General features: G+C 38.0%; 2 protein-coding genes and 1 pseudogene across 3 annotated transcripts in view; 1 reads left to right on the forward strand and 2 right to left on the reverse strand.

Moving 5' to 3' along the window:
• The first annotated feature begins 12,231 nt into the window (after positions 1–12,231).
• On the forward strand, positions 12,232–12,639 carry LOC122905553 (annotated as a pseudogene).
• Positions 12,640–34,760: 22,121 nt separating this feature from the next.
• On the reverse strand, positions 34,761–157,164 carry SLC26A7 (solute carrier family 26 member 7). The gene is made up of 19 exons (XM_044247106.1): positions 157,049–157,164; positions 156,598–156,905; positions 127,966–128,076; positions 125,710–125,882; positions 106,991–107,155; positions 94,649–94,801; positions 90,715–90,797; positions 88,398–88,545; positions 86,262–86,375; positions 73,158–73,235; positions 72,052–72,147; positions 67,539–67,645; positions 66,392–66,458; positions 55,624–55,761; positions 51,146–51,194; positions 40,668–40,768; positions 36,162–36,216; positions 35,976–36,079; positions 34,761–35,063 (listed from the first exon to the last, which is right to left on the reverse strand). The coding sequence occupies exons 2-19, from the start codon at positions 156,788–156,790 to the stop codon at positions 35,028–35,030; spliced, it is 1,971 nt and encodes a 656-aa protein (XP_044103041.1). The 5' UTR covers positions 156,791–156,905; positions 157,049–157,164; the 3' UTR covers positions 34,761–35,027.
• Positions 157,165–184,429: 27,265 nt separating this feature from the next.
• LRRC69 (leucine rich repeat containing 69) overlaps positions 184,430–288,358 on the reverse strand; it is a 106,324-nt gene continuing 2,395 nt past the window's right edge. Inside the window, exons 2-8 of one of the 2 annotated variants that reach the window (XM_044245333.1) lie at positions 253,464–253,590; positions 249,897–249,969; positions 243,144–243,339; positions 239,345–239,416; positions 208,775–208,876; positions 200,215–200,394; positions 184,430–184,540 (exon numbers count right to left, since the gene is read on the reverse strand). In XM_044245333.1, the coding sequence (XP_044101268.1) occupies positions 184,430–184,540; positions 200,215–200,394; positions 208,775–208,876; positions 239,345–239,416; positions 243,144–243,339; positions 249,897–249,969; positions 253,464–253,590 (861 nt within the window). The remainder of the gene's footprint in view (positions 184,541–200,214; positions 200,395–208,774; positions 208,877–239,344; positions 239,417–243,143; positions 243,340–249,896; positions 249,970–253,463; positions 253,591–288,358) is intronic. The other variant, XM_044245334.1, reaches the window with a different exon arrangement.

Below are 288,358 nucleotides of genomic sequence, written 5' to 3' on the forward strand. Positions count from 1 at the left end.
CTTCTCCTTGTAAGTCCAGAACTCGGTACTCAGGGAAACCAAGAAGAGCTGAAGCTGTAGGCAACACTCTGAAGTTGATATCCCATAAGACCCCATGTGGTAGTTTGCAAGGGCTACCATAACAGAATACCATAGACTTGGTGACTTAAACAACAGAAATTCATTTTCTCACAGTTCTGGAGGCTGAAAGTCCAAGATAAAGTTGTCAGCAGGGCTGGTTTCTGATGAGACCTCTCTTCCTTGTTTGCAGATGGTTGCTTTCTCACTGCCTTTCCTCCAAGCAGGCACACTCCTGGTGTCTTTTTTCCTTCTTTTATGAATGCAGTTCTATTGGATTAATTATTTCTTAATTGCTCCTTAAAGGACCTATCTCCAAACACAGTCATATTGGGGGTTAGGGCTTTAAAATATAAATTTAGGAGGACACAATTCAGTAGATAACAGATCCCTATGTACTCTCACATGGCATCATCATCATAGACAAACTGCTGACCAAATTCTATCTAACAATTATTATGCTAGCGAGCATACAAAATTATTTGCTATTTGATAATAAAGTAACCATGATTATATTGCCAACTGCATAGAAATTTTCAAGATAGTAAATTAGCTGAAAATGCAGTGTCTAGTTATTCTCTGGGGGAAAATTCAAGTTCAATTATTCAATAAAAAAGCTCAGAGCATTGCACCTTTGCATAGTACCACATCCATCAGACCAGATAACTGCATCTTCATCCATCATTTGATACAGTCAAAATAAAATTGTTATAACAGAACATCAATGTAGACGGCTTTGAAACTAAATACTTCATTTCAATAAACGTCTTGGCTGCTCCTATGATTCCATCTTACAACACATTCACGTTATCTGTGGCCCACAATCCACTCCTATCAAATTCTCTGTTAATTAAAGTTTAAGAACATTTGATTAGATAGACAAAACAGAAGCTTCTACAAACCCAGAGGCTGTATACTAAAAGCATATTTTCTGTCTTGGCCAGTTTTTTAGTGTCCAGCTTTCAAAAAGTGGTAGGTTGCTATCTTGCTGGTCATGAATCCACACTACATACTCTGCCCCATCTTAACTCACATTAACCTGAGGTCCAAAAACACTAATTTACTCTTGTCACTTATGACCTATCCAGTTTTTTGTTTGTTTGTTTGTTTGTTTTTAAGATTTTATTTATTTATTTGACAAACAGATCACAAGCAGGCAGAGAGGCAGGCAGAGAGAGAGGAAGGGAAGCAGGCTCCCGGCCGAGCAGAGAGCCTGATGCGGGGCTCGATCCCAGGACCCTGAGATTATGACCCAAGTCAAAGGCAGAAGCTTAACCCACTGAGCCACCTAGGCGCCCCCCCATCCAGTTTTTCAGTGTATCCCAAATGTTTAAAGATCCTAAAGCTATTCTCCATCACATTCATCATTATATTATTTTTAAAATCAGAATTTGCCAGTTGAGGGTAAACAATTATTTATATTAATAAAGCAATTTTTTAAAATTTACTTACAGGAAGAAATAAAATATAGGAAATACTCCATTTCACAACTGACTTCTCACTACTGCAGCAAACGTAAACTATTTCTTTCTGGATAGTTTGGTGTTTGTTTTTTTAGGGAAAACTTTCAAATGCTTTTTCTGTTGTTATCTTATTTAAAATCAGTTTATTTTGTAAACAAAACTAACATTACCACTAATAAGGCATCATTATGTTATTAAATTTTAGAGTATTGATAACAGATGCTTGTTGATCACTCACTTTGTTCCTAAGAAATTAACTGAGATTTCTGGAAAGCCCTATTATCATGGAGGAATACCCCATAATACATGCACATTACAATACATTACAATTACAAACTAAAGGCACTTGATAGTTAATAATTATAATAAGGTAATAATTACTATATTCATCTTTCTGTTCTGCAACTAAGATTCAAGTAAAACATTTTAACATAAAAATAGATACAGTTTCTGCCTTCAATAAGAAATCATTCAACATTCAACATATAGTTATTGAGCAGACACTATGAACAAGTCTTAGCAATGACCTCTGAGAATAAATAGGTACGTAAACCAACAGCTTTGGAAAAGTCTAACAAAAAAAAAAAAAACCCACAAGATTCATTTTTCTAATTACAGATCCTTTGGAACCCCCTCTGCCCTCATAGAACTTAAAGCCAATTTGCATGACTCACAGCATAATATTTTGAGTGAGTGAGATTTACCTTCAGTATTCCAACACCATCACTAGTATAAAATTACTACCAGTTCCTATTTCTTTATCATGTGGTTCTATCATTGCTGGAAAATATTAAAGACATGAAGAGATCTGGTCTCGGTTTCTTCTTGAGGGCTCTTAAATTTGACTCACTCTTCATCAACTCCTCCAGCACTTCCTGAAAGAGAAAAATAGAAGTGGTTGGCCAAAGGCAAGAATATCAAATGAAGAAGAAGTTGTGCTCACTCAACTCTTTTTAGCTCACTGACATTTCACATACATTAAAAAAATAAATAAAGAAAGAAGAGAAAAGAAAAGGATAAGCGAGAAAGAGAAAAACCACCTCTTCTGAGCTACAGTAGCCCAGTAAAAAATATAAGAACAGTCAGCTCTGTTATAGGTCTCTTTTGAGAATTTGTAGTTGGAGAAAAGAAAGATCAAAAAGGAAAACGTCCTCCTTCAATATTATGTTTTGTAAAGAATTTCCCAAAGACTTTCAGCTTTCCTATAGAAAAGAATCAGGGTTCATTGATTCAAGTGGTCATTTCTGCCTTTGGGATTAAAATCCGAGGAACCTAGATCTTTGTTTTAGCTATAGACCTTAAAAGGTGGTGGTTGACTACAGATGAGAGAAGATATTGGTTTGATTCAGGGCTTTTCTGCAGTTCAATGGAAAAAGTTCTCTATTATAATTCCATTGAATTCAGCATTGTATTATATTACCGGGCCAAAAATATCTTCAGACATGCTTTAAAATGTAAGAATGTTGTTATTAGAGTTAAAATATACAGTTTACAAGTATTTAATCTCAATCTAGTTGACTAAAATTATACACATTTATCAATTTGGATATTAATTAATCTCAAGTACAATAAAATAGCATTAAATCACCAAAATTATTTTTTTTGATCTATTGCAGTGAACAGTACAACAGAATTTGAAAATAAAATACAGAGGCTGTCTGATGCAATTTCACTTAGACTAACTCGAGTTTTATTTTGAATATCAGGAAACTGACCGAAATTGGGATGCTACAGAGCTTTCTTCAAACAATTTCACATAGGTACGCTTATATATCATGGTTAATATTTTAAAAAATGAAGAAGAAGCTTAACTCTAAGGCATTTATACATACCAAATTTGAAGCTGATAGTCACAAGGGTATTTATTCTGAAAATTTTGCCTCAGGACTTGGCTAAGTCTCCACTGGATTGCGGCATGTTAATATCAATCTTGCTTCACAGTGCCCAGAAATCCAAGTCCTAAAGGAGATCTCCTTTCAGTTTTACTCTCATTCCCTTTGTTAAATTATATTTTTGAAAAATACTATAAACTGACTTATTTATACCCTTTATAAAATAGAAACAATAACATTTGGTCCTTTCCTTGTTTGGATAGAGCATAAATACATGAAATGGTAAAATAGAGAGTTTCAGCAAATACTATCCCAAAATCAGTAAGAATTTTCTCTGAGCACAAAAGTGATCTTCAAAGCAGCATAGATCACAAAATCATCCACCATTGAACAAATATGAATTGAACACTTTCTCTATTTCAGACATTGTGATTGATGACATACAAAATGAAGCATTGGTGGTATAGTGGTGAGCATGGCTGCCTTCCAAAATGAATAAAGCAGGATCCCTTCCCTAAAAATGTCACCATCTAATAAGGGAAGTACATAAATAAATATAGGAAAGTAAATTCTATAGGATATTTAGTTCCTCACAGCTTAATGGTAAGCTTAATCTGAAGGTACCAAGAGAAAAATTGATAAGAAGTGATGTTCAGAGTCTTGAAGGATAATCCTCCAGCTCATCCACAAAATAGGAGAAGGAATGTTGTGTTCAAAGACACAGAGACATGGGGGTTATGAATGTAGGGTGGTATGACTAAACATGAAGTGTATGTGTGGGGATTGTATAAATCAGTGCTCCTTTTTTGCAAGAGATAGAAATATAGCTCAAATGAACTTAAACATAAAAAAGGAAACCTGTTGATTTAAAAACAAAGATAGCCTTTGGAACAATGGGATCCATGAACAGAACTTCTATTAGGACTCTGTTTCTCCATCTTTCTTTCTTTGGGTCTCAAAACTCGGCTTTGTTTTGCATTTTTTTAGTCTTTTTCTCTATACATGGAGTTTTCCAAAGGGTAGAGAATGCAACCACAGGGAGTTAAGGACTCACATTCTACCCATTCCACCAACAGAAAAGAAAGCCAGCTCCAGAATAAGAATTTCCATAAAAGGACTAACAAAATAGTCCTAGTTTGAGTCTTATAAAAGGGAGCAAATATGAGAGCTGCAACAGGATAATAGAAAACATAATTACAAAGGTAAGCCATGATCAGATCTTAGAGAATCTTTTATGTTGCACAAATTTGGGTTCCATCCTATAGGTTAAAAGGAACAAGTGAAGGATTTTAAACAGGGGAGTAACAGGATCAGATTTCCATACTTAGAACATGGAAGTTAATTGGGTAAGGAGAGAGAGGGTTGGGTTGATGGGAGATGGTTGCAATGATTTATGTGTGAGATGATAATGGTTTGAACTGAGAAATAGCAGTGGTAAGGTAGAATAAATAGAACACATAAAAATTAGTATTTACTAATTATAGCTATCTAAGAGGGAAAGCTATATAGAATGGCTAAAAGATTTTTTCTCTGGATCCTAGGTAAATAATGGTACCCATAATCAGAACGAGAACTATACATAGAGGAGAGATATGAATTCATTTTGAACAAGTTGAGGGTCAGGGGAAATATCAAGTTGATGTCTATGGGGCATCTTGGATGTCTAAGTGTATAGCTCAGAAGACAAGTCAGCTAAGTTGGGGAATATTCACTTAGAAGCCATGGGAAGGGATGAGGTAGCATCTTCATCCCTCATTCCCCAGAATGTAAGTTGAGAAAAGAAGAGAACAAGCTACATACCTTTTTATCTTAAAAGATGAGTGTAATGAGCCCAGTTGACTAGACTGAAATTTATTTTCCAAAATTCCTTTCTCTTGTATATTTTCATTGTGGTGGACTGGAGATTCTTCTGCTGGAGCTGGGTGGGAGAAAGGAGATGGTAGTTATTTCATTTTTGTGGCCAAATGTGTGATCTATCATGAACATATTCTATGTGTTCTTGAGAAGAATGTTCTGCTCTTGTTAGGTGGAATGCATTGTGTATGTCAATTAGGACCAATTTGTCTATAGTGTTTTTCAAGTCCTCTGTTTCCTTATTGATCTGTCTGACAGAGCTACCCATTATTAAAAGTAGAGTATTGAAGTCTCCTACTGTTATTTGTTTCTGTCTATATATCCCCTCTTCAATTCTGTCAATATTTGCTTCATTCATTTGAGTGCTCTGTTGCAAGGTGCAAATATATTTATATGTGTTATGTCTTCCTTGTGAGTTGATTATATATAATTATATAAGGTCCTTCTTTATCTCTTGTAACAACCTTTGATTGATTTTGTCTAATATAAGTATATCTACCCCTACTCTGTTTCAGTTACTATTTACATGAAATATCTTTTTCTGTTCTTTCACTCTTGGCCTGTGAATGTCAGTATATCTAAAGTGGGTCTCTTAGACTGCATGTGGTGGCAAATTTTTTTCATCCATTCACCTATTCTGTGTCTTTTGTCTGCAGAGTTTAAACCATTTATATCTGAAGTAGTTGGTGTCAGGAAAGGACCTTATATTGCTATTCTGTTCGTTGGCTTCTGTATCTCCTATAGTTATTTTGTCCTTTTCCTCTCTCTTGTTCCTTCCCTTTGTGTTTTATTGGGTTTTTTTGTAATGACATATTTTGATTCCTTTTTCATTTTCTTTTGCATGACTTCTATAGGTGTTTCCTTGGTGGCTACCATGCAGATTATGCAAAATGTCTTCTAGTTATAACAATCTATTTTAAAATGATAACAACTTAACTTTAAACTAATAACTTAAACCTCTACTCCTTTACATCCCCCTTCACCATTGTATATTATCGATGTTACAAATTTTAGCCATTTAATGTTTTGTATCCATTAACATAGTTTTATAGTTACATATTTGTGTATCTATCTTTTAAATTCTAAATCTAAATTGAAAATGATTATGCAGTACCATTCCAGTGTCATAGGATTCTGTATTTGTCTATATATTTACCTTTACTAGAGAGCTTTATATTTTTATGTACTCTCATGTTGCTGCCTAATATCCTTCCATTTCAACCTCAAGGAATTCCTTTAGCAATTCTTGTAAGGGATGCCTAGTGGGAAAATGAATCACTCAGCTGTTTGTTTTTTTTTTTAATCTGAGAAGTTCTTTAATTCTCCTTTATTTTTTGAAGGAGAGTTTTGCTCAATGGAGCATTCTTGGTTGGCTGGTTTGTTGTTATTGTTGGTTTTGGTTTTTTTTCTTTTATCACTTTGAATATAACATCCCACTCCCTTCTGGCTTGAAATGTTTCTGCTGAGAAGTGTTCTGAGAATCTTATGGGAGCTCCCTTTTATGTGAGGAATCACTTTTCTTTTGCAGCTCTTAAGATTCTTTCTTTGTTGTTTTTTTTTATTATAATATGTCTCATGCATTTGCCCTCCTGACTCAAATTACCTGTGAATACACTAAAAAATAGAATTCCTGGACTTACAGACCCAAGAGCCAGACCTCCATTCCTCATCAGTTTACTTTCCTGTGAGGCCCTTTTCAAACAGCAACCTGTGAGCTGCTTGAGTGTCTTCCGTCCTTTTAGCTGAATTCTTTACTTCTCAGTCAATGTTTGTTAAATAAGTGAATGAAGGAATGGCCAGAGAGCATCTTTAAATGACTGTTCTGTAGTCCAGTTCAACAACATGGATTAAATTTGTAGGATCTTGAGCTTCTTTGAAAGAAGAATTATTTGAAACCAAGGGAGTGTAATGAAACAGGGCGTAAATAATATTGTTCCAGAAACATTTTTCTAACATCTTGCTTTCTTTATGAAGACTTCTCACAAAATTTTTTCAAGCATTGACAATACTGTTGCTCTGCTACACTGTTCTCAGAGAAGGCACTGAACCAGAAGATGGTTTTAGTGCTTATATGGCATGATGGTACCCTCTCTAAGTTCTATGGACTCATCTACTGAAGCGTTTTGTGTACGGTCATGGACTTAACAGATTGGCCCCATCTAGGTATAGATGTCCTCCTAAGCTTTCTTTTTGAAGGAGGTTGATCGATTCCTAAAAAATAAAATGAAATAAAATAAAATATCCTAATCATTTTCATCATATGCAAATAATAGTTTGCCAAGTACTTGTTCAAAATATGTCTTCCAAAATACCCTAGCTCTACAATTCATTTCAGAGTAGTATCAGATTATATCTTTGAGAAGATAAAGTGATCCACCTAGTAATTTTCCTTAAGTATCATGACCATAGAGAAGAAAATCTATTATTTACGTTTTAAAAATAGCAACAGAAAACAGTGGTTTCTTGGTGATACAATCTACTTAATATCCTCGATCTTCAGTACAAAACCAGTATTGACCGGGATTATGTATAAATTTTCTATTTAGAAATAAGTCTAGTGCACATATTTCAAAAATCTCAATTTGTGTTAAATGAAATAAATATACATATCAGTCTATGTAAACTTCTCTGGTTTAGTTAGTGTATGCAAAGTAAGTTTATGCAGCTGAATTAAACACAACTCAAGCTAATTCTTTCTGCATCCCTATTAATCAAGTTAGGGTTTCTGTTCTATGAATGTAAACACAGAAAGGTCAACAATTTTTCAAGGGCACGTTCCAGGGCATGGGAATTAAGTGAAAAGTCATCTTTCATTCCCTTGCTGGACTAAAAACAGCCTCCAACCTCAAAACTGAATTTTAGATAATATGGAATGTGCTGTATTCACAGAACATATAAGTTTCTGAGCAACAATGAAGATAATTTATTAGAGGATTGTCAGCCAAGTCTGCAATGATTCTTTGATTAGTGAAAAGTGGTTTTGCATGTTATGCCCTGGGATATTTCTTTAAATTTTTTTTTCCTCCAAGAGGATTTTGTGGATTATACTAATGCTCCACATGCTGATATTTTAGTATAAGATTTGCTACATGAGGTGCCAAAGGTTATGAACAATAAACCAGATAGATTAAATTAATTTAGAAAGTTTGTGTTTTTCTCTAAGGAAGAAAATATTATTTTAGAAGCCTTCATAAAGGACGGCAATAGGGAAATTGTCTAAAGCAGAGCTATTTTTAACTCTTAAAGTTTTAGAATGTGACCATTTTGAAAAAACTATAGTTTTAGAATGTGACCATTCTAAAAAAAATATAAGATGGGGTGATTTTTGCATTTTAAACCTACTACATAAAACTTTATATACCACAAACCCATCTTGTTCTCTTAGATACATCAAACAATAGCTATTGATTCTTCATTGTGGGAAATACAAGGCTTCATCAGATCAGCCAAAAGAATTTCAAGTGAAAACACTCCTCAGCTCCAAATGTGTGCATTAGACAACCTATTTCTTTGAATCAAATAATTAAATATGGCAACTAAGAAATATTGTCTGCCTTTTGAGTCAGGTTGCAATTCCCCTCTAATTTCTACAAAATTATGGTTTTGTCCAATTTCCTTATAGTCTAGTTATTAAATAGATCCCTGAATGGATAACCTGCAGTTAAAGTTACTCAGGGCATTTGAAAACCAATGTAATAGGAGTGCATGGGTGGCTCAGTTCGTTAAGCATCCAACTGTAGGTTAAGGCTCAGGTCATGATCCCAGGGTCATGAGATAGAACCCCACATCGGGCTCCATGCTCAGCATGGAGTCTGCTTAAGATTCTCTCTGTCTCTCTCTCCCTTTGCCCCGCCCTTTGCTCACATGCACACTCTAAATAAATAAATAAAATCTTTAAAAAATAGTAATGCTTGAAAATGAATATATTCCTTTGTTCATTAATTTATTTATTCAACCATTGGACAAATGTGTGTTGGACCCTTCATCAAGCTAATCATCATACTAGATATTTGAGTTATGGCTGTGGATGTATAGAACAAATGAGGCATTATCCCTATTTTCTATAAGTCTATAAATTAGCAGGTTTACTAGTGAACTTATTTTTTTTCCAAAGACCTTTGGAATGCTCTTCTGTGGGAGATCTCAGTTCTAGCTGATCCAAGTGGTTCCCTCAGTTTTGCCAAACATGTGCTTCTCTGGAATTCTCAACACTGGTAAGCACAGTCCAATAAGGACAATTGCTGCTGTGCACTAAATATAAGCTGCCTTATCACTATTGATCTATTTCTCACCCCATTTCCCTTCCTGATCCAAAATAGTTCCCACAACAGAACCAAAGGACAGTACCCTTATCTAAACAAATCTGTGGAGCCCTGTGTCTTTATTGTGCTCAATTATCCCATGAAGCCAACTGTCTGTCCAGTGAAACTTAGATCCCTTTCCTTCCCCAGCTCCTAAAAGACACTTGCTAGCTGAGCCTCCACCAGCAGCAGTACCAGCAAGGAACTATTGTCATCTTGGGATAGAACTGCTACTGTTGAGATAGATATCACAACTTCTGTCTTAGAGGGACTTATAGCTTAATTCCAGACTTCAATGTCACTATGACTGCCCCTGTTTTAGGACTTTCTCACATATCTATGTCTAGAGCTTCCTGATACCCTGATTGGCACTCCCACTTGGGTCTCACAGCCCAACTGGTCACTGGAATATGGACACTTCATCCCAGGGTTCTGCTTTGGGACCCGATCTAATCTCAGACACTTTGACATCCAGATTGGCAATACGAAATAGATAGACCTATGTGCATTTGGCCAAAAGAGTTCCTTGCAGGCCTTGCGGTAAGGCATTGAGTAACTGGCTCACTTGTCACTTGTCACATGACCCATCAGCTTTTCTAGGCTGAAGGCAGTTCATCTGTTATCACCCTTTAACCTAAAGCAAGTGTAGAGAGCTCACTTATTCAATGCCTAGCAGGAGACAGGCTCTGTGCTAGGAACTCTGAGTTCATTAGTAGTAGTCTTCATTTAAAAATTCTTCAACAGGATACATACAGATAAGCGTTTTTCACCCAAGGACACAAAGTCAAACTTCAAACTGGCTTCAGCTTTCTGATTGTGGTTCTAATGCCTTGGTGGGGCCAATGTGCTATCATGAAACCAGCCTATTTGCTCAGACATGTTTAACTTTCCTGGTTCTTGCCAGTTCCTTTCCCTAAGACTAAAACCTGTTCTCTAGTACCCCCAAGACATTCTCAAAGATACTGCTTTCATCTGGAAAGACTTAATTGAGTCCTGATTCTGCAATTTACCTGGCTGAAAATATCACCATCAGCTGATGGTGAGTTCAAACTGCTGCTGAGTCCACCCCCGCAACAGATCTAAGTCTTTGGATGATGATAATGTGAGTGATATTGATGAAAGTGGCTGGTTTTGAAACTATCAGACTCTATGCTAGGATCTTTACATTTACTAGGTCATTTATTCCTCATAGAAGTTCTAAATTATATCACTGTTATCTCTGGTTTATGAATGAGGCCCAGAAATGTTAAGCCATTTGCCCAAGACCTATGACTAGAAACTGGATTCTAACTCAGTTTAGCTTTTGCCACAAGCCATGTTCTGACCCTTAGGAATTATTGTGATACAGACTCCATGTAGGATTTAGGGTGGCAAACATCCTTATTCTCCTGACACTCTACTGATTTTAACTGAGACCTACATCTCAGGAAACACCTCAATCTCAGAAAAGCCAGGCCTGTTGACAACCCTGGCCTGTGTTAGAAGACTTAACTCTGGCCCATTCTCTTTTCTCAGTGGTACAACAGGGCCAGGCCTGCGGTAAGCCCAATGCAGCAGTGGACATTTGAGGGTAGAAGTTATCCTACTGGGGGTAACTGAAGGAAGCTTAGAGATGTCTATGCCTCTGGCTTTGAGAGTTACCAAATTTTGAGTAGTAATCTTCAGATTGCTGTGGCAAGGAACTCAGGGAGCACTGAGAAGAAATGTCCCTTCACTCACATATTTGTTCCTTGTACTATTGGTTTATATCTTCAGTAGTGAACAGAAGGGACAACAGTCTTCAGCTGAGTCCAAGTTGTCGCTTGTGACAGTCTTCAGATCTGAACCAGTCCTTAGTGAAATGACCTAACTTAACCTTCTCTTACTCCTTTCTCTGTCCCATCTAAGGCATAGGTTCTGGAATATATTATCATGGAAGCCATCTACAACTTCAGAACCTATAAGCTCTTTGGATTACTCATGGCTAGATCCATGATCAGGTGGGCAACAGAGGACCATATACCATGAAGCTATTAAAGCTTAACCCTCAGAGCCCTGCACCTGGAAGGATCCTTTCCAAGTCCCCAAGAAAGACTTCAGCAATGTGTTGACATGATGGAAGTTTTGGGTTCAACATTTACAAAACTAGGACATATTAACTTCAGCTGATGAAGAGTGGTTTCTCTTTCCATCTATGCCTTCATCACACTTCACCTATAGCAGCTCACTTCCACATGGCTGTGACTATCTTTGGGGATCTGGCTACAGAGAAATTAAGCTTGGAATATTCCATATTAAATAAAATATGGAAGGATCTTTTGGGGGTTTCAAGAAAACAAATGGAAATTTCAGATAATTTGGCTTTATTTTATTTTCTGTTTTAAAATTTACTTATAAAATAAATTTTAAAACTCGGATAAAAATCAGTGGTGCAGAACAGAGAATCAAAAATATGTGCAAGGAAATTAAGAACAAGATCCTACAATGAAAACTGAGTTGCAGCACAACAAAAATTCACATAATATCAAAAGTAATTTTTTGTAAGAGAAGATAATTTCCAAATAAAAATAATAAGTAGGCACTTGGTTTGCTTGAGAATCCATCCAATTAATGAAAAGAAGTAAATCATAAGAAAACATTTTTTAAAAGTGTAAGTTACCTGCTGATATAACCAATATGAACACAGTGACAAAGATAATAAAGTACTCAGACATTCTGTAGATGGAAGTGGGTGATAGACTCATTGTGTCCCTACCTCACTCAGAAACTACTAAAGTTCCTGTGGAAGGGAAGTGGAATTTCTTAAGAACATAATGGGTGGAGAAGAGAAAACCTATCATGGCTATGAAGACTATGAGGCCATGTATGTCATATCAATACCTTCGGATGGTCGTGAATTTAGTGTAAAAAGACAACATGCACTAACATCCGGAACAATAAAAGCCATGTTGAATGGCCCATGTCAGTTTGCTGAGAATGAAGTTACTGAATTCAGTTTTAGAGACATCCCTTCACATGCACTATGGAAAGTTTGCATGTATTTTACCCATGAGGGTCACGAAACCAACAGCTCCATGGAGATTCCTGAATTCCCAACAGCACCTGAAATTTCCCAGGAACTACGTGATGGCTGCCAACTTCTGAGACTGTTAAATAAGGTCAATTATAATAAACTGTTATCTTTTTTCAGTATTTAATACCTACAATTCAGTTAGTAATTTTTTCATATATAGCATGCTGCCTGTGTACAGTTGAACTTTAAAGTTCATGGTAAAGCAGATTATCTTCTGTACTTCTGTGTAGCAACCAAGTTGAAATTTGTCTGTTACATCATCAATTTAAGTCCATTTTCATAAATTGAGAAATAAACAAATATTCCAATTTGTTTTAAAAAAGTATTAAAACACTGAGAATATGATACTACAATAAGAACACCAATCACATAATAGTTAATCCCAATCGTCAATTTGAAGATCACTTAAAAGTCATCATTGCACAAGAAAACTGGAAATGCGCTGAAATAGTACAGCTGACACATGAAAGAAATTTTGATTAGACATCTTCACAACTTTGACAACCATCCTAAATGTCCACATGACATTTCTAATATCAAATTGGGAATCGAAGTACTTTAAATACTATCAACACAAATATATGAACTTTAGTCAACCATGCTGAAGGAAATCATGAATTTTCCTTTCTCTTTAAAACATGTTACATGACTGGACTGCTGTTGTATGAAAAGACAAAGAGTTCACAACAAGAAAAACAAAAAACGAGGGTTTTTAAAAATATTATGGAAGTAAATCCAGAAGTGAATTAATTAAAAATAATACTATTTTTCTGACTTTGAGGGTATCTATGGTATTTGTCAGTTTTGTCATATTTTCAAAATGTGATTTAATTTTTTTCCTCATTCTAAGTATCTCTTTTCACACCAATTTTGTGATCTTTCTCTGATTTAAAGAGAACAGTTCCAATAGTGTAGGCTTCAGATCCGTTGGAGCCTAGACCTCCCTTCTCCCCGTTTGCAATGCCTGAGGGCAGAAGATTCAAGCAACCAGGCAGGCTGGGACTATTTCTGTATGTGGAGTCAGAATCCATCTTATGTAAGTGGAACTCCCACGTCTCTTTTTTTCAGGCACTAGCTTGAGAATTGCAAGTGCTCAAAACTTTCCAATTTTAAGACAGTGATTCTCCAAAGCCACAGTTTGGAAGTATCCTTATTTGTTCGCAGGAGTCCACCGCCACTGCTGTGCCCCGCAGTCCATTTGAGAATCTGTTTTTATTTCATAAAGTTTTGGCCTAAAATGCTACAGAGCCACAATAGATATTCAATCATGTATTAATTACTTGCATGCACTTAGAAAATTTGACAGCAAGTAACGTTTTTAAAATGTAATCAGATTGACTTAGTGGAATCAGCTGGTTTTGCTTTATTTATTATAACTATGTTATTGTAGCAGTTCCAGCCAGGGGCATTAGAAATGGAAAAAAAAAAAAAAGGTACAAAACCCTAAACATAAGATATCAAATATGCCCAACAGGACTACTCCTTCCCATCCACCTCAGGCCATCTGGTCCTTTGCTTGGCCTAGCTTCTACACATTTATCTATAGCGTCAGGGAGTCTGGCCAAACGAGGTACTATCATATGAAAAAATGAAACCAATTAAATATACCATGATTCAGTTTATTTAAAATAATTTCAACATTTTGGGGCTATCTAGTTATTTACCGGTATGAACAATCAAGTTTATCTGAAACATCTTATCTTATTTATTAGAAACAGCCCAGGTCTCATGATACTCAAACAAGACTCAAATTATGACTTAAAAATCCTGATTTTAGGGGCCCCTGGGTGGCTCAGTGGGTTAATCCGCTGCCTTCAGCTCAGGTCATGATCTCAGGGTCAGGGTCCTGGGATCGAGTCCCGCATCAGGCTCTCTGCTCAGCAGGGAGCCTGCTTCCCTCTCTCTCTCTCTCTCTGCCTGCCTCTCTGTCTACTGTGACCTCTCTCTGTCAAATAAATAAATAAAATCTTTTAAAAAAAAAAGAAAAGCCCATGTTTAAAAAAAAATCCTGATTTTTTTCTAAATGTATGACTTAAGATTTCAGAACAACAGTGCAATGAGTGAAAAGTGTAGAAGAGCCACATCTGGAGCTCGAAGGCTATACTTCTAAGAACAATGTTTTAGTATATACAATTTATATCAGGAAATAAAACTAATCCTAAAATACCTAGAGCAGTCATTGGTCTTCAGGTAGCTGAATTTAGATGCTGGATTTAGAGCCAAGCACACCTGGGTTCAAAAGCCATCCAGCAGAGGCAGGTTATTTCACGAGCTACGCCTAATTTCCCTGGTGTGCAAAAACAACATAATAATCCAGACCTTATAAGGCTGTTGAGACAATAAATGAGACAAATGTGCATAATAGATGCCAGTAAATGGGAGTTATTTTTAACTCCGCTCTAACAAGTTGATAATAATTTCTCATAATAAGGGCAGTATCTGTACTACTTATTTAAAATACGTTCCATTGTTTATTATACTTTGCCGATAAACAATTTTTAAATGATTAGAATTCAAACCATTTTTTGGAGGATCTTTCAAAATAGATTTGTCAGGGAAGAATCCCAACCTTATGGGAGAAGGGAGGGAATCAATCTGAGACGTTTCCTTAGATGCCAAATGTAGACAAGACAGTGTCTTACTCACAGCACAGCACACAACAGGAGCAGCAGCACTGAGATGCCAGACCCTGGGTCCCCAAGTCCCATGGGTGACACCATGGGACAAGACGGATGTCACACATGAAGTGGGTTGTACCATGGCTGAGGAACCCAGAGCCAAGGGACCAGCAATTCCTGAGCAAGCAGCAAACAACCTGTCCCCCGCAGGAGTGTTCACTTACTTGTGGAGCATAAGGACTAACACGGAGAACACTGGGAGATGGAGGGGAGAAGTGAGTTGAGGGAAATCAGAGGGGGAGACAAACCATGAGAGACTGCGGACTCTGAGAAACAAACTGAGGATTTTGGAGGGGAGGGGTTGGGGGTTGGGGGAGCCTGGTGGTGGGTATTAAGGAAGGCACGTATTGCATGGAGCACTGGGTGTGGTGCATAAACAATGAATTTTGGAACACTGAAAAGAAATAAAATAATTTTAGTATATGTGCTGCCGAAGCGAGCACGAAAAGAAATAAATAAAATAACAACAAAAAAAAGGGGACAGGATAGCATTTACACAAAGGCCAGGCTGCGGTCATCTGTGCCTGCTTCGTGGCCCTAGTGGCTAACTATGAGGACTGCTTGGTCTCGGGGGACCGATACAACTTGCAGTTTATATGATGAACTACTTCCCCTTACAAGGCTATTTTCAAGAAACCACAATATTCTTTTGAAATTAAACAGTAAGTGGACATGCTATTGTTTACATAATCTGATTCCAATTCCATGATCTTAACTGTCTTGAAACCCTTTCGCCTTTGTACAAATTAAAGTTGGTGAAATAATGAAAAACCTTCTTCCATCTCCACCTACCCAGAATTATCTGGCTGTTTAGCCTTTACAATGCAGTGTCTTGTCTCTTTTTTTTTTTAAAAGATTATTTATTTATTTATTTATTTGCCACAGAGAGAGAGAGAGATCACAAGTAGGCAGAGAGGCAGGCAGAGAGAGAGGGGGAAGCAGGCTGCCCGCCGAGCAGAGAGCCCGATGTGGGGCTGGATCCCAGGACCCTGGGATCATGACCTGAGCCGAAGGCAGAGGCTTTAACCCACTGAGCCACCCAGGCACCCAATGGTGTCTTATTTCAAACCAGTATGGAATCATATAAAATGCTATTTGTAATACAAACTAACCATTTCACTTTGGCTATTGTGTTACTCTGTAACATGGATGCGGGTTTTTTCCAGATCCCATTTCTGCCTCCATCCTCTACTCAGCCAGAAGGGCATCATACCAGGTGATACAAAAACACAAAAATCCGGTAACAGTCTACAAAACATCAACAGCCCCAAAACAAGCAGGTTGATTTTAGGTTTTCTCATTGTTCCTATCCATACCTTAATAAACTGTTGACAACCAGAAAACACATTTTTTCCCCTGCAAAGTTACTGTAAGACTCAGCACTACTTGTAACTTTTACCAAGCAAAAGATGGAAAGACGATGTAAGATTATGCTAAATATCATTTAACACCATAGATTTTCAAAAGATCAACCGCCTGATATGATGTTAAATATAGTTGAATGTGGTCCCACATCTCTGTGCCACTTTGCCAAGTTTCCGTCGGATGCAATTTGCAACAAGCAACATATTAAACCCCCATAAATAGTCATTATAATGTAAACACTGAACACTCCTTATTGTGCAGTGAAAGCAGCCTCTCCAAAATATAAAAAAACAGAAAACAAATCCTTGAATTTCATCTCAGGGCAGAAGGTGGATTTGAATTTGAAGACATGCCAAATGGTAATTTTGGGCACAAATATTTCAGACAAAGCTGATCTATTATGAGTAATAACAGCATATGTTAGTTTCTAAGTCAGTTTGCATATGTCACAGGAAGCACACCCAATTAGCATGTGAGGCCATTTACACTTCAGCAAAGTTATTAACAGTAAATCATAACAAAGTAGGTATGATCAAATTATACATTCTATTTCAAATATGCATAAGAATCTGACACAAAAAAACAGCAAAATAGAGAAAGGTAGAATCTTTAATGTATTAAATCAGCATACTAGCTTTTTTCATGTTATTAGTAGTAGCAATAATAATCATTATTATTATTCTTTTCTTTTCACATAGCTAGTTGCTATGGCTCTTGACAGTTTCCTTTTAGCTGGCTAAGCCTTGGAGGATTAAAGAAGACATTTGGCCTTTATGGTTTTCTGTGTCTGAATGTGTATGTCCTGAGGAGAAAAAGAGCTGTGCAAGAAGCTATTAAGCACCAATGAGCGAGCACGGATGTGGAATGCCTGAGTTATGTTCACTGAAACAGATGTCGCGTCCCACAATTCCCCGAGCTGCCTCGGGCTTTTGCTGGTGTCAACCCTGTGGTAAATGGGTTTTCATAATGAATTTACTGTGAATTCTCACACACACACAAACCATTAGAATCACATTAAAGGGCTGACTAAATGCCACCAAGACTCAAAGCAGGACTGTCTTTTGTTCATTTGGAAGAAACTCTGAAGAATCCAGAATCTCAAATCAATCATTTGTGATACTTTGGAGAGAGTAATAAGCCTCTCTGTGGCTGGAGAGGGACGAACACATGTTTTGGGAGGAGGAGGTTCTTGAGCCCCACGCGGAGCAGGACTCCCATTTTTTTCTTCCCAGATTGTCACAGGAATGGCTACTGCTCTCAGTCCCAAAGGAGAGGCACTTGATCAAACCAGCCTGAGTTTTGAATTATTTTCTTTGGTCCCTTCTCTTTTTTTAAAAAAAAAACAAAAAAACAAAACAAACAAAAAAAAAAAACACGAGTTTTAATATGCAAAACAAAAAACTTCGCAGTACATGATGCAAATATATTGAAATTTTCCAAAGGGGCTACCAACAATGTGTGGAATATCTAGAGGGTATGACAGCTGAACCGTGGTGCTCAGAAGGTATGGATAAAAAGCCCCAGGAAGAGTAAGAGATTTACTCTTCCATCAGAGATTGATGGAAACAAAGACACGTGAGAGCATAATCAAAAGGAGACACTTGAAGTGCATCTATCTTTCAGAAAATAACAACACTACGTGTACTGCTAAAGATAACAACCCAAGCAACAATGTACTCTATTGGTTGAGCACCTATTATGTCTCTAGGCATATACTTGAAGTTTTTAATACATTCTCTCATTTTCTCCTCATAAAAAAGTCAAGAATAAAAAAAGCATTTGAAGATGCTTCCTTCCTGCCAGACTTTGTTCTGGGTGCCCCCCCCATCACCCCAGTGGGTCTACTGTTGCTCTCTCCTCCTGCTGAGATTTAGTGCCTGAGTTTTCTTTTAGAATCCTCTCGGGTATGCTTCCCTCACCCCCTTGCTTTAAGTTTGGGTGTCATCCTCTCCTCCATAATGTCCCACTTTAAAATTGTCTCCTCCAAGAAGCCTTCCTGGAATGCCTTAGCAGGAGTAGGTTCCCAGCTGACTCACTTAATCCCTCCTTAACCTTCTTCCTTCCTGGCTGTGTTATATTCTACCTTGGCCGTGGTTGTGCCTTGTTTAACTCTTCAGGGCATTCTCTCAATTTACAAGTTTTTATTTGCCTGCTGACTAGCCTTATTTTTGTCTCTTCCTTCCTGGGGTAAAGCACCACAAAGTCAAGTTCCAGGTCCTTTTTATTCACTGATCTGTCTACACCTAGCACATAAGCAAGAATTTGGCATATGACACGTACTCAATAAACATTCATTAGATGAAAAAAAATGTGCTAAATGCCTTGAATTAATTCTTTCACTTAATGACTGATCCCCCTGGGAGCTTACTGAGGACAATGCACCTCTCATTTACAGACAGTGAAGCCCAAAGCCAGTTTTGTAGGACTTCAGGCCATGATTTTAACCATTATATGCCCATCTGACAGGTCTCACAGACTTGTAGCATCAGTGTGATATAGACCTTTAGAATTGGGGTGTGTGTGTGTCTGTGTGTATGTGTGTGTTTTAAGTCTCTTTCACCATCACAATCTTGGGCCAATACACAATCCTTTCCATGTAGCTTGAGTGCCACTGCTCCTAACATCCTTCGGCTACACTCACCTCTTCAGCAACTGGTCATCAAGCAGATCAAGCAAGGAAAAGATAAAACCTTTCCACAATAACCATAGCTCTAGCTGTACACAAGTCTAGGGAACAAAAACTAACACCTTGGGATGGGTTAGAGCCACAGGAGTGGTAAGGGGGACTTTATTTGGTGGGGTCTTGGTTGGAACCTAAAAGGAATCATTCTATTTTGCTGGGGCTTCTAACTAACTTTCAGCTACTATGATATATGGAGAAAGAAAGGAAAGAAGGAAAGCAGGAACACGGGGAAGGAAGGGAGAGAAAAAAGGGAAAAGAGAGAAAGAGAGAGACAAAGAAAGAAAGCAGGAAGAAAGTTAGTTAGTTAGTTTCTGCTATGGATTGCGTTGTCTCCCCTGAACTCCTATGTGGAAGGCCCTAAACTCCAATGTGGTGATATCTGAAAGAAGAGCCTTTAGAGGTAATTAGGTTTAGATGAGGTCATTAGGGTGTGGCCTCAAGATGGGATTAGTGCCACAAGAAGACACAGCAGAGAGCTTGCTTTCCCTGTCTCTCTCACCACCTTCATGCACTAAGGAAAGGCCATGTGGGGGCATAAAAAAGCACTCAAGGAGAGAGTTCTCAATAGCTCAAGGAGAGAGCTCTCACAAGATACAGACTCTGCCGGCACACTGATCTAGGACTTTAGTCTCCAGAACTCTAAGAAATAAATTCCTGTTGTTTAAGCCACACATCAGTGGTTTTTGTTATGGTACCACAAGTTGACTAAGACAGGTTCCTCTACCAAAGTAAAACCCATTAAGTGTGATTACCAGCTTTTGTTTCCCATTGCATCATTTCATTATGACTTTGAGTCAGGTCCTCATGGTACATTTTCCTTCTAGTCATTGACCTTTGGGATATTGGAGAAATGTAAAGAAACCCACAGTCTACTTGTACACTGGCTTCTAAATATTTGTTTGGTGACATAGCATTATCCATGTCAATGGACCCAAGCATATTTCTATGCTAGGAAATACCACATACAAAGTTTCCACAGAAAAGTTGATATAACACAATATTACAATGTTCCTTTTTCTTTTTCCTTATCCCACCTTTATTTCACCACTATGGGAGAAATAAGCAGAAGGAAAGATTCTAAATACATTCTTATCTCCCCTAATAGTCCCAAGATTTTTATCTCTGAGTTTGTACATTATGCTTTGAAAACTAATGGTTTCAAGCTTTGTAAATCCATAACTTTAAGAAATTGGCCTCAGGTATAAACCAATTACATAGAAAGAGGAAAAAGCACAAACTAAAGCAAAATCATGTACAAAGCCCAACTAATTTTGCCCTGGGAGTAAATAGAAACACACAGACATAAATACAGAGAAGAAAATGTGGATCTTTTTGAAATGTTTAAAAATGAATGTTCAGATTTTTGGTCATCTTAACCAATGTTTAAAAAGATAAACTCCAAATAAGATTTCTACCTATAGAGGGATTTACACATTAAATTATATAATACTCGTGAAGTATTTAAAACAATGCTGCCACAGCAAGTCATCAATAAGTGATCATTTATATTTCACTTTTAAACATTTTGTTTTATTTTTTTAAAGATTTTATTTATTTATTTGATAGAGAGAAATCACAAGTAGGCAGAGAGGCAGAGAGAGAGAGAGGAGGAAGCAGGCTCCCTGCCGAGCAGAGGGCCCGATGCGGGACTCGATCGCAGGACCCCGAGATCATGACCTGAGCCAAAGGCAGAGGCTTTAACCCACTGAGCCACCCAGGCGCCCACTTTTAAACTTTTTAGACACTGTCCTATAAAATGAACTACTTAGGTTTACCTTATAACCTAAGAATATATCCAACTCTCTGTATCGTCAATCAGTTTAGGCATTTTCAACGTCTATTTTGCCTCTTCTTGGAGATTGAGGTGAAGAAGAGAATAATCTCTGCACAAATTTTATTGCCCTTTAACAGTGGCTTAAGTTAGGATTATTATTATTATTATTATTAATTTTCCTTTGATGTGCCTTCCTTTGTCAAGGAAGGAAGTGGGATACAATGTGGATATTCTGGCCAAAGAATATTGCTAAGAAATTCATGAGATGGGACAGGGGCAACTAAATGTTTAGGTGACAGATTAGGGAGTGGGAGTTAGCAGGTGGAGAGGACGAAGGGGAAAAAGGGGAGCCAGAAGGTGGCTTATTAGTGGAAACTGGAAGAGCAGTGAGGAAACATGGCTACGGACTGGTAAAAAGGCAACTCCGTTTTTGGGAGGCAGAACAATTGAGACAATATTGCCCGTAGGAACTTGGAATATAGAAAATGAATTTGTGAGTCTGTCTAAGGAGGGGTGGCAGGCATTACTAAAAGTGCCCTTTGGTTTTTTGTTTTTGTCTTTGTTTTAGCTGCATCGAATAAGGTGAGGCAGGAGAGATGAACTAAGAGAAAATTTCTCAGTTGGAAAGCAAAACTTAAAGGAAATATGGAAGAGTTAGGAATTTCTTAGTTGAAATAGAACACTGATTCACATTTCCATCCCATAGAAGATTGTTAGTAAGAAATGCTCTGTGCATTAAAACCTATTTAAGTCTATGGTTATAAAACCCCTTGTTAAGATTTCAGAAAGACTTCAGCTGGTGGCTAGTAGACTTCTAATCAGTCAAAAGGATTTCTAAAATTTGAAAATGTGTTGTCCCACAGCACTTTTATATGCCCAAAGTTGATAGATTTCTGTCCCCAAAAGAACCATGGATGTCACCTTTGCGGCATGGCATCAACTCTAGTAAGATTGATGAAAATTTTAAGAAAATGGTACTTATACAAACTCCTTGGACCAAAAGGAACAAAAATGGCCAAGAAAATTTAAATAATAAAAAAAAACTTCTGGATCTTCTACCAAAAAAAAAAAAAAAAAAAAGAAAGAAAGCAGGCTGGGACAGCTACCTAGCTGCAAACACCAATGACTTCTGATCAAAAAGAGAAGGCATCTTAGAGAACAGAACCAAAAGGCCAGCGTGTGGAGCCAAGATCTGAGAAAAGGAGGTTGATTCATGAGTCACTCGCACGCTGCAGCACTGGACCCTGATCAAGGAAGCAGCCTTGCCCACACAGGAGGGAAAACTGCTGATGTGTACCCAATGGCTTTTCAGAATTACTGCAAAATCCTGACTACTAGATGTTTCCCATTCTTCACTTTCATTTATTTATTTGCTTTAGGATTTTATCTATTTATTTGAGAGAGAGAGAGACAGTGACCATGGTGGGGGGGGGTTGTTGGTTTGAGGGCCAGAGAGAGAGGGAGAAGCAGGTTCCCCACTGAACAAAGGAGTCCAATGCCAGGCTTGATTCCAGTACTCTGGGATCATGACCTGAGCTGAAAGCAGAGGACGCCCCTCCCATTCTTTACTTTTTACCTACTTTTTAAAAATTTTAGAGGTATTTTTGTATTTCTTGGGAAACAGCATTCCCATGTACTCTCATCCATTTTCCCAAACTGTTAACATTTTACAAAACCATAAAACATTTGTCTCAACTAAGGAACCACTGTTGGTACAGTACCATTAATTAAACTCTACAGTATACTCAAGTTCCACTACCTTTTCCCTTGTGTCCTAATTTCCCTACTCTCTTCAGGCTCTGTTTGAAGATACTCTGCAGGGTCCCACAATGCATTTCAATGACATGTCTCCTTAGCTTCCTCCACTGTGACAGTATCTTTTTTATTTTTTTAAAGATTTTATTTATTTGTTAGAGAGAGAGATCACAAGCAGGCAGAGAGGCAGGCAGAGAGAGAGGAGGAAGCAGGCTCCCTGCTGAGCAGAGAGCCCCATGCGGGGCTCCATCCCAGGACCCTGAGATCATGACCTGACCCTAAGGCAGAGACTTAACCAACTGAGCCACCCAAGTGTCCCATGGGACAGTATCTTAATCTTTCTTTGCATTGGATAATCTTGATGGTTTTGACGTTAGTTTTGAAGGTATTTTGAAGACAAATTATAGGACTTTGGCCCTCAACTTGGGTTTTATGGTTTTGGTTTTTTTTTTTTTTTCTTTTTTTCTTTTTTTATGGTTCAACTGCTCTAGTTCTAAACAGATTCTCTAATGTAAAATCAGCCATTTCTCCAAGGAGCACTTGTTCCCTCTCCTGGATGGTGGTATTTAAAACCAAAACCTGGGTGCTGAGTGTGCTCCATGCACCATGCTTTTGAGCACATGTGCACATGCTTTTGAGCACATATGTCTATCGAGGTTACTCTGGCCCTGTCTTACCATTTTATGTTGAGTGTGTAGCTGGAAGATCACTCGTGTTTCTAGCTTGCCCCTCTCAGCATCAAAAGCAGCTGCCCCTGAGGAGCTTCCCCTGTACTGAACTAGACACGGGGCATGAGTTCCTGGACTTCAAGCCTGGCGTAATAATTGGTGTGAGCCTTTGGAGTCCCTGGATGAGAGTGAGTGTATTTTTCATGTTGAAAGAATGTGAATAATTTGCATCAACAGAAGTGGACTCTGAAATTAGTTTAGTTATAGGAAATAAATTAAAAAGAAAATAAACACTAAAAGTAGCCATATTGTTTCATGGCTACAACATTATCTCATCCCTCTCTGCAAAGTGGTTTTGCTGCTCCTCCCACCCAGAGATGGTCTATTTCTCCTTTTGGTTGGAACTGGGCTAGATTTGTGGTGGAAGTGACATTTTTTAGTTCTTGAGCCAAAGCCTCAAGAGGGCTTGCAGCTGCTGCCTTCCTTCTCACAGAATCATGAGACCAGCAGGCTGATGAGGAAGCTGACGTGCAGACCATGTGGGCGGGGGAGCCTACTCCTCAGGTGTCCCAGGTGAGCCCAGCTGAGTGCAGCAACCTGGATGAGCTCAGGGGAGACCAGCTGAGTCCAGCCATTTGCACAGTCCATGAGAAATGATAACTCACTATGTTTTGGAGTAATTTGTTAAGAAGAAATGGATAATTAATACAATACAATTGACTGCTAAAAAGTTTATCTTTCTATGGATCCCGGATCTATTGCCCTATTAGTTCCACTCACCCAGGTCAGGATTTTCAGTAGGTAATGAAATATATTAATTGTAAGGTTGAGTTAATATCTTGATTTTCTCTTTTTATATGACCTTAGTCCCCCTTTATCAGTAGTTCTGCTTTCCCTAGTTTCAGTTACCACTGGTCGAAGTCAAATGCTGTCCAGAAGCAGATGTTCCTTCTTCAGAAAGTCAATAGTAGCCGAACACTATGTCCCAATGTCTGGCTCATTCACTTCTCTTCATCTTATCATGGAAGCATTTTACTATCTCGTGTCATCTCAAGAAGTGTGTGAGTAGAGGACAATGAGGTATTTTGAGAGAGTAACCATATTCCTTTAACTTTTATATAGTACATTGTTAAAATTATTCTATTTTATTATTCATGGTATTAATCTCTTACTTTGCCTACTTCTTAAACTTTATTATATTTTTTAAATTATTAAACTTTAGTATAAATGTATTAAATTTTATTATAAACTTATTAAACTTTATTATAGGTATTATGTACAGAAACAAACAAACAAAAAAGGTATAGGATGTGGTGTTATCTGTGGTTCTAACAGAACCACTGGGGGTGTTAGAACAGATCCCTGGTGGATTGGGGGGGTTGGCTACTGTATAGCATTTGTACAGAAGACCTACAGAATTAGCACTTTACTAGAAAAGAGAGATTTATCAGTAGACATGTTGAGAACTGTCACAAATTGGCAAGGTATCTGGAGAATTGAAGTTTCTGATTCCCCTTAGATGGTACCTTACCTACTGACTGAACTTGAAAGTAGAGATTAGTTCTCTAGGAGTTGAGGTTAGGAAACCACAATGTAATTATGATTAAAAACTGGCCAGTGTAAATTGCTCAACAGAGACAGCAACTTTCTCATGAGGAAAGTTCTATTTAAATCTCCAGATTTATCTCAAGCCACTGACCTTGTTCAGCCTGTCCTACACACATTGATCTTGAGTCTTCTAAAGATAGTTGCCAACCTCTTTCCTTCAGTTGGTTCCTAGGTTTTTAGTATCTTCATATAGTTTCAGTTTTGATAGATTGACCATTTTATTCATCCCTTCAACAAACACATATTAACCATAACATTTAATGGGCCAGGAATACAATAATAATTCCTACATAGCTGATGCCTTTGAATGTATATAAATGAACAATTCGGTAAAATATTGTCTGTGTAACATTAGAGGAAAGAACAGATGGGCATCTAATGTCAATTGGGTGAATTGTGATAAAGAAACTAAATCCATTTTTGATTTCTGACTACTGCCGACGGCTTTTAAGCCTCCTACCTCACTCTTTCCCTTCTGCCCCACATCTGGGCAAGCTGATAAGAAAGCCTGGTGCTTCCTCCTTTGTTGTGGGAAGTTCAGCCTTTTCCTCAGCCACACCCCTCTAACCACCATAAAAATCTCAGGCTAGTCTTCTTCCCTTGATCTCTGAAATCATTTTTGACCAGCTTGGGTGGCCCGCCCTGCTCTCTTCAGGAAGCTGATTATGCAGGTGATCAACCTTTTCAAACCCTCCTGGTGCCTGTGTGGCATCATCAGTCTTGAATCAAATTTTGGATAAGGGTAGCCATCTTGTCTCCAGAGAATGACAACAAAACAGGTGCTCATAAAGGGTAGGCTTCTAATTAGGATTTTCAGAAGGCGATGGTGGTTGAGTAGGAGGAGCAGAGAAAGGCAGTAAGAGGAGGATTGAAAAGGAGCCCCTGAGTTTGGAAATTTGGAATGAATGATCATTTTTTCCAGAATCCTTTAGAAGTGTGATGGGGAACACGATCAGATTGCAAAGGCCAGAGATGAGCGAGTCGAGGCAGCAAATGTTGATTACTGTTTCAACAAATTGGAGTGGAAATTATTCAACAGAGGCTGAAGATAAGTGGAGAGAAAAGGCAGAAAAGGAAGCAGGGCAAGATGAGGACTTCTTTTTTTTTTTTTTTTTTTAAGAGAATAAGACAACAAAGATTTCTTTATAGACCAAGGTTACAGTCAATCAAGTAAAAGAGATTGAAGACACCGGGAAGAGCGATTGATCGATAGAACAAGATGGAAAAGCAAGGGGAAAGTTTCAATTTAACAAAACAACAAAATAAACTAACAAAGCAGGGTGGGGAGGAGAAAAACTCTATGTGTCAGATTTAATCTTGATTAGAGAAAGAAAACTCACCCAGTGATGCTCAAGCAATACAAGTGTCTACGGGCTTGGATGTATATACCTTTGGGTGGCCTGGATCAGTAGGAAACTGATGGAGAAAAAGCAGAACAGCTTCCTAAAGGTGGAGGTATGGTTACCTCTGGAAGTACCTAAGGAATGGGATTTAGAAGGGGTTAAGGACGTAGTGAGGGTTGGAAATACTGGCAAATAGGGGTGGCATTATCTCTGAGGACACAGAAGGGAAAGCATTGACAGACAGCTCTAAGACCCACCTCAGGCTAGAGACTTGGAATTGTCAGATACCAATCTGCAAAAAATGGGATCATTTAACTATAGGGAACAAACTGAGGTTGCTGGCAGGGAGGTGGGCAGGGGATGGGGGAGTAAATTATGGAGGGCACTTGCTAGGATGAGCACTGGGTGTTACATGCAACCGATGAGTCACTAAATTCTACCTCTGAAACTAATAGTACATCATGTGTTAAATAACTGGAATTTCATTTTTAAAAAAAGATAAAAACAGAATTAAAAAAAATAAAATAAAATAAATGTGACCGTCTTCCATCTACCTCATTTGGATTCCAAACTATCTGGTGGTCTGTGTTTACCCCAGGGTTGGGATCCAGAATGTCAGGACCACACAGATTAAATACTCCTTCAGGTCTAATCCAACTGCAAGCCATTTTTCTAACAATTACTATGTCCTGTTTTATTTTACCCTTTCTCTCCCTCACTCTGACATCAACCTGGATGGTTGGCCTGGGGCAAGAGAGGCATCAGAAATTGTGCTGTGGCGTCCTCCTCACGGCTCCTTGGGGATATGGATTGCAGAACATTATTACGTAACATTTACTTTAGAACAATTTCTGACTTCCTTTTTTTTTTATTGTGAGATGGAGCCCAAATACATATCTTATTAATTTTTGATCTTCGGCATATGTGGGGCAATTAAATCTATTACCCACAGAAAGAGAATCGCTTAAAAAGTAGATAAGGAATATCCTACAGTAAGCGGATTCCAGAAAAACGAAACCCGAAGACATACATTCACACATCTGGCAGTGATTCATAATTGAATATTATTTTCTCTCTAGTTATGATGGTTTGCATCAGCCTCAATCCCCAAACTGAAAGTAGCTGAGTAATATTGCTGGCACCGTCTCTCTGTCCCTGTTCCGTATGCGCAGAATGAAAGGTTTAACTATAATTCACGCTGGTAGCATTATACAGGGAATTTCAATGAAGGTGTTGAAAGAAAATAATTACCCATGGAGCCTGAGGCTAGAAGGGAAATCTCTCTCACTCTCTTTTACAATATGTTTCTAATGGCTAATGTGAGAGCGGCAACCTGGAGGAAGGGACCATTTTCTTACGTGACTGCATCAGTACTTGTCAGAAACAGTATAAATTTGTGAAATGAGAAGGACACTAAAGTTTTCCAAGATGAAAGGAATTAAAGGCAAACTTCCAGTCTTAGGAAACTCACCCAGGAATATATGAATAGGGATAGTACGCCTCAGATACTTTCTGACTCTCACAAACTCATAATGACCCAAGGCTACGGTGAATTTGACGTGGTCCTCTGCCATGTGACACAACTATACACCCCATTCTGCTTCCTTAAGAATAGCACTACAGACCCGCCATATATCTAGACTACATAGTGACCAGGGCACAATCCCAAATAGAGCCTAATAGAGTACGTGGTTGTTTTCAAATACTAGACCAAAGATAGCTTTTGTGACTAGTATTCCAAACTGTAGGATGTGAAACTAAAGCAGATGATTGTTAAACATCCTTACTCCTGGGGCACCTGGATGGCTCAGTGGATTAAAGCCTCTGCCTTCAGCTCAGGTCATGATCCCAGGGTCCTGGGGTCAAACCCCGCATCGGGCTCTCTGCTCAGCAGCGAGCCTGCTTCCCACCTCTCTCTCTGCCTGCCTCTCTGCCTGCTCGTGATCTCTGTCAAATAAATAAATAAATAATCTTAAAAAAAAAAAAATCCTTACTCCCAAGTCCAGCTGAAAGAAATTCTGATTCACTAGATATTGGGTCGTAGGCTTGACTCTGCATAGTTAGCAAATACCCATGGTGATTCTGGTGCAGATATCATTGGGATTACATTTCAAGTAAGATTTAGGAGAAATATGGCACCGCTATTGGACTGGTTTTAATTGATTAAAACCTCTTCTCTGTTGAGTGAGACCCTTACTACTTCAATATTTTCATTGGCAGTATGAAGAGAGGCAACTGAAAAAAAAAAAAAAAAGGAAAGGTTTGCATGCGACAAGAATGGTATGTCAATCCTGTTTTTGGCAGTCACATTGCTATTATCAAATTTTAATTCCAGAGCCAAAGAAAAAGGCATAGGTCCAAGCCCCAGGAAAAGCTGCTATGTGGGAAGAATTCTTTGGCTTCAGGAACTCTGCTTCCACTGTGTCTGTGTCTTTGGGGTAAGGGACAAGGAGGGCCCTGATCACCCAAGAATGCCAGGGGCATCAGGCTCAGCGTGCCTCCCCCACATCACCGTCTGGCCCCCCCTTGCCACCCCAGCCTGCATCTTAACACCACACCAGCACTCCTAATCCCACTCTCAGCAGCACCCGAAGCTCCAAGGAGTCTCAAACCAGCCTTTCTCATCAAAATTATGACAAAGTCTTATAAACTGATTTGATGAAATAGTCCTTCCTAAGGTTCACACAATGCATGGCAATGGCTTACGTGTGTTTTTCCTTTCTTATAATATTTCCTTCAGTTGAAATAAATGACTCATGATGAGAACTTCAGACCCCTGATCTGAAGACTGGTAAAGCAAATCTCTGGACTCAAGAGACACCGAGGTACTGCTGAAATCATACCGCCATGGAGTCCGTCATATCAGGCAACTTCCTCCTCATACACGCACTACCTTCTGCAAACCTGCCTTGCCCTCCATCCTGCTTTCTCCTCCCAAGCCCAGGCACTGTGTCCCCTGCCCTCCCTGCCCTGCATGGTCTCAGGCTTTGTTAGCCCAAGTTAAGGCACCTTTTTAGAACAGTAATACCCTTGCTACAAATTTAAGAAAAGCGGGAAGCTTGGGAACCCTATTCGGATATAAATCAAAGTGTAAAGAAGTATAGGAACAGGAGACTTCAACGCAAGTTGACCTGGAAAACACATTATAGTCTAAAAGAGGCTCTCTGTCTTTCCTCACTTTTCTATCCTTACAACAGCAGAACTTACTTCAAAACCAAGAAGCGTTTTGGAAAAAGTAAAGCAAAGGAAAGGAAATAAAGATAGAACTCATTTTATTTTCACTTATTTTGTTATTGAAACATTTTTTTACTGTAGCAATTAATAAGTATATATTCTTACTGGGTTTGTTAATTAGCCAATTTCTAAATGTGACCATAAGAACCAGAGGTTCCAATTAAGAAAAAAGAATACTACGAACCTTCCTATACTTAATAGAGAGAGTGCTTGTTTATATTTTAGGACAAAAAGGAGATATATTTGAACAAAATGATCTTCCAGTTGCTAAATCAATAGAAAATGAGTAAGGATTAGTATATAATGCCCACTCTGAAGGAGAGCATTTCATAGCACTTAGCTAGTTCATAATAACCTAGCATCCTTTCCTTCTTAAAAAAAAAAAAAAAAAAGAATGAAAAAAAAAAAAAGAAAAACCTCAAAGCAAAGAAACAACAACAACAAAAAAGTGGAGCCTCTCACTGCAGTTAGCATCCAGAATGTTCTATGCCAGTCTCTGTGTCAATGGGCAGCATTAAGCATATCTCTGTTGGTATTTTCTTCAAAATAATATGATAGCTAAAAGAAAATTAACTAATTCAATTCTCTCTTCTTTGTTAATTGTTAATCATTAGGGACCATCACTAAAACATACAGCTCAATTTCTGAATAGTCGTTGGTATATTGCCAACCCACTTCTGACCACTTCAATTCAGAACCTTCTCTTAAGCAGCAGATATAGCTAGCAATGTCTATGCTAACCTGCTGTTTCTAGTATTAGAATGCTTTAACCGCATTGTTTGTAATTATCATGTTTTGGTGCAAAAACCTTACATTTTATTAAACATAAAATTCTAGTAAGCCTGTTTTTCAGACACAAAAAGAAAAAAAAATTTTAAAGATTTATTTATTTATTTGACAGAGAGAGACATCACAAGTAGTCAGAAAGTCAGGAAGGGAAGCAGGCTCCCTGCCGAGAAGAAAGCCTGATGTGGGGCTTGATCCCAGGACCCTGAGACCATGACCTGAGTCAAAGGCAGAGGCTTAACCCACTGAGCCACCCAGGCACCCCAAAAAGAAAAATTTTTCCTTTTTCTTTAAGAAATTTATAAAGAAATTTCTTTAAGAAATTTATAACTCCTTTCTATGGACTGAATCATTCCCCCCACCTCCAAATTTCCTATGTTGAAGCCCTAACCCCCAATGTGGGCTATGGGTATTGGGAGACAAGGCCTATAAGGAGGTAATAATGGTTAAATGAGGTCATGAAGGTGAAGTCCTCAGCTGATAGGATTCGTGTCCTTATAAAAAGATGTAGGGAGCAATCTCTCTCTCTCTCTTCACGATGCGAGGACACAGCAAGAAGGTGGTCATTTGCAAACCAGTAAAAGATCTCTCATGAAAAAACTGGCACCTTCATCTTTATCTTCTCTATAGAACTCGAAGAGAGACATGTCTCTAGTGGAAGTCCTGCAGTCTGTGCTGTTTTGTTACAGTAGCCTGAACAGACTAAGACCTCCTCCGAGCCACTGTTCCTGCCACCTTGTCTAGGAAACCCAGTTTCTGTCATACTTCCCATCCTCTTTTCTTGCATTATTCTTATTATTAGCACATATTATCATCTAACTTACAATAAGTATATTTTACATTTATCCATTGATGTCCAGTTTTCCCTTGTTAGAATGTAAGCTCCATGAGGAGAGGGATTTTTGTTGTTCTTTATTCATTGCTATATCTCTAAAACCTAGAAGCATGTGTTAGCTTCTGATCTTTGGAGTGTCAACTTTTAAAATGCTGAAGAATACGGACCCTGGTCTAGACACTCAGAAAAGATTAACAACAACACATAAATGAAGAACCCAAACAAATAGAAAATGAGCATGGACCCATTAATGACAATCAGAACGTAACAGATGCAAGCCTGTAGAAAGGCTTGTATAGATGTTGTCTCGCAGCAGAAAGTGCCCTTATTAGTGGTCCATAAATGAAGGGATAATACCTTACCACTGATATTTTGTAAGAACAAATTACCAAGTGTAATGGATGCTTCCAAGAATTTTCAACACACCCTGGTCAGTGTAAGAAAGCAGTATGTATTATTTGCTTTGCAGGAGAGTAAATACTTGAAAATAATGGATACAAATCTATTCAAGCATAATAGTTATTATATTTCAATTTATTTCCATGTAAATTGCTTGTTACATGCTGAGTTAGTACAAAGAATTACAAAAGAGATAATTGAATGCATTGAAAAATATAAAAAAAAATGTGACATATTAGACTACATGATTTTTAACTAAAAATCTTTGGATTGTGAAGGCATCACTTAACTCCCTATTTGAAATCTGGCAACAAACTCACTGCCAAAAAGCATATGCTATATCAAATTAGATCATCATCCCACAGAATACAGAACATGCATTTTTAAGGCATATGTATGTTCAACAACATACCAATATATTTTGGTAACCACTAAATGTCAAACGTTATCCATACAAGGTATTAACACATTAATGTTTTCATTAAAAAAGAAAGATCTCTTTCCTCATTACATTACGCATTTATAGAATAGAGAACTGTCAAATAAATTACCACAAAGTAGTTCAAGCTAGACCTTATAACACTTGAATCATATAATCGGGGGCAAATAACCTTTAAAATGAAAGACAAATGGTAAAATTTAAGGGCATTTAATTTGCATAAATGTAATGTTAACGGTCTTTTCCTGGTTTCATATTTTATGCTTAATTTATATATGTCACTCTATTAGGTCCTTAACACTCTTATAGGTCAGTTTTAATTTTTTTCTAATTTTATTTTACCATAATAAGTAATATGGAAGTAGTTTATCATATATAAAAATAAGGTGAACTCATAAAAATAATTTAGCATGACTAGAAACATTCTAGCATCAAGACCATATTATAGTTCCTTTGTTAATGCTTGCTTTGAAATAAATATCTGTATTTTAGATTCTTGTGTGTTGAAAACTTATATTCAACTTTGGATTCTCAGAACTGAATTCCAAGGAATTCTTCCAGATTAACAGCCATTATGATTTTGTATGCAGAAAAAGAACAAAGAGCTTTACATGGTGTGTGGTTTGGTCTTCCTTTACCTTGAAAATATTAACATTTGACACTCAAGTTCGCGATCTCAAAGTTTTATCCATTAAACTTCTCCATAAACACTGAAATGCATTCAAATACACCTGCTCAGACAATACTGTGTCACCTTTAACAATAAAATAGAACAAAGCATCCACTGATTAACTGTAGTGATTTCAAGGTCATCCATGGCCTATAATCTCTAACAAATTATAAAATGCCAGCAGCGCATGATTTTAGCTATAGGTCAAAGTTGGACAGCAAAATATCAGTTTATAAACAACAAAATATATTTTCTTTTCTTAAATTTCTTTGACTTATCTTTATGTGCCAACATCAATGGATTCTGGATGGTAAATTTTGCAATCATCCACAGCTGGGATAATTTAAATGGATAAAACAGAGTGAAATTCCTTTCTCTAAAGAAATTTTACCTCCAACTATTACTTTCACTTATTCTTGGAACAATAAGCGATGAGAATGAAAGTTGTCCTCACTCATTTCAATCCAAATCAGTGATGAGAGGATTGAGGCTTCCTATAGGACAAAGACATTTCTTTTTCTTTTTCTTTATGTCAACCAAAATTGAAATGGAAGGGGTAAGTTATGAGATTCAAAACATCTATTATTTCCCATCATTTTATTACATTGTCCGCCTATGACTTCATGTGAAAATTAAGGGCCATGTGAATGTTCACCACACATTTGCTAGAGACCTTTATATCACTTGGCAGGCATAGTCTCATACAGATGCCCATAAAAATACCCAAATGACCAGTCTTTAAGTTTTGTTTTCAACCTACATTTCAAATTCAAGTACTTTAAAAGTACTTGGTTTTTTGTTACACTGGTAATTTCTTTTTTTTTTTTAAAGATTTTATTTATTTATTTGTCAGAGAGAGAGGGAGAGAGAGCAAGCACAGGTAGGCAGAGAGGCAGGCAGAGGCAGAGGGAGAAGCAGGCTCCCCGCCAAGCAAGGAGCCCGATGTGGGACTCGATCCCAGGACGCTGGGATCATGACCTGAGCCGAAGGCAGCTGCTTAACCAACTGAGCCACCCAGGCGTCCCTACACTGGTAATTTCAAGAAGAGTTCTAATACCTTCAAACTGAAGCAGACCTACCTTTGAAAATGAGATTTCTTCATAAGTGTATCCAATTGCCTGATAAAAATATGAAACTGTGTAATTGTACATGATTGAAAATATATGTACAAGCATGAAAACAATAATTTATACAGGTCATCCTGGCCTATGGTGCTTTTCAGTTATCCTACTGATTTGGTATTTTTACAGATAATCGCATATCTAAGTTCTACTCTGGCAAAAGAAAAAGAAAAACATACAATGGAGACCTAAGTGGATAGAGAGATAAATGTATTATATTGGCTGTTTCTCTGAAATAGGAAAGTCCCAAACTACTACAATTAATTGTATACTAGAATAGCACAAAGCTATTTTCATTCTACTGGTAGTATTTATTCTCTCATCTAAAAATCACATTTGTGACAAAATATAAAATGTGCAACTTCCATATGCTCTGGCTCTAATGAAACCTAAGGTAAAAACAGAGGCTTTTGGGGTTCGAAATGCAGAATTTAGGACTAAGCATTTCCAATATTCAGAGTAACACAGACTACTATCAAGAACTTGGTTTTACTGGGACACTGGTTATCTTGAAAATAGTCTTGAAAACTTCCTTGCATGGAAAGACATGAAGAACAATGGTTTCTAGTATGTCATTTGTTTTTGTTGGAGTTAATTTCTGTGAATTTCGTATCATATTGTAAAGAAACATTTAATCTTATTGATGTTTACTGGCTTGTTTTTTGGAGAGGAACATGGCACATTTGCTAAGTTGTTTTTATGTATTAGTTACAGATGATCCTGGATTTTTACAAATGTCTTGCAAATGTTCTAAATCTCTTATGCAAAAAGTTTCTCAGTTTTGCAAGTTTACTTACAACGAAACAGAAATAAAACACAAAATACTGTGGCAAAGGAAATAAATTCATGTTTACCTTTTAGTATACTAAAACTAAATGCATACCAATTTTTATAAAATAACTCTACAATAACCTACTAAGTAAATATGCTTACTAGCAAAGATTAGGAAAAATTGCTCGACCAGTGGCTACGTGGTCATTAAGTCACATCCTTCTTACAGTTGAGGTCATCTGCAGGATCTCAACAACAGAAAAGGTTGTGCAAAACGCCAGAGTACGGCCTCTTCAGGGCAGTTGCTGAAGGCAAGAGCTGAACTGCAGCAAAAGGGTCTCAGACTTCACTGTGATCACTGAGTTTGCTCAAATTCTAAAATAGAAGAGGAAGACATAAGCACATGTTCGACTCTTAAATTGGTACCATAATCAACGAACAGTAGCAACAGATGCAAGCTGTCCAGCCAAGTTAAGCAGACAGACATTCTGTGAGGCATGAGAGTTTGGTGAGTATCTACCTCATAAGGTTGTAGCAAGTCTAATGAATTAATATAGGTAAAGCTCTTAGGATATTTCTGCAATATAAGGAATACTCAATAAATGTCAGGTATATCATAATAATAATAATTGTTCTGTCATTGTTATCATTTTGTAAATATGTACTATTCTGACTGAATGTGATAGGGATGACTCTGGGAAGTGCCAAATGCTGTTCTAGGGATGGGAAAAGCAAAAGGATTCAAAGTCAAAGAAAAATTGCAGGAAATCAAAGCCCTAGGAACTGCTTTTTAACTATAAAGCCCAGTATTTGGAGGATAAGTGTGATGCTTCACATCATGGGAATGCTGGGCTCTGCAAATAATATTCCCAAGGATGCCAATATGAATTTAGAGGTAAGAGTACTGGAGCAGAAAAAGGCTATATAAGACTAAATCTAAAGTTTTAGCATTTGACAGAGGTGGATTCAAATTCCCAGGATAGTAGATCCTGGAAGAAGAATTTATTTTTGTAAGCAAGCACTTTGCACTTAATGAGTGATCCCCAAATCCTCTAAGCCATGATATTGTTGGAGACCCAAATTATTAAACAATGTTCATAACTGATCCAAGTTGGGAATGGAAACATTCCTTTACTGCAGCAGAGGACTCTGAGAGGGGAAAAATTGTCATAAATTTTAAATACCAGAGAGGTAATAGGCTAATACAAAAAAAAAAAAAATGCAAAGCCCTGGATTCTACATTCTAATTTTTCTTATAACTCCTGCATGCCAACTTGCATGGCTCACCTTATTTGAGTAGATATTACTTAGTGCAGCAGATACTGAATCAAAATAAATTGATTTCTCTGAGTCTGGGTTTCCACAGTACTTCATTGCTTTTACCAAGGAAGCTACAAGAAAACACAAGTAATTTAAGGCCAGCTGGAGCGGCAGAAGGATCCTGTTCAATGTTAGTAAAGAATCCTCCCTTACCTGTGCAATGGGCTAACGAGACATCCACACTTCTGCTCTTACAGTCATTATAAACCTGGGGGAATGAAGATAGTATCCCATAATTAATACAGGAGAAGAGGCAGGGAAGATGGGTTTAAGAAGAAAGGAGAATTCCTGGTTAAAAACAAAAAAGCCAATGTGTCTGGTGTCACACCACCAGAGGGAGACATTGCTACACAGTCGGGCACACCCTGGCAAACCTCTAAGCCAACACCATTAAGGCGGCAGGATATTCACCTTTCCAGCAACTAAATCCAGCTACTTAATAAATGAAACTTCATGTCATAAAAACTAAAACACCACATTCCCTTCCCTGTAAGAATGCTAGAAAGTTGTTCTCAACCTTCTTTTCCTGGAAGTCAAGGACCCACTTAAAAAAAGTGATGAAAACTGCTGACCTCTTGCTTAGTTTAGTATTTTACAACAATTTGTGCATATTTGTGGACTCTCAGATCCCATCCGTGGATGGTAAGCTGAGAACTAACAGAATCAAAGCCGAGTTTGATTGTCCAACCTCCCATTTTTTAAAGGTCCATCAAGATGAGAGATGCTAACTAACGTGCTTGGTGTATTTTGGAGGCTTGCCTCATTCAGGTCCTAGAAAACACCATGGAGGAACAACTTATTGAATGCCCAGATTTTAAATTCACCCATACAGAAGTCAATCCATAAAACTCGATGAAAATAAAATGAGAAGTTTTAGCAACAATAGGATGGATTTGGTTGTGTAATAAAGATGTATCTTACATAGAAAATAGAGAAAGCATTTACAACACATTCTAAGAGTTTGCATGATACATTCAAAATTTTTCCCTTATATTTTTCCTGCAGTAAGTAGTTATATGGTAGAAGAATTGCAGAATAATAAGACATGTGTCACTCTGAGCATGAATAAATAAGCAAACAAACAAACAATACATGGACTGAAACTTGGACAGAATAAATAACACCTATTTTTATAAAGTTAAAAGGACTAATTCAAGGTGACCGGTCAGTGTTTGACTTTTTCCTCAAGCTCAGAAAGCTCAAACACATTGCTACAGGTGGTTTATTGATGTTGATAAGTATAATCTCCAGTTCACTGACCTTCCCAGTGTCCTAAGTAGAAGAATAAACAGAAGTCATTCCATTTCCTCCAACCTAGAACTCACAGGGGCATGTTCCTAGTACTACAGTGACTAAGGAAATCTACGAGGAACTTCAGGAAGCAGGAAGACAGGCATAGCTCAAGAAACCCTGGGGTTCTTTACTCTAGACCCTCTTTCAGTGGCTGAAACTAAAACAATAGTATTATTTGCATTTTAAGAAATGACTTTTGCAAAATGAAAACAAATAATAAAAGCTAAAATTACTGAGCACTTATTAACTTCTAAAAACTTTGCTGTGTGCTTTCTTTGCAATGTATCCCTGTAAAGCTTCACAACTTGATGAAGCGGGTATGTCTACTTTCACTTACAGAGAAGTAAATACGTCAGCCCAGATCATAAAACTCTATATGGCCAGGGTTTATCTATCTTTAAAGCCAATGTTCTTAATATACATCATAATTTACTGTAATCATAATGAAATAAACCAAACAGAAATAAAGAAATTAAAAAGGGCAAACTGACACAAAGCCGCTGGTGTCCTATATACAGACAGGAAACACTAGGCCAAGAGCAAATGTTATTTTTTGCTAATTTAAAAATAAAATGCATTGGCTGATTTATCTCATAATTCCATTGTGCAGTATTCCATGAAGATGAATGGAAAAAACAAAAATCAAAGGACCCTGGGTGGCTCAGTGGGTTAAGCCACTGCCTTCAGCTCAGGTCATAATCTCAGGGTCCTAGGATCGAGCCCTGCATCGGGCTCTTTGCTCAGCGGGGCCCTGTTTCCTTCTCTCTCTCTCTGCCTGCCTCTCTGCCTGCTTGTGATCTTTCTCTGTCAAATAAATAAATAAAATCTTTAAAAAACAAAAACAAAAACAAAAAAAACTCTTTCTCAACATGCCTAGTACCTGAGTTGTTTGGATTCCTCTGAATTTTCAACTTTAGATCTTAACCTTAGTGGGCATAGGTAACCGTTTCCTCCTGTTTATTAACTCTAATACTGATTTGTAATCTCTAGAGAGGGGTGCTGATAAACATTTGAGCATATTCAAAATAATTAAAATACAATTAAACCAAAACTGTACATCCTGGTCTTTCCCAGTAAAGGGACAATCCTAATCTAGTGTTTCCCAGAATATGATCTTAGACCACTTGCCTCAGAATCACCTGTGGTTGTTTAAATAAAGATTCCTGGACCAAAACTAGGACCCAGACAACCACGTGGCCGACAAGCAACCCAGGTGAGCCCTTCTGCACACCCACTGGAGAGCACTCTTCTAGACCCTGGTGACGCAGAGGAAACAGAAAGGCCAACAGCCAAGAACCATCTGCCTACAGTCCAGATTTGGATGCAAGAAAACATGACGTATTCAGGTTGAACTATGCCAAATTGTGCAGTTTTTATAGTGAAAGAAACAAGAAAATGAAAGCATATTATATGGGGGGGGAAGGGGTGACATACCAAAAACAGCCACTAGATTTAAGTCTAGAATATTTAAAACTCAACCACTTTTACATGATTTTCTTTCTAAATATCTGCTCATACTGAGACAAAATCCTCCCCTCATTTTTAAGAGGGGCATAACCAGCGACCCAGGGGGCCTAGTGCTATCCCTCATGCCTCACCGCTAGTGGGATAGTACTGGGCCCACACCTCGACTGTCCACACTACCTATATTCTCACCCTTTGTTCATAGGAAAGAGATACAGAAGTTGACCTTCGCACTGTGCTTCTTGTCTTTGTTTTTGGTGTGTGTGTTTTGTTTTTGTTTTTGTTTTTTTGACTTTGCACTTTCTTTAATCTGGAAGTTTGTGGACATTTCAATTTTATATTTATAAATGGATAGAGGCACAGTTACACAACACCACAGAAAACAACCAACACCCATAATGTGAAACTGTCCAAAAACTACTGATCTTAACTCTTTAAAGCTCTATTTCCAATTTCTACATCTTGCCCTGATGAGTAACTAACACGACTATCCCAAACTCCATAAAAGTAGACAACCAAACAAAAACATACGAACAACTGTTTTCAGACAGTGGGAACAGGGAGCACAGGACTGAGTACCCTGAGGGAAAGAAGACAGATGAGAGAAGCACCCTAGGAGCTCAGCTTTCTGCACAAAGCAGCTTCTGGGCCAGAGAATGAGGGATGCTTGAGTAAAATGCAAGAGCTTCCCTGAGCTGAGCAGACGGAAGTAGAGTTCAGGAAGGATTAGGTGGGCGGAATCAGTGGGAGAGAGTAATGGAAATGAGGGAGATAAGCAGGGAACGAGCTCCAGAAATGTTCATATGATTTTGATTAAGCTTTTGGCAGAATACAAAATTACCCATGACTAGGAGGCAGGGTAGAGAGCCCGTGGGGAGCAGATACCCAGAGACAGGTAAGCCGAGTTCCATGCAGCAAAAGCTGGTAGAGGACTGAGGACAGTTGAGGAACAGATGTTGCTCCATCCTCAAGACCCTCCCCCAACAAATTCAAGACACTGAGAGAGAGAACAATGGAGAAAGGAGTTGATTTCCCCTGTTGACATACTAATTAGTTTTAAAAAAAGGGGGGGGGTTGTCTAGGAGGATTCGTAGGTTAAGCATCTGCCTTCAGCTGAGGTCATGTTCTAGGGTCCTAGGATCGAGTCCTGCATGGGGCTCCTTGCTCAGCTGGAAGCCTGCTTCTCCCTCTGCCTGCCACTCCCCGTGCTTGTGGGTGCTCTCTCCCTGACGCATAATCAAATAAAATCTTTTTTTTAAAAAAGCAGAGGAAAAAAATTCCCAAAGTGTCTGAGTTTTCCTTTAATTGGAAAAATTAGGTGTTGTCCTTCCTGTGGAAATGTCCTGTGACCATGTTCATTTTAAGGAAATAATCAGTTTTATATTTTGCACACCAGGGCCATGGAGACACCATGAAGATCACCGGGTAGAGAAGTGAACACTATTATCTGACAGAAAGGAGAAAAGCTCCTGCACTGGGGACTGTTTGAGAGCTCAGATAAGGTGTCTGGTGAAACTACACCCATCCATGAGGGTGAGAGAAAAGATCCTGCCATGACCAGGGCCACTTTCTCATGGAGGGAACTTCTCTTTTCAGAAGCTTGTAAACTGACTGCCCAGCAGGCACTATGCCCACTACGTCTCAAGCCTATGTTCTGTTCTCTCTGATCACCCTATGTGATTACCCCCACCGCTGGCCCCCACATATACACACACCAGAAGCTTGATGGGATCTCCTGAAGACAACGCTATGGCAGTGCTAGGCGTCAAGTTCTATGTCCTTTGGGGAGAACGGGTGAGACGAACCCTGAAACAAGTGGAGTCAACAGCCTGGGGCTGCAAGAGTAGCCGTGTTACTACAGAAGAGGGAAAGAATCCATCCAAACACAAGCTATGTAAATACCTCCACAAGCATGGAGACTCCAGAATAGTCGAAAAAAGTCACTCCGCTGCAATCCAGGATTAAAAAGCACTTCTCACTTGGACCGGGCTGGGACGCTTCCTCTGCAGGAGAAACAGAGACTGGAGTGAGGGAGAATTCTCAGAGATGTCTGCTGCAGGCTGCGCTGAATGTGGATGTGTAACAGCCACCACGTGTTTAACAAGACTGATTCCAAACACTCTTCAGTTTTTATGTTTTTCACTTAATTACAGATTACTTCTGAACTCTTTAACATTTAATTACTCAAATGTGGCTTCAGGTACTTATTACGTAACTCAGAGAGGAAGATGGGATGGGTTAATTACCTCTCATTTCACAGACAGACATGCTGAAACTCAGCCATCATTTTAAACGGTTTGAAAGAACACTGGCAAGCCCTCTCCAAAGACAAACTGGAATCGAGGCCTCCAGGCATCCTGAATAGTACTCCTTCCACACTATCATACCATTTCATTCATGGGCATGCCCAGAGGTAAAGCCCTGCTTTGTGGTGGCCAAAGCTAATATAGTTTGGGGGTCACATCTTAAGGAAAAGATTCATTGTTGGGGCTTATCTCTTGGGCATGGAAGGGATTTGTAAGAGAGACTCTAAAAAACAAAGCATTCTTTGTTCACAGTAAATCGGCCTCTGAATGTACCTGAGGGAGAAAAATTTACTCAGGATATCATGGATCCTGACCTCTCATTTGCTGATATCTTCACCACCATGGTTTCCTCATGTGACATGGTTTCAGACAGGCCATGTCTCAAGTCCCTCTAAGGAGTGATATGGCTCTCAGAACAGACCATGTAAAGTAAGATAACTCTGCTGTTGGTAGGCAAAATCTATCAAATAAATTCCAGGTCATTAGTGATTATGGAATTCTCTGAAGAAATAAATTCTTAATTGGACTAGTTTTGCTATTTAAAATACCCATGATTTTCATCTATAGTGGCTACAAAACCATGGGAATATTATTGTTTCTCAGTTAGCATTGGAGGGAAGTATAAGGGAAATTATCTATTTTTTTAATACTGCTGCTTAAAGGTAAAAAGAGGTGGGTGGAAAATAGAGAACAAACACATTTACGTTTCGCAGTAACTGCTAGCAGAAAGAGAACTGCCACAAAGTGATTTTAATGTATTTGAAAAATGGTATTCAGGTATAGGATTTGTTTCCAAGTTTCACCTTTAGACCTATACTTATATTTATTACTTGAAATAATAAGTATTGAGCAGGTACTCCATTCAGGGAAACTTTCTGAATATAGTTGCTCAAATGTAGTTCAAACTACAAGGTTTCAACATGGTAGAGGGTAATACAAGTCAAATACTATCCCTTTCTTCTAGAAGCTCATCCTTGAGTGCCAAGGATAAGATTGGTATATAAATGACATGATAAATGAAGATGAATGGAGATTTACAAGAAGGATAAGTCTGTGGAGTGATCACTCAAGACTTTGGGCAAAGTAGACTTGTAGGATGTGTATGATTCCAAAAAGGAGAAATGATGCATTGTGAGTATTCCCTATGGACAGCTGTAACTGAACACTAATGATATTTTGAGATTTCAAATTCCTCTTCACTCAACCAGCATATATTGAGGACCTACTGTATGCTAGGCACTCCAGCGGGTCTTCTATTTTCCTATTTCTCCCGCAGAAAGGAGGGCTAAGGAGTAAGTGTAGGTTTAGGTTATGCTTCCATTGGCCCAAAACAGCAAATTAGGACTTTAAACAAAATTGGGAGTAACCATAACTGAGATCATCCACTGACCACTCAGTAGTAATCACTCTCATTCACTATTTGCCTCATTAAATATGGAACCTACCTCTACTAATGCAAAGACTCTTATTTATATTCTCAGATATAATGTGCCCTTCTCACTCTCAGAGATAAGAGAGGATCTCCTGTAAGATCACAGGAAAAAGAAAAATACATATCTGAAGCAAAGGTAAATGGTGACATGCTGACTGACCTTTATTCCTTCTATCAGTCCCATAAATACACACACACACATATTTATACACACATATATACACACATAAGTTGGTACGATAATAATTGCTGTATATATACTGTTATTTTATTTTGCTTAGAATTACAGAGGAAGAATCACTAGATCAATGTTAAAAGAGCTTCTAAGACATTTGGCTCATTATTTGATCCATGATATGTATTTCCTTGAGTATTTTTTAAGATTCATAAGCACACTTTTATCCAATTCAAACATTTTATTGAATTTTCAGAGTATAAAAATTTCCCTCTAATGATTAAATTACCAGATAAGCTTTCTTTCAAATGTTTGATAATTCATGATTTCCATATATAAAAGGTATACAATAGATTAGACATTTTCTCACAAAGTTAGACATAAAAAGTTTTAGTAAGACTAATGTTTGCAATGTACCATGGAATTCAATACTTAAATGGTTTCTATGCAGATACTTTCAAATATATCAGTCTTAGAAATAAAATTTATGTGATTTCTTTAAAGGCAGTACTGGGTTGGAGCCAGCTCATACCAGCTCTCCTGACATCTCTTCAGTATGTCAATTGTGTACATATCTTCTCAACTCCAAGATTAAGGACAGCATGTTGGTAGTTTGGAATCAGTCACGGTAGAAATATTTACACCATGGAAATGGGCAAATACTATACATCAGTTCTACTCCACCAACTTACCTCGTGCCCCCTGTTCCAAGAGTTTCTTGTTATTTACCAGCACTTCACTGTTTAAAGATGCTTATTAAATATAAGGAATGCAATCAGTAATTTTTAAAAATCCAGTGGCTTTAACTAAATACCTTTTTTAAAAGATTTTATTTATTTGACAGAGAGAGAGATCACGAGTAGGCAGAGAGGCAGGCAGAGAGAGAGGGGGGGAGCAGGCTCCCCACTGAGCAGAGGGCCTGATGTGGGGCTCAATCCCAGAACCCTGAGATCATGACCCGAGCCAAAGGCAGAAGAGTTTTAACCCACTGAGCCACCCAGGTGCCCCGCTAATACATTTCTTAAACCACTTCCATCTTTAGCAAGAAATCTTAAAATGACAATGATGACAAAATTTGATATCAGAATCTCTATAGTCCATTTTCCATCCATTTATGGCACCATTGTTAACAAATGACATATGTCTTTTATAAAACAGTTTATATTTCAAAATAAGCTACAATTTAAATTCTTAGTTCAAAAAATTCTATGGAAAAAATTATCATTAGTATTTAATCCCAAAAATTAAAAATTAAAAATGTGAATTTTTCTGAGAACTTTTTCATTATTATTTACTTACTAAAAAACACAACTGTCATTGGTACTATCTACAAGAGAAGCTTGGAAAAAAAGTAACTATCATCTAAAAAAAATACCAGAATTGTTTTATTTAGAAATGTCAAAAGAATGTCAAAGCATTGCTTTTTCTGAAAGAATCCACATAAATTATTATCTATAACTATTACACTATGGCATGAGTTCTGTCATACCCATTCCTCAGCCAGACAGAAATGGCTGATTAATCACAGTGCTTTTTCCACCAAGGTCAAAGACCTTAGAATTTGTATCAACTCCCTGCTTCAGGAAGCCACTAGTAATTCACAAGAAATGTACCTGTCAATCTGAACTCAATACTACCGTAAAAAAAAAAAACCCAATGTATTTAGATATTATTTAGAGGGATTGATCACTGGATCTAAATGACCAGAAAATGGTGGTAAAACATACAGAAAATTCTTTAAGAAACAACTTTTTCTTCTTCCCTAACCCATCACACTTACTTCACTTATAAATTGCACTTGTCATTATCTATATTTTCTCACGGTTATTTCATAATTTAAGTGGTGATAGGCTGTTAACTATAAAAATGTTTGGGTTTTATCACTAACAGTACAAAAATTTCCCTTCTATCATCTCAGTGGGCTTGTTTTGTCTTTCATCCAGTTTCCTCTTTCTTATTCCCCTCATCAAAATAGGGCATTTTTTCAGACCATTCAAAATGAAGGAAAATAAAGTAAAACAAAAGAATTGTGCCATACAGTTGTAGGTTATTATTTGAGTAAGCTATTTAAAGAGAAGCAATTCATGATGCCTTTTCCAAATAAAAAAGACATCCTTAGTGATAAAGTTACCAATTCACTCAGATGAAAATTTAAAGACAATGGCCACTTCTGAAATCTTTCCACAAATAAGTGAAGTTTTCTTTTACACACGACCCTCTCAGTTCTGCCATTGCACTAATTTTATGGCTATAACCTTGTGTTTTAAGCTTCTAAGTAAATCAACCAGTGCAATAAAAATCACATCATCATAGAAAAAAGGAAAGTGAATTCACAGCTAATATCCTGCCTTAAGCAAAATGAAGTAAGCTTGGAGCATGTGCAAAGGAGACAACTAATCTATACCCATGTGGAATGTGGTAAATGATGGGCTTTATCTACAAAAACCAACATTTCAGAAAGAAATTAACCATCAGGTGTGGGTGGGCAATTAACTCCAGACTGTGGAAGCTACCTCTTTCCTGTAGAATATTCATTAACTCCTTTAATTAAAAAGTATTCATAGCTGCATAATTTAGGAGTGCTTTTCATATACTTCAAAAGGTTCTTGACAGTCTGTGAGTCACTCATAATTTTTTAAGAGAAGGAATTTTCTGTTGATATCAATTAACTATTGAGAAGCAGGTTTACATCTCTAATTTCTCAAGAAAACAGGGAACTATGAAATATTTAGGACAAACCACAACATTCTCTTTGGAAAACATGTGCACATATTATCAAGCATCTCATTTGTTCATTCATTCATTCAAGCAGTCAGTCAATATGGGCGTATTCAGGGCTCTGAATGCTGTCCTAAGTAAGGCAAGTAGAATGGTGAACAAGAGAGATGATGTTCTCTGCCCTCAATAGGCTCACAACAAAGCCAGCAAACCAGTTGACTGAACTAGTAATCTGAAATATTCTGAAGGCTGGAAAAAAAATATGCACAAAGAGCTAAGGAGATATAGGAGTGACCTGGTATGGGGGATAGAATAATGACCCCAAAGATGTCCACATCTTAATTCCAAGACCTGTAAATAGGTTGTTATATGGAAAAAAGAATTCTGTGGATTTGATTAAGTTAAGCACCTTAAGATAGAGACATTATCTTAGATTATCCAGGAGGGGGTCCAATGTAATCACGGGGGTCCTTATGAGAGGAAGATGGGAGGGTGGGAATCAGAGAAGATGTGGAGGCAGAAGAAGAGGTCAAAGAGAAATCTGATGATGCCACCATACTGCTTGTTTGAAGAAGGAGGAAGGGACCAGGAGTCACAGAATGCACATGACTTCTAGAATTTGGGAAAAACGAGGAAATAAATGGATTTTCTTCTAGAGCCTCCAGGAAGAATAGAATCCTGCCAAAACTTTGATTTTTCTCCTGTGGGATTCATTTGAGCCTCTTCCCTCTAAAACCATAAGATAATATATGTGTGTTGTTTTAAGCCATTGTGTCTGTAGTGATTTTTACAGTAGCAAGAGGAAACCAATACACCTGGGTTGCTGGTTTGGGGAGTGAGGAGTGGTGGTGAGGGCAGGAACTTGTTTTCGACAAATTGTAGGATCCGTGATAGCAGAAATCATGCCTACTTTCATCAGCACCTACAGCTGAACCTACAGCACCGACCATGGTGCCCAGAACGTAGTAGATGGTCAGTGAATACAAACTCAAATTCAGTTTGCTGAGGAAACAGGACAGGAAACAATGGATGCAAGAATGAAGAGAACAGAACACGTGAGTGGAGATGTGAGGCATGAATAGAAGTTGAGTGTGTGAGAAGGGGGTGGAGGTACAGCTGGCCAACCAGAAGCCTAAGAGAGACGTGTGCAAGAGTGCCTCTTGGGAATGGCATAACGTGACTATAATGTATTGGGGACATACCTCCCCAAATGGAATGATAATGGACTATTTCTTCACATTTGAACAATTTTTGCTTTTATTCAGACAAATATGATGACTGCCATCTTATCATTTATATAGCTTGTTTCAATATATTTTGATTATTCAATCATGTGCTCAACTACAAATCTTCCCCTTCTGTGAAAATTATTGTGGGGGGTGTGGATTTTTTTTTTATTCTCTTCTCTGTTTCCCACTCCCTTGCTCAGCTATGTCTCCCTTTGATTTAGCTACTTCCAGATCTATTTGGTGTTCCCCCTAAACCCGCTGCATTGGATTACCTCCCAGCATCTTCAATTCACCACCCTCCGAAGTAAATTAATCTTCCCTTTTTCTTTCTCAGGTTCCACATCATCCTAGTGTGAGAGGTTCAAAGCTTCAGAATCAAATCATTGTTTGCCCTCTCCCCCCACCCCAATACCCAAACAGCGCCAGCTGTGTTCACAACATGCTGAAATCTCTTTCAAGTTCATCCTGTCCCTCCATTTTCATAGCCTTGTAACCAAAGCAGAGGTATTAACGGTGCTGGCCTCCCTGCAGGCTGCTTTCAGACCAAGCTCTCCTGTCCCAGCTTTGAGCATCTCTTTCTGTATGCCTGTCCGACTACAACAGGGACCCATGTTCTGCCTCTATTCCTATCTAACTGCACGATTCAGAGCAAGTGAATCAGCCCCTGCGGCCCCAACTTCTTCATCAGTAAAAGAAGAATATCCTATCACCTATTTGAAAATGGAAGTACAGTATTTACTTATTACCTATTTCAGAGTTATCAAGAATGTCTTCTGAAAACTTTCCAGTGCTATACAAATATCATCTATCATTATAATTTTCATTCATTGACTAAATAAGTGTTCACTGGACAATGAAAGATAATGCAGTGAGAATTCAAAATGCATTTCTTGCCTTAAAAATCTAGTTAGAAGGAAAATATGCAGAAAAAGAACAACCTATAAGAATATAAGACATTATATAACTGAGTGAAGCATGTGGTATCTCTGTTTTTTTTTTTTTTTAAAGATTTTTTATTTTATTGACTTGAGAGAGAGAGACAGTGAGAGAGCGAATGAGCGAGGAGAAGGTCAGAGAGCGAAGCAGACTCCCCATGGAGCTGGGAGCCTGATGTGGGACTCGATCCCGGTACTCCAGGATCACGCCCTGAGCCAGAGGCAGTCGTCCAACCAACTGCGCCACCCAGGCGTCCCGGTATCTCTGTTTTTCTATTACGATGATCTCCATCTCACAGCTGAAGATACTGAACTCCACGCACGCTGGCAGTATGCTCCCCTGTATGGGTCTGGTTGACTTCTTTTTTTGCCTAGTGGGACTGCCAAGTAGTGTGTCCTTCAATTTACTTTACTTCTCTATTAAATCTTGAAGACAGTATAAGGTTTCAATTAGCAGATGGAGGAGATGGTTCTATTCAGGAGAATCCAAACACAGGCTCAGAGCCAGGGATGACTGAATTAGATACAGGGACCATGAACTGATTTATCTGACATGAATGGAGGACTTGTGTAATGTGGAATAAAAGGGAAAGCAGTTCAAGAAGAGAAGGAAGAGCTTTAGGTGCCGTGCTGAGGAGGAGAGGGCACTTGATCCTCAAAAGGGAAACTTCATGACGAATCATAAGACAAATTTTTTTAAAGATTTTTTAAAAATTTATTCATTTGAGAGAGATACAGAGACAGAGAGAGCACAAGCAGGGGGAGAGGCAGAGGGAGAGGGAGAAGCAGACTCCCTGCTGACCTGGGAGCCCGACATGGGGCTGGATCCCAGGACCCCGGGATCATGATCTGAGTGGAAGGCAGATACTTCACAATCTAAGCCACCGAGGCACCCACTTAAGACAGATTTTAAAGTAGCGGTGATTTAAGATTAATCAGTCATTACATCAGAGAACAGAGTATGGGTAGGATGGCAACTGCATCTCACCTTGCATGTCAACACCAACCATCTGCAGTAGCTTCCTACAGCCCTGGGTTGAGAAGACCCTTGGGCTCACCCCCCACCTCTACCCCTACCCCCTCCACCCACCCACCTCACCCCCCAACCCCCGCTCATGGGAGAAAGTGCCTTGATCTACTAGTAATTCTATTAGTTCTGTCTGGGGTGAGCATAGGACACTGGATATTTTCTATCCATGTATTAAAGCCAAGGATATCTCATAGCAGGAAAAAACAAAACAAAACAAAACCAAAAAACCCACTCATTCACTTTACATGTGATTAAGGACAGAATCAGAGTCACAGAAGTGAAAGTGCAAAGTTAATAAAACCAAGAGTTATAGGTTTTAGTAATTAAATGGAAGAAAAAAATCAAGAACGTGTACAGTAGACGAATCATTAGCATTTAAGCACAGGAAGGGGAGAGTAGGTTGGTGTTTCTGAACAAGGAGAGATGATAGGACTGGGGGAGGGAGAGGAGGTAGATACTGGAAGAAACAAGGAGAGATGATAGGACTGGGGGAGGGAGAGGAGGTGGATACAGGAAGAAACATTCTTTCTATTAGTTCTAGTATCAACTAGTTCTGACTTCCACAGAAGGGACCCAGCAAAGGTAATGGCACCCATCAGCTACTGTTCTGTGAAAAGTGGGCCTGGGCTAGTGAGACAGAAGGGAGGACACCCTTAAAAAGTTTCCAGATAAGCAGGAGACTAAGACATTCAAGAAGTGATCATTGAGTCAGTATTATACCAGTATTATGCAAACATTCTCTGAGAGCATAAAGCAGAAGAAAATCAATTTGCCACAAAAAGTCAGAAAAAAACAGAGAAGATGGCATCTGAGCTACACCCATGTTGATATGGGTCAATGCTGTTGATTCATTCATGTATTTATATAACATTTATTTTATTCTATTCTATATGTTATATATTCATTCAGAATATATTTTATACAGTAATGTAAGTATTATAATATGTTATCCTCTTATATAAACATTCCATGTGTTCTTTATCTATTACACTATTAATTTATAAAGATTATTATAAAATCATACAAAATTATAAAGATATTTCAGTTGTCTCCAGATTTGGGGGAATCTAAATTTTTATTTTGTTTACCACTCTTAGGATTTTGATTCCCCTGGTAGAGATTTGGTGGTATGGTGTGTGAATTACAATGAATAATTTCATTCATTGTAGACACATGTCTCATCATTGTATATTAGCAAGACTGTCCTTTCCTCACTTGGTGCCAGTTTGTCCCAAATTGAACACTAGTATGTGGGGGATCTTTCTCCCCTTCTGAGGCCCCTACTTTTTCCTACTGATCTGTTTATTTATCTTGGAACCAGTATCATAGTGCATTGATCATGAGAGCATTATAATATATCTTGACAGTTAAGAAAACATTCTCTCCCCCTTGTTCACATATTTCAAGAGCGTCTTGGTCTATTCTTGGTCTTTGGAATTTTTATACAAAATTTAGAATAAGCTTGTCAACTGCCATTAAAATGTCTCATTGGAATTTTAATAAGGATTACATTTATATTTATAAATCAATTCAACATAAATAAAACTAACACCTTTTCAATATTGAGTATTCTAACCAATGGACATTGCAATTCCCTTCCATTTATTTCTAAATACCATTTACTTAAGTGTTGCAAGTATTTTTTTGTTGTTGCAAGTATTTTTAACACCTTGTAATAAAGTTTTACAATTCATCCTGTGTAGGTCTACCCATCTTTACTTAAATTTAATTCTAAAAAATGAGTAGGGGGTTTGTCTCCCTCCCTATCCCATCTTGTTTCATGGATTCTTCTCCTACCCACTTAAGCCCCCATGTTGCATCACCACTTCCTCATATCAGGGAGATCATATGATATTTGTCTTTCTCCGCTTGACTTATTTCGCTAAGCATGATACGCTCTAGTTCCATCCATGTTGTCGCAAATGGCAAGATTTCGTTTCTTTACAAACCATAAGTGACTCTTAATCTCACGAAACAAACTGTGGGTTGCTGGGGGGAGGGGGGTTGGGAGAAGGGGGGTAGGGTTATGGACATTGGGGAGGGTATGTGCTTTTGGGTAAATTGGAAGGGGAGATGAACCATGAGAGACTATGGACTCTGAAAAACAATCTGAGGGGTTTGAAGTGGCGGGGGGGTGGGAGGTTGGGGTACCAGGTGGTGGGTATTATAGAGGGCACAGCTTGCATGGAGCACTGGGTGTGGTGAACAAATAATGAATACTGTTTTTCTGAAAATAAATAAATTGGAAAAAAAATAAATAAAAATGAGTAGGGGGTAAGATGGAGGAGAAGGAAGGGAAGGAGAAGGAGGAGTGAGGGAAGGGAGAGAAGACAGAGAAGAAAGGAGGAAGAGAGTAGGAGAAATAGGAGGAGGACTGGGGAGAAGGGCAGAACAAGGAAAGGAGAACTAGATGGAGGGAGGGAGAGGACGTGGAGCAGAGAGGGAAGGAAGATGAGGACAGTAGAGGGAGGCAGAATGGCAGGAGAAGGAAAGAGGACAGTGGTTTATACTCAAGACAGGACACTTGGATTTTTTTTTTTTTTAAGCTAACTCACCATTGCAGTTGCCGTTGGATAGAGAATTGAGCAATGTGTTTTGTTCACACTGAAATGAAAATGAATATAAATAATGTTATAAAAATTTACTTCTGTCCCTGAGAACAGCACAGTTTTCTTTTCACCATAAATAATAAAAAACTGGGCTCTAAATATTATTTTTCACCAGTCCTTTTTTTTAGAGTGATAAATACAACACCTTGAAATAATGAAGTGACCATCGGCTGTAAGTATTTATTAGCTGAGGAATTAACATATATTACCAAGTCAGACTATCTTGTTTAGAATATTTTCTGCAAGATTGTTTGTTTTGACTTTTGATCAGGAATTAAAAATCTGCATCTCTTTTCATGTAATGTATCCAATCAGAAATTAACCTCATTAACACAACATTCTCTAGAGAGAACCACTGACCATATATTTCATATTACATGAAAGTGAACAGTTCACCTGCAGCTCCAAGAAAATGTCTGAGAAACAGTCCCAATTTATGGAAATGCTGAAAAATGAAAATAACTCTGCATCCTACTATTAAAGTTTTTTGAAAGTGACACTGATTGATGCCTCTAATGAAATCACATGCTATCTACTTCTCAAATGTTGATGATGATGATGATGATAGTAATTGAAATTTTTGACTACTTGCTATATACCAAGGACTCTATATTAATTATTTGATTCTCAGAAAAATCCTATGAAGTTACTAATCTCATTTTCTATAAGAGGGAGCTAAAGATTGGAAAGGTTAAATAACTTGACCAAAGTCACAAAGCTGGTAAGAACCTTGGCTAAAACCAAAGCTCATGCTTTTCCATTCAGAACCTCACACTCTCCAGCACTACGTTATACCACTTCTCCAAGACATCCCATCAGTTTCATCTTTTTTAAAGATTTTATTTATTTATTTGAGAGAGAGAGAGAGTGTGAGAGAGAGCATGAGCGAGGAGAAGGTCAGAGAGCGAAGCAGACTCCCCATGGAGCTGGGAGCCTGATGTGGGACTCGATCCCGGGACTCCAGGATCACGCCCTGAGCCGAAGGCAGTCGTCCAACCAACTGAGCCACCCAGGCGTCCCAGGATGAGTAGAGAACATCTATTTTCTCTTCCTGATACGCAATGCTACAGCTGACATACTTTAATTCTGGCTCTGACAGTTGTCAGCTGTATTTCTACCAGGTAATTTTACATTTCTAAGTCTCAATCTTCGTTTTTTTGTAGCATTCCAGTAATACTGCTTACATCATGGGGCTGGTGGTGATTGTTAGCCTCGTTAAAAGTACCAGTTCTTGAGAGACTTTCAGTGAATGTGAGTTTCTTTTCCTTCCTCTTATTTTTAATCTTGTCTGAAATCTGTGCAAAAAAATTTCCAATAATTTATGTAGATATTCCACCTTCAAGAAGGTGAAGCCCATCTCCACAATCTTCACGATTGGGCTGCTACACCCTGATCTTATCATGATCAATTCTAATAGAAGGATATTCTACAAAATGCCTGACCAGTACTACTTAAAACTGTCAAGGTCAACAAAAAAGAAAAGTCTGGGACACTGTCACAGTGAAGCAGCATCTAAGGAGACAAGACAACTAAATAAAATGTGATATCCAAGATGGAATCCTGGAACAGAAAAAGGACAGTCTGTAAAACTAAAGAAATCTGAGTAAAACATGAACTTTAGTTAATGATAATGCATCATTGATTATGACAAGTATGTCATACTAACCCAAGATATTAATAACACCAAAAACTATATGGTGCAGGGTGTATAGGGACTCTCTATAATACGTTCCAATTTTTTTTTGTATGTCTAAAACTGTTACAAAAAATAAAGTCTATTTAAAAAAAACCTGGTCTGAGTAAAAGAAAATTTTGGATAAACAGCAAATTGAAACTTCCTTTGCAAAGTGAGCTCACAAACTGGTGACTATTACATAAGTTTCTATATATAACCTATATAATAATGACTATGAATCCAATAAACACTAGGACCCTAAGATCCTCCTAAGCTTCTACATTCAGGAAGATATTTAATGATGACATATAGGAACTATATTGTCGTAGTATGACAAAACAGGAAATCCTTTATCAGTTTGTGTTTGAATACAATATGATTCTTCTTGCCCTAGGGTGTTTTAAATGCCCTCCCATCACCGCCATCTGTTGAAAATGAGGCTAGGAGAGAAGACCAAGACCTCAGCAGAGCACCCCAGTTTAACACAGAACTGTGGACCCCTGTATAGGGTGCAGCAAAAGGAGGCAAATCTGTAGTAGAAATTAACTGATGCTGTCTTGTTACATTAAAACTGAAACTGGAACAAGCACAGGCCTTAAAACAAGAAGTAGATACCCCAGACAGTGTATGATAAGAATAATATGAGGTGTCCCAAAGAACTTCTGTGCTACTCAAGACCATCCGTTTAATCATTCTGAATAAAGGTTTATCCCTGATTCCTCAGACAGAAGAGATTCCAGATTACCATGTGCATCCTTAGCATATCCTTTAAAACTCGCAGTCTGTTAATACAGAATATTTGCATTATTCTCACTACAGTGAAACATACTCTCAAGAAATCCTTTCTTACCACCATAGAGTTCTGAGTTAAAGAATCCCTTTGGATGTCATTATGTACCAATAACTTAGATTCCCTGAACTCTACTTGATTATTAGACTCAAATTTCTTAAGTCCCAAGTAGGTAAAATCATGTATGTGGAACCTCGTCCCAGAAAGCTGCATTAATGAGGTTTATTTCTGACTTCGTATGCTACGAGATAAACCGTATGCCAATTTTCAATTTCTGAAAACACATTGGAACAACCTTTGTCTTTCAGGAAAATATTCAAAGGAAAACACTATTAACTACCAATAAATAACTGGTTATAAAAATATTCATGTCTCTACTAGTCATGATAAAGCCTACAAAGAAGCATATCATTTCAAGAAGTAAATTTACATTTTGGTAAAGTAAGACTACATGTTTCTTATGGGTTAATTAGGTTATTTGGAACTGTGGACAAATTTTCCCACAACATTATTGTGTATGGTGGTTGTGAACTTACATCAGCCACAAGAACCTGCCTATCTCATAATAGAGCTAAACATTGCTATGAAGTAAGCATGGCTTTATAAAAGAAAGAGGCCTTGTATCCAACTTAGACAACTAGGAATGATGTCCATCTTAGGCACGAGTGCAAGTTCTTCTCAACCCAAAATCATAGGTAGGGTTCCTAGTAATCTGATGAAAGTGACATGCTAAAGAGTAGAGTGAGAGGAAAAGACAAAGCTGGAGATATGCAGGCTGAGCCAGTGTCATAGGCTTGCAACCTGTGTGGTCATACAGGGTCCCATTCTTAGAAGGGTCTCCTACTTGGTTTAATGCTCTGTGAATGCCATCTTGAAACTCAACTGTAATTGTTGAACAAGGGACCTCACATTTTCACTTTGCACCATGCCCAGCATATAATATATTTGATCCTGTGTTTACGACCTCTGTGGGTAGATCAGAATGAGGCCCAGAAGCAGAAAGCTGCAAGGATCAGAAATGTGTTACTAGACAGCTTCTGCAATGCTAGAAATGGGAGAGTCAATACTTGTGGGTACCGGAGAGATGGGACAATATACACTCAAGGACACAAGAGAAAGAGACTTGTGTAATCTGAAGTAGTCAAGGAAAAGCTCATGGAGAGGGTACTACTTGCGCTCAAACTAATAATATTAGTTAAGATTTTAGAGCATTGAGTAGGCCAGACTCTATTCTGAGTGCCTTGTATATATTAACTCATTTAATCATCCTGATTATAGATCAGGAAACTGTATCACAGAAGGTTTAATAACTTAGTTAATTTCCCACAGCTCATCAATGTTAAACCTAGACAGCTTCACTTGAAAGTCCATGCTTAAGGGCTTAAAGGATTCAAATAATCACAGATAGCTTATTTACATACAATCAACCTGATGCACATTTGATATCTCTCTTAATGAAGATAACTTGTGCAGATAAGGAATGCTAGTTTTTTATAATAATACAAAATTTAATTATATAATATTTAGTAATATAATATTATAATATTTAGTAATATAATATTTAGTAATATAATTACAAAATGATAGCAACAGTTAACACATCGCTGAAGTCATTTATCATATTCTATCTCTTAGATTTGGATCTGGCTCTTCTTTCTCTTGGTAAAAAGGTCCTTTAGGGTAAGTGATTTGCTTATTTATTCTTCTCAGGGCTGTAGTACCTAGTACACATGTCCACTAGATATATGCTGAGGGAAGGAATGAGTGGATGACTGAGAGTAATTACCTAAAAACTAACTACAAGAACCAAATGAAAAGTTTAACATGACAGAAGGCTTTGCTGAGGGAGAGGTCTCCAAGCACTCTTATAATGTGTTATATTTCATGATTCATGTCTTAGTATCATGATATATGGTTATTTGTAGTACATTATTGTAATCATGAACTAGCTGATCCTACCTTGCTGACATCATCCAGTAGCTGGTTGCTCACATTTTCTTTTTGGATTATGGTCATTATATCAGTATGAAACTTCTTTGCATTCAGGAAAACAAGAGGGTTGTTTATTGAGACAATTTTCACCTGCTGCAGGGTTTCCTTTTGGAGGAAAACAGGAATAAATTCAGAATTCTGAATGAAATAAGAGGATAACTCTATCCAAAGAATCTAAATCTTATAAATACAAATATCACTCAATGATGGAAGCAGTTTCTTAGCCAAGGTTGTCATTATTATAACTTATTTGGAGAGCTTAGTATATTATCATGCTTCTTAGGAAAAACATGTACTTCCTCTTGCTAAAAAGCATTAATAACTATGAGATGATCCCGCATCTTTTCAGAAAATGGCCCTTATTCCTATGGATTTGAGGAAAGCAGCACCCTAGGATATCCAAAGAGTACCAGGAAGCCCTGTTTTCCCAAAAGTACCTCTTCCGTACAATCTAGAAATCAAAATTTCATTCACCTGATCATCAGGTTTTTTTTTTTAATGAAAATCTGTCCTAAAGGGTCAACTCTCAGTCATTTACCTCATAAAGACATAGCTTTCTTTTGGCTGGAATTATAACCTTACAGGCAATTATAGTCCTAACTAGGAGAAAGAAACCAAGAGGAGGTATGGGGAATCTGGCTTCACTTGGAGCTGGCCTGGGTTACACCAGACTGCCAGGACACAAGTAGGAGATGCAGGAAGGGAGAAGAAAAAGCTTCCAAACAAAATGTGCCTGCTTTGGCCACTGCCCAGGTCTTCCTGGCACCAACTGGTTGTATGCACCTGAAATCCTGCTCTCCATGATCTTTGGGGCAGGGGTCTGACCTAGAAATCAAGAAGCTGGTTAAGTTCTATGAAATAACTCCTTACCAATTACATAAAGAGATACTCCTTCAGGCTTTAGTACTTGCATAGAAGAGGAAACCCAGGGAATACAGAAGCATACAGTCAGAGAAAGAAAGAAAATATTAGGTGTTACTCTTCAGCTTCCTCATCTTCTAAGTAGGTACATTTTTAAACTACATAGTCTTAAAACATATCTATGGCTACACAACTGATTAAACTCTAGAAAGTGAGATTTGCTACAAATAAACTATTCCAGAAAGCAAAAACCTTACGTTATCAGATTAACTTTCAATCAAGAGTAAATCTCTTACAGAGAAAGACAAATCAAGAAGCAGACTATTAATTATAGAGAAGAAACTGATAGCTATCAGAGGGGAGGAGGATAAGGGCTTGGGTGAAATAGGTGACTGGGATTAAGGAGGGCACTTGTGATGAGCACCAGATGATGTTGGAAGGGTGAATCACTATATTGTAGACCTGAAACTAATATAATATAATAATTATAATATATTATAATATAATATATATAATATATATATTATAATATAATATAATACAATAATATATAATATATATAATTATATTATAATATATAATATATATATTAATATATAATAATATAATATTATAATAATATAATATATTATATATAATATAATAATAATATATTATATAATAATATATATTTATAATAATAATTATAAAACTAATATAATATAATAATATATAATATATAATATAATATAATATATAATAATAATTATTATTAATATTAATAATAATAATATAATATATTATAATAATATAATATATAATAATGAAATAATTAATATTATTAATATTAATAATAATATATTATATATTATATAATATTATAAAGAGGGTACTACTATATATTATATACTACTAGGTACTACTATATATTATATATAATAATATATAATATATATAATATAATAATAATATAATATAATAATAATATAATAATTAAATATAATTAATATATAATAATATATATTAATATTGATATATTAATATATATTAATAATGATATATTAATAATAAAAATAATATATAAATATAATAATTATTATTATAATATTGTATAATAATATACAATGTAATAATATTGTATAATAATATACAATAACATTGTGCATTAACTCACTGGAATTTTAAAAAAAAAAACTTTTTTAAAAAGAGTAACTCTCGAGGGGGGACAAGATGGCGGGGTACTAGGAAGAGGCGTCTTTTCAGCTGGTACCCCAAAGTGAGCTGATTACCTACCAAAGAACTCTGATCACCCATGAAATCAGCCTGAGATCAGAATTATACACGTCTGGATCTCTACAGGGGCAGAAGACGCCAGTGAGCAGGTAAAGTGGAATGGAACAGCGGACTGATATCGGAAGATAAACAAAAGGGGGAGGGAGCCACCAGAGGCGACCGGTGCAAAAGTAATACCCCGATAAGAGCGAGAGTGCCCTGAGTCTGGGGACCAGCATTAACTCGGAGACTGGTTGAAAGCACTCCAAAAGAGCAAAGGATCGCGGGGTCAAATTGTGGGAATCGGGGCGGCTAGGGACAGGGGCTTAAGTCCCCGGTCCCAGACGGCCTCCCCGGCGCGGAGGCAGAGAGAGTGCGGCGGGGAAACCGGCTCCTGGTCCCTAAGCCGCCAGCGCGCCCCAGAGCGCGGGGGTTCCGGCTCCTGTGAGGGGATGGGAGCTGCGCCGGTCTGCAGAACGCGCGCTAGCCCTACCACAAAGCTTGAGATGCGCGCGCACGTCCCTCCAGCTCTCCTGGGTTTCTAAGGCCCGGGGGGCGCTTCTTGATCCGGGCCATTGTTTCAAAGTCTAAGCTGCGCGCGCGCGAAACTCTTCCCCAGACAGAGGCGCGCAAAAGCCCAGCCTGCGGCTTACGGACCAGCGCCCCGTTCTCAGTGCCCCAGACGCGCGCCCGACCCACAGCTGCCTCTGAAAAGAGGTGCGCGCAAGCCGGGCACTCCCAGCCCCCGCCGGCGGCAAAATCTCAGTGTGTGATCGCTGCTTGGAACCTCTCTGGCGGTCAGGAGCTCCCAGACAGCCGCCACTGCCTTGGCTTTGGGGAAGAGCAAAAGATCCTGCGCCCCCAGGGTCTTTAACTTGGAACCTGCACTGCCAGCGTCCAAGGGGGAATTTATTCAGCTTCTGCACCCAGACTGAGGCTTCTCTCTGAGACGGAGATCAGGAAGTGTTCCAGGGTGCACCTTGACTGCACCAGAGTTGATACATCCAGCTACATCTGTTCAGTCTTCTCCCACCAAAATGACTAGGAGGAGGAATGCCCAACAGAAGAAAAATACAGAGGATGGACCTTCTGCAATAGAGCTAACGGCTATCAACATAGACAATATGTCGGAAAGAGAATTCAGGCTAACAATTATCCAGGCAATAGCTAGGTTGGAGAAAGCCATGGATGACCAAACAGAATTGATTAGGGCCGAACTGAAAGCGACCAGACAGGATGTTCACAATGTTAGGGCGGAGCTTAAAGCTACCAGGGAGGAGGTCCACAATGCTCTCAATGAGTTCCAATCCAATCTAAACTCTCTCAAAGCTAGGGTAACTGAGACAGAAGATAGAATTAGTGATCTGGAAGGCAAACAGATAGAGAGAAAGGATCAGGAGGAAGCCTGGAACAAACAGCTTAGATCCCACGAAAGCAGAATTAGGGAAATAAGTGATGCCATGAAGCGTTCCAACGTCAGAATTATTGGAATTCCTGAAGGGGAGGAGAAAGAAAGAAGTCTAGAAGATGTCGTGGAACAAGTCCTTCATGAAAACTTTCCGAATCTCGCGAATGAAACCAGCGTTCATGTACTAGAGGCTGAACGGTCTCCACCCAAGATTATACACTCCAAAAAAACATCACGACACCTGATAGTCAAATTGAGAAATTATAATTGTAGGTATAATCTCTTGAAAGCCGCCAGGGCAAAGAGGCTCCTTACTTACAGAGGGAAGCCCATCAGAATAACGTCAGACCTGTCCACAGAGACCTGGCAAGCCAGAAGAGGCTGGCAAGATATATTCAGGGCACTAAATGAGAAGAACATGCAGCCAAGAATACTTTATCCAGCAAGACTGACATTCAAAATGGATGGAGAGATAAAGAGTTTCCAAGACCGGCAAGGCTTAAAAGACTATGCAACCACCAAGCCGATACTGCAGGAAATATTAAGGGGGGTGCTATAAAAGAGGAAAAATCCAAAGAATAGCATTGAACAGAAATATAGAGACAGTCTACAGAAAGAAAGACTTCAAAGGTAACTCGATGTCAATAAAAACGTATCTATCAATAATCACTCTCAATGTGAATGGCCTAAATGCACCCATAAAACGGCACAGGGTTGCAGATTGGATAAAACGACAGGACCCATCCATATGCTGTCTACAAGAGACCCATTTTGAACCTAAAGATACACGCAGACTGAAAGTGAAGGGGTGGAGAAGCATCTTTCATGCCAATGGGACTCAAAAGAAGGCTGGGGTAGCGATTCTCATATCAGATAAATTAGACTTCAAACTAAAGTCTGTACTCAGAGATACAGAAGGACACTACATAATCCTTAAAGGGACTATCCACCAAGATGATCTAACAATTGTAAATATCTATGCTCCCAATATGGGAGCAGCCAATTACTTAAGAAAACTGTTAATCAAGATAAAGAGTCATATTGATATGAATACACTAATCGTAGGTGATCTTAACACGCCTCTTTCAGAATTAGACAGATCATCGAAGCAGAAAATCAATAAAGAAACAAGAGCATTGAATGACACATTGGACCAGATGGACCTCATAGATATATACAGAACATTCCACCCTAAAACAGCAGAATACTCATTCTTCTCAAGTGCACACGGAACCTTCTCCAGAATAGACCACATACTGGGTCACAAATCAGGACTCAGCCGATACCAAAAGACTGAGATTATTCCCTGCATATTATCAGATCACAATGCTTTGAAACTGGAGCTCAATCACAAGGAAAAGTTCCGAAGGAACTCAAACACCTGGAAGCTAAAGACCACCTTGCTTAAGAATGCTTGGATCAACCAGGAGATCAAAGAAGAACTGAAACAATTCATGGAAACCAATGAGAATGAAGACACTTCGGTCCAAAACCTATGGGATACAGCAAAGGCGGTCCTAAGGGGAAAATATATAGCCATCCAAGCCTTGCTCAAAAAAATTGAAAAATCCAGAACACACCAGCTGTCTCTACACCTTAAAGAACTGGAGGATCAACAACAAATCAAACCAACTCCACACATAAGAAGGGAAATCATCAAGATTAGAGCTGAGATCAATGAGGGAGAAACCAGAGATACAGTAGAACGTATCAATGAAACTAGAAGCTGGTTTTTTGAAAGAATCAATAAGATCGATAAGCCACTGGCTACACTAATCCAAAAGAAAAGAGAGAAAGGCCAAATTCATAAAATTATGAATGAAAAGGGAGAGATCACAACTAACACCAAGGAAGTAGAAACAATCATCAGAAGTTATTACGAACAGTTATATGCCAATAAGCTTAGCAACCTAGATGAAATGGATGCATTCCTGGAAAAATATAAACTACCAAAATTGAACCAGGAAGAAATCGACAACCTGAATAGACCGATATCTAATAACGAGATTGAAGCAGTGATCAAAAATCTCCCAAAAAACAAGAGCCCAGGACCTGACGGATTCCCTGGGGAATTCTACCAAACCTTCCAAGAAGAAATAACACCTATTCTCCTGAAGCTGTTTCAAAAAATTGAAGCAGAAGGAAAACTTCCAGACTCTTTCTATGAAGCCAGCATTACCCTGATCCCCAAACCAGGCAAGGACCATACCAAAAAGGAGAATTTCAGACCAATATCACTGATGAATATGGATGCTAAGATTCTCAACAAGATCCTAGCCAACAGGATCCAACAACACATTAAAAAGATTATCCACCATGATCAGGTGGGATTCATCCCTGGGCTACAAGGATGGTTCAACATTCGTAAATCAATCAATGTGATACAACAAATTAATAGGAGAAGAGAGAAGAACCACATGGTCCTCTCAATTGATGCAGAAAAAGCATTTGACAAAATCCAACATCCGTTCCTGATTAAAACGCTTCAAAGTATAGGGATAGAGGGAACATTCCTGAACCTCATCAAATCTATCTATGAAAGACCCACAGCAAATATCATCCTCAATGGGAAAAAGCTTGCAGCCTTCCCGTTGAGATCAGGAACAAGACAAGGATGCCCACTTTCACCACTCTTATTCAACATAGTATTAGAAGTCCTAGCAACAGCAATCAGACAACAGAGAGAAATAAAAGGTATCCAAATTGGTAATGAAGAAGTCAAACTCTCTCTCTTCGCAGATGACATGATTCTTTATATGGAAAACCCAAAAGACTCCACCCCCAAACTACTAGAACTCATACAGCAATTCAGCAGCGTGGCAGGATACCAAGTCAATGTGCAGAAATCAGTGGCTTTCTTATACACTAACAATGAAAATACAGAAAGGGAAATTAGAGAATCGATTCCATTTACTATAGCACCAAGAACCATAAGATACCTGGGAATAAACCTAACTAAAGAGGTAAAGGATCTATACTTGAGGAACTATAGAACACTCATGAAAGAAATTGAAGAAGACACAAAAAGATGGAAGACCATTCCATGCTCTTGGATCGGAAGAATAAACATTGTTAAAATGTCTATACTGCCTAGAGCAATCTATACTTTTAATGCCATTCCGATCAAAATTCCACCGGCATTCTTCAAAGAGCTGGAGCAAATAATCCTAAAATTTGTATGGAATCAGAAGAGACCCTGAATCGCTAAGGAAATGTTGAAAAACAAAAATAAAGCTGGCGGCATCACCTTACCTGATTTCAAGCTTTATTATAAAGCTGTGATCACCAAGACAGCATGGTACTGGCATAAAAACAGACACATAGACCAGTGGAACAGAGTAGAGAGCCCAGATATGGACCCTCAACTCTATGGTCAATTAATCTTCGACAAAACAGGAAAAAATATACAGTGGAAAAAAGAGAGTCTCTTCAATAAATGGTGCTGGGAAAACTGGACAGCTATATGTAGAAGAATGAAACTCGACCATTCTCTTACACCGTACACAAAGATCAATTCAAAATGGATAAAAGACCTCAACGTGAGACAGGAATCTATCAGAATCTTAGAGGAGAACATAGGCAGTAATCTCTTCGATATCAGCCACAGCAACTTCTTTCAAGATACGTCTCCAAAGGCAAAGGAAACAAAAGTGAAAATAAACTTCTGGGACTTCATCAAAATCAAAAGCTTCTGCACAGCAAAGGAAACAGTCAAAAAAACAAAGAGGCAACCCACGGAATGGGAGAAGATATTTGCAAATGACAGTACAGACAAAAGGTTGATATCCAGGATCTATAATGAACTCCTCAAACTCAACCCACACGAAACAGACAAACACATCAAAAAATGGGCAGAAGATATGAACAGACACTTCTCCAATCAAGACATACAAATGGCTATCAGACACATGAAAAAATGCTCATCATCATTAGCCCTCAGGGAGATTCAAATTAAAACCACATTGAGATATCACCTTACACCAGTTAGAATGGCCAAAATTAACAAAACAGGAAACAACATGTGTTGGAGAGGATGTGGAGAAAGGGGAACCCTCTTACACTGTTGGTGGGAATGCAAGTTGGTGCAGCCTCTTTGGAGAACAGTGTGGAGATTCCTCAAGAAATTAAAAATAGAGCTTCCCTACGACCCTGCAATTGCACTCCTGGGTATTTACCCCAAAGATACAGATGTCGTGAAAAGAAGGGCCATCTGTACCCCAATGTTTATAGCAGCAATGGCCACAGTCGCCAAACTATGGAAAGAACCAAGATGCCCTTCAACGGATGAATGGATAAGGAAGATGTGGTCCATATACACTATGGAGTATTATGCCTCCATCAGAAAGGACGAATATCCAACTTTTGTAGCAACATGGACGGGACTGGAAGAGATTATGCTGAGTGAAATCAGTCAAGCAGAGAGAGTCAATTATCATATGGTTTCACTCATTTGTGGAGCATAACCAATAGCATGGAGGACAAGGGGCGTTAGAGAGTAGTAGGGAATTTGGGTAAATTGGAAGGGGAGGTGAACCATGAGAGACTCTGGACTCTGAAAAACAGTCTGAGGGGTTTGAAGTGGCGGGGGGGGGGGGGTGGGAGGTTGGGGTACCAGGTGGTGGGTATTATAGAGGGCACAGCTTGCATGGAGCACTGGGTGTGGTGAAAAAATAATGAATACTGTTTTTCTGAAAATAAATAAATTCGGAGGAAAAAAAAAATGAAAGTGAAAAAAAAAAAAAGAGTAACTCTCTTACAAATCAAAAATAAAACAATTCCTCGGCCTGTAATACTTAGTTATCACGAAGCCCCCGTATCAGTAATACCTGGGTGGCTCAGTTGGCTAAGTGTCTGCCTTTGGCTCAGGACATGATCCCAGGGGCCTAGGATCAAGACCAGCATTGGGCTCCCCATTCAACAGAGAGCCTGCTTTCCCCCTACCTCTGATGCTCCCCCTGCTTACATTCCCTCTCTTTCTCTCTGTCAAATAAATAAAATCTTTGGGGGTGGGGAAAAAAAACCCACATTGAAGATCAACCCACCAATCACACCACATGATTGGGCCAATATCTTGCTTTAAGTTAACTTTTTTTTTAAAAAAAAAAAAAAAGGTATTTGTTTAGGAATAAAGATTCAAATGAGTTTATAAAAAAAATTCTCATTGGGGTTGAGTTCACTCCAAAAGAGGTCTCCCCCAAGTCAAGGACATTTGTTTCAAATGAAGAGGTAGGAGAGCATGAACAGAGGAAGGGAGTGGTGGACCATTGCCATGCTTGAAGTTGGCTAAAAACTCCACCTAAACAGCTCATGTTCAAATCTCACTCTGAGAAAGTCGATTATCATATGGTTTCACTTACTTGTGCAACATAAGGAATAACATGGAGGACATTAGGAGAAGGAAAGGAAAAGTGAATTGGGGGAAATAGGAGGGGGAGATGAACCATGAAAGACTGTGGACTCTAAGAAACAAACTGAGGCTTTTGGGGGTGATGGGTAAGCCTGGTAGTGGGTATTAAGGAGGGCATGTATTACATGGAGCATTGGGTGTTGTACATAAACAATGAATCTTGGAACATTGCATCAAAAACTAATGATGTATTTTATGGTGACTAACATAACATAATTTTAAAAAAAATTTCGCTCTGAGCTTTCTTTCCCTCTTATTTTTAATACAAAATACTAAATAATTAGTGAAGATAATATTCCAAGAAAATTAACATTTCCATGTGACACAGTTGTTATTCAGGTATGTGACTATACTGGAACCAATGTTTAAAGGTGTGTGAATTTTGACATTTTTATCTTCCTAAAAATCCTCTCATTCACTTGCCCATATGTTTAACCTGGAAAGAAGGAACAGATTAGACAGAATTTATTCTTCTGCATAATCTTTAAGCTGAAAAATGGTCAAACTGGAATTCTATTTCCAAGCTACAAATGTCAAGGGTAATGTGCATAGTCGTATGTGTAGAGTGGATACACAGAGGCCTCTAGGGGCCCAAGAGCCAGTCTAGGACTTTGTGTGAGCACTAAATTCTCATGGAAAATTTAAAGAAAGAAAAGAAAGGCATCACTGGTGGAAAGCTTGAGCCGGGACACTCTTAGGGCTCTGGACTCTAATATCTCTCTATGAAGCAAACTTTTTCACACTTATTAAAAACGCAAGCCATAATGTATGTAAATACTGAATCGCTATGTTATATACCTGAATCTAATACAATAATACGTATATGCTAATTATTCGATTTACACACACACACACACACACACACATGCATGTTCATGTGTAAACATGTGCGCCATTTCCCTGCATGTCCTGGCGCTACTTCCTACTTCCTGTCTACTCAGAAATACCCTGACAATAGGTCCTTCTGGTGGAATGCCAGTTCTCTTTGCTCTGAAGGCAATCATGAGGTACCGAAACCAGTAAATAAGATAAATAGAAGGGGAAACAAAAAAAAAAACAACAACGGTTAGTCAAACATTTACAAAGCAGGTTCAAAGTGCAGACAATTTTTTTAAATTGGCAAAATATTTAAGTCAACATCTTTCCCCTCACCTTAAACTTGTTTTGGCCATCCTTCAGAATATATAAGTTATGTAAGAACAGAACTCAAACACAACTGGCCTGTTCAAACATGCACAGGCAAGAATATTTCCATAAGCTGTTTCCTTAAGAAAACATAAGATGGCCACTGCTCAAGAAACCAATTCTATTAGCATTCCATAACCATTGGACTTAATTACCCTCTGCTAATAATGCAATCTAATTGTGTTTAAAAAAATAAAGCAATACCATGATCCAACCTTGCTTTATTCTCTTCTTTATTCCCTATCTTCTTCCATAATTTAATTCAGAATAGACTATTTGTCTAGTTTGACTATTTTATGCAACTTAGCAAATGGAAGAGGTCTCCAAATGTCTGAACTAATCTGGACAAAGATCCCATTGTGAACTGTAGTTCTATGACTATCATCTCAGCGGAATGTTAACACAAAATTTTTGTTGTTGTTCTGTTGATTTTTTGCATGTCAACTGTCATGTGTATGGTGGTCACAGATACCATGGAAAGTTCATGCCAATTAAAAATAAAATTATCACGAATTTAAAATCACCATCTACTTAAAATCCATTATCTACTTATGATACCTTAAAACTATCTGAACTACAGAAATTTTTAATAATTACACAAAAGAAAAGAAAAAGAAACTTACACTATCCATTTCAGTCTTCACTTTCAATTCCATTTCTTTCATGTTTTTTATACTCAGAGTCTTTGCCCTAGAATTCAGTCAGATAAAAATAAAATGGCATTTCTGAATCACTACATTAGCAATGAAAATGTAAAAAGGATGTCATTTTAACAAATAGAACTTATCTCTAATCGTTAAAATCCTACATCCCATTTGTTCATAAAACATTGTTAATTCTATATTTCTCTGGGATCCTCAGGAATAGAGAGTAACACTGGAGACATCTAGGTAAAGATTAACCATTATAATTTACCTCATCTGGGTTCCCAGAACCCCATATGTCCAAGCCACAAGAGGTAGATTGACCAAAAGGGTAATAAGAAAGTGGACAGTGTTTGGGAAAATCTTGTTTTAGGGGAAAAAGAAGTAAAGAGGGAATCAGTGGCAAGATAGGACCAGATACTAATAAATTTACACAGATTTCTACAAAAATCTCTCTATAGAATCTATAGAGGTAAAACTTAAAATGTTTTTGAATTATATTATTTCACAAAGAATTTCAAGGGAAGGATGAGAAATGAGTAGAAGCATTATCAGGTGATGAACACTCGAAGTAGAAAAATAACTGGCCAAAATAGGGGAATGGTTTACAGATGTTCAGTAGAAATCTTCAATAAATTATCTAGAGCTCTTCAATAAATTATCTAACTTATCTTTAATAAATTATCTAGTTCTTCAATAAATGATTATGTATATTATATATATATTTATGTATATTATATATATATAAATTTGGCTTCTGAAAAATTTACTGAAGTTATTCAACTTTCTAAATGATTAAATTTTATATAGTCACTGCATAATATATCACCTTCACTTGATTAAAAAAAAAACAGCTCTGCAGCACAGTGTATGGGTATGGGTTAATTTATTTACTTTGACAGATTTTATATGTTTTACTTTATAGTGTGGACAAGATAAGTCTCTTCATTAAGACCAAAATTGTTATATATTGTATGTAGAGAAAGCTTTTCCTTTCATCTCTAATTCTCTGATACCAACTAAAACATAAGCATAGCACTCAATATTCCACAGAAATAAAAGTAACTGGCAATATCATTGACTTTGCTGCTGTGTCAAAATAGACAGCATTTAAGTAAGATCTTACCTTGGGAAGCGACCGATAACGATAGCTATGGTACAGACCACGCCGAACAGCAGCCCCACGTTGGCAGCAAAGCAGATTGTAAATACATATGTACTGACCCAGATGCCCTGAAAGAGAAGGAGGAAATAGGAGATACAAGTCCTTTGGTAATTTCTCATCTTTCTCATGATTGCTAAATTCCTCACAATCTTATTCTACAACATTCCTGTGACCAAATCTCTCAGCAAGAATATATTATTTAAAAAGGGGTAAACAGAAGCCCGGGACAGAGAGACGAATCCTGGTCCCATCAGACTCCCAGCAGCAAAAGTGGGGAAAAGACACATTCTTTCATGTCTAGAAACTGCCAGCCCCTACTAGTTCAATCCCCAACAACACTTCCTTTCAGATCTGTAAATATTTGGTGGATGTGTAGGGTTCAAAAACATAATTCCCCACTGTTTTCTCATTTAATGTAATATTACAAGCAATTGTTAGCAGATTTTTGGTCATTCCCCACAACGCCTGTGTTCTAAGTTTGTTATACAAAGAACTAATGTAGTTTATTACTACATAAGACCCTAAAAGACTAACAGTTAAAATGACTAAATCTAACACTACCAATGACACTTTTAGATCAGCCACTATAGAGATTGTTATAATTTTATTTGCAAGGGGCGACTTCTTATGACATTGTGAAAGCTGAACATTCTGAGCCAATTTAGGCCTTGGGAATATTTCAAAAGATGGCAAGAAAATTATTTTTCTCCAGTTGGGATTCCAACATTATTCAACATTATTACAGTTTTGTCCACCTACTGAAATGACAATCTATCACAAAATATTGTATAATAGTTGACATTTCTAAGTTTATTACTGGCCAAAAAAAAAAAAAAATCTTTAAAAGCAAAATAATTTGTGAAATCCAGGAGGTTATATTTCTTAAACACAATATCCTGCATTCATCAAATAGTAGACCAACAAAATGTTCAAGCTCTCTCTTTTCCCTAAATTATTTGCATCACTTTACCTATGCATACAATTCTAAAATTAATTTCTTTCTGTCCAGATGGCTATATTAGAACTTTAAAACATCTTCAACAACCTAATTCAATTTCATATGCAAATGAAAAAGTTAGAAACTTCTCTATAATCTGAAGATAGCACAGATTTTTGTGGGGCGGGGTGAGACAAGTTTGAAGCAAATGTTTCTAAATAGCATTTTTTACATACTTCTCCTTTGTATTATTTAACTAAATGGAGCTTGAGTGGTTCTTTGTGATGGGCTATTTAGAAAAGCCAAGCCCTTGAAAGTAAATGGAGAAATTTTTATCTATAAAATTCTTTTTGATATAGAAGAAACAAACATCTGAAGTAAAAAGAGAAAATATATTTTGAGTTTTCTCATGTTCAGATCCATCACCAAGAAATGTAATGCTAAGTTAGGACTTACTATGACATCATCCTCAGCCTGTCATCTCATAGGTTAGACACTGAGATGTTTTTCCTCTATTCAGGCAAAAAGACAATCATTTGAGTCTTTTATATGTATACAGTGTAATTTTCCCCCCGAATGAATTACATTATGCTTCATCACATACAAAATAAGGCTGTAAGTTTTTGATCATTACTTCAACTTGCCATGATTGCTTTGTTTCTTACTCATCCCTTAATGCTGACTGAACCCGCCTGGGTGTGGCAGAATAAGATTTTACCCGAAAGCTTTATAAGTCCAATTCCTCATGGCCAACTTCCATGATTCAATATAGCATAGGGAACTGAGGATCCTGGTTCCTGCCATTTAAAAAAAACCACAGAGCCCAGAGGCCATGATTCATCAGAGCAACCAAAAATTTTGGTACCATCTGGTTCTATTTTCAAAGCATATTTACTCTCCCACAATATCATCTATTGTAAGTTGGGTTCACAATGCTTAAGTTATTTCCTGGGGCTACATTTATAGCTTTGAAAAAAATACCAAATGTAAATTAACAACATAGCCAGTATACAGTTCCATTGGTTAACGTAAGTCCCATAACTATTCTGTAATAGCTATTAAAGATCCAAATGTTTGTTGTCACAGCTATAAGGGATTAGTTAACTCCCAGCCTCCTATTTTTTTCATTATGTATTCCCACTTGATCCCTCCTCTATTAGCACTCACAACCCCTAAACACAAGCTAACTCCAAAGCTGACCTCAAGTAGGGAATACATAAACACATAAACCTTATACATTTGAGCAGCTACTCAATCACTTCACCTCTTCTTGATCTGTTCTGGTGATTGATACACATTATTATATTTCTGTAGATGTGAATTCTATTCCCACTGTTCAGTTACTCAAACTCAGCTCTGAGCCCATGGTCTCCATTTTGGATTCCTATTTCCTCATTACCTCAGAGAGTGTTTTGATCTACAGCTCAAAGTGGAATCATTATTCAACTATAAACAATTTAAGTAATAAAAATTTCTGACTTTTCATGTGAGGACTGCTTACATGATTTTCTTAAACTTTCAACCTTCAAATTATTTTACATATATACACATCTTTGGTAACTTCACTTCCATGATATTTTAGGTATCTATTGAGTAATCTGGACATATTCTATCTACTGGGTAATATAATCTATATACAAAAAAGTCTGTGCAATACTCTCACTATAAATGCTATGCCCAGATTGTATCCCAATCATCAATGGCTTCTCACTGTTAAATTCCTTAGCAACTAAAAAAATATCTGTCCACTTCAACCTTGTATATAATCCTTAATTCTGAGATCAAAAGGACACATCACTCTCATAGAAACTTGATGCTGGGTGTTCAACCACAAGAAATATTCTGATAATATTACCAAACATCATGGTAAGAAAGAACTTCACTGAACATCCATTCAGTAAAACTAATTCACATAAAATACCCCCCCCCAAAAAATCATGTTAACTTGTGATTTCTCTGTCTTATCCTTCAATACCTGCAGATAGCACCAGGTCTAAAAAGTCCTATGGGAAAGGATTTTAGACTCATCACCTTTTGATGATGTCTCTCTGCCCTCAGAATGAAGTCTAGTCTTCTTTGCACAACATTAGCAGCCTTTCCAAGTCCAACTCATTCTTAAGTTTTGCAACCCCATCTGTCACTACTCCCACCCTCCCACTAGATGTTCTACCCATCATTTCCTGGAAAAAACCTTCCCTGACATCACTCCCCTTCCAATATGGTAATGTGCTCCCTCTTATGTAATTAATGCATTCCTTAGAAATACCTTTATCATAGGGTTATCAAATAGCTTGTTCAGTAAGTCTACATCCTCTAATTTCTCTATATCCATGTGCTACCTCACACATACCACCTTTAAAAAGTCATGATCCTCCATGAGTCTGGCTAATTTTAATCCTTTGGCCTGCCTATCAAATACTGTTCCTTCAAGTCTCAGTTCACATTTCAGCTGTCAGACTCTTTCATTTGGACCAGTCCAAATTAAATGCTCCAGCCTCCATTTTTTCCCCCAGAACTAAACTTGTACTTTTGCTTGAGGTCACATTGTATCATGCTTTGCATAATAAGTTGATGTTTCTATGTCTGCTTCTACACAAATATTCTGGAATATATATAAGTGAATATAAGTGTCTGGAGGAGACAAATAGTTCTTTATTTATCTCTGAATTCCCCATGGCACCCTGCCTTGTACTTTGGTAGAGTAATACTTAGCCTTGGGAGATATATTATGAAAATAGGCACCAGCACAAATAATCCCCCCAAAGTCTCTCTGAGCAAAGAATCTAAAGGAGGGGAAATGTATAGACAACTGCATTTCAATATGGTGAATGCCATGATAGAGCTAAATAAAGGGTACTTGTGAAATACTTCACCTATATTGGAAATTTAAAGTATTTTGGATGCTCCTGCATAGATACATTTCTCTAGAATATGTATGTTAAACATTTCTGTTAGTAAAAGCCACACTTGATCATTGATCAGTAATATTTAATCTCTTGCTGGCAACATCCTATTAACATAATGCTCCTCCCAATGTAACCCCTTTAAAACTAAGTTCGTGAGACTATATTTAGAATGAATATGGTCATTGTTAAGATGTTCAACCTATATTAATGCAACACATTTCTTAGCAATTATAGTTTTTCATATGTGTTCTATTAGTGTGTGCTTCCTTGATGAGCTTCATTTCCAGAATCAATTCAAAATGGAAACTGAGAATCCCTAATTCAAGTTAGTTAGCATTTCATTAAAAGTTCTCAAACAACACATCAATCAAAATTTGACAAAATTCCATTTCTGTTCTTATATGCCTCAAATAAATGAGTATTTTCTATTTTACAGTCTATATATTTACAAAAATAGTTTACTTTCTATATTTTAATGCCTTTATTAAGAACTTAGAAAATAAATGGTAGCTTATGAAGTGTACAAGTTTCAAATGGTCAAAACTATTTTCTGCAAATAAAAATATTACAGTTGATTTTGCAATGCATGTTAAAGCCAAAGAAGGAAATTTTAGGTCAAATTTCTACTTACCCAATCAATTTTATCCACATTCCAATATTTTTTTAAGTCTCGAAACTGTATTAGCATTCCCTTCAGTCCCACAACAATAATACTTGCAAGAACACACTACAAATAGGAAATAAGTTGATGAAGAAATAAGATAAAGATTTTAATCTGAATTTAAAAAGATTAAGGAATTTTTATGCCTTTGTTTTTAAAGTACTTACTAGAGAAAAGCAATCACCATTTAGAAGACTAAAGCAATATTCATTTTGTTTAGAACTAACCTATTATTGTACTTTAGGAATATAATATCAATTCTAGAAAATCACAGTATAAAACTTATGCCATTGTAAAACATAAGAAAGAAAGAAAAGAAAAGTAATGAATTATAAGGGTGCATGTTATAAAGCCAAATGTCCTCCTAACTTTAATTAGCCACTGCCATTTGAAGTTTGTTGCAAAAAAATTAAATATTTATATTATATATTTCTTTATAATTGCCTTCAGCACCAATGATCTGGTATCACATGTGGATATTTATAACTCTCTTGAAAAGTGAACTTGATTATTAGAAGATCTGTGTGGAAATGATTGATACTCACTATATTAACGAAGAATTAGAACAAGACAGGAATGAGATGATCTCTGGCTCTCTGAAGACCAGGATCTTACTTGGGTCACTTCGGTGCCCCAGAGTTATAAAAAGCACAGTGGTGTTCTGGGTCACTTTGTGTAAAGATATCAAGGGTGGCAAGATGTATTTTGTTCCTTACTCCCTTGCTCTACACACATTTTTCTAACAGTCTGAGTTCTGATAAAATTCTCCCAAAGTTTGTGCCTTATACACCAGAGATTGCCCAGTTCTGCCCTCCAAACGAGCACAGAATAAATCTAATTCCACAATGCCGTTTTTACACATAAGTCTAAGAAACAGAAAACAGCCACGGATTCTTCCCTTTCTTCTCCCACCAAATGTGGTCTCTGTCCAACCCCCTCCTCCATTCAATCATTACTTCTGTCACATGGTTTTCAGATGTAGGGCCATTGAGACTATTCTTCTAAGACATTTTAATATACAATGATTTCATTAAAAGTAAGGTTAAAAAGTAAATAATAAAAAAGTACTACCATACCATGGGCAGCCAGTAAAGCAAGGGTCCTACCGCGTAGATAACTATCAGGACAAGAATGCAAGATATTAAACAAGCCACCTGTAAAAAACACGACAGATGAAAAAGAAAGCTTTGAACTTTATTATTCCAAAGTCATAGGGGAAAATAAAATTCTTAGTTCATCTTGATTATAAGAGACCAAATGTTGGAACATGATTGCTAAATTGCATATACTCCCATTATCTATAGTTTGCAGCTGAGGGAACCCAAACATGACAGCTGACAAACTGTTGCAATCAAATTAAGTCAGTGATGAGAGAAAAGCAATTCCACACAAAGAAATAGGACACCATCAACTTTTATCACACATCATAGCAACGGCTTTTTTTGTTTAATAGTGAAAGTGACATTTCAATTAAAAGTCCGTTAGCCTGTTGTTGTTCAGCTTGACTCTCCCCATTTCCTAGCGAGTTGTTTGAATAATAACTGAATATGCAGTTTAGGGTTTTTCTCCGCTGATGATAAATTTCCACTGAAGCATATACTCTCTTTGGAGTTCTTTGTTAAGAAGGGTTCTAGTATGAAGCAGTTATACGGGATTATGGGAGCAATCTCTGCAGTCAAGTAGACTTAACTTTATTAATCCTGAAGAGTCATTAGTATCAGGTTCCAACCAACTCAGCCTGCTGACAAAAGGCAATTCAGAACCCCTGACTCCTAGCTATGCTCCACTTGATGAAGAACCTGATTCCACATAAACAAATGTGCATGACTTAGTAAAAACATTTAGCTAAATTGTCAGCCTAATGAGAGAAAAGAGGCTCACAGGACCACAAAGATGCCCAGAATATCATTAAGGAGATAGCAAGAGAATCAGGATCTAGTAGGACGGCTAAAATAAAAAATAAAATTATAAACCATCAATCAATATTAAGGATTGACATGGACTCAAAGCAACTAGAGCTGCCAGACATTGCTGGTGGGGATGTAGTATAGTACAACCACTTTGAAAGGAGTTTGACAGTTTCTTATATAGAATGCATACACCCACATGTGTCTCAGAACTACCTAAGAGAAATGAAAACACATGCCCATGCAAATACCTATATGTAAATATTTACATCAGCTTTATTCATAAACTGAGAACTATAACTTAAATGTCCATCCCTTGGTGAACAGATAAGCAAGTTGTGGTACATCCACACAACAGAATATTACTCAGTAATAAAATAAAAGAACAGATACTACAGATACTACTAATATATGCAACAGTATGGATGAAACTCAAAACCATTAAGCTGAGTGAAAGTAGGCACAGTTTCATTTCATATTTAGTGGAACTCTTCTCCAGCACTCCCCAGCATATAAAGAGGAAAAACCATTCTTCTGTGGGAAACAAATCATTACGGAACCAAAATCCCTCGTAAAACAAGTCATAGTACACCTAACCATTACAGTGATCTTTTAGGAATAACTGGTTATTTTACAGAAAAGTTTTTAAACAACAAAATATGTCTGACATTCCAGTAGGCTAGAGAAAGGCAGGTGTCAGAGAGCAGCGGATCATAGGATTTATGTAGATGGCTCAGTAAGTGAAGTATGTTTATGGAAAGAAAAGGGTACCGGATGCAAAGGTTTATTTATTTCATGAAAAAAGATAATGAATGGCTTGCACCCCTGTTGTGAGACTCTTCACTCAATACACTTACAGTGTACTTGAAAATAAAACTCTTAATCTTAGTTGTAGATATGAACTTTGGACAGCTACAGTGTTAACTCCTTTGGAAGGGTTTGAGGCACAAGGAGGCAAAGTGACTAGTCCAAGGTCTTAGAACCTGGGAGCCAGAAGGCATATGGATTATGAGCCAAACTGGGATCCATAAAACTAAACGTATTTTAAGGTTCTTAAATATCTTATAATTCACTGAAGCTGTTATAGAAATTACAACCAAAGTAAATAATTTTATTTTAAGACACTAAATTACAACTACCTTTAGGCTTTTCTCTAATATTTAACTGACCTTTTGTTTACCTGATGCTTTATAGGTACGTCAACAATTATGCACTCACTGAATTACAATTTCAATCATTGTTGAAATAAGTCAAGAGCTAAATGGATGTTATTTCCAAAGGTGAAAAATATTATTTATGGTACCTTTGATGGTAGGTCATTTAATGAAATAAATCATATAAACAAATTGCTTAACTCCTTCAATGCACTTGCCTCATCCCTGTTGATGCCCTAGCTCAAAATATAAGTGTATGTAATTGCACAAGAAATTTTTATCAGTTCTGCCCAGTGTATCTACTCCTCAGGCATAGAAATCAATAATATAACAGTCTCTGTCCTCAAAGCTCTCAAAATACTGACATTCATTGTGTCCCCAATCAAGACCCCCAGATGCTGAAGTATAGATTTGTAAAAAATCTTTGAGGTCACGCAGTCCAAGTCATCATTCGTAGATGGCCGACTCAGCAAGTACAAGAGGTTGAACAGAGATCAGATATTTGCGGTAGTATCACAGACTTCTCTAACTTAAGGTTTCTGGAATAACACAGTTGAGCTATATTTTCAGTATTACCCAATTTCTGAATATCTGTTACTCTGCATATGAAATGCTGCTTATTATATATCTCTGATCTACCAAGAGAAACATTTTAAAGGTAGGTTGCTACCAAAACCAAAGAGAATCTTGTTCCCTTTTTTTTTTTTAAGAGTTATTTATTTATTTGAGAAAGAGTGAGAGAGAAAGAGTGGTGGGGGATGAGGGGTGGTGCACAGGGAGAAAGAGAGAAAGAAAGAGAATCTCAAGCCGACTCTCTGCTAAGTGCAGACCATGATGCAGGGCTCCATCTCATGAACCTGAGATCAGGACCCAAGCCAAAACCAAGTTGGGCACTTAACCAACTGTACCACCCAGGCACACTCCACCCCCCACCCTGTTACTTTTTTTCAAAACTCAGAAAACAAATGCCACTGAAGTGCCTTCTCCTTAATAAGTTTCAGGTTGACCTCTGTTGTTAACCAGTAACGAAAAGTGTTCTCACCCCTAGTGATGCACAGAGCAAAAGGTCTAGGTATTTTACTCTTCTTCAACTCTTTCCATGTCATACTTACTAAATGGCTAGAGACAATTTTTTTTTTTTTGCTCTAAAATCTAACTACTCACATTGAGTTAATTCTGCATAAAAGATAATGAAATCTATATTTTCTTCTTGTTACATTTTTGTATGTATTGTAAATGTTTTAGGTTGCTTTCAAAGATGACTACAGGCATTCGTGTTACCCATACCTATATAGACGGCTGAAGGAAGGGTAATATGCTAGCCATTTCCTTCCTAAATAGTTGTTAAAGAATGCAAAGTCGGTCAAGAGCTCACTGTATGCACAACAAAGTGGTGGAATGGCAAAAGTGATGGGCAAGGGCAGCAGGAGAGAGAGGATACTGGGTAACTAAGGCTAGATTTTAAAAGCTTTAAAGAAGTTGGAAGCAATAAGCCAAATTTGAAAGAATAAAAGAATATAGCTTGGCAAATTGGAACCTAGAGGCAACATCAGTGTTGCAGAAAAACATGCCAGCTGTCGTTTCCGGCTGTGACCAAGCTTCGCCTACAGCAGATGCTGCCTCTCATCCTTCATGGTTCGGTTATGCCTCCTGAACTCCCTGCAGAGCACCAGTGTATCTTCTCTGCTGGAAGCAAGAGGAAACACAGGGGAGAGAGCCAGGGCATATTGGGCTCCCTCCCATGATGACCAGTCCTCAGAGGGAAGGCTGGAAGGAGGATCTGTAACACTGCTTTGTGCTGTATGTCTAGGCAGCACCAAGACCTTCTTACTCCTACATATCCATGCTCAGCATGTCACATCTTAAGGGAATCAGTGTTAAAAGGGTTTCTATGTGTGGAGGACAGAAATGTATTAGCCTTTTGGGTGCCTGGCTGGTCAGTTGGTTAAGCTTCTGGACTCTTGATTTTCGCTCGGGTCATGGCCTCAGGGTCCTGGGATCAAGCCCCACTAGTGGGATCCATGCTCAGCAGGGAGTCTGCTTGAGATTTTCTCTCCCTCTGTCCCTCTCAACCCCACTCTCTCTTGCTTGTTGGCTTGCTCTCTCTCTCTCAAATAAATAAATAAAATCTTAAAATAAAAAAAAAAGTAGGAAGGGCAAGATGGCAGAGAAGTAGGAGACCCTGTTTCAACCAGTCCCATGAAGTAAGCTAAATATCTACAAGAACACTCTGAACACCCATGAAATAAGCCTGAGATATAAGATTAAACACTTCTGGATCTCTGTGGGGACAGGAGATCATCCGTGGAAAGCTATACCTCCCTCAACCACCTCTCACCAAAATAACTAGGAGGAGAGCACCCAACAGAGGAAAAATTCAGAGACTGCAACCTCTGCCACAGAACTACTGGATATGGACATAAACAGTATGTTAGAAACGGAATTCAGGGTAAAAACTGTCCAGGCAATGGCTAGGTTGGAGAAGACCATTAGTGGCAGCATAGAATCTCTAAGGGAGGAAGTGAGAGCTGATCTGGCATAAGTAAAAAATGCTATCAATGAAATCCAATCAAATATAAATACTCTAACAGCTAGGGTAACTGAGGCAGAAGACCGAATTAGACAAGGAAGACTAGAAGACAAACTGACAGAAAAGCAGGATCAGGAGGAGGCTTGTAACAACTTAGAAGCCATGAAAACAGAATTAGGGAAATAAATGATGCCATGAAACATTACAGTGTCAGAATTATTGGGATCCCTGAGGGGGTGGAAAAAGAGAGAAGACTAGAAGATATAGTTGAACAAATACTGGAGGAAAATTTCCCTAATCTGGGGAATGGAATAAGCGTTTGTGACCTAGAGACAGAAAGGCACCCCCTCCCCAAGATCAATGAGTCTAGAAAGACATCCAGACACTTCATTATGAAATTCATGAATCATAATTTCAGACAAGATGTCTTAAGGGCAGGTAGGGGGAAGAGATTCCTTATGTACAGAGGAAGGACCATCAGAATAATGTCAGATCTGTCCACAGAAACCTGGCAAGCCAGAAGGGCTGGCAAGGCATATTCAGGGCACTAAATGAGAAGAACAGGCAGCCAAGAATACTTTATCTAGCAAGGCTGACATTCAGGATGGATGGAGCAATAAGGAATCTCCAAGACTAGCAAGGTATAAAAGATTATGTGACCACAAAGCCAGCACTACAAGAAACACTAAGGGGGGTTCTATAAAAGAAGAAAGAACCCAAGAGTGACATAGAACAGAAATGTACAGAGACAATGTATAAAAACAAGAACTTCACAGGCAACATGTGTCAATAAAAACTTATCTTTCAATAATCACTCTCAACATGAATGGCCTAGATGCTTCCATAAAAAGGCACAGGGTTGCAGACTGGATAAAATGACAGGACCTGTCCATATGCTGTCTAAAAGAGACATATTTTGAATCTAAAGATACATCCAGACTGAAAGTGAAGGGCTAGAGAATCATCTTTCAAGCAAATGGGCCTCAAAAGAAAGCTGGGGTAGGAATTCTTATCAGATAAATTAGATTTTAAGATGAAGACTGTAGTCAGACACAGAAGGACACTACATCATCCTTAAAGGGTCTATCCACCAGGAAGATCTAATAATTGTGAATATTATGCCCCCAACATGGGAACAGCCAACTACATAAGCCACTGTTAAACAAAATAGTCATATTGATATGAATACATTAATTGTAGGGGATCTGAACATGCCACTCTCAGCAACAGACAGATCATCTAAGCAGAAAATCAACAAAGAAACAAGATCTTTGAAAGACACATTGGACCAGATGGACCTAATAAATACATACAGAACATTCCACCCTAAAACAATAGAATACTCATTCTTCTCGAAAGCACATGGACCTTTCTCCAAAACAGACCACATACTGGGTCACAAATCGGGGCTCAACCGATACCAAAAGATTGAGATTATTCCCTGCATATTCTCAGACCACAATGCTTTGAAACTGGAACTCAACCACAAGAAAAAGTTTGGAAGGACTTCAAATACTTGGAAGCTAAAGACCATCCTGCTCAAGAATATTTGGATCAGCCAGGAAATCAAAGAACTTAAAAAATTCATGAAAACCAATGAGAATGAAGACACATCAGTCCAAAACCTATGGAATATGACAAAGGTGGTCCTAAGGGGGAAATACAGAGCCATGCAAGCCTCACTAAAAAAAAAAACAAAACTGAAAAATCCAGAATACACCAACTCTCTTTACACCTTAAATAACTGGAAAAATCAACAACAAATTAAGCCAACCTCACACACAAGAAGGGAAATAATTGATTAGAGCAGAGATCAATGAGTTAGAAACTAGAGATATAGTAGAACACATCAACGAAACTAGAAGATGGTTCTTTGAAAGAATCAATAAGATCAATAAACCACTGGCCAAACTAATTCAAAAGAAAAGAGAGGACCCAAGTTAATAAAATTATGAATGAAAGGGGGGAGATCACGATTAACACCAAGGAAATAGAAACAATCATCAGAAACTATTATCAACAGTTATATGCCAATAAGTAAAGCAACCTAGAAGAAATGGATACATTCCTGGAAACCTATAAACTTCTAAAACTGAAACAGGAAGAAATTGACAACATGAATAGACCAATATCTAGTAACAAGATTGAAGCAGTGATCAAAAACTCCCCAAAAATAAAAGTCCAGGACCTGAAGGATTCCCTGGGGAATTCTACCAAACTTTCAAAGAAGAAATAATACCTGTTCTCCTGAAGTTATTTCAAAAAATAGAAACAAAGGGGAAACTTCCAGACTCTTTCTATGAAGCAAGCATTACCTTGATTGCCTGATTGGGGTCAGGCAAAGACCCCATCAAAAAGGAGAATTCCAGACCAATATCCCTGATGAATATGGCTGCCAAGATTCTCAACAAGATCCTAGCTAATAGGATCCAACGATGCATTAAAAAGATTATCCACATAACCAGGTGGGATTTATCCCTGGGATGCGAGGGTGGTTCCACATTCGCAAATCAATCAATGTGGTAGAACAAATCAATAAGAGAAGAAAGAAGAACCACATGGTCCTCTCAATTGATGCAAAAAAAGCATTTGACAAAATACAGCATCTGTTTCTGATTAAAACTCTTCAAAATATAGGGATAGAGAGAAAAATCCTCAAACTCCTAAAATCTATCTATGAAAAACCCACAGTGAATATCATTCTCAGTGGAGAAAAACTGGCAGCCTTCCCATTGAGATGAGGAACACGACTAAGATGCCCACTCTCGCCACTGTTGTTCAACATAGTACTAGAAGTCCTAACAACAGCAATAAGACAACAAAAAGAAATAAAATGTATTCAAATTGGCTAAGAAGAAGTCAGACTCTCTCTTTTCGCAGATGATATGATACTTTATATAGAAAACCCAAAAGACTCCACCCCCAAACTATTGGAACTCATACAGCAATTCAGTAATGTGGCAGGATACAAAATCAATGCACAGAAATCAGTTGCTTTCTTATACACTTGCAAGGAAAATATAGAAAGGGAAATTAGAGAATCAGTTTCATTTATTATAACACCAAGAACCATAAGATACCTTGGAATAAACTTAACCAAAGAGGTAAAGGAACTATCCTCAAGGAACTACAGAACACTCATGAAAGAAATTGAAGAAGACAAAAAGATGGAAAAACATGCCATGCTCATGGATGGGAAGAATAAACATTGTTAAAAGAATAAACACTGTGAAGGTTCCTGGGTGGCTCAGTGGGTTAAAGCCTCTGCCTTTGGCTCAGGTCATGATCCCAGGGTCCTGGGATTGAGCCCCACATCAGGCTCTCTGCTCCACAGGGAGCCTACTTCCTCCTCTCTCTCTGCTTGCCTCTCTGCCTACTTGTGATCTCTGTCTGTCAAATAAATAAATAAAATCTTAAAAAAAAAAAGAATAAACATTGTAAGAAAATAAAAACATTGTTAAAAGAAACATTGTTAAAACAATGTTAAATATCTATACTGCCCAGAGCAATCCATACTTTTAATGCCATCCTGATCAAAATTCCACTGGCACTCTTCAAAGTGCTGGATGAAACAATACTAAAATTTGTATGGAACCAGAAAAGACCCCGAATCACTAAGGAAATGTTGAAAAAGAAAAACAAAGCTGGGGGCATCACGTTGCCTGATTTTAAGCTTTACTACAAAACTGTGATCACCAAGACAGCATGGTACTGGCACAAAAACAGACATATAGACCAAAAGAAAAGAATATGTCCAGATATGGACCCTCAACTCTATGGTCAAATAATCTTCAACAAAGTAGGAAAAAATATCCAGTGGGAAAAAGAGGGCTGACAAAGGGCTGATCTAAAGAACTCTTCAAACTCAACACTCAAAAAACAGATAATCATGTCAAAAAAGGGGCAGAAGAAATGAACAGACACTTCTCCAAAGAAGACATACATAAATGGCTTACAGACACATGAAAAAATGTTCATCATCACTATCTATCAGGGAAACTCAATTCAAAACCACGTTGAGATACCACCTTACACCAGTTAGAATGGCAAAATTAACAAAACAATAAACAACAAGTGTTGGAGAGGACGTGGAGAAAGGGAAACCCTCTTACACTGTTGGTGGGAATAAAAGTTGGTGCAGCCACTTTGGAAAGCAGTGTGAAGATTCCTCAAAAAATTAAAAATAGAGCTACACTATGACCTTGCAATTGCACTACTGAGTATTTACCCCAAAGATACATAGTGAAAAGAAGGGCCATATGTACCCCAGTGTTCATAGCAGCAATGGCCACAGTCGCCAAACTGTGGAAAGAACCAAGATGCTCTTCAATGGATGAATGGATGAAGAAGAAATGGTCCATATATACAATGGAGTATTATGCCTCCATCAGAAAGGATGAATACCCAACTTTCATATCAACATGGACAGAACTGGAGGAGATTATGCTGAGTGAAATAAGTCAAGCAGGGAAAGTCAATTATCACATGGTTTCACTTATTGTGGAACATAAGGAATAATATGGAGGACATTAGGAGAAGGAAAGGAAAAGTGAACTGGGGGAAATCAGAAGGGGAGATGAAGCATGAGAGGCTGTGGACTCTGCGAAACAAACTGAGGGTTTTAGATGGAGGGGGTAGGGGGATGGGTGAGCCTGGTGGTGGGTATTAAGAAGGGCATGTATTGCATGGAGCACTGGGTGTGGTGCATAAACAATGAATCTTGGAACACTGAAAGAAATACAATTAAGATGTTAAAAAAGAAGAAATGTGTTGGTCTCTGACTATGGCACTTGGTATTAAATGATTAGTATCTTTTCTTATTTGAATTCAAACATTTTAATTTAATTTTTGAAAGCACTGAAACAATTTACTACCAACTCTCTTGTATGTAAAATGTTCCTAAATGCACTAATACAACCACATGTAGGTCTTGGGCATTTGAGACGTGGATAGCCCATATTAAAATAGGCTGAAAATGTAAAATACACACCAGATTTTAAAGACTTAATACAAAAAGAAAATAATGTAAAATATATCATTGACAATTCTTAGATTCTTTGTTGAAATAATATTTTGACTACTGGATAAATCAAATGCATTATTAAATTAATTTTAACAAGTTCTTCTGCTTTTTAAAAATGTGACAACTAAAAAAATTTAAATTACCTATGTGGCTCCTATTATGTTTCTACTGAATAGCACTTTCTTAAAGTCTGTGATTCTAAGACTGATTTCAAGTGGGATTTTCCTAACTTCAAATATACTGTATTAAGTCTCAATAAAAGGGACATGGCTTCACCTGTCCCTTTTCATGTCAGCAAAACCCACCAGTTTTATCATAATCAGATGCTTTCATTTCATTCATTCTTATCACACATAGTTACTGAACACCTACTATGTGCTGAGCCCTAGACTAGACACTGAGGATGTGGTGGACCAAAGCAGAAGGGATCCTATTCTCTAATAGCCTCGTCAAGGGTAGAAGGCAGGCATCAATCATAAAATCACATTGATGAATGTTTAGTGTGCAGTAGAGAACAGCAGTGCCAAAAGGAACAGTGGGATCTGAGGGATGGGAGGAGTTATCTTAGAGGAGAAAGGGAAACAGCCACAGCAGAGGACACAGTCAGTTGTGGCCCACCCAAAGGAAGAAGGATCCTGGGCCTAAGACCTGGGAAAGAGGAAGAAAGGAGTCCAAGATGAGACTGTAGAAGGAAGCACTCAGAACCTGGTAGATACCATAAAGGTGTGAATTCCAAGACCCATGCAAATCCTTTTAAGTGCTTTAGGAGGAAATAACAAGAACATATTTACATTTGAAAATGATAACTTTCTACAGAAATACCAATAATATTTCCAAATAAGAAAAGAGTTTGTTGGTGAAATAATTAACAATGAAAAATGGTTCCCGCTGCTCCTTTAATTAGTTGTCATTAGCCTGAAAGTTAGAGTTCTTAGGCCTTCTAGACTAATTTACTGAGGATAACTCTAGTTCCTAAAAAGGGACAGAACCATTTAAGGGGTTGTTTTGTAAAGTCTTGTCACACAGAAAACAGGTTTCACGGATAGCCTTTTTAAAACAAAACTTTTCAGACAAGGCTTTCCCAAGTGCCTTCTTCAAGTCATGTCAGTTATCTGTTATACCCACGTGCTGAAGATCTAAAACAACTTCAGTGGGAAAGCATTCTCAATCTGGGTATGCCCATTAAATTAGATTCCCTCCCTGTGCAATTTAATGGGTATTGTTGAACAGATTAGTGACTATCCCAACAAGCGAAGCATGAAAATACTCTCCTGCTGAGCTTTGTTTCTCTGAACTTGTGTTTTGTTAGATTTCTTTCATTTCTTCTGAAGTCTAGAATAAAATGCCATGCAGAAGATAACTCTGAAAAGTCGTTAGAGAAGTTCTGCTGCTGTTATTATTCAAACATATGGCCCACAGAACAGAGAAAGGTGCCCCTCCATCCCCACCTTCTTAGTCGAGCAAATGCATGTCCAACTAAAAGGAAAAAAAGACATCCAAGATTTAAAAATAACTAAATCTTCTCAATATATTGTCCCCTCAGACATTCAATATTTAAAGTTACAAGGATTAATGAGACAGTTTTGTTATTACTAAAAGAGTAATTGGAAAAGTAGTAAATGCCTAAGGAAACTCCAAGTGTGATATACCCTGAGGTGGAAGACATCTCACAGATTCTATTCCAACCTCCTCTTGTCCGTGTGATGGATGAGGAGGCTAACCTGTTCAACATCCCTGGCAAGTTGGAGGGGCAACGTGGCATTGAAACTGCCTTACTGCATTGCAGTCAAACCAGGATTGTCAAACAAAAGGTTCTGGAAAGATTTTATTATAATAAAAATATTGAACAATAATAATAATGCAATCCAAGATCATCGTTAACATTGAAGGAGTATTTATTTAGTGTTCAGGCTTTGGGCAAACTAAGCACATATTAACTCATATAATCCCCATAACAAATACATTACCACCCAAGTCCAGTCAGGCTAGAAAGGTCAAGTTAGTTGTGTTAAGTCACTCAGTAACTAATGGTGGAGCCAGAACACAGCCCAGGCTCTGGAAACCATGCCCTCAGCCATTTATTTATTTAGTCTGAACACAAGGAGAAGAAATGGAATATATTTCTCCCTCCTGAGAAACCAGGCAGAAACTTCTATAAAATCCTAGAATTTTATAGATAGATGGGTCCTCAGAGTCGGGGATGATACTGAGTACACTACATATTAAACATTCTAATTTAACCCCCAAACACCTGAGAGTCCAGTTTGCAAGTGTTCATGCTGGAGCACATGATAAACCTAGGCTTGAAGTCACTAGTTGCGTAAAAGCCAATCAAACTGTCATGTAAAACAAGGTTGAATGAGGGCATCACCTCTCAGCTCATGAGTTGTGGCAATTATCTCTGAAATTATTATACATTCTGAATTTGTTGCTGCTTCCTTTCTGCTCCATGGTATATTCATCAGTAATTTTATTAGTTACTTTTGTGCTATGTTTTAATTTCCATTTACCCATCTTTCTCTTGCCACTTGCCCCCCAGGTCAAGAGCCATATCTTTTTCAAATTCATTCTTCTAAACCCCCCCCAAATGACTTAATATAAAGTAGACCCCTAATAAACGTTTGAGTCATCACATAAAATGTTTTCTAAATTCTCAATTGCTTTAATGATGTTTAGTTGTTAATATTCATTTCTTATAGTAACATCTGCATAAATTTTCATATGTGAAACAGTACTTATAAGTGCAAGGTTTGAGGTTGATCTATCTGGGTTCAAATCCCAGCTCTGCCATTCATGAGCTCTGTGACCCAGATAAGTTATTTTAACCCTCTTTCCTCAACTCTCTCATATGGAAACTGAGGATAATAATTATACCTCCTTCACAGAATTGCCCAAAGTTTAAAAGAGTCCATTTATATAAAAAGCATGACATATACATATGACATACACATTTATATAAAAAGTATGACATAGTATATGCTTTCACCAACACTCCCACCATCATCATCAATGAAGACAACATCTTCATTATCACCACTGTCTGCCTACCAGCATCCAGCATAATACCTGGTATAGACCAGTCTCTCAACAAATGTTGAATTAAGTTCCTAAAACATATGTAATTGTTTCTTTAACCTAAAATGTGCACACGTGACTTACCACTTAACTATATACTTATACATCTCTATAGACAGAAATTTCAGCATCAAGGACAGATTTTGCATATAATCGATTTCATTTTATTTAAAGGAAATGAACAAGAAGGAAACATTTTCAAATTGAATGGCTAGATTAGCAAAACACAAAACCAGCAGCACCACTAGAGGGAGCTTTATTCAAAGGTTGCCAACAATAATGCTGCCACTAGTAGGATTTCTGTAAACTCCCTGAGTCACTGGGCTTCTGGAAGGATCATTCATAAAAGACAGACTTTCTCAAAACTAGTTAGAAAAAAGTTGAAGGAGTGAAAATATTTTCAGGACTTTAGAGAGGAGCTCAATTTTCCCCCTTTCCAAAAACGAGAGTAACCAGCAGTTTTTGGGGTCCGTTCTGAATGATGAACTTACCTGCGTCTTCGCGCCTGTGCTGTACAGGCCGGCAGTCCTTCCCATGGCGGCAGCACTTGGTATGCAGAAGAAAAATGAAGGAATCACATTGCTGAGGCCATGGGCCAAAAACTCCTACAGGATTGATAGAAAGAGAATATATTACTTAATCACTATCAACTTTTGGAGACCACAGGGACATCTTGTCAAAGGATGAAGCTTGTTTGTATTCAATTTCAGTTCTCCCTATTTGTTGTGACCTATTATTTAAAATATATACATATATATACACACATATATTTATATGTAAATATACATATAAATATACATACAATATTATATATATCTTATATATATATATATAAGTTATATATATATATAACTTTTGTTGAGTGCTTACAATAAGCCAGAAACTGTTCTAAGCATTTAATTCTCATAACCACTTCTAGGGAAGTAGGCCATCTACCAATGGCCCCCATAATGCTAACTCCAGTGGTTATTTCCTACCTACCTTGCCTAAAAGTGGCCTTTGAGATAGTTTCTCACTTCTCCCTCCTTAAAGGTTCCTTCTAGGTCCTGCTAGGACCTCCCACCCTCCTGTTTTCCTCCCACCTCCCTGGCCACTACTTCTCCATTTCCTTTATGGTTCCTTCTCATCTAACCAATCACAAATTTGGACCACTTCTCTCCCGGATCTTAGCTACCCAAATACATATTGACAACTCTCAAATTTACATCTCTAGCCAGGGCCACTCCTCTGTAGTTCAGACTCATATGGCCAACCTGCTACCTAGCATCTCCATTTGGATTGTTGGCAGGTATCCCAAACTTCTCCAAATCAGGCTCTTGCTCTCCACCGTCCCCAACCGGGTCCTCCCACATTCTTCCCCACCTCAAGTTCCAATTACTTAAACCAAAAGCATTAGAGATGTTTTTGGCTTCTTCTCCCTTTTCCAAGATAGTATCCACATCCAATCCAGAATCTGTCTTCCTCTCATCTCCGGCACTGTTATATCCCAGTCCAAGTCATCAAATGTTACCTGGATGTTTTCCTGCTTCTGCTGTTGTCAGTAAACAAAACAAACATCCCTGCCCTCAGACAGCTACACTCTAGTGAGTGGATGCTGACAGTAAACAAGATTAATAATGAAAAACAAAGCAGAGTAGGGAGTGGAAAAATTTGGAGTTTAGGATTTTAGTTTACCAAGGAAGGCCTCCCTGAGAAGGGAAACTTTGAATAAAAGAGGCATGCAGATATCTGAAGGAACAGAGTTCCTGGCAAAGGGATCAGAAAGTACAAATGTCCTAAGCCAGAAACATGGCAGTAAGTGTGGCAAAAACAGAGTGTAAAAGGGATACAAGATCAGAGAGGACAGAGATGGTGGCAGGTGGTGTAGGGCTCTGTAAGGCATGGAAAAGAGGCATTGCATTTGCATACGTTGGGAAGCTACTGCGAGGGTTTGAGATAAGGAACGACATGGTCTGTGTTGTATACCATTGCATCCCTTGTTCCTAGACCAGTGTCCAGCACATGGCACAGCTCAATACACATCTGTTAAATGAATAAATGTGGGTTTTTTTCATAGATAACAAAACGGGGCACACAACCAATTAAGGACACATAGCATCAGAGTGAAATTTAGACACAGGTAATACAACATTCATAACCACTGTCCCACAGCTGCCTCTGCAGACCTATGCAGGCATGTAGGGAGGGCCACAAGGATTGAAATAAGAAACTAGCAGAAGTCGTTTCAGAAGTAAACCAGTAAAATTTTCATTCTTTGATAGTCTTAAACCCTTGCGCTCTTTAGTTTTTTACTAACACAAATAATATTAGTGTTATTTTTATTTTGAAATCCATGATTTTTTTAAAACTCAGCATGCAATGATAAATATTTGTAGATTCTATCCTAACACCAGAAAGGACATCAAGATGTCCTTCTCCCTAGGGGGAAAAAATTTTATAGTTTAAACCAACCCATGGAGGCCAGATTTTCAGCTTTCTATGAATGATTGAGAGATTTCTGTTTTGTTCTATCCATTCTTGCTATACACTCAGGAAAGTTATATTTCTCATAAGTTCAACATTGTCAGGGTCTGGTACTGGAGTACCATGACGCAACCACCATAGAGGGGGGCTGAGGCGTACTCCACCTGGTTGTCATCAACTGAATATTTGTATTTTTTAGCAGATCCTTGAGCCAGAGCCAGGGAGGCCACATAGCCGACAAGTGCCACTCCAAAAGCTTCAGTGATTACTGCAGAGAGGACATTCATGGGGGGAGCTCTAGGTGGAGGGATTCTGTGGAAAGAAAGATCATCAATTTTCATGTAATTTCTGAAGTCATCAATTTTCATGTAATTTCTGTAACAACTTACACTGAATTCAACTGTGGTAATGACTTTGAAGTTTACATGGAGAAAGTGAAACACCCATGTGAACAAGGAGCCTTGTGGTTGGAAGCCTTTTGTTTTCAATATTATTTAGCAGAAAAGCAAAATCACAAGGATCACCATGGAGATGGGCTCCATGCCTCCACCGGCATTTATGCCCAGGTTACACTACAGAAACTCTGACTCAACAAAAATGTCCTGTATCAGAACAAAAGCAGATCTGGAGTGTTCTTTCTTTCGAACCTTTCCAAATATGTGATTGGCAGGGATTGAAGACTATACTTTCTGCCCTGAGTACTACAGTGTTTTATGCGAACAATAGTTTACTGTGAGCTACAATTCTTAAACTAGTCCCTAAATTTGCCATAATCTTAATTATAATCTTAATTCATAATCTTAATTATGTTTTTAACTCAATCCTTTTACAGTACACTTACCTATGCATCACATATGTTAAGAAAAATGTGTGTAAAGTTTCCATGTACCCTCCGTTGCAAAATATAGTTCCCCAGTTTTTTTTTTCCCAGTTCCTCAGCTTTAAGGAAGTGTTTAAAATATTTCTTTCACCTAATACCCAGCCAATGTCTCCTTGTCTTTTGAAAACCATTTGAGCCAAGGGATCATTGTTTATTTATCCCTAATGATGCTTTGGAGGACTTACTTCTCCTCCAAAAACAAACGAAAAATCCCTCTGGGGAAAAAGGGAAGATAAATCATGTTGACTTAATATCTAGCAAGAAAGTGGAATGTTCAGCTCTCTCAATTAGCTGTTTCATTTAATCGTCCACACAACCCCACGTGAGTGCCACTCATGCACTCTATGGCAGAGAAAACATTTTAAGAAAGTTTAGGTAATGCACCTAAATCACAAAGCAAATGGTAATGTTGGGGTTCACTGTCTCTTTGCAATGCCACATTCCTTCCATAATTCCTTCAGAGAATGGGTGTGGAAAGGTCACTCAAAATAAAGGAGAATTAAAGCAGGTGGGGGAGAGGCATGATTTCTTTTATCCACTTCCTTAAGTTCACACCCAAGAGAAACTGATGTGTAACATTATAGGCCCTAAGATATTTTAATATGATATATGAGAGCTGCCATTTCAAACTATAAGAACTTCTGTTTCATAAAAATTGAGCTTCCCTATTTATTATTAATAATAAGCTGACCTAGAAACAATAAACTGACTTTTGAAGGTGGAAAAGTAGAGACCCCCTCCAGAAAACCCAAGTTGATTTAAATAACAACCATTAGCCTGCATCTAACATAAAGGTTAAAGACAGGATTTTTTTAAAAATTATCTTTTTAACCCTTGACAATTTTTTTACTGTTCCTCCATTTTAATGTAATGAGAAGCCAAAATTTGGGACTGGAAGATAAAAATACAGAGGAAACAAATGTAACTCTGCCCCACATTTATAAGTACCAGTGTTTATACAGCCCATTAAGAGAGAATAACCCTATGACATCCCACTCTTCCCCAAGATGTCTTTGTGTTCCTCCAGGCTATATTTGGCTCAATGTTTTTGCCCTTTTAGGGTGAGCACTTCTTGTTAACCTTCCTCTTAGGGTCCAGAGGAAGGCTCTGGGAAACCATACCCTCTTCTCTATTTCTACCCTCTTTTACCATTATACACCACCCAGGCCTGTGGGATTGCTATTTAAATTGATGTTTATGTGCTTTTACTACATTTTAAGTGAAATAAAAATAGTCATAAGAATACATGTGTGGAATAGGGAACAATAAATCCCGAAGCATGACCATAATTTAGAAATTCAATGCCCTCCTTTTTCCCCCCAAATATTATCTTTGTAAATAATTTCCAAATCTTTAACCTGAAGCAATGCTGTATAAAATAGTTGTCAACTTCCTTAGTAATAGGTAAACAGTTTAAAAGGTTACTCTTTCTCCATATGTGTATTGTTTGTTTCTGTCATTTTCAAATAGAAATTAATTAGAATTTGTCCTATGGAGGGCCTTTGAAAGAAATGAAATCCATAGCCATCTACCTCAAGACTTTTCCTCCATCATAAACAAACAAACAAAAAAGAAAGAAAGAAAGAAAAAGACTACATTACCCTTTTGGAATATGACCAACTACTTCTAATCCATATGTGATTTCCATATTGGTACAATAACAAGCAAATGATGCAGCAATAATCTGTGTGGTTCCATTTGAAAAAAGAAAAAGAAAATTATTACTGGCCTCCCAAACACCTTGAAGCTATTTCTGAAAGTAAACATTGCTTATCTGTCCCATGATTACCCAGAGTAATGTAGTAGTTGCATAGACTTTTAAAAACTAAGAAAATTTTTAAAAATAAAAAAAATGCCTTTGAAACTTAAAAGCACTTAATTTGCAGTCTCAAAAACCAAATGGCATCCCCACAATATGGCTTTTCTAACATCCTTTCCAACACGTTAATCCAAACATGACTGATTTTGAAGAGGCGCAGAATAGAATATGGGAGCGTATGTGTGTGTACAGATACCATAACCAACCTAAATACTTAGCTCCTGGAACATGAAGAAATACTTTATATCACAGCATAATTCCCTCCAGGACACCAACTTTCAAGAGTCTGAGATATTGCATAAACGACTACATAGGTCAGTAATCGATAACGATTTATAGTCTCCTTGAATAATTTTGAATTTTGAGTTTTTACTATTTCTTTTTTTTTTTAAGATTTTATTTATTTATTTATTTATTTGACAGATAGAGATCACAAGTAGGCAGAGAGGCAGGCAGAGAGAGAGGAGGGGGGAAGCAGGCTTCCTGCCGAGCAGAGAGCCCGATGCGGGGCTCGATCTCAGGACGCCGAGATCATGACCTGAGCCGAAGGCAGAGGTTTAACCCACTGAGCCACCCAGGCACCCCCGAGTTTTTACTATTTCTTGAAGTAAAATGTACTAGTTAATAACAAGCTGGACTCACTGATCTTAAAATTACCTCTGTTGGAGTCTCAGGTTCCCTATGCTCTATTATCTGACCTTCAAAAGGCAAGATCAGGTTCTCTGCCTGCATAGCTTTAAATCACCTTTAAAAGGATGCTCAGAACCCAGTTCAGTCTTTGTTATTCTAGCCATGCCACCCCCATGTTTTCCACCTATTTTCACATTCTCTTTTCACTTTTCTCATAAATTTAGTAGGACTGGGAATTTCACATGGTTATGGTATCAGTTTAGTATTAGCTTGGATCTACTTATGTACTATACATTTTTATTAAAAAGAGACATACCAATTATCTATTTAAAGTACAAATTTACCACACAGATGGCCAGAAATAAGGTATAACAAAATCACACTAGCAAATTAAGACATATTTAACAATTAATGCCCCAAAATTTTATTTTGTAGGAATTTTTCCTATCTGTGTATTTCTCTTCTCTATAATAATATTTAACTTAATTTACAGAGGATTTTAAAACCAAATAGACTTAAGAAGCAACACAGACTTGAGGATATTTTAAAAAGGCAACAAAACTGTATAGGTTATACTGTTGAACAATAAATATTGTGATATAATAGTGTTTCCTGATGAAGATAGTAGTTAAAAGTTCATCCTATTAGGTTAGAATCAGAAGCATTAATATATTTAAAAGTTCCTAAGATGATTAATAAATTTTAATTGTTAATAATTTCCATGAAATATTTATATCAGGTCATAAAATACTATAAGCTGTAAAAGAAAATATACCATAGCCACAAAGTACTGATTCCTTATTGAAAATGGAAGAATACATGATGGTCCATACGTATAGGCAATATTAAAATTAAGTAATTTAAGCCACTGAATTAGCTTTCAGACAATATCTTATTTCCTTACTCTTATCTCTTTGACAAAATTAAATTCCTCTATCAGATGAATCATTGGTTCCCTCTTCAATGTTATTTTAATATTATATGTGTGTATAAGGCCAGCACTGCCCTTAGACTTGGGGCAACAGAGGATCCTGGTCCAGTCAGGCCCAGTGAGTCAGGGCTTTCTAATCTGGTCCTTTCTAATCTGGCCCTCCCCATAAAATGAGAGCTTTGTAGGGGTGCCCAACTCACCTGTACTTGTCTTTCTGGACCTCACTTTGGATACTCAGGAATCTACAGTTTCCTGCTCCAGTGGCCCAAGGCTGCTCCCCTAGGTTCATCCTCCCAGTGTGGCCCCCGAAGAGGTCAAGGGACAGTTTGGGTGATGAAAGAGTGAGGATGTGTTTGGAGCTTGGAGCATGAAGAGCCACACATACACATACGAATCCCCTTGTGGGTCCCACAGAGCTGGAGTAGGAAGAGAAGGGGCAGGCCAAGGAGCTGGCTCACCGCATGCTGCCTCATTCTGACAGAACTCGAAGGATGGAGAATTCTCTATTCCGACCTTTCAAGGAAATCACTAAGGTGTTTTAGTCAAAATAAGAAAACAGAACTTGCTTTTTTTTTGGTTTTTGTTTTTCGGGGTATTTTTTAGAGAGAGAGAGCACATACAAGCAGGGTGGGAAAGAAGGGGGAGGGGAAGAGGGAGAAAGGGGATCTTAGGTAGGCTCCATGCCCAACATGGAGGCCTCCATGGGGCTCGATCCCAAAACTCTGGGATTGTGACTTGAGCTAAAATCAGGAGTCAGATGGTTCATCAGTTCAACCACCCAGGCACCACAGAACATGTTTTATTTAACACTTTGATCTATAACTTTTAAGTATTGGGGCCTGCATTAGTACTTTTACCATGGATCTTGAAAATATTAGGGACAAACTTGTGTAAGAATTACCTCTCCTTTTCTTTTTTATAAGGATAAAGTATATCTTACTACTTTTGCATTGAATAAGTAATTTTTTTATTACTAGCTCAAGGGGCATGTTATTTTCAATTTTTGGTTCATGCAACATACATAATAAAGCTTCCCAAGATATAATAAGATTTCTTAATACCTATAGGATTTTGGAATAAAATGGTATGTTTCACAGTTGTGAGAACTATTAATAATCACAGTACCCTCCACTTTTATGGCTTATTTGAAATACAAACACACACACATTAAATAGGTCACATATATTACATGGATCTCCATAAATTATCAGGAGTATAGAATCATACAAGTTCTAGCTATGGAGAGAGGCCATCCACTTGAGCTCTACAGAAGTAAGTCACGGTCCTCAGAGATAGTTTCCAATGTGCTAGGTTTATCCATTTATGTAAACCTACCATTTCAGCAATATAAATGACTATTTCAAGAGGTGAAATTATTTAGACACCACTTGTTCTGTACATGTGTAACCCAAAGACCATTAAAAAACTAAAGCCAATTCATGATTAAATTAGTAGACTGTGGTTGTGTTAACATTACATTTTCAACTTAATGCTTTGTTTAATTAAGAGTTCCCATTAGAGGCTCTTAAAATTTCAAAATGTGTTTTTTAATGCATAACCCATAAACCTTAAACCATAAACCTTAATGCAAAGTATAATTCATTGTTTGGCCAGCTATAGCAACAAAAAACATCTTAGAGAACCAGCCCCGGCCAGTGAAAATCATGAGTGTCCTTTCAATAAAGCAAAATTAGGTTGGTAAAAAAAAGTGTTAATAACTTTACCAATCATTGATGGACATTTGTCAACTAATAATACATCTATACATATCATATAGATGCCACATCAATAGGATATGATATCCCTTTTTATTGCTTTAGAGAGAATCATTCCAGAAATCTTTTGAGTCTCACCCTCAGAAATGTCTCCTTATTTAAAATCTTAAGTTATATGTTCTATTATTTCTATTAAAAAATTACAAGCATATGAGAAATGCTGTGTAAATTGAAAACATGTGTGCCTCCTTTTTAAAATTATTGACTCAAAATATTTCCTGTTCTTACATTAATGTATAGCCACGCAAAATTAGCCCTCCTTTAATGAGAGACAGGAATAGCTGTGGGTTACTGCGAATGATATAGGGAGCCTCTGCAGGTTACCCCAACAACAAGCAAGCACTGTAAGACAGAATGCTAAATGTTGATTTCATACTTACCAAAACTAAATCGACAGGAAGGACAACTTTAATTTTTCTTTTAAACTGTTCATTCAGCTCCTTAACCAGAATGAGAACCACGATACTCAGCAAGGATAACAGCAGTGCTTCCAGTCGGAAAGACTTGATGTTCTCAAAGACATATGCGTAGATCTGCAGTGATGAGGGAACATGCAAACAAAACTCGGGGTCATCCACAACAGACCAACACTGAAATCTGGCTCCAAATGAACTCATTGATGTTTTGCAAAAAATCATGTTAAGGGGTGGGGGGTGGGAAGGTAGGCATAAAGTGTGGTCAGCACTAACGCAGAGCAACCTATAATTCATTTGCATGTACAAAACCGCTTTGTCCCTGACTCTTCCAATAAACTCAGCGGTCGCTCCTTCCTACATAAGGACAGTGCTAGAGAGGATGATTCTTCTGGGGCCTTCATCAGTCAGAGATGCTAAAACTCATTGCCCACATGCAGATTCATCAGACTCTTCCTCAAACTGCAGGATAGAACAAGCACATGCACTTTAAATATCTATGGAAGCATCTGGAAAGTTAAGAGCTCTGCATAAGGAGGTATTTGCATTTATCTGTATCTTCCAAATTCTCTCTTGCAAAGATATATCACTTGTATAATTTTAAAGGTTTTTAAATAAGCCTTAAATGCTTATCTTCAACATGTCCCTTAACTCCTCCTTCTGTTGGATCATGCTGACTCTGATTTTTATAAGCTCATTTTTATTTGTCCACAACAGATTCTTCAAGTTATTTCAGGTGATAAAAACTAGCTTTTGCTCTAGGACACAGGCTATTCTTACAGCAGTCCAACTTGTTGGCATTCTTTGGCCTCTCTTTTCAGTATCTCAAGTATGAGCTGACCATAACTAAAAATACTGGATCAAAATATTACGTACACAATGGATCAAAAGAGCTCACATAGACCATGTTCTTCAGGATCTCCTAAAATTCTGCTCAGTAGGTTTCCTAATCAAAGGACTTAACCCATCTGGTCTAGAGATCTGGTCCAGAGATGGTATAAGGAGGTATATCAGGTTCAGGTTACCCGAACCTGAATTCTAGAGATTAAACATTATCATTCACACTGTAACTCTTGCGAACAAACAAATTAAATAAACTCAGTTAAACTGAAGCTTCACTGAGTGAAAGGGACCACAGTAGGTAATCCAGAGTCCCTTTTGCCCACAGTTGAAAAACAAAACAACAAAAACCAACAGAAACAAAACAAAAACAACCAAAAAACCCCACCACTTGTGTATCAGATACATTAAGGAATAATTAGGGATCAGAATAGCTTTATCTGTTATCTTTTGCCCATTATTCTATTTTATACCACACTATCTTTTTTTTTTAATTTTTTCAATTTATTTATTTTCAGAAAAACAGTATTCATTATTTTTTCACCACACCTAGTGCTCCATGCAATCTGTGCCCTCTATAATACCCACCACCTGGTACCCCAACCTCCCACCACCCCCCCGCCACTTCAAACCCCTCAGATTTTTTTTCAGAGTCCAGAGTCTCTCATGATTCACCTCCCCTTCCAATTTACCCCAACTCCCTTCTCCTCTCTAACACCCTTTGTCCTCCATGATATTTTGTTATCTTTTGCCCAGTATTCTATTTTATCCCACACTATCTTAAAAGAAAACTTGGTACTACAATATCATAGCTATCCGAGACACAGACAACATTTTTTTCTGTTTCTCCATGCTGTGGACAATAATTGTTTACTGAATTCCTACAGCAAGTGAAGGAGCAAGTTCTATTTCTCATAGTCACCCCTTACTCAAAGCAGAGGACTAAAATTCAAAAGGCCTCTCAGTGAAATATATTCTATAGGGGATAGGGTTAGAGGAATGTCAAGAAAATTTTGTCCAGATACATTGCTTTCTGATGATTTAAGGACAAAAATGAGGATATCATTCAGATGATTTGGCAAGAAAAAACACAAGCATCCAAATGTTTTAAAGAGTTTAGAGGATTACTCCTTCTGTTTTATAGTATTAAAAGTATGCCACAAAAGTGCCTGTCTAAGAAAGGGGGGAAGGGCTATGCTCCACTGCCAAGCCATACCAAATCTGCTGTAATGTGCATTTTGAGAACATGTGTTTGCAATAATAAAAATGACCACCCCAGAATGAAAGGAATGAGAAAAGCCCCCCCCCAGGGTTTTTATTGTCTGTCTGGGTTAAACAACAACTTGTAGGGCAAAGCACTTCTCCCAAGATGCTCTAGAAGAACGGTGGGGGTGGGCAAAGGCTTGTTACAACCAGTGCAAAGAACACAATAGAAAAGCAGGCTGAGGAGGAGTGTCATCCTAATGACTGTCACGTGGTCCCACAGGAAGAAGTCAGCTTGCGGGCCACGAGTGGCATATGGAGACAGAGACAGGAACAGGGAGAGGGATACAAGCAGATATGCAAACACATACAAACACACAATTACATATGCTCGTTTAATGCAGCTCTAGGCATCCTAAGCACCATTAAAATTTCTCATTGCTCATCAATCCAGTCATCAGGGAATGCTGTCACACACTAAGCTCCAGTGGATAAAAACTCCCACTGCTCGCTCTCTCTCCCTCTCTCTCTGACAAATAAATAAATGAAAAATCTTTAAAAAAAAAAAAAAAAAAACACAAAAACTCCCACTGAAGAGCACCTTTCCCTCAGAAGAGCAGAGGCAGTTTAATACGTGTATGGATAACTAAATACGCGGTATCACCAGAACAGACCACTTTAACAAAACAGGAGTTCAGTTTTGAAACTATAATGCTAATTCTTTAAATTGACCATTTACTACAACTTGACATTGAATGAAAACTATTGGTATGTCCAAACAAATCCGTTTTGAGATATTTCAAAGAATAAAAGTAGTCTACTCATGATACATATGTTGTTTCTTACTGTTTTCTTGACAGATGAGATTTTTCTGGAGTAGTTAATAGATGTTTGCACACCCACGTACAAATTTTTTAAAGATTTTATTTATTTATTTATTTATTTATTTGAGAGAGAGAACATGAGCAAAAGAGCACAAGCAGTGGGGAAAAATAGAGGGAGAGGAAGAAGCAGACTTTCCGCTGAGCAGGGAGTCCAGTGCAGGGCCCGATCTCAGGACCCCAAGGTCATGACCTGAGCTGAAGGCAATCACTTAATTGACTGACCAGGTGCCCCAACAAATTTATTTATAGAAAGTGTTCTTATCTGAGTTGGCCAATCTTGGTTTTTTTCTTTAACTGATGGATTTTCAACTTCTGGAATAGTGTCTGGCAGATGGACACTCAATAAATATTGCTGAATGAATAAATACTTTGGTCTAATGTAGTAAAAATAATAATAAATAGGAGACTTTAACTTGAATAAGCAGAATGATGAAGAGAGACAGGACCCAGAGTTTTCTTTTCTCATTATCAGTACTTGGGCTATATCACATTATGGGGCTTTGTAGCTATCATTTATTAATCACTCATGTTTATTAATTATATTTATTTTATTTATTATTATAGGCAGGTCTTGAGCTAAATATTAAAGCTACCATTGCAGTAAATTTCAAGTAATCGATTTTTATATCTTCTATCTGATCTAAATAATCAGATTTTTAATAACTCCATCTTTATAAGAATGAGGCAAAATCCAAAGCTGAAAAAACTCATATTTGGGATTTGGTTAAGGAAAAAAAAAAAAAACAGCCAAAGGAGGTTGTACCCATTCAATAGTTTCTCATTATGTAATTGACAAAGCTAAATTATGTCCATTTTGTTAAACTTCATAAGGCAAAGGGAAAGATCTTAAATGTTTAGAAATGTTAGTAAGTATAAACAAACTAATGGATTTTCTGTCCAATACTCAATTAACCAGAAATTTCTCTCAATCAAATATCCTTTCCACCAGCATTCTCCATGCTCTAGGTATTGCTATAATGAAATGTCCATGACAGAAAATAAATGTTTTTAATATTTTAAGTATATAATGTTATCATTGACAATTCTTCAGTAGCAGTGATGAGTATATTTCTGAACTATCTATAAAGGGACCACATGAAATATGCTAACATATATTTTATGCCAAAAAGAACACATAATCCCTTTAGTATAATTATTTATCATTCCTATGCTATTTTTGTATTAGGAATCTGTCATAAATCACTTTATGTTTCACTGGAAAAACAACAGAGTGATGGTACAATCAGCAAACCTTAATAAAGCTGTCAGCATTCTACTTTATAGTAGGTATAAAGTACTAATCTGTGATCCACAAGTCTTAATTCCCAATATATGACTTTGAGTCTGTCATCAACCACAAAACCAGGAATATCTCTAGGAAAAAAAAAACCTGTAACATTCATAAATGCTTCTACCATGTGTTCAGACTATGGTCTGAAACACTTGTGGCATCATCTGTGCATAGATATTTGTCTCAAATCCAACAAGTGCACTTACAAGAGACAGAAGAGGAGAAGACATGAACACAAAGCAGAAAGGGCTTTGGGGTAACCAAGGCACAGTTTTGTTGATGTAGTCTAAAGCCAAGGATGCCTGGAACCACCAGAAGCTGGAAGACAAGGAAGGATTCCCCTAGAACCTTCAGATAGATCATGGCCCTGCTGATACCTTGATTTTTGGACTTCTGGACTCCAGAAATGTGAGAATAAAGTTCTCTGTGTTTAGTCCCCAGGTTTCTGGTAATTTGTAAGAGTAGCCACAGGACACTAACATATACCAAGTCAAATGCTTCTCACTGTGTTCCCCTAAAGTTCATATGCTGAGGCCCTAACCCCCAGTACCTCATTAGATGACTATATTTGGAGAGAGGGCCTTTAAAGAGGTAATTAAATTAAAATGAGGCCATTAGAGTGGGCGCTAATCCAATCTGACTCCTGCGGTTATAAAAAGAGGAGATGCTGACCTACAGAGAGACACCAGGGAAGTGCGTGGCCAGGGGGAAGACCATGTAAAGAGGCAGGAGGGGGGCCATCCGCAAGCCAAGGAGAGCAATCCCAGAGGAAACTACCATGGTGGCACCCGGATGATATCCAGTCTCCAGAACTGTGAGAAGAGCCATTTCTGCTGTTGGATCCACCTAGCCTGCGGCCATTTGTTACAACAGCCTTACCAAAATGAACACAGAGGATATTATGCCTTCGGGATTTCATGTATACCTAGGAAATTCCCCCCTCTTCAAGCTGACTGAGATAGAAGTCTTTCTAAAATACAAAGTGAAACTTAACAGCAAGGTTTTAGTAACTGTCACTCCTTGAATCCCTACAGTGCATTCACCTTAACCCTTTCTTTCCACCTGAACAGAAGAATTTTTATATTTTCACCACCACATGCAGATGTGGAGAGGACGGCTTGTGGTAGAAAGAACAGGAGAGCCTATTTCAATATCATCATTCTCTAGAAGAGCAGAAGAAGGAACATTTCTAGGCACTAGGCTATCTTATGTGCAGTGACTCATTGAATTTCCCAATTAATACAAGGTGAGTATTCTCATTTCTCCTTTGCTTTATCCCATTACCCACCTTCAATTACAAGAGCTGGCCTCCTTCATTAACATTGTCTGGGATGATCTTGTTCACCAATCTGTCTCCTCCTGCCCTATTTCATGCCCACCTCAGTATTTCAATAAAACTCCATGGGAACAGGGATATTAATTCTCAACTGCATCTTCAGTGCCTAAAGGCAGTCAGCTAGTATTTGCAGAGGAAATCTAATTCTAGTGGTTCTTAAATCAAGGATGCATACATACTAATCTCTTCCCATCCATGTGTAGTTCCTAAAATCTCCCCCAAATTAATCTGTTGAAGATTTCTGGTTTTGAAGCCTCACACTTAGTCCAACTGAGGAGTTGGACTCCTAGTTGGACTAGGAGGTGGAGAGACAAGTCCACTCTCAGCCCTGGGTTTTGTTCTTAAAGGCAGCTTTCACATCCTTGGGGCCTTTAAACATGAGCTACGGTTGCTCAGACATGTCCTCTCCCTGCCTCAACTCACTTTCAAATTCATTATATTTGAACCCCATCTCTAAGCAGATATAGATTCTTCTTGGAGATCCCTAAAGCCATATCCAATCCCTCCAAAACTGATGTGAGTACTAGTTGTCTCTGTGTTTAAGAATTTGATGTCTCCTATAAACTCTGCCTACATATCATTGTATCATTAAACATTTTAGGGTCAGTATTGTTAAATCAAACTCCTCAAATCCCTCTACTTCTTAAAGTCACTCAAACAGAAAAACAAGAGAAATATATTACGCTGAAAGCTTAACCCCAGGCTGTGTTTTCATGAATACAAACAAAACCTCCAGAGATAGGGGGGAAAAAAAAAAAGAACACATTCCATTTATTTTTTTACATAATTATATACAAACTTCTGATCAACAAGTGCTTCTCACACTGGGAATAAATCCATTCACTATTGGGGTGCCTGGGTGGCTCAGTGGGTTAAGCCTCTGCCTCCTGCTCAGGTCATGATCTCAGAGTCCTGGGATTGAGCCCCACATTGGGCTCTCTGCTCAGCGGGGAGCCTGCTTCCCCCTTTCTCTCTGCCTGTTGCTCTGCCTAGTTGTGATCTCTCTCTCTCTGCATCAAATAAATAAAATCTTTTTAAAAAATCCATTCACTATTGCTTTAAGGGATAAATTAAGTATGCAACCAAAATGTGAACTAGGGGAAGAATGGTGTGCTCAACACTAAAAACAACAGGGCACACAAAACTTATAACACATACAACCAAGCTCGCCACAGCCTTGGTGGCATCCGGCCATCCCTTGTTTAGAAGACGAAGTTTAACTTGAATTACTTGAGCGTGGATTTTGTAGTGCTTTGATTTTCAGTGAGTTGTGGGGCATAGAGAGAGCTCAACCCAAGACGGTTGAGTTGCAAAATTTAACTGCCCTCTGATTTAGAATTTTAAAGTAATCTTTGTTATAAATTCCCACATAATTGTTCCGTATCCAAATTAAACCTGCCACATTCTCTATTCCCAACGTCACTGATTGAATCAAGCTGCAGATGAACATTCCTTTCCTCTCCCCTTCGATTTCTTCTGTCCATTTTTCAGGGTATATTGTACATCCCAGCAATTCACAATAGACATGTCATAGTTACTGAAGAGAAAACATAGGCTTTCCTAAACCACCAAAGCGTGTTCTTCATTCAGAATTCCCAGAGGGCCTAGGTCTTCAAAGTAGATTAATTCTCCACATATAAACCTCATTTGTACATATTTAATTGTGAGCTCATTCTCTATTAAAAAAAATGTTTTATTGGCTCTGATTTCCTTCTGACGTTTCTACCCCATTTTATTAACATTCTTGGTTCCTGCCTTGCAGCCTTCGGGGATGTCCAAACTAGAAAATGCTTGCTTGTACTTCAGGGATTGGGGTGGGAATGAAACTGTTTTTCAGTCCTGAAACTCCTCAGATTTAAGGAAGGAAATAAAAACTTCCAAGAAGGGTAATTGAATATGTTGCCAAGCTTGCCTTGTGCTCTTGGGTTTAATGTACAGAACTGTACATAATTATTTAGAACAGTACTCACATGAAGCCATGCCAATGAGACTAACTCAGCCAAATTTATCATATGTTGCTCCAGGCTGAGACACTGGCGCCATCTCAAAGAAACCCACATGTGCTAATAGGAACTAGGAATTTTTGTAATTTTTATTGTGCCCTTTGGGGAAACATCCTTTCTAACAAAAGATACATCATCATTTCTCAATTAAAAAAAAAAAAAACAATGAATTTTGGAACACTGAAAAAATAAGATTAAATTAAATTTAAAAAAATATTCTAGAGAAGAAGTAAACTTTTCCCTCTTATGTATGTGGGGAACCAACTATCAGTCAAATATTCGAATTGTAAGAAAGACAGGAATAAAATAGTGTCACTGGTTTGCCAAAGTCCCAAGACAGAATGTTATTGCTTCTGCTTAGTGTAACATGTATTCCAGCACTGTTATAATTTATTAAGTGAGTTTTTAACTATTGGGGTGGTGAGCTGAATAGATGGAAATATTTTTAAATAAAAATAAACTAAAAACATAGCATTTCTTGAATTCTGATGACTACCTCTTTTTATAAACAGCAGATACAGGGTTTTTTTTAAGTTTTATAAATTTTGAAGTCATCTTTCTAAGTTGCAAGAAGAGATATAACTTTGTTTTACTGTTTAGCTTTGGTTATCTGATTGAGTCCTCCGCAGTTCACAGGAAAACCATCTATTACTATTCTATTATTATTAATAGACAGAAGTATCTCTTACATAAGAAGCTCTTTCAAAAATCTTAAATTTATTACATCCAATGATACATTACTAGTACAAAGATAATGACTTCTGTTTAATGAATATGTTCTAGGCATTTCACTTAGGGAATGAATCCCAATACGTATAATTATCATCAGTTTATGGAACAGGCAACCAGAAGTCAAAGATATTTGGTGATTTTGTCAAGACCAGAGTTATGATCTGAATATGGGCTTCTAAAATTCTCCAGTTCTTTCTCCTGTTGCCTCTTTCTAAGGAAAAGAAAAGATGGATTATGGCCTACCTGAGTGTATGGGCCCTAAATAAAATCAGCAGAGCTAAAAGTCAACTCAGAGAAAAAAACTGATTTTTACCCAATAAGTAACTAAAAAAGAATGTGCAACACTTCAAAGACCATTAAGAAATGGCCATAAATTAAAATTTATTAGAGGTATATGTATTTAGAGATAAAACTTGCATAACAAAGGGGAAAGTAAAACATGAGGCATGAAGGAATTTGGGGAGTTAAATAAGAAAGATGAATTTTGCCTAATTCTACCCACTTTTCTTGGGAATCAAGGAGATCACAAGGGTGTACATGGGGATCTATCTGCATATAAAGATCCTAGAAATTCTGAGAGAGGCATTCGAAGGACCAGGAGCTGAAAGCTTTAGTAGGCTTTAACACTTATAGGAGAGCCCCTCCTCTGGTGAAGCTTCTTACCAGTTTTCAAATAGAAGAGAAGAAGTGGCCTCTCTGATCTTAGCTGGCATTGGTGGCATGTGATCTACATGGCAAATGTAGAAAGGGGAGAAGCATTAGGGCACATCTACTTCTTATGACCTATCAGACATCTGTTCTACAATCTGACAGGGCAGAACTTGTCTCCAGGTGTTTCTGACTCAAACTGCTCTTTAAAAAAATGTTTTGCTGAGGCAAGAACACCCACCAGTCCAGAGCAACCAAAGGGATGGAAATTTTAGATATTCAAACTAGAGAATCAGATTCTCTTAGTAGCACAGCCTCAAGCATCCCCCAGATAGAAGACACTTAAGAAACCATCCCCATGGCAGAAAGGAAAGACCCCAACTCCAGTGACCTCAGAACAGGATGAAGGCAGAAGGTGACGTTGATAGCAAAGATCACAACTATCAAAATTAATCAACAGACATTTTCATTGGCCAAACTTGAATTCTTTTAAGAAAAATCAGTGTTCCGGCTGAGAAAATTAGGCGTGACCACTGACTTTGGTATATGAGTCTCAAATACTCTAGATATTAATTTATGTTCCAAAGATAATCAGCTACATATTCTTTATCTCCCATCAGCCTGAGTAGCTTTCAAAAAGGATAGAAGAGTTATGAAACCTCAGAGGTAGGAAACATAGTCAAAAAGTGAACAATCCCCCAATGTGTTAATTCACCCTCCTCTGGGTTCTCTGGCCCTGATGATCAAGGCCTCCATTTTGTTTTCTGTTCTATACCTCAGAGCTGAGTTCAGCTTTGGTCTTGCACACCCCACCCAAACGAGCTAGGGGCAAGTTCACACTTACATTATCATCATCAGCTTCCTCAGCCTAACCACACCAAAGCTCACTTTGCAAATGTCCCAGTAGAACCTATGCACGACAACAAAATTTATTTTTTAATCTAAAGCTCAGATCACCACAATTTTTGACGTTAAAATAACCACATTCATTCTTGAAACCCTGGCAAAGACTCAAAGCACCATACCAACCCAGCAACTAAACAGTGTAGGACTCTGGGACACGGAAAAGCAATAGCAACTTTCTTCATTTTCCCTCAGCACACAGCTTAGCAATTCCCACCAACTGAATACGGTGACTGTAAAGCCAGCCATCTATAAATATTTTAAATTCTGATCCTGTTTCATTGTGAGAACTTAACTCCTTGCCTCCAAAAAGCCACATAGGATTTGACAGACAAGGCAAAGATTAAGTAGCTTACAGTTTTCCTCACAAGAAAATAAAATGGAAAAAATAAAACATACACAAAACACTTTAACATGGCATTTTATACACTTGACACGAGAGAAACAAGCTGAAAGACAGAATGTCATTCCCCTATCAGGCTCTCCTGCCTCTTTTAACAGAACTGGAGAAAGGAGGGATGATTATTTGTGTGTGAATATGACTGAAGAGGCTAATTTGTAATTCATTTACATTTCCTTACACTTCCCACGCACAGATGAGCACACCATTCAGGAAGGTCAAGACAGAATCCAGTGCTGATTTGGTTCTCTGGTGTAGACCTGGTGTCACCAGAAGTCCTAAGGGACCCGTCACCTGATGGCTTACAGCTACTTTGGTCTGCATTCCTTTGATCTGGGGCCTCCAGGCTCAGTTCCAGCGCTCTTGTTCTGGCTTTAAGCTCTCTTATAATGAATGAGTCATTGAGCAGGATATTACCTAAATAGCAAAAATTCAGAACCAGCTTCCAGCTCCATGTTGCCAACTGTTATCTTTATGGACTGCTTTACCAGTCACTCAGAGAAACGCACACTTAAGCAGATAGATAATACTACTTTTCAGGTACCAGAGTGACAAATTTTTAAAATAGTAATAATTAGAGCTGACAATGATAAGGTGAGTGTGCAATATTAATGAGCACAACTTTCAGACTGAAATTTGGCAAACATCTTACATCCTCCTGATCCGGTAATTCCACTATTAGGAATTTATCCCAATGAAATCATTAGTGATGCAGATAATAACATACAAATAACAAAGATCCTCGTGAAGCCGTGTATAATCATGAAACACCGCAAACTACCTTAACATCAGGGATTAGATGAAGAAATTATTGTACTTCTATGTTAAGCTACTATTCAGCCTTTAAGATCAAGAAAATTGAGGGTCAGAATTCTCTCACTATAAAACATTAATGTTATTAGTATGCAGCATTACATTGTGAGAGCTCAGGATGTGCTACCCCAAAATATGCCTGTTTGACATAAGGATTATCTTCAGGTTGTTACAAGACGCAAGGAAGCTCTGGAAACAGAATATAAGTGACCCTTTTGTAAGAGAAATTTACATTCACCAGCTCCACCTATAAGGTGTCTCCTTCTCTGTAGAAGGAAAGGGTGACTCTAAATCACAAAGCACTCCCATCAAGAAGAAGGAACAACTTAAATCTGCACAGCAAACCTTATCCTTGTTTACAGTACTTTCCCTGGTCACCTTCCCATAACTTGGCTGCGCACACTCTTTCCTCATTTGTTTTGGGTGAAGAAAGTATTTACACCCAAATTCTAGCCTTTCTCAAGTTACTCATCTCTGAGTTTCTCCCTTGCCTATATGATACACATGTTAATAAACTTGTTGGTTTTCTCTGGTTAATCTGTTTTTTTGTTAGAGGGTCCACAGCTCAGAACCTAGAAAAAAGGGAAATTTTTTTTTCCTTCTCTACTACATAAAATTAAGAAATTAAGTAAAATGAAGTTTGGTTGCCCTCCAGTTTATTGATGAAACATTCATTTTCTTATAAAGCTCCATAGGATATGACTTCCTGAGCAGTCAGAGATTTTAGGTCAGCTTCAAAAAGGGACAAAAACAATGAAGTATTATTAGGGTAATATTTTGAAATTGGCCATAGGTTCCTCCCTCAGGTTCAAGTGACTTTCAGTAGCTCATAGTCGGCCACCAGGGCTCCGGCCACCAATTTTGCCCAGGCCTGTGATTTCAGCCAAACTGGAGTTCACAATACTGAATGAAAGTGGTAGAGTGTCCTGTAGTCTAACTGGGCCCCAATCCCAGTAGATGACTTCCATGAGAAGTTGCAACAGAGCTGGTTCTTGAAAAAATTCCAGTTATTTTTTTCTAATCATGACCCCAAATTATATCATACTCAATTTTTATGAAGAATTGTTTCCAAAATTAGTAGATAGAACATATTAAGTTAGCTTCATATCCTAAATTACATTAAAAGTATCCCAAAACGATTGTATTTAAACCTACGTTCCATTCCTACCGAAAAATCTCAGTATTAGAATTCACCGAATTCTACTTTGTGAAACGCACTCCCAAAATACACGAACAAAGACATATGGAAAGCTCACGTAAAAGAATCCGAGTGGTCCAGATATATATGGCATTTTCATTCCCAGGAGATACTTGACTTGTGAAGTCACAACGTGGGTGGCAGCCCCGGTCGTCATTGCACTGATCACGGGCTCCGTAAGCAGGAAGGTGGCACTGCCCAGCTGCAGTGCAAACATGGCCACCTAAGAGGACAAAGGAGAGTGACATTTCCCAGACTTCCTAGAGGAATTAATGTCCAACACATTTTCATGTTCATTCCACACAGACCTGAAGAACTCACACGAAATGGGATTCTGAAATCTTAGATAGTCAGTATCTGGAGTTTTTCTTGAAAATATAACTAGGTTCCAAGACTTTCCAAATATTCTTAGGTATAGTGTAAGTGCTCCAATTAAAAGGAACACATCTTTCACCCCTGAAAATTCACTTCTGTTTTTCTCTTTTCCTCATCATTAAAAGGGGAAATATGCTCAGATCAGTTCATAGATGGGGCTCTATGGAGAAAAATTAAATTTGCTTTATCATTTAATTTAAGAAAATTTCAGAAGGACATGATGCACTGAAAGACCCCGCGTATAGACACCCTTCCCCCAGTTGTTAATTATTTAACCGCTCTTTTGCCTTCTTGTAACCGCTTGGCTTTTAGGGTGTGACACTGGTCTCCTGTTTGAACAAGATACCTTCTGCTAATAGCCGAGGCATAGGCAGGGGGCCACATAGTCACGTAGGCAGGATGCATCTCTGCTGAGTAATAAGGTCCAACTCCCCCTCCTCATTCCCCCTTCCCGCCTTTTTCTTCTCGCGTGCGGGTCCTCCAAAGCCAATCCGCAAACACCAAGTATGCCTTTTTCAAATGTTCAAATTGTCAGCCAATCAGCCCTGTCCCATCCAAAACTTGTTTGTACCTGTCTATAAAAATCCTGCACCACCCCGGCCTGGGGTGCTCAGCTAGCAGGAGCTGCTGACCACCCGCAGGCGCCTGCGCTACAATAAAGAACCTCTTGCTGTTTGCATCCTGTGGCAGTGTTGAATTCTTGGGTAAGGGGATCCGCGGGTCTTACAGCACTACTCCACACCCAAGAGGCTTAAAACCTCAAAAGCATTGAAGAAAAAAAGCCATTTCTTGAGTTTCTCCCTGGTTCTGAGAAATAGGAACACTTTCATGACTAGGAACTCTGTCAAGTGGCTCTAAATGGCCAATTCTAACAAGAAGATATGAGGACTTATTTGTATGGGGAAAAGAGCAAAAGACAGAGGTAGATTAAAGGGATATGAATTCAGAAACCCAGGAATCAGTAGAAAAGTCATTTTCCTTAAACCGTCCCTGTCTACTCATAGCATCGTGCTCCATGGCAAAACCATGTCATGACCAGGCATAATGATCAGGAGTGAGTAGAAGCTGTGCATTGAGTTCTGCTGGGCAAAAGATGACCGGAAGAATCAAAACTCTCCTCTCTCACTATTAACACAGCAGCAGTTAGTGTCCTTCCTTTGCCAGAGAGAGAAAGCTTTCAGAAGATGGCCCATCCTCTCTCACTGAATACAACTGTGTAAACTCCGTCAGGGAAACTGCAAAACACAAAATTCAGTCTTTTGAAAGTAACATTAAATTACATTCATGAATTTCCACACTGCAAAAGGGATACTGAGTGGGTCATATTGATAGAACCTTTCAGTGTGTTAATTATAATATTTAGGTCAGGTCTTAAAATTCCTGCTGGAAAATAAGATTAATTATTAAAAATCAGAGAAAAGAATAATAATGAGATCTCATTCTATGAAGAGCTCACAATGATGGGAAAGAGAAGTATAAGGTGCTATCTGATAACTCCAGAGCATAAGTTGCAAAATATGTCCTTGCTATCACCTTACAAGGCCCTTTGACCAAAAGCAATCATGCTCTGAATTTGCACCAGAGTTTCCTCAAATCTGAAAACCTAGGTCCTAATCATTCTCCTAGCCTGACATCCTAGCTGTGTGAATATAGAAAACCTACTGAAATTTTCTGAGCCTCCTCATCTATAAATTATTACAGTGATGTCCATGCTGTTTTGTAGAATCATTAGTAAATGAAGATGAAATAATATAAGAAAGGGCTTTGAAACCTGTAAAATGTGCAACATACATGATGCACCAGGAACATGGTAAGGTGCCATGCATGCTTCCCCAGTACAACACACAAGGCTCAGTTTTGAAAACGTACAAGGGGACACCCCACCTTTTCCAACGCTGGAAAATTTGAGAGAATTTATTAGTGCAGAAAGAAATGTATTCAGATTGTTTGCAGTTTAGCAGTCCCCTTTTATTCAATATGCAATAAAAAAAAATAATATGGATCGCCAACACAGAAATCAGGCAATCTCTTTCTGCCAACATAGGAGGCCAAAGCAGCAGCTTCTGCTACTAACATTTCTTTCTTTTTTTCTTTTTTTTTTCCAGAAACTATGTGTGAATTTGTTAAAGGAGAATTATCCTGAGGGAAATATGCAATCAATGGTATAGGTACAAATGGAATGCACTGATCTTCTTGGCAACTCTTGATTCATAGTCTGTTGATTTTCATCTTGAAAACACAATCAGTTAAGAAAAACATTGAACCAATTTTCCCCAACCATCTATCTACTCATAAGTAAATTCCAACTTAAGACATTAACTCTTACAGGCCCTAAGGATAAAATTCACATATTATTGGGGTAAGATGAATACCAGAGAGACGGATTTTCAATTCAGCTAAATGTAGCCTACAAGCAATCCAGATCTTTGAAATTTTGAAACCTGTTTGCATATATGGAATTTTATGCACACATGGAATGTTGGAAAGTTCTCATCTGGATGCCAAGAAATCTTATCTTCATTTATTGTGGAAGGAAACAGTTTTGGAAGCCCCTGTATAAACCACCATCATTTTACCTTCTGTTTATTATTTGTTTCAATTCTAGCACCTTTTTAGAAGAGTTAATGATTTTTCATGGCTGAGAAACAAAGGTCACTTCACCTGAAGTCATTCACCAGCCACTTCCTGCTAACTACCGACTGGCTGTTAGTAGCAGCTTCTTAGTCATTTCCGCAGCTTGAATGTTGCAAATGGAAGGGCTCAGGAAAGTTCAAGATAGACAGAGTTCAGCCTTTTCACATATTGAAAATACAAACACCTGCCTTACAATAGAAACCAGAAAAGATGGAGTACCCTCCTTTAAAACTTAGCCAAAAACTCAAAGTGTTTCTGTAATATTCTACTTCTACACATTTTTATGCTTAAAAAAAAAACTTCCCAGCAAGAGATAAATCCCTAAAACGGAGAATTCTTGACTCTGAAAGGTCAACAAGCCCCTTAATTGCTCATTTCTGACACAAACCACTGGGTATTTAAAGGATGATTGCAAACATGTGAGATTTAACTGAAGAAAAATTACTCTGGTGGGTGACAAGAGTGACATCCAAGTGTGTATGCAGTAAATATTTATTGAGCAGACAAATAAATGACTTGGTACAATGTAAAAATCAGATGGCAAAGGAACTGACAAACTTGAAATGCATGCTATGTTCCATCCGCTTGGGTAGGATATTTGTTTACTATGTACTCTTTTCTTTTTCCTCACTTGCAAAAAATGTGTGACACCCAAGACAATGGTGGCTATTTTAAGAAGGACAAAGAAGAAGATGAGGAAAAAGGAAAGAGAAGGATCAGAAAGAGGAGAAATTTTCCCACTACCCAAATTTGAACAGTTTTCACATCAAAATTAGGGCTCTAGCATATAGAGGCTGATGTACACAGCTTGAAGACAGCAAGTACCCATCCAACGCAGGTTTTGTAAGAAGCACCCACAGATGGGTGCAACTCCCAAGATTATCTTAGAACTTAAGTATGTGAAATGAGGATCATTCTAGGCTATTCGTTCGGAGGCCCAGTATTTAAATTTCATATCAATGTTAAGCATTTTTTTAAGCAAATGACTTAATAAACAGCCACCTCAGCTCCTTTTACTAAAAATATAGATAACAATAATTCTAAGCTGGCTAGCCAAGTCCCAAAATTTGGCCATGCAACATTTTATGAGAAAATAAATTTTATACCATCAATATATTTCAGCTGTTTGTAGTAAAGCTGATGATCCGGGCTAATGCTGAAAACCTCTGACACACATTATCAAGGTTCACTAGCGTGATACTATTGAGTAATGCTTCTATAAACAGCATGTGTTCTATATAAATCGAATGCATCTCAGATTTCAGGCCATTTTTTGCAGGTGGTTTTCACATAGTGAAAAAAAAAGAAAAGAGTACATAGTAAACAAATATCCTACCCAAGCGGATGGAATATAGCATGTATTTCAAGTTTGTCGGTTCCTTTGCCGTCTGATTTTTACATTGTACCAAGTCATTTATTTGTCTGCTCAATAAATATTTACTGCATACACACTAGGGGCTAGCTGCAGCATTGTTCCAGAATACAATGATAAAGATACAGTTCATGCTTTAAAAAACCATACAAAGAGAGGTGAAACGAAGATGTTGGGAGGGGGCAATATTAATCAAAAACATAAAGAACTGTAAGGTAGATGTGTGACTTAGGGAAGTAAAGTCTGAGGAGCTCCTTGGGTGGGAGCTAAAATGCTCAGAGCTGTGTTCTTTTCTGAACAGCATATGCAAGTCTGGGGAAGAGAGCTAAATTGCTCATAACAATAGGAAAACTACTGAGTGCTGCACAGGGATATGGCAAAAAAGCTTGTGTGGCCAGAAAACTTGAGAATAAAAAAATGTCAAATGGATACCTATGCACTGTGGATTTGAGAACATAAAACCCTCTTCCATACCGTTTGGTGCTAAAAGGGAAGGAGCTATCAAACCATGCACACTTCCGTTCTGAAATATAAACTCTGTGATAGGCAGAATTTTCCCCCAAATTCCTATTCCCAGTTATTCAATAAAACACTAATTTATGGGGTCACCTGGAGGGCTTGGTCGGTTAAGCACCTGCCTTTGGCTCAGGTCATGATCCCAAGGTCTTGGGATCGAGCCCCACATCGGTCTCCCCGCTCAGAAGGGAGCCTGCTTCTCCCCCTCCCTCTCCTGCTCTCCCTGCTTGTGCTCTTTCACTCTCTGTCAAATAAATAAATAAAATCTTAAACACACACACACACACACACACACACTTATTTATGAAGGAATTTTGAAGATGACATTAAGGTTATGGCCTTTAAAACAGGGAGAGTATCTTAGGGAAAAAAATAGAAATAGATACAGGTAGATACATATAGAAATATATACAGATATGTCTGCAAACATATATATATTTCCTCACTCTCTCAGCTGAGAGCTCTAGAAGGAACAACACCCAGTTGGAATGAGCATACCTAGCACCCAGATCTTGATCTCGGATGCTATTTCCCCAGTAACAAGAGCCAGGGCTCCTCAAAGAAATGGTTGACTCTAGGACGGGGGAAGGAAATATACATTTGAAGCCTGGCTTATCTTATAGTGTCCCAAACAAAGGAAGTGCTCCAAAAATAAACAAACAAATAAATGGGGAGGGGTATGTCAAAGAGGGACATAGGAGCCAACTGAAAGCTCTCCCAATGCCCAAAGCTAGAACAATTTGAGGAACATTATAAATAAAGTAACATTGGACTATAATCCAAAGGATGAAATAAATAACCTTAAGTCCATACTGATATAAATAATTGATTACATTTTTTAAATGGAGGAGCCGGGAAATCTCCTGTGTAAATTATTATTCCAATAATTTACATAGACACTCACCACTCCTTATCTCAACCTCTCACTTAAGGTAACTCCCACCTCTTAAGTGTGTGCTCTGCATGTTGACTTCTTTCCAAAAAATACCATATGGAAAGGGAGAAATAGAGAACTTTACATTGGAGCAACCTGACAAACACTAGTTCAGCCAAGTGATTAAGGTTAACACCAAGAATGATAAGTTATACTGATAGTCTAGATTTCTGATGTGATGTAACCAGAATGTCACTCTGTCTCCCTGGTCTTCTTCCTAAAAATCCATAAGCCCAGTCTAATCATGAGAAAAATATCAGACGGATCCCAATGGAGGGACATTCTACAGAACACTGACCACAAGTTCTTAACCTGTTAAGGTGATCAAAAACAAGAAAAGTCTCAGACATTTTCAGTTAAGAGAAGCCTAAAGAGAGACAGGACAATTAAACATAATGTAGTGTACTGGATAAGATCCTGGGAACAGAAAAATGGCATTAGGTAAAAATTAAGGAAAGCTGAATACTACATGGGGATTTCAGTCAACAGCAATGTATCAATCAGGCTCATTAATTGTGACTAATGTACCACAATAATGTAAGACGTTAATAATAGGGGAAACTGTAGGTGGATGGAGTAGGTGGCAGCTCTGCTCTTTTTGCAAATTTACTGAAATCTAAAATTATTCTAAAACAAAAAGTTAAAAAAGGGAAAGAAACCTCCTCCACGTCTTCCACAGAATCTTCAGGTAAGTTGACATTACTTCCCCATGTGTGTGACGCATTTGATGAGTTCCTGAGTTCTGCACATGTGGACAGGGGGTGGGGGGTGGGGGGTGAGGGCGAGGAGGGCACTTCAGAGGAACTTGACACAGCTGGGCATCAAAGGTATGACATGTGAGTAAATAAGCACACCAAGACAACTGTGCACACATATAAAAGAGAGGAATAGAGAACATGCCATAGATTTCAGAGGGAGTGGGAATTATGCTGGTTAGGGGTATACTCGTGCCTTGACACATAAGGAGGAATCCAAGCGGGAGAAGTTATTAGAAAGCATTCCAGAAGGAGGGGAGAATATGAAAATAAAGCAGGACAGCATGGGATATGTTCAGAAGACACAGAGCTGCTGGTTCCAAAGGAGCACAACTAGCCCGAAGGGAGTAATGGAAAATAAAGCAGGACATTTTGAGTCAGAATATGGAGCACCTTAAAAGTAGTGAAAACAGAGTTTTGCAGGAGTGAGTGACCTCACTCTTCTATACATTTATTAAACACCTAATTTTGCCAAGAAGTGTGTTGCACACTGGCTCGAAAAGAAGACCTGGGCTTTGCTAGAATTAATCTGATGATGAAATGTGGAACAACTCACCATTTAAAAGGTCAGTATAAGAGGAGTAACTAAAGGAAAAAGGACGGAAAACACCTAAACTGGACACAGCAGGAATGGAGAACAGAAACGAGCCATGTGTTGGATAATCCAGAGGCAAATTGATTTTAGGCTTAGGAAACACATTTTATTTTTCCATTTGATTTTTTATTGTCGAATATATCAGAAATTCACTGCTGTTAGGAATTATTTTTATTTGGAACTTCATGGTTGAAAGGGGCGCCATAATCTTTTCAGATCTCAGAGTTTACGGGGCAAAAAAAAAAAAAAAAAAAAAGCCTCTAATGCAAGAGGCGATGAGAATCAGAAGTGCTATGGGTGTACAGTGATCTGACTCTTCTCCCTTCCTTTCTGCCCCAGTTATAGAAAACAATGACATCATAGGATGGGATGACTGAGCACGATAGTATTAAAAGACACAGGAGCATGGGAGGAGGCTGTATTTTTATTGTTCCCTGGGTGCTGGCCAGGGAATAGCTGTGGGGAGAGGTGAGAGATTTCACTGACTAGGTCTTCACATTCCCACCGGATGGATCTGACAAAATTCATAACCAAATTAGAAAATTATAATACATTTTCTTATTCCTTTTTCATTAAGAACCGTTTACAGTTTAAACAGATATAAACACATTCTTTATCTTCTGGTCAGGGATAGAGAGAGAAAAATGGTAAATTAATAAAAGCTTTTAAAAATCTCAATTTAATTTTGGCTACTTAACATAAGTGATACCATTAACATTTAATTGACCTTTTTCTTATTCAAATTATTCAACTTACATTTATTAAATACTAGCTACTGGAATTATAGGGATAAACAGTCTCTGCTCTAGAGACTCACAGTCCAGAAAGGCAGGTGTAAATATGTGGAAAATATTTCCTGGTAGAAAGAAAAATCCTGTTGTGTAAGTCACGAGCAATGTCTCGCCAAAGGAAGTGGGGGGAATCACTTATAACCACATCAAGAGATATCAGGGAAGCCTTCTCTGAGAGGATTATATTTAAGTTGAGCCTTGAAGGACATGCAAGTGACATGGGAAAGGACCTTTAGCGCCTGGAGGATGGTAGACAGACAGCCATACAGCCAAGACCATTGCCGCAAAGCCTAGTGCATAGGCTGCTGCTACCACTGAGGAGGTGAATTGTGGGAAAGAACACACCCAACACCTGACCTTAGAAGCTACTGGATGGAGTTTCCTTGGTTCCTATCTCAGTATGAGGAGAAAGTCAGGTAGCTAGCATAGCAGTTAGGGGGATGTATACCAGAGTCCAACTCCTATTTGGCTAGTTACTAATTATGATTCTAAACAGAAGTCACTTTGCCTTTCCATATCTTCATTTGTATAATGGGAAGAATAAAATGATTTATTTCATAAAATGGTGATGGGGATTGCATGTATGAATACCTGCACTAAAACGAGAACAGAACTTGGCATATAGTAGGAAACTAACTATTATTGTTATTTTCAATGTGAAGAATTGTTATTGTTATAATTTTGAGGATGTTATAATTCTACTTTTAAGTGTATTACTTCTGAGCTTCGCCAGGTACAAATACAGCTGAAAAGATTTAGGTTAAACAGAATAATGACTACCTGATGATAATGGTTGTGAAATAGTGAAACATCCTTAAAAGAAATTTTAGATTACCTTCCCCCTGCACTTCAGAAGAATGAAGGCAATGATTTTTCAGGAAGCAGAATATAGGATGTGTTGAATAGGCAGGTTAAACTAGTCTATATCTTAAATCTTTCTATATTCATGATCTCATTATTTAATACACCTAAAAAATATTCAGTACTAAACCAAAAGTAAATGAAAATCTCCTATTTGGGTCTGCAGTTGGTTTCTATCATTCTTGAAGATGTAAGCCTGTGTGTTTCCAGAATGCAGCAGTTCAATAATATAAGGCTTTGCGCCATTGAACACCCCCACCTGTGTCACCCCATGCTTGTGCAACTGTCAGACAAAGGAGCTGTATGTCCCCATGTCCTCCAGGGCAGAAATCTTGTCCCATAGTCGCTTCAGAAAAGCAGAGCTCGGGAAAACTTCCAGAAGTAAATGTGCAGGGGACAATCCTAGACCCCTCTCAGTTCTTGGAAAAAGGAATGGGCAAGATGCCCAACATGAGAATAATAAAAGCTACAGGCAGAAGAGAACAATGGTTTTTAAAAGTGCCTTAACTTTTATGGAGTGTTTGTTTCCTCAACAGAAATGCTTACTGATACTGACATTTTAAAAGGTTCCACCTTGCCTTGAAATGAACGCCTCATTGCTGTGAGTGAGCAAGCAATTGCTCTGTTGGCTGCTACTGTTTTTTGGCTAGAAGTGTTTCTTTTTTATTTTTTTATTTTTGAAGAGTAACACTAATAGCACAAAATTGCATCAGTTACAACAGAAACACTTCCTCTGCAAAATGAGACACTTAATGTACCTTAGAAAGAGATGGTACAAGGGGAAACAAAAAGATTCCCAGACCAGAAAGTTCAGTTACAATCAGATACTGCATAAGTTCTAATCACAGAGGTCCTTGCTATGTTACAAAACCATTACCAAAAAACTACTAAATCAACAACAATGAAATTACACAGAGGGAAAGAAGCCAGACAAAAATAATACAGTGAATATGTTTTTATGAAACTCTAGAAAATGCAAACTAATCTACAGTGATTCCTGGTTGATGGGAGGTGGGGGTTCTAAAGCAGTGAGAAGGTCAAGTGTCAAGGAAAAATTTAGGGGAGTCGCAGATATTTTCACTCTCTTGATTGCGGTGCTGGCTTTGTACATATGTCAAAACATCAAATTACACACTCTAAATGTGTGGAATTTATGTGAAGCAATTACACCTCAATAAAGCAGTTTTTAAAGGGCCCATAATCTAATCAACAACATAGAAAGCATCATATTACATTATTGTGGTTGTTAAAGTGCAGTTCATACTAGCAATGTTAAAAAAAAAATGGTAAGAGAGAAGAGAAATGGTTAAAAAAATCGTAAGGAAGAAGAGAAACAGGAATCACTTCTTTGCCTGAATGACAATGAATAAGAGATATTTGGAAGCATTTATGCTTAAGATGTACACATAAACAGTTTACCTAAAAGGTAATCAAACTGCTAAAAGGCAAGTCTGTTTATTGTAGTGAAAACAGCCTACAGTAAGGAATGCATCATTCTCAGTGCAAGAAAGACCAAGTAGACAAAAAATGAATAAGAATATTGAAAACTTGGTAACTTAAATCAAAAAGGCAGAGCTTATAGCTATACACTAAGAGACTATACCTTCTTCTCCCCAAGTGCTCATGAAACATTCACAAAAATTGATCATATATTAGTTACACAGAAAACATCAGTAAATTAGAAAGTGTAAAGCTATTACAAACAGCTCTCTCTGACCACAATGTAATAACACCAGAAAATTATTGGCAAAAACCAAAAAGGTCCATTTGTTTAGAAATCTAAAACCTTTCCCTAAATAATTGCTGGGTAAAAGGGAAATATAAACTGAATGTACTGAATTTCTAAAAAAACATTGACAGTTAAAAGCTGTCAGAATGTACAGAAAACATTTCAAGCAAAGAGCATGAGAAAATTCACTAAATGCACTAAATGCATTTGTCAATAAAAATCTTAAAATTATAATAAATGATAGAATTCCCAACTAAAAAACTAGAAAAAGAATAAATAAACTAAAAAAATAGCAAAAGAAAGGAAACAAAATTAAAAGCAGAGGTAGCAACAGAAAAAAAAATTAGACATACTGTTTCAAAATCCCAGTTTTTTTAGAAATTTTTTTTAAGATTTTATTTATTTATTTGACAGAGAGAGAGAGATCACAAGTAGGAAGAGAGGCAGGCAGAGAGGCAGGCAGAGAGAGAGGGAGGGGGAAGCAGGCTCCCTGCTGAGCAGAGAGCCAAATGTAGGGCTCAATCCCAGGACCCTGAGGCCATGACCTGAGCTAAAGGCAGAGGCTTAACCCACTGAGCCACCCAGGCGCTCCCAAAATCCTAGTTTTGTTTTGTTTTGTTTTTAAATAAAGAATTGAAGTAGACAAACCACTAGCTAATTTAATCAAGAAAAAAACAGAGTGAAGTATAAATACAAAACTAGAAAATGTCAAAGCAGAAAACATTGAAACAAGAAACTGTTTAAAAATCATAAGAAATCAAAGACCTACCTACCAGTAAATTTGAAAAGCTAGATAAAAAGGACAATATTCTAGGGAAAAACACGGTATCAAATTTGACCATATTGGAGACCGAGTGCTACACATGACAACTTTATAGAAGAATACAGAACGTTATCAAGAAATTACCCCCAGGGATGCCTGGTGGCTCACTCAGTTAAGCATCTGCCTTTGGCTCAGGTCATGATCTTCAGAGTCATGGGACTGAGCCTCACGTCCAGCCTGCATCTGACTCTGCCCTCACTGGAGATCTGCTTCTCCTTCTCCCTATGCCCTTCCCCCACTCATGTTCTCTCTCTGTCTCTCTCAAATAAATAAATAAAATCTTTAAAAAAAATTGATAAACAGAATCCATGACCACATTAAGACTAAAACACACGATGACCAAGTGGGAGTCGTTTGAGTGATTTAAGGTTGGTTCAATGTTAGGAAATCCATTAATAGAGTATAATATATAATAGATTTCAGAGGGAGAAAAATCACATGATTATCCCTACAGATGCTGAAAAAACCTACAGCAATATTCAGCCCTTTTTCTAACTTCTATTAAATACACAAAAATTATAAAACAATAGTAATTTCTTAACATGGTAAATTTATATACTCTATTCTCAAGGTTAGCATCTTAAAGGAGATGCTAATGGCCTTTTGAGCAAGTTCAAGAAAAGGAAAAAAAAAAGAAAACCTTGTTGTTTCTACTATTATTTACCATTATAGCAGAGATACCATATAATGCAATTGAACAAAAGAAATCATGAGTTATATTAATTTGTAAAAAAGTAAAAGTACCTCTAGGAAATACTAAAAAATCAATAATTAATAAAACATTTAAATAGTAAAAAAACAAAAAAATAACAATTCGATAAGGTTTTAGGATATATAGTGAATAGACCTAAGCACTGCATATGTACATATACACAGTACTAGAATAATAGTATTTTTTTCTCGATTATGACTTGTTCAGTAACCCCTCTACCTACTAGACTATATCTTCTATGAAAAGTGACCTGAGCCTGTTCTCTCATTCCAGTTTTCCCTATGTCTAGCAGATAGCTGGCTAGTATAGAGTTCCAGAAAATTCTTCCATGACTGGCATTGATATTTAATCTTCTGGTAACTATCCCATTCTTTAGTATAGGTGCTGCCGAAGCCAGCACAACTATCCCATTCTTTATCACTAGCAGAATCCCAATTTGTTCACTTTTCTTTTTGTGAGGTATTCAAGGAAGGAGTTCCTTGAACTCCCAGAGTTCTACATCCCAGCGGTGAATTTTAATTAGTCTATGACAATTATGGTGATATTATCCCCACCCCACTTGCAATTCACTTAAGAATGGGCATGTGATACTTTCAAGCAGGACAAGTCCACCAGGGACTTTCTGGGGTGAGCTTTTATTCCTGACAAAGAGATGCACAAGGAGAGACTGCCATTTTTCTGAGTCTTGATGTGATTGTATGAGGACGTGGTGCCTGACGCGATGGCAGCATTTTGAAACCATGCAGTCATGGATTGAGGGGTCACCCAGGAAGAAAAGCAACCAGCCAAGGATGGCATAGCAGGAAGCTATTAAAAAATATAGGCTATAGACACAATTATAGTTACTGAATTAACCAACCAGGAACCCTGATACTACCAGAATTCTTGTCATATGAAACACTAAACTCCATCTTTTAAACCTCTTTTGTGTGTGAATGATATTTTCTGCAGCATCTTAACAGATACATTTGTTAAATAAAGAAATGAGTGGGGAAAAATAAATAGCTTTTATAGACAGAAGCAATAGCCAGCTGGGGGACATAATGGTAAAGAAAGTTCCATGTATAACAACAACAAAAATGATGAAATACTTAGGAATAAATGTGCAAAATGTGTAAGAGGAAACACTCCTGAAAGACTTGAAATTCTAACAAAAGTAGACTTGAACAAAACTATATGTTTTGGGATAAGATAACACCATGGCATAAAGAAGCCAATTAAACACAATCCCAATAAAATATCAGCAAGTTGGTTTGTTTTTTTTTTAATGGAGCTAGACAAGTTGATACTAGAGTTCAGAAGAAAGAACAAACATGCAGGAATTAGCCAAAAACACGCTAAAATATAAAACCTACAAAGGTGGACCATTGTTGGGACGCCTGGGTGGCGCAGTTGGTTAAACGACTGCCTCTGGCTCAGGGCGTGATCCTGGAGTCCCGGGATCGAGTCCCACATCAGGCTCCCAGCTCCATGGGGAGTCTGCTTCTCCCTCTGACCTTCTCCTCGCTCATGCTCTCTCTCACTGCCTCTCTCTCTCAAATAAATAAAATAAAATCTTAAAAAAAAAAAAAAAAAAAAAAAAAAAAAAAAAAAAACATTTAAAGGTGGACCATTGTAGATTAAACCATACTATAAGACTCCATAATTAACACAGAGTGCCATTTACAGACCAGCAGAATAGAATGGAATAGAATAGAATAGATCAGATCTAAGTAAATGTGGAAACAGTAAAGGTGGCATCATAAATCACAGAAGCAAAGGTGAACTTTATAATCAATGTCAATGGACCAACTGGGCAACCACTTAGAAAAAGAATACCATTATTATTTTTTTAAATTTTATTTACTTATTTGACAGAGAGAGAGAGATCACAAGTAGGCAGAGAGACAGGCGGAGAGAGAGAGAGGGAAGCAGGCTCCCTGCTGAGCAGAGAGCCCGATGCGGGGCTCGATTCCAGGACCCCGAGATCATGACCCGAGCCGAAGGCAGCGGCTTAACCCACTGAGCCACCCAGGTGCCCCAAGAATACCATTAGATTCTTATCTCCCACACACATAAGAATAAACTCCACACTGATCAGGAAAGTAAATATTTTTAAAAATGCATATAGAAAACAATTTTAAAAAATAAATTTTTAAAAATATGCTGAATGTCTCTATTCACTTAGTATAAAGGAAAGCTTTCTAATATTGGCAAAGTCCAGGGGCAATCAAAAAATGATTAATAAATCTACATAAATTTCTTCAATTGCATGGTCAAATAACTTGCATGTCTAATTAGAGTAAAACACTTGAAGCATATATCATAGATGAAAGGCTAATATCCATATTATATAAAGAGCTTTTAAAATTTGAGGAAAAAGGGACCAAAACCTTAACAGAAAAATTAGAAATATATATGAACAAAAAATATAATCCACAAAATGGATACAAAAGAGTCTTAAACATATGCAAAGATGTCATCATTTGCCATCACTTACAATTTAAGAAATGCAAACTATTCTTGAATATGATTTCTTACCTGATTGATTAAAACTTAAAAAAGTCTGCCAACACATTCTGTTGTGAAGCTGAGGGTGCTCCCATTTATTTCTGTGGGGAATGCAAACTGCTACAACTCTTTTGGAAGGGAATTTGAAAATATCAACAAAACTACCTATGCATTGACCTTTTGATCGAATAATCCCATTTTAGGAATTCACCCTGACCAGACACCCCCAACAATATGAAAATACATATGCACATACATAGTAGCATTGTTTACAAATGCAAAATGTTGGAATTAACGTAAATGCCCAAATATAAGAGATATGTTGAATAAACAATGACATATCCACACAACCCAGCACAATGCAGCAATAAAAAAGTATGAGGGGCATTTCTAGGAGCTGACATGGAATGATTTCTGGGATATTTTACTGTTAAGCAAAGAAAGTCAGACACAAAAGAATGCTAACTTTCATGTCAGAAAGCAGGGTAAATAAGAAAACACTCATTCTGCAAAAGTATCAACCAGAAATGAATGAGACAGCTTACCCACAGGAGGTGGGTGAGAACAGAGCAGAAAGGAGAGGGAGACAGGGGGTGGGCTGGGGAGAAAGACAGTTCTCTGATGTACCTTTTTTCAGTCTCCTCGTGTTATAATAATTAAGTCAACAAATGTCAGATTCAATTCCTTTAAAAATCACAAAATTATTACCTGGCATGATGTCTGCTGTTTCTTGATTTTCAGATTCTGAATAGTTTATTTTTTAATTCACTAAATTTCCTGCGAATTTACCATGTGTGGAATGCTAGGCTACGTACTATGAAAACTGGAAAACAGATAAAGCTACTGTAACCGCAAAAACCTTGTGTTCCACATAATGTCATATGTAGAAAACAAACCAAAATATTACAGATGTACAGAAAGCTGAAAGAAAGGCAAAAAAAGAAGCAATCTCAAAATCAGAAATCTTATGGTATAGAAACAGTTTGCTGTAAGTATACAACTTAATTCTAATCTCTTCGTTATTTTTTGCCATAGTTTCTTCTAAAAATTTAAGAGAAAGACATACTAAAATCATTAACACAATGTTAAAGAATGTAAGTCCAGTAATGAAGTAGAGAAACAGTTGCAAGGGAAAGGAAGTTAGATAAATAAAAGCAACAATTTAGGGGAAAAAGTTATTGATGAACTACCAGAAGAGAAGTCAAAAAAGGAAAAAGCACTAAGTCACAGAGACCTTATTATCTAATGAAAAAGGCAGATCAGTTCATCAATTGAATGCTTTGCCCAACACTGATGAACCTGAGGTCTGCCATGACCTCTTGTAACACAAAATGCAATGAATGTCTGTGTAAGTAAGCCTCCGCTAGTAAGGTTCTCCGTTACTTCCAGTGGAAAGCATTTCCAGCTAATCCACAATCTGTCAATCAGATTGGAGGTGACTGTTTCAAACACCCTAATTTATAATTTTATTAACTTAATAGTTCCACCAGGGGTGCCTGGGCGGCTCAGTGGGTTAAGCCTCTGCCTTCGGCTCAGGTCATGATCTCAGGGTCCTGAGACTGAGCCCCACATCAGGCTCTCTGCTCAGCAGGGAGCCTGCTTCCCCCACCCCTGCCTGTCTCTCTGTCTACTTGTGATCTCTCTCTGTGTCAAATAAATAAATAGTTCTGTCAGTTGGAATTAAAAATAAACAAAACAAGGTAAACAAACAAACACTGTGTTCATAGAAGCTGGAAACCCTGGGACTGCCTTCATATTCAGGAGGTTTCAGATCTGAAGGACGAAAGGAAAAATGACCGAAAAGCTAGGATTCTGGTTCACAATGGACAGATGAGTTTGGAGGGCAAATAGAGTCCAGCCATCTGCTCAAAAATTGGCTGAAACATAGGTCACATATCCAGGATCAGAGCGAAAAGACAAAAGAAAGCAGATGTTTGATGAACTTATAAGACAAAACATGCGACTCTCTGGATCAGATTTTACATGTAATAAAAGTCCATGAAAATCAAATTATTTTTATTCTCTTTAATAATATCCTGCTTTACTCTCATGATTCTCGGGAGTTTCATTCTGAGAAATGAGACATTTATTTTTTATGTTGTTAGAATCCTGGCTTTTACTTTTATATTTTATTATCATTTAAATTCTTCATCTAAATATGGCAGATGATAACAAAATACCTGATGATTGTTTTAAACTATGGAAAATGGCTAAAATGAGACAAAGCCGAAGGTTATTGGGTCTTACTGTTAGTTATATACCCTCTTGGATTTTTCAAAATACTAATATCCACCTAAAACTAGTTGTTCTATGCTTAAAAGAATAAGAAAAAGTCCAAACCTAGTAAAATTCATAAATTCAAAGAGAGATGTGAATAGTAGGTAGTGGGACCAGAAGAAGTGATGTTACTTTTGCTGTGTTAATAAAGAGATTTTTATTTTATTTTAAATGAGCAGAAATTAAGGAAAACCTAGACCAAATCTATGGCAACATAGCTTTTTTGAATCACCAATTCACATGGCTGATTATTTCTGAGGTGGACACAGATCACAGGTCCATCAGAGGGTCTCACAGTGGCCAGTCGAGGAAGAAGAGCCCACTACGTTTGCTTATGCAAGTCTCAGAGTACACGCACATCATCCACATTTGAAAAAACAAAACGAAGTTTACAGGGCACTCGGGCAACCAGTCTGAAAGCACACCATCACTGCACACGACACCCAACTGGCCTTCTAGTCCAGTAGTCTCCTAGGCAAAACTGCCCCTCACATGGTTTACTCTCTAAAGAACTGGGAAGAATTGAGTTAGTATTGTTCTTATATCCTAAATTCTCCCACCCTTTTTACCTCATTAGAAAGCAATACAATTTCTGTCTCCTTCCCTCTCGATCACATCTTTTCCTCTAACCTTCCAATTCCAGGCAATCATCAACTCTTTTTCTCCCTTCTTGGCCTTTACACTGTCTTTGACCTAGTAAATAACATTGCACTGTAGAACAGAGCCTCTACCAACGCAGAAGATAGTTGCCCGGGAAGTTGATGTATATACAACTCATTATAACAGAGAAGACTGGGGCGCCTGGGTGGCTCAGTGGGTTAAGCCGCTGCCTTTGGCTCAGGTCATGATCTCGGGGTCCTGGGATCGAGTCCCGCATCGGGCTCTCTGCTCAGCGGGGAGCCTGCTTCCTCCTCCTTCTCTCTCTACCTGCCTCTCTGCCTACTTGTGATCTCTCTCTGTCAAATAAATAAATAAAATCTTTAAAAAAAAAAAATAACAGAGAAGACTAAGCCAAAATGACCATCAGATAAATTCCATGTCTAATAGCACTATCCTACATTTATTTTATAGTCACTTCTGAATTGTCTGATTCTGATGACCGATTAGAAACAGCCAATTCCATCGTCCAATACTCTGAAGAAGCAGAAAGACTGGAGCAAGACCAGGCAACAGAACAGCTGCCTGATGCTGAAAGGGGCAGAGTCGGGTGCAGATCTGAGACAGAAGACCTCACGCTGGCCAGTCTTTGGCACAAAGGAAATACCAGTTGTTACTGCTGGAGGCAGTAACATCATAAACTCTGAAAATTGGGAAGGGCCTGAGAAATCTAGTCACGTCTCTTCCCATTGTAGGAACCTCTCCTACCCTATCCTACAGTGATGATCCAGTCACTGTATGAACGCAAGGACTGCCTCACTGCCGTAAAAGGAAGCCCATTCCATTTTGTAAAATGTTTTTTAGGAAGCGCATTCTTTTTTTCTTTCTTCCTTTTCTTTTCTTTCTTTCTTTTTTTTTTTTTTTTGACGGGCAGAAATCACAAGTAGGCAGAGAGGCAGACAGAGAGAGAAGGGGAAGCAGACTCCCTGCTGAGCAGACAGCCTGATGCGGGGCTCGATCCCAGGACCCTGAGATCATGACCTGCGCTGGAGGCAGAGGCCTAACCCACTGAGTCACCCAGGCGCCCTAGGAAGCTCATTCCTGAAGAATCAGAAACTGCTTCTCTGTAACTCTGATTTCTTGATGCTGATTCATTTATTCAACTGGCACTTAGCAGTGTTTCCATAAAGATAAAACACATCGATAAAATCTTCACCCCTCTCTAGAGACAGACACGAATAGGAATAAAAACAAAGCACCAACTGCCTTTCCTTCCAGTTTCCCTTTCTTCATTCCCAAGTCTCAGTCCCACGTACCTGAATCACACCTCCCAAGAAGGAAACAGCTGCGGCAACACCAATCCTTCGCAGCTCAAATTCCGACAAACCCAGCGTGCTTGTGTTACTCTGCGTGGTCAAGTTCTGGCTGCTCAGAGGGACAAGCCGTTCCACTGCGTTGGCTGATATTAAGGATGTCAAGGCGAAGGTGCCTAAGAGGGGGTGGGGGTGGGGGCAATCTTCTGTTAGTAATGGACTCAAGAATAATGGTTGGATTCCACCACTGAAGTTGAGCACATGGTGTAAAACCAAACAGATCTATCGGAAACACTCTTTTCAGCACCCCGACTCCTCCATCCTTCACACCACTCCACGGAAGAAGCAGAAACTTTCCTACAGATACACACAGTCCTTCAACATGTGACCACACCCAGCTCCGTGCTCTTCCCAGACCCTATGTACATTTTCCCACCACTCTGCAGACCTGCACAGAGTATCCTCAGGACAGGGATTAAGATCACAGTTTAGGCTTGCATGCAAATCCTCTATTTATCAATAATGTGACTTAAAGTGCATGACCCTGAGTCTCCATTACTTCACCCGTAAACTGTAAATGATAATACCTACCTTTCAGGGCTTGGGGGAAACATAAATGAGATGATAATTGTGAAAACCTCACTAGGCTCAGTGGTTAACTGTGAACTCTTCCCCTTCAGTATTAGCGCCATGCAACTCATTTCAGACTTCTGACTTCCAAAACTATAGGATAATAAATTTATCGTGTTTCAAGCCACTAAACTCCTGGTAACTTATTATATTGGAAATAGGAAACCAACGCAGTCAGTGACACAAACTGACCAGTGAAGAAATAGACACATACTTACAGGCTGAGATCTTAAGCACACAAAATAAATAGAAATGCCTCTATGAATATTTCTAGTTAAAAGTATTTTTATCAGCGGGGCGCCTGGGTGGCTCAGTGGGTTAAGCCGCTGCCTTCGGCTCAGGTCATGATCTCAGGGTCCTGGGATCGAGTCCCGCATCGGGCTCTCTGCTCAGCAGGGAGCCTGCTTCCCCCTCTCTCTCTCTCTGCCTGCCTCTCTGCCTACTTGTGATTTCTTTCTGTCAAATAAATAAATAAAATCTTTTAAAAAAAAAAGTATTTTTATCATTATTACCTTAATATTTAAGATTAAGGTATCATTTCTGTAATAATAATAACTTACTAACTCTTATGTAGCAAGTACTAAATTAGACACTATACATTAATTATCTCATCTAATTCTAATTATAGTCATATGAATGAATTTTTTTTATTTCACTATCCAGAAAGTAGCAAATAAGCCTTTGAAATGTTGTCCAAGGTCATGCAGACAGCAAACAACAAATAAGACATATACTCAGAACCATCTCACTCTACAACCAAGTTTTTATCCAGTTTGTTCTATTATCAGATTATTTGTGATAGTTCACATTTTATTTAGTAAGGCAGAGATTGCCAAGGTAAGAGATATACTAATTAAAGGGCATTATATATCTATTAGCCATTTGTATGTCTTCTTCGGAGAAGTGTCTATTCATGTCTTCCACCCATTCTCTGACACAGTGGCTAACTGAACATAATAAAAAAATTAAAAAAATAAAAATGAACAAAGGACATTATGGAATCTAGCTTGGACGAAACCTAAAAGATCATTGAGTCTAAGTATCAATTACATAAAAAATGTTTTTTAACATTGGAGTAAATAAATTCAATAGTTTTTTCTTTCCCTTAAAGAGCTTACCTTCTCTCATTTCACTGTAAATTCAGAATGTATGCCCTTCTCTTATGACCTTTTTGCAACTTAAAAATGCAAAGAATTTTTAAAATAATCTTGATTACATAATAATATAGCAATAAGTCACAGTACATATTGAGTGAGGCACAGAGAGTCAAATGTCATGTTCTAATATTTGCTGAGGTTTTCAGAAGTAAAGTTAGAATTGCTTTGGAAATGTAATCAGAAACTAACAAGCATTTTTAAAAATTATTTATTTATTTGTCTTAGGACGCGAGATTGTGTGTATGCACTCGCACAAGCATGGAGGGCAGGAAGTAAGGGTCTTAGGCAGTCTCCGTGCTCAGTGTGGAGCCCCAGTGTGGGGATTGATCTCATGACCTTGAATCACAGCCTGAGCTGAAACCAAGAGTTGCCAGCTTAACCAAATGTGCCACCCAGGCACCCCTCTAATGAGCACTTCTGAGTCCTTCCCATTAGTAGCATGAGGAGCATAAACAGAAAGAGAAATTATTACCTGTGGCAACATGACGTCCCATTCCAAATATGGCATAAATGATGGCAGGAAACAGAGACCCGTATAAACCAAACACAGGATGCACGGATGAAAGAATCGCAAAGGCCAACCCTGTCAAGCAGACCCAGGTAATTAGGACCTTCTGAAAATTCCAAGACACAGTCCACTACAAAGCAGAATGGATATTTATTTTAGTGACTAAAGGAACTACGACTTAATTGTTCCACTCGCTCAATGAGATTCTAGAGTTACCATCCTAAGTAAATAGAAATTCCCTCATTTAGTTCATATTTAAATTTCAGTTCTAAAAACCATTATTTTGGGACCACTACCTTTTCCCTGGATTACAGAGACGTCTATAAGAAAAGACTGGTCCAGAGAATCTTCCTGGTAAAAGTGATACCAACCTAAGGCAAAATATCTCCACACATACTTCGAGAAGCATTTCTACAGTTTTTTGGGATCATTTTCTCGGCACAGTAATATCTGTGGGGTAGGCAGGACTAGCAGCATTACTGCTGACAAGGGTCAGGAAAGCTGGGGCAAGCAGGACACACACTCAAGGTCGCCTGGCTGGCCGCTGGCCGGCGGATCTCAGACTGTGTCACAGGAGCAGGGTGACATGTGAACTGAGGCACTTCCCATCCTGGACCCCGACCTATTTCAGCCCTAGTTTCTTAGAGTGAAAAAAAAAACAATCAACTTTGTTTATTCAAAGAGTAGGTAAGGAGTAACCCATAACTGTTCATTTTTATTCCTCATTGATACCACTGCCTATATAGTTTGTATGTTATATACAAAGAGATACTTTTCTTAGATGTGTCTAAATGAGCACTAGTGGTTTACATGTGAGTACGAGCTCATTAAAGTTATCTTGCTAGTCATGGCTAGTTAAGCTAGGTTCTGACATATCCATCCAAGTCTATACAATTTATTGATAAGCATTTGATTGAACATAATACATTTTAGAAGGTACAAAGGGACTTGAGGAAGGAGGTAGCATTAGAATCTAGATTACCTGCATATGAGGTTAATTCATTATTCACCCTATGGTTCTAGGATAAATACTTATTTACTGTTTAACTTTTAGTGTTTTAAAATTAAGTTTAAAAAATTTTTTAAGAAATAAGCGGTAGTTAGACATCAAATATTTTTTTCAAGCACTACAAGACATTTCAGCTTTAATTAAAATATATAAAATGTTTACCAGTGACCATCCCTTCTTTATTTTTAAAAACCCATCTGGGGGCACCTGGCTCATTCATTAAATGTCTGCCTTCAGCTCTGGTCATAATCCCAGGGTCCTGGGATCCAGCCCTACATCGTGCTCCCTGCTTGGCGGGAGGCCTGCTTCTCCTTCTCCCACTCCCCGTTTGTGTTCCCTCTCTCTCTCTGTCTCCCTCTGTCAAATGAATAAATAAATAACCTTTAAAAAAATTTTTTAACTTAAAAAAGTCTGTATTGCTATTTACTTACAATGTATTCCTAAATGTCTGGTAAAAATAAATAAAAAGTGATTCTAGATGGTTCAGTGGCAGACTCTGCTCTAGAATTTCATACATGCAGGAAAAGAGGCAGCGTTCTGGATTTAGGAAGGACTATTTTAAGTGTTACCCCACCCTCCCCCCCCAAGAAAGCCCCTCCTGGCATTTATAGCTTATGCAACTTTGTACAAAAATTGTACATTGTATCAGTCACACAGAAAGCTAGAAAATAACTTTTCCCTTTCATTTTCAGAATGAGTTACCTGAAAAAACTACCTATCAAGAGACAGAATGCTGAATGTTTCCAGGTAAGAAAAAAATGTGGCCCACATTTCAGAAGATCAACCAGATCTACTAAATCAAGGATGGGGGCAAAGGAAAATTGCACACAGCATCTTTAACAAAAGATGAATGAATTATATGTGCATGAAATTTTGATAAATGTGATAAATATCAATAGGCCAAGAGTTGCCTTATTTGGCTACATTTGTATTCTATCTGCAACAGAAAATGTATAGACAGACCTAGAAGCTGTGAGATCCTCACCTCTCACCTAGTGAACAGCCAACTATTTATCTGTCAGCTTTATTAATTCCTTTCTCTCTCTCTCTCTTTCCCTCTCCCTCTCTCTCCCTGTCTTTCTTTAATCCCCTGCAATATCTATATATAGCAAAATCCATTCAAAAACAGAACTTCTTCAGACTTCATACTCTTATCAAATTGAAGTCAGGATAATCATGTAAAACATGTTTAATCCAAATCTTTAAGAGCTCTCTAAACCTAATAATGTAACTTTTAGTGTTTTAAAATTAAGTTTAAAAAAATTTTTAAGAAATAAGCGGTAGTTAGACATCAAATATTTTTTTCAAGCACTACAAGACATTTCAGCTTTAATTAAAATATATAAAATGTTTACCAGTGACCATCCCTTCTTTATTTTTAAAAACCCATCTGGGGGCACCTGGCTTATTCATTAAATGTCTGCCTTCAGCTCTGGTCATAATCCCAGGGTCCTGGGATATGAAATATAACTTCAGTAGATTCTACAAAAACAACCTCAAAAAACAGAAATACTGTTGTAGCCATTTCCTTCCTCTCATCTAACACCGAAACTGAGCTTTCCCTTTGAGCAACAGTGCCCTTCACCCTCCGCCAGAATCTGCTTCTTTGCTAAGACGGCAATGAGGAATGGGGGAACACAGATAAACAGTGCTTTAAAATACTCTTTCCACAAATCAGAACCATAAAACCCAAGTCGTCCTCCCCCACACACCTCCAAAATGCACAGTGGCCTGGGTAAAGTTTTCTTATTCTGTCTGATTCTTTTATTATTCTGGGTCACAAAATAAGCCACATACACATTTTCATACACGCGCATTCACCCAGCTAAAATATGGTAAACACTTCAAAAATGATGAAAATATTAACTAGCTTGAGTCACTTACAAATTAACAGAATTATCTACACTCTTCTCCAAGTTTATGAAACAGGGTATTTAATAAATTAAGAGCAGGATTACAACTCTCTAATTCTATTATTTGGGGAGGAAATACTGCAAATGCTAATAAATATTTGTATTACCTAATCTAACTTAGACTAGAAAAGAAGCAAGAGGACAAAAAGAAGGATCAAGAAATAAAAACAAAATAAATATCAGGCCAAAGGGTGCCAAAGGGGGATAGGAAAGAAACAGCAAAGGAAAGGAGATACAGAAGGAAAGGAAACAGATAGGAAAGAAACAGAAGAGAGGGGGGGAAGGGAGGGAGAGAGAAAGAGAGAGGGGAGAGAAAGAGAGATTGGAGGACAGAGCCCAAACCTTAAGGTCTTTAGAGGGGTGATTATTTTTAAAGATCAAAAATCATATATTGGTAAGGCAAGTCTGATGTAACCACAAAAGAATGGTCACTTTCTGAAGGACTGAAAGATGGTTTTTAAGAAAACATGTTTTGCACAGAAGCAGAATGTACTCTTTATTCCCACATCAACACCATCCCTAGCTTCAGGGTTTGTGAACACCACCAGACTTTGAGGGGCCCTGAGCACGATGTCACACATTTCCCACCATTCCCCTTGCCCCTAAACTCCAGGCCAGCTGCAAGGCAAATGGCTTCCCTAACAGTGCCTGACCCATGAGGGAGAGGCTGGTTGGTCACTCTTGAGTCTCCGCCTCTGCTCCTGATCTAATCTCTTGGTTGAAATGGCTAGAAAGTCACACTGTCACTACTGGTGAGAAAGAGAACTGTTTATCACAGAGAAGACAATGTTCGATACTTGAAGATACAGATTTTAATTTCTCTGTCAGCCATTTTATCCGGATTTACATGGTAGCAATTATTGAGAAAAATCCAAGAAGCCTGAAATTGCAGAAGATCTCATCTAAAAATTAAGTGATGTGTTGGAAGTTGGGGATCAGATGCTGGGATTAGACATAAAGCGCCACTCTGTTGGAGCCTCCATGTCCTGCTGGCTTAGGGTCTCACCTGTTTATGCTAAGGTCAGGCAGCTAGGACTCAGAAGCACGGGTTTTATTCCCCCGAAAACCGTGGTCAGTCTTTAAAAACTCTGTGAATTGAGTTTCTATATGAAGTAATAACTGAACTGTCTCATCAATCTCTCCAATTTCTAGTACACAAGAAAGAAGATATTTACAAAAATATCAAGAAGGCTGAACCCAGGCTGACCAGCTCATGGGAAGACCCCGGCCTTGGCGCCCAGCCTGCAGCTAACTGAAGCAGCTGCTAGATGGTTCCCCACTCTATGCAAATTAGAAAAAGGTGCCCCCTGCTGGATGATCAACACACCTTATTTGTGAGCTGTGACTGCCCCTTTAGATAAGCATAGACAGCTTTCCCTTATCTTCTGCAAAAACAGGAAGTTTTTAGTTTGGTCAATCTCAAAAATATTCATTTCTTAAAATCACATTAAAGCACTGTATTCAATTTAAGTTGCTAAGCAGAAAACAAACGTTCCTTTTCAGTTCTAGATGCTTGGGCCCACAGACGAATTGTTGCCTTTGGATAAGATAGAGGAACTCCAGGATTTGAGATAGACCCTAATAATCTATTCAACTGGGAGTGTGGGGGGAAGGTGGTGTTTCTCACCTACCCCCCTGCCCCCTGGTTTTATTTTAAAACTAAAGCCGAGATTCTAATCCTGGTTAAGTCATGCCACTTGATAAATTGTAGCATTATCCAAATGACACCCCCACAGTAAAGATACTTCATAGGAGTAAAAGCCAGTAACAAAAGCTTAATTATTTCTTATAAATGCCTAGGGGCTGGCAGTGGAAGTGGTGGCAGTGTGATGTCATGAATATTAAGGATCAAAAGTAATTTTGTGTGCATTTCAGAACTTATTCTAAGCCCAGAATTGCTAAAGATAGAAGGACTTAAAAATTCTCATTCCAAAGAGCGAGGACTAAGCACCAATAATCCCAGAAGGGTAAGAGAAAGTGTTTGGAATTTAGAGAAAGCACCAACAATAAAACTCAAAGAAAGGAAATGAAAGAGCCAATCCCGTGCTGCATTCCTTAATCACTGACTTAAGACTCTTATGACTAGCCTTTTTCATGAAAATGAAAGGGCCGCTTGTGTGGACAAAGGAAATGGAAGGCAAGGTGATCCTGCAGTACTTTTCCAGGTTAACAGTTAAAAAGGAAAAAACGCTACGTAATGAAAAAAGGTTTTGTGCGGTTCTGCTCTCCCTCACTGTCTTCTTCCCTCACTGTCTCTCTCCTCCTTTCTCTCTTCCCCACCTTCTCCTTTCCTCTTTCTCTACTTTTATAGCATTTTTAAAAGATTTTATTTATTTGGGAGAGAAAGGCAGACCAGGAGTCAGGTGGAGGGGCAGAGGGAGAGCGAGAAGCAGGCTCCCCACTGAGCAGGGAGCCCTATGCGGGGCTAGGTCATGATTTGAGCTGAAGGCAGATGCTTAACTGACTGAGCCCTCTCTCTTTCTCTGTTTTAACATAATCTGATATTTTCTGACTCAGAGAAGGTGGTAGAAATATCTAGAATGAAGACATTAGGACAGTAGGAACATAAGAACATTGAATCCTAGCAATCAGCCTAGCAACTACACATTCTAATGGAAATGAACTGAATAGTCATCAATATGGAGACCATTAGATGAATTACGGTATAACAGAACTATGGAATATAATGTAGCTATGAATTAGACCCATATCCATTAACCTGGAGACATGTCCATTATACATTGTTAGACATGACTGATGAAGTTCTCGAACCTAGATGAGGTTCGGTGGGGTGAGGTTCGGAGCCGACGGCTAAAGAAAGAATTCTTAAGACGTCTCTGGTGCAAAAAGGTGGTTTATTAGAGCACGGGGACAGGACCCGTGGGCAGGCGGAGATGCGGCTGCCCCGAGTTGTTGTTAGGGTAGGCGTGTTATATACCTTGCGGTTGGGGGGAGGTGGTGAAGGGATGGGAGATTTCGACAGAGCTCTCACGTGCTAAGGTGGGCCTACAAGGTGCCGGGGGGAGTCCTTGCCCTTATGGCTTGATCAATGTCATTTTTAGGTCAGGCATTAACATCAAGATAGTTGGGAAATTCTTAGTGGGGTATTATGACCCTGCTGTCATTCACATTCCCTTCTACCTCAGTCTCCTCCAGTTTATGGTGGGGAGGGGGACATTAGGGCTTCAGGACATGAGAGTTATCTGCCTCTGGAAATTTGTGCTATTGATAAGGTAACCTCCCTGTTTAGATCTCTAGAATACCTGTAGAGCAAGGGAGATTCCTGTTCTGCAGGACCGCGATCCCTGCAAGTTAACTATTTATCGTTTTATGGCAGTCAGGGGTGCCTGAGGAATGCTACACATATGGAGGGGAGCGGGTGAAGAGGGGGTGCAAGGCGCCAGCTTCTACTCTGTCCTCAGCCAGCCTCCTGCTCCCTCATCAATGACGAACAGGTTATAGGCATATATTTTTTATGTAATACTTTTAGGTTAAAATCCAAGAAAGAGGATTATACTTCTTTTTACACATCTTTGAAACTTTTTTCACATTTTACATTGTTTATAAAACTATACAACTTACACATTTTTGATGGAGACTTTTAAAAGCAACCTTAATATTATCCTTAATATTAGAGAAGTCATTACATTTTTTTCTAATGGAAGCAAGGTGATGAGATTTGTTTTTTAAGCAATCACTCTGGGGGTTATGTGGAAGACACACAAGACTGGTGGAAAGAATAACAGTTAGGGAGCTCCTGCCAATATCCAGGTAGTTGCAGTAGAGAAAGAAAGTACAGTTCCATCACATATAAAGGCACATTACACACAGTCAAAAAACAAATCAGTTCCCTGACCTGTGGCTTTAGCACAGAGCACTTTCTTCCTAGACCATGTCACAGGGCCAAAGCTGACTGACTGGATGTAAGTGGATGTAACAGGAGCCTGCTAACATCCTGGTTTCCGCCCGAAGAGACCAGGCAGGTCAGCTTAAGAAGGGTGAAGGCCTGGTTAACACCAAAGTTCCAAGAGTGAAAAAACTGCCAGATGCACAGGAAGCGAATTAAGAGAAAAGGGCATAAAGAAGCCAAGGCCGAAGTCTGTGGCAGTTCCATAGAAACAGTATGCATGACAAAGAACAGAAATGTCCTTTGAAATAAATAAAATCTTAAAAAATAAAATGAAAAGTTGTAGGAAACCTCCTACATTGCTGGTGGGAATGCAAACTGGTGCAGCCACTTTGGAAAACAGGATGGAGTTTCCTCAAAAAAGTTGAAAATAGAGCTACCCTACAATCCAGCAATAGCACTACTGGGTATTTATATTTACCCTAAAGAAACAAATGCAGTGATCCGAAGGGACATGTGTACCCAAATATTTATAGCAGCAATGTCCACAATAGCCAAACTATGCAAAAAGCCTAGATGTCCATTAACAGATGAATGGATAGAGAAGACGTGAGATATATATGTACACACACACACACACACACACACACACACACACTGGAATACTATGCAACCATCAAGAGAAATGAAATCTTGCCATTTGCAACCACGTGGATGGAACTAGAGGGTATTATGCTGAGCGAAATAAGTCAATCAGAGAAAGACAATTATCATATGACCTCCTTGATATAAGGAATTTGAGAGGCAGAGTGGGGGGTTGGGGGTTGGGGAAGGAAAAAAATGAAACAAGATGGATCGGGAGGGAGACAAACCATAAGAGACTCTTAATCTCCCAAAACAAACTGAGGGTTGCTGAGGGTAGGGGGGTATGGAGAGGGTGGTTGGGTATTGGGGAGGGTATGTGCTATGGTGAGTGCTGTGAAATGTGTAAGCTTGACTATTCACAGACCTGTACCACTGGGGTAAATAATACATTATATGTTAATAAAAATAATTAATAAAAAATAAGACAAAAAACAAAAACAAAAAAGACAAACAAACACAAAAAGAAATGTCCTTTCAATTGGATAACAGAAGAGCCACTGAAGACCTATTCCCCAGCACTGCTGGGGAATAGAGGGCATAGGAACCCGGGGCAGGGGAGTGAAGTTTAAGGAACGGTCCTGAGGGAGGAGAGGCAGGAAACATGAACCAACCCCCAAAAAGCCTTATTAGTGAAGAGAAGAGAAAAAGGCTTAGGGCCAAATGGAGACAGGGATGAAGGAAAGAAGAGTTTGTTTATTTTCTTATTAGTTTTAAGACAGGATACACATGTCCCTTGGGCAATCAGGGATTTTTGTTGTTGTTGTTTTTAGAGAGGGAGAGAGAAAGAGAGAGAAGAGAGGCAGAGGGAGGAGAGAGAGAGAATCCCAAGCAGCCTCCATGACCAGTGCAGAGCCCACTGCAGGGCTTGATCCCACAACCCTGAGACTTTGACCCAAGCCAGAATCAAAAATTGGATGCCTAACCAACTGAGCGATCCAGGCGCCCCTGGGCAGTCAGTTTTATGAGCCCAAAAAAGATAAATTTACAACATAAATTTAGTTACAAAGTTGAGTATTTATTTACACTGAGAAATCATGCTAAATTATAAATTCTAAAAAGCTGACAAACTCCACGACCAAATAGCCATAAAGAATAATATACTATTTGTATTAATTAACTGCCTGATACATCTCTATACTTCTTTTTCCCCCTTATAATTTTAGGCTAGGATGTTCTTTGAACACTTCTTCATCTGACGACTTTTAGCATCTGATAGTTGCTATCAAGAGGAGGAAGATAAATTTGGCTTTCCTCTTGCACATCAGACATTTCTAATATATCATTTCAAGTGTTCTCGGCCTCGCCCGTCTCCCAGAGCTCTGCGGGGGCTGTCTGACTTCATGTGGTGCAGTTTGACAGCTTCGCTTTTTCTCACCCTGGTGTTTCTCTGTTGACACCTGCTCTACAATTCTGTTAATGCCCAGACTCCCACATGTCAGCTCAGAGGAGAACCCAAAGGGTGTGTCTTCAACCTGTGACAGAAAAAACTAGTGCATGCAACTTTCCTCATTTCTCCCAACTGAAAAATGGTCTGGAGGTGCATACCTTCTTGGGGAGCACGGCCCCCATGCCAGAGCCATGTGACATCCTTGGAGAAAGCCAGCCCCCTTATAGGCATCTCTCGCCCCCACTGTCTCTCCCTAACAGTCCCTCCCCCGGCCCTCTGGGCTTGCATTCCTTAATTACAAAGTTGCACAGAAGCTCTCTGACTCAGGCTCCAGTTGGGGGGAGAATCAGACTAAAGTCACCGTTGTATTTAAGTTTGTATTTTATTACTTGATAGATTAGAAATTTTTATTTTAGTTGTGTAACTAGTTACTAAGATCACATGTAATTCAAACTGTCAAACTGAGAAAGCCTCTTCTGAGATTCTTGATAGCTGTAAGATTTCAGGGCATTTCAAGTTTTCTTGCGCAGAAAATTTAAATATGACTTGAGAACTGCTGACATTAATTACCTAGTTTCTTGATAACGCTCTTGTTATATTACTATCCGATTAGTGTTATTTGATCTCTGTCAGTGTCAGCCGTTTGTGGCAACCTTATCTTAGCCAGATCCCAAAAATATCTGCAGTCATGCCAATGCCACCAGAAGAGGCAGGGCCTAAGGGAAGCTGAGTTGGGAAGAGCCAGCATTCTTAATTAACTTCTGTTAAAATATCTCACCTGGGAAATTCTGCAAAAATACATGACCATGTGAAGACAACTGACCCTGGAAGGAGCACAAGCAAAGGGAGATGCAGTATTGAAGAGGACAGATGGTAAGCATGGAAATACACGTATGATGTGTTTTGTATGTGAATTACCAAGGGCAATGGGAGGACAATGAGCCTCCATGTGAGAGGCGTGTCTGGGGGGTAATGCCCTTGAATGAGAGAGTAAGCTTTAATTTTTTTAAAAGATTTTATTAATTTACTTGACAGAGAGAGATCACAAGCAGGCAGAGAGAGAGAGAGGAGGAAGCAGGCCCTCCACCAAGCAGAGAGTAGGATGCGGGGCTCAATCCCAGGATCCTGGGATCATGAACTGAGCCTAAGGCAGAGGCTTTAACCCACTGAGCCACCCAGGCGCCCCAAGAGAGCAAGCTTTTAAGAAAGACGAACAAGTTACGAGAATATCTTGTGAACATTTTGGAAGTGTGGATTTTTATTCCCTAAGGAAGAGGGGTTCCTAAGGATGCACTGGTAAAGGCTGGCCATGAAGCTATCATTGGGAATAACAAGCCAGAGAGGACACACACTGTGTACTAGAGGAAGGGAAAGAGAAGGAGAAGTGATAAAGGAAGGGTCTGATTTTTGTGACGATGAAGAATCATAGGAACCAGAGGCAAGTATGCAAGTATACACTCAAATACTCAACATATGCCATTTCTTTGCTTCTTCTTACTGTAATTATGGGGACTCTGAGACCCACTAATTAGGAAGAGAAAGAGACGGCAACAGTGGTCTCTGGTTTCCCTGTCTTGAACTGGGTCAGTATGAAGGACTTTCTCTGGAACACTTCCATCCTTTAATATTTTTAATACTAGAGTTATTACCTAACTATATTCAAAACTGTAATTTTCAGGGTGGGGGAAGAAAAGAAGTAATCCTTGAACTTTAGTGACATAATTATATAAGTAAACGTCAGACCAGGCCTGTGAGATTATATCACTTTTCAGGCTGTAATGGTTTAAGTCATTTCAAAAATGGATTATGTACAGCCCCCATGCTCAGAAAGGGTTAATTTACTCCTTAAAGATAGCCCAGCTACTTCTGGGAGGGCTTCATTAGCTCACCAGTTTCAAGTGGCTAAGTGTGTTAAGAACAAACAGTAAGGCCCCATGAAAATGGGGACCTGTTTGAGCAGAGGAAAAGCATACTTCGCTAATCCCTGGCTCCAGACAAAACCAAGGAGCCCTTGTCTGTGCAGACCAGCGCAGACAGCCACAGTCCGGGGTTGGCACTCCTGCCTCACATACTGCAGCCTCAGAGATGGGAGTGGCTTGGCCACACAAATTGTACCAGAGCAATAATGAACCTCCTGTCTGCCCAGTGCCATCCTCCAGCAATGCCCCCAGTTTACACACAACAAGCTACATGAGAATGATCATGAACCCACCGGATACAAACAGTCCTCAGAATGTTCTCTGACCCAGTCACGGATGTAAGTGCTGGCTCACAGCACTTTTGGCTCTCTTTGCCTCGAGAGCCAAAGAGAACAATACAATGAGCTTAAAATGCTAATTCGCTTATTTGGCACCTCTTCCCATTCCCTTTCGGATTTGTTTTCATTTCTGTTTCTGTTTTTTAACTGGGTAGACAGGGAAGGAAAGAGAAGTGGGAGAGAGACAGAGGACGTGCACATTCATACACTGAGTACCTGCAGATGTTCAAGGACATCTGTCTAGCAACTGGTATCAGTGACGGCTAGAAGGAAGACTTGAAGTACCATCCTGGCGAATTGGGAGGGCACCCTTGTTCTGTAAGATGCCTAGAATTTCTCTAGAAATTCCGAAACTCCAGAGTTTCGGAAGACTGTAGGCAACACTGATTATTTTCCATCTTCTTACCTTTCTTTTACCTCCAAGGAACAGGACTCAAACCTAGGCGTAGGACCTAGGCATAGGAGGGCATCTACCTTGAATGAAACACATACAAGGTGCCATGCACTTGAGGTACAGCAATTAACAACCCAGATAAAAATCCCTGCTTTTCTGGAGTTTACGTTCTCGTGGGAAATAGAAGTCAGCAATCATAGCATCAAAAGAACAGCATTTATTAAACACTTCTTTGGTACTAGATACTGCCCTGAGTACTTTATTGTCTCTCATTTAGTCTCCAAAGTAACTCTATGTACTAGGTGTTATTATTCCCCTTGTACATACAGGAACACTTAATCTTAGAGCAGCTAAAGAACTTGACCAAGTGATGTAGAATTCAAAATTGAGGCCTTTCCGATAGTTATCCTATAAGTACTTAAACCTTTTACTGTGTACCCAAATTCACCTTCAGTTTCATTAGAGATATAAAGGAACATGGGATATGAACTATAAGGTTCTTGCCTGAAACAATTACATGTGCAGTTTATAGAATGATCAGTATGGTCAAAGTTCAGAGATGACAGAGAAATATCAGAGCCCTAGTCCCAGAAAGTTTTTTTGAAAGGTAAGAATTGAAGTGGGGGTTGAGAATAGAAAGAATTTTTTTCCACAAGTTGCCCTCATTCCTGAAGAGTTGTGAAGCATTTTGTTTTGGTACATCTGAGTTTATCAATAAAAATATTTTCCAGGGACACGTGGGTGGCTCAGTGGGTTAAGCCTCTGCCTTTGGCTCATGATCCCAGGGTCCTGGGATCAAGCCCCGCATGGGGCTCTCTGCTCAGCGGGGAGCCTTCTTCCCTTCCTCTCTCTCTGCCTGCCTCTCTGCCTACTTGTGATCTCCGTCTGTCAAATAAACAAATAAAATCTTTAAAAATATATATATTTTCCAGGGGTTCTGTCAAATTTCACATGATTGGTTTATTCTTTAAGTCCTAGGAATTCTACGTTTCATAACTACATTTTACCATGTCAACCACACTCTTCCTAGTACTCTAGTATTCCTGGGGCACTATGATGCTCAGGGACCATGACTTCTCATTCCCCTTTGCTAGTTCTCAGCCACTGAAATGTCAGTGTTCCCCAAAGTCGTTTTGTTTCTGGTTTCTTTTTTTGTTCTATGAACTAATGATGAATGATCCCATCCAACCCTATGAATATAATCTTTCCTGAAGGGAATTTCTCCTAACTAGTCATTCCTAACTAGTCTCTTGCCTCTGCCAAACATGTAACAGAAGCTGCTGCCAGAATGATTATTCAGTGACACAAACCTTTGTCACACACTGGCATCCCTCAAGATCCATCAATGCTCTCCGTCACCTTGGAAAATAAGTCCAAACACTTTATCCATGTTACTGAAGCCTTCTGTGGTGTGGGCCCTTCTATCCTCTCCAGCTACAACTCCCACTGAATGAGATTACTGATGACTGTTTAAATGAACTGTTCTTTTATTCTTCTTATCTTTTCATATGTTTTTTTCTCCTGTCTGCAGTGCCCTTCATCTATGGACTACCTGGGAAACTATTGTTTAGCCTTCAAGACCCAAAGTATAGTTTCCTCTTGAAAATTTCCTTAACTACAAACCTCAACCCTACTCCAGCAAGACTTGATCATGCCATACAATGCAACTGTATATTCTTCAATTATATACTACCAAAATTATTGCAATTATCTAGCTTTTGTGTCTAGGACTCCAATGAGATTGTGAGATCTATTGTTAAAGCAGAGAATAAAAACTATTTCCATTTATAAGTAAACTATTAGGTGTCAAGCAAGGTACTGGGATCTTTATCATGAGACTCTGATAAAGACAGGAAGGGTCCTAGAAATGAAGTGATACATTTACCCAGATTTACCAGATACCCATTTACCCTGGATCTGAGAAGACAAACAAAGGATCAGAGACAAAGAAAGGTACTGGTTACAAGGCAGATGGAGACATAAGCAAGGTCAGGTAGTCAAGAAACTATAAACAGTTCAGGAAATGAGGTTAATAAGTGGTTCACTGTGGAGACCAGTACCAACCCAAAGGTTCTGAAGGCCAGTTTTCTAGGGGGTGCTAACCACATCGGGCAGAGTATGACTGCGAGTTTTGAGACTTCTCGTAGTTCCTGATGTTCTTTCCCCTTGACCATTCTACCTGAGTAAATCTGAACAGGAATTGCCCCCTGGCATCTTTCAGTGTTTTTTTTTCTGAGTACCGCATTTCCTTAACACCGATGTAGAAAACACTAGACCACGGAGCAGCAGAGTGCAAGAAATTTTGTCCCACGTTACATTAATTGCTGGCTCATGCTTCTGCCTTCTCTTCTTCAGCCAGGTGTATTTTCTCACTGCCTTCACTGGGCTCAAGTCCACCCACCAAAATTTGAAGCCTGATCATATACTGGGTAGAAAATTAGAAAAGACACTGAGATCTGTCCATGCTGCTGGCTTCCTAGATTGTAACGCAGACCCTTTTTACCCGGAACCTTGGACCAAGGTCCTAATCTGGCATTGCTCCTGGGTTTCATCTTAGCTTCGAACACTTTATTCCCCAGTTTTACCTTTTATCCTGCTCTCACGGGTGGACATCCAGGTGCTAAACTTTCCACTCACCAGGATGAATTTGCTTCTCCCAGCTCACCTTCCTGAACTTGACTTCAGTCCTACCTTCTCAAATGGCTTGATTCTATCCCGCTCTCTCCTGTTACAGCTCCAACCTCAGTTCAAACAATGGAGCAGTTCTCAGACCTCTTCTCCCTGCTGCCCTCTACCTCCCAAGAGAAGGGCTACTAATTGGAGAGGTGAAAGTTGAACGCTCCAATGAGGACACATTTCTCTCTCTTTTTTTTTTTTTAATTTTAATTCCAGTATATTTAACATACAGTGTTAGTTCCAGTTATACAATACAGTGATTCCACAATTCTATATACTACTCAACATTCATTGTGATGTATACTCTTAATCCGAAAAGACAAATTTCTTGATGGGCAAAAGTATGTCCACACATGTATGTTTTTCTCTCTTCTATGCTCCTAATATGATAAAAAGACCAGGGCCTGCCTCAAGGTAAGCAATGATACATTTTTCTCTCACTCTCTGGTCACAAGCACATCTAAACCTCAGTTCTAGGTTGATTTTTGACACAATTCAGCTTAGCTAGAGCTGCACTTTAAGCAGTAATGCAGCAGATAAAGTGGGACACTGGTTGCCTTCCCCTAAATGTTACCTGTATACATAGTTCCCTTGAGATCCTCTCCAGAGAAAGAATGATGAACAGGACTTGATTTCTTAAAATGCCATTTCATATAATAATACCATATGTCTATACAAATCAAGTCTTGCCAGCTGTTTAAGACTGCCACTTGGATCTCTATATTTGCTCAGTTTTTACCACCAATTCATTTCATGTTATGTTATATAGATGGGCTTGTACTACTTCTCATGTTCCTAAATAAAAACACATTCTTTGGCAGCTGCCTAGCTTAAACAACCTACTCACAGCAGAAAGTGGCTGAAACCAATACTCTACAAACTTTCATTAAGAAAATGTTCCCACCCTTATGTACCCACACCAGATTGAGATCTTTAAGGCTGAATAACAAGATCATATTCTTATATACTTTGTACAAATTTCTGAGGAAGGGAAAATAACAAGGCACTTGTGGGCTGGATTGTTGTCTTATACTTCTCTGTCTCTTTCCAAGAACATAGCAAAATACTGTGTATTCTTTCAAGTATGTTTTTTAATAGAAATGAATAAAGCACCCTAGGAAGACAGATTAGTATTCTTGAAAACAAAATAATTAGGTGGCAGTAGGTACTTCCAAGAACTACACATAAGAAATCAAACCCAAACTGTGTGGGTAATGATGAAAGTTTATTTCCCTCTGGTAACTGGTTTGTGGTGGTCTTAGAATTGTTATTAGCAAACCACAGTATAATCAACTGTCTGATTCACAGCATCAGTGGGCTCAGGGATAAGCAATATCACAAGTGGGTCTCCCAGAGTAAATTTACATATATTCAAGAACCACAACTACAGGCAAACAAAATCCCTATAGACACACATTCTCTAGGTTCACAGAAAAGACTGTTAATCAAAGATCATTGGTTCTATTCACTAGAAAAGTTAAGGCAAATCATATCATTCTTTCACACCATACATAGCTTGTTATACAGTTGAGAGCTCAATAAGAGTGAAAATAAAGAAATTACCATGACCAAGAAGCTTCAGGATGAACAGACTAAAAGCTGATAAAGCAGAAGGAGTTAGAGACTGAAAGTTTCCATGGGGAGAGTAGTCAACAAAAGCAGAGTGAACATAAGAAAATTTGGTCCTGTCTTCTCAATTATGATTTTTTTCAATGTCAACAAACATTTGAGTACCTACTAGGCAATAGGAGCTGAAAGGGTTTCCCAGGACTCAGGACTTTCATTGCTGAAACCAGGATGGTTGATCACTCTAGACTATAAATAGCCCCTGTCCTCAAGGAACTTGAACTAAAGGGGGGAAATCAATACAAATCGCAAACGAATGCAATAGTTAGTTTAGCGGATAAGTGAGAGTACTATGGGGGAACAAAATCTGTAATTCTCAACCCTAGCAACTCATTTTACTTCACTTTATTATCAGTTGAGGAAGCTAACTAAGGCCCAGGAAATTAAATGATTTTCCCTAAATGAAATTCCCCAAAATTCTAATTTAGTTGGTCTAGCAGTTGAGAATAGGTTTTAAATGCCAAAAGAGATTCTTCTTTTTTTTTAATTATATTATGTTAGTCACCATACAGTACATCATTAGTTTTTGGTATAGTGTTCCATGATTCATTGTTTGCATATAACTCCCAGTGCTCCATGCAATACATGCCCTCCTTAATACCCAACACAGGGCTACCGCATCTCCCTCATCCCCCCTACTCTGAAACCATCAGTTTGTTTCCTGGAGTCCATAGCTTCTCATGATTCATCTCCTCCTCTGATTCTCCCCCCTTTATTTTTCCCTTGCTTTTCCTCATGTCCACCATGCCATTCCTTATGTTCCACATATAAGTGAAACCATGTGATACTTGTCCTTCTCTGCTTGACTTATTTCACTTAGCATAATCCCCTCTAGTACCATCCATGTCGATGCAAATGGTAGGTATTCATCCTTTTTGGTGGCTGAGTAATATTCCATTGTATATAGGAACCACATCTTTATCCATTCATCTGTTGAAGGGCATCTTGGCTCCTTCCAGAATTTGGCTATTGTGGTCTTGTTGCTATGAACACTGGGGTACATGTGTCCTTTCTTTTCACTACACCTGTATCTTTGGGGGTAAATATCCAGTAGTGCAATTACTGGGTCATAGGATAGCTCTATTTTTAACTTTTTGAGGAAACTCCATACTGTTTTCCAAAGTGGCTGCACCAACTTGCATTCCCACTAACAGTGTAGGAGAGTTCCCCTTTCTCCACATCCTCTCCAAAATTTGTTGTTTCCTGCCTTGTTAAGTTTTGCCATTCTAACTGGTGTAAGTGGTATCTCAGTGTGGTTTTGATTTGAATTTCCCTGATGGCTAATGGTGTTGAACATTTTTTTCATGTTTTGTTAGCCATTCATATATCTTCTTTGGAGAAGTGTCTATTGATGTCTTCTGCCCATTTTTTGACTTGATTATTTGGTTTTGGAGTGCTGAGTTTGAGAAGTTCTTTATAGATCTTGGATACTGGCCCTTTATCTGTAATGTAATTTGCAAATATCTTCTGCCATTCCGTGGACTGCCTCTTGATTTTGTTAATTGTTTCCTTTGCTGTGAAGAAGTTTTTTACCTTGATGAAGTTCCAAAAGTTCATTTTTGCTTTTGTTTCCCCTACCTTTGGAGATGTGTCCTAAAAGAAGTTGCTGTGGCCGATGTCAAAGAGGTTACGGCCTATATTCTTCTCTAGGATTTTGATGGATTCCTGTCTCACACTGAGGTCTTTCAGCCATTTCAAGTTTATCTTTGCATATGGTGTAAGATAATGGTCAAATTTCATTCTTCCATATATAGTTGTCCAATTTTCCCAGAACAATTTATTGAAGAGACTATCTTTTTTCCCTTGAGAATTTTTTTCCTGCTTTGTCAAAGATTAGTTGACCATAGAGTTGAGGGTCCATATCTAGGCTCTTAATTCTGTTCCAGTGATCTATATATCTGCTTTGGTGCCAGCATCATGTTGTCTTGGTGATCACAGCTTTGTAATATAGCTTGAAATCGGGCAACATGATGCCCCCAAATTTTGTTTTTCTTTTTCAACATTTCCTTGGCAATTCAGGGTCTTTTCTGGTTCCATACAAATTTTAACATTGTTTGTTCCAGCTCTTCGAAAAATGCCATTGTTATTTTGATCGGGATGGCACTGAAAGTATAGATTGCTCTGGATAGCATAGACATTTTAACAATGTTTATTCTTCCAATTCATGAGCATGAAATGTTTTTCCATCTTCTTGGTCTTCTTCAACTTCTTTCATAAGTTTTCTGTAGTTTCTAGAGTAGAGATCCTTCTTTTAAAAGATTTTATTTATTTATTTATTTATTTGACAGAGAGAGGCAGCGAGAGAGGACCACAAGCAAGAGGAATGGGAGAAGAAGCAGCAGGCTTCCCGCTGAGCAGGGAGCCTGATGTGGGGCTCAATCCCAGGACTCTGGGATCGTGACCTGAGCAAAGGCAGACACTTAACTACTGAGCTACCCAGGCACCCCTAGAGTACAGATCCTTTACCTCTTTGGTTAGGTTTATCCCGATGTAGCTTATGGTTTTTGATGCTATTGTAAAGGGAATTGGGTATAATTCCTATAATGGGAATTATACTATATAATGTATAGTTACATTATAGGAAAGCAACTGATTTCTGTGCATTGGTTCCACATTACTGAATTGCTGTTTCAGTTCTAATATGCAGCCAAGGTTAAGAACCACTGAGCTACAGGGTCATGATCTCAGGGTCCTAGGATCGAGTCCCGCATTGGGCTCACTGCTCAGCAGCAGGCCTCCTTCTCCCCTCTCTCTCTGCCTGCTTCACTGCCTACTTGTGATCTCTGTCAAATAAATAAATAAAATCTTAAAAAACAAAACACTGAGCTAAACCCAGCCCTTATAGGTGCTAAGATACAATCAGGTGAAGATATAATCTATATAGAGTGAATCCAGGGGGAAAGGCTATCCATTTAAGAAGAAGCAGTATGTGCAAATGTCCTGAGGCAAAACAAGCATGATCCTTTAGAACACTAAGCAGTTCAGTGTAACCAGAACATAGGGTGAATAAGTAGTGATGTGGTTGGAAAAGTGAGATCCAGATATTGAGCGGCTTTCAAAATCATCTTCAGAAGTGCAGTGCTATCTAATGAGAGAAAATTTGGCTATTTATAGCCATAACTACCTTCTAAATAGTATATGCTTTTATATTAAATATGTTGTTCTTTGAATACTTATGAATTTGGACAATCATGGTGCCATGAGCTGAGCCTGAGAACATCCTGCCCTAGTTCTGATGAGACTGAATAAGAGGAATGAAGTGGTACTAATGGAAAAGAATAGCAAGTGTTGGGGAATATGATAAATTGGCAAGTCCACGCCCATAGAAAGGATACAAGCACCAATAAACTTCAGCCTACGGTGTTCATTTAGAGATATGAGTCACTTGTTTTTAAATGATTACATTTAAATAAAGGGGGAAAGCCTCTCAGTTTTAAAATGAAGTCTTCTGATATTCAAATGTCAGCTCTCAACACGATCCACGTCAATAAACACACACCTGAGGTTTCAGTTCCAGGGACACATGAGTGAAGTGATGAGAGGAAAGATGGTTGGGGAAGTGAGAGAGAGACCAATGAAACAAGGGTGTTCTATGGAGTCAAACCAAAAAAGGTCCAAAAGCCACTGGCAGAGGTGTAGCTGAAGGAATTTAAGACAAACATCCCCATCTAACTAAAAAAATTTTTGTTGAAGTTTGAAATAAAGAATACAGAACAATACTATAAACAAGAAGACATTCTAACTGACATGGAAGAAATGATGGTGGCTTTTAATTAAGATAAAAGCATGGGCTCAGGAGCCAGAAAGACAAATATTAGAACACCACCTCTATAAAACTAATTAATTAATTAATTAAATTTTAAAATTTAAATAGTAAATGCTCCAGATTTGAGCAAATATGCCTTTAAACTCCTTCTGAGAGAAAACTTACATTCTTTCTCTGTTTTTGGAGATGGAAATCTTATTATGTACTTAAAATATAAATATCCAAGAAGATAACTTCCAGCTAAAGTAACCCTGTACAACTGCCTAAGGCTGAAAAATAAAGTAAAACAAAAAAGAGGCTTTTTGGGAAAAAAAAAAAAACCCTCTGCTTTATAGAAACTGTACTACTTGGCACTACAAACAAACTAATCCATTTTCTTTCCTTAGTAAAATACAGATAATCATAGTATCAAACTCTTAGATTATTCTGAAGTTTAATTAATATAATACGCAATGCATGTTTAGGACCATTTGTGGCACATTTTAAGCACTCAGCAAATAAAACAGTACTTGTTAAGTACAATAGTGCAATATTAATATCGAGGTCTAATATCTAATTAATATCTATTAATACATTAATACCATTGGTCACAAGGGCAATGGACATCAGGTATATTTAAGAGATGCTAAGAGGAAAGAATTTAGAGAACCTCCTCAGCTGAATACAGTTGTTAAGGGGGAAGGGCTGTAAGGATCATTCCCAGACTTCTGGTAGAGACAACTGGTAGATGGGGGTGACTCTCCATATCATATAGAATAGAGGATAAGGACTGATTTTGAGAGGGGAAAGTCATGTGTCCAGCTGTAAATACATCCCTGGGAGATATTAAGGTGATGTTTAATAGGTAGCTAGATATTTACATCTAGGACAAAAAAAGAGAATATTGTGCTAGAAATCTATTTTTACAACTCACCAACAGAAAAGTGGGAACTGAAGCCACAGAAATGGATTAGCTCATAAGAAACAAAACGTATAGAGAAAAAGATGATTGAGAACAAAGACTAGAGGAATAGGGTATTGTGTTTTTTATTTATAGAAATGGTGTGAAGCTGAGACAGACCTATGCTGCTGAGCTCATGGCTACGGAGGGACGTAGAGTCATGCCTGGTGGGCAGACATCTCTAGTGGCAGAAAAGTTAGAAAAGCTCCTGGGAGGCTGCCTTCTCTTGGGCTTAGAATGGCAAAGGATAGATACGCACAGTGCTGCCCTGAGCAGGGGTGGTTAGGATTAGAGACGGCATTTACTGTCATTGAGGACAGCAGAGCTGAGAAGGAAGGGGAATAAACGGTGTGAAGATGAGTAAGCCTGGTTACAGACCTGCGGCACTCCACTTTTCACTTTTATTGCCTCCTAGCCTCTAGTAAAGTCTCATCCAAACATCTGAAAACATCTGATCCGCGTGCTCCCTCTGCCACATGGTACAAGTAATACAAGCTATTGTTCATTGATGCTCAGGGCCAGTGTTCAAACACATCTCCTCTCCCTCTTTCCTCTGAAAGGGGGGCAGTGAGACACTCTGAACACCTCCCAGGGGCAGAGCCCTCTTCCGCTCTCAACCGGAATCTCCCGGTTTTTATTTCATCAGCAAGGTGACATGTTGTCATGGGAAGGGGCACCTGAGGGCTGGATGGGAAGGGAGGCTAGGGCATTCTGTTGCCCAGAGTCAGTCCCAGTCCTACTCAGGTTATATCTGTTCTCTTCGAACAAAACTGAGGAATGGAAGGCAGTGAGGGCTGGGGGCGTATGTAGATTTGAACCCCTCTTAAGCTGCCCATTATCTAGTGTTCTGAGCCTCAAACTCCTCTTCTCATAAAAATAAAAAGTATACTGATATTTATCGTGCTGGGTTCTGTAGAATTAGAAAAAAATTGTGTGATACATTTAAATTTAACAACACTCAAATGTGTAGTTAAGGTGATTAGAAGTAACCCAGCTTAAACCTAATTAAGCAATTAAAAATATGTGTTTGTACATGCAAGTAAAAATTTGAAGGTATACTAGCTGTCATCGGGACTGTTTCTTTCTGCTATGCTCTTTGCCGGGCTGGCTTCACTTTCCGGCTGTGGAGATCCTGGGAAGCTACAGAGGCACAACAGCCTCCCTGCCAGCAGTCCCAGGACAAACAAAGGTGTCTCTTCTTGAAAGGTCCATACATATGCTGGGATCCAGACTGATAGAACCATTCCAGCCATCTGTGTTACCATTCTCATTTTAAAACAAAAAATGACTGACTTACTGCATAGTAAATCCACGCCCGTGTGTAGGTGGCAGATCTCTTCCTTGAACCAGTCGCCGGCCTGATGTATGGGATTGTACCAACTACCAAGGCTTTAGCCGTAAGCCTTCCCCTGGACTAATCACTGTGTCTGTATCCAGTTCTCAACACTGATGCACAATAGAGTCTGGGACAACTTAAAGAAGAAAAAAACATAATGCCTCGATGTCTGGGAACCCCTCCCAGGAAGTCTGATAATAGCTTGATAATGGGACCCAGGTATCCACATTCCTTGAAGCTGCAATTGAGAATCTGGTTGAGAGGGACCCAGCCTATAACTGGCCTTGACTCCAACATTAGAGTCAAAATTCCAACCTCATATACACATATACTAAACCACATATGCTCAAAATGGATATAGTCACTAGCAAAAGTAAGAATGGATCCTAGCTGGTAAAAATAGAAGTCTATCCATATATAGGCCACACAATTTATCCTCACACTCACTGCCGGTCTATTTCATTGGAAACCTTGCTAAAGTCTGACGCACTAAAAAGGAAGGTCATGATTCTTCCATGCGAACAATTCTAAATATTACCAAGAGCATTACTCTAAGTGCAGAAGTATGTAAATAGCTCTTTACTATACAGATCATCATCTCTTTTACATTTAAGAAAAATAAAAAGAAAACCAGAAGTATCGAATGAAGCCTGGAGTTATACTGTGAGGATGGGTCATAGGATAAAGGGAAATGGAAGAGAAAAGCCAGCAAAGAGTTACTAGCTTGTGGGCATATTTGTATAAGGATCAGGACAAGTATACTTTAGACTTACATAGCAATATTTTGCTGCCCTTGTTTCTGAGAAGAGAAAAGTTACTAGCAGGAAGTAATAGTCTAGGGGGTTAGGTTAGAGAGACGTAGCTAATGCCAGGATTCTGAATCCTCAAGGCTAAGACCATGCAGCAAAAAATTCCCAGACAAGCCTTTCATCTTCCCAAGGCGGTATGCTTCAGGAATTTCCACTTATTGTTCCACATGTCCCTAAGCTGCCCTCAGGAGTGCAACGAAGCTCAACTTCCACACATATGTTTCGGTGCCAGTAATGCCACACATTCTGCATAATTATAAGGAATATCCATCTTTTGTCTGTGGCCCAAAACACTGTGGTTTGAACATCAGGCAGCCCTATGGCAGCATAAAATTTTCATGGCTTGGGAACACGATTTCTAGGTGATCCCTTGGAATGCAAGGCAAAACATTCTCATATTCCTTCTCAGTGGATTAGCGTCTTAAGTGGCAAGTCATGCAAGTTAGGGCTCCGCCCTGTCTCAGTGCTTGAGTTTTCAGGTTGGAAACAAAGAACCTACCCCCCCCCCAAGTGCTTGCTTGGGCTAGAATGTGGTCCAAATACCCTAGAGACCACAGTCTTGTAGTGCTTAGCTCGCCCACCATGTCTGGGACATGTTTTAAATCAATGACTTTCTCTACAATGTTTGCTCATCTTCAGAACACATTCTGTAGTGAGGTCCCACAAACGATCCGTTAAAGGAGATTGTGGTAGATACAAACTCTAATGACTTGTACCTAATGGTAATGATAAGAGCCTCCAGATTCGTTAAATAGTTTTAAAAGACAAATTGTTTCTAGAAATAATTGAAACGTGCCGAAAGAGGGTCTAAGGTTTCTCTTACTTTGCAACGAGGACACCCATACTTTCATTGATTTCCTTTGAGGAGGTGCGAGCTCCCCTTTTAGCAGTCTGGCAGAGCCTGTGGATGCCTTCCCAGAAAACTCTTTTAAAAAATAATTAACAGAGAATACAAAGGATTATAAAGAAATAAAGTCTACTGGAATACATTAATCCAGGTACGTAGACCTAAGGGTTCTGTGGTTCTAAGTTAAGAACCTAATCTTACGTAATCTCTCTGTAAAGGTTTTGTTTAGGGATGAGTTCAGACATTCATGGGCCTGGGCAGGTAACAGGAGCACTAGCAGGAAGGGTGTCTTGGCACAAGTGAGTAATGAAGAGTGTGGCAAAATGCAAAGTGTGTGCCCTGTCTAAAAGGGGTCCCCTCTCTGAAGTCCAAAAGATTTTTGCCAAATGGAAATGTGGACCCTGTATGGCCATGTTTTCCCCCTTTTTATTTTTTTTTTTGTTTTCCCCATTTTTAAAAAAATTTTTTTAGAGAATTTTTTTTAAAAATTTATTTATTTGACAAGGAGAGAGATCACAGGCAGAGAGGCAGACAGAGAGAAGGGGAAGGAGGCTCCCCGCTGAGCAGAGAGCTCGATGCCGGGCTTGATCTCAGGACCCTGAAATCATGACCTGAGCCAAAAGCAGAGGCTGTAATGCACTGAGCTGCCCAGGCACCCCCATGAGTTCCCCCTTTTCAAGAGAAGCCAGGCATCTGGATTTATATATGAACTCTTCATATTTGTTGATGTTGGCTGGAGAAAATATTAGCACTTTTGGGGACAAAGGAAATCTATTTTTTACCATATTTGTCTGGAGGGCTGCACATCTGTAACCTCAGCAATGTAAGAGGAATTGGAAGAAATTAATTACTCATATTTGTAATGTACTTTTTACTAGTAGTATTTCTGTTGCATATATTCTGCAAATCTAAGAACATTAATGTCCTCCCTCGAGCAGTAACATGCTACTATGGGACAATCTGAGGCAGCAGGAGCTAAATTGTTTTGTATACTTCCAACAGATATTTATTGAAAACCTACTTTATGTAACAGGAAATATACAAGTTGGTAATAACAGGAAGATTAAAACATTATCTTTGTTTCCAGAGCCTACAGACCAGTGTGGAAAGGGCTGTATTGAAGTATTATAATACAATCTGTTAAGGCCTATCATAGAGATACCTAAAAAGTACAGAGGGAGTAGGAGGAAAGAAAACATGCATCTTCCCAGGAGACTGAGAGGGATTCTCAGAGGAGAGAGTAAACCTTAGTATCAAGGGCCCAGATTATTAATGATCTAATAAATTATTCAGAAGAACTGGACTTTTATTCTAGAAGAAAGAGAGGATTGAAGGTTTTTGAACAGAGAAGTGCTGTGTTCAGATTTTTATAAATCATTCAGATTTATACTGCAATACAGAATATGGCCTACAGGAGGAGACAAGGGAGAAGGAAGGCCCACAGAATGATGACTGCAATGGTTCAGACAGTGAACTAGGCCTCAGCAGGAGGCATGAGGAAGACTACCCCATTGGAAAGATAATCGGGGACTGGAAATAACAGAACCTAGGGGCTGACTGTGTGCTAGTGGCTAAGTGGCAAAAGACAGGAAAGATTTGGAAATGGCTCTTGGGCCCTGCTGGGAGACACAGTCTAGTCTAAGATGAGAGCCTACTCCCTGGAGCCTGACTACTTGAGTGCAAATCCTAACTCTTTTGCTGTGTGACTTTAAGCAAGTGACTTATTCTCTCTGAACCTCAGCCTTGTATATATTGTCAAATATTCTTACAACACTGTTTACATGCGTGCCTAAAAATTACTGCTATTATTATTGATTATTATAATTCTGGTTAGGATGGTGGTGTTATTCAGTTTGTTTTCAAAGACTAAATGTTGCATTTGAAGCGCTTTTAGAAGGGCATGTGTTGTGTTGTATGCAACTAATGAATCCTTGAACACTACTTCAAAAACTAATGATGTACTACTATATGTTGGCTAACTGGAAAAGAAGAAGAAGACAACTCCAGGTTTGCACAACTGAATATGAAGATCTCAGGTTTATATGAAAGTTTCTTTTTTTTTTTTAAAGATTTTATTTATTTATTTGACAGAGAGAGATCACAAGCAGGCAGAGAGGCAGGCAGAGAGAGAGAGGAGGAAGCAGGCTCCCTGCTGAGCAGAGAGCCCGACGTGGGACTCGATCCCAGGACCCCGAGATCATAACCCGAGCCGAAGGCAGCGGCTCAACCCACTGAGCCTCTTTTGAAGGATGATGGTAGTTAAAACCTCTTGCGCTGATTAAATAGCCTCCAGCATTCTTGGAGAAGAAGGCCAGAGGTTGAGTCTCTGGGACACAGTCGCTTAATGGGTGGATAGGATAGGGTCAAAGTCTGCAGAGACTCACAGGAAGAGAGGGACAGAGGGGTAGGAGCAGAAAACTGAAAGAGCAATGTCTCAAAACCAAGACAAGAAAGTTTTAAAGAAAGAGTATAGTCAATACAGAAAATGCTTTACATGAGTTAAATATGATGATAACTGACAATCATCTATATGTAACAATTGGGAAATCTTTAATAAAGTGATTTAAAATACATAATTTAAAATATCTGACCTATAGAATATATTCACAGGTTAGTTTCCATTATTCCTCTCAATTTTAAATGCATTTATAGAGAGGGAAGAATGAAAAACTACTGGATTGAACCATATAACTTTCCATATTTGTAGTAAAAAGTGTTAAATTCAAAACTTTCATATAATTCAACTATGCTGAGTAACTGAAAAGCTGCTTCAAAGCTCAGTAGAGTGAAAACATGTAGTTGTTTCTATTGTGTTATGATGCAAGAGCAAAAATTACCCCTTTCTTCTGATTTTCCCAAAGAAATAGGGCTGATAATGATTGCTTATATTCACATAAATAGAAGCTAATGATATCTAAACGCCGTTCTTACTCTATATTCTATGGTAGTTATTTCCCTCATCACTCACCTTCAAGTCTAAAAACCTCAGGGATAAAACTTAAATGCAAAAGTAATTTGAAGGGAAGGATATTCATACCTATCCCAAGAAATAGCTTCTATTACTAATAACATTGGTATAATGAAAAAGTCTAGTTATCTTGGCAATGTACTGCATAAAGTATAAGATGTTGAAAGTGTTGGCTTTGGAATCAAGTCCTAACTCTACCGCTTATCAGGTGTGAGGTCCAAAGAAAATTACTTGCTTTTCTAAGCCTCCATTTTCTCATGTGGAAAATAGAGAAGAGACTGCTGTCTCTTGGGATTTTATTAGGAAAGGGGAAGATAATGAATAGGGGGGTTTAGCACAGGGCCCCTGACAACAATGGTAATTTATTTATATTTCACTTTTTATCTCTCCATAGTGCATAAGCCTGAGAAAGTTTGAATTGTCTTTAAAAGAGTAGATACTTTTAGGAGGATTAGTCTTTTCATATATCAAGAAAAACCCTAAAGATCTTTCTAGCAGTGTAGCCTTGACCAGTCACTGGTAGCTTTCCAAGAGAACCAGCAGCCAGATCCATAACTTCAATGTACAGAGCTGAATAAGCTTTGTGCTTCTTCTCAGTCAGGGGCTGGCCAGTGTGTTTCTTTGCAACCAATGAAAGATATGACTCATAAAACAAAATGCCCCAAAAATCTATATCCAAATGAAAGCCGTACAATTAATTGCCAAGGACTTATACATAAATACTACTGCTAAGGGTGTATCATAGGCATCTACCACATCCCCAAATTTCTCTATTACCTTGATATTTTACAGAAATGAAACTACAAATTGTTTTAAAAATACATTTCTCTTTCACTCTATATTAAATTAAAGCAAAATAAATGTATAACATATACTGACACTATCTGGTGAAAAAGTCCTTGGAAATCAATCACCTAAGATTCAAAACACATAGTAGTGTCTCATTTTGAATTTAAAATTGAATAAAAACAAGGCTGAAAATGTCCTAACCTACTATTTACTTTGCATTTTTATTAAAGATTACCATGCTTCACTCTTGGCAAAATGGTCATTAAAAATGTAATATAAGACTATTCAGGGAAATAGAATCCTATAAAGTATGATAGTATTATGGATCTTAAAGTAAAGCCACCAGTGCAGATGTTCCTAATCATACTAAAAATACAAATACACAAACCAGTTTGTTCCAGCTACAGAATAATTCAGTTAAAAGAGTGCTTATAATTTAACAGTATGAATAATAGTTGAAGCCAGGGATACAGTAAAACTACAAGGAAATATAAATCTACAGAGTCTATGCCAAGGAAAGTGTTCCAAATCCTCAAGGTTGAGAAATTGGTTTCTTTCCTTGCTACAGGTAGGAAATTATTACTTGAATTAGAAAAAAAAATCATAATAACACTAATAATAATAAAACAAATGTACTTTAAGACAAACAACTTGTGCACACACACAGGCTCACACACACATGTACATACCACTTAACTTACAGCTTTCACCAAGAGAAACACATATCTAAATCCAGAATATCACTTAGAATTTGCTTTGGGAAAGTTAAACTCAGACTTCTCAACCATTTAAATTTCTTATTGAGAAATAAATACAGGACGTAATGTAATACAGAATTAAATCAGCATGCACAGTAAAACATAAGCTCTAAGGACATACAGGATTCTCTTTGCAAATAATGATCTTGGCAAAGAGCCTCCTTTATGTACAGAAAGCTCTGTTCCTTGCTTACAGCAACTCGAAAGGCTACAACAGGTCATTGTGTGGTGCTAATTAGGTTTACAAACTTTACGTACAAGCCAGGAGATATTTTATAGCCTGATTCCGTGAAAGTAAGAAACTATTATCAGTAAGGTCAAACTATAAAATCTCACTTTCCTACAATTACTGATCTTTTCCTCTTACATAGTATGAATTTTAACATTGCAAATACATATTAATGCTATTCAAAAATTGGTTGTGCTTAAGAGCTTTCAAAAATAGAAAGAAAAAAAAAGACCACTAGGAAAGCCTTCGTGTACAGGTATTCCATGTGCTTATTTCCCCCAGAGTTAACGAACTATCCATTTCACTAGCAAATTATAGCTCTTGGGTCATAATACTCTTCCAAGAAAGCGAAGTGACATCTATTCTGCATAAAACAGGAAAATCAAATGCAGTACATTACCTTGTGTCACCTGTTGAACTGCCAACATTATCCCAGACATGGTGTCTGGAAGCAAGTTTTCTTTCAGATTGTACTGTGGTGCCCATTCCAGAATAGGCAGACGCCTTCGACACCACTGTTTAAAGTCTTCACAATGGGGGGTTTGCATCTTGCTCCACAGCATGCCTTTCTTTTTCCTCTTTGTCCCTGTCATTTTTCAGATTCCCTCTTGTAGAAGTAAACTTCTTTAGACAAGAAAAAAAAATTTGTTGCAGAACACCTCCTTTCAATGCCAGGCTCCAATTCGTCTGTGGTTTTCAATGTCAAAGCTATCCAGAAAACAAATCAATAAACGAGAGAGAGAGAGAGAGAGAGGGAGAGATTAACAGAAACACTTAAATATATGCAGCCAGGCTGTATGCCTTATTGTGGTGAAGCTAATTATTCCAGATAAAAGGTATAGATTTAAAACCTTGAATCGTTATCTGAACAAGATGGGGAAATGGTTCCTGTTAGTGTATGGTTTTTCTGAGCTTGGAAAAGTAATGGGTTCAGTGCTAAGCTGGTCTAGAGCTCTTTTGCCAGTAATTCCCCTTATATTCTCTGTAGTCTTGTGTTTTTGGCTCCAATCCCAATGGCTAATGAGGTAGTTCTGGGCGTGTGTTGGAAGTGGGCTGGGTTATGCTAATGAAACCAGGAAGCTAGTCCAGTCTCTGCCCTACAAGCTGTGCAAAAACATAAAACTGCCGGAGGGGTCTATCGTGCGAAATACATTCAAACAATCTAGGCTTACTTTTTGAGAAAGTATGTATTTTCAATATATCAGACGACTGCCAGCTCTACAAAATTCAGAAAAAGAAGAGGGTATTGCTAAATATCCTTATCTTTTTTATTCCCTGGGAGAGGAGCTTTTCATTCATACAGAAACATTCAGACAGCCGCTGCCCAGTCAGAGAACGGAATAGCCAGTTCTCACAAGCAAACTGAAATTTCATCTCACGGGCTAAGAAAATAAGCATCACCATGAACAAATACTTGAGGCAACAGTGCTTCCCTGCCTCTGACATTGTTCATTCAATTTTTCTCTAAATCATCTAATTCTCACACTCATGCTATTGTAACTAGAATTTCTTTTTTTTTAAAATATTTTATTTATTTATTTGACAGAGAGAAACAGAGATCACAAGTAGGCAGAGAGGCAGGCGGGGGGGGGGGGGGGAAGCAGGCTCCCTGCTGAGCAGGGGGCCTGATATGGGGCTTGATCCCAGGACCCTGAGATCATGACCTGAGCCGAAGGCAGAGGCTTAACCCACTGAGCCACCCAGTCGCCCCATAACTAGAATTTCTAAAGGAATAGTGTATGGTTCAAACCATGGTTTAAATTCTCCCCAAATTTTTTTGTGCTGCTGCCTTCTTTTCACATGACTTTGGGGGGTTTCTCTTTTTTTAGGTAGTGTGTTACATTTTATAATAGGTCAGGCTGTCAAAGATTTTTATTTTATGATGATTTCCCCCTACCCCAGAAGAAAAACACTGCATTTATGAGCTGTGCCATTGGAATTAAACCAAAAAGCCAATATATTAACTAAAATCCTGAAGCCAAGAAAAAGAATATCATGTACAAGTTTGTGCAGCCTCTTTAATACCTATTTATTGAGAGAGCAGAAATCTGATTTCTGAAAACCTTAAGAATAGCAGAGTACTTGGAGCCCTTGACTATGTCCAAGCTCCTCTACTGTACCTTTTTCCATTGTTTTTAAATTAAGGTAGAGAACTATTCTCTCTGCTTTCCAAATATGAATGGCTTTTTATCTGTGCAAAACAACTTTCTTTGTAAATACAATAAGTCCCAAATATGTAGCGATGCAGGTACACTTAATTCGTACATACAGGATAGAATTTGTTTTGCATTTTTCCAATTGTTTACATCATGTTAAATTTACAAACCTTCCCTAGTTTAGATATTGAGTCCATTTAGAGACTGAGTCATAGCATTTTAACCCTACCCCTTGGTATGAAAGATAAAACCACCAGATAAGGAAATCCAGTCTCTTTTTGTTTTATTTATTTATTTATTTTTAAAATTTTACTTATTTTTTGACAGAGAGAGAGATCACAAGTAGGCAGAGAGGCAGGCAGAGAGAGAGAGAGCACACTCAGGAGCTGGGGGGGCGGGGGCAGGGGTAGAAACAGGCTCCCCACTGACCAGGGACCCAGGTGCAGGACTCAATCCCAGGACCCTGGCATCATGACCTGAGCCAAAGGCAGACACCCAACCAACTGAGCCACCCAGGTGTACAGTAAATCCACTCTTAATAGAGATGCTCCATTGCTTTTCCTTCACAAACAGCAATCTTTAACTCTGTTTTATATACTACATTCAGTAAACAAACAAAGATATATATGCATGTGTGTATGCTTCTATAATCAAAATTAACACTAAAGATATTTTTTCAAAACAAATCTAGATCATAAATTCAAATCTATACTGACGAAAGTAAAAAAAAAAAAAAACTTGACTGAAATCACCAAGCAACAGCTACGATTTGTGTAATTTCAATCATTTTTTAAAAACCTTATGTTAAATATTTATCACAAAGAATTCACATGAATGGACTTTTAGAATTGAAGATGAATCTGTATGGAAGTATCTAAGTATATTAGTAACAGCAAATGTTCTAAAATATCCTAAGACCAGAAAAGAGGAGAAATTAGTTTGATAAAATAGTTTTGTTTTATTTCAATCAAAAAAACTCTTTTAAAATACAATAAATCTTTCAAAAAGAATTTTTAAGTATAAATCTAGAATTCCAAAATCCAGAATTTTTTTCAATTTGATATGCTAGCACATTTTTAAAAACATGCCAAAATCTCACTCCAAAGTAGGGTATCACTCCTATTTATAACCAACAATACCAAAAAACCTTATGAAGAAATTTATTCACACCCACAAGATTCTCAGAGTACTTTGATCCAGCCCATAAAATTCAAGAAGACTAAATATATTTGTTCAGAAGTTTCAATGACTAAAATTAGCTTCAAGTTCAGTACTGTGTATAATCTATATGAGACAGCTCTTCCCAAATGTCCATGTAACACTTATACAATAAAAAGATGACCATATCTTCCACCTCTACCGCTTAGGCAGTGACCGAAAAATTCTTCTTCCTAAAATAATATTTTGATCACATTGGTGACATTTTTGAACTTCCAATGATGTCCAGTATCAAACTTAAACTCATCAGCACAAGCATGTGACCCTATTCCATTCCCCTACCCACCTCTGACTAGCTTCTCATCAAATCCATTTAATTATTTATTGAACACCTACTATTTGCTAGATTCTGTGTGAAGGGCTACAGAAATGGAGTAGAGTGGTGGGGGCAGGCAGATTGTCTTCACTTTCTGAGAGTTAGCATTTAATGAACAAAATAGGAAATGTATAACTAACGGACTCAAAGCAGAATGGGATAAATTAATAAAAGGTCACACAAGAATGTGATAGTTGCCCAGAGAAGGGAGAGAATTGCATGGCTGCTGAGAAAAAAGGCTTCCCACCTTACTTAGACCCTCTGTTCCAGCAGATAAATATACTCATGGTTTACTCTTTAATAGATCTCTATGCTAATTTCTCTTGTTCCATGGTCTTTTTCCTCATCTAAAGAGTTTACTCAGTTCTACCTCTTCCATGAAGCCTTCCCTGGCTTCCCCATAGTTCTGTTCATACTATACACCCAAGTAGCCCTGAAGTTATTCATGGGTCTACAGTTATAGTCATTTTCACTGTCTATTGGTTTTCTTCTTTGAAATCTATTTCATTTGATTTTATTCAGTTTGGCTCATGAGATTGTAAATTCCTTGTGAGTAGGGATTATTCACATAGCATGTTTTGTCTCTTTTCCTTAGGAAAAGTTTGGGAAGTCTAAGAACAAGGCACCCAAAGAGTAGATGTTTGGTGAGGGCTCTCTTCCCTTTGTAGTTTGTAGACAGCCACCTTCTCATTGTATCTTACATGGCCAAGAGAAAGAATTCATGTCTCTTTTCCTCCTTATAAAGGCCCTGATCCTATCACGGAGTCTCTACCCCCATGACAGCATATAAATCTAATCATTTCCTAGAGTTCTCACCTCCTAGTACTATTCCATTTACTGTTAAGGTTTCAACATAAGAATATTGGAGGATACTCCAGAACTGTGAGAAATAAATGTGTGTCATTTAAGCCACGCAGTCCATGGTTTTTCTGTTACAGCATTCTGAGCAGAAAAGGAAAGAATTGAAGGATGTGGAAGGAAGGAAAGAAGGGAGGAAGGAAGGAAAAAGGAAGAAACAGTAAAAATAGTAGTTCATTGAGAATTAGTAAAAGCCCTTTCTCATTTCTGACCACCAACTGATACACAATAAGTGAAATATACTATGGCTGGGGACATATCATGATTTAAGATTTGAAAATGCCAAAAGAGGGAATTACCGAGTACATGCTGGAAATCCATCCTTCTAAGAGCTCCATGATTGTGAATCTATAAATACTGCTTTAGCTTTCCTACTTCTAAGAGCATTAACATGAACATTACACATGTTAAAGGAAATACGTGTAAATTGGAAGGTTGTGATTGTGCTTCTCTTATGTATCCTCATTTTCCGGCTACATGTCCTAAGTAACTTCAGCTATTGGCATAAATTGTAATTCTTTGAATTGTTTAGACCATTTAAATTGATATGATTATTGATATGGTTGGGTTTAAATCTACCATTTTTCTATAATTTTATACTTATTCCATCAGCTCTTTATTTTTCCTCTCCTATTACCATCTTTTGGATTATTTTCTATGATTATACTTTATTTCATTTGTCGTTTTATTTGCTATAACTCTTAATTTGTTGATCACTTTAGGGCTTACATTGCACATGTTTGACTTATCAAAGTCTATCTTCAAGTGATAGCATACCACTTCATATTTAATATAAGGACCTTACAACTGTACACTTCCACTTTCCTTTGTGCTATTATTGTCATAGATTTATATCTACATTATTATTTTCCATCTTAAAGTTGCTTACCTTTTAAAGACACTTAAATAATTTTAAAATTCTATTATATTTACCCATTAAGTTACCATTCTGTTGGTCTTCATTTTTCCTTGGATAGTTCCGAATTTTCATCTGGTATTATTCTCCTGTCTGAAGTACTTCCTTTAATATATCTTCTTGCAAAGATTTGCTAAATAAATCCTTTCAGGTTGTATATACCTGAAAAAGGTTTTATTTTGACTTTTCAAAAATATTTTGTTTATTTATTTGAAGGAGGCAGAGAGAGAGAGAGAGAGAGCACAAGCACACAAGGGGGCTGAGTCTGACAAACAGACTCCCCACTGAGCAGGAAGCCTGACTCAGGGCTCCATCTCAGAACTCTGAGATCATGACCTGAGCCTAAGTCAGACTCTTAATCAACTGAAACCCCCAGGCACCCCTTATTTGCTTTGTTTTTGAAAGATGTTTCCATTTGGGTATAGAATTCTAGGTTGACAGAGATTTTCTTTGTTTTTGTTGTCCCTGTTGTGTTCTTTTTGTTTGTTTTAGTACTTTAAAGCCATTGTTCCACTGTCTAGCTTTTTCCAACAAGAAATTTTTTGTCATCATCTTTGTTCTTCTGTACATGTTATGTCTTTCTTCTCTAGATCTTTTAAGACTCTGTCTTTATCATTGGTTTTTAAGTAATTTCATCGTACTGTATCTTAGTGTTTCTTCCTTGCAGCATATTTTGTTCCTTTTTTGATGTATGTACTTGGTGTTTGTCAAGCTTCTTAGATCTGTGGGTTTACAGTTTGAACCATATTTGGAAAAAGTCAGACAATTACTTATTCAAATATTTTTTTCTGCCCTACATCCTTTGGAGACTCCAAATAAATATACATTGGGTTACCTGATACTGTCCCACAGTTTGCAGGTGCTTCTATGCATATTTATGTCAGCTTTTTTTATGTTTCATTTTAGGTAGCTTCTATTGTTGTCTTCAAGTTCATTAATATTTTATTCTGTAATTTCTAATCTATTGTACATTCTATCTGTCATCTCAGAGATTAAAAGCAAGACCTGAAAGCATTTTACTGATAGGTAGGACCAGAGGAACATTTATTCCCACTATTAAGATACAACCAAAGTCACTACCTGATGCTCTGTGGATCATGAGATTTTCGCTCAGTCTGATGGAAATGTGAACTATTCCTGACACTGTAGGAATCCCTAAGATTGTTCCTTCTAGCCATTTCCCTAATGTCTGTAGATTCCTCACACTCTTGCATTCGTCTTTATTTAGCTGAACATTTTGCATGTGCTGATTTCTGACACTGTCTCTGTGTCACTCTTTTCTCTTATACTCTGTGTGAAATCTCTCTGCTTTGGCCTCCCAGACTCCAAGCTAAATAGACTACCAGTCTTCTGAGTTCTCACCTACCCTGAGGCTCTGCTATACCTTGGCTTGGAAATTTTCCTAGCAGTAAACTGGGACAATCAGTGCCTCATTTAGTTTGTTTCCAATCTTTTCAAGATTACTGTCCTTTGTTGCCTGATGTCCAAATCCTTGACAGTATTGTTTCACATGCTCGTCAGGTTTCTTTTTGTTTCAGACAGAAAAATAAGCTTAGTCTCTGTTACTCCATTCTGGATGGAAATTAAAGTTATTCATCATATAATATGGCTTTCAAACAGTCTACCATTGTGATCACTTCCTTAAAATTTGCTATACCTTGCCAATTTTCTTTTTAGAATATGGTACCAAAATTTAATAGTGATTAGCTGTATTCTGACTTGAAAAGTGTAAACAGTACCATACAATTAAATTCTAGTTTTTTCCAAACCACTCTGTTAAATGATTTGTTCTCTATCCTTTTTATGTAGGAGATTTTATAAAAAATCTAAATACTAAATTTTATATTAAACCTTATCTGACATATTGAATCTGGTTAATTAATTCATTGGGCCAAAGTCTTTTTGAATCTGAGATAGCCATTACTAATACTGGTAATTATATACTTCACTTCAACATATTAGTTATTCCTTCAAACACTGTGTTACCTGTATTAGTTAAGTTCGGTTGCCATACAAAATACCATAGATTCGGTAGTTTAAAACTCGGGAATTTATTTCTCACAGTTCTGGAGGCTGGGAAGTCCAAGATTAAGGTAGGTGATTGGGTTTTGGGTGAGGACCCTCTTTCTATCTTGCAGACATCCACCTTCTCACTCTGTCCTCACTGTGTCACACAGCAAGGTGAGAAAGAAGAAGCAAGCTCTGATATCTCTTCTTATAATGGCACTAATTCCATCAGAAAGGCCCCATCCTCATGACCTAATCTAAGCTTAAATATCTCCTGAAGACCTGTCTCCAAATATCATCATATTGGAGGTTAGGGTGTTATCATAAACTTAAGGATACAATTCAGTCCATAGAATTGGGAAAAAATGATGCATGTTTTATGTCCTTATTCAAATCAATAGATAAGAAAAACCAGACACATCTACTAGAATGTCCCTCATATTAAAATTTATTCTTTAGTAGGAATTATTTGAGAACAGTCAAATCTAGTTGTTCTCATTTTGTCTAAAAAGTTATCTTAAGAGTTTATATCAAACTTAATTCCTAAAATCAAATATACTATGTCTTCAGCAGTTATGTAACTTTGTAACCTTTCAATCTCATATTTCCATTGAAAGACATAATGGAGTTTGTCTACTAGCTTCATTAGACTCTCCCTCTGGACACAGAGTCTTCATCTAGAAAGGATCATGGTATCAGAGAAAAATGGACTCTTTGGAACTGTTGTGTATGTTGCTCCATGAGGATCAACCTAAAAAAAATTTCCCCAACATTATCAATATTTTTCTCCAATATTATCAATGCTTAATTTATTAAATTACTTTTAGTGAAAATTCAATACTAGAATGGATCTTGTACTGTTAGACTTATTCATTTTTAAGTCTTTTTTTTTTAAAGATCTTACTTATTTATTTGTCAGAGAGAGAGAAAGAGCCAGTGAGCACAAGCAAGGGGAGCAGCAGAGGGATAAGCAGGGAGCCCGATGTGGGACTCTATCCCAGGACCCTGGGATCATGACCAGAGCCAAAGGCAGACGTTTAACTGGCTGAGCCACACAGTGTTACCTGTATTCGTTAACTTAGGTTGCCATACAAAATATTATCCCTCATTTTTAAGTCTTAAAGTACCTAGTACTAAGTAGTACCTAGAGATAATCTAGGTACTAAATAGTACCTAGAGATAATCCCTAATGAAGAAGATCCAAGCAATGTGGAAATAATTTTTATAGCATTTATGAGATGGTCACTCAGCTTTTAATGCATGAGTGCATTATGGGACTGATAACTACTTTATGTTCTTTAGGTTCTTACTTGCAATAAGAAGTGTTTTTCTTTTACTTGTTTTATTTTTAGTAATCTCTACATGCAACATGGAGATTGAACTCATGACCCTGAGAGCAAAAGCCACATGCATATTCTGACTGGACCAGCCAGGCACCCCCAAGAAGTATTTTTATCAAGACAATTACTTTATACATGGAATATGAGTAAACTTACAAAACTGAAAATTAACCAAAGTACTCTTATAAACATATATGCATTAAAATATCAAAAATTAAAACTCAAGTTCCTACTCATTCAATTGCTTTTACTTTCCATGGTTAACCTCATGGCTTTGAGGTTAGAGATGAAGAGAGCAAAATGCAGAACATTTACTCTTCAACAAGAATTCAGAAATTATTTATTTTTCTAAATATTTTTCTTCATTTCTATGGTTATTAGATAATCAAATTACTATTATAAAATAGAAAATTTTGAAAAGTATAAAAACATTTAAAAAATAGAAAAAGAAAAATATAATCCAGAATCATACTGATGATTGAAACTTTGGTACATTTGTTCTCGTTTTTGTTTTTTTTTCCCATGAAAAGTTTTCCCCTAAGTAGTTGAGACATTATTGCACATATAATTTTTCATTTCACTGAGTAGTATATCATCAGCCTTTACCATTTCATAGAAAACTCTAAGGGAACACCATTTTTTTAAATGACTGCACAATATTCCTTCATAAAGATGGTTTGGTTTACATATCCACTCCCCTAGGAGTAGATACTTTTTGGTTCTTCTAGTTTTGGGGCTTTTTTTTTTAATTACACATAACACTGGAATATAAATCTTTGGACATAAATCTTAAACCAGATCTTGGACTATTTCCTTAGAAGTGGAATTATTAGGGTCTAACTGGCAAGGAATCATTACAAATGATGTCATTTTTTATTGGTGGATATTTTTCTCATGCTCCAAAGCACTTTTTTTGGTTAACATCTTATACTAGCGCTAGATTTATAATAGATTCATCTTTTGAGTGGTCTCACTGGGACATTCTTTGACCTGTCACATGTTGACTTCTACAACACTTAATGATGTCTAGTTTTCTGGATCAATTGACTTTTCAATAAAAATTTAAAGCACCATCTTTAAGAATTTCTTGGGACTTTGAAGCCACAGAACATATTTTTCTTTTGAGATAGTTTTTATTTGCTGGTTTACATTCCATATCTGACAACATAATTCTAATGTGGGCTACCACTAATGTCTTGTTACCAGAAAGCACATAATAATATTCAGACAGCATAGGGAAGATAGTCAATAATATTATAATATACTTATTGTGGTGAAATTTCATAATGTATATAATTGTTAAGTTACTATATTGTACACCTGAAACTAATTTAGTATTATATATCAACTATACTTCAATTAAAAATAAAAAAAATAAAAATAACAGTATTCAGAAATTCTCAGTGCTCAAGTTTATTTGTCCTTAAGAATTTAAATTGGGTGACTATATATAACTCTAACAGTGAAGCCAAACAGAAAAATAAATAGTTAATAATTATAAATTTATCATTTATTGGAAGACGTAAACAAACACCCAAGCCATTTTAGTTTATTGAAAATTAATTCAAAATTTTAAGGGTCTTTTTATACCTTCCATAAAGCTCTTCTCTTGCTTCAAGAAGTAGCATATAGGGGATAGTACCAGACTTCTCATTCTCTCAATTAATTATTGGCATTACTGAAAATTACACTAGAAGATGCACGGTTTACATTGCACATAGATTACAATGATATTTCGTACCATATCCACTGTAATATTGGCAGTAAAAACTATATACACTAGAGCAGATAAACCAAACCCTAGAGAACATTACTTTTTATTCATGTCAAAAGGAAAACAACAAAAAAGAAATATTTGAAGTGTTATACTGCGGAGCCAGACAACCAGGCAGCACATTGGCAAGCTAAGCTGACACGCTATGCTAACTTTTCAAGGTCGTTGAGGGGAGGACTTAGATAAGTAGAGTACCAAGGGCAATGCCTGGCGCATGGGAAAGGCATAGATAAATCTTACTTGTTAACGCCTATAAATTTCTTTCATTGGTTGCTAAGATGATTTGAATGCTGTGTGTGAGTATTTCAACAGTTTTGAACTGAGCTTTTAGAATGCCTTAATGCGTTAAAAGCATAGAAGAAGAACACCATATATGTCTTACTTCCCATCATTATTCAATTAGAATGGAATGTTTTCTTCTTCTGGGATGGATACTCCTATTTAGTTTATAATTTTTTGCAAACCAGTCTACTTAGCATCCACCCTGAGTTACAGCCCAAATCTATTGCCATCGACCTTGCTTGAATCTGAAATTCTGACTTAGACTACAGCATTATTTATTTATCCTCAAAACATGGTCCTCTACTCCTGTCTGTCTAGTCTGGAGATCTGCATGTCAACTTCACTCTCTCTGCTCATATCCTAATCATCGTCGTGTCCTCAAAGTGGTCCCGAAATTCCTAAACTCTTGACTTTATCTTCTGGTATTCATCCTCTCTATTCTGAGTATAATTAACAAAAGGGCCACCCATATCCTATGTCAACAGAGATGAATTTTTTCTTCAGTTGAATTACTGAGATTAGAAATTGACAGAATTATAAAGCAGTGCATCATCCTCAGCAAGAAAGTTGGCATAGATATATTGGTGATGTCTTCCACAGGCATTGGCAGGGGTGACCACGCATACAGTGTAAACTTAACCATATTTGCTCTAAGAATTTTTAATCTAAGGCAATCCTTTAAGAGAGCTAGCAGAAACATTTTCTCATATTTTTATCTATAAATTGCTTTTAACAAATTGACTGTCTCAACCCAATCTATAAAAAAACAAGGTTTTATTGTACTTAGAAATTTAAAATTAGTGTAGGGACGCCTGGGTGGCGCAGTTGGTTAAACGACTGCCTCCGGCTCAGGGCGTGATCCTGGAGTCCCGGGATCGAGTCCCACATCGGGCTCCCAGCTCCATGGGGAGTCTGCTTCTCCCTCTGACCTTCTCCTCGCTCATGCTCTCTCTCACTGTCTCTCTCTCTCAAATAAATAAAATAAAATAAAATCTTAAAAATAAATAAATAAATAAATAAAATTAGTGCAGAATAAAAAGCAATGAATATGCTTAGTAGCACATAATACTTGTGCCTATCAAGTCTTTTAGAGAAGAAATTCTTTGGAGAAGAAATTATTTTTGAGGGACGCCTGGGTGGCGCAGTTGGTTGAACGACTGCCTCCGGCTCAGGGCGTGATCCTGGAGTCCCGGGATCTAGTCCCACATCAGGCTCCCAGCTCCATGGGGAGTCTGCTTCACTCTCTGACCTTCTCCTCGCTCATTCTCTCTCTCACTGTCTCTCTCTCTCAAATAAATAAAATAAAATCTTTAAAAAAAATTATTTTTGATGGACAGTTGACTAACCTGTACTTAAAAAACAATCTCCACCTAATTAAATATATATTCCCAAAGTCTCCAATCCAATGAACATTCTTATTACTTGAAACCGCTGTTTTGATGGGTTGCTTAAAAAATTATGCAGGATCATCAGCATGTTTTCTGATGTATCTCCATGGATTGCCTATTCCCCAGGAAGTCTCAAGATGAGGAAGCATTAGAGTTTAAGAGACCTAACATAATTAGGGTTGCAAAATCAAGGGCAAAAGATTTAAGAGTTCAAGGTATAAACTGCCTTTCTGGAATGGTCCTTGAGACTAGAAATAAGGCAATGCGTATATATGATCTTTCCCATATTCTAGAACACATCTTGAGTAGATAATGCTTAAAACAGTGAATGTAATGAAAGTACCTGTATCATGTTTATCAATAAAGCAATTTCTGAACCTGTGAACCTGTTGACCCACTTCAGGTACAAGATAAGAAAAGTAGTTCATCCCCCACCTCCATCTTCATGGGTCAGGGGATCACTCCCCAAAAGCAAACAGCTGAAAGCAGAGAGCTCATCAACTTAACCACAAGTCCAGAAAAATAAAGAACGCCTTCACTAGAATACGCTTTTTATTCCTGTCACCCCAGGATAATCATCAGCTAAGCAGACTAAGGTGGAGAATAATAGAAGAAAATTCCTTTCCTATTAATCTTAATTTTTTAAAAAATCTCCTTCCTTTGTTTGATTAATGTGATCAAATTAAAAATCAAAAGGAATGGATAAATGCGAGAATGTAGTAGAAACAGAAGCTGCATAATAAAGCAAAAAAGCGGGGGCACCAAAGAATGTCAAAGACAAATCTTTCTAGTATCTGGGTCTACGGTGATGCCATTATTACAATAGAAATAAAGATACTGAAAATCTCAGAGTACACAAGAAGGTGATGATGCAACCATGGGAAATAGCACTGAGAACTGAAATAAGGGATTAGAGATGGAAGACCATCAAACAGAAGGAAAAAAGAAAGATGAGGGCTTAGAAAAGGATGGAATTTAGCAATTAGAAAGTTGGTAAACGCCCTTCAGGACAGACATTTTATTATAGTAATAGGTAAGGTACCAAATTGCAGCTATCTGAAGAATGAATGGATGGTAAGAAAATATGGGCTATGCTTTCAAGAAGTATAAGCAAATAGGATGCAGAGGAAGCCTGAGGTTCTTTGAGGTAGAAATCTCTAATCACTTTTATAAGTGAAAAAAAAAAAAAGACAAAGTAGGGAGGTGAAAATGAGACATGCATGACGGTACCAGATGGAGCAAATCTGGGAAAAGGCAGGAAGCAAAAGGATGAGGGACAGAGACCACAGGATCATCCTCTAAAAGAACAAATGTGTATTCCTCAGACAGGAATGGAAGGAGACATACAGAGAAAAGGGAGAAAGTTCAAGATAGAGGGAAAGAAATTTCAGTGAGTTTTTGTTATACTTCTTCAAATTAACTGGAGTAATAGGTAAGAAGATGTTGCCAGATCTAGCAAACTAAAATGGATACCTAGTTAAATTTGAATTTCAGATAAAGAATGATTTTTCTTTTTTTAAATATAGATACGCTCCACGCAATATTTGGAATAGACTTACACAAGGAATAAATGTATCTGTTGGTTGTCAGAAATTGAGATTTGTGCATGGGACATACACTAAAATGTCATTTATCTGAAATACAAATTTAAATGCGGATCCTATGTTTTATCCAGTAATCCTAAACTCAGGTTATCTGCTGTGAATAAAAATATTAATAGGTATATCAAATAGACACAGGTATTGTTTTCCCCACAAATATGAGTTCCCAAAAATACCTTTTAAAAGTAATGTAAAGGAAATCATATTATGCTTATGTTAAACCTGCTCTACTACTTTTTTCCCTAGACCCTGTTTTGTTTTGTTTTGTTTTTTAAGATTTTATTTATTTATTTGTCAGGGAGAGAGTGTGATCACGACTGGGGGAAGAGGCAGAGGGAGAAGCAGGCTCTGAGCTGAGCAAAGAGCCTAATGTGGGACCCGGTCCCAAGACTCTGGGATCATGACCTGAGCTGAAGGCAGACGCTTAACCGACTGAGCCACACAGGCACCTCTCAATCCTGTATTTTGATATAAAGAACTGGGTTGGAAATGCCATGACAGAGCTCAGGTACTGTCCTGATCCCAGCCTACCAGGGGATTGGTCACCACATTATCCATGAAGGGGCTGGAGTACCAGCTAAATGGGATCTGAATTCTTATTCTGCCACTTCTTAGCTATATTATCGTTAGCAGGCTTGACTGACAGAGGGATCCAGTAAAATAATTACCTAAAAGACTAAATACAAAGGTCATCAGAGACCTAGCAGCTGATAAACACTATAGCCATTGTGTAGCAGCCGAAATAGTAGTAGTTCGCTTTATTCTCAGCACGTGTACATTGTATATAATAAATAGTATCGTCAGAGATATTTCTAACAATACTGACAATCAATATTAGGTCAACTTCAGGCCAGTAAACCAAATATGCTTATTTAAACATTAAAAATATGTTTATCACAAATATAAACAATAGCCCTGCTTCTATAACTTAAATGGTTAATGGAATGTCCCACACTAACTCTGTGAAGCAATAGCGTCACCTAGTGGTTGTCAATAATGACCAACTAAGAACACCTAGAGATGAAGATTGTAAGGGCTTGTATCTGCACAGAACCCAACAAATTTATCTCAGTGATGACTGATCGCTAGGCTGATGCTCGTTAATATTTTCTGTAATATGATACATCAATCCTTCTCACTTTGTTTGATTAAAATGATGTGTGCCCTCCCTCAAGAGGGTTTTGGCTATTTGCTGCTTTTACCTGCTTTCATCTGACAGTCTAACATACTTTGCTAAAGAATTTAACTGCCCAGGATGCTTGAATTATGCAATGATTCAAATGGATCTTGGACTTTTCACTGCTTCTTCTCTTACTTCCTGAAACCTTGGCAGAAGAGGAAGGAGAAGTGGGGAGAGCTGGAAATTTGAAGCTTGAGGCTTACTCAATTACCAGCTTTAATTTTGTCCCCTTCTATTTAGGTTAGAGGTTTCTCTTTCCTTTCTCATGCAGTCAAGAGGATCTATGCTTTTCTTTGGGAAAAGAAATGATATGATTTTCCCAAAAGTCAAACTGAGATATAAATAGACTACTGCAAATCTTGTTTCTGTATTAATTGGGACTAATGTCTACTCCAGATATATTTTACCACTTCTGTCCTAAGGGCCTCTCAAAGAAATGAGAGATTTATAGCTCACAGGGTTATGCATGTAAGTAAAATGTTCAAAAAGTAATGAATAGTTCAGGGTTTTGTTTTGTTTTGTTTTGTTTTCACTTCCAGAAATGTCAAGAGAAATTAAGTTAAAAATTCTAAGTAGCTTTGGGGGGAGATTTTACTCTGACTCTATTTAACCTATTTCTTCTATGAGAATATTACAGAAGTTCCAAACCAAAATTCTAGTGGTCAAGATATGGTTAATTTAAGTAAACTTGGCACTTAAACTGGTAATATATAAATTCAAATATGACTTGGGAGTTATTAGTCAATGGCTGTTAGAAATTTTTCCTGTGTTTGTGAGAAATATATATACTTGAAACATCCAATAGGAATCAGTCCTTTTAAAGAACCAATCTTTTCTTAGCTGTATTTTTTAAATCCCCAGACAATGATTCTCAATCATCAAAATATTTGTGTCTCTCAGACTTTTCAGTCCTTTCCTCCCTCAGACTCTGCTTCATCCAGAATCTCTCATAAATATTTCATGGCTGACATTGTTTCACAATGTTCCTAGACTGGTAGGAATTTTGATTTTCTCTTTTTTCTCCTGATAGGAATGGATAAGAATAGGCACATGGATAATTTATTAGAAAGTGCATGCCAGTGTCCCAAAAGTCAGCCCCATGCATGAGGAAGAATATATCTCTTGCAGTATTTCCTTCCATCTCCTCTAGTTGCTCTTTCTTTTCTGGAGGCTTATTTTCAGAATGTAGGGGCTAATCCATGTGCAGAGGTAGACAACTCAGACACAATTGCACGTTGCAGAAATCCAGGTACAGCAACAGAGCCAGACCACTGAATCCTCCTAGGACCTCCAACTCCTGCACACCTCAGAAACCTGCTCACTAATTCATGGCATGCCTATTTGTAAGGCATGAATGACTGTACTTAGAAGAAAAGGTAAACTTGAAGTAACAGGTAATACTGCACAGTCCCTTTGAACTCACCCATGTGAGTCAGGTGGAGAAAGAAATGACATATTCTTCCTTGAGCGTACTGTTTGTCTGAATATGTCTAAGAAAACCAAGTAACAATACAATGATAGCTGGGTCATAATATGTCTATTCATTGAATGGGAAGATTGTTTTCAATCATGATCATTTTCTATCTGAAAAATACAGAGTTCTCATTCAGGTTTGGCTGTCTTTTTTTTTTTTTAAAGATTTTATTTATTTATTTGTCAGAGAGAGAGGGAGAGAGAGCGAGCACAGGCAGACAGAGAGGCAGGCAGAGGCAGAGGGAGAAGCAGGCTCCCTGCCGAGCAAGGAGCTCGATGTGGGACTCGATCCCAGGACGCTGGGATCATGACCTGAGCCGAAGGCTGCTGCTTAATCAACTGAGCAACCCAGGCATCCCAGGTTTGGCTGTCTTATTTAAGAACATCAAACACTTCAAATTTGGTTTCTCAATTCCTTCATTAGAATTGAGAATAAGTCAGTATTTCATGCAAGTGAAAAATAGGCAAGCCCTTTGCTGCCAAGTCTTTCTGCACCATTTTTATAAATAATAACAGAGGAGCCACCTAAATTTAATCCATGCAAGGGCAATTTACATATGTGTGTGTGTATACACACACACACACACGTGTGTGTATATATGTATTATATATGAATATATATGTGTTTAGCAGATGTACATATCTGCTTTTCCTTAGTAATAACTTAATGATAAGCAACTACTGCACTTCCTATTCTACTTCTTAAGAAATGTAGAAGAATTTCCCAATACACAAACCAACTATAAAGGCTTTGGGAAGCCACTCTGAAAAATAATGGGTTTAACACGTTAAGCAAGCACTGAAAAGAAAAGTTTGTGCTATAACCAATAGACTTAATTAAAACCAATTAATTTATAAAGCTAGTAATCTCCAAAATATATTCCTGACCAACACTCCACCCCTAGAGGTGGTCATGCTTTGAAGAGCAAGAAAAAAACAGAAACTGAGACTTTCAGAGAATTGAGAATTATGCTTGTTGAAAAGAAATTAAACTAAGTTAAATAAGAAAATTAACTCCAAATTCATGGCAACAAATCAAATCCATTCTTCTTATTGTCCTGGTATTTTTTTTTTTTTAATCAGAGAGAGAGAGGGAGAGAGAGCGAGCACAGGCAGACAGAATGGCAGGCAGAGGCAGAGGGAGAAGCAGGCTCCCTGCTGAGCAAGGAGCCCAATGTGGGACTCGATCCCAGGACGCTGGGATCATGACCTGAGCCGAAGGCAGCTGCTTAACCAACTGAGCCACCCAGGCGTCCCTGTCCTGGTCTTCGACATCTGCCATCTGATCCATCTGGAATAAGCAAATGTTTCTGAGAACTCAAAGTTGGAATATCATCTTTAAGAGTGTTGGAGAAGAGGAGAGATAAAAGACAGAGATAGGTGCCATGGAAAGTCTACGAGTACTAAGCTAATGGAAATACCATTAGCACTGTAAGGACCATAGTAGAGTGGAAAAGTACTTTTCTAACATTAAATAATTCCTTTCATGAAATGAGAAGTTCGGAATCAGCAGTAAAATACCTGGTGTCTATGACATGAAAGATTCTCTCAGTTTCTCTAAATAACTCTTTAAAAACATAATGTATCAGAATTCTTGTTCAAAATACAAAGCCTTGCATGAACATAAATACAAATAACATATTATGAGTAGATTCACTTGGTTAGATAGATAACCCCTGGAAATGTTTAGATGGAAACAATTTGACTCCATGACTATTTCTATCAGGAAGGCAGGACTTTATTTATGGCTTTTATTTATGTAATTCTAAAACATATCCAGAGAAAAAAATTTAACTCAGATCAGTTTCTTTTTTCTTAATGAGTAATTCTGTCCTAAAAGGACTTTTCAGTTCAGAAATCTTGGGTGATTTTTGTTATAATACACTCTATAAAAATTATATAGAGTAATAGATAAAAATTGCATACACCTAATTCTCTAAAAAGTGACACAAAGCCCCAGCATTACAACTAGGAAGTTTTTATTAGTTTTTATTTATTAAAGGATGGCCACAGTAGCAGTGCCAGATGCTGCTCTGATCTCTGGTTCCTGCCTAGCAGTGGAAAAGAATCAAAACGAGGAAGACAGACAACGCATGCACACGCGTGTGTGTGCGCACACACACACACATTCTCTCTCTCTCTCTCTCTCTCCCCCCTGTGTCATGTATTGCTGGCCTTTGGCCTTGAGATCAGGAATCTAAAGGCTACCTACAGACTCCATCTTTTTCTTCTCAGTTTTTGGATTTAAAATAATCCACCCTAAGCTGCAAATTGGAACACCATGATTCAAAGTGCCAAAGTCTTAATCCTTGAGAAGAACGAAAAAAAGAAGAAAGAAGCAAAGAATCACAGCCAGAGCCAGACCTTATTAAGTAGTTCCCTTCAAACACTGCTTCTTCTGACTTTTAAACAGGCTCCTCAGGTGAGCCCTTGGCCCTCTTCTACTAAAAGAGCCTTCTCCTGTACTTATTCCTGTATCTTTGTTACCTGAGACTGAATGTGGAAGGAACAGAGTTGTCCACTTATTAGAATCTTATCCGGGATGAGTCTAAAAAAGGAATGAGATCTATAGAACAGCAATAGAAGCATCACCGTTTTATTTCCTGGAAGACAAAGTCCTCAGATGATACAAGGATATAATTCATTCCTGATCAAAATCCATGCTTTTGATTTTATTTTCTTTTCCAGTGTTCTGGTGGACAGTTCCACCAATGCCCAGTGAGCATCCTTAATTTATCTAAATTATCTAAAGTCAAACTTATTTTTCACCAAATCCAGTCCCTCTACCTGAGTCCCTTATCTTATTACTTTGCACCAAACTTGTCACAGATAACCAATACAGAAAGCTCAGAGGTATCTATGTCTCTACCTTGGACTTCACTCTTTGACATTCATTCAGTCAGTTCTGACTCCAAAATAAAGGTCTTCTGAGTCTTTCACATTTTCAATGCCTACTGCCATTACCTCAATTCCCAGTGAGTGTACTCACATGGACCTTACTCTTAGCTAGTCTTGCCCCTGTGTTGGCCTGCTGCTCCTAATTGCTCTTCCACTCTGCTGCTATCCCCTTCCATCATTCCCCATTCATTCATATGCAGTAGACCTAAAGCATAAGCTTCTAAAAACTCAAGCTCTCCACAACATGGAGTACTAACATTGAACACTTACTGTGTTGCCTAGCTAAGTGCTTTCCATATGTTAGTTCAGTTAATCCTCATAACAACCCCTTGAGAAAGGAATGATTATTATTCCAGGACTCTGACAAAGGGTTAGGGATAGAGGCCCACAGAGATGAGGAAACTTGCCTATAGTCACTCTATAGTAAGTGGAGGAGCCTGAACAAAATGTGCCAGGCAGCCAGCAGTAGGGTTCCAATGGGAGGGGACTTCATATAAAAGGCCCAACGTGGAAGCAGCATAGAAACTTCGGGGCACTGAAAAGAAGATGACTGGAGAAAAGTGAACTTGAGAAAAGAACAGTGAGAGGTAAGACCAGGGAAGAGGTAAGAAAAGCTAACGTAGAAAGTGTCTGTGAGGCATAATAAGGAGTTTCTACTTCATCTAGAACTTGGTTGGCAGCCACTGGATGTTTCCAAGCACGGTCTGGTTCATAGCAGATTATTCATAATAGACAGAAACTGGAAAAAAAGTCCAAGGTGAAGAACAAGTGAACAAAAAGTATTAAACTTATATTATGGAATACTACTCAGTAATAAAAAGGGGAAAATGCATGAAATATATAAACGATATGGATGGATCTCAAAACCATCACATTGAGTGAAGAAAGTCTTATAGAAAAGAATATATATTGTACACCTCCTTCAGAATACACAAAATCTATAGGGGAAAAAAATCAGAACGATGGTTCCTCTGGGGCTGAGACAAGAATTTACTTAAAAACTAGCATTGCTAGATAAATAAAGGATTTCCAGTTAAATTTGAGTTTCAAATAAACAACAAAGTCTTTTTTATTATAAGTATATTCTATGCAATATTTGAGACATTATTATACTAAAAATGTGCTCGTTGTAATTAAGAAAACAATAACACAGTTGTAGCAAAAATAATAAAATTCCTGGAAATAAACTTAGCCAAAGGAGCAAAAGACCTGGACTATAAATACTAAAAAACATTGATGAAATAAACTGAAGATAACATAAACAAATGGAAATAGAGTCCATGCTCCTGGGTTGGGAGAACAAGTATTGTTAAAATGGCCATACTACTTAAAGGAACCTACAGATTTAATGCAATCTCTATCACAATACCAAAAGTGTCTTTCACAGAACTAGAACAAATAATCCTAAAATTTGTATAGAATCACAAAAGACCCCAAGTAGCCAAAGCAATCTTAAAAAAGAAGAACAAAACTGGAGGAATCTCAATCCCAGATCTCAAGATGATGCTACAAAGCTATAGCAATTAAAACAGTATGGTTCCAGCACAAAAAACAGATACATATATCAATGGAACATAATAAAGAGCCCATAAATAAACCCATGGTTATATGGCCAATTAAACTATGACAGGAAGCAAGAATGTATAATGGGAAAAAGATAATCTTTTTAATAAATGATTTTAGGAAAACTGGACAGTTATTTGCTTTAAAAAAATGAAACCGAACCACTTTCTTACATGATATATAAAAATAAACCAAAAATGGATTGAAGACACAAATGTGAGACCTGAAACTACAAAATTCCTAGAAGAAAACATAGGCAATAATCTCTTTGACATCAGTTACAGAAACACTCCCACTCCTTTGGTAAAGGAAACAAAAACAAAATTGAAATACTGGGATTATACCAAAATCAAAAGATTTTGCACAGTAAAGGAAACCATCAACAAAACAAAAAGAGATAATACAGTGAATGAGAGAAGATATTTTTAAATGATATAGCCAATAGGGGTTAATATCTGAAATATATGAAGAACTTATACAACTGAACACCAAAAAAAACCCTCCACAAATAACCCAATTAAAAATGATTGAAAGACATGAACAGATATTTTTCCAAAAAAGACACAAAGATGGCCCAGAGACACATGAAAAGACTCTCAGCATCATAATCATCAGGAAAATGTAAATCAGAACCATAATGAGATATCACCTCACACCTACCAGAATGTCTAAAATTAAGAACACAACAAACATGTGTTGGTGAGGATGTGGAAAAAAGGAACCCTCATGCACTGTTAGTAGGGATGCAAACTGGTACAGCCACTGTGGAAAACAGTATTAAAAACTTTTTTTTTAATTTTTAATTAAAAATTAAAAATAAAATTACCATATGATTTAAAAAATTGAAATTAGAATTTCAATTAAAAAATTAAAAATAGAGGGGTGTCTGGGTGGCTCAGTGGGTTGAGCCTCTGCCTTCAGCTCAAGTCATGATCTCAGGGTCCTGGGATCAAGCCCCGCATCAGGCTCTCCGCTCAGTAGGGAGCCTTCTTCCCTCTCTCTCTGCCTGCCTCTCTGCCTACTTGTGATCTCTCTCTCTCTGTGTCAAATAAATAAATAAAATCTTAAAAAAAATAAAAATAGAATTACCATATGATCCAGTAATAACACTACCTGGGTATTTACTCAAAGAAAATAAAAACACTAATTCAAAAAGATATATATGCACACCTATGTTCATGGCAGCATTATTTGCAATAGCCAAAATACAGGAGCAACCCAAGTGTCCATAAATAGGTGAATGGATAAAGAAGATGTAGTGTACACACACACACACACACACACACACACACACACACACACACCTGGAATATTACTCAGCCATAAAAAAGAATGAAATCTTGCCATTTGCAACAGCTTGGATGGAGCTATAGTGTATAATGCTAAGTGAAATAAGTCAGTCAGAAAAAGACAAGTACCTTGTGATTTCAACCACAGGTGAAATTTAAGAAACAAAACAAACAAACAAACAAAAAGACTCTTAAATATAGAGAACAAACTGCTGGTTGCCCGAGGAGAGGTGGATGGAGGCATGGGGGAAATACGTGATGGGGATTAAAAGTACAGTTACCATGATGAGCACTGCAAAGTATATAATTGCTGAATCACTATATTGTACACCTGAAACTAATATAACACTGCATGTTAATTATACTGGAATTAAAGAGATCAATAAAAATTTATAATAAATCTAAATGTATTTATTGCTTTGCTGAAATTCAAATTAACTGGTTGTCCTGTATTTTTAGTTGTGAAATCTGGCAACCCTACAGGGAAGGCACAGGAGAGAATTTTCTGGGATGATGGCAATACTGTGTATCTCAATAAAAGGTATATAAATGCACTTGTCAAAGTCATGTAACTTCGCGCATGTAAGCAGATGCATGTAAATTTTACCTCAAGGGAAAAAAAAAGAAACAAGTATCGAACTCTAATTAGTTACATGCACTCTGAAATATTAGAAGAAAAATACTCTGTCATCTCCAACTTCAAATTATACCAAAAATGAAATGGTAACATGGATTCATGCCTGAATAGAGGGATGAATAGATATGTAATAAAAGCAAATATAGTAAAATGTGAATTGTAGAATCTAGGTGATGGGCATATGAATGGTCACTACAAAATTCTCCCAACTTTTTTGGGTGTTTGAGAATTTTTATAATAAATGTTAAGGGGAAAAGCTCTGCCCTGCTCTCATGGAGTTTACATTAGAGAGGAATGAGACAGACAACAAATAAAATTGGTAAGTCAATTATAAGTGAAAGAGAAAGTGACAGACGCATAGGAGAAGCAGAAGGTAAAGGGTTTAGTTATACTGCATGGAACTCCCAATCAAATATGTGGCCAGGAAGTACTTTTCTTTCAAGCCAATCCTACTACTTGAGGAGACATTTAAAGTGGTGAGCTTTAAAACCTTTTAATGCCCTTTTTTCTTCTATTTGAAAAGATAACATAAAATGACATGCCACTCCTGATTTACATGAGCAAGAAATCAAAGTTTGTGGTTATAATTAGATTCATTGGAAGCTGTTTCTAATTTTACCAGGAGAGAGGTGGCTATTTATGATCTATTTCCCCTGCATCCAGCTACCGCATTGTCCAAAACACTCTTCCTTTTTCCTCTCTCCAAATTGATATCAACTATTTAAGGGAATAAAAGGCAGATTTCCCATAAAATGGCCTTGTGAACGTGCTGTGCCACACGGCCCCGGCTCCACACTGTCTGCCTGCTAGCTGCAGTCCAAGCTTGTCCTCATCTTGAGTCTGCAGTGATGCTAAGGAGCCCTGCCTCTTTATTTTCTCCGCCCACCTTCTAAAGCAGCCTCCCTCTTTCAGCTCTCCTAGCTCACTCACCCACCCGCAGCCCAGGTGCCTCCTGATGCTGTTGCCCTAGTAGCCCTCCTCACTCACACCAAACCTATGTAGAGACAGGATGTGTATGCTACGCTCCTCTCTACCTCAGGTGATAGCTCTGGCCTCTCAGGGTACCCACTCTAGCAGGATGAGGGTTATTTAAAAGTCCCCTCATCAATCCTGCTGTGCCACAGCTGGTCTAGGCAGCTGCAGGTCAGGAAATTCCACGTGATTTGGAGTCCTGGGGCCTGCAGAAAGCTCCCCAAGTTCCAGCACTGGGTTTGCAGATTAAACTGCCCTGCCTGGGAACTTTCTCTGCAGCAAGAAACAAAACCATTCTTTTTAGCAAGTGCAACTGACTTGCAGTTATTTATTTTCTCACAGCTGCAGTCTGGGAAAAAACGGAGACAATAAGGAACATGCAAAGAGGTATTTCATGGAGAAATACCAATCAGAGTTCCAACAGTTATTTTCAAGTCTTTAGAAACTTTATCAGCCAAAAAAAATTAAATCTCCTTTCTTCTAAAAGGGGTGCCTCAGTGAGGCTCAACAGGTTAAGCATCTGCCTTCTGTTCATGTCATGATCCCAGGGTCCTGGGATCAAGTACCACATCAGGCTCTCTGCTCACTGGGTAATCTGCTTGTTCCTCTCCCTTGCACCTTGCCCCTGTTCAAGCGTGCACACTCTCTCTCTCTTTCTCTCTCTCTCTGCTCTCTCTCAAATAAATAAAATCTTTAAAAAAAAAAAAAAGAATATCCATCTTGAAAAAAAATTTAAAAATAAAAAATAAAACTTTCTCACTAATGGCCATTAATAAACATTAACATAAAGAAAACAATGTTTTTTTAACCAAGAAAGTGAAAAAAAAGGCAGATATCACAAATATCATTAATGGCTTATTGCTTTGATTATACAAAAATAGTACCAGTACTTGGCTAGATTTATTGATTCTTTGCCCACAGAATTCAACAAGCACCATTCTGAACAGTTGTTGGAAATATTGGGTAATTAATACTGGGAAATATTGGGTAATTAATACTTGTGTGGCTCAGTGGTTAAGCAGCTGCCTTTGGCTCAGGTCATGATCCCAGCATCCTGGGATCGAGTCCCACACTGGGCTCCTTGCTAGGCAGGGAGCCTGCTTCTCCCTCTGCCTCTGCCTGCCACTCTGCTTGTGTTCACTCTCTCTCTGACAAATAAATAAATAAAATCTTTAAAAAAAAAAAAAGCTACTTCCTCCATATCTTAAAAGGATCGTTTAAAAAAAAATTAATACTGGGAGAAAAATCCACTTTGGATTGTGTACACAAAGCATATCCACAAATATATTTGTGAGATTATGCTTAGATTATTCATAGTAACTATAGACATATAGAAATTCATAATAGGAATAGGAATAGAATAATAGAAATAGAATAGAACAAAATAGGAATAGAGTGGGAAGAAAAGAGTAACTAGGGACAAACAGAATTCATTAATAACCCTAAAATAATAAATAATAAATAGTGTCTCAGATGGATACAGATTGGCAAGGAGAGACCACAAACTCATACGCACATACACACTCACATATATACGGAATAACATTAACTAAATTTCTGATTTAATTAACCAATGATTCAGAACATGGGGTGGCCCCAGAGGGTAGAAGCAGGTGCACCCTTCCCCGGTCTGGTTGCCATGGTGACAATTGATACATGACCATGCATCCAGCCACACTAAATTTTCTGACATCAGAGTCACGATTTTTCTTCAGCACACCACTGGTTACCTGGCACTTTTAGCATCATCTTGAACTTTCTGCCTTTCAAACACTCAAATGATCCCAATTCATTGAATTCTATCTGTAGAGTGCATGCCCTCACTTGCTTCAGATCTCTGATCAAATATTACCTTATCATGCCCAGACCACCCTCAATAAAAAGTATTCCCATCATTCTCTATCTCCCAAATCTTATTTTACTTCTCTTCAAAGTATGTGTGTGTGTGTGTGTGTGTGCATGCGCGCACGTATCTCACCATATTATTTGTCTCTTTTTCCTCGTTTGCCTCCCCTGCCTCATTAGAATATAAGCTTCCTGAGAGCAGGCCCTGCCAGTTTGTTCTGCTATATTCCTAGAACAAAAACACAATGCCCGGCAGAGTAGTGCCTCAATAAGTATGTGTTTACTACAATGGAAGACAAAAATTTGTAAAGAAGAGAATCAGTCTTGGGGTGCCTGGGTGGCTCAGTCAGTTAAGCATCTGCCTTCAGCTCAGGTCATGAACCTGGGGTCCTGGGATCAAGCTCTGCCTTGGGCTCCCTGCTCAGTGAAGAGTCTGCTTCTTCCTCTGCCCCTCACCCTGCTTGTGTGCTCTCTCTCATATTCCCTCTCAAATAAATAAATAATCTTTTTTTAAAAATCTTAAAAAGAAGAAGAAAAGAATCAGTACTATTTTAGAGATGTTGAAGTGGAGGAGCTTGGAAACATGTGCTAAAATTTAAAAGACTAGGGAGCTACCCCCTGCCCCCCCCCAGGTGTGATAAATGAAGCTAAATGAAACTGGTGTGAGTAGACGACTTCCTTCAGGTAAAGAAAACATGCTAAGAGAAGAAAATGGTACTGAGGAGAGAGTCTCATAGAACTCTTGTTTTTGAAAGAAGGTATGGAAGAGAATTAAGTTAAAGGTATGGGGAAGAGGCCACCAGAGAAATAAAGAATGAACTTAAGGCATTTAGTTCCAAGAAGCAAAAGATGGTCAACTGAGCTCAAACTTGAAGGGAAGACCAGCCAGACGACGAGCAGGTGGACTGGTAGGGAGTCACAGATGACCTTCAAAATATCAGTTTTGGGAAAGGGGGAGAAACTAGGTCTCAGGACCCAGAGACAGAAGAGAATGAGGGTGGAAAGGTAAAGAGTTAACATTCTCTTTTCATGTCACCTGAGATTCAAGGGTACTTGAAATATTTTGTTGAACAAATGAGTGCATAGATGAATGAATGGATCCATTGTTCTCCCCAAACCAGGATGGCACAGAAACTGTGGCTGAGGTCAAGAGATTAAAATGGTAAACAAAACACTCTTGAACAGCACATGTTGCATAAAAATATTTCCCTAATCAAAGTCAATTTTCCAAATGGTTTTCCCTCGATAAACATACACGGTTTATTCCTTCCTGTAACTCATTTTTAATGAGGTCCTATGACTTTCATTTGTACTTTGTTTTTTATTTTTGTTTAAAATGCACTCTTGATTAATGGAGCCTTCAGAAATTTACCTTGAGGCCCCATCTCTGTCTCAGTGGGGCCTGACTCTTGTATTCTTTGGGATTGAAGGCCTTTCAGCTGAGTTCCATTGAGTTACCTTCCCAGGCATGCTAGAGGCAACTCTGGTACATAGAGTATATCCTGAAGGGAACTAAAAAAGGCCTCGCTGGGAAGGTAACATAAATAATAAAATAAATGACAATGAGAATCCACTCAGCTTTCCACCAGAAGTACCACCAAATAGTTATGTGAAGAAACATAGTTCTAGTGGGATTTAAACATAAAATGATTAAATTTCTTGCTTTTCTGAACCTATAGCAAATTTCTCTTCGTCAGTACCTATGGCTCTCACATGACAGCGTGGCTCAAAATCACCTGGACAATCTGTTAAAACACAGACTGCTGTCCGACTCCCCCAGTTTCTGATTTAGTAGGTCTGGGGTAGGGCCAGATAATTTGTACTTTCAACCAGTTCGCAAGTGAAGTGGCTGCTGCCAGACCGAACCACACATACAAAGACCACTGGTCTATGGGATCTATGTCATGTATTTTCATAACTTCTTTCTCTACTTTTCTGTTGTCCTTCAGAGAAAATGAGTCAAATTCTCATTTCAGTGCTACTGCCCTGGTTTCTGTACGTATCTCTTGTGAAAAACAAAAACAAAAAATTACAAAACTAAGTTTTTACCTTAGTCAATAAGACGTTAGTGCCTCTTAAAAATAAGAGCTCAGCTGAAATCGTACAAATGTGATACAACTCACACTAAAAAGTAATCCTCTTTCAACTGCAAAACATGCATAAAATAAATACTTGTCCCCATCAAAGTCTCTTCACACTTATCTAGAAAAGGAGGGTGGTGGCCATCAAATGACAGGAAAACATAACACTCACTTGCCACACAGATCTTTATTTTTCCATTCTTTATTTTGTTTTTAAATCGAAGAAGAAACAGCACACCTAGAGTCTAAACAAGCTAAAGGTAGAGTATAGCAGTTAAATTGGGATCTTTACAAGTAAATTATTTTTCTTCCTTTGTTTAATGCGCTGGCAAAAAGAAGAGACTCAGTATGGTGTCCTAAGTAGGGTATAATCTGACTCCATGTGCAGAGCCTGGGGGGGCAAGTCCTGTGAGGCTCTAAATGAGCTGCTCACCGACTCTACACTTGAGCAATTCCAAAGAGGTTAGGGCCACGTTGATTAAAACATTTGTAAGAACAAATTAATATTCGAAGAGGTACCAGCTGTAGATTTCTGCTTATCTTCCAGTTCTAAAAGGTAAAGATTAAAAATAAAATTAATGCAGTACTCAATAAATAATTTTGAATAAAATAAACATTAACTTTCTCTGAGATTTCATATCATTAACTTCTAAAGGGCACACTATTCTATTTATGCTTGATTTGCTCTTTTCCCACACACAAATAAATTAACTAGCTAAGAAAGGCATCTTCAAAACTAAAAAAAGGGGTGCCTGGGTGCTTCAGTCAGTGGAGTGTCCGACTCTTGGTTTCAATTCAGGTCATGATCTCAGGGTCCTGAGGTCTAGCTCCATGCCGGGCTCAGTGAAGAGTCTGCTTGAGATTCCCTCTCTTCCTTCCCTCTGTCCCTCCTCCCATTCTCTCCCTCTCCAAAATAATTAAATCTTCAAAAAAATTTTAACAAAATTCAAATGATAAAGGATTATCTATGCTTTTACCCAAATATATTATTACTCAGTCTAACCATAAAGAGTTTCAGATGAAAGTAAAAAATGAGGGCGCCTGGGTGGCTCAGTGGGTTAGGCCGCTGCCTTCGGCTCGGGTCATGATCTCAGGGTCCTGGGATCGAGGCCCGCGTCGGGCTCTCTGCTCAGTAGGGAGCCTGCTTCCTCCTCTCTCTCTGCCTGCCTCTCTGCCTGCTTGTGATCTCTCTCTGTCAAATAAATAAATAAAATCTCTTAAAAAAAAAAAAAGAAAGTAAAAAATGATAGAATCCACACAAACCTGACTTATGCCCTATAGGGATGTTAAATTGATCAATCAGCAGACATTTATTTAACTCCCCAACGGATATCTTGGTTTGGTTGTCCACCATCCATTTGCCCATGGAAATTAATCGTAATATTCTTTGCTCGCTATGCATAAAATGTTCATTAAGATTGGCTAGATTTCAGACAATTTGCCCAATGCATGACTTAAATTTCTGTACTTCAAATCTGTTTTTCATTCTCAATGCATAAAATAGGCAATCAAAAACCTTGTTAGCCATCTCAGCATACATGTCTTCACCACTAATGCTGGAAATAATGGCAACTTCAAAAGCTTACCATCTGTATGCTTTAGAAACAACCTCAGAAGTCAACATAGCTCTCAGTCAAAGAATCCAATACAGTCACACAACTAATAGTGTAACTCGTTGACAGTGCCACTTGCTTTTGTCGTGAACCCATTGGGCTGTCATCATCACAATCCACAGTGAGAGATTTCATTACTGTTTTGTTCACTCTTCCACAAAAGAACAGTGAGGGCCCATTTAAAGGCTCAAATACCTAAGCACAGTTATAAATCCACCCTTGAGAGAGTAATAGCCTTCCAACCTTGGTGGTAAATCAGTGGGGAAGTCAAAGTCATATGTGATATCACGTTTTCATCCCTCCAACCATGACTATGAAGTGCTCAGAGGATACATGGCACTTTCTAATGATAAAATATCTGGGATTAAGGTGGAAAATGGTACAGACTCTCAACAAATCTGACTTTATTCCTGAAAGGAAGTTTAGCTGATCAATCAGCAAATATTTACTGAAATCGTGATTCAGTATCTTATTTTTGCTTATCCAGCATCTATTCCCCATTCTGCTGGCACAAAAGACTGTCTTTTCCTTTTGGGAACCACCCCTTCACTGATTTCAGTGTTTATTTTATGGAAGAGAGAAGATAACTGATCCCACCCCCTGGCTCAAGACTTAGTCATGTAACTCAAGCCTGGCACATAACCCAAGAGAGTCCAATAAAGTCAAAGAACATCAGCCCTAGGGCTTTCCCTGGATCTACTAAGAGAAAGAAGCTCTCCCTCTATTGCCAGAGGGCACAGTGTAGGGTACAATGAGTGCAAAACCAGGACAAAGGAAAGCAGAGACAATACACATAGAAGGACAGATTCCTGATAATAAATTTGGGTTACCGAGCATGACTAAATATTCAGACAGACCCATTCCTAGGCCTTGTTTATTACTCATTATTAGTTAGTTAGTTAGTTGGTTAGTTAGTTAACTAGTGCATAAGTTGGGTTTCTTTAACTTGCAACCAAAAATTCTGACAAATTATAAGCAACCTAAAATCTGAACCACATTAAGCAAAGTTCCAAGAATACAAAGATATAAATAACAAATAATCTCTGCCTCAAAGAATCTTTTCAGTATCTAGTTGGAAATCTAATATGTAAACACAAAAAATAACTAGAAACATATGGTTCAACACCATGATAGGTTCTATATTAATTCAGAGAAGGGAGACACCACCATAGCCTGCACATTAAGCAAAATTTTGCAGTGTAACAAAATAGTGAGCTGGGTTTTGAAGGATGACCAGGTTGTGCCTGCCTGGAAAGGACATGAAAGGACATTGAAAAAGAGTGAGAAATGAGAGCATAAGTTCAAGAATGTGCATATTGTATTGGGGAAACAATACAGTATAAACAATAAATAGACCATAAAATATTGAAGCATGGACTATCAACAATAAATGAATACATTAGTCTAGAAGTAAGAAGAATTCATAAAGTTTTCCAATGATACACACATTATATACAGTATTTTAAATCTATATGAGATCATAGTGATCGACTAGATTGTAATGGCTAAGTGTTGAAATTGTACTCAAAAGCTAAATGTGTTTTTTCCGCTTTGCATATGGGTCCAACCAGCTACCCCTGCTTACTACTGTAGCACATTTCATCTAGAACTAAGGGCTGCCAAAAAAATTAAACTAAAACACTTCACTTAGCAGCTATTGAAGAAACTAGAACAAAAAGACTACAGATATGAACCAAGAGGAGTTTACAGAAAGAAAGACAAACATAAACCAAGGAAACAAGTGGAGCCATACAGTTAATCTGATTTGCTTTGTCCAATTTCTCCATGAGGTAAGAAGTTTACAACAGAAACGATTAAAGACATTTTCCATTTCCACTGTGGTTTTAGCCATTTATTTCCCCTTGTGTCATTAAGAAACTGTATGGGCAGAGTTTGGATTGGCTCTTGTTGCAAGCAGAAATGCAAAGGTTCTGTATCCCTCCTTCCCCTTCTTGGGATATCAAAGTTTAGTTAATTAGAATAAAGTGTTTTGTTTCATTTTTTAGAAGTTTATTTTATCAAGGACCATTATCAGTTTTGTACTGAATATGAAACTTTGCTTGTAATTATTGTATAACTTAATAATTACTATTTCTGATATCTCTCAGTACTGTGAATTGTTTGAAATTTTACTAAGAAAAATGAACTCAACATAATTCCTTGGGAACATACTTTTCCATCTAGAATCACTGGACACAGTAATGTTTTCATTAAAAAAAAAAAAGAAAGTCTCCAATGCCTGATGTGCTGATATCCATTTAAATGTCTATGCCCATTTGTGGCTTCATCACAATGGTTTCGACCAGTATGACACTCGCCTATTTGACATGAGCACGTTACAAAAGAATAATGACACAACCTCTTATAGAGGACCTCTCTTCACAGGCCTCAATTAACATGACTTCAAGATTCTGTGGAAGATAATTACTGCTTTGGTTGTTGTTTACAGAGAGAAACTGAAATATCTGAAATCTCCTTTCTGTCAAGAAGAAGGTAGAAAAGGAAAAGGAATTGTCTATGATTAGACATGCTTTTATTATGAAGTATCTTTATAGCAAAAAGCTTTAAGATGTGAAAATATACTAATTTTTCACCCTTTACTAAGTATAGCGAAATGCGTTATTTCCTAAAGCAAATGAATATATGATTACATCCTCTCCCTATTTTAGGAAAAAGCAGTTTTATATTTTAAGTTTAAAAACATACATTTACTAAGTTTTGTATTTTTTGAATGGCGGAATTGAGTTTTTTAAAAAATTCAACACATGCTTTATCAGTGACAATTACTGTCATGTTTTAAACTGAGAAATAAAAAATTTTCAAAATATATATTAATATCACAGTATAAAGCAAAGCTTTGAATAAGGTTTCAGTATTACATGAACCAGAAAGCATAAGAAAAAAGAGTACGATGGTTTCCTGTTTTCTTCAGAAAAGTATCATAGTAGGCAGAGTAATATCTGAACCCCCCTTGCAAAGAGGTTTCATGTGGAATCTGTGAATATGTATGTTAACCTTACATTGCAGAAGGAACTTTACAGATATGATTAATGCAAGACCTTGAGAGGTACATATTTATTCTGTATTATCTAGGTGGGCCCAATTTCATGACACAGATTGTTAAAAGTGGAAGAGGGAGACAGAAGAGAAGATCCAAGTGATGTGATGTGAGAAGGACAGTCCTGCCAATGTTGGCTTTGAGCCAAGGAATGTCAGTGACCTCCAAAAGCTGGAAAGAACAAGAAAATGGATCCTCCCCCTAGAGTCTCCAGAAAGCAATGCAGCCCTACTGACACCTTGTTTTTAGCTCAGTGAGACTCGTGTTGGACTTTGGACCTTCTACTGAACTGTGACATCATAAATTTCTGTTAGGAAACCAAGTTTATGGCAATTTGTTACAGCAGCAATGGGAAACTAATACCGGTCTCATAATCCAAATTAGCAGGACCATGAAAAGCATGACTATGACAGCCCCTCAGACACTCTGAAGCTAGGAGAGGCTTTGGTCTAATCCCTTCATTACCCAGATAAGGAAATTAGTCCAGATATAATGAGAAGAAAGGTGGTTTAACTTAAGCTTCAGAAAAGCCAGAGAGTGGGACGCCTGGGTGGCTCAGTTGGTTAAGCAGCTGCCTTCGGCTCAGGTCATGATCCCAGCGTCCTGGGATCGAGTCCCACATCGGGCTCCTTGCTCGGCAGGGAGCCTGCTTCTCCCTCTGCCTCTGCCTGCCTCTCTGTCTGCCTGTGCTCGCTCTCTCTCCCTCTCTCTCTGACAAATAAATAAATAAATAAATAAATCTTTAAAAAAAAAAAAAGAAAAGCCAGAGAGAGAACTAATGAAGTTCACAAAACTCTTACTCAGTGTTAGTCAGAGTATTCCTCCTAGCTTCTTTCACCAGGGTAGGATTTGGGTTATGGTTTAATAACAATATGCAGAATTCTCAGAAAGAATAAACAGTTGTTGGAAATTGCACACATTTTCAGATAACGCACAGAAGTACACTGCTTTGCTGTTCTGATCTATCTGCAACCGGCTAAATATACTCAAGTGAATTACCCGCACAACACTTGAAACTCAGTATATCTGTCATAAAACTTGGGGTCTTGTCTCCCAGATCAGCTCCCTCAGAAGTTTCCTGGTTTTTCTCCTTCACACCCTTCTGCAGTTTCCCTTATCCAATCAATCAAGTTCCATCATCCATTCTCCTCCCATGGAGGCTCTTTCCTTGCATTTTCTAATGATACACCTTACACCCACACTAGGCAACCACTAATTGGTCTCTTTTCTTCATCTTCCCTTCTCTTCAACCTCCAATTAATCCTGAACAGTACTGCCAAATGATTCCTTCTAAAATACATCTTTCTTTATATCATTGACTTGTCCACATTTAGTAGGACTCCATTTCCAAATGGGATCAAGTTCAAACTCCTTATTCTATCCTTTGACAGGTTTACAGAATTTGACCTCATTTTTTTAATAATGTCTCCTCCCATCCCATGAACTAATTTAACTGATTCACTGCCCTATGAACAAGATCCATTCTCCTTTATATCATTCTCTTCTAAAATATCGCCTCTGCCTCCTTCTCCATGTATCTGAATTTTACCTATGTCAAGGCCTTGTAAAGTCGTAGCATCTTTCTGGGTACCTTCCAGGCCAGACAACTTACAATGATCTCGTCTTCCACTTTGAAGCACTAAAGCTCTTACCACACAGTTAACATTTAATTTGTATTGCTTGTATCATTTTCATCTTTAGAGTTTAAGCTCTTAGATTTTAAACCATTTGGGACCAACTAGTTCCCCTACTTATCTGCCCTGTACTTGGAACCGGAGCTTCCTGTTTAAAGCAGGACTTCAAATATTTACAGAGTGACTGAAAATAATTTTTAAAAATCTAAGAATGACAACTCTCCATACCAGCAGTGAGAAAAGCCAGCGATGAGCACTAAAGTTAACTGCTCCCTTTAAGAAGGGGAGCCACACATTCAGATTTGCCCAGGACAGTCCTGATTTCTTGCTGGTTTTCCAGCTTATTAATAATGTTCACTTTTACTCGCAAGAACATCTTGGCTGAAGTATCACATGACGTGGTCATTCTGCCTGTAGGGCACTTTGGACTGTGATAAGAGCAGAAACCAGGAAGAAATCCCTGCTTATGTTCCAGCCAACCACCCAGCTCAGCAGCATTCTCTCCTCTACAGAGTGACCCTGCTCTCCAACACCATGTCTGCGTAATCAGTGTCTTTTGAATTTCCCCAAACATTTTGGGGACACACAGGTCCAGATAAAGGTGCGGAAGTTGAATGCAATTGGAGATTCTTTAGAAGAAAAAATAATCATAAATATTGAATACAACTGTGACTCTACCCAGCAGTTTAAGAACAAAAGGGAGAGTTTTCTAAAAAGAAAAGAAAATTCAATGAGTTCCCATAGGAGTAGAAGTAATCAAGATGCAGTTTGTGAGTTCATTTATACTATAACTGTTTTGGCTATTTTCTGAATAAAATAATAAAGAACATTCACACCATTTCAATTTTTCTGAACAATAAATACATATTACTTTCACGACTGTTTAGAATTAGAAATGTGATGCCTTCTGATCCTCTTAGTGCCTAATGTACATTAAATTGACTAACCACTGCATAAATGTTTTAAAACCTACATTCATTTTCACAGTTGGCTGGCTGAAATGATCAGTTTCATAAATGAATGTCAGTGGTATCTAAACAGTAATAACTTTTTACTGCAAAGTAAGATTTCGCTCTATAAGTAATGAGTAAAATTATTAAATGTAATCTTATGTTTCATTACTGGCAGCTTGTCATAAAAAAGGAATTAAGGTTGCAAATTTTCATTTATTTTCATAGAGTAGATCAGCATTTTCACTCATTTGTAGTGAAACCTACTCAATCTAATCTCTTTTGAGGGTAGTTTTAATTACATTACATCATTCAACACAGGGTTGAGAGTTCATGTTCCAAATGGTTCCCTCCCTAAACTCTTCAACTTTAAAGGTATCTGGGGAAATGTTAAGTTCAACCAATGTAACTATACAAAATGAAAACTATCAAATGCATATCTTGGGCCCAGGATCATTCTTAAGTGTTTGGAAAAGATTTTATGAGACTATTTAGGTTACCTCTAAGTTACTAGTTCAAATATGGCCCAAGCTGATAGTAACTGAAAGGATTAGCTTTTGTTGATATTTTAAAGATTTATATCATTAGCAGTTAATACTTAAATATCTACTACACTGAAATTATTGATAATTCTATCATTGCTAAGGACTTGTTTAACTCAGATGGCAAGAGCTGTAACATTTGGAAAAACACAACAGCATCTGGATGAATTATGGTAAAGGTTAATATTTGATATTGAGCAAAACTTTTCATCAGCTACTTTTCAGTCCTCATCTCACTACTTCGTAAGTACCACATAATTTCACATTCATCTGAATACAAGCAATTACAATTCGATATTTGGTTGTTCCTAGTTGTTTTATGTCAAGAATAAAGACCCATTTGTCATCAAGTGTCTCCCCTCTTCAACTGTGCCTTCAGATGGCAAACTCCGGCAGAGACAGAACATTCTGTAAAGCACAACAAAGAAACCAGACGTTGGCATTATCAAATGGGCTCTCCCTTCATGATAAAGTATTTACTCTAAAGGTCAGCATTCTCTAAATTTCATTCCTGAAAAGATAATTAAGATATTAAATTTTTTAATAGAAAGGAAGGCTTCTAGGCAAACTAGTTTTTGTATAATCTCTTTTGCAACACAAAATCCTAAAGATATATAAAAGCAACTGTTTACCAACATGGTTAATCTGATTATCATCCCATGTATTTTGTGCACATTTTCATTCTAGAAACAGGGAGCTAAACAACTCCATTAAAATAAGACGCTTTAACTGTCAAGTACCAGGTAATGTATATCTCAATCTAAATTTTCGTTATCCAATTTTTAAATATCCTTAAATTTATTTGGCATAATTTATAAATTCATAGTATACAATTATTCCAATCCCATTGTTACATACTTTTTTCACTGTCACAAACTTACTAAATGTTACTTAATTTTTTCAATTATTTTAATAAAGTTAAGATCAGTGGCTATTTCAAAGCAAAATAATTTTCCTTTTCAAATTTTTTCTTCTCACAGTTTCTTGTCTTTCCAATGTCTTTTGCCTATCAACTTATCTAGGCATATAATTCTAGATTTTAAGTTATTTTCTCTTAGTGCTTGAGGATATTATACCATTTTTTCCCGGCATCTGCTTTCAGTCCATTGTCATTTCTTTGTAGGTGATCTATTATATTAAAAATTTATCTTTAGCTCTTAATAGCTCCTCTTTGGCATAATGCAGTTTTACCAAAATGGGTCCAGGGATGAATTTGTTCTTTTTATTCTCCTTAGCACCCAATGTGCTATTTCAATGTGAGGAATCATGTCTTTCTTCAATAACTGAATATTTTCTGCCATTTGAAAGTGTTCACACACACTTTCTCAGGTCTCTGACTTGTTTTTTTAACCATTATGTTTTTAACCCATGCTATATTTTTATGCCATTCTGTTATGTTTATAATGCACTCAGACATACTTAATTGATAAAAAGGTATTCTTATCCCTCTTTTAATTTTTTTAAGGATTTTATTTACTTATTTGCGAGAGAGAGAATATGGTTTGGAAGGAGCAGCAGAGAGAGAAGCAGGCTCCCCACTGAGCAGGGAGCCTGATGTGGGGCTTGATTCCAGGACCCTGAGATCTTGACCTTGAGCCAAAAGCAGAGGCAGATGCTTAACAAACTGAGCCACCCAGGTGCCCTTTGCTTTTAATTTTTAAAATTAAATTATGTAGATATCAAACCTTGTTATTCTCCTATCCTTTCTTCCATCCTTATTGTCTCTTCGGTAATGACCAGTGTTAACACGCATGAGAGCATATGTGTGTGCATCTGTATAAAATCCCATAGGAAAAGTCTTCCCTTCATCTGGCCTGAATGCCAGTCATGCTAGGTTTCACTCCATAAGTCAACAGAGGAAAAGCCTCATCTCTTTTCCACCTGACAGTCTTTCAAATATAGGAAGGCAGCTGTTGTGGATAATTATATAACCATTAATCAATGAATTTATTTGCACTTTCTTTTATGGTTCAAAATAAAAAAGTGTGTATGCTATAGAAGAACAACAAAGAGAGACCTGAAGGGGCTATCAGGAGGCATTAACTCAAGTCCTAACCTCAAGGATTTGAAACTTATGATGAACAAACTGCTTATCTTATTTAGTTGCTTCACCTCTAAATGGAGGCAATGAAAACCAAGTAATCAAGTTAATACGAACATTGGGACCTCACGTTACTCAACTATCACCTCCTCAGGAAAGTGTCCCCTAAGCCTCCTGCTATAAGATGAATGTTGGTGTCCTTCCAAAATTCATGTCTTAGTCCTCATGACTAATGTCGTGATTTTAGAAGAGGGGCCTTTGAGGGGTGATTAGATCAGGAAGACAGCCATTATGATGGAGTCGTAGAAGAGACCTCCTAGCATCTTCCAACATGTGAGAATACAACAAGAAATGTGTGACCCAAAAGAGGGCCCTCAACCAACCATGCTGGCACCTTGATCTCCAAATTTTAGCCTCCAGAACTGGAAGATATAAATTTCTGTCATTTATAAGCCACTCAGTCTTTCATTTCATTATAGCGGCCTGAACAGACAGGGATACCTCCTAAGTAGCTGCTTGCTTTGTCTGTGATGCCACAGAAGGAGTATATAACACCTCATTATAATGCTTATCACACTGTTTTTTAATAAATAGTCCATGATTTCCTCAATGGCATGGACTGTCCTATTCATCTTTGGATGCTTAGAGGCTAGCACAGTACCTTGCACAGAGTAAGCACCCATGAAGGAAAAAAATACATACAAATCATACTCTAAGTGGGAAAGTACCACCACTATCCATTTTCTAGTTATTTAAGAACTTTCAAATCTGCTCTTTTTAGCTTACTCAATCCCTTAAGGTGATGGAAAAGATGCAGCTTATCATGGCTTATCATGTGGTAACCAATTCTAGTCCTATTAATTCCTTAAAGTAGACAGCACATAATCAAAACACTAAACCCTTCCTGAATTAGCACAAAACACAGACTAATTTTAAGTTTCATCTTCTATTAGCTCTGTCCACAGCCTACAAATCATGTATTTCGTCATCCTCAAAATCTTTCCTCAAGCCTTCCTCACCCTCGAGGAAACATTCTATTACTCTCCTACCTTTATCCTATGCATTTCATGGAGATTAGTCAAGACTTGTAGACTTTATTTCTGTGTTCTCATTTGGTTTCTGACCAATGGAACCTGCTTCCCATTTAATGACATTTAATGACACAAAGAATACCATCTTCCTCTCCCAATTTTCTAGCCCAGTTTTTTCTCCTCAGCTCTGAATCTCTCAACTTGGCACCTTTAACCAACTCATGCTTGAGCCTATAGCAGAATAAGGGAACAGCAAAATTATCTCACCCAGAGAATACTGTGGTAGGAAAGGACAAGCAGGACAAAGGTATTCTAAGATCAGAACTAAAAAGGACAGGGCACAGAAGAGATATGCAAAGGTCAATGGGAAGAGGGTCACTGAGCAGACACCATCAGGAAGATAGGACCACGTGTGAGGTCTTGACAGGATGACCATAAACTTCAGAGGATGCCCATCTGGGACACTACTCAAGAACTCCAAAAATTGGGTAATACAGGAAGAAAAGGAGGAGAAGGAAATCCTGAATGATCTAGATTATATCTTAAATAACCGAAAACATCATAAAATTACCACGTAAACTTGGAATTAACTAAAATAAGTTTTCCAGTAGAATGAGGGCCCAAATAGAAGATAAGTTCCGCAGAAGAAAAAGTGAGAAAATCCTTTTTCTCACATATTTGTGTTTTATAGCTAGAAAATCTGTGCTTGCACTACCTGATTTTGGTCCTCACCGATTCCCTGACTATATTTTCTCATTCTCCTTTGCTGACTCCTGCTTTTGTTCATCCCTCTGATATAATCATCCTCAAGGGTTCTGTCCTTCTGACCTTCTCACCTCACCAGGTAAGTCTCCTTGAGCAATCTTCATTCCCCTGGCTTCGGGTATCTCCTATAAACAATTCTTAAATTCCCATCGCTAGCCCCAACCTCTCTTTGTCAAAAAATTTAAAAACTTCATCTTGCTACTCCGTTGTTTCAACAACTGTAAGTAGGTCTTATGGGCTGAAACGTGCCCTCCACAAATTTAAATGTTGAAATCTTAACCCCCTGTACCTCCAAATGTGACTATATTAGGAAGTAGGGTCCTTAAAATGGTCATTATGTTAAAATGAGGTCATTATGGTGGGCCATAATTCAATGTGACCATGTGCTTATAAGAAGAGGAAATTTGGACATGGATGGGTACAAAAGGAAGATTATGTGAACACACAGAGATGACGGCCATCTATAAAGACAAGGAGAGAAGTCACAAAAGAAACCAAGCCTTCTGACACCTTGGTGTCATATTTCTAGCATCCAGAAAGTGAGAAAATAAATTTCTGTTGTTTAAACCTCTCAGTCTGTGGCCCTTTGTGACAGCAGCTGTAACAAACTGTAACAGACCAATATAGTACCTTTCAAAATTAAGTTCAAACACAAGCGCCATCCTCATCTCACACCTACTTCTCTCTCTAACGTCATCTCCCATCTCTGCAAGTTTCCTGCACTCACTGTGTAATTTACTTGCACAATGTTACCTTTGCACAGGAAGTTCCCTTACCAAAAATGCCTGTCTACTGGTTCTTTATTCTAATACTTCCCCATCACTCAAAGCACATTTACAAGCAATGCTTATTAAAATAATGTTAACATGTATTATGCGTTCAAGTACCAAGGACAATCACTGTTTTAGGCCCCAGGGATAGACAGAGAATGTTCCCAGTTAAATGAGATGACTTCTTCTCGGAGCACCCTGTGCATTCCTCCATCACTGTACTTACTCAAGAATGTAATAATTCTTTCTTGTCTGAAGGCCTTAATTTTTTATATCTATCCTGCTGGTATCTAATATGCACTAGTGTGCATGTACTGTGCTAAGCACCATCTGTACAGAACCTCATGTATCATTCATCTCAGCCCTGTGAGATATGCACTATTCTTATTATTGCAATTTTACAATGGAAGTTTAGCCTCAAAGAGGAAATTAAGATGACCCAGGTGGTTAAGTCATCAAGCCTAATTTGTCAGATTCCAATCACCTTCTTATACCGCTTTCCTTAGAACATGTAAGTTCCTGAGAGGCTGGAGCTCTATATTCCTAGCCCTTGGTAAAGTACCTGACACATAGTAGTAAAAAAAATTCATGAGTTTGAGTAGATAAATAGATGATGATAGAATAAGGCTCTTTAACATAAATGCCTTAAATTCATTTGAAGCAAATGAGATATAACTGGGTTGAAAAGCATAGGAAAAATGGTCTAACATGTCTGGATAAGAGAAAGGAATAATTGGTTCCCTCCACAGAAACCCTACTCAGCAGCTTTGTGAACTGAGCCAAAGTACTTTGCTTCTCTGCAACTTGGATTTATCACTGGTGTCATGAGGTTACTCTGTACGTTAATTGAGGTATACCATGCTTAGTATGATATGAGGTACAGTACCAAATAAATGTTGGAGGCAGTTACTATCATTAGGTGTGACTTCTCTACTTGAAATGAGACTAGCAGCTCATCAGATGATTTTAAGAAAAAAAAATCTATTACAGAAAGAACATTTTCCCCAAGAAAGACTGAAAGATGTTCATTGGGGGAAAAAAAGAAAAATGGCAACTTCTGCAAGGTGTTCATGTCATGACCAGTGAAAATCAGAGTTTTTGGACAACTTTTACCAAGTAATATGGCATACATTATACTCATTAAATGTCTCTTAAATGTAACTATCAATTCCAGATGGTAATGTGAACAATTCACAGATAGGTTACATAAGCAATAAGGACTACAGATTTACTCCCATCTTGAGAACCAACTTACATTTTTATTTTCAACTTTCCACTGATGAGTTCTCTCTTCTCTTGGTATTTCATGTCCAACTGGTTTTCACTTTCAAATTTCTCTTCAGCCATTATTTTACCTTGACATTAGGCCTCACTGGCAGCAGTTCTGCCAGGTTTTTCTCTAAGATACATTAGATATATTAATAACCTAATAGAATGGAAGAACTGGATTTTCTAATCCAGATCTTGTGATTCATCAGCCTTTCTCAGAAATAAAATATGTACCAAGCTCTGTGCTCAGCTCTCTATAGTCTCACTCCTGTTCAACGGAGTACTGAAAATCCTGGCCAGCACAGTCAGGCTAGAAAATGAAATAAAAGGTGCCCTAATAGAAAAGAAAGCAGGATAACTGTCCTTGTTTGCAGATGCTATGATATTATGTAGAGGAAATCCTAAAGACTCCTCCAAAAACGTGCTAACACTAGTCAATAAATTCAGTAAGTCAACATACAAAAAAAAGTCGTGTTTCTGTACACCAACAATAAAACATCCAAAAAATAAATAAAGTAAGCAATTCCATTTACCAGCACATCAGCACATCAAAAACAGTAAAGTTCCTGGGACTACATGTAGCCAATAAGGTGAAAGTACTCTACACTGAAAACTACAAGACTTTGATGAAAGAAACTGAAGGTACAAACAAATGGGAAGATATCCTATGTTCATTGATCAGAAGAATTAATGTTGTCAAAATATCCAGATTACCCAAAACCAACTATAAATTTAATGCAATCCCTATCAAAATTCCAATGACATTTTTCACAGAAATAGAAAAATAACAATCCTAAAATTTGGATGAAGCCACAAAAGATCCATAATGGCCAAAGGAATCTCCCTTCCCAAAAACAGAACAAAGCTGGATACATCACACTTTCTGATTTCAAACTGTATTATAAAGCCTATAGTAATCAAAACAGTACCTTACCAGAGTAAAAACAGACACTTAGGCCAATGGAACAAAATCTAGATCCCAGAAATAAACCCTCACATATATGGTCAACTAATGTTGGAAAGCAAGCAAGAATACTCAAAGGAGAAGAGATAGTTCTACAATACTACTGGAAAAACTGGATGATTACATGTAGAAGAATGAAATTGGACCCCTATCTTACACTAATCATAAAAATAAACTCAAAATGGACAAAGATTTAAATTTAAGAATTGAAACTATAAAACTCCAAGAAAAAAAACATAAGGGAAAATCTCCTTTTTACCTTGGTCTTGAAAGAGATCTCCTGGATATGACACCAAAAACACAATAAAAGGAAAAATAAATAAGTGGGTCTACACCAAACTAAAAAGATTCTGCAGAGCAAAAGAAACTCAGTGAAATGAAAAGGTAACCTACAAAATCAGAGGAAGTATTTATAGGATATATGTTAAAAAGGGTTAGTGTCCAAAATATATAAAGAACTCATGTAACCCTACAGCAAAAAAACTAATTACCTAATTACAAAATGGGCAGAGAAAATGAATAGACATTTTTTCAAAGATGATATACAAATGGACAACAGGTACATGAAAAGGTGCTCAACATCACTATTCATTCAGGGAAATGCAAATCGAAACTGTAATGAGATACCACTTCACAGTTACAATAGCTATCATTAAAATGGTAAGAGAAAAGTGTTGACAAGAATATGGGAAAAAAAAAGAACTCTAGTACACTGTTGTTGGGAGTGCAAATTAGTACAGCTGCTATGGAAAACAGTATGCATGTTCTTCCAAAAATTAAAAATAAAACTACCATATGATCCAGCAATCCCACTTCTGAGTATATATCTAAAGAAATTGAAATTCATTCTCTCATAAAGGTATCTGTACTCTCATATTCATTGCAGCACTACTCATGACAGTGAGTAGTCAAGACATGTAAACAGTCTAAATATCTGTCAGTGAATGAATGGATAAAAAAAGATGTGAGATACACACACACACAGACAGGAATATTATTCAGCCACGAGAAAGGAAATCCTTCTATTTGCTACAAATTGGATGGATCTTGAGGGCATTATGCTAAATGAAGTAAGTCAGAGAGAAAAATACTTTATAATAACACTTAAAATATAACTTATAATATCTAAAAACGACAAACTCAGAGATACAGTAAAGTAGTAAAGTGGTGGTTGGTTGGAGTGGGAGAAATGGAGAGATACTGGTCAAAGGGTACAAACTTCAAGTTACAAGACTAACAAGTCTAGGGATCTAGTGCACAGTCTGGTAAGTACAGTTAATAATACTGTTTCATATACTTGAATGTTGCTAGTTTAGTAGATTAGAGGTGTTCTCATCACAAAAAAGAAATAACTATGGTGGTAGTCATTTTGCAAATTTATGAATGTACCAAAGCAACATGCCTTACATAAACCTTAAACTTACACAATGTTACGTGTCAATGTATTAATAAAGCTCAATAAAAAACATTATAATATCACAGAAGTAAATTCTTAGATAAAAATCTAGTTAGTATTGGTTGACTTGGTTAAGGACAAAGAATAAGAGAAGGTCTTAGGCTCTATTCACACAAAAAGCACCATTTACCTTTGGTGGAGGAACAAATTCAACACATTCCAGCCATATTGTCAAAAAGTAATTTCCACATATTGCACATTTTCTTCTCTGAGAGATTATGTTCCTGACCTGTGGGTGCTGTTCTATGACGTGCATTATGAAAGGATTCTTTCCTGCTAGCTCATTCATTATAAATCTTGATGTTATTTCCTAGATTAAAAAAATACAGTTCCTCAGATTATTTTTAAGATAACTATTTTATATTACAACTATTCTCATTTCACTAATTTACTTTTTTTGGCCTATTTCTCATAGTTTCTGTTAATTTTCCAGAATACATATATAATAAATTATATTGCTAGTGACTGATCTTATAAACTCATTTTCAATAATATAAGAAAAGCAATTTGGGGCACCTGGGTTGTTCAGTGGATTAAAGACTCTGCCTTCGGCTCAGGTCATGATCTCAGGGTCCTGGGATCAAGTCCCACATCAGGCTCTCTGCTCCGCAGGGAGCCTGCTTCCTCCTCACTCTCTGCCTGCCCCTCTCTGCCTACTTGCGATCTCTGTCTGTCAAATAAATAAATAAAATCTTTAAAAAAAAAGAAGAAAAGAAAAGAAAAGCAAGTTACTTCCATTTCAATATTTGTACATCTCTTACATTCAGGAATCCAAATTATTAAAAATTTACAAAGTTTAGGTTCAATGTTATACCTCTCATTATAATAAGCAAAAAAAAAGAAACAAAAAAATAATAAAACACGGATTGTACAAATATTCAGACTGGACTAAAAAACTGAGTCTGTCATATTAACTAACGTCTAAATCCTTATTACTTAAACTGTGACTCATGGAGACCAATAGAACTGTATCACCTCAAAACCTATTAGAAATGCAGACTTCCTGGGGCACCTGGGTGGCTCGGTTGGTTAAGCTTCCAGTGCCTGATTTTGGCTTAGCTCAGGATCTCAGAGTCCTGAGATTGAGCTCTGCACTAGGTTCCGTGCTCAGTGGGGAGTCTGCTTTTCTCCTCCTTCTCCCTCCGCTCCTCCCCCTGCTGTCTCTCTCCCATAAATAAATAAATAAGCAAATCTTAAAAGAAGAAGGACGAGGAGGAGGAGGAGAAAGACTTTCAGCTGCACTTCAGACCTACTGAACCAGAATCTGCAATTTAAAAATGTTCTCTGGGTAATCAGTGTGCCTGTTGAGCTTTGAGATGCACTGGTCTAAGTTACCTACAGCAGTGAATACCTGAATAGAGTCATATTGGTAAAGAGCACTGATTCCTATTGCCCAAATCTCTGAATTCAATCTGTATTAAATCTATCTACCCAGCCATGTCCAGAAACTTCACTTCAGGTAATGACTTAAAACATTAAATAACAAAAAGGGTGGTGAGAATATATAAGCTGGCTTTTGCCATGACCACCAACAATATCATTACCCTTAAGTAAAATAGTATATAATACATAAAATTAAATCTTTGCTGATGAAGCAAACAAAATAAACAGTTAATTTACTCCGCTAAAGGAACCTCATTGTTTGTGCCGGTAGCATGAAGTCCTGTATGAATGTTACACAAACATTGCATCAGTTGTAACAGTTTATGGGAATGGGTGTTTTTTGTTGTTGTTGCTTTTGTTTGTTTTTTGGTTTTTTGGTTTTTTGGGGTTTTCTGGCCAAGTGAAAGATTTCCCTCTGGCATTAAGATAGCCCACATCAGGCTCTTTCGGAATAGGGTCCTAACAAGAATCTTTGGGAATACATGCATACATACAGACAGACAGACATACACATACACACACACACACACACACACACACACACACGTACATACATAATCTTCACTCATTTGCCCCAATTAAAATCTTAAAAAAATAAGAACAAAGTTCTATAGATTGTTGTCTTCTTGTTCCTTATTACTCTAACCCTTCCATTTACAACTTCTGAGAAAGCAGCCTTTTTACAGCAAACAGCCTTAAGATTGGGCTCCTTAAATCTCTGATCCTCAACAGCACAACCTCCTCCCTACTTCAGCTCTTTTTCCTGGATTGTTACAAGATAAGGTCATCCTTTCTGAAATAATTACTCTTTCATACGAAAATTACCAGGACTCCTAAATTATATGTCCATTATCAAATCCTCTTCTTTAACTACTTACACAGAGAAGAGTTTGTGATTCAGAATGATATACTAATTTTAGAGGTCGATGTTTAGCTATCAAATCTCAATGGCTAGGTCTCACAATAAAGCAGAAAACGAATAAACAAGGATTCACTTCCCAAGCAGCAGATGGTAGGAAAATTTGCTGAAATACGTGGGACTTATAAATAGGTCACAATTCATACAGTTCACTTTTTCAATTTATGGTTTCTGGAACCAAACATGTTTGTTGCACTTGATATGTCTCTTGACAACTCTTATATTACCCATTAATTATGTTCTTCTCCTACTTGCTGCCAATATGTTACTTTGGAAGAATAACACATACCGCTGAAACATAAGGTTATGACTTGGAACTGCTAGCATATATAAAGTAAGATATTATTGGCATGACCAATAGTAACTTTTAGGACACCTCTTAAATGTACAGGCAATGCAGGGTGCCTGGGTGGCTCAGTGGGTTAAAGCCTCTGCCTTCAGTTCAGGTCATGATCTCAGGTTCCTGGGATCAAGTCCCACATCAGGCTCTCTGCTCTGCAGGGAGCCTGCTTCCTCCTCTCTCTCTGCCTGCCTCTCTGCCTACTTGTGATCTCTGTCAAATAAATAAATAAAATCTTAAAAAAAAAAGATACAGGCAATGCAGTTTTTGAGAACATACAGCTTAATGATGGCCTAATTCTAGTGTTATTAAAAGTCAAGAAATCTTTTATGAACAAATAAATTGTTCCTTTTGAATAGCTTATGTGCTATTATGTTAGAATATTTTTTATCTAACTATATGTACATCAGAGATGATTCCTATGCTTAAACCATCATATATTAAAATCAGTTTCAGCTGGATGTTTTTATTTTTCCTTACATATGATTATTTAATTTGAATTTTAAAATTATCCATACACAAATTATATTTTTATAAATATTAAAATTATACTCTTGGTTTCAGCTCAGGTCATGACCTCCTGGGTCATGAGATTGAAACCTGCTCAGGCTCCAAGCTCTGTGGGGAATCAGCTTGAGGATTCTCTCCCTCTGCCCCTCCTGCCACTCACTTCGGCCACATCTGCTCTCTAAACAAACAAACAAATAAATCTTTTTTAAAAATTGGTGTTCATCAACAGATGAATGGATAAAGAAGATGTGGTATATATACACAATGGAATACTATGCAGCCATCAAAAGAAAGGAAATCTTGCTATTTGCAATGACGTGGATGGAACTAGAGGGTATCATGCTTAGCGAAATAAGTCAGAGAAAGACAACTATCATATGATCTCCCTGATATGAGGAAGTGGAGATGCAACATGGGGGGTTAAGGGGGTAGGAGAAGAATAAATGAAACAAGATGGCATTGGGAGGGAGACAAACCATAAGTGACCCTTAATCTCACAAAACAGACTGAGGGCTGCTGGGGGGAGGGGGGTTGGGAAAAGGGGGTTGGGGTTATGGACATTGGGGAGGGTCTGTGCTATGGTGAGTGCTGTGAAGTGTGTAAACCTGGCAATTCACAGACCTGTACCCCTGGGGATAAAAATATATTATATGTTTATAAAAAATAAAAAAATAAAAATATTTTTTAAAAATATTAAAATTATAAAATGTAACAACAGTTATAAAGTCTTAGAAGGAATGATGAACTTTGAAACTGTTATATGACCAAATGTTATTGTGTGTATGACAGGCATTAAAACATCATCAAGAGGAAAGATTCTTAGAGATAGACAGATAAATAGGTAGAAATCCTGGCTCTACAACTTTTCAGCAGGTTGATACTATCTGGCAAAGTCCTTATTAACTTCTCTAATCTTGGATACCATACCTATAAAATAGGGTTTTTTTTTTCTAATACTATCACACAGAATTCAGAGAATTAAATTAGATAACACAGATAAAACTTTTAGTCGAACATTTACTGGTGCAGTATGCTTTGGTTAATATTCTGTTATAATCTAGTCATAAGCATTAAATTTTAGTTCATAAATCTTTGAGGTGAAGAAAAGTTTTTAAAAATCTTTTTTTTAAGATTTTATTTATTTCTTTATTTGTCAGAGAGAGAGAGAGAGCACAGGCAGGCAGAGTGGCAGGAGAAGCAGGCTCCCTGCTGAGCAAGGAGCCTGATGCAGGCAGGACTCCATCCCAGGACGCTGGGATCATGACCTGAGCCAAAGGCAGCCACTTAACTAGCTGAACCAGGCATCCCAGAAGTTCTTAAAAATCTTAACCAAGGCATAGCCTAAATCAAAGCTCTACAATTCTTTGACAGATCAATTAGTTTCAATCAGGGGTGCCTGGCTGGCCTACGTGGTGGAACATGTGACTCCGGATCTCAAGGTTCGGAGTTTGAGCCCCATGATGGGTATAGAGATTACTTTAAAAAAATCATTTAAAAAAATTTTTTTAATAGTTTATATCAGTAAGGTCACTTTTCCTCCACATCCTCGCCAGCACTTGTTGCTTCTTGCATTTCTTATTTTAGACATTCTGAGAGAGTGAGGGAATATCTCATTGTGGTTTTGGTTTATAATTCCCTGTTGATGAGTGATGTTAAGCAACTTTGTCTCTTGGCCATCTGTGTGTCTTCTTCAGAAAAATGTCTGTTCATATCTTCTGCCCATTTTTAACTGGGGTATTTGTTCTTTTGGTGTTGAGTTCTATAAGTTCTTTATATTTTTTGGATATTAAACCCTTATTTTTGTTTCATTGATTGTTTCTTTTGCTGTGCAGAAGCTTTTTATTTTGGTGTAGTCCCAATAGTTTATTTTTGCTTTTGTTTCCTTTGCCTTAGAGACATATCTAGAAAAAATGTCAAAGAAATTACTGCCTGTGCTCTCCTCTATGATTTTTATGACTACTGTCTCACATTTAGGTCTTTCATCTATTTTCAGTTTATTTTTGTATGGCATAAGAAAGTGGTCCAGTTTCAATTTTGTGCATGTGGCTATCCAGTTTTCCCAACACCATTTTTTAAAACGATGGTCTTTTTCCCATTATATTCTTGCCTCTTTTGTTGAAGATTGACCATATAAGCATGGGTTTATATTTATATCTGGACTCTCTAGTCTATTCTATTGATCTATGTGTCTATTTTTGTGCCAGTACCATACCGTTTTGATTACTACTGCTTTGTAGTATACCTTGAGATCTGGAATTGTGATTCCTCCAGTTTTGTTCTTTTTTAAAATTTCTTTGGCAATGTGGGTGGCTCAGTTGGTTAAGCATCTGCCTTCAGCTCAAGTCATGATGCCAGGGTCCCGGGTTCAAGTCCCATATCAGACTTTTTGCCCAGAGGAGAGACTTCTTCCCCCTCTGCCTGCCAATCGCCCAGCTTGGGCTCTCTCTCACTCTATAAAATTTTTTTAAATCCTTTAAAAAATTTCTTTGGCTGTTTGGGGCCTTTTGTGGTTTCATACAAATTTTAGGATCATTTGTTCTAGTTCTATGAAAGACACTATTGATATTTCGATAGGGATTGCTTTAAATCTGTAGAATGTTTTTGGTGGTAAGCCATTTAAACAATATTTATTCTCCCAATCCATGAGTATGGATTCTCTTTCCATTGGTTTGTGTCATCTTCAATTTATCTCATTGATATTCTAAAGTTTTCAGAGTTCAGGTCTTTACCTTTTTGGTTAAGTTCAATCCTAGATATTTTATTATTTTGGGTGCAATAAAATAAATCCCATTACTTAATTTCCCTTCCTGCTCTTTTTTTATTAGTGTATAGAAATGCAACAGAGATTGATTTTGTATCCTGTGAGCTTATTAAATTCATTTATCAGTTATAGTAGTTTTTATGGTCTCCTGCTCTTGCAGGTAGTGGCCTTATGAAGGAGAGGTTCTGTGGTATCCTGTAGTAAAATGTCCCCTGGTCATCAGAATCTGGAGTTTCAAAAGTGTCTCCTATGTGAGTTGTGTGTGCCCTACTGCTGTGGCTGAGCTGTATTTGTTTCAGGCCAGTTGTCAGCAATGGCTCACTTTCCCTGTTGTTGGCAATTTGGTCCCTCTGTTGTTAATGGGCAAATGTGGGGCTGCCCTGAGCTTGAGTGGGGTCAGCTAGGCATTTGTCAGAGCTGCAGTAGCACCAAACTGCAAGGCATTCTCCCGGTGTTATACCAAGGCGTGGGGGATGGGTGTGGGGGGGACTTTCACCGATGGGTAAAATGTGTAGTTAGACCAGATGTTTGCCCTCAGCCTACTGCTAGGGCTGCAATTTAACTGGTATGTGTGGTTATCTTCAACTCTCGCCAGGACAGGAGTCATGTTGGAATGGTGCTGGCCCCTACTGGGACTGCTTACACAATGCCACGCTTGTGGCATAGATTTGGACTCTTGTGGGGGGCAGGTTAGAGGGTTCTGCTCAACAGAAGAATGCAAGGGCAGGGCACATAGTGTCAGCAAGCTTTGTACAAGTCTGCTGTGGGAGGAGACCTGTGCCAATCTGGAAAACTGGGGAAGCCAGGGTTGGAGGGAATGAGTCTGCAGAAGAGTGTGGGTGTAGGGTACACTGTTAGCAAGCTCTGTGGAGTATTCACACTCTGCTGGTTCCTACATGTGTTTGTGTATCTAGGCCGGGGGTGTGGGCCTTCCAGCTCTTGTTTTCAGAGAAGTCTCCCAAAGATCCCTGCCCCTCCTGCACAAGCTCTGAGATAATAAATAAATATCTCTCCCATACCCCAAGTGTTGCTCAAACTGCTGCTTCTATGCTCTATCACTGGGGCTGTTTGTTAGGCTGTCTCTCTCTCTCTCTCTCTCTCTCTTTTTTTTTTAATTTCTTTTCAGTGTACCAGAATTCATTGTTTATGTACTACACCCAGTGCTCCATGCAATCCGTGCCCTCCCTAATACACACCACCAGGCTCCCCCAACCTCCCACACCCCACCCCTCCAAAACCCTCAGGTTGTTTTTCAGAGTCCATAGTCTCTCATGGCTTGTCTCCCACTCCAATTTCCCCCAACTCTCTTCTCCTCTGTCTCTTCAAGGGTGAGAACTCAGTTTTTTATCGCCCTTTGGCTCTCCCAGAGCTAAGCCACTGATTTTTAAAGTTCCAGGTGTTAAGCCCCACTGATTATAAAAACTCGCTATGTGCCAAAACAAAACAAAACAAAAATGGTAAAAGTTCACAATGTTAAGCCCCTCTGGTTTTCAAAGTTAATGAATTTTTCAATACAGTGTAGTATAATATTTTCTCTTCTTTATGATTTTAACATTTTCTTTTCTCTAGCTTACTTTATTGTAGGACTACAGTATATAATACATATGTATATTAACTCATTTCTTATATGTTAATATGTTCATCAACTATTTATGTTACTGGCAAGGCTTCCAGCAACAGTAGGCTATTAGTAGTTAAGTTTTGGTGGAGTCAAAAGTTACACATGGATTTTCAACTGCATGGGGCTGATGCTCCTAGTCCCTGTGTTGTTTAGGGGTCAACTGTGTGTGTGTGTGTGTGTGTGTATAAATGCTTGCGCTCCTGGCATAAAAAAAAAGAAAAGAAATACTGCTATCTCACTCTGTCTTCATCCCAGCCACAGGGCAACATTTTTTACTACAAAGGCTCCCAGTGAGACCACTGCCACGTTGGGTTAACTGCTCATTCAGTCCCCTCTACAAATCAGAACTTCTTCCAGGAAGGGACTAACTCTATCCCCTTTTCCCTCACCTTCCAGCAGCATCTTTCTGAGACAATGGACCTTTCTGAGAATGGAATCTAAAGCCCAGCTGCTTAGGTGGGCATCATCATCCCAACACCGGCTAGCTCTGTGAACTCGGACAAGTTATTTAACCTATCTGGGTCTCATTTAATGTAGAAGGGGGATAATAATGGTGCTACTTTTTTAAGATTATCACAGAACTAAATAAGTTCATTCCTGTTAAGCACTTAGAACCTGAGAAGTCCAAAGTCAGGATGGAGACACATACTCAAATGTGGGAAGATCTACAATCTTTAATTCATCTATCACCAAAAAACCACATAGAGTCCTCTAATATGCTTTTCTATTCCATCTTTTAATATCATCAATTTGTCTAACTAACATTAACATGATTTCTGGATCAGATTCATTCATCCACTAGAAATAGGGACAAGTGAAAATAGGATGGAAGAGGCAAAGATCCTGGTAAGAACAAATTAAACATATTCTTAGACAATACTGAAAAAATACTTGGAAGGTTAAAGTGAAAACAAATTCCTCTTTTCTTTTCATCCAACAAAATGTTTCCATTTCTCTAAATCTGGTCATTCTGGAAATTGGGATTACATTGGATTCTGTAAGCAAGTCAAAGAAGTTATTTCTAGGATCCACAGTGCCAATGGACTAAGGTTGCAACAATCATTGGCTGGCTTGCAAAACTGCTTTAAAGAAAACTCTTTAAAATTTAAATCAGGGCTTTCGCTTGAAGACCTGTGTAAATGATAGAAGGCTTCACCTGTAGACTCCAGGCGTCTTCCTGTTGTACAGCATTAACTGGCTGCCTCAGGAACAGTGGATTTCCTTCACAGTAGAATTCCTTCAGCTTCAGGTTCTGAAACTTTTGAAACAAAATAAAAACTTCATTGCCTGATAAAATAACAAACTTTACTTTTCAGGCTACATCTTACTTTATTTAGAACTTCTATTCCATGTTAGTATTTTAAGAGCAGGACATACTTTAGTTTTTAGAAGCTTAAGAGCTTTCATGCTGGCATGAATGGCAATGCAATGATCTTACAGGTCCCTGGTGGCATCCTCTATACTAAACAATTGTGAAAACTTGTTCAGGATAATAGGATTGATTAGTAATAGAAGAGAGATCAGTTAATTAATCAATTAATCAATTATTTGATTATTCCCAATCAAAATGCTGAGAATATATTGCAAATAATGTATTTGTTAGAAAACCAAGTATAATGAAAAATAACATTCTAATATACACCAATACTCAGGTCTCAAAGGCTGTGAACCAAGATCCATTTATGTTCAGTGAAAAAGGTAAGAGAAACAGAGGAAAATCAAAATGTTCTCATTATAACCTATTGTGCACAGTGAAAATAAAAAAGAACAGATTTCACAAGGATATTTAATCTTCTATGAAGAAAAGTTAAATTCAATTGTCTGCCATTTGAGTCTACCATTATTAGGAGAAAAATAAGGGATTCTCTCATATTAATAGTGTGCCTTGCCCCCCAGGAAATCATGTGTTTTCAAAGTTAAATTCATTTAGAGAATTACTTTTCCAAGCCTCAGTTTCAGCTGTGAAATGGAAAAAAGAAGACCTATCTTCAGTGGTGTGCTGGTAAAACAGTTCTCTCGAGATAAAAAATTTTAAAAAGCCCTGAATTGTAGCATGTTTTGATTCACTGGTGTAAATACTGCTACCATGGCTGATTCCATTCACCAAACACAGAGTTGGGAAGAGATGTGGAAAACTGGTTTCTATGAGCCACAATGAGCTGGCATCCTCACACTTATGGGAGAATTAAAGATATTTCCCTGATATCAGCTTAGGGTTTGAAATTCAACAAATTAAAATAATTGATTTAAAACATCTTTCGAGGGCACCATGCCACTAGGTCTCAAAAGTCTCAGGAAATTTCTACAACGTAGACAACATTTTGAAATAAAATACAGAACTCAAGGTCACATTGGAACCACCTTGTCTCCTAGTCCCAAAGCAGACATTCTGACTTTCCTAAGGCAGTTTCCTATGTTGTCTACCATCAACCTAGAGAGTTGAATCCAGTGGTAGCCCCAAGTCAGCGCTGGGTGTGCTGAAATGAAGAAAGCACTCCCCATGCTTAATAGAACCATCATTTTTCTCCTTTATGTCCTAAAGAACACTCCATAATTTATATCAAAACGCACAGCCCTTTTCCAAAACAGATACAAACTTGAATACCTTGCTATATGTAAATATCATTAACATATGAACCTCATTTCAAATTTGAGCATGGTTCAAAGAGCATACATCTCTCTTTAGGGGTCATGTTTCTCTTCCTTCAATTTCTGTCATTACACTTCCACCATACATGACAATGAATCACTCTGTTTGCTACCTTGTTACATAAAATATTTCAGAAAGAAATTATCCTCCTGAAGGGACATTAATTAATGAAATTCATTAGCATGTGTTTTGCAGGAGGCATTTCAGTAACCTGAAGTCACACCAATCTCTCAACGTCCATTCTGAATATTCCCCAGAACAACACTTTTTCATACCCTCTCTCTGGGCACTACTGGGTTTCTGGTCAGCCTTCCTTCTTAATAGGACAATATTTTTGGCCATTGTTGTCACTCCAGTAGCATTATAAGCTACATTGTCTTCTATTTAATAAAATGTTGTTACAGCTTTTCAGAGTCTCTGCACCTGCCTACTCAACAACAGGAGCTATGAGTTTTATCTCAACTGGAACAATTTTGCCCCTCCCCCATAATAGAAATTTCTAGACATCTTTGGTTGTCATAACTGGGAATGGGGGCATATTACTGGCCTCTAAGTAGTAAAGAGCAACGATGCCGCTAAACATCCTACCTTGCACAGGAGAGCCCCCACAGAGAATTATGAGGCCCAAAACTATGTTGAAGTTGGAAAACTCTTGATATAGAGGCAAAAAAATTATAAATGCTCATTGATCTGTTCCATTTGGAGAGGAGATTCTCAGCTATAGAGAAATGAAGGTTCAAATGAGGGGTTTTATTTTTTTTTTTTAAGATGAAGATCACTTGAGCACATAGAAGGCAAGTGCCAACACAAAGATTAATGTGAAGGAGATACAAGAATAATTGAAATAGTAATGATCAGGTGAACACAGAATGACCTTTGACTTCTAACATCTTTGAATTATTCCCTCTTCTGTGACCAGAAGAAAGGAAGTGTAAATGCAGGCAGGGATACGTTTGAAGGTGTGGGCTTGGATCATTGAGGGAGTCAGACATGATCCCTTCAATTTTGCCTCTAAAATAGAGAGTAAGACCATCTGTCAACTGAGTTGTGAAGCAAGGTGTCACTGTGGAAGGAGGCAGGAAGAAGGTGTTGAAAGTCTGGAATGTGCTACAGATTTTTGAAGAGAAACCTGGCCAGGGACAAGCAAAAATATTACAGAAGTGCTGAGGGACCGACTGGAATCCGCACATTTGGTGATTCCTGTCTACACATTGTGTGCTTCCATTTAGCGCCCAGCAGCCTAGATCCAGCCTGGAGAGTCTGCAGAATGGATATGTCAGAAAGCAAAGGAATAGTTGCACTGTATGTACTAAAAGTAAATGCTTTGGACTTTATGGTTTAGATAGAAAAAGAAATAATAGTACAAAATTTCAATGGACCAGGACTAAAAGGAGAAATAAAGGGATATGAAATTGTCAGTGACCCAAAAGAAAAGATACAGCTGTAAACCAATAGGGAACTGGAGGAACCAGTGCTCAAACTGCCATACTAGACTTTCATTCTTCCAATTTAGAGCAGGTGAAAATGATGGTAAGATCCAGACATGAATGTGGAGGTGGTTTGCTGAAGTGAAAACTTGGAAAGCTCATTAAAATCAAGGACTATGGGCACCTGGGTGGCTCAGTGGGTTAAGCCTCTGCCTTTCGTCATGATCTCAGGGTCCTGGGATCAAGCCCCACATCGGGTTCTCTGCTCAGTGGGGAGCCTGCTTCCCCCTCTCTACCTGCCTCTCTGCCTACTTGTGATCTCTCTCTGTCTGTCAAATAAATAAATAAAATATTAAAAAAATAAAATCAATGGGACGCCTGGGTGGCGCAGTTGGTTGGACGACTGCCTTCAGCTCAGGGCGTGATCCTGGAGTCCCGGGATCGAGTCCCACATCAGGCTCCCAGCTCCATGGGGAGTCTGCTTCGCTCTCTGACCTTCTCCTCGCTCGTGCTCTCTCTCACTGTCTCTCTCTCTCAAATAAATAAAAAAATAAAATCTTAAAAATATATTTAAAAAAAAATAAAATAAAATCAAGGATTAGAAGATCTTTGTGTGGAAGTCCAACCACCTTTACAAATGAACTTCCTGGGTAATGCTCTCAAATATCTGGCTATCTATGGAACATCTCCAGCCAGATGTCACACAATCAATAAACTGCAACATTTGAAACTAAACTCATGTTTCTTCCACATTTTCCTACATCAAATCTCCCTCCATGTTCTGTCAATTCTACCTTCTTAAAATTTCTGTAATCTATCATTTTTTTTGAAGATTTACTTATTTATTTAAGAGAGAGAAAGAGCATGAGTTGGGCAGAGGGAGAGGGAGAGAGAAACTTAAGCAGACTCCATGTTCAGTGCAGAGCCCAACATGAGGCTAAATCTCACCACCCTGAGATCAAGACCTGAGTCAAAACCCAGAATTGGACACTCAACTGACTGCGCCACCCAGACACCCCTGGAATCTATCCTTTATTTCCATCCCACTCTCCCACCCACCTCCTCACTACCATTGCAGAATCTCCTCCTCCTTCCAACCCTAGCCACTAACCCTCTGCCTCGATTAAGGCCCTCACCCTATATGAATTACTACAACAGTACTCGAATTAGTGTCCATGCAAACTTCTGCTGCCAAAGTAGTCTCTTAAAATGAGATTCTGATCATAATACAATCCTGCTTAATACTTTTCAATGTTCTCTTTTGCCCACAGAATAAATTCAAAAGCCCTAGTATGTCATAATTGGCCTTTCTTGGCCAGTGTCTCCAAGCCCATATCCTGGTAAGTCCAACCTTCACCCTTATACACCAGTCATCCTAAGGTACTCAGGGGTCTCACAAGAGGCCTGTGTCTTATCTTTCAGTTATTACTCATGCTGTGCCTTCTACTCATCCCACTCCTGGATCACCTCTTCTTCAAGATGAAAATATTGAAGATAAAATATTACCCACCTAAGCTTCTTTGGCTTCTGCCAAATGTTTCCATGTCTACCCCTTGGGCCTTAAATATAAATCATACCACCTTCAATACTAGAAAAACAAACATTTTCGAAAATCCTATCTTCAACTATCAAGCTTTAGTCTCTTTAAGAACCACATCTTAAGTGCCTATGTAATGCAACCCCTAAATTCAGTACTTACAACACAGCTGATACCCAGTAAATAACTGGTAAGTTAACAAATGTCTTCTCCGAAACCCAGACACACACGGCTCTCCCTAAGAACTCAAATTTTCCAAAAACCTTCTTCTCCAGACGTGGTCAACTGTTAACAGTTTCTCCAAAGCCCCAGGCCTCAGGAACAATGTATAAATTCAACAAGTCCTTCTGTTGCTTTAGACTAAAGTAATAAGGGAGACCAGTACGGTCTGGTTCAGCAAGAAGGAAAAAGGAGGCTGAGATTTCATATTGACTAAAACAGAACTGATAAGTAAGCTAACAGCAAATTACCATGGGGTCTTCAGACCATCCCAAATCTCATGGGTTAGCAAGAATTAGAATTCCTAAATAAGCTAAAGAGGATAAGATTTTAAGTGTGGAGCTATGGCATTCAAAAAATACATGAACAATTCTAAAACGACAAAAGTAAGATTTGTGACCAATGAGAAATTTACAAAAATACATGATAAACTTCATATCTAATCAGAATTGTATAATGAGTACGCTGATGATATCATCTGAACATGACAAAGCCAAAAACTCTATTCTGGGAACCCTTCTCTCACACACCCTGGATGAGTGGGAGTGAAAATAGGCATAAAGTAACCTAAAGTAAGGATCCTTCAGTATCTGCTGGATATTTGTCCCTTGAGAAGACCCTTAAAAGGAGTTGAAGAAGGGAGGGCAAGAGAAAACTAGAGGGAAGGAGATTACTGAACTCCTCAGCTCTAAATATGTACACACCTCTTCCTCAAATCTGGCCAGGAAGAAGTGGCCAAAGCCCCAAGCCCAGACCCTTCCTGCTTTCAATTCACTGGGCCTGAACCTGACGGGGCAGTGGCTCCAGCATCCTCTTCAGGATTCTTGATTTAAAAATATCACTGTAAAAAGAATAGCTGGTCTACAAAGGCTTATTTCCATCTCCTCACAATCCCCATCCACCCCTGCGTTAGAGCCCACTTCTGTCCTCAAACCACCAAGAACCACCAGGTAAAGAGGCCTTTGTTTCCACAAGCCCTGAGTGCTCCATCCTCAACGGTGTGATCTCTTTACAACGTAAATTAGATCATATTACTCTTGATCAAAACCATGCAGTGGTTCTCATCTCACTCCAGATGAAATGTAAAATCTTCACACTGGCCTATAGGACTCTTATGATTGGATCCTGCACTATTTTCGACCCCATCTTTGACCCCTAGAACTCACTCTCTCACTTTCTCTATTCCTCTCTCCAGGCTGGAAATACTGGCTTTCTTTCTATACATTCTTCACCTCAGAAGTGCGCTTCCTGCTTCTTAGCACTCTGCTTTCAGATTTGTCCATACCATTAAAATTCAGAATAAAATGGAATCTTACATTTAACCATTTGAGAGGGGAAATGCTGATGGCCCTTGGATTCGAAATCCAGACAAGTTTTCATTAATGTGCAAAAACAATGGAAAGGCATTCTCACATGTATGAGCTAATTACCTTAACCAAAGAAATTTCTCAAAAGATACAAAGCAGTGAAAGAGAGTAACAAAAATGAAGAATTTGGGGAATACATTTATTTTGCCTGTCAAAACACAAAAAAAAATAAAAATAAGGAGATGGGTGAGGACTTGGGTGAAATAGACAAAGGGGATTAAGAGTACACTTACAGTGATGAGCACTGAATCACGTACAGAAATGCTGAATCATTACATTGTACACCGGGAACTACGATTACATTTATGTTAATCATACTTCAGTAAAGATAAATAAATAAATAAATAGCTTCTTAGAAACATCTAAAGAAAAAAATGTTTAAATAAAAATAAACATTAGAACACCCCCTGTCCAACGTAAACAAGATTAGGGCAATCTGCTTATAAACAAATTTACAATGTCATCAAAACGCCTGAAAGTCATTCTTTCTCTTTGTTAATTCTACTTGAAGGAATTCACACAAAATAAATATTTGAAACAGAAACAAATATGTATGCACGAAATACTTTTCTCAGAATTACTTAAAATTTTAAAAGCTTCTCCTATATTTAAAAAAAAAAAAAAGTCTGGTAAATTATAGACATACCTGAATCCTCTAGCTCTCTCTCTCTTCACTCCCTGTGTTTAAGAAAACCTAACCCTGGGTCATCCCTGCCATCAGTTTTCCCTGTTTCTGCACTCAAGCAAATAAGTCCCATTTGCAGAGTCACACTGCAGAATAGACAGGAATCAAGTCACCAGCTTCCAAAATGCCCTCAGGGGTTGCCAGAATTTCTTCTCTACTCAGCATGCTAGCCAACATTAACCCTGCTCTTCCTTTGTTGGCCTATCATTCTTTGCCCAACCATGAAATAGTTCTCCACAGAGACTACCACATTCTCTTTTCACTTTTTCTTTTCCCTTGGCAATTTACCCACATACACAATTTCAATTAAGTCTCTATGCCAATGACTCTGACCCACACCCAATAGCCAACTGCTTACTCAAAATCTTCACTTTTGTGTCTTAAATACAAGTCAAACTCACCATGTCCAAGAGTGAATTCATGATCTGCTCTCCTAAGGTTGGTCTTTTTCTAGCATTTTCTATGCTAGACCACAGAAAGCTTACTAGCCCATCACCATTTCCAAATTTATCTTTTAAATGCCTCTTTAATCTGTTCAAGTCTTTCCACTCCTACTTTCACACCTGAGACCAATTTACCAAAAATTTTTTACTTTGCTTCAGCAAGAGTCTACCTAAAGTGCACCCAACACTCCCTCTGGTCTCCTCCTCCAACATGTACTTTACCCTTCAGACAAAATGATCTTTTCAAAATGCAAATCTGATTATGTCACCTGATTATGTCTCCTGCCTAAAATCCTTTGAAATTCGTGTTGCCTTTCAAATAAAGATCAAAATCCTTACCACATTCCCCTGTGTTCTTCACCCATGGCCTCCTCCCATTCAGACTCTGAGCTCCAGCCTCACTAAATTATTTCCAGTTCCCTAAACATCCATGTTCCTTCCCAAGCCCTTTCCACATGCTTTTCACTCTGTATGAAATGTGTCTTTTCCTTTCACCTAATTGATTCCTACTTATTCTTCAGCCTCAGCTCATGTTACTTCTTCCTAGAAGCCTTCCCTAACCTACCTGTTGACTACTGGTCTCTCTCATCGACCAGTGGTTCTTTCTTTTATGTACGGATTTCAGTTTTTAATTAAATATTCATAATGTTAATCACTTGATTAATACATTTTCCCACTATACCACAGCTCTGAGAGAGCCGAGACCCCTGGTTCCTCACCATTATATCCCCAGTTCCTAGCGCCAGACTTGGTATATAATATGTATGGGTTTAGGAAGACAGACTTGGTAATCAAAATGCCTTGTTTAAATTTCAGCTCCATTAAACATATACCAGGACCACCAAACTTTTCCTACTCTGCTGATGCTGCTCCAACCCTCACCTTCCCCCACTACCCAGGGACCCTGCCACCTAGATTTTACATGGTATGATTCTGCTACTTGGACATTTGAAAAGAGGCTTGACTCCTGAGCCAAAGAAAGCTAATCATAGGCCTGATCAAATCATATGCACTCCACAGCCTTGCCTAATCATATACTCTTTTGGGAATTTAAACCAAGAAACATGGAAATAATTTGCAACTGAGTTCTGGAAGTTGGAATAGAACAGCTATTATATCAAGTTGCTGGAAACTCCACAGTAGCTTATGTGTATGCTGATCTTACCAGAAACAAGGTATAAGCAGAGCAACATTCAGAATGTGGCTACATTATAACAACATACCAACATTACACCAAGTGTGATAGCCTAACAGTTCATGTTCCTGCTGCTGAAGATCCCAGCAGCAACCTGAGCTGAGAACACACTCCAATACCTCTGAGCTCTGCCTAGCTTTAACAGTAGATCTTGATCGAATCCCCATGGGACTCTCCTTACTTCTCCCTATGTAACTCTAGTTAAGTTTTATTTATGTTGCAACAAAGGGCCAAAAGAAAACACACATGCCAATTTCAATATGTAATAGAATTTTCTTGTCCCACCTTCAGCAGATAAACAATTCTCTCCACTGTCTCTGAATTACTCCAACTAACCTTCTTGGGAGGCTTTTCTGCGAATCCTTTGCAAAACATAAAAACCTACTTCTCTCTTTTGTCAATCTAGCTAAGATTTTCAAACGCTCTTTAGAAATAGTTTCAGGCTTCTGAAAGCAAATTATGTAATTAGTACCTCTCCACTGGATAGGGAAGCCATATACCCAGCAATATTCTTTCATCCATATTTCTAAACCTCACAGACCTGGCTACAATAAAAAAGTAGTCATCAGCAGTAACCCAACTGTAAAAGGCACTTTCCTTGGGGAATAACAAAGAAATCAAAGTTCCCAACCTCTGCCCTGAGATAGTCTACAATTTAAACTGAAGAATTCCATCTTAAAATTTATTCAGACCAGGCAACAATTCAGATTAGTGAACCAGAAGAAAAATATTCAAAGATTTTGTGAAAGCTGTTTATGGTTTGAAAACCAGTTGTGAGATCTTTGGTCTTCCATTTTTTTATTCTGACAGGAAATTAAAATTTTAGTGGACAGATTCATGATGAGAACTGAAGAAAGAATGCCAGTTTGTAACTTCTGCCTTGGTTTCCAAGCAAACCCTAAAGTGGTCTTCCTCTCTGCCTACTTGTGATCTCTCTCTGTCAAATAAATAAATAAAATCTTAAAAAATAAATAAATAGGGCGCCTGGGTGGCTCAGCGGGTTAAGCCACTGCCTTCGGCTCAGGTCATGATCTCAGGGTCCTGGGATCAAGTCCCGCATCAGGCTCTCTGCTCGGCAGGGAGCCTGTTTCCTCCTCTCTCTCTCTCTCTCTCTCTCTCTGCCTGCTTGTGATCTCTATCTGTCAAGTAAATAAATAAAATCTTAAAAAATAAATAAATAAATAAATAAAGCTTCTCAAAGGTAAAAACACCTTTAATTCCACTCTACATATCTTTGTTCTTCTTTATTCAAATTAGATATCAATATTTCAAGAATTCTTGAATGCTTTTCTTTACCTTCCCTTAGTCACTGTTATTTTAACTAAAACATCTTTTCTTTTAAGCTTTTCCTATAACTAAATTGATACTTAGTTATAGAACAGAAAAAGCATTGGTCTTAAAGGCTGGGGACTGGGACCAAATCCACTTCTTCCACACAATCTCTGTGTACAAGTCATTTAGAGTACCTGAGCCTGTTCTTCATGAATAAAAATAACAATATCTATTTCACTGCTTGTGAAAGTCAAATGAGGACATATAATGTACGTGGTAAACTTAAACACATTCTAGAAAATTTAGGTACTACACCAACATGCAGTCCATTGTCTAAAATAAGCAAGTCACATTTACTGTTTTTCTGGCTTGTTAAGATCAGCCATTATGTTGTCTACCTTTTTCCCCACCAAAGGCATTTTTGCATGCTGCAAATGTATTAGCAAGTTGATAGAAGTACTTCCAGTTGCAAGATGGTAACACTGAGCACAATCAGCAATATCGCTCTCATATGACAAATCCTAAAATTATACAAAGATACCTTTTCAAATAAAAAATAAGCAGCCATTTAAAAACAGGAAGAGAAATTCTCACTGGAGCAGAAACTATCTATAAAAGGTTATCATTTGAAGAAGGAAGTATTAACCCAGGATGCAATGGAAGCCCAGGGGGGAATTTCCACACACAAAAAAATGGAACTGAGGGAACTCAGTACACAGAGGTAGGAAAGACCACCAGAAAAGAACAGGTAGTGAAACAACAGACAGAAGGATTACCCTACTAAGAAGCTGGCAGATCCTATGGATTCAACCACCCATTCTTATCTCGCAGCTACACTCCACCTCTCACCTTCATACCTCCTTTCCCTGACTTCCACACACCTATAGCCCAAGAGGCTCAGTGCTTTGAATAGAGAGCTGTGAGAGGGACCCTGAGTGGCTAGCAACAGGGAAAAATGAGCAGCTATCAGAATCCATTTTACCTGTAGGAATATCTTCTCAACCATTTATCTACTGTCACTGACCAATACAAACTACCATAAGAACTTTATCTTCTCCCATAAAGTGAACTGCAAAGATAGCTGCCAGCTTTCAGGAAGTCTCAAGTGTGCCAAATTCAAAAATAAGATGAAAGTTTAAAAATAAAATTACCTGAAATCATTGGGTGTCAATATCATTAGAAATAGTAGAGGCAAGAACTTACATCAGAAGAAATAGAGCTGATAGGACAGGACTCTAAAGTAATTAGTATAATCAATATTTTTAAAGAGGTATGTGAAATATTACCTAGGTAAAGAAAGAATAAAAAACAATTTTAAAACTTGAAAATGTCGAGTTCTCTGAAGCAAAACTTGCAACATTTATTAAAGCAGTAAAAGCTTGCATAATTTGGATCTAGCAATTACATTTCAATGAATCTTTCCTAAGGGACTCACGAATGGTATGTACAAAGATTAGTTACAATGACATTTACTGAAGCACAGTAGCTGTGGCAAGAAGTTTGAAATCTCCTACCTGTCAAAACATAGGAGGCTGCTTAAATATAAACAACACCAATATGGTGCACCTACCCATTAGATATATAGGGAGAGAGTCAAATCACTATGTCATACACGTGGAATTAGTTTAACATTGTACACCTGAAAATAATGTCAGCTATAACTTTTTTAAAGTTAGTACAAAATAGGCCAAGATAAAAAATATTGAATAATTAAGTCAAAGTTCCACAATAAATCTAGATACTCAATGTGAAAAAAAAAAGAAGAAGAAGAAAGAGAGAAAGAAATAGAAAGGGAGGAAAATACTTCAATGAATGGGGAAATGTTTACAATAGAAGTTGAAAAGGCGGGCGCCTGGGTGGCGCAGTGGGTTAAGCTGCTGCCTTCGGCTCAGGTCATGATCTCAGGGTCCTGGGATCAAGTCCCGCGTCGGGGTCTCTGCTCAGCAGGGAGCCTGCTTCCTCATCTCTCTATCTCACTGCCTGACTCTCTGCCTACTTGTGATCTCTCTCTGTCAGATAAATAAATAAAATCTTAAAAAAAAAAGAAGTTGAAAAGGCATATTATAAAATAATTATAAAACAGGTATGTATGTATAATACACTAATATGTATGAGTAATACTAATATTAACACATTATCATGTCTGACTATTCCAATTTTTTATAAAAATCTATATGTGCACATACACACATGCATTCACAGACCTTAAAAAAAAAAAAAAACCCTGGAAGAATAGGAAAAAAATAAACTAACATGTTAAGGTATAAGCATTCCTCCCTCCCCCAGCCCCATCATGCTTAAATTGTGGGTAATCTTGCTTATCTTTTTTTTGTTTATCTCTATTTTCCAAATAATTCAGAGTGAAAAGAAATTCCCAAATTTTTTTCCCCAAACGATCAAACTTACAAAACCCCAATTCTGATTTCTGATCTGCAAACTTTCAGAAGATGTATTTGGGAATGGCAGCAACAGAATACAAATTTTCTGTACTGGGTTGAAAGACCAAAAACACAGCTTCCCAAAGTAGATAAAATTTTCCCAGGACTGAAAGTATTTCAAGGATTTCAAGAAAGCTATCTCAACATCTGTGCTGATTCTAAGATTCTCTCAGAAGTTTGAAAACTCTCCCACATATCTGGCCCAGGAGGTATAAAAGTAAGAATGTAAGAAATATTTTTTTCTAGTTCTGTGCTGGTTCGGCTCATGAATTTCAATAGTGAGGGCTGAAATGATCCCTAAGGAGATGAAATGTGTTATGGGGGAGGCAAAGCAATCTTAGATATTATAAAAATTACTCGTGGCCCTCTAAAACTCAATCCTATGCGACAATATAAACATATATACAGTTTTTCTCCAGTACTAAAATGTAATGGGGTGGGGGACAAGTTATTAAGGAAAAAACATCTAAAAAGCTTCTGGAAGAAGGGGGAAAATTAAAAAAAAAAAAAAAAGGGTTTAGAAACACTGGTCAGCTATAGGAACATAAAACCCAAATTCTTTTTTTCAAATATCCTCTCTTGGTTAGGTTGCTTAGAGCATTCACTACTTTTTTTTTTAATTACACATTTTCACACATACATGTTCACATGTTCCTTTGTTATAGAAAATTCAATCAATTGACTCTTCAACAATTTGCTTGTATACTGAAGATTGTAGACAAAAAGAATAATACTTGATAAAATGCCAAATTTTTTTTCTAAGCATTGTGTTGCTTTCTGTTTTCAAATATAAGTAAAGCTTTGAAGAAGTGTTCTACTGATAACTATTAACATTAGTTAATAATAAAATAAAAGTTTTTCCAGAAACTCCACTTAAAAGATTTCAATTTATTCTTCTCTGGCCAGAACTGTGACACCTGGCCACTACCCGTAAAAGTAGTTCAAGAGAAGAGGGTGAGATGGAGCCTTCAACCAGCTTCTCAACAGCACCTGCCACATGAGTTCTTCTGTATCACTCTAGTCTCTCTGACTGCATGTCAGCCACACTTAGAGTAGCAGACCCTCCTTTATGCTGATTTGTTCTTGCAATGGTATAAACACTGAGAATAGAGCAGTGAGTGCGTGCCCACACACACACACACACACAAAATCTCCCCTTCTGGGCTTACAATGCCCTGTGTGCTTTCTTCACAAAATACCTAAAATTCTATTTTTTGTGTATTGGTTTATTATGTCTTCCCCTCTAGAATATAAGATTCAAGAGGCTACAGAGTTTATTTTACTAAGCTTTGTATCCAGAATGCCTAGAACAATAGTTCCTGGCAATCTAAAGATATGTAAATATATATTTAATAAATGAATTAATAGTAAGGATATATGACTAAGGGAATTGAAGGATCTCTACCCAAGAATAGACAGCTTGTAAACAGCAAAGCTAATATATTAAGAATCTCTGACACAAAAAAAAAGACATATAATCTCTTTAAATTCTTTACCAGTATGCTAAGGTTACTGCCATTAATTTGCTGACTGGTACCAGATCAGGAAAGCCAATTATAAGCACCAATGTTCAATTTGGCTTCCAGTGATATCATATTGGTAACCCGATCCAGGCTATGGTGGGAGTATTTACCCCACGGAACTTGGCAGAAGCCACAAAGAGAGCTAGCTGTCAAACATTTAACACCACTGGATATCTCCTTCCCATCCCACTTCCTAGTCTATTCATGCTGAAAGCACTTACACGAGTGACCCAGACTTCTCTCCCTAGGAGTGGTCCTTATTTTGCTGCTTCTGTGGGACTCTGAGTTTTCAGCATGGTGCCCTCCTCTTGCATTCTCCACTTTGCAAATCTCTAAATCTTTGAACAAGGATCACACAACAAGGGTGGGGCAAACCAGTAACTAAAAACTGTGACTATACAGAAGCAAATCAGGCAAGATCACCAGGGTGTAGGTGGAGAAAGAGAACAGAATTTACAACCAGCTCTGTGTCTATGAAAATGGGCAGAAGCAGAGCTTTTATTGAAAGACAGCACTTGGTTGGCAATCTTGGTCTTATTCCAAAGACGCATAAATCCTCTAGTTCTTTTCATATGAGGACAGTTAGTGCTGGACTGACTCTACTTATTATTCCCCAGAGGACATTGAGTGGAATTTGTACTCCAAAACACTGAATACCTGAATAAAAATTACATGGGATTATTATAAAATAATTTCATAAAATGACCACTTCCATAGCAATATTAAACATAAGCTACATGTTCGTTTTGCTTTATTTTGTTCTTACTTTAAAGAGGGTATATTTGATCCATGAGCATAAATTATAACTGTTCTTCCTGCAATAAAGTTGAAAATAATGCTAGCATTAATTAGATTTCCAACAATACCACCTCAGGTATGCAAAGGTATTTATTTTTTCCATTTATTATCCCCCCATTCTTTCCCTATTCATTCTCTCATTGTCTGGGTCAGATCACCCAGGGGGCACCTAGATATGTAAGGGATAACCTAGGACAAAAGTGGAGGAGAAAGCAGTAATGACATATAGCATCACATCTCTAAGGCCTTCACATCATGGTGGTAACATGCTTGTGCTCTGCTGGTGATAAGCAAAGACAGGAGTCAGGACTAATGTAATAAAGCTCTAATTAGGTTTCTGATGTCTTACACTTGCCAGCTCAGTCAATTATCACAGCAGCCAGCATTATTTGTATTATTAAGAGCAAAGTGTGTATACTCTGAAACAAAGAACTATAGAGGCACTGGGTGGCTCAGTGGGTTAAGCCTCTGCCTTCAGCTCGTGTCAGAATCTCAGGGTCCTGGGATAGAGTCCTGCATCGGGCTGTCTGCTGAGCAGGGAGCCTGTTTCCCCCTTTCTCACTGCCTGCCTCTCTGCCTACTTGTGATCTCTCTCTCTGTCCAATAAGTTAAAAAAATCTTAAAAAAAAAAAAAAAAACTAAGAACGACAATACCAAAAGTCTTCCCACAGTGACACACTCAGCTTTCCTCAACATCACCTACTGTCTCCCCACCTGTGAGTCGGTTCCCTGATAACCACTGCACGACTTAGCTGTCTTAAGCCTTCTACAAATCCAGTGTCTTCAGTTTGGAATTAGTTCCTTGACTTATAGTTCTGTTTTCTCTTTAGTCTACCCTCCTAGAAAGTCACACCGGCAGTTTCTTTGAAGTCCCCCCTTTAACCAAGGAATGCCAGCATCAGACTCTCCCACACGTTATCTAAAAATATACTCCAACCCCAGTATGTTTTCCTTCAATCAATAGTAAGGTTAGCGGTCTCTTTCGTAGAGGGACTTAGATGTTACCAATTGTTCCCCCTAATTACCTGGAACATAAAGCCCATTTCAGCAAGAGCTTGCAGAATCAACTGCTAATTTCCACTCCTCATATCTCAAGTGAAATTATGCTTTTAGTTCTCCTAAAGAATACATTTCCAGGGAGCTTGACTTCAATTTCCTAAAGTTAGCCAGAGCCTACAGGAGCATAGGGGGCAACATAGCAGGGGTAGAGGGTTCAGAGATCAGTCCTTTCTCTGGCGAGTTCAACTCAGCCATGCCTTCCACAAAATTAAAAGAAATATACAATCTTGACAACCATGAACAATCTATGATAATCAAGCATGGTATATTCATATAAATTACTACCAGTAATTAAGAATATTTGGACTTTGAAGTGGCCTAGGTTTGAATTTCAGCTCTGCTACAGGTACATTAATCACTTTACAAAGCCCCAGTTTTCTTATCTATAAAATGGGAATAGCATTAGAACCCAGCTCACAGAGCTATAATGAGGATTAAATAAGATGATACTTCTAAAGTGCTTAACATAAAACCAAACACATAGTTTTCAAAGAATATTAGTTATCACTGTTTTTTTTACATAGTAACTTTTATATATCTTCCTTAGCATAATAGTGTTTCCAGCAAGCATCTGTGACCCAGACAGATGAAACTTTTACTAACAATATAATAATACATCTCAAACTGAGGAGCATCCCTCCCGTGATGGCCTTTGTCCAATCCTGACAGTTCTTCCCCCAATCCTCACACTCTATCCAGTCCAGGGAAGTTTCTTGCCAGGACTTCCCAAAGGGAAGCTGCCCTGGCACTAACAAAAGAACCACTTTCTGGGCCAAGTTCCCTGATACCTCTGGGTAGCTGTCAACTTGATACACAGGTGATTTTTTTCCCTTCATTATGTCCTAGAACCTTGAGCTTTTACTGTCACTAATCACTATATCTACCTCCCCACTATATCTTGTCTGCACACTAGTGTGATTTTTTGCATATGGGCACTTAGAGGGGAAAAAAGAGAGAGAAAGCTAACATTTATATAGCAAACAGTTTTCTATAAATTTATTTGGTCTTTGCCTCATAAAAGTCATATGAATAATAAGAAAAGTGACCTCCTTGCCTCCTGCCCTCACTGCTGATTATAAATAAAATGTTAAATGCTGTAACTTAATATAGGGAGCTCTGCAAGTCTCTTGGGATACCTATTCAGCCAGGGTATAGGTTTTTATTTTTGTTTGGGTTTGAATTTTAATATATTCTCAATTATCTTCCAAGAACTTCAGGAGGCTTATGACAGAAGACTTATAAATTGTGGCAAATAAAATTAGAGTTCAAAAATATGAAAATGATGAGGATTCTCAAACTGTAATATTTCAGGAGTGCCTGGCTGGCTGATTAGTAGAGCATCCAACTCCTCATCTCGGGATCATGAGATGAAAGCTTACATTGAATGGTTACCATCTGCCGAGGACTCCTCTGGGCAGTAAGAACATAATAATGGAGTTATCTGCTGCCTCACCTTCCAGATGTGTGGCAATGGCCAGGCCTGCCACACCTCCACCTTCCCAGGATCCTTCAGCTTCTCAGACTCCTGGGCCAGGGATATGTGTTTGCTCCATGATGAGGGACCCTTGGTTTTACAGGACACCCACATCAACAAGAATTACAAGATGGAAAAACTCACCTCAAAAAAGAGGACAAGAGATAGCACTGACTGCCAGGCACCTAATCAGTATGGGTATAAGTAAAATGTCAGAACTAGTGTTCAGGATAACAATTATAAAGATACTAGCTCGGCTTGATAAAAGTATAGAAGACTCTAGAGAATCCCTTTCTGGAGAAATAAAAGAATTAAAATCTAATCAAGTTGAAATTAAAAAGGCTATTAATGAGATGCAATAAAAAATGGAGGCTCTAACTGCTAGGATAAATAAGACAGAAGAGAGAATTAGTCATATAGAAGACCAAATGATGGAGAATAAAAAAGCTGAGAAAAAGATAAACAACTATGGGATCATAAGGGGAGAATTCAAGAGATAAGTGATATCATAAACTCAAACAATATTAGAATAACTGGAATCCCAGAAGAGGAAAGAGAGAGAGGAACAGAAGTTGTACTGGAACAAATTATAGCAAAGAACATCACTATTCTGGGGAAAGAAAGGAAACAGGCATTCAAGTGAAGCTTACAAATCTCAGTGACAAAGAGAAAATCCTGAAAGCAGCTCAAGACAAGAAATTCATGACCTAAAGGTCTAGAAACATTAGACCGGCAATAGACCTATCCACAGAGACCTAGCAGACCACAAAGGACTGGCATGATATATTCAGGGTGCTAAATGAGAACATAGTGATGAATAAACAGACAAGCATCCTGCTTTCATGGGAATTTATATTCTCTTGGACATAAAAGAATGGATTGTGGATAAAGACAGATAATAAGCAGGTGAATAAATAAATAAACATGCATTTATAATAGTGGTAAGTGAGAAAGAAATTTTTAAGAACTGAGGTAACAGAGTAATGAGATGGCTACTCTGATTAGATTTCCAGGGAAAGTTTTCCTGGGAAGCTGATACCTGATCTGAGACCCATAACAGTATAGAAGAACCAGGCATGCAGAGATGAGGGAAGACTATTTCCTCAGGAAGGTAGGAGACCATACATTCATCTTCACCAGAGAACCAGATCTAGTATCTATTTACCAGCAAGAGAATGGTTTGACTGAGTCAAAGTTAGATTACTTTGCTACTTCATATCCCGATACCTGCAGAAGAGTCCTAGAAAAAAGCAGAAATGATCATTAAAGATGGCTGTTGAAGAAAGTAAATGAGTTTTTCAGAATGAAGTCACTCAGGTTTTTTCCGTGTCTTAATGAAATCTACCAAAAACTTCCAAATCCAGTAATGGAGAAAAAAAGTAATTCAGACAAAATATCTTAATAAAAATAAATATATATAAATAAAATATAAATAAATAAATATAAATATATAAATAAATATAAATAAAATAAAAATATATAAATAATATTATATATTTATAAATATTTTTATAAATAAATATATTTATAAATATTATAAATATATAAATAAATATAAATATATTTATATTATATGAATAAATAAATATAAATAAAATAAAAATATATATAAATATTTTATATATTTTTATAAATATATATATTTATAAATATTATAAATAAATATATAAATAAACATAAATAAAATAAAAATATATATAAATAATAAAAATAAATATATATCAGAAATCTTCAAGGCATGAAAGAACTAAAAGACCAACAGTAAAACCAAGACGGGATTAAGGAGCACGTGGATCACCAAAGAAATGAGTCTCACATTTAAAACCACTTTTTCCCCTGAGACCAGAAAGAAATTTTCACCCTGGAATAAGGTTAAATGAAAAAATATCCACCCCACACAGATAGCAGCCCAATTTTGACTATCCTGGGTGACTCTTAGGCACTGAAAAAGAGGCACCATAGTCTTATTTCCATTGCACTAAAGCGTGCCATTACAACACTGTCAAAGTGGCAAAGGGAAATGAAAATGTCTCTAGGAAGTTACATCATCTGTGGCCTCAAGGGCCTTTCAAAAATAATTTTTCAGATACAATGTCCTGGATATAATCAAATACAACCTAGCATCATAGCACTATACAGTTATAATATTGCTATATTATACACCTGAAACTAATATAATATTATATGTCAACTACACTTTAATAAATACATGTATTCAATATATATACATATATGTGTGTGCATATATAGAGAGAGAGAAAGAAAATATTCACATATATATGTGTATACCCACACACACATATATATATCACTTAGCACATGAGAAGAAAAGATGGCGCACTGGGTTGAATAGCATTTCTCTGGAGAACTCTAACTGATACAGGTAGATTAAACAGCACAAACAACAGACAACAGAAATCAGCCCAAAAGTACTTCCCAATATTGAATTTATCAGACTCTGACATTAAAATAACTATACTTAACATTCCCAGGAAATAAAACCAAGTTTAAATTTTTCAGTAAATTACAGAAAAATACAAAAAGTAACACTGTAGCACCACCGAGGTGGCTCAGTCAGTTGAGCATCCAACTCTTGATCTCAGCTCTGGTCTTGATCTCAGGGTCGTGAATTCAAGCTCCCCTTTAAAAAATATGTGGGGTGCCTGGGTGGCTCAGTGGGTTAGCCTCTGCCTTTGGCTCAGGTCATGATCTCAGTGTCGTGGGATCAAGCCCAGCATTGGGCTCTCTGCTCAGCGGGGAGCCTGCTTCCTCCTCTCTCTCTCTGCCTGCTTCTCTGCCTACTTGTGATCTCTGTCTGTCAAATAAATAAATAAAATCTTTTTAAAAAAATAAAAATTTAAAAAAAATTTTTAAGTAACATGATAGATTTGAAAAAGAACCAACCAAAAATTGTACTGCTGAATAAAACTGAAAGAAATAACCTAATGTATGGGTTAAAAAATACATTAAACACAGTAAATTATTCCATTGTAAAATATCGGGAAGAAATATCTAGAATGAAGCACAGAAAGACAAAATGAGAGAAAACAGTTTGGGGAGGGCGCCTGGGTGGCTCAGTGGGTTAAGCCGCTGCCTTCGGCTCAGGTCATGATCTCAGGGTCCTGGGATCGAGTCCCGCATCGGGCTCTCTGCTCAGCAGGGAGCCTGCTTCCCTCACTCTCTCTGCCTGCCTTTCCGTCTACTTGTGATTTCTCTCTGTCAAATAAATAAATAAAATCTTTAAAAAAAAAAAACAGTTTGGGGAAAAGGGTAAGATAAAAAAGAGATATAGTGAGAAGATGTAACATACAGGAAACTAGAGTTGCAAAAGTAGGGGGAGGCAGAAGTAACACTGAAAAAGACAATGATGAAGAATTTTTCAAAAAACAAGGAAAGACATTAATTGACATATCTAAGAAGTCCAAGAAATTCCAGGTATTATTCCAGGGATAAATAAAATGAAGTTTATATCTAGACACATCATATTTGAAACGCAGAATATGAAAGACAATGAGGAAATGTTTAAAGCTACCAGGAAAAGGAAAACAGGTTACCTAACGAGAAGCAAGAGCTACACTTCTCCCAGACCTCTCAACAGCAAAAATGGAAGCTAGAAGAAAATGGAACAGTATAGAAAGTAGTGAAATATAGTACTGTCACTTTAAAACTTTATACTCAGTAAAATTTATTCTTCAAGAATAAAGTTAAAAGAAAGATAGTTTAACTCAAACAAAAACTGTGAAACTGAACCACAGGTAGACTCATTTTTAAAGAGAACTAAAAAATGTGATTCGAGCTAGAAACAAATATAGAATTCCAAAAGGAAGAATGGAGAGATGGGAAGAAAATAATAACAAGAAGAATATAAACCCTGCAGATAAATCTAAATGAATACTATCTGTATAAAATAATAGTAAAACCTTTTAAAATAGAAAATTATATTTAAAATATAATTGTATTGTAAAATACAAAATTATAATACAAATAAAATATCTAAGAATAGAGGTCAATAAATAAAGTGTTGTAAAGTTTTTACATTGTCTAAGAGGAGGATATAAGTATTAATTAATAATACATTTTCATAAAGCAAGTAGGATTTTTTTAATTTTAAGGTAGTAAATTAAAAGAATAAAAACACTGTATAAAAATGCCTTACAGGGGTGCCTGGGTGGCTCAGTGGGTTAAAGCCTCTACCTTTGGCTCAGGTCATGATCCCAGGGTCCTGGGATCAAGCCCCACATCAGGCTCTCTGCTCAGCAGGGAGCATGTTTCTTCCTCTTTCTCTGCCTGCTTCTCTGCCTACTTGTGATCTCTGTCTGTCAAATGGATGAATGAAATCTTTAAAAAAAAAAAAAATTGGGGGTGCCTTGGTGGCTCCGTGGTTTAAGCCTCTGCCTTCAGCTCGGGTCATGATCCCAGGGTCCTGGGATTGAGCCCTGTATTGGGCTTTCTGCTCAGCGGGGAGCCTGCTTCCCTTCCTCTCTCTCCGCCTGCTTGTGATCTCTGTCAAATAAATAAATAAAATCTTTTTTTTAAATGCCTTACAAAGATTTTTTAAAATGGAATCACAAAAATCTCCAATCATCAAAGAAGAGAAAAGAGAAAGGGAACACAGAGTTAGCAGAACAAATTACAAATATACAAGAAGATACTGAGCTAGTCTGAAATAAATCAGTAACTACATTAAATTTAGATGAACTAAAAGCTTCAATTTAAAGACAAAGGTTATCACACTGGACTTCTTAAAATGAAGAGTCATATGCTATTGATAAGAAATATATACCCAAAACCTAAGGCTATAGAAAGGTTGAAAGCAAGAATTAAAATAGATGTATCCTGCAAACATGAATCCAAATATATGTAGCTGATAAAGCCACATTAATATAAAACAATTCAACTTTAAAGCAAAAAGCATTATTTGCCATAATTCAGAATACATAAGCATGGAGCCAAGACATCAAAATCTTAACAAGCACCACTGCCGATTCTTAGGTACTCTCAAATCTATTTGATAAGGATATATTTCATAGGGATTACAATCTGAAAAACATAGAGGAATAAATAGGAAATCCTCAAAACCAGGATTTCCAAACCAAAACACTGACATTTTAGACCAGATAATACTTTGTTACAGGGGACTGTCCCTCACATTTAGCAGGACCTCTAGCCTCTACCCACTAGATGCTGACAGTACCACCGCATCTCCTCAGTTGTGACGACCAAAAATGTCTCCAGATACTCCCAAATGTCGCTGAAGGGCAAAATCTTCTCTGGTTGAAATTTACCGCCTTAAACCAACTTTTTTCTTACTTATTCTCACCAATCAGTTCTGATTTTCCAACAAGACAACGCCATTATGTTTGGTTGTTTGGTCAAGTCCATATCCAGCCAATGCGTCCATCCACCCACCTATCAAGTATTTATTGGGTGCCTAGTTTGCAGGATGCACCATTCTAGGAGTTGGGAATACATCAGTGAAAAAAAGACAGAAATCCCTGCTTTCACAGAGTTTACATTTCAGTGTGGCTGTGTGGGGCAGAAAAAACTCACCATCTAAATCAAAATCAATGCACAAAGAGGCTGCCTAAGACCTGCATTACTGAATTTCAGCCCAAGTCCCTTTTTATTTTTTTATTTTTTTTTTGCATTGCTTAATTACTTAAGTTTTTTTTCCCAATTTATTTATTTTCAGAAAAACAGTATTCATTATTTTTTCACCACTCCCAGTGCTCCATGCAAGCTGTGCCCTCTATAATACCCACCACCTGGTACCCCAACCTCCCAACCCCCCGCCACTTCAAACCCCTCAGATTATTTTTCAGAGTCCATAGTCTCTCATGGTTCATCTCCCCTTCCAATTTACCCAAAAGCACATACCCTCCCCAATGTCCATAACCCTACCCCCCTTCTCCCAACCCCCTCCCCCCAGCAACCCACAGTTTGTTTCGTGAGATTAAGAGTCACTTATGGTTTGTCTCCCTCCCTATCCCATCGTGTTTCATGGATTCTTCTCCTACCCACTTAAGCCCCCATGTTGCATCACCACTTCCTCATATCAGGGAGATCATATGATAGTTGTCTTTCTCCGCTTGACTTATTTCGCTAAGCATGATACGCTCTAGTTCCATCCATGTTGTCGCAAATGGCAAGATTTCGTTTCTTTTGATGGCTGCATAGTATTCCATTGTGTATATATACCACATCTTCTTGATCCATTCATCTATTGATGGACATCTAGGTTCTTTCCATAGTTTGGCTATTGTGGACATTGCTGCTATAAACATTCGGGTGCACGTGCCCCTTTGGATCACTACGTTTGTATCTTTAGGGTAAATTCCCAGTAGTGCAATTGCCAAGTCCCTTTTTAAATGTTTTCTCATTTTTTATTAGGTTTACCCCTTGAAAAACACTGGCCCTCATTCGGAAATCATTTAAACTCAGCTTCTATCACATGGCAGAAAAAAGCCAGCAGCCCTGACTCTGACTCCCAAGAGCAAATAACCCTATGCTTCCTTTCTCTCAACAAGTGAGGTGAGTGTTACTTAAATTTTGGGAACTACGTTTTGAAGATAAAAAGCATTCCCTTTGTCACCTCAATCACTCTGAGCCATTTGTCTGGAACAAGAAACTTCCAAGAGTAATGAGTAAGAGTTAAACACTGTTCACCACCCACCATACCATGTAGAATGGGGTACTCCGGAGCACTTAGAGTCGGTCATCCAGGACCAGTTCATCTCTAATGCTGATAAGAGCACACAGAGAAGTAAAAAGGCAGAACTCGGAGTATTTACTTTAGCTAAGCAGGGAATATCAGTTTTACCTGCAACTTAATGAAGCCCTCAATTTTTGAGCCAGAATTTTAACAAAACCCTCACTGCATCCAGGGTAATATTTTATGAATTTTCTCTATGCTTTTCATTTCAAAAAGTCTTTCTCATGAAATTTTAGAATTTGAAGGGTGAAAGACGCAATCACATATAATTCGACACTCTCCTCCTTGCCTCCCCCCCCCCATATAAGAAACAGCAGAAAACATGATCTCATTCTCGTAAAACTAGTGACAGGCAAGGCATTTAGTCAAGTTTTGGAACTCACTAATTCTCTATTAGCTAAGCTTACATCACTTACATAAAACCACCGAGGCCACAAGGGGTTTTCATTAGGCAAGCATTGGCTTATATCCCATTTTTTTAAAGGTCACTGAATGTTGTTTTAAATGTATATCTCCTAATAAACTCAGCCACTGAAGGCAGCACCGACAACCAAAGAAAATATACTATTTTCAAATTAAGGTCAAATTTTAGAGAGGATTTAATGAGCTTCAGGAATAGGGTACAGTTTTCCTTAATATTCAACAGAGACAGAAAATAAACTATAGGTAGGAGAACAAGAACAAAGTCCATCTCTAATGTTGCTGTTCTAGAGGCAGAAAAGCAAAGGGAATGCGGCAGACAAATGGACTTTCTCATGGACTTTCTCACTGAGCCAAGTGGATACCTCGAACTGAAACACTAGATGGTGGAGACCTTTGTAGATGTCCTTGAACACAGCTTCATGGACACTTCCCTGCACATCAGTTTTAAACTTTTAGGCTGCTTTCTAAACATCTTGCAACAAGGTTTCAAAAGTTTGGACAGAAATTTTGATACAAGACAAACATCACAATTTCATTTTCCCAGGCAGTTCCTTTCCCACGATTGCACTGAGCTTTTGACCACTCAAGCACATTTTTGATTGTGGACATTTTGAAATTTTATATAACCATTCTCCATGTTTTTGGTCAGTTTCATAGAACTATTTCTCTCCACCCAAAGCTAACTGCCCTCCCTAGATGTAGTGCACATATTTGTATGCATCTGCTCATACATAGAAATCATTCTGTTGAAAGCAGGTGACCTCATCTGTCAATAATAAGAGTTAATCAAAAATATAATGCCTTTCTTCACTTGACTTTGAATTAAGCACACAAAGTAAAACAGAAGACCCTGGCATCATTTGTGAAATGTTTAGGCTTTATGGATTAGACAAATAGGAGGCTGAAGTGACACTAAGCCAGGGTCTGTGCCATGCTAGATGAAGGCAAGTGTCTAGAATCAAGGACACCATAACAAGATGAGCTTAGACTGGCATGGATCAAAATCAATCAGCATCAGCTACAAATAGAGAAACTTTTTTAACTCTAAGTATTTGAGAGAAGAAAGGACATTAGGACAAGTAGCTAGCAACAATTTGAGTAAAGGGTCTAAGAAAAAGGGAGTTCAGTAATGAGGAGTCCTATTTTCAGAGGAATCTGGTGTGACAATCAGAAAGCAAGTGAGAAAAGAGGATGAAAGGATGAGACAGAAATAAACAGAATCCCTGGTGACAATCCAAGGAAAAGAGGATCCCCTTCAGGGAAACTGGGTTCTGTCTTATTGTTCAACCAAGGTAGGCCAAGAGACTGTAAATGGGTCTGCAGAGGAAAATAACTTGGAACAGCTATTGAAGCAAAAAACACATGGAGAACAGAAAGCAGAGTAAGGTGCTAATAAGACTGTACCCATCTGGTATACCCCTGCACATACAAATCGGTGGTTATTCTGCTATTGGCAAGTTAAAATCATTCAGGTGCTCTTATGGCTTTAAAAGCATGTGGAAGTGTCCCTGTATTTGGGATGGATTCAGTGGCAAGTAGCTCAGACCAAGCTTTGAAATAAAAAGAAAATAATATTTACCATCTACCATGGGCCAACTATAAGTAAAAGCTTTATACATATTATCTCATTTAATCATCTATTTATTCTGTATTTGCTGAACACAAACTGTTGTGACTAACCCTTTCCCAACAATGTTATGATAGAAGTGTTATTAATATCCCCAATTTCCATAGGGGAAAAAAGAAAACACAAAGTGCTTGAGTTATGTGCTCAAGGTCACACAACTGGTAAATTGCTAACTTAGGCATATTTAATTTTTGTTTTGGAATAGTGGATTCAAATAGTCTCTTTGCCACTCAAATGATTTGTGTTTCTGGGAAAGTTACTTACATTTTCTTTCTCCTATGTTTCTCATACTGTGAAAGAGAAAAGTGTTTGCCCTGTTCTCAAATCTGATTTATGATGACTCTGAAGAATTCTTGAAGGAAAAAAGGGGGGCACTGATAAAATGGAATAGGTGCTATAGCTATTATCCCTCCCATAAATAGTCCAAGCATATTTTTCTCATGACAACACCACTGCATGAGGCTTTTTCTCCTTGTATGTTTTCTTATTATAAAAACACTATATGCCTACAGACCTACTCCAGATTCTTAACTCCAACACAGAACCTGTTTATGGAGGCCACGGCTTCACATGAATGTTAATACCATGAATTTGAAACTGAAAGCAAACAGCAACTTTGGAAAATGAAGCATTGGCTATGGTTTACATCTTTTAAAGCCTATTTCCTCAATGCCTAGAAAATCAAAGCACTTTCCCATGAGTTATCATATTGTAAGTTATCATATTATGTGTCCTTATAACTATTTTACCTAGACCTGAGCATCACTTCCAAATACAACCACCTGATGTAAATGGAAAACTTTATAAAGACAAAAGTTAGAGACTACTACACATTATATGATGACGGATTTGACCAAACTTTCTCCAAAATAAAACTTAGTGTTTAAAGTTACATGCTAAAAATCTCTTCAGTGTTTAGATTGGCTGATAGATCAATGTTTAGGAAGATGTGTCAATGGTATACATGCACCAAGTGCATCCACAGGCATTTCTTGTGTTCACATACACAAGTTTCTGTGTAAAGTATCTTCCAGAGTAAGTAAGCACTGTATTGTTCAAGGAATGCCCCTTGAGTATCATTTTAGTTGAGGATACAGGGAAACTCTCGGAACCCAAACTCCCTGTGAGATGAAAGAACGGCCTCATTTATTTGTGTAGCACAACAGAGACTGCCCCGACTATCATTCGTGACACAAAAAAATTTGTTCCTCAGTATTTCTTTTTTTCTCAGAGGAAAGTTCTAATATGTGAAAAGCCCTGGGCTTGCAGCCAAAAATCTTGAGCACAAGTCCAAACACTACCACTACTCTATATTTCCGTACAGGGGTGCTCCAGGTGTGGTCCCCAGACTTGCAACATCAGTATCACCTGAGAACTTAACAGGAACGCAAATTCTCGGGCAACCCAACCTACTGAATCAGAAACTGTACAGATGTGGGCCAGCCCTATGCCTTTTCACAAGTCATCCAGGGACTCTGATGCCCTCTCAAGTCTAAGGGCCACTGCCATAGGTAAATTACTTCTCTGGAGCCTCAGTACTAAACAGGAATAATAATACCAGATTTTGGTCTTTTCCCATAAGCTATTCAAAATCTAATTGCTGTGAATATTTAATAACAGGCAACATTGCTTTGCAATTTAATTACTAAATAATTGCAAAATAATGCTTTAGAAATATAACTTTTAGTGCCATTTCTCAATCTGAAAAGTACAGTTATGACCGTTCAGGCAGTTAGACTAATGGAGGATTCTGATCACAAGTGTTACAGAAACATGAAGCTTTCTGTTAGGTCTGCAAATGTTTTGTAGATCTTCTGTTATACACTTCACATCAAAGGCAAATGTCATGATGTCCCTGGTAATCATCATTAAAACTTTTTCTCACTTTAGTCAGGTCAACTTTTTCTTCCAATGACTGCAATTTGAAAAATAGCTGCGCTCTTGAAGGAAAGAGGAGCTGGAGAAAGATCTTTGTTTTAAAGAATTTTTGAAGATTTAAAAATGATTCTTTTGAGGGAACTAAAAAACTCAATAGTTTACTTAACTTACAGTCTATCTGCAAGACAGACTTGAAAAGAATTATTCTACTACATGGAATAAATCGAACAGTACCACAGAAATGGTAGAACCAAAAGACTGTTTGGGAAAACCTGGAAGGCATCACAGGACAGAGAGAGATGAACTAAGACTTGCACAATGGTAAGACTTGACAGCCTTCACAAATTCAATATTAACAACATGCAATCACTAAACATTCAAAACTATGTGTTTTTAGAAGATAATTTGGTGATTTCCAAGGAGTCCATTTGTTGTGAGGCGCACTGGGTGTTGAATGGAGATGCTGAATCACTATATTGCACACCTGAGATTAATGTTATCTTATATGGTAATTAACTAGAATTTAAATAAAAATTTTTCAGAAGAAGTACGGTGTAAGAGAATGGTCGAGTTTCATTCTTCTACATATAGCTGTCCAGTTTTCCCAGCACCATTTATTAAAGAGACTGTCTTTTTTCCACTGTATTTTTTTCCTGTTTTGTCGAAGATTAATTGACCATAGAGTAGAGGGTCCATATCTGGGCTCTCTACTCTGTTCCACTGGTCTATGTGTCTGTTTTTATGCCAGTACCATGCTGTCTTGGTGATCACAGGTTTGTAATAAAGCTTGAAATCAACCATGCAATTACCACATGACTCAGCAATTCCACTTCTAGGTATATACCCCAAAGAAATGAAAACAGAAACTTAAACAGATACTTGTACAACTCATGTTCACAGCAGCATTATTCTTTTTTTAAAAAGAATTTATTTATTTATTTGACAAACAGAGATCCCAAGTAGGCAGAGAGGCAGGAAGAGAGAGGAGGAAGCAGGCTCCCTGCTGAGCAGAGAGCCCAATGCAGGGCTCAATCCCAGGACCCTGGGATCATGACCTGAGCTGAAGGCAGAGGCTTTAACCCACTGAGCCACCCAGGCGCCCCCACACAGCAGCATTATTCTATATAGCCAAAAGGTGGAAGGAGCCCAAATGTCCACTGACAGATGAGTGGAAAAACAGAGTGTGACAGATACGCACAATGGAATATGATTCAGCCTTTAGGAAGGAAGGAAATTCTAACCCAGCCTATAACATAGATGAACTGTGAAGACATTATGTTAAGTGAAATACAGTCACAAATGGACAAAGAAGATGTGAAACACACAAACACACACACACACACACACACACGAATATTATGCAGCCATCAAAAATGAAATCTTGACATTGCAACGATGTGGATAGAACTAGAGAGTATTATGCTAAGCAAAATAAGTCAATCAGAGAAAGACAATTGACATATGATCTCACTGATATGAGGCATCTGAGAAACAAGAGAGAGGATCATAGGAAAAGGGAGGGAAAAATGAAATAAGAAACCAGAGAGGGAGACAAACCATAAGAGACTCTTAATCTCAGGAAACAAACTGAGGGTTGCTGGAGGGGAAGGGGATAGGCGGGATGGAGTGGCTGGGTGATGGATACTGGGGAGGGTATGTGCTATGATGAGTGCTGTGAATTGCATAAGACTGATGAATCACAGACCTGTATGTTAATAAAATAAATAAAATAAAATAAAATAAAATAAAATTTAATATGTGGGGGAAAACAAACAAACAAGAAATACAGCCACAAAAGGACAAGTTATTGCATGTTTCTATGAGGTATATTGTACTTAAATGAGGTTCCCAAATGTCAAATTTATAGAGACAGAAAGAACAGTGGCTGCGAGAGGCTGGGTGAGGGGAGGGGAATGGGGAGAGAGTGTTTAAGGGGAGCAAAGTTTTGGTTGGAGAAGGTGAAACACTTCTGGAAACAGCTGATGATGGCTGTGCAACATTGTGAATCTATATCTAGTGCCACAGAACTGCACAAAAAAAAAAACTGTGTAAATGGTACATTTTATGTTACACATATTTTAACAAATAAAACCACATTTTTTTCTAAAACAGACTTTACACTCATTTTTCATATTTGAGTTGCTTTCAGTGTAAATTTCTTTAAGGTAAAAAGGACTGAAATCTCAGCTTGGAGCTAATCAATCAGCTAAAGTATTTAATAGATTAAAAATTATTTACTGAAGGGCGCCTGGGTGGCTCAGTGAGTTAAGGCTCTGCCTTCAGCTTAGGTCATGATCCCAGGGTCCCGGGATCGAGCCCCACATCGGGTTCTCTGCTCAACAAGGAGCCTGCTTCTCCCTCTGTCTCTGCCTGCCTCTCTGCCTACTGGTGATCTCTTTCTCTCTGTCAAATAAAAAATATATATATTTATTGAAAACCTTCTGGATTGATGAGCTTCTAATTATTGCCCTGCATGTGGAACTAAGCTTGCTTGGGTATAAAAATGCAGTAAGAAAAAAGGCCATTTCTTTTCCAAAAGTCAAACATCACCAAGACCAACTATTCATCGTTTTTTTGAAATAGAGTAAAGTCAAAATTCAATTCCAAATGGGAAAACGTATATTTTTCATTGTTCATGGCTCAAAAACAACTAAAAGTGTCACCTTGGATTAATTACAAGGGATAAAAATGCATGCTCTGGAAAGTTATATTTTCAAAAAGTCTGAGGTAACCAAAGCAGTATAAAATAAAAAACATTTAAAATATTTATGATAGGAATCAGAGTTCACTTAGTTCAAACAATTTCAGCAGGCAGAGAACACATAGGAAGGAATGGGAGAGAACAGGTTTTGAAATTCGAGAACAAAGCAAATCTTTGAGTCATCTGTATAACCCAAGGTTCCAATTACTACAAAGTTTTACAACTGCTCATATTTTTCTAACTTCAGTAGCATAAACAAAGTTATATTTCACTTATAATAGAGGTAGACTCTACTTACTCCTGAAGGAAATGTCTGAATAAAATTTCCAGCTATGTCTAGGATTCTTAGGTTTATAAGATCGCAAAGTTCCTGTGTCAGAAAACAAAAGAGAGATTTTTAAGAATCTAATATGTAGAATCATAAATTTCTTCCAGATTCAAACTTGATAAGATTGACCTTCTTTCCTAATTACCTGATCAATTCTTCAGCACCCCCTCCTGGAGGAGATTCATAGGTCCAGGGGTGTTTGTATGGTCTCTATTTCCTTCGACTACTCCAGGGCAACATGGTGGCCAAGAGTTAGACTGTTTGTGGGTTCAAATCTGACCTCTGATGCTATGTAACTATGGACAAATTTCTTAATCTCTTCGTACTTCAGTTTCCCCATTTGTAAAATGAAAATGGTAATGGAAGCCCTTATTTTAATATGGTTATTGAATGGATTAAGCCCCACATCAGGCTTCCTGCTCAGCAGGTAGAATGCTTCTCCCTCTCCCTCTGCCTGCTTCTCCCCCTGCTTGTACTCTCCCTCTGGCAAGTAAATAAATAAAATCTCTTAAAAAAAAAAAAGCTAAATGTAGAATATTCATATTACCCAGCAACTCCACTCACATGTATATACCCAAAAGAACTGAAACTAGATATTTAAGTAAATATTCATAAATATATGTTCATAGCAGCAGTATTCACAATAGCCAAAAAGTGGAAACAGCCAAAATGTCCATCACCAATGATTGATCATTAAACAAAATATGGGGGACACCTGGCTGGCTCATTCAGTAGAGCATGTGACTCTTTTTTTTTTTTCCCAATTTATTTATTTTCACAAAAACAGTATTCATTATTTTTTCACCACACCCAGTGCTCCATGCAAGCTGTGCCCTCTATAATACCCACCACCTGGTACCCCAACCTCCCACCCCCCCGCCACTTCAAACCCCTCAGATTGTTTTTTCAGAGTCCATAGTCTCTCATGGTTCATCTCCCCTTCCAATTTACCCAAAAGCACATACCCTCCCCAATGTCCATAACCCTACCCCCCTTCTCCCAACCCCCCTCCCCCCAGCAACCCACAGTTTGTTTCGTGATATTAAGAGTCACTTATGGTTTGTCTCCCTCCCTATCCCATCTTGTTTCATGGATTCTTCTCCTACCACTTAAGCCCCCATGTTGCATCACCACTCCCTCATATCAGGGAGATCATATGATAGTTGTCTTTCTCCGCTTGACTTATTAAATAAGTTACTAATCAGAAAGTGCTTACTGAAAGGCCTTATAGTGAGAACTTGGTAGATACTACTAAAATCAAAATACAAAGCAGTTTTAAAAAACAGAAAACAGGTGTAAAAGGTCTATCAACAATTCCAAAGGCATTTATTTTACATCTACCTTTTGCTTAGCACTGTGCTGACACAATCCTTTCCTTATAAAAAAATAAAATCTGTTACTGTCTCTATCTACATGCCCAATGTGACTGAATGGGCATATACATTCACACCCGTGTGCAAACATACATGTAATTCATAATGTACCAGGTATGCCTGGGTGGCTCAGTCAGTTAAGCATCCAACTCTTGATTTCAGTTCAGGTCATGATCTCAGGGTCCTGGGATCAAAGCCCATATGGAACCCAGCATTAGGTTCTGAGCTCAGTGAGGAGTCTGCCTGAGATTCTCCCTCCCTCTCCCCCTCCCTCGCCTCTCCCCAACTCGTGCTTATGCTCTCTCTTCTAAATAAATAAACAAAATCTTTTTAAAAATTAAAAATATAGAAATAAACTTTAAAATTTTTAAAAATATAATGTACCAGAAAATGATTCATAATTTGTTCATTAGCAAAAGAAATGAGTACTTCCTATAATGTCTTACCATTTATAATGTAGACCAAAAAGAACAATGATAGGCTGAATCATATTAAATGTACAAGGACATATAATCATAGGCATTCTTTACATAATACTTCAGGACAAGACCTACTAGCATTTAAACTTTTTAAAGTCCAAACTCCTCAGGATTTTAAAAAAAAATTGTAGTAAGAATATTGAGTTTAAGTACAGACTTTTAAGTCAGATGGACATGGATTTGAGTCCCTTCTCTGATCTTTGCAAACTGTGTTCAAGTCATATAACCTCTCTGTTCCTTATTTTAAATGGGTAGGGGTGCTTGGGTGGCTCAGTTGGTTGAGCATCTGTCTCAGGTCATGATTTCAGGGTCTGGGTCTGAGCCCCACATCAGGCTCCCTACTCAGCAGGGAGTCTGCTTTTCTCCCTCTCTCTCTATCCCTCCCCCACACTTGTGTTCTCACTCGCTTTCCCTCTCTTGCAAGTAAATAAAACATTTTTTAAAAATGAAATAAAATGGTTTAATAAAAAGAACAACATCCCAGAGTTGTTATGAACACTAAATAATATAATGCTTCATGACAATGATCGTGGTACTACTGTTACTGTTTTTCCCTCACATAAAGGTATCACACTTTTAATAGATTTAGTTTGTAATTTTGAGAACTGTTCTTACTCATCTGCAGAAATTGGGATTTTTTTAAGGAATTGGAAAATAAAATTTTTGAGGAAATATACTTTTTCACATATCAGATTACAGTTTGCACAGAATTTTTATTTATTTATTTTTATTTTATTTTTTAAGATTTTCTTTATTTATTCATGAGAGACAGAAAGAGAGGAGGAGGCAGAGGAAGAAGCAGACTTCCCAATGAGCTGGGAGCCTGATGTGGGACTCAATCCCAGGACCCTGGGATCATGAACTGAGCTGAAGCCAGATGCTTAACCAACTGAGCCACTTAGGCACCCAGAATTTTTAAATAGAATATCCTCTTGAGAGAAAAATGAAACAGCAGGAATTGATCTACTTTTTGTATTCCTCAACTTACCGCATGACATGCATCCCCTCCTATCAAATTAACTTTAATTTGCATAGGGAAGGAAGGTAAACTCAGTGACAAATTCCTAGCAGGAAACTGTACTCTTAAACTGGGAAATTTGAGGAAAGTTTAATAAAGCCATAATTTATAAAAGTTTGGCAAGGTTCCCACAAAGTTCCCAAAAGCTGGCAACAGCAAGGAGTTCTTTCCAGCTATGGGCCTAAAAAGCCAAGGGAAAGTAGTAATTGTTCATATGAGGATCACCTAATATTCATTACAGTCTACTAGAGAAGTGTGCAAACAACTTACAACATTCTATCAGGAAGGGTACCATGGGTATACCATCTGATACTCATTCTCCTCCTGCCCTTTCAACTCCTACTAGTGGCTCTCATTGGCCATATCCAAGAGGAAGCCAGAGGACAAAGGAGCTTACTGATGCCCATGCAGGTCAGTTTTCCAAGCACAAAACATGTTGGGAAAAGATGGAGAAGAGATTTGTAGGAAAAATAGAAGTATATAGCACATATTCCAAAACCAAAATGTACTTAAAATCTATGCCATACATAAGGCTTCCAGATAAAATACAGGAGGTTTGCTTAAATTTACATTTCAGACAACAATTTTTTTTAGTATAAGTATGTCCCATGTTATATTTGGAACATATATGTACTAAAAAACGATTCATTCCTTATCTGAGATTCAAGTTTAAATGAGCATCCTTATTTACTTGTTTACTAAATCTGGCATCCCCAGCTACATAGAATATCCAAGTGATAACCCTCTTTCGTCATAAGGCTTTGGGAATGGACTATGCCTAATCGGAGGGAAAGTAAATGATGGCTTGTACTCAGATGTCCAAATCTATTCCATAACCACTCTCCACTGTGTCACAATGAACTCTTCCCCAAGAAAATTTGGTTCCATGTTTTGCTTACCTCTGGCAAAACTTCAATGTTGTTTCCCACCAGAAGAAGCTTCTGGAGCTTCTTCAAGAACTTAATCTCTTCAGGTATGTAAATGAGCTGATTGTAGTTAAGTTGAAGTTCAGAAAGATTCTTAAGAAAACAAAGTTCTTTAGGAATGCTGGCCAGCTGGTTATGATTCATACTCAAATATATAAGGCTTTTTAATCTAAAAAATAAAGTATGCAAAAGAAATTCATGAGAATAAGAAAGCCCTTTTACTTATCAGAAGCATGTGTCAATTCATTTTTTTGTAGCCTCACTTTCGTCATGGGTTCACAACTACTACAAATACTTTGAGCATAAAAAATCTTTACTATAGGGGCACCTGGGTGGCTCAGTGGGTTAAGGCCTCTGCCTTCATCTCAGGTCATGATCTCAGGGTCCTGGGATCGAGCCCCGCATCAGGCTCTCTGCTCAGCGGGGAGCCTGCTTCCTCCTTTCTCTCTCTCTGCCTGCCTCTTTGCCTACTTGTGATCTGTCTGTCAAATAAATAAATTAAATCTTTAAAAAAATGCTTCCTCTTTCTAAAAAAGTTTTAAAAAAATCTTTACTATAATTTAACTTTTAAAGATATTTTATAATAAGATAGCTTATGTTAAAAGAATGTTATGTAATCAAAACTTTGATTTAAGAGAGAGAAAACTCTATTTTCATTTTTTGTTTGTATATATTGGCTATATTGAAGAAGCCGCCAGAGGACAAAGGAAGACACAGATATGCACAAATATACACATGCATGTACACATGGATATAAATGGATAGAGGTATAGATATAAATATCCTGCACCAAATAGATGTGAGAACTACTTAGTTGCCGCAGAAGATACAAAGATGAATCAGCCACAAATTCTGCCATTATGGATATCATGGTCTAGAAGGAGATATTAGATCCATAAAATGAAGTTAGGAAATCCCATCAGACAGGGATAAAGGGATTCAAGAAATTCGAGTTTCCAGTTGCAGGTATGCTAGGGAGGTATATCACAAGCATTTTGGGAGACTAAACATTTGAACTTGGCTTTGAATAACAGAACATGTAAAATGAGGCCAACAAAGGGGGCAATAGAAGGTGAGAAAATATTAATATTTTGAATAAAGAAACGAAAGAAATTAGTAATGTTCAGCATCAACTATGTACCTGTGCATTAAACTACATCATCACCACAACCCAAAGGCTGGAGTTGTTACCCTTAATTTAGAAATGAGGAAAATAAAGCATCAGAGGCAGTAAATAACCTACCCAAATCACCCATCTAGTAGATAACAGTGCCAAGACTCAAATGCAGATGTGTCTGTTTACAAAGCAAAGAATGAAAATATATGATAATCCCAAGGTCCAATGTGCTGAGATCAAAGCAATAACAGAATGAGGTGATACGTTTTAGACCATTAAAAAAGGGGGCCTGGCGGAAGGGAAGTGGTCAGGCCTGGTGAAGGGGACTGGGGAAGACTACAAACCTGACAAGGAAAGCCATGTGAATAGATGAGATGAGAGGAAGAACAACAAAAAGGGCAGGAGAAGAGGGAGGAGCAGCAAGTGGTAAAGATTCTTGAAGAATGTGAACATCTGACAAATAACAGAAACAAAAACAAAACAAAAAGGCACCTAGAGAAGGCATGAGTAGAGAAACAGGAGATGAACCAGGTTGACAAAGAATCTTTAAAGGTACAAGGGAGAGTATTTCAAAATTAAAGAGATGGGTGACACTTTATATGGTTTTTTTTAATATTTTATTTATTTATTTGACAGAGATCACAAGTAGGCAGAGAGGCAGGCAGAGAGAGAGAGAGGAGGAAGCAGAGCTTCTCTGCTGAGCAGAAAGCCCAATGCGGGGCTCTATCCAGGACCCTAGGATCATGACCTGAGCCGAAAGCAGAGGCTTTAACCCACTGAGCCACCCAAGCGCCCCCTGACACTTTAAATATTAAAAAGAGGTATTACAGGCTAACAAAACTACTAGAACCAGAAGCAGGATCATATACTATAAAGTTCTAAAATGAAATGAAAGTTCTAAAAACTCCATTTACAGCAACATTTTTCAAAAAAAAAACCATAAAATAGTTAGAAAAACATTTAACAAAGGATATGAGAGACATCTATACTGAAAACTATCAATTATGACTAAGAAAATTTAAAAGATCTCAAAATAAAAGTAGGGATACATCTTGCCCACATATAAAAAGAAACAATATTACTAAGATGCCAATTCTCCCCAAAGTGATCTACAGTTCAACTTAGCCCAAATAAAAATTGTTTTTAAAGACTGATTTATTTATTTTAGAGAGTGTGCACAGCGGGGAGAGGGAGAGGGAGCCTGAAGCAGAATCTGTGTTAAGCACGGAGCCTCACGCAGGGCTCAATAACACGACCCTGAGATTATGACCTGAGCTGAAACCAAGAGTTGGATGCTCAACTGACTGCATCACTTAGGCTCTCTCCCAAATAAAAATCTTAACAGTTTCTTTGTGTAAAAACTGACAAATCAATTTTAAAATTTACATGGATAGTCAAAGTACCCAGTGTGGCCAAAACTATTATAAAAAACACAAAGTCAAAGGACTCACATTTACTGATTTCAAAGCTACAATACAGCTACAGTAATTAAAATAGTATTTAGAGAAATTATAGAAAAATAGATTGATGCAATAGAAGGGAGAGTCAAAGAGACACATGAATGGTATTTTGACTTTGGGGATGTCAAAGCAATTCAATTTAAAAAAAAAAAACAGTCTTTCAACAATTGGTGCTAGAATAACTGGATAAACATTCGAGGGAAAAAAACCTTTAACCATTACCCACATCACACACAGACATTAATTTGTGGTGACTCATAGACCTATACATAAAAACTAAAACTATAGTTTGTAGAAGAAAATATAGGATAATGTGGGGGGGAAACGAACTTTGACTATTACCCAACATTACGCACAAGCATTAATTTGAGATGAATTATAGACCTAAATTCAAAAACTAAAACTATAAATATTGTAGAAGAAAATATAGGATCATATCTTGATAAGTGAGATAAGCAAATATTTCCTTATGAAGTCCACAGAAAGCACTTATCTTAAAATAAAAGTATTTATAAATTGGCCTTCATCAAAGTTAAAAACTAACTTTCATCTAAAGGTATTGCAAAGAAAATAAAAGGCAAGCCACATACTAGAAGAGATATCTGCAATACATGCACTTGTATCCAGAATGCATAAGGAACTCTTACAACTCAATGTTAAGAAAGAAAGAAACTGCAAATTTATTCCAATGGGAAAAATACTTGATACAAACACGTCACAAAAGAATTATATAAAAATGGGGAATGAGAACATGAAAAGGTGCTCAACTGTCATTAGACACTAGAGAAATGCAAATTAAAACTACCATGAGACATGACTTCGTACCAACTATGATGGTAAACATTCTAAAATCTGCCAGAATGTAAAATGGCACAATCTCTTTGCAAAACTACAGGCAGCTCTTAATAAATTGGCATATACACTAATACTCCTACTCCATGACTCTACAACTCTACTCCTAGGAATTGAAATGAAAAATAAATTAAACATATGTCCACCAAAAGACTTCCACAAGAATAGTTATAATATCTTAATTCATAATAGCCCCAAATGGGAAATAATCCAAATGTACTGGAAGAGGCGAAAATAATTAGTGGCATAATTTACACATGAAATGCTACTGAGTATAAACAAAAAACAACAAATCCCCCACAAAGTTCAACAATAAGGTGACTCTCAAAAAAAAAAATTATGCTCAGCAAAAGACAGACACAAAAGAATACAGACTGTATGATTCAATTTATTTAGTTCTAGAATAAGTAAAACTAATTTGTAGAGGTAGAAATCACAATAGTTGCTTATGAGAGGTAAGAATTCAGGAAGTGTGAATGAGGAAATTTGTGGGTTGAAGGAAACGTTCAAGACCTTATTGGTGTGTGTACATTGGTCAAAATTTATTGAATGGAACACTCGTGATTTTTGTGTTTTCAGCAGCAAGAAATTTGTATTCAGCAGCGAGAAAATACCACTAGATTTGATTGCCCAAAGGACACTAATGGTCTTTAAAAGTAATATTAAGTAGAATGAAGAGAAAAAAGAGAATTTTAAGGGAGAAAACAAAAGCAATAAACAGATTGAGAGAAGTTTTCTATAAAGAAGAGAATGAGGGAGCAAGAGAAAAAAGGCAAGAGATAAATTTTGTCTTAAGGTCTGCTTAAGGCCAGATAAAGAGGCTAGAAAGGCAAGATAAAGAGGGAGCCAAATTTCTTGGTAAAATACGGAGCAAAGTCATTTGCATAGAAGATATACAGTCAAAACTGGATGACCCAGTGTTAAAAGAAAGCAAAAATGTGTGGAGTAGGTCCTGTGGAGAAATTCCTGTGGTACAAGGAATTTTCTTCACTAATCACTGCTATAATCACAACTCTAATTGATTCTACTCAGAATTACTACCATGGCAGTTGGTTTTTCATTTTGTCGGTACTCCAAGGCATGAAGTTGAGCTCAGAGGCTACTGTAAAAAGCCATCGTTCATTGGCTGAGCAAAGAGCAGATGAAAAAAATAGTATCTGTCATTGTTTTCATCTCCAGGAGCAGGGAGAACTTCCATTCCTCCAAGAGAAAACTGTAAGAGGCACACTTGCAGCTTCTCCCTGCCCCCTTCCTCTCCAGTAGGCTGAAGAGAAACTGCACTGAGTGGTGAATTTGAAGAAAAAACCGAGTCCACTGGCTTAGTCCATTCTTTTCTCCCTTTCTTTCAGAGAGATTCTGTCGCCAAGATGCCCACCTTCTCCTTTTCCTTCTGTGGCTGCGCTGCCCTGCCGGAGACCGGGTTGTTTAGGGGCAAAACTCTGACCTGTCCAGGTTTGACTCCAAGTTCATTAACCAACACTTTGTAGTTTAGTCAACAAACAGATCTCTCCCCCTCCCAGGTTCTAAATAAATAGAGAAATAAGACATGGGATTTTAAAAGAAGGGATTCACACATCAGCATAGAGCTGACACGAACAGTCTCCCCATCTCTCAGTCCTCGCCTGAATAAACATAACCACCCGGTCATGGCCTTTCCTGCTAAGGAAACTGCTTACTTGATGACAGACTAAAAGGAGGACACTGAGCCATGTACACTAAATGGTTTTCCCAAATTCACCAGTAAGTCCTTCTTTCCTCTCTAAAAAGGAACAAATGGGAGGAACAAAAAGAAGAATAAAAATAAGAACCCATAATAAGAAAAGCTAACATCCACTGAGCACTTACTATGTCCCAGGCTCAATCTTAAATATTTTTGACAAATTTGCATATTTAACTGTCAAAACAACCCTATGAATAGGCACTATTGTCCTCATGCTGCAGCTGAAGACACTAAGGTATGGGAAGGTGAAGAAACGTTCCCAAAGTCAGAAAATGGAATCCTGCTTGAGGAGGTGACCAATTAGCCTACATATAGGACACAGTCTGAATACAGACAATCCAGAATTATCTATAAAATAGTGAGTGACTTAACTATTTTGCAAACCTACATTTTTCAGCAAAAGCTTTCATTTCATCTTCTAAAATGTCACTATAGATTTATGCAGTTCTTTGACTACTATACTTAATACTCCAAACAGATCGAAGCTTAATAGATTATGAAATCACAGTGTTAAAACTGTAAAGGTTTTAGAGTTCATCTACTCAAACTTCTTCCTTTAGACATAAGAAAGCTAAGGTGCAGTTAAATTACTTGCCCAAACTCATAAGGCCAGCGGCACAAAGATATGGCCCAGTTTGCCAGATCTTCCCTTTTCTTCATTATATCATTGATACACAAATTCCGCTGAGAAGCTGAATAAATGAAAGAGCAAGCAAACACCTACTGGCATCTTCATTGTTATAGTCTTTTTCTTCAGAAATTAGATCACTTAAAATTTTTCCTATTTATTCTGACTTAAAACCTCTGTGAAAATCTCCCTGGGAAGCAAAACATATTGGCTAGAAGTATAGACAAGTGAATTGGAATAGACTTTAGGTGCTGCACAAATCCCTTTGTTAAGGACTGTTCATAGTTTTGTATCCTTTAAAAATCTGGATGCTCTTATGTTGTAAAACATCTGTTTCCATTCAACAGGCAATAAAGAGAGTCTCCAAAGTCAAGTAAACCCAAGTAGGGTTTTCTCTCCATCTGTCAGGGGAAAAACCCAAGAGAGTGTTTTGCCTGCAGAAGGACGAGGCCCTCAGCTGGCTCCAGAAAGCCACTGTAACCGCAGCCCATCTGTGCAGATGTGCAGGATAAGGTGTGCAGCATTTTGTTGTTGTTGTTAATAAGAAAATGTGTGGGGGGTGGTTAATGAAAATGCTATCTTGCAAGACTTTGCTTTTACATGACTTCTTCCATTAAGCTGAAAATGGTTTCCAGTACTTCACGAAATAAAATTCAATGTTCCCAATTCTGTAACAGAGCAAACTCCAAGAACCCCAGAGTTAGGAAACCAATAATGCAATCAACTTTAGAACTTTTAGGTTTCAAATCCCCACTTTCACACTTAGACCGCCAAGTCATGCTATTTTTCATTTCCCTCAAGTGTTTAAAGAATCATTTGCTTAAAAATAGTGACTTGCCTCAGTCCTTCAGATGCCTCTTTTGCCAGGTACAAGAGATCTAGGCCAGACAATGAGGTTGAGGTTCAGAGGACCAGGGTGGGGCTAAAGTCTAGCTATAAACAAAATTACCTGCTGACTTCTCGAGGAATCCATGTGAGCTGATTGTTGTTCAGATTAAGCAGAATCAAATTTTGTAAACCATCTGTTGGGAAATAATTTTAGTCATGTTAGCTATCTCTTAGAGAATAACTTGTAGCCACTTTTCTATGTACCATTGTTTTTCCTTCTGGTTTCTTGCCTTGGCCAAGGCTCGTGGGGTCGCTGGTGACAGATACCCTCTTAAACTAGCTTAAACAAAATAGAATTCGTCACCAAATTAAAAAGCTAAATCACAGCGCCCAAGAGCAGAGAGCACAGCCAGGCTCACCACACACTGGAACCAGAAACCAAGTGGCACCTGAACTCAGGGTTATTTTAACTGAAAGGGGCTGTTCCATAAATGAAATCCAAAGGGTCCTCCCTACTGGCGGCATTCACCCATCCATCAGAAAAATCATGTGGCGAGAGCGGTCAAAGGCACCAGCCACCAGCACCTTGGCGGGCGCGCGGCTGGGCAGCGTGCGTGGGCAGACCTCCCGCGCGCGAGCCGGGCACGTGCACGCACACTCACGCAGGCACGCGTACCACCATCTCTCCACACGTGCACGTGCCCGTGGTCTCCGCGCCCTGTGCTCCCGCCGCCACCCCACTGCTTCACTGCACCTCGGGCAGGTGGCCCTTGACGGCACTCTCTTTGTGGCCGCTCAGGTGGAACTTCCTGGAGAGGACGACGAAGGGGACCCACAGTGTGAACAAGTGTCCATGCAGCGCTACGGCCAGCGTGACCTTGAAGAAGGACGAGTAGACGCCCTAGCACTTGGCACGGGGACTTGGGGATCTTCTTCACCTGAGGTGCAAAGGAGCTGAGGCACTCTTTGGCGCATTTCGTGGGGAATAGGTCCTCCTAGACCACCAGACTCTACGCAGAGCTGAAGGCAGAGCAGAGGGACGGACTGGGGGCTTGTGTGCTTGTCCTTCTTCCCCGCTTGTCGGACTGGCAGCAGTGTGTGTCACACACGGGGTGGCCCGGAAAGCCTTTCCTGCATGGAATTCTGAGATGGTGCTGTATTGCAGGCCGGCCAAGGGGGAAAGGTCATGGTGTGGCTCGCCATCTGCTCTTAGAGGTCCATCTCTGGAGGCGTCACCACCAACCTTTTGAACTCAAAGTCAGTGACTGAAGGCAGCTCCAGGTACGCCTCCATGGCAGGCTTCTCCCTGTTAGGCTTGGCCATGACTGTGCCGGCCACCCAACACACTGGGCCCTTAGCTCATGGGGGTAAGGGGATCTTATTAACATAAATATGTGTATATATACGTGTAATTGATATGTAATGCTACATGATTATAGGTTCATATATACATATTGGCTGTGTATGTATATACGTAGGCCTTTGATTGCTCTTCATAGTTACAGAAATGCTCATGCTGGGTCTCCTGGGCCTCTCATGTTTCTTGGACTAAACCACTAAAACAAGTTGTGATATGCAAGGACACCCACACCCCGCTCCAGACTAATACTCTGTCTCTCGCATGAGTTTCTCAAAGTCTAATGGATACATTCTCAGGGCATCTCTGAAGAACACAGAGCTTTATTTCTCATTACAGCTTCTCTCAACTTCATATTTATATTCTGTCTCTCTTTCTCTTCCTACTCCTCTCTTTCCCCCACTCCCCAGGCTTTCTCTTTTGAGTAGGTTTTCTCTAATTTTCCATACATTCATAGCCATCCTACTATTGCTGCATTTAAATGTTCACGGACCGGGTAGACGAACTGAAATGCCTACAGGAACTGAGAAAACTCAGAACATCCTAGTGGCCCTGGTGGGAGTGTACCAGGCAGGAGTGTGCGGAATTGGTGAGCACCTGCCTTATCTAACAGGACAGTTGCCATGCAGCCAGCCCCTGGCCATTGTTATCATGTAGGAATGTGATTCCAGTGTTGCCTAGTCTTTCTTTCTTAAAACAGAGAAGAGCGGGAGATTCATTTTGTTTGTTGTTGTTGTTGTTGTTTTTAATGAACTCTTCTGATTTGCAAATTTTGGTACCCTAATTCAATTTTTTTAAAAGGCTGTCAAAAGAGAACCAACTTATTTGTGAACCAGTTTCAGCTCAGAAACAGTTTCAGCTCACAGGACACCAGTTGCAACCACTATCTTAGTTCATATGATGAGCTCAGACCAGTTACACTGTTTTAGATTTCTACCATAATTCCCAAGAAAAAAACTAATATCAGCCTATCTTGGGACACATGTCTAGCCCCGGCCCAGTCTGGTCTGGTCAGAGTGACTGGGTCATGTAGTACAGGCTAGATAGCACTCAACTCTCTGACACTAAACTACTTCTGCTCTTGGATAATAAGGACACAACATATAACATATTCTTTGTCTTTCACATGGGCTTTTCAAAGTTCAACAGCCCAAAACCAAGAAATACAGCAACTATAGACATCCAAGGGCAGTGTACACAGGTTACATATATCTTATAAACCTCCTATTTAAGGGCACAGAAGAAAAAATTTTCTTTATGGAAACCTAAATCAGCTTTAACTAGGTTGCATAATATTATTTATGTAAGTTGGGTTTTAAGTTTGTCTCCACAGTATAGTTTATAAAATTGTGGTTGTTTCACACCCTTAATTTTTTCCTTATGTAAACTGTTTTCTTCCTACATAAAGTGTAATTGAACCCTGAATCTATGGGTTTGCATGTATAACATGCATAAGCATTGGTAAGTGTTTACTACAGTTCTTATTTTGAAAAACTATTTCCCCAAGTACATGATTCAGGATTTTAAAGTAAAGAGATCAAACGAAGTCTATTTGTGCTATTTGCCAAATATTCCCCTAATTTAGCACCCCATGCAGTGATAGCCTCAATAAATGTTGCTTGATGATGACAGTGATTATATCTAGGCCCCATGTCTTAAAAGTTCACAAAACATATCTTTAGTTTTAGTAATAAGGACAAAGACATAGAATGATAAAGTACTGTACATGGGTCAATGAAGCTATAAAAATCATCTAGATCTCTTTGTGTTGTGTTTTATCCTTAAGCCCTTCTCCCTATATTAAATAAGAAGAGTGTTCTATTGAATAGAGAAGTTTTAAGTTGAAAGAAAAAACCAAAAAAAAAAACAATGCCAATTATTGGATCTCATATTTTTTTCTTTCAAATTCTCCTTTGATTTTAAACTTAGCATCTTGATCAAATATTGTAGCTTAACATTGAGACAATATAAAGAATAAGAAGAGATTTTCTTTATTTGATTTTCAGCCAGTTTCCTTGCAGGCACAGAGAAAGGGCCTCTAGATTCAAGGGTCAAAATGTACACTGATTCTAAAAAGGGAAGGTTTTCTTTTTTAGATTTTAGAGTTAGAAAAATTTAATACTAAATTATTTTCTTAGGTACACATTAGAGAAATAGATAATATAATAGTTGAAAAAAATGTCCCCCAAATTCCTTAATTTCAAGAATAGTGTGTAAATATCTGCAACAAAAAAGATCAAAAGGTAAAATATCTTTTTTTACTTTTTTACTTGTCCAATATAAGAAGATTAGGTTTGATTCCATAATGTTGCTCTTCTTTGACTAACTTACCACATGCTCCAGATGCAAATTTACAAATCTTATTTCCAAATAAATGAAGCTTCTTCAGGGATGTAAGGTATTTCACCTCTTCCGGAATTTCTTCCAAAAGGTTGTTTCCCAGATTTAGTACTGTCAACTGTAAACACATAGAAATTTAATGAACTCATGCATTATTCACCTTCAAATGAGATGGAGAAATAATTAAGAACTTCTGTTGATAACTTTACACCTAGAGGATTTAAAAAAAGAACAAGTGAATCCTCAAGCCAGCAGCTGAAGATAAATAATAAAGATTAGAGTAGAAATCAATGATACAGAAACAACAACAACAACAAAAACCAGTAGAACAGATCATGAAACAAGAGCTCGTTCTTTGAAAAAAATTGATAAAATTGATAAACCCCTAGCCAGTACTTACCAAAAAGAAAAGGGAAAGGACCCAAATAAATTAAATCATGAATGAGAGAGGGGAGATCACAACCAAGACCACAGAAAAATTATATGCCAACAAATTGGGCAATCTGGCAGAAATGGAAAAGTCCTAGAAATATGTAAACCACCAAAACTGAAAGCAGAAGAAATAGAAGACTTGAACAAACTGATAACCAGCAGCAAAATTGAATCAGCAATTGAAAATCTCCTGACAAAAGTCCAGGGCGGGATGGCTTCCCAGGGCAATTCTCCCAAACATTTGAAGAAGAGTTACTACCTATTCTTCTGAAACTGCTCCAAAAAATAGAAATGGAAAGAAAACTTCCAAATATATTCTATGAGGCCAACATTACCTTGATCTTAAAACCAAAGACTCCACTAAAAAAGAGAACTACAGGCCAATATGCATGATGACCATGGATGCAAAAATCCTCAACAAAATACTAACAATTGAATCCAACAGTAAATTAAAAGAATCAGTCATTCACCATGATCAAGTGGGATTTACTCCTGGGTTTCAAGGGCGGTTCAATATTTGCAAATCAATCATTGTGATACATCACATTAATAAAAGAATGGATAAGAACCATATGATCTTAATAGATACAGAAAAAGCATTTGACAAAGTATAGGATCCACTCTTTTTTTTTAATTAAAGTTTTTTTTAAAAGATTTTATTTATTTATTTGACAGACAGAGATCACAAGTAGGCAGAGAGGAAGGCAGAGAGAGGGGGAAGCAGGCTCCCTGCCAAGCAGAGAGCCATTGTGGGGCTCGATCCCAGGACCCTGAGATCATGACCCGAGCCGAAGGCAGAGTCTTAACCCACTGAGCTACCCAGGTGCCCCCAGGATCCACTCTTGATATAAACCTTCCACAAAGTAGGGATAGAGAGTATATACATCAACATCATAAGGGCCATATGTAAAAGAACTATAGCTAATATCATCCTCAACAGGGAAAAACCAAGAGCTTTTCCCCTAAGGTTGGGAACATGATAGCGATGTCCATTCTTACCATTATTATTTAACATAGTACTAACCTCAACAATCAAATAACAAAGAGAAATAAAAGGCATCCAAATCAGCAAAGAATTCAAAGAAGAAGTCACTATTTGCACAAGACATAACACTCTGTATAGAAAACCGGAAAGGCTCCACCAAAAAATTGCTAGAACTGATACATGAATTCAATAAAGTCACAGGGTACAAATCGACATACAGAAATCTGCTGCATTTCTCTACACAAATAATGAAGCAACAGAAAGAGAAATCAAGGAATCAGTCCCATTTACAATAGCATCAAAAACTCTAACATAACTAGGAATAAGCTAAACCAAAGAGGTTAAAGATCTATACTCCAAAACCTGTAAAACACTTCTGAAAGAAATTGAACATGAGACAAAGAAATGGAAGTATTCCATGCTCATGCTCATGCATTAGAAGAACAAATATTGTAAAAATGTCTATACTACCCAAAGCAACCTACATGTTTAAGGCCATCCCCATCAAAATATGACCAGCATTTTTCACAGAGCTAGAACAAATAATCCAAAAATTTGTATGGAACCACAAAAGATCCTGAATAGCCAAAGCAATCTTGAAAAAGAAAAGCAAGGCTGGAGGCATAGCAATTCCAGACTTCAAGGTATATTACAAAGCTGTGATGACCAAGATAGTATGGTACTGGCACAAAAACATGTTTGTGAATGGAACAGAACAGAAAATGCAGAAGTGAACCCACAACTCTATGATCTACTAATCTTTGACAAAGCAGGAAACAATATCCAGTGTGGGGGTGGGGGAACAGTGTCTTCAACGAATGGTGTTGGGAAAACTGGACAGCCACATGAAAAAGAACATGAACTTTCTTAGAACATACCCAAGAGAACACAAAAGAACACTACTTTCTTACAGCATACACAAGAACAAATTCAGAATGGGTGAAAGACCTAAATGTGAGACAGGAAACCATCAAAATCTTAGAGGAGAATACATAGAGGTAACCTCTTTGACGTTGGCCATAGCAACTGCTTACTAGATACATATCCTCAGGCAAGGGAAACAAAAGCAAAAATAAACTATTGGGGATTCCTAGGTGGTGCAGTAGGTTGAGCATCCAATTTTTGGTTTCAGCTAACGTCATGATCTCAGGGTTGTGCGATTGAGCCCCGTGTCAGGCTCCACATGGTGCAGAGTCTACTTGAGATTCTCTCTTCCTCTCCCTCAGCTCCTCCTCATGCACTCTCTCATACTCCCTCACTCTCTCTCTCTCAAACAAATACATAAATCTTTAAAAAATAATAATAATAAACTATTGGTAAGGCGCCTGGGTGGCTCAGTTGTTTAGTAACTGCCTTTGGCTCAAGTCATGATCCTGGACTCCAGGATCACAGCAGGGAATCTGCTTCTTCTGTCCTTCCCCCTTCTCATGCTCTCTCTCTTTCATTCTCTCTCTTAAATAAATAAATAAAATCTTTTAAAAAATACATAAATAAACTATTGGGTCTTCATCAAGATAAAAAGTTTCTGGGGCACTGGGGTGGCTCAGTGGGCTAAATCCTCTGCCTTCAGCTCAGGTCATGATCCCAGGGTCCTGGAATTGAACCCCGCATCTGGCTCTCTGCTCGGCAGGGAGCCTGCTTCCTCCTCTCTCTCTCTCTCTCTGCTTGCCTCTCTGCCTACTTCTGATCTCTGTCAAATAAATAAATAAAATCTTTTTTTTAAAAAAGTTTCTGCACAGTGAAGGAAATAACAAAAATAAAAGGCAGCCTATGGAATGGCAGAAGATATGTGCAAATGACATAGGTCATAAAGGGTTAGTATCCAAAATATATAAAGAACATCTGAAATTCAACCCCCCCCAAAAAAGCCAGTTAAAAAATGAACAGAATACATGAATAGACATTTTTCCAAAGAAGGCATACAAATGGCTAACAGACACGTGAAAAGATGCTCAACATAACTTGCCATCAAGGAAATACAAATCAAAACCACTATGAGATATTACTTCACACCTGTCAGAATGGCTAAAATTAGCAATACAGGAAACAACAGATGTTGGCAAAGGTGTGGAGAAAGGGGAACCCTCTTAAACTCTTAGTGGGAATGCAACTGGTGCAGCCACTCTGGAAAACAGTATGGAGGTTCCTCAAAAAGTTAAAAATAGTACTACCCTATGACCCAGCAATTGCACTACTAGGTATTTATCCAAAGGGTACACAAGTACTGATTCAAAGAGATTCATGTATCCCAATGTTTATAGCAGTATTACCAACAATAGCCAAATTATAGAAAGAGCCCAAATATCCACTGACTGATAAATGGTTAAAGATGTGACTATATGTACAACATAATATAGTCAGCCATAGAAAGAATGAAATCTTGCTATTTGCAATGACATGGCTGGAGCTAGAGAGTACTACGCTAAGCAAAATAAGTCAGTCAAAAAAGACAAATGCCATATGATTTCACTTATATGTGGAATTTAAGAAACAAAGCAGATGAACTTGTACAGGGGAAAAGAGAGAATCAAACAATACAGTGAACTATTAACTATAGAAAACAAAAGAGTTGCTGGAGGGGAAATTGGGTGGGGGGATGGGTTAAATGGGTGATGGGTATTAAGGAGGGCACCTGTTGTGATGAGCACTGGGTGTTGTATGTAAGTGATGAATCACTAAATCCTACACATGAAACTAGTATTACAAGGTATGTTAGCAAACTGGAATTTAAATAAAAACTTGGTAGAAAAAAACAAACTAGAATAAAATAGTCTTAGTAGGTATGCTGCATGAAAAATTAAATTGATAAAATACAAGAAAAGTGTATGTCAGAATAAAAATACTGAATGGAGAAGAGGAATGTTGGGTTGAATGTGCTAAAAATAATGTAATAATTCAAACCAGGGAAAGGCCAACTAAAGTGACTGCTGTTAACAATAGCATCATTATTTTTAGTTATTGTTCTATATAAAATTCTTTCTATTCAAAATTTATATCTTTGACAATTTCCCATACATATGTGATATTACCTAACAATTTCAACTTTAAAATGATTTTATAATATGAATTTAAAGAACTTTGTTGAGATCCATGTAACCTAAGAATATGTCAGCATACTCTTAAAAAATTATTTCACATGAAATAAATAATAATTTCACATGAAATAAATAATAATGAGCTTTAAAAACAGAATTTATTTGAGCTTTATGTTCAAACATCTTATGTTAATTAAAGCAAAATTTAATTTTTATTTAAAACACTGATCTTCATTAAAATTGTAATACAAACCATTGTAAAGGCATTTAAAAACACAATGATTCACAGATAATTCACTTGAGCATCTCAAAGAGTATCCAAACATTTTGATCCACACAATCAAAACCTTTAAGAAATCAGCAAAGGGTTCATCAAGATAAGTGTACTCTTAATCCCCTTTATCTATTTCACCCATCCCCCCACTTATCTTGTATACTTATATTGATGAACACTGAGAAATATATAGAGCAGTTGAATTATTATACTGTATGTGTGAAACTAATGTAACATTATATTTTAATTATACTTGATTAAAGAAGAAAGGGGGCACCTGGGTGGTTCAGTCAGTTAAGTGTCTGCCTTGGACTCAGATCATCATCTCAGGTCCTGGGATTAACCCCTGAGTTGGACTTTCTTCTAAGTTTCTCCACACTCTCACTCTCTCTCTCCTCTCAAATAAATAAAAACTTTTTTAAAAATTAAAGTTAAAAAAAAAAAAACCTTGGCAAAGGGACTCATTTCTTGAAATCAGAAATATAGCCAAGATCTGAGGTCCTCCTATCATACTAATGTCTGATCGGTCAGACTTGGAAGAACCACACATAAGAAAGAAAGACCCTCCTTGATCTTCTAATCTAATAAATGGATAATACAGAATTGGTCCCTAAATATTTGCATTTTTCTTTGATTTGAAATCTAATCATAACTTTCAAAATACAAAAAGAATCTTTTCTTTTACTCCCAGACAGAATTTACCATTCATATTTCATTACCAACTCGAAGTTTCATAGATTTAATATTAAAGGGTATAAAAAAGGTGGGCGCCTGGGTGGCTCAGTGGGTTAAGCCACTGCCTTTGGCTCAGGTCATGATCTCGGGGTCCTGGGATCGAGTCCCGCATTGGGCTCTCTGCTCAGCAGGGAGCCTGCTTCCTCCTCTCTCTCTCTCTGCCTGCCTCTCTGCCTACTTGTGATCTCTCTCTGTCAAATATACAAATAAAAAATCTTAAAAAAATAAAAAATTTTAAAAAATTAAAAAAAAATAAAGGGTATAAAAAAGGCATCATAGGAGTCTTTTTTTATCCTTAAGGAAGCTCTATGCCCAAGGTGGGGCTTCAATTCATTGTTCCAAGATTTAGAGTCTCATATTTTACCAACTGAGCCAACCAGGTGCCCCAGAATCATGACAGTCTCAACAAATTAATGACTTTAACATAAGGCAAGAAAAATGAGAAATTTTAGGCAAGTTAATGGCTTAAATTTAAATATCATTTGGTATTTGGCATTTGGTGTGGATGTATGTTAATAAATTAATATAAAGTAGATATAGTATATTTACTAAAAAAATTCCATGTCCCTAGAATTCATAGAAAAGTTTTTGCTTTTACACGTTTTCCACTGAAAATGACCATCATGTACCTTCTTAAAGGACTTATTCTTTTTTTTTTTTTGAGGATTTTATTTATTTGAGAGAGAGAACAAGCAAGAGCACATGTGTGAGAGGGAGAGAATGAAAGAGAGAGAACATGAGCAGGGAGATGGAAGGGCAAAGGGAGAGGGAGAAGCAGACTCCATGCCCTCCTCCGCCATGACACTGAGCAGGGAGCCCAATGCAGGACTCAATCCCAAGATCCCAGGATCATGACCTGAGCTGAAGATAGATGCTTAACTGACTGAGCCACCCAGATGCCCCAGCCATATTCTTTCATACAGGTGAAGTTAAAACATATTCATGTAGCCATTCTAATGGAAAGACTTAATCCAGAGTCTGTGACTATATTAGTTTCTTTCCTATTGGACTATAACAAATTACCACAAATTCAGTAGCTTAAAACAAGGCAAATTTATTATCTCATAGTTGTGGAGGTCAGCTGAAATTAAATGGGATTCACGGACCTAAAATCAAAGTGTTGACAGGGCTGTGTTTCTTTCTGGAGAGTCTAGGGGTGAATCTGTGACTTCTGGCCTGCACTTTCATCTTCAAAACGAGCAATGACTAGTGAAGTCTCAAATCACATCACTCTGATTCTGTCTTCCATATTTAAAGAAACTTGTACTCTGTTTTCTCTTCAGATTGTATAAACCATTCACCCTTTCCTAAAGAACTTCACAATTACATGGGGCCTACCCATAATTACCAGTATAAGCTCTTCATCTCAAGGTTAGCTATCAACTTGATTCTATCTGTAACTTTGATTCCTCAGAGACATGTAACCTAACATATTCACAGATTGTGGGGATTAGGATGTGGGCATCTTTGAGGAACCATTATATGTCTACAGCAGTGACTACTTGAAATCTCTTTTCCAAAAATCAAGTCAATTTCCTTCTTTTGCCTAAATTTAGTGAGAAATTCATAAAAGTAAACTAGTGCTCAACAAAATCTGAGAACAGTAAGAAATACAAGAGTCAGGAACTGAAAGGGCTGTGTATTTATTCAATTTGCAAGCTAATATTTAACCTGCCACCATTTCATACATGCTGGCATAAAGCATGAGACCTCTGGGCAAGAGACAAATGTCATTTTATTACCTATAGCAACAATGTCCAGATTATGGTTAATTTTGCACCAGCAATGCAAAAAGAACCAGATGATATCCAGATGTGCCGTGGACTGTGTTACAGAAAAGAAAGCATGAATTTAGGGAACCTGGATCTTTTTGAAGAAATCGTAACTGTGCTTGCCCTTTGTCCTAGAGGAAGACACAATTCCTAATTTCCAAGGCTATCTGCTATATAAATGTTCCCCAAAACTTTGTTCATAACAAAGGTAGTCAGTGCCTCTGCCTGCAGAGATGTACAAAAACATAACAGACTCATGGAAAATTGTCTCCAATGAATATATGGCAACATATACTTTTAAAGTGAATCACAAAGAACCGAACTTGTGATTTCTCACACTATCAATGCTTTCCAGGTAGTTCTGAGGGCACAACCTCTATAGTGCTTATTTTGCATACTATGTCATAAGTTTTCATCTATGAGTTATATATATTGTCATTGTGTTTTACAAAATCTAAGGGCATGGCCCAGATACTTGAAAGTAACACAGTAACTTGATTTCATGGTATAGCAAAGGGAACTCACAGGATGTAATCAAGCTTGACTATAAGGTGGGTTAGGTTTTTTGATGCTTAGAAATATATCCACAAACAAATTATGGAAAAATGCAATCTAAACTGTCCATATAATCATCTATAAGGAAGCAAGTGGGTCAGTAATCATTCGAAAATATGCACTGTATGCCTACTTTGAGCTACCAGTTCCAGATGCTAGATATATAGAGGCGAATAAGACTTGTAAGATCTTTACCCTCAAGACACTTACACAATTACAGTAAGGGAACAGCAGTCCAATGAATGAAAAATAAATGAATGATGTTGTCTCATCCCTTGAATACAACTAGATAGTTACCAAATCATTCTGAACACCCAAGAAATCCTTCAGAAGTCTGAGAAAACAAATACTGTAAGCCTACAAGTAGAAAAGCAACCACCTTCTGGGAGACAGGAAGTGCAGAGATTTGATTCATGGTTTTATATAGCTGAGTATATGGCAGCAAGGAGGAGGCCTGCTTAAGGAGGCTCCCACAAAGCATTATAAGCAATGGAGTGAAAAATTGGAACTTTTACAAGTCTGCTGCACTGGGAGACATGCCTGGCTTAAAGGTGCTCAGGCGATGAAGTGGCACAGAATCCCAGGTGTGATGCCGTGATCTGAAAACCCCCTGGGTCACAAGAACAAGTGGTGCCTTAGTGAGGCACTGTTCCCAAGTATAAGAGTGTGGAAGCCAGCTAAGAACAAGTCTAGGTGCCAGCTTTCTGCTCTGTGTTGCCATAAACTGAGAACTGCTCTGTGGTTGTGTGACAACTTTCCTGGGATGGGTCCAGCAAAAGGCAGAAGCATTGGGAGACTCTCCCTGGGAGGAACAGTGAGAGGTCCCTAAAAATTGGAGCTTTGAAACTCAGTCACATGCCTGAGATTTAAAAAAATAAAAATAAAAAGCTTGGACATAGGCAGGGTGAACACAGAGTTCTGACAGAAACTGGGGAGATGAGTGATTGCTCTTCTGTGAGAGCTCACCGAAGAGTGGGGGAGCACAAATTTTCAGCTCCCAAGCTAGAGAGCTGGGCACCCCCATATTCATCCTGTCCAAGTGCTGAAAGCCTTCAGGGAGCATAACAGCACCACCTAGTGGAGTCTGGAGCTGCTTACATCAAGTCCTGCCTCCCTTTGAACTACAGGTACACTTCCATTAGGACAAATCCACCTCAGACTCAGGGCAACAGGACCCACCCCTAGAAGACCAGCACAAACAACTTGCTCACACCATGTTTACTGGTCATAGAGGGCTGCAAAGCTTCAGCTCTAGGGGACAATAGCATCTAGTATCCTTTGTACTTTTATTCTTTAGCAGTTTTGTTTTTCCAGTTCTTTTTTTTTTTCAATTCTTTTTTGTTCTTTGTAAAGTTTAATTTATATATATTCTACTTTTTGTATCCTTTCATTGTATTTTTTATTATTTATTTATTTATTTTGGAACCTGGTGTATTTAACAACCAGACTAAAACACACCCAGGATCTGTGATTTACTGCTGCTGCTATTGTTATTGTTGTTGTTGTTGTTGTTTCTTTTTCTTTCTTCTTTTCTTTTATGGAAAAAAAATGATGAGATGGAGAAATTCACCCAAAAACAAAGAACAGGAGGTAGTACTCATGGCCAGGGATTTAATCAATATGGATAGAAATACATGTGTGAACTAGAATTTAAACCAACAATTATAGGGATACTAGCTGGTCTTGGAAAAAAAGCATTGAAGACTGTAAAGAATCCCTTACTGTAGAGATAAAAGAACTAAAATATAATCAGACCAAAATTAAAGATGCTATCACCAAGATGCAGTCCCAAGCAGAGGCCATAAGAACAAGGATGAACAAATTAGAAGAGTGAATCAGTGATACAGTAGGTAAAATTATGGAAAATAAGGAAGTTGAAAAGAAAAAAAAACTATTAGATCATGAAATTGGACTTAGAGAACTCAGAGATTCCATAAAGCAAAATAATATCCATATTAAAAGAGTCCCAGAAGAAGGAGAGCAAAAAAGGGGGGAAGGAGGTTTATGTGAACAAATTATAGCTAAGAAACCCCAGATTAGGGAAACAGGTATTTCAGTCCAGGTGGCACAGAGAACTCCCCTCAAAATCAACAAAAATAGGCCAACACCACAACATATTGTGAAATTTGCAAATTACAAAGATCAGGAAAAATTCCTAAAAAGAGCTTGGGACAAGAGGTTCTTAACCTACAAGAGTAGACACATAAGGCTGGCAGCAGACTGGTCCACAGAGACCTGCCAGGCCAGAAGGACTGGCATGATATATTCAACATGCTAAGTGGGAAAAAAATGTGCTGTCAAGGACACTTTATCCAGCAGCGTTGTCTTTCAGAATAGAAGGAAAGATAAAGAGTTTCCAAGACAAATGAAAACTAAAGGAACTTGTGAACACAAAACTAGCCTTGCAAAAAATATTAAAGGGGATGCTTTGGGTGGAAAGAGAGTCCAAAAGTAAAAGAGACTGGAAAGGAAAAGGGACAATTTATAGAAATAACAACTTTACAGGTAATACAATGGCACTAAATTCATATCTTTCAAAAATTACTCTGAATGTAAATGGACTAAATGATCCTCTAATCAAAAAGCAAAGGGTAGCAGAATGGATAAAAAAAACAAAACCCAATGATATGCTGCTTATAAGAGATTTCTTTTAGACCCAGAGACACCTCCAGATTGAAAGTGAAGGGGTAGAGAACCATTTATCATGCTAATGGACATCAAAAGAAAGTTTGTTTAGCCATCCTTATATTGGACAACCTAGATTTGAAACCAAAGACTGTAATAAGAAATGAAGAAGGACACTATATCATAATAAAGAGGTCTATCCAACAAGAAAATCTAACAATTATAAATATTTATCCTTTTAACTTAGGAGCAGCCAAATCTAAAAATCAATTAATAACAAACTTAAACTCATTGATAATAATATATTAATAGTAAGGGACTTTAACACCTCACTTACTGTAATAGATCACCTAAGCAGAAGATCAGTAAGGAAACAAGAGCTCTGAATGATATACTAGACCAGATGGACTTCACAGATCTACCAGAGCATTTCATCCTAAAGTGGCAGGATACACATTCATTTCAAGTGTGCATGGAACATTCTCCAGAATAGATCACATACTGAGTCACAAATCAGGTTTCAGCTGGTACAGAAAGATTGGGATCATGCCATGTATATTTTCAGACCACAAAGCTATGAAACTTGAAGTCAACCGCAAGAAAAAATTTGGAAGAACCACAAATATATGGAGGTTACAAAAATCCTACTAAAGAATGAATGGGTCCCATCAGGAAATTAAATAAGGAATTAAAAAAAATACATGGAAGATAATGAAAATGAAAATGCAACAATTCAGGGGTGTCTGGGTGGCTCAGTGGGTTTAGCCTCTGACTTTGGTTCAGGTCATGATCCCAGGGTCATGGGATCATGCCCCTCATTGGGCTCCCTGCTCGTCAGGGAGCCTGCTTCCCCCCCACCCCCACCTGCCTCCCTGTCAAATAAATAAGTAAATAATCTTTCAAAAAAAAAAAAGAAAGAAAGAAAATACAACAGTTAAAAACCTTTAGGATGCAGCAAAGGTGGTTCTAAGAGGGAAGAATTTAGCAATACAGGCCTCCTTGAGGAGAAAGGAAAGTTCTCAAATACACAACCTAACCTTATACCCAAAGGAGCTGGGAAAAGAACAGCAAATAAAGCCTAAACCCAGCAGGAGAAGAGAAATATTAAAGAATAGAGCAAAAATCAATGATGTAGAGGGAAAAAAAAAACAGAATAGATCAACAAAACTGGAGCTGTTCTTTGAAAAAATTAATAAGATTAATAAACTCCTATCCAGATTTACCAAAAAGAAAAGAGAAAGGACCCAAATATATAAAATCATGAATGAGAGAGGAGAGATCACAACCAACACCACAGAAATAAAACTTTAAGAGAATATTATGAAAAAGTATATGCCAACAAGTTGGGCAATCTGGAAGAAATGGATAAATTCCTAGAAACATATAAACTACCAAAACTGAAACAGAAAGAAATAGAAAATCTGAATAGGTGCATAACCAGCAAAGAAATTAAATTAGTGATCAAAAATCTCCCAACAAATAAGAGTCTAGGGTCGGATGGCTTCCCAGGGGAATTCTACCAAACAGTTAAAGATTTACTACCTATTCTTCTGAAACTGTTCCCAAAAATGGGCCGAAAACTTCCAAACTCATTCTATAAGGCCAGCATTAACCTTGATCTTAAAACCAGACAAAGACCCCACTAAAAAGAATTAGAGACCAATATCTCTGATGAACATGGATGCAAAAATTCTAAACAAGATAATAGGATACTAGCTAAACAGATCCAACAGTACATTAAAAGGTTTATTCTCCACAACCAACTAGGATTTATTCCTGGACTGTGGGGTGCTTCAACATCCAAAAATTAATCAACGTGTTAAACTACATTAATGAAAGAATGGATAAGAACCATATGATCCTCTAAGTAGATGCAGAAAAGGCATTTGACAAAATACAGCATTCTTCTCTGATAAAAACTGTCAAAAATATAGGGATAGAGGGAATATGCCTCAACATCAAAAAGGTCATATATGAAAGACCCAAAGCTAATACCATCCTCAACAGGGAAAAACTGAGAGCTTTTTTCCTAAGGTCAGGAACATGACATGGTGTTCATTCTCACCACTGTGATTCAACATAGTACTGGAAGTCATGACCTCAGCAATCAGACAACAAATAGGAATAAAAGGCACTCAAACTGGCAAAGAAGTGAAACGTTCACTCTTTTCAGACAACATGATACTCTATGTAGAAAACCTGAGGAGTGGAGACAAGATGGTGGAGAATTAGGAGGCGCTGTTACAACCAGTCCCCTAAAGTGAGCTGATTATCTACCAAAGAACTCTGATCACCCATGAAATCAGCCTGATATTAGAATTATACGCTTCTGGATCTCTACGGGGGCAGAAGACACCAGTGGACAGGTAAAGCAGAGTGGGAACATCAGACTGATATCGGAACAAAAGGGGGAGGGAGCCACCAAAGCAACCTACTGGAAAGTAATACCCCAATACGAGAGTGCCCTGGGATTGGGGACCAGCATTAACTTGGATTCTGGTTGAAAGCTCTCAAAAAGAGCAAAAGATCTTAAGGGGAAGTTGGTGGAATCAGGCGATTAGGGACAGGGGCTTAACCCCACAACCCACCCACACCGGCCACTGCTGGTGTTGAGCCAGAGTGTGCAGCGAAGAAGCCAGGCTTTGGTTCCTGAGCCGCTGGCACGCGTGAGAGCGTCTGGGTGATGGCGCGTATGAGAGAGACTGGTGTGGATGCCAGCTGGCACTCTCTAGAACCACAGCCTTTTGCACTCTGCACACGCACTGGGTGACTGGGGTATGAGTCGCACTCCACACCCTACCTGGAGAGAGGCAGGTGCAGGGGCTAGCCCGTGCTCTCTAGGACCAGTGAGAGTCTGAACACTCCCAGCCCAGGCCAGCATGAAAATCTCAGTGTGCTATCTCTGGTTGGGACCTCTCTGGTGGTCTGGACCTACCCAGACAGCTGCGGCAGAGGCTAGTACTACTCCTGGACTAGTACTACTCCTGGTCCTGGTTTTGGGTAAAAGCAGGTGTTACCGCGACCCCTGAGACAGTGACTGGGGATGTGCTCAGCCGGTGGCAGAGGAGTAATTTATGTGCTCTGGAGCACCCACAGGGGAACAGACTGAAGCTTCTCTCTGAGACAGAGGTCTGGGTGCAGTTTGCTTTCCTCTAAACCTCCAAAGAACTGCCAAAAGCTGCCAAGGGGAAGAAAAAAAAAAAAAAAAACCTCCAAAACCTTCAGAAAAAGCCTTAAAAAATGGTTTCCTCAGAGCCCAGCCCCTTGATAGTGGGCAGGAGGACTCAACTCTAGCAAGACTGCCTGAAAAACTATGTGGCAGGCCCCTCCCCCAGAAAGCCAGCCAAAAACAACAACAACAACAACAAAACCGAGGGCAACCACTACTACTTCATAGATACAACTTTTATTTTTAATTCGTTCCCACTATTCTCACTCTTTTCAATTTTTTTTGATAATTTTTTAACCTATTTACCATCACAGTGAGATGTTTAGTACAGCAAATTCCATAACCTTTTATCTTGAACTTTTTTGATACATAAACTGTGTTTTTCTTTTGCTGTTCTATTTTTTTTTAACATTCACATGGAGATAAGCTTTAAGGTAATCCCCTTTCCCCAGTCAATGCTACCCCTATATATAAACCAGTTTTAATCCCCCTTTATCTCAGGAAAGTTGAGTCCTTTAACAAAGATATCAAGATACATCCAGGAAGAATCAAAATAACCTTCCTCGCTCACACTGAGAATTTATAACCACTTTCCCATCATTTTCTTCTGTCGGTGTTTCTGTGTATTTGTTTTTCTCTGGTAGTATATAAATCTTATATTTGGGGTTCATTTTGGCTGGGATCTTTTTTTTTTTTCCTTGTCATTTTCTTTTGTCAGTCTTTTTGTTTGTCTCTTTTTGCTTGTATACTTTATAAATCTTACCTTTAGGGCCCATTCAGGCTGGGTCTTCTCTTTTCTTTTTTCTTTTCTCTCTCTCTTTCTCTCTCTCTCTCTCTCTTTTCTTTTTGGTAGGGACTCCTAATTGCTCAGAAGCATTCCAGAGTGCATCTTGCCTGCACCATGGTTGATATATTTAGCTACACATCCCTTCAGCCATCTCTCACCAAAATGACTAGGAGGAGGAATGCCCAACAGAGGAAGAATTCAGAGACTGTGCCCTCTCCATCACAGCTACTGGATATGGACATAAACATGTTGGAAAGGGAATTCAGGCTAACAATTATCCAAGCAATGGCTAGGTTGGAGAAAGCCTTTAATGACAAAATGGAATTGATTAGGGAAGAAGTGAAAGCTACCAGGGATGATGTTAACAATGCTCTCAATGAGTTCCAACTGAATCTAAATTCTCTAAAAGCTAGAGTATCTGAGGCAGAAGATAGAATTAGTGAACTAGAGGACAAACTGATAGAGAAAAAGGATCAGGAGGAAGTCTGGATTGACATTGGATGACACATTGGACCAGGTGGACCTCATAGATACATACAGAACATTCTACCCTAAAACAACAGAATACTCATTCTTCTCAAATGCACATGGAACCTTCTCCAGAATAGACCACATACTGGGTTACAAATCAGGGCTCAACTGATACTAAAAGATTGAGATTATTCCCTGCATATTCTCAGATCACAATACTTTGACACTGGAGCTCAACCACAAGAAAAAGTTCGAAAGGAATTAAAACACCTGGAAGCTAAAGACCATCTTGCTTAAGAATGCTTGGATCAAACAGGAAATCAAAGAAGAACTTAAACAATTCATGGAAACCAATGAGAATGAAGACACTTCGGTCCAAAACCTATGGGATACAGCAAAGGTGGTCCTAAGGGGGAAATACATAGCCATCCAAGCCTACCTCAAAAAAATTGAAAAATCCAGAATACACCAGCTATCTTTACACCTTAAAGAACTAAAGAATTAACAACAAACTAAGCCAAGCCCCCAAACAAGAAGGGAAATAAGATTAGAGCAGAAATCAATGAAATAGAAACTAGAGATACAGTAGAATGCGTCAATGAAAATAGAAACTGGTTTTTTGAAAGAATCAGTAAGATCGATAAACCATTAGCCAAACTAATCTAAAAGAGAGAAGACCCAAATTAATAAAATTATGAATGAAAAGGGAGAGATCTCAACTAACACCAAGGAAATAGAAACAACCATCAGAAATTATTATTAACAGTTATACACCAATAAGTTAAGCAATCTAGATGAAATGGATGCATTCCTGGAAAACTATAAACTCCCAAGACTGAAACAGGAAGAAATTGACAACATGAATAGACCGATATCTAGTCACGAGGTTGAATCAGTGATCAAAAACCTCCCAAAAAACCAAGAGCCCAGGACCTGATGGATTCCCTGGGGAATTCTACCAAACTTTCAAAGAATAAATAATACCTATTCTCCTGAAGTTGTTTCAAAAAATTGAAGGAGAAAGAAAACTTCCAGACTCTTTAATGAAGCCAGCACTACCCTGATCCCCAAACCAGGCAAAGACCCCACCAAAAAGGAGAATTTCAGGCCAATATCCATGATGAATATGGATGCTAAGATTCTCAACAAGATCCTAGCTAATAGGATCCAACAGTACATTAAAAAGATTATCCACCATAACCAGGTGGGATTTATCCCTGGGTTGCAAGGGTGGTTCAACATTCGCAAATCAACCAATGTGATAGAATAAATCAATAAGGGAAGAGAGAAGAACCACATGGTCCTTTCAATTGATGCAGAAAAAGCATTTGACAAAATCCAGCATCCGTTCCTGCTTAAAACACTTCAAAGCATAGGAATAGAGGGAAAATTCCTCAAATGCATAAAATCTACCTATGAAAAACTCACAGTGACTATCATTCTCAATGGAGGAAAACTGGCAGCCTTCCCATTGAGATGAGGAACAAGACTAGGATGCCCACTCTTGCCACTGTTGTTCAACATAGTACTAGAAGTCCTAACAACAGCAATAAAACAACAAAAAGAAACAAAAGGTATTCAAATTGGCAAAGAAGAAGTCAAACTCTCTCTTTTTGCAGATAACATGATACTTTATGTGGAAAACCCAAAAGAGTCTACCTCCAAACTACTGGAACTCATACAGCAGTTCAGTAATGTGGCAGGATACAAAATCAATGTACAGAAATCAGTTGCTTTCTAATACAATAACAGTGAAAATACAGAAAGGGAAATTAGAGAATCAATTCCATTTACTATAGCACCAAGAACCATAAGATACCTGGGAATAAACCTAACCAAAGAAGTAAAGGAACTATACTCAAGGAACTATAGAATGCTCATGAAAGAAATTGAAGAAGACACAAAAAGATGGAAGACTATTCCATGGTCATGGATCGGAAAAATAAACATTGTTAAAATGTCTATACTGCCTAGAGCAATCTATACTTTCAATGCCATTCTGATCAAAATTCCACCAGCATTTTTCAAAGAACTGGAGCAAACAATCCTAAAATTTGTATGGAATCAGATGAGACCCAAATTGTTAAGGAAATGTAGAAAAAGAAAAACAAAACTGGGGGCATCATGTTGCCCAATTTCAAGCTTTACTCAAAGCTGTGATCACCAAGACAGCATGGTACTGGCATAAAAACAGACATGTCGGTGTACCTGGGTGGCTTAGTGGTTTAAAGCCTCTGCCTTCAACTCAGGTTATGATCCCAGAGTCCTGGGATCAAGCCCCGCATCAGCCTCTCTGCTTGGCAGGGAGCCTGCTTCCTCCATTCTCTCTCTCTGCCTGCCTTTCTGCCTACTTATGATCTCTGTCTGTCAAATAAATAAATAAAATCTTAAAAAAAAAAAAACAGACACATAGACCAGTGGAACAGAGTAGAGAGCCCAGATATGGACCCTCAACTTTATGGTCAAATAATCTTTGACAAAGCAGGGGAAAATATACAGTGGAAAAAAGACAGTCTCTTCAATAAATGGAGCTGGGAAAATTGGACAGCTATGTGTAGAAAAATGAAACTCGACCATTCTCTTACACCATACACAAAGATAAACTTGAAATGGATAAAAGACCTCAGCGTGAGGCAGGAATCCATCAGAAACCTAGAGAAGAACATAGGCAGTAACCTCTTCGACATCAGCCACAGCAACTTCTTTCAAGATATGTCTCCAAAAGCAAAGGAAACAAAAGCAAAAATGAACTTTTGGGACTTCATCAAGATCAAAAGTTTCTGCACAGCAAAGGAAACAGTCAGCAAAACAAAGAGGCAACCCACAGAATGGGAGAAGATATTTGCAAATGTCAATACAGACAAAGGGCTGTAACCAGGATCTATAAAGAACTTCTCAAACTCAACACACACAAAACAGATAATCATGTCAAAAAATGGGCAGAAGACATGAACAGACACTTCTCCAATGAAGACATACAAATGGCTAACAGACACATGAAAAAATGTTCATCATCACTAGCCATCAGGGAGATTCAAATCAAAACCACATTGAGATAACAACTTACACCAATCAGAATGGCCAAAATTAACAAGACAGTAAACAACGTGTGTTGGAGAGGATGTGGAGAAAGGGGAACCCTCTTACACTGTTGGTGGGAATGCAAGTTGGTGCAGCCACTTTGGAAAACCGTGTGGGGACTCCTTAAGAAATTAAAAATAGAGCTTCCCTATGCCCCTGCAATTATACTGCTGGGTATTTACCACAAAGATATAGATGTAGTGAAAAGAAGGGCCATCTGCACCCCAATGTTCATAACAGCAATGGCCACAGTCACCAAACTATGGAAAGAAACAAGATGCCCTTCAACAGACGAATGGATAAGGAAGATGGGGTCCATATACACTATGGAGTATTATGCCTCCATCAGAAAGAATGAATACAAAAACTTTTATATCAACATGAATGGGACTGGAAGAGATAATTCTGAGTTAAGTCAAGCAGAGAGAGTCAATTATCATATGGTTTCGCTTATTTGTGGAGCATAAGAAATAACACAGAGGACATGGGGAGATGGAGAGGAGAAGGGAGTTGGGGGGAAATTGGAGGGGGAGATGAACCATGAGAGACTGTGGACTCTGAGGAACAAACTGAGGGTTTGGGAGGGGCAGAGGGTGGGAAGTTGAGTGAGCCTGGTGGTGGGTATTATGAAGGGCACGTATTGCATGGAGCACTGGGTGTGTTGCATAAACAATTAATTCTGGAGAACTGAAAAGAAATTTTTTTAATTAAAATTTAAAAAAAGACAATGAAGAGAAAAAAAGAAAAAAAAAAAAGAAAACCCGAAAGACTCCAGCTAGAGCTGATACACAAATTCAGTGAAGTTCTAGGATATAAAAATCAATGTACAGAAATCTGTTGCATTTCTATACACTAACAATGAAGCAGCAGAAAGAGAAATCATGGACTCAATCCCATTTACAATTACGCCAAAGACCCTAAGATACCTAGGAATAAACCTAACCAAAAAGGTAAAGTATCTATACTTTATAAACTACATAACACTTATGAAAGAAATTAAGGAAGACACAAAGAAATGGAAAAACATTCCATGATCATGGATTGGAAGACAGATATTGTTAAAAGATCTGTGCTACCCAGAGTAATCTACACATTTCATGCATTCACTATCAAAATACCACCAGCATTTTACAGAGCTGTAACAAACAATTCTAAAATTTAGATGGAACCAGAAAAGACCCCAAATAGCCAAAGTAATGTTGAAAAGGAAAACCAAAGCTGGAGGCATCACAATTCAAGACTTCAAGCTTTACTACAAAGCTGTGATCATCAAGACAGTATGGTACTGGCACAAAAACAGACACATAGATCAGCGGAACAGAACAGAGAACCCAGAAATGGACCTTCAACTCTATGGTCAACTAATCTTTGACAAAGCAGGAAAGAATATCCTGGAAATAAGAGTCTCTTCAACAAATGGTGTTGGGAAAATTGGACAGCCACATACAGAAGAATGAAACTGAACCACTTTTTTACACCATACACAAAAATAAGCTCAAAATGGATGAAAGAACTAAATGTGAGAGAGGAAACCATCAAAATCCTAGAGAACACAGGCAGCAACCTCTTTGACTCAGCTGTAGCAACATCTTGCTAGATACATCTCTACAGACAAGGGTAACAAAAGCAAAAATGAACTGTTGGGACTTCATCAGGATAAAATAGCACAGCAAAGGAAACAGCAACAAAACTAAAAAGCAACCTACAGAATGGAGAAGAGTTTCATAAATGATGTATCAGATATAGGGCTAATATCCAAAGTCTATAAAGAACTTACCAAAATCAACACCCCCAAAAACAAAAAGTCCAGTCAAGAAACAGGCAGATGACATGAATAGACATTTTTCCAAAGAAAACATATAAGTGGCTAACAAGACACATGAAAAAATGCTCAACATTACTCATCATCTGGGAAATATAAGTCAAAACTGCAATGAGATACTACCTTGCACTGGTTAAAATGGCTAAAATTAAAAGATGTTGGCAAGGATGCAGAGAAAAGGGAACTGTCTTACACTGCTCATAGGAATGCAAACGAGTGAAACCACTCTGGAAAACATAATGGAGGTTCCTTAAAAAGTTAAAAATAAAACTACCCTACAATGCAGTAATTGCACTAGTAGGCCTGAACCTTTGGATGAACCAAAGAACACAAAACAAGTGATTCAAAGGGACACAAGCACAGCAATGTTTATCTCAGCAGTATTAACACAATAGCCAAAATACGGAAGGAGGGGGGTGCCTGGGTGGCTCAGTGGGTTAAAGCCTCTGCCTTCGTCTCAGGTCATGATCCCAGGGTCCTGGGATCGAGCCCTGCATCGGCTCTCTGCTCAGCGGGGAGCCTGCTTCCTCCTCTCTCTCTGCTTGCCTCTCTGCCTACCTGTGATCTCTGTCTGTCAAATAAATAAATAAAATCTTTAAAAAAAAAATACGGAAGGAGCCCGGATGTCCACTGACAGACGAATGGACAAACAAAATGTGGTATATATAGAATGGAATATTACTCAGCCATCAAAAAAGAATGAAATCTTGCTGTTTGCAATGACATGGATAGAACTAGAGGGTATTATGCTAAGCAAAATATGTCAGAGAAAATTAAGTACCATATGATTTCACTCGTATGTGGAATTTTTTTAAATATTTTATTTATTTGAGAGAGAGTGAAAGAGGGAGTGAGAGAGTTGAGTGGGGAGAGGGGCACAGAGAGAAGCAGATTCCCCACTGAGGGACTCTGGAATCATGACCTGAGCAGAAGGCAGATGCTTAACAGTCTGAGCCACCCAGATGCTCCCATATGTGGAATTTAAGAAACAAAACAGATGAACATAGGAGAAGGGAAGGAAAAATAAAGTAAAAACAGAGAGGAAGGCAAAACACAAGAAACTCTTTACTCCAGGGAACAAACTGAGGTTACTGGGGGCAGGGGGTGGTGGGAAGATGGGGTAATTGGGTTGTTGGCATTAAGGAAGACACTTGATATAATGAATACTAGGTGTAATATGCAACTGATGAATCACTAAAGTCTACCTCTGAAACAATTAATACATACTATACTAACTAAATTAAACTTAAATTTAAAAAAAAGAAAAAGAAGTGAATGAAGGTCTAAAAAAATAAGAAAATAAGAAAAGTATTACGTAGCATTAAGTGCTCTGTATATAAAATTAAAGGAATGAAGAGATAGTGATTGGCTGATCAGGAAGCTTGTCTTAGAAGTTGATATTTAAATTGAGATCTGAGCAATGATAATAAAAAAAATGGCCAAAATAAAGACCCCAAAACAGGAATATTCTTAGCATAGTTGAGGAACCAAGAGATTTGGCTGATGTGGCCGAGCATAATGGGCAAACCCAGCAAAACATGACCTTGCAAAGGTCTACTTGGGCCAAATTGTACATGGTTTTGTAAACCAGGGTGAAGGATTGGGATTTTACTCGAAGAGTAGTGAGAAATGACTGTAGGGTTTTGAGCAAACGTAGTATTAGTTGGCATATATCTTTTTTTTTTTTTTAAGATTTTATTTATTTATTTATTTGTCAGAGAGAGAGCGAGTGAGAGTGAGCACAGGCAGACAGAGTGGCAGGCAGAGTCAGAGGGAGAAGCAAGGAGCTTCTTACGGAGCAAGGAGCCCGATGTGGGACTCGATCCCAGGACGCTGGGATCATGACCTGAGCTGAAGGCAGCTGCTTAACCAACTGAGCCACCCAGGCATCCCTAGTTGGCATATATCTTAATGGAAGCACTCTGACAGCTGTATACAGAATAGCCTTCAGGGCAGCAAGAGATAAAGAGCAGAGCAGAGCTTGCACACTCTTCAGGGGCATAACTGCAGTGGTCAGGCCAGGAAATTAGGATGGTTTGGGCTAGAGCGGTGGTGATGGCGATGGAAAGAAGAGGATGAGTGTGAGATATGCTCTGGAAGTAGGGCCAGAAGCTTGTGAGATGTAAGAGAAAGAGAGGAGTCATGGATAGAATCAAGCTTTGGAGCTTGAATGCCTGAGATGAGGACAACTAGGACAAGGGCAGGATGGGGAAAGACAAGGAATCAAGAATTCTGCTTTATCACTATTAAAATTAAGATCCTTTTAGACCCTGAGGTGGAAATATTAAGTAGGCAGTTGTAAATCTAAGTCTGAACTCTCTAACGTGGTCAAGATCAGAGGGTTAAATCTGAGCCTTCACCAAGTAAAAGGTATCTTATGAAATTGTAAGAGATCACCGGGAGTGAGAGTGTGGGAGAGGATTGAGCCTAGCAGAGGAAAAGGAATGCTCAGTGAGGTGAAGGTGGGACAGGGAAGGGAAGGTGGAACACCTGTAGCATCTGGTGTAGCAGATCTCCTTTATTGAGACTGTGCTCAATCCTCAAGAACCAGACTTTTCCTGCTGAGGACTTTCTACTTTCTACTGCATCCTTCTCTGAAGTATTTCCCTTGGCTACTAGGAGAGGCTTTAACCTGGAGGTGCCTGGAAGATTATGCCTCTACTCCACCCTCTCCATCTCAGGGTGGAGTATATCCTATAATGAATGCAGGGATATAACAGCCAGCCCCCTTGCCTCTGTGGTGCAGGGCATGTTCCAGAACTCTGATGGGATAAGGCTAATTTCTCCTGAAATCAGTTCTTAACCTTGATTCTTTCCCTGCTCTCTTCTGCTTCCTCATACTTTTATAGGTATCTCCTGAGAGCACAGCCTCAATAAATTACAAAAATCTATGACTTAGGTTCTCCAAGATACACAGTGTCACAGAAGCCAAGGGAAAAGAAAAGGAAAAGAAAGCTATTTTTTAAAAAGAAGATGCAGGCCATATGCCAGGGGAAGGTTAAGTAAAATAAAAGCATGGATATAACCGCTGGATTTAGCAGCATGAAAACCATTAGCAACCTTGGCAATAAGGGTGAAGTGTTGGGGAAGAAACTCTGATTGAGTAGACTGTGGAGAAAATGTGAAAAAGTGAAGATAATGGGTAATAGACAATTCTTTTATGAACTTTTGCTATAAAGGAATCTTAGAAAATTAGCAGACAGCTGGAGGGTTTTTTTTTTTCTTTAAAAATAAAAGACAGTACAACTTATTTACATGCTGTTGGAAATAATTCTGCAGAGAATAAGAAACTAATGATATAGGGAGAGGGATCATTTCAGAATCAAAATCCTTTAGAAAATGAGAAAGGATATGATCCAAAGGATAAGTGGGTGCTGGCTCTGCGTAAGAGTAGGGACTCCTATGTACATGCAGATCAGAGCCATGGATGGATTTGGTGATAGAAAGATGAGGGAGTTCCTGACTGATAGTATCTGGCTTTTCTTTCCCAATTGAACATGAAATAAAACCACCTGCTTTGAGGAGGAGCTGTACAATGTTTAAAGAAATGTAATTTTGAAGAGCAATCTGGCCAAATGTGGTAGGGTGGCTGACAACCACAGCTGGTTTTCTGATTGAACAGCTCCAAGGAACGTGCTATAAAATGGGTAGATGACTCATAAAAAGGCACCGCTTTGGATGACACATTAAATGGATGGCCCTTTGGCTAGAAATGGTAACCATCTGAAATTCTGAGCTCAACACCAAGACTATGACATGTAGAAGATGAAGAGGACTCAACTGAAAATCTCAAGATTTTAAAGAATTCTAAAGTTAATACTAAGATGAAGTGAATGGAAGCAGAATTATTCTTGATAGAGTAAGGTAATTAAAAGAAGATTGATTTATGACCTTTAAATTCATAAAGGTATCCTAAAGACTGTGTGGTTATACTCCATCACTATATCCATGACATAAATTATACAGAAGTTCCAGAGACATTACAGCAAGGACTAAATTTCCTTTGAAACATACCTCAAAATCCAACCTAAATATTGTACTAATTCATTCACATTTATTATATGTATATAATGTGCATGGTATTCTGAATACTAGAGTGACAAGGACACCTACTATCCCTCTCTTGTAATGCTTATATGTTGGGAGATGAGAGAGATAAAAAAGTAATTTCTGTTAGTGTTAATGCTTCATATAAAGGAGAGAAAACAGACTAATGGGTTGGAAAGTAACTTTATGTTGGGGCACTTGGGTGGCACAGTTGGTTAAGCATCTAACTCTTGGTTTCAGCTCAGATCTGATCTTGGGGTCCTGTGATTGAGCTCTATGTCAGTTTCTACACTTAGCATGGAATCTGACTGAATTTCTCTCTCCTTCTGCCCTACCCCCACATTCGGGCTTGCTCTCTCTCTCAAATAAATAAATCTAAAAAGGAAGGGAGGGTGGGATGGTGGAAGGAACTAACTCAAGGCCAGATTGGGTCATTAGAGAAGATCTCTCTGAGAAGGTGATGTTTGAGGTGAACTAATTGGGATGCCTTGACAAGTTGTTTGAGGTGAATTATTTGAGATGCCTGGACAAGGTTGTTCCAAATGGTATTCAATTCACAAAGGGTTTCAGAAATACCAGGCATCCAGAAAGAACGCATTCAGGGCTTCACTAGTAACATTCTATGGTTAAGGATAGTTCCTAAGGGGGGCCTTTAGTCATATAAGAGACAGCTACTGGATAAGTTTGAAACTTCTGTTACTTCAGTAATTATCTATAATGAAATTTCTGTTGGCATATTCAGAATATAACTCTTCTGTCTTTGGAAACTAGCATATTGCCATGGATCGAAAGATGCCATCTCTACAAAAAGGTTTCTCAATTGGTCCCCTGACCAGGGAATTATAACATCTTAAAATCAGGAAGAACTTTTATATGTCACCTAGTGCAGCATATAAAATGCAAACAGATAACCCTCATGTACACAGTCAGTAAAGGGTAGTTCTTTTATTTCTTAGGAAGTGTTATTTACTTATTTATTTTTCCTTTTTTGGTTTGTCAGGTTCTCTGTAACTTCTATCTAATTTTTCCCATGGCAATCTTAAAAAAAAAAAAAAAAGCTTTATTCCCCCTGCTCTCTGCCACATAATAATCTTTCAAATATTTGAAGATTGCTATCATATTCCCTCTGAATTTGTTTCATTCTTCCTTAACCATTTCCCTCAGGACATAATTTCCAGACCCCTCACTGTCCTGGTCGCTCTCTCATTTTTATAAGCACCCCTCTCTGGAAACATGGCGCCTAGGGTAAGACAGGAAATGTGATCTCATAGCATAGATGCTGGTGAGACCACAGAATCTCCCTCAGGCAGATGACTGCACTTCTACTAATGTAACCCAACATGGCATGCACTCTTTCAGCAGCAGGCCACATTATTGTTGCATAATTGATTTTGTGTGTGGCCATAAAAAACCCACTTCCAAAGAGATAACTGTGAAGGAGATAACCCACATCCTGGACTTATGCAATTGAATTCTTTTCTTAAATGTAGGAATTTACAGTTATCCCTGCAAAAATTGCATCTCGTTGGTTTTGGCTCAAAAGACCTCTCTAGTGAATGTGATATTGTCACTCTAAATTCAAAGTCTAAAACTGAACAATGTCAGTGGGCATACTAGATTTGTTTTTCCCAACCCCACTTTGGTTAATGCACCCACCATTCTTGTAATCCTATCGCCTCTTGAGACTGAACTTTGGAATCACCTAGAAGTTCTTCCTCTCTCTACACCCAAATTCAATTTGTCACCAATGCTAGTCTCAAAATTCCTTAGAGATGCATCTTTTCAGCTGTATCTCATTGCAATCACCCTAAAACTGGTAATCACTACTGCCTGCTTATAGCATTATATAGCCAAAGAATGTAAAAAGTGGGTTGTGCATAAAGGGTATTTAAATTCCCTTTATCCAGTCCTACTACATTATATATAAACAAATCCCTAAATAACCAGTCTACAAGGAATTGCTCTACCCAATAATGTCCTAAACATTGTTGCTATCCCTATAACCTTTTCTGCATCTTGGTATATGTATCCCAAACAGTGTCTATCAGTCCCAAGTTTTCCTAAATTTGATTTGATTTATTTGATAGGCCCATCCATACCTCTAAGTTACAGCCTGTCTGTGGCCCACCTTGAAATAGATGGATGTTTCCTCTTACATCTTGGATGTGAGGTAAGCATCTTAGTGTCACTGATGCCTATGGATTATGGAATCCAGGTTTAATGTGTAACAATCTTATATAAATAGGAGAGAAGAGGCCAAGAAATTTGAGAAGAAAAAGTACTGATTAACTTATTAATGATAATACTAATGACTAACACTTAAATAGAATTTTATTTGTGCCAAACACTGTGCCAGGCAGCCTTGTACATTCCTTGTATGTGCAGACCTCACAATACCCCTGATTTTACAGAAAAGGGATCACATATCCAGACTATGAATTATGGTGAAATAACACAGCTTCACTCTATGGTCTGTATTCTTCACTTCTACACTGCACTGTCTATAATAATGTGCTACCTATTTTTAAAACAAACTTACTGTTGTTCAGAATGATCATGTATATGCATGTGCATGCACATATATACATTGATTCACACACACAATGCAATTGTATGTAGTACATAGAATTCTCATTTTAAATACTCTGTTGGTGTTCACACTCTTTAGTCAGTATTGCACAGTAGGCAAAGCATAGGATTTGGAGACCATCTGCTTTGCAATGTACTAGCTCTGTGAATTCAGGCAAGACCAATTCCTAAGTGTCAGGTTTTCTTTCTTTCCCTCTTCCTTTCTTTCTTTTCTTTTCTTTTCTTTCCTTTCCCTTTCTTTCTTTCTTTCTTTCTTTCTTTCTTTTTTTCTTTCTTTTTTAATGGGGATATTGTGCCTGGCTGGCTCAGTCAGTAGAGCATGCAACTCTTGATCTTAGGGTTGTGAGTTCAAGTCCCAAGTTAGGGGTAGATATTACTTTAAAAATATGGGGATACTAGTGTCTACTTTTCAGGGCTGTCTTAAGGATTAGAGACAATACAATAAAGTACTTGGAAAATAGCAGATATTACAAAATGCTAACTATAATCTTTTAGATCCAGAAGAAGACCATAGTATGAAATGTTGGACATGCATGATGCTAAAAATTCATTAGCTGCTTCCTATATATATATATATGTTGACACTTCCATTTGGTTTTCAAATTTTCCACCTGTTTTCTTCTTTTTAAAATTTCTTCAAATTTTTATTTAAATTCTAGTTAGTTAACATATAGTGTAATATTGGTTTTAGGAATAGAATTTAGTGACTCATCACTTACATACAACACCCAGTGCTCATCATAACAAGTGCTCTCCTTAATGCCCATCACCCTAGCCCATCTCCCAGCCACTGCCCTCCATCAACCCTTAGCTTGTTCTCTATCGTTAAGAGTCTCGTGGTTAAAATTGTTTTTGTTCTTTTTTTTAAAGATTTTTTTAATTTATTTGACATACAGAGAACACAAGCAGGCAGAGGGGCAAGCAGAGAGAGAGAGAGGGAGGCAGGCTCCTGCTAAGCAGAGAGCCCAATGCAGGACTCGATCCCAGGACCCTAAGACCATGACCTGAGCTGAAGGCAGTGGCCCAACCCACTGAGCCACCCAGGTGCCCTAAAACTGTTTTCTTAATGATTTCTAACTAATTTTTTCAAAGATTTCTGAGTTCAAAGCCACTTCTAAAAAATTGAAATATAATTGACATACATTAGTTTAAGTGTACAACATGTTGATTTGATACATACATAAACTGCAGTATGATTACCACCATAATTTATCTGGAACTCTATCATGTCACATAATTATCATCTCTTTTTGGGGGCTAGGAACAATTAAGATCTAGTCTCTTAGCAATTTTGTAGTTTTTAACACAGTTATTGACTATAATCACTATTCTGTGCAGGACTTACTTATCTACTAGTTCCTAGTTTGTACCTGTAAATAATAGGTTTCTGTTAAATTGTTAATTTTGCCAGAAAACTTTTTTTCATTGTTACTGTTGGTAATGTGTTCCAGGATTCTGTTTCCATTAAACTATCACTGTACCTTAGTTCTCCACTTACTGTAATAGGTTTCTGTATTTACTGCTCGCCCTTGACATATACCCTTTCTCCAGGAAGCCACCTTCCTTTTGTAGATGCATGGCCCTGTGTACTTTTATTTTTCATTTCATTTCATTATTATTTTCATTAACATACAATGTATTATTTGCCTCAGGGGTACAGGTTTGTGAATCGTCAGGCTTACACATTTCACAGCACTCACCATATCTCCTACCCTCCCCAATTTCCATAACCCAACCACCCTCTTCCTACGCCACCACCCCCAGCAACCCTCAGTTTGTTTTGTGAGATTAAGAGTCTCTTATGGGGCGCCTGGGTGGCTCAGTGGGTTAAGCTGCTGCCTTCGGCTCAGGTCATGATCTCAGGGTCCTGGGATCGAGTCCCGCATCAGGCTCCCTGCTCAGCAGGGAGCCTGCTTCCTCCTCTCTCTCTCTCTGCCTGCCTCTCTGCCTATTTGTGATCTCTCTCTGTCAAATAAATAAATAAATAAATATTTAAGAGTCTCTTATGGTTTGTCTCCCTCCCAATCCCATCTTGTTTCATTTTTTCCCTCTCTACCCCCCATGACCTCCCGCTTTGCCTCTCAAATTCCTCATATCAGGGAGATCATATGATAATTGTCTTTCTCTGACTTATTTCACTCCACAGAACACCCTCTAGTTCCATCCACACCATTGCAAATGGCAAGATTTCAATTCTTTTGTAGCTGCATAGTATTCCATTGTATATACATACCACAGCTTCTTTATCCATTCATCTGTTGATGGACATCTAGGTTCTTTCCATAGTTTGGCTACTGTGGACATTGCTGCTATAAACATTTGGGTGCACATGCCCCTTCGGATCACTATATTTGTATCTTTAGAGTAAATACCCAGTAGTGCAATTGCTGAATCATAGGGTAGCTCTATTTTCAACTTTTTGGGGAACCTCCATGCTGTTTTCCAGAGTGACTGCACCAGATTGCATTCCTACCATCAGTGTAGGAGGGTTCCCCTTTCTCTGCATCCTCGCCAACATTTGTCATCTCCTGACCTGTTAATTTTAGCCATTCTGACTGGTGTGACGTGGTATCTCATTGTAGTTTTGATTTGTATTTCCCTGATACCAAATGATGTTGAACACTTTTTCATGTGTCTGTTGGCCATCTGGATGTCTTCTTTGCAGAAATGTCTGTTCATGTCTTCTGCCCATTTCTTGCTTGAATTATCTGCTCTTTGGGTATTGAGTTTGATAATTTCTTTATAGATTTTAGATACTATGACCAATTATTATCTTCTGCTTTGTATTGTAGTGATTGATTGTAGTATATATCTTACCTCTACTATTGAGTTGGGTCTATGTGATTCATCTAGCATTCAAAAAAAGTATCTGGAACATAATAGTTGCTCAATAAACATTAGTTGAATGCTGCCTGCTTAGATCATTTCTGCAAGCTAATGGTTCACACTGTGAAATACTCATTATGACTCCACATCTTTTTTTTTTAATCAAGTATCCATTGAGCACAGTCAGCTCCAATCTTCTCAGCTTGATTTACTTCCTTCTAAGGGACTGCATGCTTTCCTTATTCTAAGCATCTGCTCATTCTCACTAACCTCTATACTCAATTCAGTGTAGAGCCTGCCTATCAGATGTATGCCTAGAACTTGCATCAGGCAACTTCTCCTAACATTTTGTTACACTGTGCTTATAGCTATTAATTGCCAGTGAAAAGTTCTGTGTTATTTATTGTGTCCTTCAATTGCTTATTTGATTTTTAAAATGATATATGACTAGCTTGGATAAAAACATTTTTAAAAGTGTAAAAAAAATAATAAGTTTAGGGGTGTCTGGGTGGCACAGTCAGTTAAGCTTCCTACTCTTGGTTTCTGCTTGGTCATGATCTAAGGGTGGAGATCTCAGGGTCTTGAGACTGAGCCCTGGGTCGCTCATGCTCAGAACAGTCTGCTCAAGACTTTCTCTCCGTCTTCCGCTGCTCCTCCCCTCCTCTAAAAATGAATAAATACATCTATTTAAAAAAGGGTTCAAATGTCCACTTTATCTGGATATCTTTTTTACTAAATCATGCTTGCTGACACCATTTTGTAATAAGCTGTTAGACCATTTGCCTATTTTATATATATATATATATGTGTGTGTGTGTGTGTGTGTGTGTATGTATATATATATATATATATATATATATATTTTTTTTTTTTTTTAGCTAGTATGTGACTATTAAACCTAAAATTCTTTAAGGACAGTGAATATTCCTATTCACTAAGCCTAAATAATACCTAATATAATGTCAGGTTCTGTAACCTATTTAATAAAAATAGTTGAATCAAATTAATGAGAGAAGACTAACAGGATTTCTACATTTTTTAATTAGCATGTGTATGACTAAGGTATATCGGGGAGGGCAGCATTATGGCTCACTCTGCTAATTCTTATAAATGCCTTTTTAAGAAAATTTTAAGGACTCTGTGGCATCTTTAAAACTACAGTATAAGGGGCACCTGGGTGGCTCAGTGGGTTAAAGCCTCCGCCTTCAGCTCAGGTCATGATTCCAGGGTCCTACGATAGAGCCCCGTATAGGGCCCTCTGCTCAGCAGGGAGACTGCTTCCTGCCCCACCCCACCCCACCCCCCGCCTGCCTCTTTGCCCACTTGTGATCTCTATCTGTCAAATAAATAAATAAAGTCTTTTAAAAAAAAAGTTTAATACCATTGCCAAATACTTATTCTAAGTCCAGCTATTCCTGACTTGATCTGAATAATTTTGAAAATTTCAAAACTATTACTTAATTTTGCATAACTTCTGCATATATAAAGTCAGATTTCTCAAAACAATTGTAATTTCATTGGAAAGAGAGGCAAAGTTTCTAAAGTCCAGCATGGCAGCTAATCTCTAAAGATCCCTGCGACCTTTAAGAACTATCCCCTTTAGTATATGTGCTGCCGAAGCGAGCACAAGAACTATCCCCTTTAGATCCCAACGTGAAACCCAGTGTCATGGAATTGGCAAGTCCTACTCACTCAGTATAAGAAGGAGTCTCTGATAGACAGTCACAGTAAAACCATGAACAAAGCATTACCTGTTAGCATCCTGTCAGAAACTTATTAAGAATACAGAAGAAACAAGAGTTTCAAATTGTTAGAAAAGAGGAATTACAACACAAAACTGACACTCAGTCAAAAGGTAAAACCCAAACTGTTTGGAAAAATGAAGCATTCGGATGTTTGGTGGTAGGGGCTACAATTTTCCAAGTAACAGGTTGTTAAGGCATTCTATATAAGGTAATGTTGACAGCAACCTCAGGTGCTAAGAATAACAAAGCATGTTTTAGAGATGAGGCAACCAGGGTATAGAGAGATCATGTGAGCTGTCTCCGGTTACCCAGCAGGCAAGTGAGAGAACAGGATTGAGCCTCTTTCAGACACCTGACTGCCAGCTAGTGGAGAAAGCTCAGTTCTAGAAAGGGTGCAAGAGGCTTAACACAGGCTTGAGCAGAGAGACAGAGGCAAAGGAAGACTAAAGGAGCTTGGAAAGAAGGAATTCCCTTGGTGCCTCTATACCTGGAGAGGATACAGTAAAGCACGATAATAAATCTCTGTTTGATAGAAAAGCCAGACTTAGGAAAAGAGGCATTAGTTGATAGAGGAAGAAGAGATTTCCAGTGGTAAGGACAGAAGAAAGGATAGTACAGCTGACAAACAGTACAGACGACATCAGTTCCCTGCTGTTCCTCGAGGCTTCTAGAGTGAGACCCAGAACACCCAAGGAGGGAGTGAGCAGAGGATTTGCATGCGCTGTCCCTCTTGTGTGTCTCTGCATAACTCTGATACGACTCTGACGATCTTCCAGATCGTCACTCCCTTGCACTTCTCGGGACCACCTTTCTTACCTGACTAGAGATGCTCTTTGCACAGTATAATTCTCCTTTGTGGTAATTTTTACAATTATAATTTTACATCTATCTGTACATTTGATTACCTTTCCCCACCAAACCTGAGAATAAGGACACATGGATATCTTTATAGTTTTTAACTTTGCCAAAATCTAGCAGAGTGCCTCATCCACTGCAGGCACACACAACTATTTGCTGACCACTGGCAGAAAGGACGGTTGCAGGGAAAGGAAGGAAGCAAGCCAACGAGGGAGGGAGGGCAGAAGAAAGGAAGTTGATTGTGTTTGGGGTCATTGAGGACAGTAAAATTTTAAAAAGGAGAGACTAGAAACACAATAACAATTTTAAAAACTACCCAACTCTGCTTAGGGTTGGCCTTATTTACTGTCAATTGTTTATGGTCAAATAAAAAGCTCCGGTAGACCGTATCTTATTTCGGGGCAACCACACATGTAAGCCTCATAAGGAGAACATTGCTGTACTACCATTGGACCTTGTGATGTGTGTCCACAATGCCACACACAATAGGAGATGTTGGTCATTTTTTTCACTGGGGATTTTAAAACTATGGGCGATTTGCCTATGAAAGAACTTTGTTCCTAGGTGATGCCATAATTATGATAACACTGTTTGGTTAAGCTGAACTCTGAAAATGGCTTCCATCCCATTCCACTCAAGTCCACCTTACGTGGCTTACTAGGTGCCAGGCAATTAGGGACAAGACCAGGTCTCCACCCTCAAGAGTTACAAAGTGCTTCTTTGAAAACTGTTGACGGGGGCCCCTGGGTGGCTCAATGGGTTAAAGCCTCTGCCTTCGGCTCAGGTCATGATCCCAGGGTCCTGGAATCAAGCCCTGCATTGGGCTCTTTGCTTAGTGGGGAGCCTGCTTTCCCCTCTCTCTCTGCCTGCCTCTCTGCCTACTTGTGATCTCTCTGTTTCTGTCAAATAAATAAACAAAAATCTTAAAAAAAAAAAAAAAAGAAAATTGCTGACATTCCAGCCCTTCATCAGTCACAGAACAAATGCATTCACTATAAATTACAGGGCATTAACTCATTTTCTTCATGTCATTAGAAGTGATTAAAATTTCCCCAAATTTCACTAGCCAAATAAGCAAAGAAACAGGTAGGGTCTGTATCTGATCTCCTCCCATTTTCTGCTTGTTGCCAGTGACTCTACAGTGGAAATATTAATCACAATAGCAACTATAACTTTGAAAATTTCGTGTGTGCCAGGCATCGAGCTTTATTCGTGTTAACATTTAACTTAGTCCTCAAACAAGAAGATAGGATCCACGTGTTTTTCACATTTGTATCTTTGGGACCAGCACAGACACAGGAAGATGAATGGTAAATGTTTGTTAAAAGAATGCATATGTAGGGGCGCCTGGGTGGCTCCGTGGGTTAAAGCGAAGCCCTGCATTGGGCTCTCTGCCCGCTCAACAGGAAGCCTGCTTCCCTCTCTCTCTCTCTGCCTGCCTCTCTGCCTACTTGTGATCTCTTTCTGTCAAATAAATAATAAATAAAATCTTAAAAAAAAAAAGAATGCATATGTAAATAAATGGTAAGTGAGGACAATCCACATACCATTTAAACCTGCTTTCTTTAACCCAGTTTTTGTTTTTAGGAACTACAAGATGAAATACCACTGCCTGATAAATTTCACACTAAGTATATAACGAATGAAACAGGGCTGAAAGCAACCTTGAAAGGGACCTCATTTTATAGATGTATTCACTGGTTGAGTGACCTTGACAAGTGACTTAACCTCTTACTGAACCATACATATATTTTATTAAGAATAGGAAGGTGGTAACTTCCTTAAAAATGAACAGAATTCCTTGCATTGTGCCTGACCCTCAAGAAATGATTGATTCTGTTATTCTATTTGATATGATTTTGTGAGTACTGAAATTTAAGAGTATTATTTTTGCTTTAGGAACTTAAAAAATATCAAGACCATTTTTATATTTTGTAGAAAATATGACCAAAATCAGAATATTGGGGCAAACTAGACTTTCAACAATGATTTTTAAAAAAGGATAGTCCAAAATGCAAGCACAGTCTAGACCCCCCCAAAAATGTGGTAAGGGGATACTTTAAATAATTGCTCTAAAAGGTAGGATTCAAACCAGTGCAGGAAAGAGTTCAAACTAACTTTTGAAAAATACACTCAAGTGTTTTATGGAAAGTGGTTAGAATAAGAATGATCTTGGAACTGTGATATACATATCACCGGGTTATAAAGATCACAAAGACACTTTGTGATTTGGATCATTCCTTGACATTTCAGCTCAAATGCCACAACATGTCCTGCCTGCCTACTCTACTGTCTTCTTCTCCTTAGAACTGATCACCGCCTCACATCCTGTTCATTTCGCTTGTTGGTTCCTTATAGCTCTACTGACTGGAGGGGAAGCTCCAAGAAGGCAGGGATTTTCATCCATTGCTGAGTCACCAGTTCCTAGAGCCTGGACACAGATGATGCTCAGTTCTTACATGTGGTTGGAGTAAATGGAGGCAGAAGTTGAGACTCAGGGTGACCAAGCCCCTTTTATTTAGCTGGTATGTGGCTGAACCAGTTAAGATACGCAGGTCACCCAAACGTTCCTCCAGGGCGAGCAGCCCCTCTTAGCTCTCTCTGAAACTATCATCTGTCCTTTCTGTTAGAAACTTTGAGGTTGACTGTGTGGTATTTCTGAACCATATCAACGATCTGTATCTTTTTGAAGGCTTCTAGCATGTTTTATTTGAGCTGCATCTACAACTCCCGTTATAAAGGGGGAGATGGACTTTATTCAAAATTCCACACTGGGGAGACTCTGTATGAGAAAAATTGCTAGTTCATGAACAGCTAAACAATAATGACATTAGCTTGACTCTGACTTGTAAGGCACTTTAAATGTAGACCACAAGAAACCAGTTTTCTATAACAGATGAATCTTTAAAAGTAAGGACTAAGCTTATCCAGCTCCCTGTTTAAGGAAATTGTGAGGAAACAGAAGTCAAAATTTAGAGGCTCTCATAAATAGAAAGATAAGGAGGAAAGTACAGGGGAAGCCACAAGAAGAAGACATAGTAATGATAGAGTCAGGCTTTTTTCCCTGAGGAAATATAT

This window comes from Neovison vison, chromosome 4 (assembly GCF_020171115.1).
Source record: "Neovison vison isolate M4711 chromosome 4, ASM_NN_V1, whole genome shotgun sequence".
In the NCBI taxonomy this organism is placed as follows: Eukaryota; Metazoa; Chordata; class Mammalia; order Carnivora; family Mustelidae; genus Neogale; species Neogale vison.

Bases quoted from the DNA above. Each gene is read 5' to 3' on its own strand.
- SLC26A7 (XM_044247106.1), bottom strand. From the start codon at position 156,790: ATGACAGGGACAAAGAGGAAAAAGAAAGGCATGCTGTGGAGCAAGATG. The intron at 128,077-156,597 runs GTAATGTACTGC...TCTGCTTGACAG, and splicing joins AGTTCAACAGGTGACACAAG to GGTTGGCCTTTGCGATTCTT. The intron at 90,798-94,648 runs GTAAGTATGAAA...GGAACCACACAG, and splicing joins TTCCTGTCGATTTAGTTTTG to ATTATTGCTGCATCATTTGC.